This window comes from Cryptomeria japonica, chromosome 3 (genome assembly GCF_030272615.1).
Source record: "Cryptomeria japonica chromosome 3, Sugi_1.0, whole genome shotgun sequence".
Classification (NCBI taxonomy): domain Eukaryota; kingdom Viridiplantae; phylum Streptophyta; class Pinopsida; order Cupressales; family Cupressaceae; genus Cryptomeria; species Cryptomeria japonica.
Window position 1 is genome coordinate 508,258,645 of NC_081407.1, and position 288,358 is coordinate 508,547,002.

Here is a 288,358-nt window from a genome sequence, read left to right on the forward strand (position 1 = left end):
ACATTATAGTATAGTGTCAAAATAATATTTTAAAGTCATTGTGTATACTTGATACCTACCCATGTTTTGAGATAACAAGGTGAAGAAACCATTAGCTTTCTAGATTCCTTACTAACTATATATATACAAAAATATATCTCAAATAAGACTATCATGATTCTTTCCAACAAGACTAGATTTATTTTCAAGAGGATCTAAAGTATATACAATTTAATAATATGATATCTAACTATATCTCCATGATAAATTTTTTTAATAACCTTAGGAAAATCCATCCCACAACTTCTTCTCTTGCTAAAGATCTTCACTTGATTGATTTTTGAGATTAAATCAATTAAAAAATTCATAAATGAGTTACACCATCTCAAAACAAGTACATGAACACAACCATTTTAAATTCATCATATATCAAATAGTTTAATGTTTCAATCAATCTTATTGATTTTATATATTTTTTGAGAGGTATGTTCTCTTTAATAGATCAAAACCCTATACAAAATCTAAATCTAAATGATGTGCCTTTTGTGAAAAGGTAACTATCCTTTAATATTGATAGTGCATTGTTATGGGCCAACCACAATGATCAATTAATATTGAACTAGTTATCATAAAAAGCATTGATGCAGAGCATCTATCACAAAACATAAAACCTTCATTCAATATTTCAGACCATAATATTCACCATAACATGAGAGAACAAATTCTTTATTGCCATGGAATACCCTAGTTTAGGGTTTCATCCTTTAAAAACTATTTTCACCAAAATAACCATACAAAATTCAATTCTTAACCAAATTAAGTAAGACAAAAAGAAATGGAAAGAAGATTCAGATACCTTTCGAACACATATAGTCTTTCTTCATTACTATTCCTCATGTGACCACACCAAATACTGCAACCGGACTGTTGTTGCCTTCACCAGTCTGCCTTTCACCATGAACTGTAACAAACAGTCATCAATAACGTTTACAATATTGATCCTAAATACAATCCCTTCGGTCAAACTTTATATTACTGAGTTACACAATTCCTCTCAAAATTTGAGCCAGATCCAACGGTTAAATAAAACGTTATGATCATTTTACCAAAAATGGGTAACCCTTGGCAGGGTTTTGACAATTATTGTGAAGATAAACATATCTTGCCAAATACTCCACAAAAATGCATAAGAAATGATTAATCTGAAATATATTTCATTAATCTATCATTAAATAACTTCTACATATAAAAATTACAGCAAATGGGATCCTCCATGGATCTATGACAGCCACAGATTCCTTAAAACCTCATGACAGTTTGAGGGTTTGATGGATAATCTTTGTCAAATCCCCTCCAAACTGATCTACCCTCTTGATTTCGACCAAACATGGTTTTATTAACCATTTCCAACTCCTTTCTAACTACTCTAACCACCACATGACCAATGGATTTCATTTTTACACTTCTGTTGCACTTTTTGGCAATGTTGCAACTTTACAATTTTTACATTTTTTGTATTTTTGACATAAATGACTCTAACCCTTACATGGACACTTTTAACACTTCAAGATGGACCAATTATGATATCTTTGGACAAAATGGCTCACTTGGAAGCAAAGAGATGTAACTCTTAATGTGCCATGTGAAAGCACGAGCTTTTTATCTATAAGTTAGACACGTCATAGAGAGTCATATGTACTTTATGAATAAACATGTACAAGCTTTTTATGGAAATGCTTCATTAGTGCAAACGTTAAATCTAAATGTTATTTTATTTTTCAAAATGCACAAGGGAAGTGAACTGTTTGAAAGAATTCAAGTCAAATAGATTAAGACTGCAATGATAGCTGGATATGCACAGAATAAATAATTTGATTTCATGGAAGATTAGGTATATATATGAAGAATAGTCTTAATGGGGTTTCTTTCACAATGTTATAAGAGATGGTGTAGACTTGTCCTTTCCTAGATCATTCATTATAAGTGTTGATATTTCATAATTCCCTTATAACTGTTCTTTATAATATCCTTGATAGTCATTTAGTATGAGTGGATGTAGTAATGTCTCTTTTGTCATTTTATGCTATCTTTTATTAATAACTTGTTAGTGAGACATGAACAAATAAACAAGCACTTCATAACTAATGGTGTTGATCCTTCCATATGAATTTTTAATACAGTTGATTCATCTAGTCTTAGTTCATATTTTCATGTGACCCTCCCAAAGTACCTGTTATTATTTATATTAGTCCTTTAAGTGCATCACAAAAAGTCAAATGTGAACTAGTAGGGATAAAGGAAGGAACATCATGATTTTTCTCAAATTTAATTTTTATAGGTATTTGATGGAGGATATGCCTTATGTTAACATTAAGAATATTCTTGATTATAGTATGTTTGATAAGCAAATTCCTTGATATCAAACTATCACAATGATACACAGGAAATCATCTATTTATCTATAAATGTAGGGTAAAATATTTTTTAATGAAATGTACAAGCTAGTAAATACACATAAGTAAATTTAAAAATTTCTCATTAGCATCCTTTTTGGAGATCCAAGTGATTTGTTATTCTATTCTATATTTGATCCATTTTTTTTCAATCATACTATTTATAATGGGTGACTATCGCCCTTATAAATTGTCTGGGGAGCAAACCTAGAAAGGATAGCTCACCCGTTGCCTAGTTTTTTTATGGATCATTACTATATGTAGTAGCATTTAAACAAGACAACAAATTATTTCTCATGAAAATATATGTTGATCTCCTTTCTACCAATAATTGGACTATATTTTTATAAGGAATATTATATGATCTTTGGCAAATGACAAAAAAATAATAATATTATGTTCTTTCTTTACACCAAAAATGAAGTTGATTACTATGTTACTAACTAAATTGTTTCTTCTATGGCGCCTTCAAAACATATGGTGCAAGTGCTATTACATGGATGCTGCAATACTTTAATAAGAAGACTATCTTCTATGTGTCTTTGAATCAAATGGACAAAATATGAATGTAGCTCTTAAAGAATTTATATGGCCTTGAAGATTTATGGAAGAGTTTCATTTGGATACATATGAAAGTACTATATTACTTGAAGTTACTTTACTCTTTCTAGAGAATAACATTTCTAAAGATCAAAATAAACATTGAAGATCATGGGCACCTCACTCAAGTGAAAGCATTCTATAATAAAGGCACCTTGAAGATCATGGGCACCTCACTCAAGTGAAAGCATTATATAATAAAGGCACCTTGAAGATCATGGGCACCTCACTCAAGTGAAATCATTCTATAATAAAGACACTTTGAAGATCATGAGCACATACTATATATTATATTTTTAGCCATCACTTTGAAATCCTCTATACAGTGATTGTCTTTGAGGTGATGCCATTAAGGGGGAGTGTACATGACACCACCTAGTGGCTAAATCCTAGATTTAAGACCTAATAGGCATAAGACCTTTAGGCATTATATGCTCCAAATTCAAATAATGCTTGCCTTAGGTGATGCCATTGAGGGGGAGTGTGCATGTCAATGACACCACCTAGTGGCTAAATCCTTTATTTTTTAAGTCCTACGGGCACAGTATCGTAAGACCTATGGGTAGATTTTTTTTTTAAGTCCTACGGGCATAGTATCGTAAGACCTACGGGCAGATGTTTTTTAAGTCCTACAGGCATATTGTAAATTCTTCTCCTTGTAAAACTTCCACTTGTAAAAGCATTGTATTAAGACCTACGGGCACTATGTAATGAACCTAGGGAGAGGCTAATTTGAGGGGACCGCGGCTCCAATATAATTTTTTAAGACCTCACAGCATCATTTATAAAACACTGGGATTATAAATTATGACAAGATGATCTTCATGTTGGCATATATTTGTGTCCCTGTTTATCACTGTCAAAGAAGACCTGTGTTACTGGGGTGCTTCATTTTTTCTTCTATGGAAATTGACATGTTATTCCCCATTAACATTAAGGGGGAGTGTTAGAACATAATGTTATTAGGGATCACATCCTTATAACATTTATATATAATGTTCTAATATAAGGTTATAAAACCTTATATATTATATGCTTTATAAGCATATCCCATTTGAAATAATTATAATCTAATAACTATTAGATTATTGATTATTTATGAGTGGGGGTTATTGAAAAGGTGTGACTAGTGAAGTCACCCTTCCTCCTATAAGGAGGTTCTCTCTCATTTGAGAGGTGGGTGAATTTGGAGCTTTATGGTGATTTGTATCACTATGCATATGAGGTATTATTGGCCATGTGGAAGTATTGGAGGAGTGTCCCCAGGTTTATGTCTATTTTATGATAGACTATATTTGTAAGTGTTTTAATTAAATGATGCTTTATGGGGTTTTTTACCCGAAAGGGTTTTCCCCATGTATTTCTTGTGTAAGGTGTACATTTTGCATGTATGTTTCATATTTTATTTACTTTATAATCTTGTTTATAATGATTAATATCCTAAGATCCTAATTTCTAACAATTGCTCATTTTGTTCCTATTCGATCTTCTTATACAACAACAGTGGTGGCACGAGTTTTCATGGAAGATGTGGTGAGGCTTCATGGGATTCCTAGGCGGATCATTTCAGATAGAGATCTTGTCTTTACTTCATCGTTGTGGACCTCACTTCAGCATGCTTTAGGGACCCAGTTGAACTTTAGTTCAGCTTATTAGCCAGAGACCGATGGTCAGACTGAGCGTGTGAATCAAGTTTTGGAGGACATACTTTGCATGTATGTTATGGACCAACAGTCGCATTGGGAGGAATATCTTTATCTTGTGGGGTTTGCTTATAATAATGGATATCATAGCTCCATATGTATGACTCCCTTCCAGGCATTGTATGGTCCTCTTTGTCATACTCCTTTGAGTTGGGATCGGTTAGAGGACATGGTGCGTATAGGATCAGATATGCTTTGAGAGATGGAGCAGCAGGTTGAGCAGATTCGTGGGCATTTGGTAGCAACACAGGATAGACAGAAGAGGTATGTCGATGCTCACAGAGTGGATCGTTAGTTTTCTGTTGGCGACCGTGTATTCTTGAGAGTGTGTCCACGAAAGTCTGATATGTTATGGAAAGAGTTCTAAGTTGGTGCCTCATTTTGTTGGCCCTTTTGAGATCCTTGAGAGGATAGGACCTGTTGCCTACTGTCTTGCCTTGCCACTGAGCTTATCCTGCATCCACGATGTTTTTCATGTTTTTGTTCTTAGATCTTATCATCTTGATGTGACCCATGTTCTTGATTGGAACGCATTGTAGGTCGAGGACGAGCAACTTTCCATGGAGCCCGTGCGCATTAGACATTTTCATGTGGTCGTTTTCGTTGGCCGGTCATGTCACTTGACTGAGTTTTGTAAGTTGGTTTAACCTACGTGCAAGGGTTTGTACGACCAAGTGTTTTTTTATTGTCTTGAACTCCGTTGTGTGACATCGTTTTAGTACTTTGGTTTTGGAGTTCATTGGGACATTTTTGTTTAGTGTCATAAGGGAGAGTGGCTTTCGAGTGCGAGTCATGCCTAAAGAGGTTAGTAGGATAACCCCTCAAAAGTTGTATAAGTAAGTGATAACCTAATAATACATTAGGAGGTGATGAAACATTAAGTAAGGTAATTATATCTCGCTCATGGTTGAGTGCTAGTACAAACCCAAGATGCAGTGAGAAGGTCTGGAATGGCAAACAAACAACCTTGTGCTCACGAAAAGATTGTTTGAGTCTGCATGAGACTTGGATGGGGCCGGGGGTTCGAGAGAGGTTACCAGTATAAGCCAGGATGGGGGCTGAAACCTATGAAGGTCTATCAAGATAACCATACCAAGTTATGTGATGACACTCTTCCCTTATGGTCACTAGTGTGTAGTCTTGTTGGTATCACCTGAGTTTTGTTGTGGAGTCATGTTCTGCAAGTTTATACTTCATATGAGTTTTTCCGATGTTGTGTTTCGACCATGTGTGTGCAAACCTTATAGGTTGCTAGTAGGTCTTATTTCTATCTCCTAGCACAGTGGGGTGGTTCTTTTTGAGCCGCATGGCCGGGTGGTAGTGCCACTTTCCATCAGGTGTGTTTGTTCCTTCTTGCGGGAGTTGGCTTCACAGGTGTTCCAGTTGCGCTCGGATTCTAGCGTCTTGTTATTCAGTTGGATCCTATTTGTTACTTTGGATCATTCTTTGTATATCATGGATCTTATATGGTCAATTGTAATTATTGGATATGTATGCCTTCATGGCAAGATGTAAATTGTAACGTAAACATTATCTGATCTTTTGAGACTTAGTGATTTAGTGGAATGTAATGTATTTCTATCTTATGATGCAAAACAATGTATGAATGGAAATTAAATGTTAAATGCATATGTTTTATTTGACTGTTAGATGTAATGTAATGGATAGAATACTCTTGAATGAAACTCAAATGTTAGTAATATTTTATACTATTGGACAAATTAACCTTTGGTTAAATGTAATTATGTTTTTATGTTTAATCAACTTAATTGGATTAATTAATGCTAAGCAATGTTAGTTTAAACCATGTTAACCAAGTTGGGAAACTCTTTAGGTGTTAAGTTAAGTCTTTCGTTGTGTAATCTAAATGTAATGTGAACTCAATGTATCATTAAACTTATTAAAGTTAAAAAAATAAATTATTTTCACTCTTTTCTAATGTTTTAGTTTAATCCCTTCAAGATTTCCTGGCGGGGCGTTACAATTCTTGTCTATCATGTCTATCACTCATATTTTTCTTCTTCTTGTAATTCTAAAATAAAGATACCTCTTTCTCTTTTGCTCCTATATGGGACATATTCCTTACCTTAGATTCATTAACTAGTCTTAGACATACAATTTGTTCAAACCCAACAAGCAAGCTGGATCTAAACTTTGATACCACAAAGATCCATTATTAATTTTTACCAAAATTTTCACTAATTGCGATTTTCAATATGACCAATTTTGAAAATGATAAGTTTTTCTTGTTGTATGTTTGTATTACATATGGACATTTGCACATATGGAACTTATACCAACATATGCATAATATGAAACACAAAACATATTCATATTGTTGTTGTAGAGATATTTAACTATAGATGTATTGTAAACAAAAAAACAAAAAAAAACTATAAATGTGCTGCAGAATGTTATAGAAATAGACAAAATTTATGTTTTACATTTTTCTTGCTCATAAAGTTAAGTTTGGAGAGATTTAATTACAATATCATGCAGCTATTTTCTCTAAACGTTGCAACAAAAGTATCCACAATCTGTATTGGCTTTTGTTTCCATGCCAAGCATGACAAGTCACACTCACACGCCATAGACTCAAGTCTCAATGCTGCTACCAGTCCCACGTCCAAAGAATAAGGTCTATTCGATCCTTCAACCACTAAGAATACTTAGCATGGAGTGTTGGAAGCTGAAGACAGGGTCAAACATCTGAAAATTGCTTCCTTTAGTCGCCAAATATTGCAAAAGACTTACGCTAAAGCTAGAACCCTTTCAGTTACATGTGCCCACTCTTCCACACTTCCAACGTCAAACAAAGGTTTCGGATTTTTAAATAATAGTCAACAAAAACTTACATTATTTGTTCGCCCAATATCAAGAAGTCGATGGCCTTAGTACCAACAAATCAATCGCCTAACTTTGAGACGAAGTCACCCATATTCAGATGTTCAATCTATCAACACGTTCAAGATCCTGTCAAACTATAAACCTTCAAAATACTAAAATTTGGCTTTGCAGAAGACTTCACAAATTTTCATAAATCTCCAATACCAAATCTCAAGTGAGAAATCTGAGAAGTCTTGCACTACGGAAACCAATATCTTAGGGCTTCTGCTTCACAAGAAGCTCTCCAAAATACCAAAATAGAAGGAATAAATCAAGCATCAAGAAATGAACTCCAAAATCTCCTTTTATTAAAACCCAAAACCTACTTAAAATAATTCATCAAATCTAGATGATGAAGTGACTTCAATATTTCCCTTTAAATATTTCGTTTAAGTCACTTTATGTGGCTTTATTATATTAATTAAATAAGTTATCCTAAAAATATACTTTATTGAAGAACATTTAATAATTTATTTTATTTTATTTATTCTTTGACCACCAGACTATAGCTTACGAGAATAAAATAGGTTAAGTGGCCTCCCCGACTACCACTCAGAAAGGGACATTACCAGTTTCATTGTACAAAGTTTTTTATATGCATTAGAGATAGTACAACAAGCCCTTACGTGAGCCCAGAATGTATAGGAAAACAATGGATTAGTTCATGAAAAGAAACTATGACTACCCTTAAATCAGAAATATGGATCCACAATTCATGAATTGCAATTGAGGTGAGTTCATAGGCAACTACAATGCTATTTTTATTGATTTGTACATAAGCAAGAAAGATATTAACCTTACGGAACATCAAAAGGATATGTTTTATAGGGAATTTCTTTACAACAGTACACCAACCATTTTGACTGCCCATACTCCTCTCCACAGAATTTTAGGGAGAAAAAGATGAAATAAAATCTGTTAGATGGATACATTTTTTTTAGATTTGTAAAAACAGAAATACCGTAGCATAAGCATAAAAGTAGCCACAACATAAGCACGAGTCTCTGATGTAGGCTGACTCAGTGCTTAACACAAAACCATCCCAAACCAGTTTCTGCCTCTGCTTGCAACTCCCCCAAAAGTGCTGCAAGATTTGAACGTGGAATATTTGTTTCCATGTTTGTTCTAAGCATCTCACGCACCCTTTACACAAATCAGATAAATAAAGTGAAACAATACTCAGTAAAAGCAATATGCAATAAAATATAGATAACTACCTGGTCTAAAATGTTGCTTAAAAGGGTAGCACTCAATAATAAATATAAGTGTGCTATCCCAAAAGTGATCCCATATTTGAACATGTCATGTTGGTTTCCACATTTGTGCCAACTTCTAAGCAACTCATGCAAGCTTGATAAGTAATCGGACAAATAAAGTAAACAAATCTCAATAAAAAACAATATACAATATAATGAGATAATATTCTGCTCTAAATGTTTCCTAAAAGAAAAGAAAAGTTCTCAATAATAAATGCAAGACATTTAAAATGTGTGCCATCCAATTCTCTCAAGCTTTGCATATTCATTCTTCATATATTATAAGGTCTTAGACAGGTACATGGTTCTAAGGGGGTGTGAGACCCATGACCACTCACAGACCCTAGACTATTTTATTGAGTACATCTGATTATCACATTTTGATACTAGATTATGATTATGTTATGGATAGATGTTGCTTACTAGTTTAGTCACTCATGTAATGCTTTTATGATTGACAGACACGTTATTGAGACTTTATGATTGCTGTGTGGGTGTGTTTTTCCATTGTCGTAATTGATATATCTATGGACATTGGATACTTTAACTATTGCTAGTGATTATATATATATATTTTGCAACATGGTTATTAAGATGGTTATGGTTACTTTATGGATTATATTCTCGTCTCTTTTATAATTATTGTTAAAAGTAACTTAATTATGTATGGAGTGTATATTTTGAGGAATTATATTATATGATGCTAAGATGTATGTTTTATGTTATAGTTATATGTTATTGTTATTGGATATATTGACGGTGTGTGCAAGTGTGGAGGTATACATTTCCATGGGCCATGGAATTTGGAGGCTACCCAAGAACCCTACGTGAATTCATTAAAGCCAAGGTGTTGCTCATTTGGAGGGATAACGTCTTGTTCGTGATGTGAAATGTGTTTGTGATGTGATGCTTGCATGAGTGTTTGTTACGTGCCATGTGTAAAAAGTGTTGTGAACAAGTCCGTAATGTTCATTATAAAATTGTGAGATGCCTTTTAAGGTTGCCAAGGTGTCTATATGTATGTCCTTATGTGCCAAGGGTGTTATCAAGTGTGAGTCATGTGAATAACCATGATGTAAATAGTTGTATAAAAGTAGTGTCCAAAGAATTAAATGTACAATATAATCAACAAGCAAGGTATGCATCGGATAGAGAGAAGTTTATGCCATGTCTTTGTCATGTTGACCCATAGGTGAGTTTTGAGGAGACTTTTGAGAATTCAAAAGAACCTTGGTATGTGTAGTTTTGTTATTTTTAGGACCCCAAATTGTGTAGGTATGGGTTGGAGGCCTAACCAAGGCCAAAACCTTCCTTTTGGAAAAGATGTGACCAGTCAAAAACTGATCTTTTTGAAAGTGACAAAAATTAACAACTTGGAATGGGGGAATGTCACATTTATTGTTTGCAGCTTGTAGGGTAGAGTGTCCAACCAAGTCCCTTATTTTCCTTACAAAGGTAAATTCCAAAGTACAATCTTAATTGCCCCAAAAGATTGGGTTGGAAGAAATTGCAGTCCTTAGGAGGAGGAAGGTTTAAAAAAAAATAGAAATTAAAAGATGCCAAGTAAGGGAGCTTAGGGGTTGCTGATTTTTGCTAAGTCTGAAAGAAAAAGGAGGAAGAATAGTGCACTGATTCTCGGCTATTGGAAAGGCTTTGAAAAGGATAGAAGGTCTTGTTGCCATAAATTTTCTGCTCATAATTAGAGGTAGGTGGCCTTTACTCCTTGCTGATTTAATGGTTTTAAATGTGTAATTGTTGTATAAATGTTATGGTGTAGTAAGCATGTGTATGTCTCTTGTGTCTTCTTGTGTTGTGTAAGTAAGTGTTCATGCTTGTCTTGGGATGTGAAGGCCAAGCTCACCCTTGGGAGAGAAGAGTAGCCTTGAGAGTGAGAGATGAGTGACCCATATAGTTGGTTGAGAACTCCTCTCAAGGAGAAGGAAGAAATAAAATGGGTATGAGTACCCTAAGTGCTTATGGAATAAGTTCTGAAAGAAGCTTCAATGGGTAAGGGTACCCTTATTTCATTAATACATGGATGGGATTTGATGATATGTGTGGTGTTGTGGAGTAAGGAAGTGGTTATGAGTACCCTTGGGCTATATGGAGTTGGGATAAATTGTGTTGAAGTTAGTATTGCTGCACTTATCTCCCCTTATGCGTGTCCACCTCTCACCCCATTGAAGGGTTTCAGGAGAAACCCATAGTGTTTCAGCCTGGGGAAGGGATTTTCTTACTTGTTACATCTCTGTTTTGTGTTGTGAAAATGTGGTGTGTGTGTCGCCTGGTTCTTGGTTAGCCTCCTAGCTCGGGGGTGGCCTATTTTCAGGCCTAAGGATGGGAGGTGAGCTCCCATAACCTTGTGGAAAAAGATGTTGTGTTCTTGTGTAGGTAGAAGAACTTAAAAACTATAGGCTGGAAGGGAAATTGCAGAAAAAGACACACATCATTGTGATTTTGCAAGCTAGAAGGCAAGAGTTTCCTATCTGTGTTGTGTAAATGTGTCCTATTCTGCTGTTATGTTTATATGGAGAGATCTCCTTGTGGTTTAAGATAACTATAGTATTGTTGCAATCAACATTAAACATAGCATAAAGATTCCATCTGTATGAGAGCTACAAAAAAAAAACTAGTGCATAGTTCAATCATTCCCTTAATTGGTTACCTGATAGAAGGAATCAATGTAAAAGTTGTGTTAGTGATTGTTGCATCTGTGGTGTGGTATAGTTTCCTTTTATTATTATTATTATTTTAAAATGGTACTGCTCATACCTGTTACTCTGTGTTGTGTATATTTGAATAGAAGAATAGAATATGTGAGATGTAGGCTATTTGCCCACTGCTTAAAAAAGTAAATGCTCAATAGATTTCAATATGCTTTTCATTTATATTTCTGGACGGTAGTTTTGAATGAAATAGGAAGTATGATAATTTTCTTAATGTATCAAGGATGGTATGTATTCCATGACAATAAGAAAGTGTAATGTCCCCTACTAGGGTTTGGTCTATTTTAATCATAATTAATCTATTTCAAAGTACTTACGACTTAAACTAACTTGATTAAGAGTCAAGTCTATCTTAACATGAAACAAATCTGTGATATGCTGTCTTTCTTTAGTCTATCAAATACTTGCTAATTTACCATACTAGATAATTAATCTTATTCTGATTCATTTATAAGTCATTTACATATTTAATTATATGAATTATTATTTGTTACTGCAGAACAGTTTCTAAAAGATATTATATTAATTATAATCATTATAGTAATGTCATAACAATATCTATATTTATGCGAAGAAAATAAGTGAAACCTTTGATATGTGTGTTTTCACACGTGTACAGGGAAGCTAACTCGTGTGCTAACTGAGCAGCCAACCTAGCCTGCCGAACCGAAGAAATCATTACTATTAATGGGGAGAGTAAACTTGCGTGTGAAGCGAAATCCTTGTACGATCTAGACCGTATCCAAATGAGGCAACGTGGCATCATCAATCATAATTCCTAATGCTTTTCCCCCTTTTTTCGATGAAGGTTTACAGCGGCGGTGATGAGCATTTATTTAATAGTCTTATCATATTAACAGGGCATGGATTCTGGGTTGTTTTTCAAAGCAAGAATAGAAACCAGAGAAGAAAAATCAGAGTAGAGATTAGGAATTCCAGTGATTTTGAAGGAAAAATGGGAGGGAACAAAAAAAGGTTTGAACCAACCTCATGTTCGGATTGGAAGAAGAACAGAGAGGTTTGGGAGATTCTATAGCAAGGGGGCTTAAGTGTGTTCATGGAGAGGATCAGTGGTAAAGATCCAACAGTTACCAAGCACTTTATAAAGAATTGGAAGAATGGCAAAGTTTTGGTGGGCACCCAGATGATGACGGTGGATGAAGATATTATTGCAGAAGCTACGGGGATGGTGATTGATGGTATTAAGTTCTATAGAGATCGTAGCGTCTCTGATAAGGCAGCGGATAGATTTCCTATCACTGATGGCGAAAAGAAGAAAATGGTGAAGGTGGATAAGTCCTATCACTCCCCAAAACGCATTTCTAGGCCATGGAGGTTCATGTTGTTTGCTACCATAACCTACATTACGCTGGATGGAAGATTTACGAGAGTTTACGGGCACCATTTCGCGTTGCTCAACCACTTCCACCATGGTGGAAAGGTAAGCTTGCCCTATTATTTAGCTTGTTCCATGGATCACACCATTAAAGAAATGCAGAAAGACCCTCAGGGCGACCATGCTCTTCATCAAGGTCTTATGGTTTTAGTGTACAAATTGGTGAAAGGGAAATGCATAGAGAAACCAATTAGAGGTAAAAATACTAGGGATGATGACACAGAAAGTGAGTATAGTGGTTTCAACTTTGACTTGGAAACTGAAGGTTAGCCGGAGGAGCTTAGCAAAAAGGGGAGGAATAAGGGTAAAAGAAAGAGGATTGTGGTTGATTCTGATCTCTCGGACTCCGAGGATGAGTCCTTTGAGGAAAAATTCATCAAAAGCAAGAAAGGTAAGGGAATGGGAAATAAAACCTAGAGGAACAAGAATCCCCGCAGGAGAGTTAACAAAGATAAAAAACAGATTCTGATAGCTTCTGATGAGGATGCAGAGGAGGAAAAAAATGACAATGTGAAGGGTAAGGAGGGGGATGAGATTCCGGATGTGGGTCGTGGTGAGGATTTGAGAACTCAAGGATTGCAGAATGATGGCCAAGAGAATAAAAGGGGAAATCCTAGTGATTGTCATGGGGATAATGATAATATTAAAGGATTTTGTGATACTATCAGCAGAATTGTGAAAGATATCGGCAACCTGAAGAATGATATTAATGTTATAAAAAATGCTACGATAGGCAATAAGCCTCTTTCTGAAAATGTTAAAGAATTAGCGGTGGCAATCAACAATGCTGAAGCTATTGAAAACATGGTCGGTAAAATTCTTGAAACTGAAAAGAAGGTTAAGGAAATGGAAGGGAATAGAGAGGTGAACGGGCTGGAAACTACCATGAAAAATCTAGGCAATAGAGTCGACAAGATGGAATTAACCCTGAAGAGGATAGGTGAACAAAATTTCCAGCTTCATAAAACCTCTGTGGACAATATGAATATTCTGATTAACAGATTTGATAACATTAAAGACAAAGAGGGCGACAAAGACCAGATGGAGAAAAAAGGTCATGAGAAGAGAACTAGGGCCAACACCAGGAATCAGGGTGACATCAAGGGACGAGAGCTGGATGATTTGAAGACCTCTGCAGACAACATGAAGCAGATGGTGGTTCATGCAGAAGATATTATGAAAAATATTTAGTTGTTTCGGTCTCTGTCTTTGTCTTTGTGCTGTCCTTTTGCTATCCTTTTGCTGTCTTTGTGCGGCTCTATGTGTTTTGAGATCTCTTTTTGGTTTGGATGGGATCTGTTTTTTGTTGGGGTGATCAGGCACGGTTCTTTTCTGCTTTAATGCTTTATCTATTTCCTGATACGTAAAAGGTTCGAGTTCCTTTCAAAAACCTGTTTTTACTTAATCAAACAATATCTATATTTATTACCCTTATATTATTCTTTATTTTGATTGGAATATATATATACATAAATAAATAAATGAATTAAATAATATTACCAATAATTTATGTACTTGCTAATTACCTATTCTATAAATTATTGATACTATCACTGGTTAAAAATATTGGTTATTAATATATAGTGTGGCTGGAGAAAGGCAGTCAGATCTGACGCATAACAGATCTGGTCTGCCATTGTTATGAGTTTAAATATTAGTATTATACATATTGCAATCTATGTTAGTATTATTATTATATTCTGCATACAGACATTATCGGGCTGCATATATTAAGCCTACTTTAAAACTCATTCTCTATGCATACCACTCAGGACAAGTATGTTACTGCATGTAACTTAATAACAATTCTAGTCTGATCTAATTGATGGTGATCAACAGGAATGTAATCTGACCTCCTTTTATGAGCACATACTAGATATGATAATTCCCAATCTATTCCATCGTTGCCCATATTCCTTCCCCAATATCCTCTCCCTACGATCTTCAAATGTTATTTATATCTTGGTGTCTATGTAGAAAGACGCATCCTTTTATAAGAGACGCACCTTACCCAAGTGAATTGATTACTACTAAGGAATCGGCCTTGATTATATTGATTTGTTAATGCTAAACAAATTCGTGAATTCCCACCCTCTAGGGAATGACTTGGTCCTCTCCAAAATATCCGTTAACTGCTCTTTCCATATTATAAATACGATATTCATGAGCTGCTACTTATTTTCCCGTGTAGAGAAGAACCACTACTTTTGACATATCGCTTGTGTATTATGGTCATTTATTCATATAGTCGACTGTCATTTAATTTTACTGTTGTGAATAACTTTGTGAGCTACGTATTAATTATTTACTACGTAGCTGTCACACAGAACCATATATCTATGTCTGGGTTACCACATGCATCAGTGTATAATACTCGGACTGTATTTATTTATACATCGCAGATTATATTCAAAGACAGTGTGCTCAGAATATGTATCTGAGTCTTCAACAAAGTGTATGAGTATTCTGTACGCAGAATACAAAGTGTATATGTGCTGTAGAATATATCTTCATCAAGATGTGTATGTATTATATACTCAGAGATATATATATATATACTGTAGGTTGAGTCTTTTATATATTACAAGCAGATGTAGTAATTGATCATTAGTCTACTTCAAATTTGCTGCTATAAGTAGATGCCAATTCTTTGACATCAATGATAATATCTCTAGAGCTTTTGGTTATTATTAACTGGCAGCTTTAATTAATAGCTATGCCTGATTATTACTATCGAGTAATTTGAATGTGCAAAAGGCGGATTATTAATAAATAAATAATATTATCAATTTATAATAATAGTAAATTATGTTTCATGTAAGTAATAAATAATTTGCTGGTAATTATTATATTAATTAATTTTTATTATTTTATTAAGATATATATATATAAGGACCAAGGAGGGGACATGACAGAAAGGGAAGAAAATAAACCAAAATAAACAAGAATATGCCCTCTGTTTCGTAGAAAGTATAGACACAGTATGGAAAACTCTAGAGAATAAATATATTGCTGCATAATGATATAATACTATCTGGATCTTTGCTAATACAGAATAGAAACGTGTCCCTGTGTTGAAAACAAACGAGTAGAAACAAAAAAAAAACATGTATATGAACTTTTATTGAATCTGGGAACAAAATGTATATTCAAATCTATAATATAATATGTACATCCTATCAGAAGTCCTATCGAACAATCTAACCCTATATCGCATCTAGCATCTACAAGAGCCGGATGTTGAAAAATCAGAAAAGCCGAGGTGTTGTTGAATTTGTCGTTGATCTTGGGCTGTTCGTAGACTTGTCGAGGAGGTAAAACACGCTCCTAGTAAGCCTCTTGTTGAGCTAGCATTTTCTCTTTGTTCTCTGAACAAAACGAAAATAATAATAAATAAATTAAAGGCGTGGTTAATAAACATAGACAACATAGTGCAGATAATATTTATCTTCCTATACATCTAGCTGGAGTGAATAAACTATGGAATGGCGATAATTGAACCTGAACATCCCTTGTCCAAGATAAATGGGTTGGAGTCGACTTAGTGACCCCTGTTGGTGAGCACGACTACCTTGCACGACCCCTCCCTTGCCTCCATGGTTTACAAGAGTTGTGAAGGATTTCTTATCTCCTAGTTGTAACCTGAGCCAGTCGATGCTTGTGCATGCATCAGAAGCCAATCCTTTGTATCTGCGATGCCACACCCTTACTGCGAGCACCCTCCCTCAAAAAGGTATCACATCCCTACACCTAACATCACCCTCTCTCAGTACCACCTTTTTGTCCCTTCTCATCACTGGAAAGAGGTTAGGAAACAAAGAAATGAGTACGTATTGCTAGGATTAATTTGTTTTCCCCATCCCATAGTCGTTGATCTCAACTTTTCCCCATCTATGGGTTGTCCTAGATAAAACAATTTTGTTTTGTGTGGTCAACTGCCTTTGTTGTTTGTTTCTTATTTTCAGCCCTATGCCACATTCTAGTCCTCTAATTAACTGTTATTTGAGCTTTTCAATTAGCACAGTAAATAAATTGCATGGTATTTTTCCTATAAAATAGAGAAACTACAGGACATATTGATACCAATGCAGATTGCTATTCCTTGGGAATTGTGAAGTTGAATGCCAGTGATTACAATCTTTGAAGGATAAAGAATTGCTAGTTGCTACCATGCAATCCTAAGATTTCTACCAAGAAGTGGATTGAGGGAGAAAAAATAGAGAACGAAGATCATCTGAATGCATGTGTGGCCACCATGGAAAACATAAAAATAGTGAGCAAAAAGAAATTCGATGAGCCACCATTGTTAGAAAATAAGCCAACAAGAATATTAAATATGCAAACAAGAAACAGATGATCTGAGATCAGCCCTCTATAGCTTTCATAGTACATGGATCTAGCCAAAAAACTTGATATTGGAGACGTAAGGGAGGATAATGATGAAAAAGATACTGTTAGATAAGAAGCCATCAGAAAATGGCTCGGATAAAATCTGAACATACCTCATTCAAAATTGAAAAGGTGGAAATCAAATCTTTTGAAGGACAAATTCACGTTGAGTTTCTTGATACATAGATTAAGTAAATGGAGATATAATTTAGTGTGTATAATGCTAGTGAGGCACAAAAGGTTTCTTTTGCCAGTCTCAAAACGGAAGGATGTGCTGTTGTATGGTGGGTAAGCTATTTGGCTACTTCTAAAAAGAAGATGAGTTTTATTGTTGCTACTTGCTAGTAGGGATGATTTCAAAGAGTTGTGTAAAAAATTATATCTAATTGGGCATAAAACTGATCAGAGTATTAAATGGATGTATTTCAAGCAGGATACTCGACAAAATGTCAAAGACAACATTGCTGAGGATAAATTTTGTAAAGAAACTAGCAGACCTGGCCTTCTTATTTGTACTGAATCTGCAACTTTACATCATTTATGATTCCTTTGGCTCTATTTATCCTGATGATAGATCACAGAGTGTGATCCAAAATGTTGATGCAAAAATCTTGAACACAATTGAATCCATAAACAGCATTCTCTCTCTTAACATTGTTGTAACATTGTTGTAATTAAGAACAGATGTGGAAGATGAATACATTAACAAGATACTGTGTAAATCTCTAAATAGTTACTGGGTTTGTAAAAAAAATATTCATTTGGTTAAGAAAATTCAGAAATTTGAAATTTAAGAATGAAAAGATTCAGGATAATTTATGTAGGAATTGTTGAAAAGTTTAGAGCAATTGGACAAATTCAGGTAATCCAAAAAAATAGGGATCTAGTCAGATTTGGTAACTATTGACCTCTGCACTGTAATCACCACTAAGCCAAAAGCCCTAGGTGAGACATGTACCCAAGAAAAATATGTAAAGGAATAGAAGAAGAGAGAGGAAGAACAATCTTCAAAGCAAGGACAAAGCACCAACCAGCCCAAGATGGAAAAATACTTAAAGAACGGTAAATAAAATGTAAGAAGAGCATTTCTATTGTACATCAAACCAAGGACCTTAAGAATCATTGTAGACAATAGGAGGTTACACTCATATTCGATGGCCTCTGCTCCCACTCCATGACATGAGTGTGCCTTTTTCGGATCTCCTTAATACATCTCCTAGAACCTTTCCTTTCTAAACGCAAGATTTCAAAGGTTTTACCTCTCTTAACTAATCCTTCAATACAGCAACTGTGCTACACCCTTAATCCTATAGTAGTATAGGGTTATATGTAGTTAGCTTATGGCTGCCTTAACTTTTAACTAAGTTATATAATCATTAATATAGATATAGGTAGTTATGTCATCTTCGGCAGCATCCAAGATATAATAACTATGGTACATATATGAGGTAGAGGGAGGTTATTTATCATTGCTTTGTGTTCCTATTCAAGACCATTGAGGTATGCTTCTTGAAGTGGCATATTATTATTGAGTAATTGAAGCATATTTTCCATTACATTCTTCTATTGAGCAAGTTGTTTCATTACAAGTCATATCAGAGTATGATCTTGGCACCGTGAAAGCAAAAAACAAGGCAATTTGAAACAAAAATTTGGCGGTCATTTTGTGAAGTGCATCTCTCTAATTTTGGCATATTCTTTTCCTAAAATTTTGAAGGGGTTTTCAAGGCCATATTGAAGCTGCTATAATATAGATTTCAGGGAATTTGGAGCAGAATTGAAGAAGTTATTATAGAATTAGTGTTTATATGAAATTCACTGCTAGGGAAGAAAATTGGCAATTTTTTCCTAAGGGTTTAACAAGAGCACATTGATCCATTTATAATCATGATTTGAAGGAATTTGGAATTGTTTTAAGAAATTTATTACAAAATTAGGTTTCCACCAAATTTTCTCCCATGGCTACATACCAACAAAATTCTTGGAGATTTTTTCTGAGAGATGATATCTAGACCTTGGTAAGTTAGCATAAAATTTTAGATTGATTGCATTTGATTTGTGTGATTTATTGCAAAATTAGGTTTCTGCTGAATTCGCCCCCAATGTTATAAATTCCTTGGAGATTTTTCTAAAAGTGTGATATAGACCTATTAAAACATTAAAAAAAATAGGTTGACTGGATTTATTTTGTATAATTTATTACAAATTTATTTGGTCACACCATGGTGAGGGCTTTAACAAGAGGCAAGGGTGTTGGAAACCTATTATTAGTGCTCAGATTGTTATGTGTCTGTTGCAAGTTGTTTTAACAACTTACTTGCTAAGTCTAGATTTGGTTAAAACTGTACAAGGATTTGTTAGTCCTTTATATATGTACTATCCCGAATGGTTTAATTGAGAAATACAATATGATGTTTATTTGAAAAGCAAATATGGTATCAGGGCGGGATTGGGCTGAACTCTTCGCAGGAGAGCCCAAGAAAATGAAAGCCTGTGAGTTGCTGTGAGTTGTAGTTCTCAATAGGATAGTATGTTAAATTTAGCATTGGAGGAGTTTGGCGTCTTCAAGGACAATCTTTGAACGGCTTAGGAGCACCGAAAGCTGGATCGAAGCACTGTCCATGACATCATAAAGTTTTCAGATTTTGCAGACTCGAAGCCCAATGGTGACACAACTATTTGTAGTAGTTGTATCTTCTATTTGATTCTCCTACAAAAGTTACCAGGGCTTTTGTAGTTGATATACAGCCTTAGTTGCGTCCAAAGACTTTGAATAATTGGAGATAGATAATTCACTTGTAGAGGCAACCGTGGTATAATTAGTGTTGAAAAGAAACTATTGAGCTGTATAGAAAGCAAAGGTTTCGTATATTTTAGCTATACGATTGTATAGGAAATAAAAGGCAAGTGCGAGTTTAGCTCAATTGCCACTGATACATATAGTGAGTTCTTGATGCACTAATTCCATGAGTCCTGGATATTCATATGGTGCACATACTCCAATCGCTATTGCTGGAGGTGGATGGTGCTTGCAATCTAGCCATAGTTGGGCCTTCTAGAAGAACGTGAGTATAGTAATCTGCACATAGTTTGGATGCATGCCTCCATTGGTGATTTTGATGCTTCTTTGTTGAGCATATGATTTGGATAGGTCGAATGCCTCTGTATGACGGCTTCCCTTGATCATTCATGCATACTGAGGTGTTGAGCGATGAGTATCTAAGAGGACGTGAGCCTTGACACATTGCTGGAGCTAAATTGGATGGTATGCCAAGCCGTGAGTGTATTACCAAGCATTACAGTAAATCTGAAATAATCAAATCTGAATGCCTTTGTTGTTACTTGAAGTTTGGACAGTCCTTCGCTGTATGGATTAGACCAGTCCAAGTCCCAACAAGAAGATATTGCTGTCATAAGTTGATGTTTTGGTAATAAGCTAGAAAAATGGGATGTAGCTCTTCATTGATTTCGTAGGGATAGAGTGCACCAGTTTCACAGGTCAGAAATATAGTATATGTGCATTTTTGGACTGATCTTTGTACCAGAACTGTAGTATTCATTGTTATATTTCAGTCATTAATTATAGTGTCAAAAATAAAATAAATTTGTTTCAGTTGCAAATGGATGCATTATCGCTTGCATGTGACGTCCATCTTATGGGGGGAGAATATGTTCTTTCCTCACAACTGACAAAATGAGTCTCAAAAGTCAAATTTGCTAAGTAAGAAGCAAACGATTGGAGGCAAGAGGCAACGGAGGAAGGAGGACACACAGCGTCCTCTCGTCAATCACCAATGACGAGGCCGCTTATTAGCTCTAGTGGCATTTCATTTTCTATTGTAATGTGTGTTTCTATTTTCTATGTTTGTAATATCCCAGTAATTTTTTTTTTGATTTTTTAACAATAAGAAATACAAGCAATCACCACAACCCATTAAAGTTGAAGAAATAATCCAAACTGCTGAAAGGGAACCCTTCCACCTTTTGTTCACCGAGAGCCCAAGCTGGGAAGGTGAGAGCATACGGTGTTCCGGGGATCGTTAGCAACAACAATCAACTGAAATTACAATGCCTGGGTGGCAAGCCAGCCCCTTCTGCTTATCCAGCAGGATAGAAACCAAACTCTTGGCGGTAAACTGACCAAGGGAAAAATGACAAGAAACTGAGATTCAATCACTCTACCGCATATTTCAGCGGGAGGACATTACATCAAGACATCACTCAACCACATATTTCAGTGGGAGGACAATTGCATTAACTTATCACTTGACCACTTATTCAGTGGGAGGACTGAAAATTATAAATTTGCTGAATACCAGGCGGCAAGCTAGCCTCTTCCACTTATTCAGTGGGATGAGAGTTACAAAGATAGAACTAGTTAGTAGTACTACTACCTAACCTTACAATAATAGAGATGAAAGAAGGAGAGTAATGCAGATTTCTACAATAAGGATATAAATTTCTGTTACAACCAATCTGCAGGCTGAAAGTACAAACCAGCAGCCTATAGAAATACCAAAATACTCATAACTCCGTCATTTTACATCCAAATCAACTCAAACCAGTCCCAAACCCACCGTACATCATAAGCAATGACAACCAATCAAAACCACACCCCAAACAAACCCTTATTTACTTTGCACGCATCCCAATGCAACACAGAAAACCCACGCCTAGCCTAAGAATTTCGATTTGGCATAATAAATTCAAAACTCCAACAAATGTGCTATAAACTTACAAAGTTTATCGCCAGTGCTGGGAAGGAAGATAGAGCTGATACCCATAACCGTCAATCGCTTCAGCAGAGAGGTGTGACCGAAAATATGCTTCAGCCACAGGCAAAACCAGCGAGTCTCCAGAATCACTTCAACACCAAAAATGTCTATGGTAAACTTTGAGAATGTAGGAGAATACAATGCACAGCTAGGTACTGTATTTCAAGTACGAAACCGGGTAGCACTAGGGAGACGCACTCCGAAGCCTCAAGTTCTGTCGCCAAACCGACAACATAACATTACAAATTTTCAAGATACCAAAATGAGAGCCCAAGTCACTTATTTATAACTTTTTGCCAACCAAATTCAAATTCAAATGCACTCCAAATAGGCCCAAACCAAATGCCATTCCATTTCATCCACATTTAGCATTGCATTTCATTTCATTTCCTTGCACAAGTTCACCCTTTTTAATAAATATAAGTGTCATAAAATAAAGTGTAAAGTGGGCGCCCAACTATGACTTCCAAATAAAAAATATTACTAAGGCAATATACTTAGAAAATCGCCCATTTGCCTTGAGTTATAATTTACTTATTAACACCATGACGACCCCCTTGAAGTCATAAGCAATTTTCGCCCAAATAGACTTAGGATAAAATTAATATTTTCTCCCTTCCTAAGTCGTCCATCCATAAAATAATCAAATATTAATACCTCATGCCTAAGGTATAATATATATTAAAATGCCTTCTCCTCAAATATTGATTATTGCCAAATTGAGCCGGAGACTGAAGTGCTAGAAATCACCAAAATTGAACTGAGTTGGGGCTCTGAACTGAACTGCCAAAAATAGTCATCTGAGCTGAGCTGTAGAATCCTTGCCAAGAATAGCACCAAAAAATGTTGGAAGACCAACTGCTCAAACTGACCTGCCGGAAATAGCCATCTGAACAGGCCAGCTGACATCCTGCTAAAAATAGAACTGCTAAAAATAGTACTTACTAAAAATAGCATACTGCTAAAAATAGTAAGTGTTTCCAAAGTGATTTTAACCACATTCTGAGCAACCGTCGCACTTACTAAAAATAGTAAGTCAGGAAAAAGTCACTCGGTGCAGATGCATGTCGAACCATCTTGAAGCTCTCTAAAAACCCAGAAGGAATCCAGAATCCAAACTGTCAAACTCCCACATATACGCCCTGAAAGCACAAAAGAATCCTCCTAGAAAATAGGAAACCCTAATTCTCCTTTCCAAATAGCCTATGAGTCTCCGGAATAGGCCAATGGACCACTGAATGCACATCACTGAGAAGGGGACATTACAATGTTTCTAATAATTGGAAATTTCACATAATGGGTCGGGGGGGCGGAAATATTCGTCTCCAGTTGTAGTGAAAATTTCTTTTGTTGTTGGAGATCGAGTGGCATGATCATCAACAATTGCTATGTGTGGGTTATTTCCTTATGTAACCACCTAGTGTAAAATATTGTAATGAGCAAAAGCACTATTGTAATGCAGTTCATGGATCTTGAAAAGGTTAGTGGTAATCTAGAAAACCATATTAGGTGAACAGATGAGTGGGTTCCTGTTCATGTTTAGGTTTGTGGTAAGCCTATGTGAAAACCATGAAATGATGAAGGGAGGTGCCTTTCGTTTGAATCAAGATCATGAGCCTGAAGAGTTGGGCTTACTACAGGTGGAGAGAGTGAGTTTTTACCATGTTCGCACTAAAGGGGGGGAATGTTGGAAACCTATTATTAGTGTTCAGATTGTTATGTGTCTATTGCGAGTTGTTTCAACAACTTGCTAAGTCTAGATTTGGTTAAAACTGTACAAGGATTTGTTACTCCTTTATATATGTATTATCCCAAATGGTTTAATTGAGAAATACAATATGATAATTATTTGAAAAGCTAATAAAGGGAAGGAATTCCATCATCTGGACTCCTTATAAAGAGTATCCATTGGTGGAGGAGAGGGATACCATAATCATAGATGATGCAAGAGTAGAGATAAAAAATATTAAGGATGAAATTTTGACAAGGATGGATGTAAAGATACAAGATCTCAAAGTGATGATTGGACTAATAGTTTCTAGCCAATGTTGTAGAGATTCTTGACATGTGGATTCACAAAACTTGGGAAGAAGATGCAAAAGGAGAAGAACAAGAACAAGAAAAAGGAGGTGATGAAGTAGAAGAAGGAGATGAAAAACTAGAAGAACAAGAAGACAAACAAGAAGAAGATTTTGCGCAAAAGCATTCATAGTTAATCAACATTGAGGAGAATGCTTCTTTGAAGAGGGAGAAAAGTTGTTCTCTTAATCCTATAGGGGTATAGTGTTATGAGAAGTCAATTTGTGGCTACCTTAAATCTTAACTAAGTTATTTAATCATTAATATAGTCTTATATTGGTAGTTAATTTGGGTGGCATCCAAGGCATAAATATGGTATATATGTAGAGGTTAATTATTATCATCATATTGAGTATTGTGTTCTTATTGAGCACTATTGGAGGTAACCCCTTAAAGTGGATTAGGAGGTTACCCATTGGAAATGGCATATTATTATGAAGTATTTTAAGCATATTTCATATTTTATTCTTCTATTATTTAGCTTGTTTTATTACAAATTGCATCAAGGATTCCTCCCACTCTTTCTAATAATCTTTGTGGTTGTTTGAATAATCTAGAGTTTGGTCCACACCACAACAAAAATGGTAGGGGCAAGATTTCCAATGAATCCATGACCCCATGATTTCCCTGAGTTAGATTAACCTAGAGCTTCTAACAAAGGGTTGCGTTTTTGGCAGCACCTATATGGTTGAGGATTGGAATTTGCAAGTTTTTTGTTTAATGCATTGAATCAACAACCTCCAATGTCATTTGGGGCACAAAATTTACAACCTCTAGAGTCATTTAAAGGAGCAAATCATAGTTTTACGATGCTATATAAGGAGTTGGCTATCTTATTTGATGAGAAAGTAATGTTCAACTCTATGGTGACAAAATTATTACAATTTTTGGTGGGATCTCTACAAAAGAATCTTTGTGAGTCCCTTTTCTCAATCTATGATCTTTGAGGATCAATTAATTGGAATTTGGGATAGTAGGTGAGGTGAAAAGTTATATAGACCATGCTCTAATTTGCAGTTTCCATAATCTATGGCATAGCTTGCTAGACCTTCCGAGTAGATTTCCAGAACTAGAAACCCCTTCTTTCTAGAGAACTCTTCATTGGTTCTCGTGCTAATTATTTTTTCACAATCTACTAGTAATGACTTTAGAATTCACACCATACTCGGACTGGGAGTGTCAGCTAGCATAAGCCCTTTCTAATCACCTATGCATTGCTTAGACTAACATGTTAGTCAAGGTACCTTTGAGTGCCTGGCAAAGAAAATATTTTGTGTCTCAGTCTTGTGAAAAGACCCTCCACATCCCCCAATAGTCCACAAAAGACAAGCATTATCTGCGCTTTCTTTTTAATCAAGGTGCTCCCCCTTGTCTCATGTGTGGTGGCTAGAATGAAGATTCCCTCAAAACTTTTCCCACATACCATACAAAGCACACAAACTTTCTTTATAATATAAAGCACCTTCTTTGGAATTATTAATTGCATCCAAAACCCATGATTATTTATTTTTGCATCAACATTTTACACCTGCATCTTTTCCTAGCAAAACTTGAAACCTTGTCTCAATAAATCGATGTGTTCATATTCCATATCTTTCAGCAACATCTGTGATCCTAGATGAACAACGCCATTGAAGATGGAGGGGTTTAGTCATCAGCTGCAGCCTTTTGGGTCTTTGTTTGTCAAGCAACTGTTGGGGTTTCATCCTGCTGGTGGAAATTTGGCCATAGACACAAATCTCAAAAGAAAATTAACAATATGCAGAATGAATCCTTTTGTCTCCTCAACCTCCTTTTATAACTTTCCGTGGAACATTCTGAAATTATAAAATTACTTTTTTAAATAATAAATCTTTTTGCTTATGAAGTGACTTATAATATTTATTTTATTTTATTATAGCGCCAACTAACTTCATTAAAATAAGTATTAAACTCATAGGCATAATTAATTAAATACAAGTTGTTAGGACAACTTAATTTAATTAATTGATTTATTTCTTCTCTGCAAACTTGGCCTGAAAATGCGGACATTACAGCCTAACAATGTCAATGCTTAATATTCTAGGTAAAAAGTGAGGACAATATGTTTTCACAATCTAAAAGACAAATACATGAAGATGATGGTTTTGATATAAGTGCTAGTGAAATAAAAATAATACAAGCATTAAGTAGAGATATGCTTCAAATGATGTGGCACTTGAAGGTGAAAGAAACTAGCAAAGAGTTGAAAGAACTATGGTGTATCAAGTGCAATCATGAGGGTCACAGTGCCATAGTTGGAAAAATTGGACTCGCCATAGACTCAGCTGCCCAAAATTTGGACTCAGACTCGGACTTGCCACGGATTCATGAAAGGACTTGGCAAAAAAAAAACCGTAGTTTTACAAAAAAAACAAAAAGAAATTAATGCATTTAGAGAACATAAGAGCCATAATTGAAACATTACACATCATAACAATCATATGATCTCCAAACACTTAATATTTGAAATTTCATCATTAATACTCATAGTTTCAAACCTAAGTTACCGGTTCCGGTTCGGATTCGGGTTCGGATTCGGGTACGGGTTCGTGGATTCGGCAAAAAAAAAATTTGGGTACGGGTACGGGTTCGTCCGTACATATATATATATATTTTAATTTTTTTTAATATATATATATATATGTTCAAACTTCAAACATCAAAATTATATATGTTCACAGTTCAAACATACAAATATGAAACATCAAACATACAATGTAACTTTCCCATACAATGATACATAGATGATAACAGATAAATCATAAATCAATAAATCATAAATCCATAATTGCCAATGCCAATAAATATTCTGATATTGATATATCATAAATCATAAATGTAATATCATATTCATAATTTGCAAAAAAGATAATATTCAAGTTTCAAGTTTCAAAATGTGAAAATGTCATGACACAATAAAGTATAAAGTTAAACATTCAAATTACAAGCCATCTATGGGATTTAAATTCCATATTCATCTTCATCTGAAGCATCCAACCCAAGCTCACGGTCATCAAGTGGTTCAAATTCAGCATCAATTGAACCAATATCAAATGGAATGCCACTCCCACTAGCTATGTCTCTCTCAAATTCCATAACCGCCTCGTCTATAGAGACTTGGCAAAGTTGTGCAACTGTAGCATCTAAATCAGCACACTCAGGGGCTAGATCCCAATTCCTTGTTACACCCTCACTATATTCAGGGTCCTTATGTGACAACAAACGAAGGTTGGAGTGTACGTAGACCAAATCCTCAGCTTTCTTTGCACCCAAACGATTACGTTTGACTGAGTGGATGAAGGAGTATGTACTCCAATTCCGCTCAGCTGAAGAAGAACTTGCAACCTGTTAAAAGTTAAAACATAATTAGAAATTTACAAATTAAAATTATAAAATAAAAAAATGATAGCATCAAATGGAATTGGAAAACTATAAAAATAAAAAATAAAAAGATACATACTTGGGAGTTAAGTTTAATTGCAAGAGGTTGCAAGTAAATGGAGCCTTGACCATGTACATACCACCACTCATCAGCATCCATCCCATATCTAGCATTAAGAGCTACAACATCATTATTTTTTGCAGATACAAATTGGCCAAACTCCCTCATGACAATATTTCTTGTCTCCTCATCTTGATATATCTTTTTAAAGGCAGCCCTATAGCCAGAAGCAACCTCTGCATCTCTATATGGTGGCACCCTCCTTGGTGTTGCAAGCATCTCTGCACTATAAAATTTTGGCGTCAAAGCAAATGCTAAGAGATGTAAGGGGGTGGTCATCTTGTTCCAACGGTCAACAACAATTTTCTACACAACTTTGAAAAATGTTTCCGTTGGGTCATTTTCTTTTCTATTTATTACTTCTTTTATTTTTTCCACCATGCAATCCATGCCATCATAAATCTCGCCCAAACATGGGCGATCAGTATCAGCATACCTGATCATGCTCATGATGGGCTCAGTGAAATTCAAAACATATTCCACATCATCCCACCATTTCTCACTAAGGATCAATGCTCTTACTTTTAGAGCTCTTTCTGTGTGGGACTGCTTCCATACACTCCACAAGCTGTTGATGACCATAGAACTCAAGGCGTCTCGCACCTTCAGAAGTCGTCTTAAGACGAGCGTGTGAGATGCAAATCGTGTTTCAGCAACCTAACATGACATAACAAAATACACAACATATATCAAATGCAAGTCTATAAAAAATACAAATTTAAAACTAAAAAATTAAAAAATAAAATTTAAAATTAGTAATTATAAATTACCTTCAACAACTCCAACTTGGAGAAGGTCCTGAAAATGGCTTGTGACATATGATGATTAGTCACAAACATTTGAATCTCCTCGCCCTCCGCATATAGTTTTTTCACCCAATCAATTTGTGTGCCAAGCTTTTGCATGATTAAATTGAGTGAGTGTACTGCGCATGGTGTCCAAAAGATGTGACCATATGTAGCCTCCACTATAGTCCCTGCTGCCCTACAATTTTTAGCATTGTCAGTTACAACTTGGACAACATTTTGAGGCCCCACCATGTCAATGCATTCTATCAAGATATTGGCAATGAAACTTGCATCTTTCACTTGCCCCTCACAATCCACTGCTTTCAAAAACATTGCCCCTTTAGGACACACTGCTATAACATTGATCAATGGCCTATTTTTACAATCTTTCCATCCATCAGAAACAATGGTCACACCTGTTTCCTGCCATGTATCTTTGATGACCTTCAACTGTAACTCTATGGATGCTTTCTCCTTTGCCAATAAGGTGGTTCTCACCTTTTCATACCCTGGACAAACATAATCAGAAGGTGTATTGCAAAGAGTATGCACCATGTCCCGAAAGTAAGGTGATCTAACAAGGTTGAAAGGAAGCCCATTGCCATAAAGGCAACGTGCAATTTTGGAATCTGCAATCTCTCTCAGTTCATTTTTGAAGGCAAAATCCAATGGGCCTCTTTTCCGTGAAGCCACAACATTCTGATTCTCTACTGCATCAACTGGTGGGTTTTGCATGAAAGGATGTGAACCAGCTGGTCTTGTGGAGCCCATGCTACTAGAAGGCCTCTTAGACATTGAGCTTTGATGGACAAGAGGATGATCAGTCTTTGCTTTGCTACTTCTCCTATCAGCTTCCTCTTGTTCTCTAATATATCCCAAAACTAGAGCTTTTGGCAGCCCCTTGCCATCTGATCCCTTACAAAATTTTATTCCACGCCCAGGGATGAAACAAAGGTGGCCTTTCACTCGATAGTATGAGCTGGTATACTCAGTGCCACAATGGTTGCATTGCCAAACAAAACCCCCACCACCAGACACTGGCTTGATCATTGTTGCATAATGCCAAAGTGGTGAATCTTGATCAATTTTAAAGGGGGTATTTTCATTTCGGACATTTGCAACTGAACTAGAGCTTGCACTTGCACTTCCAGTTCCAGCCATTATGTATGATTATATGAATAGTGCACCTAAAATGAAAAGAGAATGCACAACATTATTGAAAAAAATTATTAAAATTTTGGTATTATAACCCCATACTATGCATACAAAGTGTAAAAAAATATACAAGACTTCTTTAAAAAAAATTAAAAAAACTTTAAAAAACTTTAAAAAAAAATTTAAAAATTTGAAAAAAACTTGGAAAAATTCTTGAAAACTTGAAAAAAATTCAGATTCACTTACCTTTAATGGCTAAATCTTTCTTCTCCAGTGATTCCTATGCCTTTGATGCGTGTCTCACACCTTCGTAGTCGTCACCTTCGAAGAAAAATACAAAAACTAAGAACCCTGATTGTAGAGAAAAAATCTTCAAAAATGCAAGTAGAATAGGTTGAATGCATGTTTTGATGCATGAAATGCATTATAGAGGGGCGGATTAGGGTTTAGATGTATTTAGAAGATTAAAAATATTGTTTTTTTATTGTTTTTAAATGCTTTCTAACCCGTGGGCCCCGTTTTTGGGAACCCATGGGCTTGGGTTCACCCGGGTCCTCCTGGGTTCGCCCTGGGTCCCCCCCGGGTCCTGCCCAGGCGGCTGGGTTCCCTATGGGTCCTGCATGGCAGGACCCACAGGGAACCCAGCCGCCTGGGCAGGACCCGGGGGGGACCCAGGGCGAACCGGACCAGGACCAGGACCGGGCACGGACCAGGACCAGGACCCAGGCAAAAAAGGGGAGAACCGGTATCATAGTTTCAAACTTTAAAATGTATCGTAGCAGCATAAGTTTATAAATGTTTACAAAATTACATATAATGATATGTCCAAATGTGAAAAACAACAATGAACAAACTAAAGAGAAGACTATATCTTCCTCTTCCCAGCTCTAGTGAAAACCAAGGGAGAGATAGAACTAGAGGGTCTAGTTCTAGGAGTCCGATGTGGCTTCTCCAGCTTGCCAAAATAAGGTTGAGGGTAGAACCACTTGCTAGGGTCTGAGGGTGAGAGAGAGAGGGATAGAGAGAGGGGATAGAGGAAGAGTAATAGGGAGATAGATAGGTCTAAAATTCAGGGCAGATAAAGTGAGTGAGATGGAGAGAGCAAGAGAATGCTAATAGGAGCCTATTGATTACTAAAATTTGATTAAGTCTGAAAAATTTAAAAGATCTTCTAAAACCTAGAATTTGCATTATAACTCTTAGAGATCTGAACCACTCTCAAACATCCTGCCAATATATACATGAAATATAAGTATAAGAAAGGAAAAATACATGTTGAAATGTGACTACTTAAATGTTATATTTCATGTATATTTTGATGAAGAGAATGAGACTGACTTGAAAAAAAAAAAATTTAGATAGTTTTTTGACGTGTTTCCTCTCCTCCTTCAAACCCTACAAACCTGTTTTCAGCAAGAATGCCAAATAAGTGAAAAATGAAAAAAAAAACACTTTAAATGTGGCTGGGCGAGCATGTTGGGCAACGAAAAATCTTTGTAAAAAACTCGCGTGTCCGCGTAAAAAACTCACGCGAGTCCATGTAAAAAACTCACGAGTCTTTTGTTAAGACTCGCCAGGACTCGGTTCGCGAGTTCTTGGCAAGTCGATTCGGCCCGCCAATGCACTCGCGAGTCCGTGGCAAGTCTGGCAAGTCTTAAAACCATGGGTCACACTAAAGATAATTGTCCCAAGAAGATTTTTTATTTATTTTTGTTTAGGTACAAGTCATTCAATAAAAGAGGGCCCATAGAACCTAAAGAGAAGCACACAAGTGCTTTTCACACAAGAAGAGCAGTCCACTCCACCAAGCACTCCATCGAATCCATGGAATAACATGAATGCATCTCTAGGTGACTTGTAATGTCCCCTTCTTGCACCTAGTTCAGTATGAGGTTTCCATTAGCCTATTCCTAGGTGTTAATTTTATCAGATTTGAGAATGCTAAGGGTAATTTTATTTATCAAAGTACTTCTTTTATCATATATTGATTTGATCTCTTTTGAATATAAGCAAGTAAGAAACAACAATCAGAATTTATGATTTGTATTTCAATGAATATGTAACAGCAACGTTCGTTTTTTGTGCAGGTCGGTTGGTTCAATATTTCCGATTTCTATATAGTCCCTTAACCGCAGCTATACACCATATATACAATGGTGTGGAGGCATGCCTACGTAGAGGCACGTGGAATAGCATCCACGATGTCTCTACGGAGACATGTCTCCACGAACCCGTGAGGGTTAGACTGATAAACATTAAAGACAATACGCTAAGATGCAAGATGGTATAATTAACCAATTCGACTTTAAGTCGACTAATGTTTGTCAAGCAATTAAATGTAACAAGTCGATTATATCGACTATTGGTTTTAATAAACATATTTAATAATCAGCTTTTTCTTTATTACAAAAATGTATGTATATATTATATATACATATATATCAATAATGTAAATCACAAACATTATTGTATATATAGATATATAGATACATATAACATTTGTAATATATATTAATATATGAGTATTAAATCCAATAATCAATTACAAATACTTCGGTGACAATACATATAAGCTAATTTAACATAACTTGCAAAGATAAAGCAACTATCAAATGCTTAAGGCCAATTGGCCACTTAAGCATTTGATTTCCACGATCAGAATTATCTGACCGAAGCTACACAACATTAACACTAGGTTCCTGTAGGCCAAGTGGATATTGTTAGAGGACTTAGTGTCTTGAGGAGAGCTCTAGCAGAGGTTTTCAAAGTATTTCAGCAGACTTTCTATTTTTAGCATATGGTTGTTTTTAGTAAGTGCTATTTTTACCACTTAGTCTTGGTTTCTATGTTCTCTCAATTTAGTGCAATGCTTTCTAGTTTAGTGCCTTGGTGAATTCTCAAGTTTTTAGGTTGATATTTGATTGTGTCACTCAGTTTCTTTTATAAAGTTACTTTATAACTTAAGCAAGGGAGATGGGGTCACAAAGTGTTCCCCTTGTTTAGTGCCTAGGAAAGTGGCAACTTTTAAGTTGTTTTTAAAAGACAAGTTGGGTTTCTACAATGACACCAAGGTGAAGAAGACTTAGCAAAATAAGTGATTAATATTATTTCCTCTTAAAGTGACGCCAAGACATAAGGTGAGATCCTTTCACTCTTTGCCCTCACCTTGGCCATCTCAAGAACTAGGTGATTCGAAAGTGGAACAGATATTGTATTCTAATCTCACTTTCAATTGATGTAATTTTCGAAAAAAGAAAATCTATGGTGGTTATTACACAGATATACAAATATATTGGCATTCCCAACATTTACGAAACTTTTTGCCAATCCAGAGTCCCTAAATCGCCCTATCCTAGAAACATGGAGAAACACTAGTTGAGGAAATATGCACAAGATTGAAGTGGCCTATTATATTATTTATCTAGTGTTGGTCCATCTCAAATGCGTATGTTTTTGTTAGCATACCACCATAGGAAATTTCAATATGCTCCTAGGCTTGGTTCACTCCCTCATAAATGTAGCCCATTGCTAGTTCTTCTCCATTTACCATATAAAAAACAAACCCAATGAATCTATTGAGCATGTTGTCATTTTATTCTAGGAACATAGTTTTGACCGAATGACAGCAAAATATATACAAGACCACAAGTTTTATTTAAGACTGAGTTTACTACAACAATATGCAAATCTAATCAATTGGAAATTTTGATAGAATGGAAGAAAATGAACAAGATTAACAGGATAGTTGATTCAATTTCAAACTTGAAGTTTGATTTTCAATTAATTCTCACACTTTGTCTCAATAGGCTGCTAATTCCCCTTCATCCAAGTAGAATTAGAGCACATACTCCATCCACTTGGTGAAAGTCAACTGATTGGCATCAAGTAAATGAAAAGAACTAGTTTCCGTGCATTCCAGCTTGTGCTGCCTTACTCACAAACAAAATGAAACAAGGAAGGGCAACAAAGTTGTGGGAAGTAGACCTAGGGCGAATTAACTTGGATGTTTCTATTACCACACAATCTTCACTCTATGAGTGGGTCTTGGGTTGCATGTGGTTCTTGTAAGCTACCTACATCACTAATGTCAATGATGGTGATGATGCTGATCTTGATAATGATCCATATGATGTTGATTTCTATTTGTATTGTTTTAATACTGAACATGAATGTCTATAAAGACATTTAACTTGACAAATTGATATCAAATAAGTATGGTAATTTGAAATCTATAATGACATTTCTTTTTTGCATTTCAATTTGTAATAAGTGTGGTAGTTTTGTTTACAATATGCATAATATAGCATATTCTGAACTTAATTCTTATTTTTTGGCTGCAAATATGTATATATTCGAAATTTTAAAGTTTTACCACGTTATTTGTACAGACATTCACAACCCCCAAGAAAATTCTGTACTGGCATACACATATCCAATTCAGTAAATTAGCATCATAACTAACACCCTACATAATGTTAGAGATTCTCATGTCCATATATGATTTTCAAATATGCCATTCAGGCACGCAACGCATCATACATCTCTCATTCATTGTAGACTAGTATTTTATAAATGAAATATAATGCAAAACAGAGAGATGACTACTGACCTTCTAACAGTATGAGTATCGCCATGGCCAGTTGAAATAATGAGCAACCCATTTGTTGGCAAGGCAGTAAAAAGTTTTTGGACCCTTCTGTCCATGTGCTCCAAGATTGCCTCCAATTCTATGGAAATAGTGCATCTGAATTTCTTTTTTCCTTTGACAAATTTCTCACTGCAGGTTGCTAAAGCAACCATCTCTGCAGCTTGGGCATTCACAGTTTCAGCATTTCTTGATTGCTTTTCATAATATGAATCAAGATCGGAAAATTGTGTCCAAACAAAGTTTACATTTTCATTTTTCACCTGAAAATGAAAAATTCAAACAATTAAAATCTAACTGAAAAATACATTTTCAATTGACTGGAAATGAATTGCCAGCCTAGAAACTTGTCACTTCTAATATAAACACTTTCTAAGTAACTCAGTTAGAGAAAACAGTCAGCCAGAAACCTCTTTTGCAGCCTTTAGAAGTGCATCATCATCTGAAAAAGATAAGATTGCATTGCATGATCGACAAGCATAGTGTTGTAACACATTCTTCTGATCAATAAGTGAGCATTTTTGTCCTTGATCACTCAAAAGTGAAACCAAATTTTGACATACAACAGAAGATGGCTTCCCAAATCCTGGCCCTGCAAGCATATAATCATTTGACACTAACTTTACATTGTGTGTACACATCCAAAAAATGTCTTACAGTAATGTAGCTTTAATAATCTATATGCATATTATCTTATAGTACTTCAAATTCATCCTATTTGGTCTCAAATATTAGCCTGAGCAAGCATGACTACCTCCGAAATTTAATGCAGTCCTTGAATATAAGTTACTATTATGAAAAAGTGCATTATAGAAACAAAATTTCAAAATTGAGATTAAAAACATACAAAAATTGTTAATGACAACCATACAACAATATTATTGATATAACTTTTATTTTTTCTGATCCAGAAAAAGAGAACTTTAATTGTTGAAAGAATTTGAAAAGCAAAAGGTATGTAAGATGATAGTATTAATTGTAGCCTACAAATGTGCAATGTGTAGTATATCTATTGCAGAAAGAAACAAATTATATTACTGTCCAGGAATAACCAAAAAAGATCAACGGGATATAAAATATGATCAGTTATATAAAAGAAAAGTACTGGAGCAGAAAAAGCCTTAATTTAAGAATAGCAATGAAAAGTACAAAGGAAATCTGAACAAAGCAAGCAAAGAGTAAACCTAAAGTTACATATCTTTAGTTCAACAAAGGAAACAAAAATAATGTAAAGTGAATATCTCTTTTATCTTTACAATATAACATCCAGAAATGCATATCTGCCTCTTGAATGGTTTATCTATATTGCTGTTATTTTGAAGATAACTGAAATTAATTTGAATAATGATTGAAATGTTTTGTACATTATAAGTCGACATTGATTATGTTATTTCAGTGTTTAATTTAAATCTTAACAGCTTTATGATTATTTGCATGTATCAGTTTTGATTTAGTACATGGTACTGATGAACCTTGTGATCATAGTACAGGGGCTGTTGAAGACTTGGGGGCAGGGATGAGCATGAAATAAGTTATTGGCTATATGATCAGATTGCACCAATCCAGTGTCAACTTTGTTGTAACTCTTTTCATACCATGTCAGTGTCATTTTCGTTATAGTGTTGTGTTATTATTTTTGCTAGTCTTTGTTGAGTATGATATGGTCATCATGGTGTTTGCTGGTTCTTGGGGATTTGAACACCTCACCATGTTGGGATTGATTAAAAGTTTATCAGGGTTTTCTATGCATGAACCTAAATGTTGTCTTGAGTCTTTCTTCACAGCAGGTCTTATGCATTATTTGCAAGGTTACATGCTATTACAACTACAGTCTCAGCTTACAAGGAGAGGTTCTTACTTTTCCTAGCCTATAAATGGTTTTCTGTAACTCATTATGTTTCCCACTCTCCACACTTATAAAAAGCATTTTTGTATAACACATTATGTTTCTTTTAAGTGATGTGTTGTCCTATTTGCCATTCAAAGTGATTTTCTATTAATTGTTTCAGAAATAGTTTGATTTTGTACCCAACTAATAAAGCACCAGTCTACAAGCTAAACCAAATAATTTGAATTTCTCTTATGCCCCAAGTATATGTTGTTGAAAAATTGATTGCTCAAAATAATCGGATTAATTATTCAACGATATACAACCATATATAAAGATTTTGCAAGACGGTGTTCTAAATTAAGAACTAATCGTTTAAATGAAAACTTAAAAGCTAAAAAGCTTAAATGACCATTAATAAATAACTATATAAAGCTAATTAAAATATAATTAAATATTCTACCCTCCCTTAATGATCATTGTATCAACCAACTACCCTACAGAAGACACTGAAGGTCTTTTGATTACAAACGCAAAGAACACTCTGCTGCTGCAGAGACCCTCCCTGGATCTGCAAAGTGGTAATGATCAAGAATAGCTGATTCCAGATGACTGATGGAACCCTCACATGCGAATTATAGAATTGGCACACGCGAATTATAGAAGCCTGAGACCATGATTTTGAGGAAAAATCGGCAAACCCTTTTGCAAAAGAGTATTGAGCACTGATTGCTCCAGCAACTCCAAAACAGATTGCAAGATACTACGGTTGTAGATGTTTGCCCTAGCAGCTCCTAGTGCAACCCAAACTTGACTCCAACAAAGCACGATTTTTGAGGAAAAATTGTCAAACCCTGAAAACAAGAACCCTCCAAAAGAGAATTCACGATTTTTCAGGAGAAAATCGAAAAATCAAGAAATCTGAGGTTACAAAGCACCGTTTTTGTGGAAAAAATGGTAAAACCCAGATAACCAAAATCCCACGCGAACATCGCAGATTACATATGATAATTTTTTTAAGGAAAAATTATAAACCCTATAAACAATTTTTTGAGGAAAAAATCGTGAAAACCCTACAAATAATTTTTGAGGAAAAAAATCGTGAAAACCCTAAAATGTTGTGCGGCAAAAGCTTGATTTTTGAGGAAAAAATAAAGCAAAACCCTCCCATGATTTTTTATGGAAAAAAATCAGAAAACTAACTTAAAATTTTTCAAGAAAAAATCGTGAAAACCTTGGGACTTGTAGGACGAGAGGCTTTGCCCAAAAAAAAATACAAAGGGGCAAAACTAATAAAACCCAAAATATTTTTTCAGGAAAAAAATATTAAAAAGCCATAAATAATTTTTTTGAGTTTTATCGGAAAAAAATATCAAAAACCCATAATATTTTTTTAAGGAATAAAATATTAAAAACCCATAAATAATTTTTTTAAAGGGCAAAATTAATAAAACCCAGAATATTTATTTTAGGAAAAAATATTAAAAACCCAGAATATCTTTGTAAGGAAAAAATGTTAAAATCCTAGAATATTTTTTTAAGGAAAAAAATATAAACCCGAAAATCTTTTTTTTTAGGAAAAAAAATATTTAAAAAACCGAAAATCCGAGCTGAAATCGTAGAGAAAATTCATGGAAGCAAAACTCACGAAATCCAAAAAAATTGTTCCCATGAAACAACAGTCGCGTGTAGGAAAACGACGTTCATAAAACCCAAAAATCACTGCCCTCCAAAAATCACGAAAATCCTGTTTTCCTAGTCCAAAGAAAATTTGCGCCAAACCCACGAAAAAAAAATAGACAAGTTGAAACGCGCCGTTGCAGAAGATCGCGCGAAGAATAATGCGTGGAAAACACAGAAAAGATGCCCACCTAGAACGCTAAAGACAAAAATCGGACACGATGTTGGAAAAAATTGCCAAAAAATACATCACGGCTTGCAGATTTGAGAAAATCGCGGCATTAGGAAACCCGAACATTGTACAAACGATGAAAATGTCATCGCACAGAAGGATCGCGAGCATGAACCAAGAGCCACGACTAAACAACGTCGCCGCCGAAAAACGAAAATAAGCCGCCAATAAAAAATCTTCAAAACCCACGAATTGCCTACAAAAAAAAAGACACAAGAATGCCCAAATTTTCCAGAAACCCTAGCTCACAAAAAACAAATCTCGAATACTTCTTAACAATTTTTTCATAAAAAAATTCACAAAAAAATTTCTGGAAATAAATTCCAAGTAGAGGCTACGATTTTTTATTAAAAAATTCTCCAAACTCTAAAGAATCCCATCGACCCGCTCTGATACCATGAAAAATTGATTGCTCAAAATAATCGGACTAATTATTCAATGATATACAACCCGTATATAAAGAGTTTACAAGACGACGTTCTAAATTAAGAACTAGTTGTTTAAGTGAAAACTAAAAAGCTAAAAAGCTTAAATGACCATTAATAAATAACTAAATAAAGCTAATTAAAATATAATTAAATATTCTAATAGTTGTGTCCTAAATGAACTAATTGTTATACCCATTTGACATTTTCATATTGTGTCAAGATTCAACTAAAGAAATCTGTGGTTTTCCCAAGTACAAATCAGGTTTCAAACATTGTTTGTATTTCCTTTTATCTTTTGTATCTTTACAAGGATCATGGAAGGAAGTTTTAGAAGTCATTCATCACAGCAAACAAAGATAGTATTCATCATAGTTTAAAAACTCGTGGACTCGTCACGGACTCGCGAGTCCGTGGGAGCCACGAGTCGACTCGCCAAGGACTCGCGAGGTGAGTCCTGGCGAGTCCATTTGAAAGACTCGCGAGTCTTTTGCAAGGACTCGCGCGAGTCTTTTGCACGGACTCGCAAGTCTTTCAGATGGACTCACGTGACCCAGAAAAACCATCAAGCAAGCTTTAAAAATGAGTTTTTTTTCGTTTTTTTTGCCTTCATTTGGCGTAACTCCCCCCTTTTTGACTTTTTTGGGGTTAAGAGGTAACCCTAATTGGACGTGGGCCAATAGAAAAATAACACCTGACGCCTTTATAAAATAATAAAAGTATTTTTAGCCTCGCGGGGCACTGCCCCTCGACCCCGCCCTGTATCGCGACAAAGAGTGCGCAAGGGGCAATGCCCCTTGACCCCAACTTGGGGGCGCTGCCCCCAAACCCCCGTCAAAAAATATAGGGGGAAACTGCGCTGATGGAAGTAGGGAAAATTTAACCTCCGAGTCTGATTAGGCTCCATACTGTTTGCCCTCTCGGGTAAATAACTTAAAACATAAAGCACGTAATGCAGAATAATAACGCCATAGATATCAGACAAGTATAAGAGATATTATTCCATTTATAATTGTTGTCCACAAGTTACATTCGGAAGTATATAAAGATGCCGAGGGGGTGCGAGCGCCAACCGTCGCATCGCAACTACCACCCCTTGGCTGCCAACTAACCAACACAATTACAACTTAATTAACTAGTTTTATTTCCGTGTACAATATTGCCGCCAACATCATCCCCCCCAAAAGAAAAGAAGTCATCTCCGGACGACTTAACACAAAATAGATTGGCCACCAACGAGTATAAATTGAAACCCTACCACGTGAAGCGCGCAGGGGACCCGAGAGGCCGGACGGACACCCGAGAGCCCGGAAGGGGACCCGAGAGGATGGAAGGGGACCCGAGAGGCCAGACGGACACCCGAGAGCCCGGAGGGGGACTCGAGAGGATGGAAAGGGACTCGAGAGGCCGGGCAGGTGACTCAAGAGGCACTTGAGCATCGGCTGGTAGTAGCCAAGGGTTTTCAGGCGAGGACATAGCAAGTGTGTGGGTTCCAGGCTCGACTAGCGTCCGCAGTTCTGTTTAATGTCGTCTCCATTTTGTATTAAGTCGTCCGAAGACGACTTCTTTTCTTTTCGGGGGGATGATGTTGGCGGCAATATTGTACACGGAAATAAAACTAGTTAATTAAGTTGTAATTGTGTTGGTTAGTTGGCAGTTGAGGGGTGGTAGTTGCGGTGCGGCGGTTGGTGCTTGCACCCCCTCGGCATCTTTATATACTTCCGAATGTAACTTGTGGACAACGACAACGACTTATAAATGGAATAATATCTCTTATACTTGTCTGATATCTATGGCATTATTATTCTGCATTACGTGCTTTATGTTTTAAGTTATTTACCCGAGAGGGCAAACATTTCTCAAATGATATTGTCTCCCTAGCCAATTTGTCCTCGATAGCCGCCGGCGTTGCCCTCTCGGCATCCAACTCCTGGGTATGCTAAGCTACGTCTCACGCTAGTACTGCCTCCAACCTGGTGGTCAGCTCCTCCCAAGCCCTCTTTGCATCCACCAAGGCAACCTCACGTCCAGCCGAGACCTACTCCAAGTTCCTCAAAGCATACCATTCCTGCCTGGAGGTGGCCACAACCCGCTGGCACAAAGGCTAGGAGACATCTCAAATCCTCCATCACACTCCCCAAAGGCTAATACCTGAACTGAATAACTCCCTGGTGTCATACAACTGCGCGGACCTGCAACGCCTTCCCTCAAACTCTGTTTGTTCCCAACCTCCAAATCCGTCTCCCTCTACGGCTTCCCCGCCAATGCTTAGCTGCAGGCTTCTTTCTCACAATACAGACAACCACAACACTTCCCGTGGTATTCTGTAGCTCAAAAATAAACTGGGGTTTGGGAGCAACGCCCCCAGCGGGGTCGAGGGGCAGCACCCCCGCGGGGTTTGGGGTAGCGCCCCAACGAGGTTGAGGGGCAGCGCCCCTCGGGGGGTCTGGGGCAGCGCCCCAGCAAGGTCGAGGGGTAGCGCCCCTCGCGGGGTCCGGGGGCAGCACCCCAGGTGCGTTGCAGTATAGGGCGGGATCGAGGGGCAGCACCCCCGCCGCCAACACCAATTTACAACCTTCAGAACCACACGAAAGTCCATGGCACACATCATTTCTGTGATGTTTTATGATGTCAAAACCCTTCTTCTACACTCCAATATTTTCAGTGTCCAAGCTCCAGATGTCATCGAATAATTTTTCAATTGTCGTCTTTTTTTTTTTTTTGTCCCGGCCATGCAACCTCCCCGTACGGTCAACAACAGCACTGACACCTCCATGGGGTTTCCTTCTTCTTCTTTTTCCTTGCATGGGCTGCGTGGTGCGGGTGTCCACCGCACGGTGCCATCCACCGCCGGTGGCCCCACCATCGGTGTGACCACTGCACGGTGGTTCCACCTTCGGTGTGGTCACCGTATGGTGGCCCCATGACTCTCTTTTTTTTTTTTTGCAGCCGTACGATGGTATTTTTTTTTTTTTTAATCTAATTGTCGAGAGTCTTCGGCTCGGGTCCCATGCCGCTCGGATCGCCCTTCATCCTTCTCGGTTTTCCTCGCCCAAGAGTCTCCCGCGTTGGTCTCGTGCCTCTCAAGTCGCCTACCTGGCGTCTCGAGTCCCCTTCAATCCTCTCGAGTCCCCCTCTGGGCTCTCGGGTGTCTGTCCGGCCTCTCGGGTCCCCTGTGCGCTTCGCGTGATAGGGTTTCAATTTATACCCATTGGTGGCCAATCTATTTTCAATGTCCATCCGAAGACCTGGAACCACAAATTCTACAGGGACCACGGTCTCCTTCCCGTACATAAGAAGAAGAAGAATAATAAAGATTTTGAAAGCTACGGCCTTCCACACAAGGTTCCAATCGTTGCCGACACAATTGATCTTCGGATTATCTACGCCACCGAGGTTTGGGGCGTCTCCCCTCCCATATTCTATGTATTCTGGTAGGTACACCCCCTCTGTTACTTGCTCTGGTTCCTCTACTTCGAGCCTGTAGCTCTGGAACATTTCATAATCCTCCATCTGCCAGTGGAAGAGCCCGTTCAATGACCCTATCTCATCCTCAAAGCATTCTCCTAGTTTCAGAATCCCTTCGTCGTTGGGCTCCCTGTAGCCCCGTCCTTTGTCCCTCGGGTAGCCTTTTCCTTCATCCTCCGATTTCGAAGATGATGTCAGTTCCTCGTCAACAACCTGGGTCCTCAGATCAATGGTGTACTTCCACCCCCCTTTCTCCATAGAAAGGGTGTTCTTTTTCCAGTCGTGGTTCACCTTTGCTGTAACCAGCCACCCTCTGCCTAAGATGGCGTCGTACTCCTTCTTGAGTGGGATTACCACAAAATCTAGTATGAAAGGTTGCGTGCCGATGGTGACTGGCTGGGCCATCAGGGTGCCGACTGGCTTGATGCCGTGTTGGTCTGCACCTACCAAGTTGAACGTGGGTGGCCATAGTTTTGGCTTCCCCAGCTTCTTCCACATATCCTCTGGCAGTACATTCACCCCCGAACCTCCGTCCACGATGGTGTCTTTGAGGATAGCCCTGAGAATTCCCATCTCTACTACAGCAGGATGCCGACCACTATTCAAGGCCAACAACATTGGGTCAGCCAAGGGGCTGACCGGAACTTCCGCTCGTGTGGCACGCAAAGGTGCCTGCGCAGTGGTTTGTATGGAATTAAAAATGGCGGTTCTTAACTGTGGCATTGTTTCTAGAAGGTCCTTTACCCTTATAGGTACTTCCATCTGCAGTACTTGCCCAATGATGTTATTTTCCGCTTCCGTACGGGATGATGTACTCGCCACCTCGTTGTCCCGTCGTTCGACCGTCATCTCACGTTCAATATTGGCCTTTGCCTCCCGTAATCTCTCCTTCTCCGTACGAGGGTCGAGATAAGTGGCCTTTTTCGTTTGGGCGTGGGTGATTGCCAGTACTTCTTTCTCACCAGTCTTCTCAATGTTGAGGAGATTAACCCTTGCCTGTGGGCAATTTGCGTCCTCATGGTCGCCTAGCCCACACCATCGGCAAAGGTGCTGAAGGGTGGCTTCCTTCATGCAATCACGGGCGAAGTGCCCCCACTGATTACAGGCCCTACATTGGATAATTGGCCAGCCCTTGGCATCATATTGGATACGGCTTCCGTTATTGTTATTGTTGCTATTCCTTCTGCCACCTCGTCTGTTGTCCCAGTAACCTCCAGATGATGCCGTTGTGTTGGTTTGTGAAGTTCCGACGGTCGGCTGCTCTTGCGTGAAGAGAACTTGTTGGCTCCTGGTTTTCATATTGTAGGGACATTCCTTTGTCAAATGTCCCGCAATCTGACAAATGTCGCAAAAAGCATTCTTGGGGCAAGACCCCTTGGTGTGTCCGTCACTCCTACAGTCAGTACACCACACGTCATTTTCTTCAGTCTTACTTGTACTCCCCTTCATGGCTTTGAATTCTTTCAGCATTCGTTCCATGTCCTTTTGGAGAGCGTGCACCTTTTTACTCGATTCGCCACTACTGCTGCTTTCCCCGTCAGAGTCTTCATCATCGTCAGATGAATATTTATTACTTTTCTTCTTCTTTGACGTTTTGTATTCGCTCTCTAGGTCCATCGCCCTATTATAGGCATCGTCATATGATGTCGGGGGTACAATTTTCATCTTTTTTCGTAGGGAGGATTTCAATCCTTCAACGAACCATCGTTTCTTCAATCCCTTTGTTGGTTGGCTTTCCATTTTACCCAGCAATTCCTTCAGCCTCCTGCTGTATGCCCGTACTGTCTCCTTGGTACCTTGTTTGGTACTGTATATCTCCGTTACAATTTCATTGTCATCACGGAGCAACCGAAACTCCTCCGTGAATTCCTTCTGTAGGTTGGCCCACGTGGCCACTTTTTGCTTGTCCACATCGGAGTACCAATCTATGGCAACTCCATGTAACGTGGCTGAGAATTGCGTTACCCATTCGTTTTGGTCAGTAACACCGTTCGTTGACCATATGGTTTCGCACGTTCGACAATGGCGGACGGGATCTTCCTTCCCCTCGCCGTTGAACTTCGGCAACTTCTGTTTAGTGGCCATCCCACCACTCAGTCTCGCTCCTCTAGTGCCTTGTGTGCTTGTACCTGGTCCACCTCCGCCTCCTGTACCTGACCCTCCACTCGTGGGTCCTTCGGAGAAGGTTGTTGACCCCGCAACGAACAAATTGCCTCTCGTACGGTACCCTCGGCATCGTCGGCCGTATCGTCACCTTCGGTCGTCTCCCTCCGGTTGTCCTTCGAAGTGGACAAATTCTTTATTAGGTCTCTGGTAGCGTCGAACAAGTTTAGATTTCGCCTTGTTTGTTCCACCAACTCTTTGCGACTTCTTACCCTACGGTGGTGGTATTCAGGCGAACTGTAGAGGTCGCCTTCGGCACCCTCCGTGACTCCTAGGTTCCCTTCGGGCAACCCTACGACAGTGTAGAGAGTGTACTTCTCTCCGTCTATCTCTGCCTCCGCAACCTCCATGACACCTCCTGGGTTCCCTTCGAGCAACGCCTCAGCCGGTCATCCCTCGGCAAGCTGCCTTAGCCTACGCCTTCGTTCTACTTGCTGCTCCAGAATCAAGGCCCTCTGCGCGACCTCCCACTCGTCCGTTTCTGTTTTTTTTTTTTTCTATCTTTATTCAATAGATTGGGCATTAATTGCCGTACATTTCCATAATTCGCAATACATTTCCTCAGATACAACTCGTCTCAATGACACTTTTATTTGAATATAGAAGATTCAAGGTTCAATTCCTTCTTGGTCTGGCACCATCCCACACCTCCAACGCTGTCCACACGGCACTTGGTGGGATTTCCGCCTCCGTCGCCTCTCGTCGGACGTAGGTCTGGATGGCTACCGGAGCAGAATTGAGAATTCTCTCGTTGTGATGTCTTCTCCTATGTAAAGTTCTGTTCAGGCGTCGTCGGCCTCTGGGTTTACCTCACCAACGGGTAGGCCCATCGTGTCCGTGCGCCATCCGCGTCTTCCGTTCCCGAGTACGTCTAGGCAGCGGCGCCAAATGTTTGCCCTCTCGGGTAAATAACTTAAAACATAAAGCACGTAATGCAGAATAATAACGAGATAGATATCAGACAAGTATAAGAGATATTATTCCATTTATAATTGTTGTCCACAAGTTACATTCGGAAGTATATAAAGATGTCGAGGGGGTGCGAGTGCCAACCGTCGCACCGCAACTACCACCCCTCGGCTGCCAACTAACCAACACAATTACAACTTAATTAACTAGTTTTATTTCCGTGTACAATATTGCCGCCAACACATACAACAACATAATTAGCATTGAAGAAATCTTGGTATTATACATTTTAGAGTTGAAAGTTTGAAACTATGAGTATGAATGATGAAATTTCAAATATTGCGCGTTTGTTGATCATATGACATGTGTAATGTTTCAATTATGGCTCTTATGTTCTCTAAATGCATTAATTTCTTTATGTTTTTTTGTAAAACTACGGTTTTTTTTTTTGCCGAGTCTTTCACGAGTCTTTCACAAGTCTGAGTCCGAGTCCAAATTTTGGTTTGCCGAGTCTGTGGCGAGTCCGAGTTTTTGAACTTTGGTATTTATTGAATAAATTTGCCAAGATAGCAGAAAAAGTATGCACATATAAGTGGAAAAGCAAAGTCAAAAAATTATAGTCAAATATCTCATTGTCAGCGATGTACCTAAGCGAAGGAAATGGAATTTGAATTACATCATCAAAATTGCATTGCAAGTTGTGCACCTAATATAAAGAAGAATGAGGCTCACTTCAAAAAATTCATGATTGTTAGGGATGCACCTATATGAAGCAAAAAGCACTTTTCAGAGGATAGACATGCATTATAAAGTGTGCATCTGATATCGGAATAGGTAAACTTGAAATAAAAAACCATGAAAGCTGATTTGGGTGTGTGCTATCAAAGGAAACCAGCAAGATATAAATAGAAAAAGGTAGAGGAAGTTTTTAGCTTCTAATCAGAAGATCATAATCAAACTTCATAAATAGAACAGCAATGGCTGTCATACACTGGTGCACAGTAAACAAAGATAACATAACTTCACTGAGTCAAAACGTACACTTATGAAGCTTTGGGGTGCACCCATGCAAGTAGAAGCACATTTGGGGGTCAAAGCAGCAAATGCCTTATCAGGTGTGTGCTTACATAAGGACCAAACAGGTTCACAAGTTGAAATCTATGTTTTCAATAAGAGGTGGGTACATAAGTTTAGAAATTCAGGTTTTCAATTTCAAGTTCAAAATTGCACTATCAAATGTGCACCTATATAAACAGGAAAGAGTTTATATTGTTGAAGGACAAATCTGCATTACCAAGCATGCGCCTAATATAGGTGGGCACTAATTAGAATGGCAAACCAAGATTTGTCAAAAATTTGCACTTTATATTATTTCAAGAGGATCATAACTTTTTAAGTATAGAAGAATTCTGCTCTTTATAGGTGCAGCAAACAATACATGGCAGCAAATCAGCAAGTATTTATTCCAGCAGCTCCATTCATCATTGAAGAATGCTTTAATATCATAAATCAGCAGTCTTTGAAAATTTTAATCACCTACAGCAGTATTTCTCATTAAAGCCAATTGTATTTTGAGGACTTTTCATCAATATTTCTGCCTAAGGTGGTTATTTTCACAGGGTTTCATCTTCAACAGGATGTTTTCACTAGAAACTCAGAAAATCAGATTTTAATATCTTAGGGGTGCTTCCGGTTTTAGGGGCTAATATTTAGTCCATCATCTTTAAATTCTTGGCTCATCCACCACATCAAATTGGCTGAATTTAGCCCTCTTATCAGTTGTGTTTAGAGCAAATATGCATCCTTGAATAGTGGACATACTGACTTGTCAGAAGGTATATGTCTATAGTTAAGTGGCTGATTTTCTTGGGTTTTGGAGGCAATCATCACCATATCCAAATTGCAACCACAAGATAAAGGTTTGTCCAATTATTTCACCAATTAAAACATATAAGACAAAACCTAGGTGGTTTTTTTGGCATTCAAAGAGGCATGGTTTCATGTGCACAAAGGTTTCTGTAATGTCCTCTATTATTGCAATGTCCCCTACTAGGAGGCTGCCTGTTTCCCAATGATTAACATACATCACTATACATTATCATGCCTTAAATCAGATTATTAAACTAATACAATTGATAGTTACTATACTTAGGCCCCAATCCTTCTTTCCTAATCATCAACCCTAGCGAAGGATGGGGAATCACTTGTCATATGGCGCTTGGAAACCAGTCTACAAGTAGGCTCCCTCAAGGTTTCAGGACTCCGTCCATACCCCATCTTGGGCTTACCTATCTTGTGAGGTATTACTCTGCCTCTCCCTAACAAAACCAACCTATCCTCATGAGGGGCAATAGAGAATGATTAAGGATTAGGCTATGAGTATACTAACTTCTCATGTATTATGAATATATAAGTAAACAATTGAAATTAAGCAAATTGTTATGTAAATCTAATCAACAAATACAGATCTTATTATTTCTGTTATATGTGTAAATAAGAATTAATGTAACAGCTATATTATAGGCCATATATCTGCCTTTACTCCTAATAGTATTCAGATATAATATGACTGTAAAAAAGTATTTGATTCATAAGTAAGACACAGCATACCAATCTGTTGCAATAGCAATGATTGCCAGTAATATTATATTATCTGCCTGTGAATTAATATGATCTTCCAATAATTAATAATGATCTTTTTGATGATAATTGAATTGGATTTCCTTCTCTTTTTTTTCCTTCCTTAAGTGACGATCTGCATTATATCTCTCCCCATTGGTATTGAAGAGTCATGCCTTTCCTATAGCCACTCTCCCTTCTAAAAGAGGTGTCTCTTGTATTGTGACCGTTGCCTCTTGCTGACTAAAGCTGTGTATTATCTTAAATTCTTAATAAAGTTATTCCCTTACACCCGTGCCTTTTTCTATTGACCTGTGGCTGGTTGACTAATGCAATTGATATCTTAATTATTGTAGAGGTTGTTTCTATGCAGCAATAATTAATAAAAAGATCGCCACCTCATTTGGTAATAAAATTGTTCGCTTAACGATAATTTTATCTGCTTTTGTAGAGTGACTGCTGTGTATATATCAGCCCATGGAAATTGCTTTGTTCGCTGATTTGTTAAGAAGGTTGTCGATCAATGGAAAGAATATTAAGAATATTTAAGTCCCTATCTGTCGACCCTCAGCCTTAAGAGAAAATCATGAAGTCTTATCATTAAGACGATTTTCTGAATATTTATATCTAAGCTCATCCTAAAGACGGTTTGGAAACTGTTATTAAGGTTGGGGCATACAGTTTCAAAACATTAAGGTTTCAGATTACAGCTAGGGTTCAACGTAAAATCAGCAGAATGAAAGATTTTCAGATTCAAAGCATCAAAAAGGAATAGTCGAAATGACAGAGTTTCAATATTTTCAAAGATTTGCCATGACCAGAACAAAAAGCTTCATAAAAATCATCATGCAGAGCCACATGTCAAGAATTGCTATTTTTAGACCAAGCTATTTATAGACACTGTTATTTGTAGCCATCACTACTTTCAAGGAGAAGAGTATATTTTTCAAGTCTCGTTTCAGCCGACGCTATTTATAGACCATGATATATTTAGCTCTCTCTAATTTTTTCCCAATGTGCTTTTTGAGGAGTCTTTATGTTTAGATATCTATTTTTCGGTCTCTTTTTGTGCAAGACATGTAAGTTCTAGTATTAGTTTGCAGTATTTTTTAGAGGGGGTCTTACAGAAGATTGCTTGAGTTTAGATTTAGAGTTAGTAGATTAAACATGTAATAAAGTTTGCATTCCATGAAGCAATTTGTTCTTAGGGTAGAAGTAGTAATTAGTTTTATTTTTTTTAATTTTCAAGCAATGTTTTGTTAAGTTACCTATTTGGGTTTGGGCATGGATACGAGAACCCAATTCGTGGGTATGGGTAAAAAATAAATTTGCCCTTGGGTATGTGGGTTCAGGTTCATCGGTACATGTGTGCGTGTGTGTGTGTATATATATAGGTATATACATATATGTGTGTATGTATGTGTGTATATATATATGTGTATATGTATATACATATATATGTGTATATGTATATGTATATACATATACATGTATATATATATATATATATATGTATATATATATATATATATATGTATATACATATATATATATATACACACACATACACATACACATATACATACATACATACATACATACATACATACATACATACACATATACATACATTATACAAACATACATAGTTATAATTATAAAACTAGATACATTCGATAGGATGATACTTCATCAATGATCAATGCCAAAAGCCAATTGATAGTTCAGAATTTCAACATTGTCATATTATGTTATATGCAATTTAATATATATCAATGTATCATATATGTCTAGGTTCACGATTGAAATGAAAATCATTACAATTGCAAAATTGACAATCAGAAATAATATTTGTCTCCTATCTTCATCAATCATCAAAAGGGTCTAGATCAAGATCATCATTGTTTGCTTCAAGTTCAAATTCAAAATCATTTGAACCCAAAGCAGTGCCACTCCCACTAGGTGCATCATGTGTAAGTATCTCATCATCATCACCCATAGTGACTCTAACAAGATCATCAATAGTTGCATCCAAGTTGGTACACTTAGGGGTTACATCCCAATGCTTCATTCACCCATCCTTGTAATGGTGTTCCTCATATGTTAGAAGATGCAAATTGGAATGAATATAAAGCAAGTCTTCTGCTCTTTTTGCAGTCAACTGGTTACGCTTCACTAAGAGCATGAAGGAGTCTGTAGTCCAATTCCGTTCAATAGAAGAACTTGCAACCTTTTGAAATTGGATAGAAAACCAACAAAACTTAAAAATAAAAAAATGCAAAATAAATTAAAGAAAGTTAAGTGCTTAAAGTCTACAATACAAATGTTAAAAATAAAATTTTTAAAAAAAGTTTACTTCTGATAGAATCTTGATTGCAAAAGGTTGGAGGAACATATAATCTTGACCATGGAGGTACCACCATGTAGTAGCATCCATTTTGGATTGGTCATTAATAGCACAAGGTCTATGATTTCTTCTTGAGATAAACAAGACAAACTCTCTCCTAACATTTTCCACCACTTCAGGATTTGTGAAGAGTCTAGCAAGAGCCTGCTTGTACCCACTACTAACTTCAAAATCTCTATATGGTGGAGTTCTCCCTGGCAACGAAAGTACATCAATGTTGTAGTATCTAGGAGATAATGCATATGCAAGGAGGTGTAATGGCATGGTCATCTTGTTCCAACGATGAAGAATGATTCTTTCCACTCTTTTGAAAAACACTTCTTCAGTGTCATTCTCTTTTTGTGCTATTATGACTTTTATTTTTTCTATCATGGTGTCCATACCAACATAGACTTTCCCCAAACATGTTCTATCCATATCAATAAACCTGATCATACTCATGATAGGTTCGGTGAAATTCAAGGCATATTCCACACGATCCCACCAATTGTTAGCTGGGATCAATGACTTAACCTTTGGGCCCCTTCTCGATTTGGGTGCTTCCAAACACCCCATTGGTTACTAATAACCATGGCATTCAATACCTCTTTCACCTTCAAAAGTCGTCTCATCACTATTGTATGTGATGCAAATTGGGTCTCGGCAACCTAGGATCATGTAAAAAATATTAAATATATCAATAAAACAATAAAAATTATTATATACATATTAAATATGGCATAAATAAAATTAAATTTACCTTCAACAATTACAACCTCGAGAAACTCCTAAAAATGGCTTGTGACATATGGTACAGCCTTGTGGCCAACACAGGGTACAATCCTTGCAAACAAAGACCGAGTATATTGATCAAAGACAAACCTTAGTATAGCTGGAACAAATTTTGGATAGCGACTGGACAGTGGTCAGATATGGATCAAATCGAACCATTCCTAAATACAGCAACTTTGTTTATACAAACCGCCTCTATTATACATCAAGTTGACTTTAATATTACTAGTGACTAATGACTAATGCACACATTTGTATCATCTATATGTATTACTAAGAGGTGCGACTTAATTTATAAATATAATGATAAAGTCATACTCTCAATACGCACAAAACATAGAAGCTAATGTTGATGAGGTGATAGCTGTCTGTCGTCTATCTCATCTTTCCTCACTAAGCTAAGTATTTCGGTTTAAACCATGCTTCAATGGAACTAGAAAAGAACAATTTCCAACTAAAATGAAATAAGGCCTTAAACCTCAGGATGAGGTAGAGTACCGGTTGATACAATCAAATGTGCCGGGCTAGGGAGAACTATTGACTATATGTTAATCATGTAATATTCTTGTGTAAAAAGGGCATCGTATGTTAATCATTCGTAACTTAATGGCAGATGCCAATTAATAAGGCCAGGTATGGGCTGCCTCTCTTGTGTAAACGGATTTAAGACTATGCAAAATACGAACTATTTAACTAATGTACTTAAGACTGGTAAATCTGTACAGAACAGTGATTCATCCAAAGGAAAAGGACGGTGAATTCTACGTATTCATTAAACTTGGATTCATCCTTGTACTCGTGAGAGAGCAGGTTGCTAGCTCAAGGGCATAAGAACTCAGTATTATATTAACCTAGGATTTGTCATAGAAAGGTTTCATTCCAAGAGTTAAGGTCATCTCGAGTCTATTAACCCGCATGGAAAACTTGAGTCCAAACACGTATGGTAGCCAATGAGCTTCATAGAGTCAGAATGCAGTAGCATAGAGACAGATTTGAGGACTTGGACACCTTCAAGAATTTTATCCAACCAAGTAGGACAACGAACAAATAACTTCATGATCTAGCGTGATTGCATTAACATAGAAACCCTCAGCCAGGGTGATGTACTTTCTGCTATAAGCGTCAACCAATATGTTAATCCAGATACACAATCCAGTCAAAGGTCATACTAGTTAGGGGTAGCCTATAGAGTATGACTGACTAGGGATCTATGTAGGATTACCCTCCGGTACAAATGGCATGAGTTCCACTTCCCCTTACCTTCTTGTGAAGGGTCGGGCCAATCCAATTGGATATGGCACGGGGGACTAGATAGTCCGTGGTTGGGCAGAAAAGCGCCCCAATGATACTTTCCCTCCTCACCGGTAACTTGATAAAGTTATGAAGTTCAGAATGTTAGCATCAGTTGAAATGTATTCTCTAAACCCTCTCTCTCTTTCATTTATTGCAATGTTGTTTATTTCCTTATTTTATGTTTATGTTTGATTTAGTTCAATGTAATTACTTCCAGTTATTGATATCTTAAAAAAAAAAAAATCTCTTCCTTTTATGTTAAGTTTGAAATTGATCATGCTAACGGTTATATTTGTAAGGGCTAGTATCGTTTCAGCAAGTAACTTTATGTTTAAATGCTTTATTTAATTTTAGCATGTTACAATAATGTCCAAGTCTTTTTCTTTGTTTTGAGTCTTTTGTTTTGTTTTTGGTTTTTGCTTTGATTGACTCTATGGCCCAATGGATAAGGAGGAAGGCACTTAGAGATCTGGTTTCTATTCTGTCACAATAAGTGAAATGAATTACCTAGTCAGAGACAGTTGTTGTCCGTATTTTTGTATTCACAAAAATGGACAACCCCTTTGAAAAAAAAAAAATTAAATGAAAATTTTACTCTCAGGCATGCTTCCTGAGGCAAAATTTTGCTTCGTCCTTAGATTGGTTTAATCCTCAATTCCATCTTCGATCCACGTTTCAAATTTCATCACATTCTGATTTCGTTTGCTATGGTTTTTCTTCAATTTCGGGTTTTTTCTTCCTGACTACAAGTGGAAAATTTTCCTTTAATTGCAAGTTTTATTTTTCTCTTGTTTTAGTGTTGTAGGGAAATTTTAAAACAATTACAAGTGCACTTTATTTAAAACTTGTCACTTGTAACTTACTTTTTATTTCCCCCTTGCTTTTTATGTCTTTTAAGTTGTTGTGGGAACTTTTTGGACAAATTACAAGTGAATTTAAAATTATAAGTTTAAAAAGAACTTGTAATTTCTTTCAAAAGTTCCTACTTAAGTGTTTTTGAGATGTAATAGGGATTTTATTTCCCTATTACATATTTTATCGTTTTTGGTCACTTGTAAAGGGGATTTTATTTCCCTATTACAAGTTATTTTGACATGTCTTCTTGTCTTTTGTTCTTGCAAGCCCAAATTTGCTTGGGAGATGAAAAAAGTGAGCAAATTAAAACATGTAAAGGGGTTTAAGAAACCCGATTACATGTCTATTACAAAGCATTTTAAACTTGTTTCTTTTCCTCAAGAACCTGACTTTCTCTTCTCTTTAGAGCTCGATTTTGCAACAGCTTCTAACCGATTTTGGTGGAGGAATCTATGGGATTAGAGGGCATTTTGAATTCAAGGCGGATTTCATGCTTTTAGAAACACGTTGCAGCTTGTATAGTTGCCATTGCGTTGTTCTTTGACTGCGTTTTATTCCTTCATTAGCCGTTTTTTGGAATGCCACATTATGGAGTTGGAATGCCACGATTTGGAGTTAGAATACCATGATTTGGAGTACGAACTTAGGCATTTTGGTTCCTATTCTTCCTACGTAGGTTTTCCATGAGGTTTTGACCTATTCTTCCTCCATATTGAAAGCCGTTTTTGCTGCAATTTTGTTTCTCTTTGGACGTGGCTAGGGTTTCAACGTTTTCGTTTTGCCTTCTATTTAAGGAGTTGATTGTTTCTTCCAAAGTTATTCCATCTCTTTGGAGGGCATCTTGATCAAGCAAGGTATGTTTTGTTTTCAGTTTTGTCTTTATTTTATTTTTGTTGTTTTGAAATTCCTTGACTGATCATGGTTGATGTTTGTGTTGTTCTTCATTTGGGTTTGAGACAGATCTTCACATTTCTATCCAAGTCTTGAACGTAATTTAAGGATTGTATTGTCTTTCTTCTTCCATTTTTCCCTCTTTCCTTGCATTCGGGTTTTTAAATTCGATTGCAAGTAAGATGAAAGAGTGAGTTTTTCCCATTTGGCTGAAAAGACTTCATCATCTTTAGCCAAAAGTTGCATTCGGGTTTTTAAAATTCGATTGCAAGTAAGATGAAAGAGTGAGTTTTTCCCCTTTGGCTGAAAAGACTTCATCATCTTTAGCCAAAAGTTCAAGTTTCAAAGTTGTAAAAGCTTGTCTTTCTAATTTCTAGTTTTAAAAACCTGATTACAAGTGAAGGTTTCTCCCATTCCCTTGAGGTTAAAATGAAGATGATCTTCCAAAATTCTTTCCTTATTCATCCACATTCATTACTTTTGTTCACACATTTCATTCCCACTATCTTTTCCATGTCAAAATTCCGTTTTTCACACATCCTTCCATTTTTCTTATTCCAAGTATACTTGCATTCGGGTTTTAAAAACCCGATTGCGAATATGTCCTACCCCACTTGGATACTTGTAACACATCTCCCAAGATCCGAAATTGACCAAAAGCCAAGTTTCAAGTGTTTCTATTTATTCACCATTTTCCTCTCAAGAGGGATAGAGTTTTTTCCCATTGAAAAGAAGAAATATGTTTCATTCGGCTGATCTTGATGTTGTTTTGACACTTCTAGATCTTCATCGCAGCATGCTAGGCTCTTGTTCAATGACTGATTTATCGTCATCTTCCTCTCAAAAGAAGATGAAGTATAAATATGATAAGTACCAAAATGATATCTCTCCATCCCAAGTTTCCACTCCCATGGAGCACATCAAAGATACGGAAATAGGGCATGTTGATATGTCAGAGTTCATTAAACAGGTGGAGGATCCCAAGGATAGCAATATGCAGCGCCTATTGGACAGCCACATTCACCATGCTTCTTCCGTTCCAATGGCTGCCCTAGAACCTCAGTTAGTTCTTGCTTGTGCCAATCATTTTGACAAAGAAACAAGAACTATCGGGAATGATGATGGGGAAGTGATAATCCGTCTTGATGCAAACACTATTGAGAAGGTTTTCAGAATACCACCAGCACCTATGTACATAGAGATCTCCAAAGATAGTGCAGTTGAGTACTATGCTTCAAGAGAAAAGGATTGCAAACGCCATATCAATAGATGGATCAATGAGCCACGAGCTGCTTTTACAAGGTGGGCAAAGTTGTACCGTAGTGATTTCAAGTGGGAAATCGGAGACACAATCACTCTTCTTAGCGGGATGATGGGTTTAGAACATTCTAATGCTTTTAAACCATGGATGTATAAGTTCATCATGCTTATAAGGCAGTCTCAACACATCTCTTGGGGCGAAATCATCAATGATACCCTTTGTGAACAACTTGCAGCAGTTCCTTCCACCATGACATTCTACATGAACTCATATTTGGTGTATATAGCAGCATCACTCAGACACTTCCCTAGTCTTTCTCCCAAGGGTAATCGCTCGCTTATACCAGTGTGGGATTACTATGACCAATTGCCTTTGAGACCCAACAGATTGCACTTCAGGAGGGTCTAGGATGGCTTCTTTGGTCATTATATGTGCCTGTTTGATAAGACATTGAAAAACAAAAGAGTGTCAGATGCCACTTAGGATAAGGTGAATGAACATGGCTGCTTATTCCTTCAATTCCCAACTTTCACTTACATGAGAGTTGGATGTTATAGCGGCCAGCCATATGTGCTTCCTAGATATCCAACTGATAAGATCATTCTTATGGAGTTGGGAAGACAAATCATGGCTATTAATGCACATCAATTTGTTAAGCATAAGGTTGGAATGGGAATTTCTACACATAACCCATTGAAAATTTGCCATTATTCCCTCATTACATCCACCAAGGCCAAGGCCATGGAGATTGAAAAGCAGGAAATAAAACTCAAAAGGTTCAAGCCAAGAGTAGATTTTGATTACCGAGGCATGAAGGAGAAGATCAAAAAGTCCTTCACGCATGTGCATCAAATAGAAGACATTTGGGTTGATCTCTGTACAGAAAAGGAGGTTCGTAAGATGGATTATTGCAGACTTACTTTTGAGTAGATTGTTGACCTGAATTTGGTAAACATTCCTGAAACAATGATTGATGATGGAGAGATACTTGATCCTGAATATGATGAAAAGAAAGTTGATGAAGCACCACTTCCATCAATTCAATGGTCGCATAAGGATTGCACTTCCATTCTTGATAGATTTCAGCCTATCTTAGCTAACACCAATACTTGGCTCAAGGGTAACGGTGTTAGACTCATCAAGATCAAGGTTGGAAAAGAAGATGATTCTACAGGACCTTTTGGACTCAAGTCTGAAATCAAAGTAGACAACAAGGAAGGTGCATCATCTTCAAGCACAAGAATCAAATTGAAGGTTAGCAGAGCAATGGTACTTCCTCCTAAAGAAGTGACAGTTGGAGGGAAAGAAAAGCCTCAGCTTCATATTCATGTAATTGATGTTGAATATCCAGAGGAGGAACTACAATCAGATAATGCTCCCGAGTCACCCATTTCGGAGTCACCTCATGAAGTTCCCCCTCAGATTCCTTTAGAATTACCTATGCCTTCACTTGACGTGAATGTGGATGCTTTTTCCACTGTTCATATTGTTCCTGTTTCAACAGGTGAATCTCCTCAGAGAGTCATTCCAATTTCAACAGCAGAGCCATCTCTTGATCATCCTCAAAGGAATTTGATGAATATCTTTGGGGATAATCCTGCATATGCCCCTTTGTCAGAGATTGATACTTTTGCTTCAAGTTTTGATGAGTTCATGATGCAGTCATCAGGACCTTTGGTTAATGAGCAGTCTATAGTTGTTGTTCAAACAGTAACTTCTCCCAGGATGATGATCATTGTTCAAACAAAAACTGCTTCTCCCTCACTTTCAACCATTGCTCAAGGAGAATTGATGGCTTTACCTCCACGGCTTAGTTCTTTTACACCTAAAAGAAAGAAGCAAGAAATCTCTCCTGACATCTTTGATTTCCAGCATCTCAAGCAATCAAAACCCAAGGTTGCCAAAAAGGACAAGACGATTTCCAGGGTAACAGTTGATAGTAACAAGATGAAGGTGGCTGAAATTGTTGAGCCAATTGTAGACAAGCCACAGGAAGAGATGCAAGTTGTTGATTACAGGATCACAAGGGTGGAGTTGGGCAAACAAACGCATGAAGTGGTCAAACATGATGCTCAACATTCTGTAGCCTCATTGGTGCAACGATATGATGAACTTCTAGCAAAGAAGGATAAGCTAGAAGAGAAAAATGTGCAACTTGTTGCTACAATTCAAAGGATCACAAAGTCTTCTAATGAAGGAGACAATCCTTCAACTTCGTCAAATGCAAAAGAATCAGTCCAAGGAGTTGTGAGAGCCGCTCAAAAGGTACAAGTGCTGGATTATTGGGTAAATCAGCTTTATGATTTAAGTACTAAAGTATTGAAAGATGTGTACCAAATGATGATCAAGTTGGAGACCATTGAAGAAAAATTGAACCAATCTTTTGATGTTTTCAAACATAACCTGGAAAAGGTTGAAGGCAATTTGACGGTTTGGCACAAGATGCCTCAAGGAAAGTTGAATGTTCTTCAAGAACATGACATTATTCCTTCCAAAGTCATATACCTAGAATTTGAAGAACTTTTGGAAAACAAAGTCCTTGTTCTCAAGTTACTCATTGAGGATATTGATGATGCCCTGAAATTACGCATTGAAGCGTTTCGAGATGTTGTTCCTTGTTGTGAGAAAGCCTCTTGTAATATTATGGATCAGAATGGGGAATTGTTGCCAGAAGAGGAAGTTCTCTCAGATCTACAGATGAAGATTCACCATGAATGGAGTAATGAACAATTTTCAGCTGTATCAATTCAAGCTTTGGTGAAATACCAAATCTTATTGCAGGAAATCCAGTCTACTCTTGAGAAGAACAACATCATAATCCTTCATTGCAGCGATGTTGTTGTGAAAACCATGATCATTGCAAAGAATACTCACGAACCGAATCTTGATAAACTGCAAATGATCATCCAGAAGTTTTAAGGGTTCCTGGGCAAACATGTTGCAACATAAGTGTTTTTCAACACGTAGTTGTAGTCTCAAAGTTGTAATTTCAGTATTGTAGTTTCCTTGTTGACAAGCTTACTTGTAAAATTAATTTTATAAATTGCAAGCTAAGTCATTACTTGCATTTTTGTAATTACAAGTTGGCTGATTACAAGTCAAATTAGAATAGGACTTGTAATTTTGAATAAGTCATGGTGGTTGAAAGAATTTCTCAAGCTAGTTGAAATCCTCCCACCTTTTTCTCAAGACTCCTCTGCTATAAATACTTGAGGGGGTCTATTGTAATCTTTGTCTTTTGAAAAGCAAGCAAGTAAACGCTGGTAAAATTTGCAGCAAGAAAGACTTTGTGCTTTTTATATGTAAATTGAAGTTGAAAGAAATAGAAGAAGATTGCTCAAGGATTGAGACTTTGTGCTAAATATCTTGAGCTTGTGTTCAATATTATCTTTCTTGCTAGTGTTTCTATAAGAGCTTAATCAAATTTGATTTGTAGACTTTGTGTTGCAAGTATTAGAGAATAATATCAGTTAGAGTAGATATTCTGTTGAGAGAAGCTGTAGGATTGTGTCTACACTAGTTCTTGAGAGAAAGTAGAAGTAGATTTTGTGATAAAAAATAGTTGGGCGACTTTGAGCTCACACTGGTTCTTGTTGTTTTATGTAAAGAAGAATAAGATATTTCAGACTTTTTGCTGCCATACGTTGTTCTTGTAATCATTAATTTAGAAAAGGCTAGATAGGACTTCACATATTCAAGACTTTGAGCTTGATATTGCTGTCCCGTCCCGAAGAAAGTGACGGAAGTCTTTGTGCTTTCAAGAAACTCCATTTCTTTTCTCTCACTTTGTTTTATAAGTTGTTAATGTTGTTATTTTCAATTGCTATCACTTTTATGTGAAGAGAAAAGGATATAGACTTTCTTGAAGGAAGAAGAAAAAATTGCTGTCTCATCCGTTTTTAGTTTAAGAATAGTTTATAGGTAGGGGGAGCCTTCCCTAAATTAGGAGAGTATCACACTCACACGCTATGGCTGAAACCACAATTTTGTACATTCCCCAGGTGTACAAAATTTTCAACCAACACTTATAGCAGATTTGAGAAAGAAATTGTGACAGATTTAGATGAAGATATATATGCAGATTTGAAGAGTTTTCTATTGTCCATCATCCGTTGTTATAGCAACATTGTCAAGATGGAAAATCAGATTTGTGTGAAGTGGGTTGGTGCTCACTATTAGAATAATACTTTATTATTTTATTATTAATGCTCAATATTGTAAACTTAGAGTAAATATCTTAATAAGATCTTGCTCGATCTTATTGGCAGTTTCCTTTTAGAAACTTGCCCTCTTGTAATTCTTTGTAATCGTATTTATTGAGCGTTTGCTCATTGTTAATATACATTCAATTTTTTACCAATTACTTGCGTAATATGGTATCAGGGCAAGATTTTTAAATTTTCTGGGGGATTTGTTTCCAATGAAGAATTTTGAAAGAATTTTTTTTAGATTTCTGGAAATCAGTTTTTATCTGTGTGGAATATTGAGGGTGTTTGAAAATTCGTGATATTCTTCTCTGTCTGCACGACCTGCTGTGTTGTGAAGAATTTCGTGTTCTTCTTTCCCTCCTCTCGCGGTCTTTATTCTTGTATTTCACGTCTTCAGACCTCTGCGAGACGACCTTTCCTTTGGTCGCCATCTTCAGCAACCCGCGTTTTTTTTCCTGCCTGCAAATTTTTTTCAGCCATTTTTTGGACGAAAATCTACATTTTCGACTAGGGTTTTTTTCCCTTCAGATCAAGTCAAATTTTTTTTTCCTATTGCATATTTCTTGGTGGGTTTTTCGAGATCTCAACTGGGTCGTTGTCATAATTTTTTGGGTGCCTCGATTTTTCGTGTCTCGATTTTCGAGCCCGCGGATCCAAACTCTAACAGCAAATTCTTTTTGGGTTTTTAGCAAGGATTTCTGGGTTGTCTTCAGATTTTTCTGGTCAGCCGAAATTTTTTTCTTGAAATTCGTGTCCGCTGTACTTCATTTTTTTTGAAAGTTTGTACCTGCATATGCCTCTGTTTCTGCATTGGGATTCAAATTTTTTGAATTTCGTGCCAGCGCCTCTCAGATTTTTCATTTTCCGTGCATTGGGAAACATGCAAGATGGCGTCATTGACCAACTTGATGTTGGAAGGCAGTCAGCGATTTAATGGGAAAAATTATAACACCTGGAAGTAGCGCATGCTGACTATTTTTTAATATCGCCACCTGGATAACCTTGTTTTGGGCACGAAGTCCCATCCTCAAACACCTGGAGTTGACCAAGACAAGTTTGATGACCGCAATCGAGAAGTTGTTATGCTTCTCAAGCTCTCTGTTACAGATGACCAGCAACCTCAGATTCCTTCTGGCAAGTCAACTGCAGAAATCTGGAAGCATCTGAAGGAGTTGCATGAGACATCCGACAAGAGTCGAGCCTTTTTTCTAAAGAATCAGTTGTTCTCCATTATGATGGATGAACGCATGTCCTTACAAGAGCATCTTACAAAGATTAAGGACATTCGAGATCAGCTCGAAGCTATTGGTCGGCACATGGAGGAAGAGGATATGGTAGTCATTACTCTAAAAAGTCTACCAAAACCGTATGAGCACTTTATCGAGACTCTCAACATTACTTCTACTAATGTTGATCTGAAATTTCCAGAGTTATGCACCAAACTTATGCAGCAAGATCGTTGGAAACAACAGTTTGGTAGCGGTGCTACTTCAGCCTCCTCAGAACATGCCTTTGCTGCCAAATCCTTTCACAAGGATAAAGGCGAATCCCAGTCATCCCAGTCCTTTCAGCAGAAGGGCTCTTCTCAGTCTCAGGATGGTTCCAAGAAAAAGAAGGTGCAATGCAATTACTGTCACAAATTTGGTCATATGATCAAAGATTGCCGTACCAGATTGGCTTCCGAGCAGCGGAAGCAAGGAGGGTCTCAGCCTAAAGCCAATGTTGCTGAGCACACAAAGCAGAAAGAGACTGCCTTTTATGCCTTCATGGCTAAAAGACTTGCAGATCATGTGAAGTCTTCTGCCCAGTACATTGATTCTGGTGCTTCTCGCCATTTCACTCACAGGCATGACTTGTTTGTTGAGTTCTCTCCCTACACTGATTCAGTTATTTTTGGAGGTGGTGACGAGTACAATGTTGTTGGCAAGGGTAGCGTTCAGATACAGTCTGGAGGGAGGAATCTCATATTCCTCAATGTGTGCTATGTTCCTGGTATGGAACTTAACCTCCTTTCCGTCAGTCAGATTATGTGGCATTCTCCTCAGCTGGATGTCATTTTCAGTACACATAAGTGCTCGATTGTTGATCGTGCTTCTAGCACTACTGTAGCTATGGGCATTGAGGATCATGGTCTATATAGACTTGTGGATACAGGCGATTCTCTTGAACATGCCTTCGCAGCTAAATCTTCATCTATCAGCAGTCTCTGGCATCAACGATATGGTCACCTAAACATTCGTTATCTTGCACAGCTTGTTCGGGAAGACTTAGTACTAGTCTACCTGATATTCAAACTCTGAATCATCGCGTTTGTGAAGCTTGCCAGGCTGGGAAGAAGCACCGGACACCGTTCAAGGATGGTGACTCATGGCGAGCCTCTAAGGTACTGCAACTGGTCCACACTGATGTATGTGGTCCTATGAATACTACTTTTGTTACTAGGTGCAAGTATTTCTTGCTTTTTGTTGATGATTTCAGTCGTAAAATGTGGGTGTATTTCCTTAAGAAAAAATCAGATGTGTTTACTTTATTTCAGAAATTTAAGGCCTTAGTAGAAAAAGAGTCTAGTTCTTCTATTATTACTCTTAGGTCTGATAATGGGGGGAAGTTTTGTTCTTCTGCTTTCTCTACTTTCTGTGATACACATGGCATAAAACATCAGTTAACCACACCATACACCCCTCAACAAAACGGCGTTGTAGAACGTTGTAACTGCACCATTACAGAAATGGCTAGGTCTATGATGGAACATAGAAACGTTCCTAAGAAATATTGGGCAGAAGCAGTGTTCACAGCAATCTATCTTCTTAATAGGTCACCCACTCATGCTGTTAAAAATAAGACTCCAGAGGAAGCATGGTCCAGTCGCAAACCTAGGATCAGCCATTTGAAAGTTTTTGGCTCTTTAGCTTATGTGTGGATTCCTGATGCCAAGCGCACTAAGTTGGATTCCAAGAGTCAAAAGCTCATGTTTACAGGGTACAATGACAACCATAAGGCTTACCGACTGATTGATGTAGACTATGATCGTCTTATCTTCAGTCGTGATGTTGTCTTTGATGAAGAACGAGGACCATTTCAGCTTTCCTCGTCTCAGCAGCATTCTGAGGATCAGCCTTTGAAGGCTTCTGACTTAGGTATCTGTCTTCCATTCAGTTCACCTGATGGGAGGGATGATGCAGATTTTGTATTTGATGATGCACTACCTGAGTTTCCTCTGGAAGACGCTCATCTTCCTCCTCCTCCTAATCCTGATCCACTTCCTCTTCCAGTTATTCCTCCTGCTCCTGATGTTGGCACATCTACTCTTCGGCCTAAATGGTGGGCTAAGACCATCAGTGATCTTTGTCCTGATGAGCTCATTGAGGGTAGAGCTTCCAAAAATAAGGGCAAACAGCAAAACACAGTTAATTTTTCTCTTATGGCTAACATCCACAGTATCAATGAGCCTCAAACATATGCAGAGGCCAAAGGGATTCCAGAGTGGGAATAGGCAATGGATGTTGAGTTCCAAAGTCTTCAGAAGAATCACACCTGAGTTCTTTCAGATCTTCCTCTAGGGAAGAAACCTATTAGCTGTAAATGGGTATATAAGGTTAAGTATCATGCAGATGGTACTTTAGATAAATATAAGGCCAGATTAGTTGCTCGAGGATTCACACAGCGACAAAGGCATTGACTATGAGGAGACTTTTGCTCCTACTGCCAAGATGAGTACTATTCGTCTTCTTCTCGCCATTGCAGCTCAGTATGGTTGGAAAGTCCATCAAATGGACGTGAAGAGTGCCTTCCTCAATGGTGAATTGTAGGAAGAAGTCTACATGACGTAGCCTCCTGGTTTCAAGGTTGCCGGTTCAGAACCGCAAGTGTGTAGACTCCGGAAAGCACTCTATGGACTTAAACAAGCTCCTCGAGCATGGTACATAAAAATTGATCAGTACTTGGTTGCTCATGGCTTTCAGCATAGTCCTTCAGACAGTAATCTGTATATCAAACACTCTGGTAATGATATTCTCTTTCTTGTTGTCTATGTGGATGACTTGATCATTCCTGGGAATTCAGCACATTTGATTTCAGAAATCAAACAGGATTTGTGCAGCACTTTTGATATGACAGATTTAGGACTTCTTCATTATTGTTTGGGTGTTGAGGTTTGGCAGATTGATAGCAGCATCTTCCTTTCTCAATCTAAGTATACCAGAAGCTTGCTTGACAAGTTTCGAATGCAGGATTGCAAACCTGCTTCTACACCTATGGAGACTGGTCTAAAATTGTCAACCAAGTCTGATTCTCCTCTTGTAGATGAAACACAATTCAGGCAACTAGTGGGCAGTCTCATCTATCTCACTGCCACTAGACCTGACCTCAGTTTTGTAGTGAGCTACATCTCACGCTTCATGACGACCCCCAGAGCTGATCATTGGGTAGCAGCGAAGCGTGTCCTGCGCTATGTGAAAGGCACCTCGGATTATGGACTTCTTCACACTAGGAGTGATGATCCTAGACTCAGTGGGTTCACAGATTCAGATTGGGCAGGTTCAGTTGATGACAGGAAATCAACCTCTGGATATGTGTTCAATTTGGGCTCTGGTGCAATCACCTGGACTAGTAAGAAGCAGCAGGTAGTGGCTCTCTCTTCGACAGAAACAGCGTATAGAGGAGTTGTTAAGGCAGCTTGTGAGGCAGTTTGGCTTCGCCGGATGCTTGGAGATATGCAAATATCTCAAACAGGTCTGACTCCCTTGTTTTCGGACAATCAGGGAGTTCTCAAACTTGCCAAGAATCCAGTCTTCCATGAAAGAACCAAACATATAGAACTTCATTGTCACTACATTCGGCAGGTGGTTGAAGACGGATCCATTCAGTTGTTGTATGTTCCTACCTCGGAGCAGTCAGCAGATATTTTCACCAAACCCCTCAGTCCAGATAAGTTTGTAAAATTCAGGGGGTCTATTGGTGTAGTTGATAGATTGAGCATTAAGGGAAGGTATAAGAATAATACTTTATTATTTCATTATTAATGCTCAATATTGTAAACTTAGTGTAAATATCTTAATAAGATCTTGCTCGATCTTATTGGCAGTTTCTTTTTAGAAACTTGCCCTGTTGTAATTCTTTGTAATCCTATTTATTGAGCGTTTGCTCATTGTTAATATACATTCAATTTTTTACCAATTACTTGCGTAATACTCACGAATTCTGAAGTGGGAGTTGGTGCTTCCAGTGGGTTGGTGCTCACAAATTCAAAAGTGGGAGTTGGTGCTCACAAAATCGGATTTTGGAGTTGGTGCTTCCAGTGTGTTGGTGCTCACAAACAGACATAGGGGTTGGTGCCTCTAGTAGGTTGGTGCCTACGAACATTGTAAAAGAAGATATTCATATAAAAGATTGATTTGTCGTGGTTTTCTCCCGTAAGGGCTTCCACATATATATCTTGTGTTCTTATTAGTTAGATCACATATGAATGTTGGTATGCAATGAATATGTTAATGAGATAAGTTATATACTTGTGATTAAAGTTGAAAAGGCTTAAATTGGTAAAAGATTGTTGTTATACTGATTCAGCCCCCTCCCCCCCCCTCTCAGTATAGCTGTGTTCTCTTCAAGGGGTAGCTAGGAGAAATAATAGAAAAATCCACTAAAGGTGGATCACCCACTGAAGGTGGAATGTGATAACAAGATAACACCACAAAAGGTGGAATTTCTCCTACAACCATCTTCCCTAGATGCACACCTCCCTAAGTGTCTCATATGCAAACTGCAATGAATGTATTATCCTAAGTCAACTTAAGTAAAGTGTAATTATGAGACATAATTTACACCAACACATCCTCTCCTTCATCAAAGTCGAGTTGCTTCTTCAAGGGTTGCTAGTGATTCTCTATGATAGGGTTCTTCATATCTATAGTATCCACTCCATTTAAAGGTCTACTTAACAAACATTTCAAATCTATTTAGCGACTCTCACCTTTCAAATCTTGATGAAACAAGTGACAAGAGTTGTCTTCTCTTTGATGACAACTCTCATGGAGTTGGAGTTGCATCTTCTTCTTTGGATGTAATGAGGGTACTTATAAACCTCTTTCTCTCCTCTCCTTTTCATGTTTCTTTGTCGTCATCTTCTATCGTAAGGCCTATGACTCTTGATCAAAATTTGACACATCTAAGCACTGACATGGGGACACTTGAGTAGATTCCAAAAACTTACATTGTGATCCTTCTTCACTCCTATTTTTTGTACGAATAGGAAGATATCCTGCTTACACGTTTATGTTCATTTCTTACAAAGAGGAGAAATGTTGTTCAACAATCTTCAACCATCCACAATATCTAATGTCAAGCATCCACAATTAGCATAGGAGACTACACATTCAGGAGGGGGGGCTAAATAGTCTCGCTTCTCTCCATTTTCGATATTAGTTTTTTCTCATGTGGGGTTTTATCCATCTCATTTCTTTTGATGGAGATGGCCTAGACCTTCTCTCTTTAGGGATTTGTTTTACTTCAGTTTTTCTTATTAAAATTTTGTAATGTTTCTTTAATGGTCATCTTAGTTAGTTTAGATTGTTTCTAAATTCGTCTTCAGTTAACAATTGTTTCATTAAGAAACATCGTCTTTGTAAATCTATTTAAGGAGCCTTCGTCTCCTTTGCTTAATACATCGATTTACCATAACATGGTATCAAAGCGGGTCAATGGAATTTCAAAAAATTTGGCAAATGTTTTAAGAAAAATTCGAGCCTCTTCTGATCCAGAATTTTTTTCCAGAATTTTGTTTTTTCGATTTTTTTATATATGAAAAAAATCGTTGGAGGTTTTGTTGAAATCATTTTTTACTTCTAAAAGTCAACCGTTTTGTGAGGGTTTTTTGTGCATTTATAGTGTTTTGTTTTTATAATTTTTTTCTTCTTAAAAAAAAAATGGGTTTTCTAATGTTTGTCCGTAAAAAATTAGTGTTGGTTTTTCTAAACTTTTTATCCATAAATAATTAGTGGTGTGTTTTTTTATAATTTTTTCTCCTTTTAAAAAAAAAATCTGGTTAGGTTTTATAAAAAAATTTCCTCAAAAAAAATTGTGGGTTTTGTACGATTTTTTCCACAAAAATCATTGTGTACAAGGGTTTTACCTTTTTCCTAAAAAACGAAGTTTTGTATGTTGATTTGTGTCTCGAATTTTGTGCCAGCTACTCTTTGATGTTTTAGTTTCTGGGTTTTGTGAGATTTTTCTCCTTAAAAATCATTTTTAGGTTTTGATCAATTTTTCTTCTCAAAAATTGGGTCTGGTTTTTTCGATTTTCTCCTCAAAAGTCGTGTCTAGGTTTGTGCAATTTTCTCCCAAAAATCGTAATTTTCTTGTAAAGAGGATTTTGCTCGATTTTTTCCACAAAAATCGTGGTTTCTTGTAGCTGTTTTGGATTGCACCTCGAGTTGCTAGGGCAACAGTCTGCACGAGGGTTTGTCGATTTCTCCTCAAAATCGTGGTTTCAGTTTGAGACCCTCATTCTCCAAGGTTCTTCTCTATCAAGTCTTGACATGTGGATAAGCTCATGGTTGTTGAGACATGCTGGTAGCAGAAAGGGACATACGTTTGAATCGTTATTCACTTCTTCTACAATGCTAGCTGAAACTTCTTCATCGGATATTGCAATCTCGTGATGCTTCTTCTTCAAACAAACACAAGTGAAATGAACTGAAATTAAAGGGGAAAGGGTTTAGAAGGATCAAAATCTATTCCTAAGGACAATGATATCAATGGATAGTGCTCTAATGGACGAATTCCAAATAAATAAGTCCTGCTTTGCCAAGATCAACAACTCCACAAGAATTGATACTATCTTCCAAGGGTTATGCAAATAATTTTCATATCATAATAAACACCCTCATAACGAACAATGCACATTCAATGATTGAAGTTAAGCATCCATATAAAAGGCTCAAGCTAACTTAACACTACAACTAGAAATCATCTAAGTGCAAAAAGTATGAACCAATGAAATTCATCAAACATTGTCACATTCTCCATTAACATCAATGCACTTTTAACAATTTGAGAAATCGAAGGAACACCATGCAACAAGTTGAAATAGACAAGAATCCACCATGACTTCAATGTAATCAGGTTTTATTTCTCTAAGTCATATGCAACAATGTCTTATCCTTCTCCTACTCTACTTCTACTCTAAGGAGCAAAAGCTCTCAGCTTCTAATGAGCTAACTATCTAATCCAATACAAATGAGAAGGCAGGGCCTTTTATAGAGATCCTCCCACAAATTAACAGCCAAGATTGATTTGAAATCAAGGGCCAAGATTACAACATGCAAACCCTAATTAGGGTTTTGACCAAAATGAACCCTTTGTGGCACCAAGTAGTGGGTCTTGGTCATTAATGAGACAACACGCACTAAGCATTTAGTAGCCCATCACTTAGAATAGCACAGCCACTAAGCATTTAATAACCCATCACTTAGAATAGCATGCCCAATATCCCTCTCTTTAGCGGCAAATGCAATAAATTGGGTCATGACAACTTGGAGACATTTGATTGGCTGGAGAAGGTGACAGGGTGCCACCTCAACATGCTAGGTGCCATGTGGACTCGATGACTCATCATGAGGAATATTCCATTTTGACTAATTGTGATGGAGTATATTCCCAAATTGCATCATCTGGACCAAGGTTCTAACTTTGATCAACTCTTCTGAAATTATCCTTGATCATTTTCATCTTTCCACGTACTTGCTTGGGAATTCACCTTCTTGGGATATCTTTCCTTGTCAACAACTGTAATTCCTTGAGTCTTTTCCTTCTGACTTTTGATTTTGGATTTCCGGAGGAAACTCTTCCTTCTACATTTGCACTTGAATTTTAATCTTTGAGGTCTTGAACCTTGAATACCTTGAACTAGATGTTTGGAGTTTGAATGTCCTCCTCGACGTTCGGAACTGGAATTCTTCCTCCTTCTTCTTTCCTAACCGGGATCTTGGATTTCTAGAGGAAATTCAAGATACTTGTAAATTCTCCTCATTTGTACTTGCTTGAATCTTGAGGTCTTTGAACTAGCATTCTCTGGAACTGGAATTCCCTTATGCTTTTTGAACTTCCTTGTAGTGATGCCCTTGAACTGGAGAGATGAATCTTTCATGCTCCCTTTTCATCCTTTGCCAAATGTCATATCAAAGACATTACCTTAAGCATTGAATTCCATGCCTCATGTCATTTCTCCACCTTGGGTGCATATGAGACAGGTGGAAGGAATTTTCAATGCCTTAGCCAAATTTCCATGTCTTGAGTACTTGAGCGATCCTAGAAGGATAAGAGGAATTTTTTTATACTTCGCCAAATTTCGTTTATTCCATGACTTCATGAAGTTGGGCGCACTTGAAGCTTGGAGAAGGAATTTTTCCAGACTTAGTCAAATTTCATCATTTCTTGCCATTCTGGAGATGGGTGCATTTTGGAGGGTGGAGAAAGAATTCTCCAATACTTAGCCAAATTTCTAAGTTTCCACGCATTGACAATACTTGGGCGCATATAGAAGGTGGAGGAATCTCCAACACTTGTCAAATTTCAGTTTCCATGCCTTCAAGAATGCTTGGGCGCACTTAGAGAAGGAAGGAGGATTTCTTTCATACTTTGCCATTTTTCACGATTTCCAAGACTCCTGGCATGCTTGGGCATATTCTGGAAGCAAAGAAGGATTTTTGAAATTTTGGAAAAATTCCTCCCTACCTAGGAATTTCCGCCTAAGGAAGTCTTCCTAGCACATTGGAGTGGTAGAGAAGGATTTTTGGAATTTTGGTAAATTCCTCAAAGAAGGAATTTATTTTGGAATACTCATAGAAGGATTTTAGATTTTTGGAAAACTCCTTAGAGAAGGATTTTGGATTTTTGGAAAATTCCTCAAAAAAGGGTTTTTGATTTTTGGAAAATTCCTGAAAGGAAATTTTGGATATTTGGAAAATTCCTCAAAGAAGGATTTTGGATTTTTGGAAAATTCCTCAAAGAAGGATTTTTGGATATTTAAAAAATTCCTCAGAGAAGGATTTTGGATTTTTGGATATTTAAAAAATTCCTCAGAGAAGGATTTTGGATTTTTAGAAAATTCCTCAAAGAAGGATTTTTGGATTTTTGGAAAATTCCTCCTCTCCTTGGAATTTGCACCCAAGAATAGATTTCTTGATGTTCAATGTTTCCGAGGAGGATTTCTAGACATACTCGGAATTTGATCACCTGCTTACTCATTTTCTTTTCTGGATTTAGAATTGGATGCTTCGGATCATTCTGCATTCAGTGCTTCACCTGTTGCCAAGGATAGACTTTCTAAAAATAGACTTACTAAAACTAGAAAGTTCTTCCAACCACAAAATTAGGGAAAACGGGGACAAAATGAAACTTAATAAAAATAGACACTTCTAAAAATAGTAAGTTTGTCCAAAGTCAAAAGTAGGCCAATCGAGGCCATAGTGAAACTTCTAAAAATAGCAAGTTCTCAGAAAACGCTCAAATTTCATTGCTAGCTTCCTTGAAGGATTCTCTTTTCAACACCTAGCCAAATTTCACTATGCACTTGATAATGGACTTCTTTTCCAAGTCTATAGGACAATGCTTGCTTCCAGACTTAGCGTAAATCATCTTCATTCATCCAAACATTGAATTCCTTGATCTGAAGTGCATTTTCACCCCTGGGGAAGAATTTTTTCATACTTAACCAAATTTTGCCTATTTCTCTTTCATTTCTTCAGATCAGTTCTCATGGTTATCTTGACACTTAGCCAAATATCCATCATCCCATTCCTATGCCTGTGCATTCTTTGTTCTATCATTGCAATCTCTTCCTTGGACAATGATATCATCAACTCAACGATGTCCTCTTCTCAGCATCGAAAGTCTTGCTCCCTGCAATTGTTAATGCATGGTAGCTACGGTAAGATAAATGATTGAATGAGAGATAAATGAAGTCTCTCATTCAATCATTTATCCTATCGATTAAACTATTAAGAAAACTTTAAGCTATTTTATTTGATAATCATTCCTCATTTATATCAATATTGATAATCATATTATATCACGGCACATTGGTGATCAAGGATAGTTATCAGGTTAACCATCTATCCCGATCTATATCGGATGTGTTCCCAACAAATGAAATAAGATTATCAAGTTGCTATCGGTTGGCATAGTATGCACCGTTTAATGCATACAACCTTTAGTTAGTGATCGGTGTCAGTTAACATAGACACCATTTACTATCGGTTAATATGCCACGCCAAACACCATCGTTAAATACCGATTGGCATATACATTATGTTACGTGAACCCCAATTAATATCGGACTGGTAAATAATTAAAACACTGGTTGATAACATATGCCAAGGGGTGCGATCGAGGAGTGTCTTGATCGGTCATGTCCATAAGACATGACCGGTCAAGGCACTGCTTGATCCTCCCCTCTCATATATATATATATATATATATATATATATATATATATATCATTTGGTATTTGTGAAGAGGATATTGAAATCGATAAATACTCCTCTTACCTACCAAACAAAGAAGATAGTCGGAATTATAATAGAGACAGATAATACATAGATAGAAAGAATAAAATTAGAATACATCTTGCATATTGAATTGTAAATTGAACAACATTTACATGGTATCAGAGCCAGGTTAAATCGAACCTGAGGCTGTTCAATTTTACGTAAAATTCAAATCAAGCATACATTCTGTTGAACACTATATTTGAAAATAAAAAATATATGAAAAAAATGTATATTCCCATAGGCGTGAAGACTAAAAGATGTTTCGGCCAGCAAATTGTATCGAGTACTGCAAAAGAAGTTTCATCGAAAGAGTATTTTCATCGAGACGAGGTATAGAAAGCACCAAGCAAAAGTATTTCGGCAAAAGTTACTTTCGATGAATGTAGAAAATCACTCATCGATACTCTAAGTTTCATCGAAAAGGTAAAAAACAAAAGGCAAAAAGTGATTTCGAAGGAATATCATTACCGAAGAGACTCATAAAGCATTCATCGAAATGCAAGTTTTCATCGATGACATAACGTCGAACAAAAGCAAAGATGTTTCATCGACAAAGGAGGCTGTCGATGAAAAAGGAATGTCGATGAACATACATGGGCCCTCACCGAAGAAAGAAACTCATCGAAAGAATGATTTCGATGAAACTTGCGAGTGACTTATCGAAAAGGAGGTCTATCGATGAAAAAATGGTTTCGATGAGTCTTGAAAGTGGCTTCTCGACATGGGCTATTCACCGAAACAATAGTATCGAAGAAAATGGGCTTTCGATGAAAGATTTAAACACTCGGCCGAAGACAAGGGTTTCATCGATAACTTGAAATATGATCACTTTGAGTGAACTGTACTTCCCGCAAAAGAGTTAAAGGCCCAATTGAAGAATGTCACATCTGCAATTAAGTTTAAACACTTGAGTAGCCGTTGTAGACGCAGAACATTAACTGTGCACAAGTTGCCCATACGATTACAGTTGAACTGATTGAATTTTCATAAGAACCAGATCGATGCTAAAAGACTGAAAATCGTGAAGAACCTGCGGAAACTTGCGAACGATAACCAGAAGAGCCGAGCATTCCTCCAAGTAAGTGTTGTCTCTCATATTTGCTTAAATCATGGAGCCTTCGTCTTCTTCTTCTAAAAAGAGTAGGAAAGGAAAAGCGCTGAACCCTGAAGAGAAACCCAAGAGACAAAAGAAAGAAGGGAGAGCTCTGACTCGGGATTTATTAGACCAATGTCCCTCATCTAGTGTAAGGTCCAAAAAGATCAAAAGTGAAGAAGAAGGATTGGAGGATAGATTTGAAAATCTAGGAGATATTTGGACTGAAATCAGAGGACATGAGTTATTCTTATTTAGTTACAAAAGAAGGGACGCTCCTGAACCCATAAGTAATCTATGGAAGAAGAACTTAGGCAAATTGGTAGTCCCAAATGTGTTTGTAGATGTAGAATTAATGAAAGCTCTGGTAGATTGTTACAATCCAAGAACCAAAACCATATGTGATTACAGAGGGAATACATTAGTAGTAATTAACAAACAGACTATTGATATGGTGTTTGATTTGGACTGGGAGGTGGAAGAGAGTATCGATATGAAGAAACTTTCACAAGAATTCTTTAGTTTGGAAAACATCTACAGGACTTGGAGGCTACCTATTCACAGGCCAAAAGTGGGTGGGTCATTTGTTCCATTTAGCAAAGATGATAAGGTGCCGTTTGATGTCAACCATTTCCATCCTTATTTTAAATATACCTACTATGCTGCAGCTCAAGTATTAGGCCTAGAGGCCCATCCACTCATGGATATTGGGGTTATGGTTCTGTGTGCTGATTTACAGTCAAAAGACCCTAGGTCATTTGATTTTGCCACTTATGTTGCAGATGCTTTAAATCATGGATTGGAAAAGTTGAAAGGGGACCTTGTGAATGTTCATTTTTCATTGTATTCCTTGTTAATGCATGTCATTCTTTATTGTGGACAAGAGATTAATTTCTGGTCAGATGATTTCTGCATTCGATCCTATGATAAAAATGGTTTGAAGAAGCCAGTTCAGTTATGGGTATCTGCATGGGACCAGAGGTTCATGAACAACCAGTACTGGCACTTTCAAGAATATTTTGTGAAACCTCTTAGTGCAGCTTTTGGGCAACACAGGGATTACACTTTGTCCCCTGAAATCAAGAGATTCCTCAGACCAAAGGACTTCTCTCCAGAGTCACAGATTGATCATAATTGGGGTGATTGGTATTGCCATAACAATCACACAGAAATCAGGGTATTTGGATATGAAGGAAAACCCCACATGCTCCCAATTACAGTGCCAAACAGGGTGGCTAGCCTGGAGATTATAAGACAATTGTCTATTGTCAGTGCTAAACACCTTACAGATTCCGGTAAACAATCCATTGTTCCAGGCTTATTGGTTTTTTCTGATTTCATTGTTAAAAGTTCAAAAAGTTATCATTTACTGCAGAACAAGTTAGACTACTATGGCATGACTCTGGGTGAACCTAGAGAGAACTTCGACCCTGAAGGATATATAAGAGCTGCCAGAGTATCACAAAAACTCAAAGCTGGAATACATGTGGCCAAAATGCCAGATGACCTGATTAAGAATCTTGAAAGAGAGGAGGCCAAAGCTTTGAGAGGAAAGAGTGAGTTAGTTTGGGAGGCTTACAAATGGAAAAGGGCAAGAGGAATGATAGATGGAGATCTAATTGGAAATCTCCAAGATCCTTTGGAAGTGGCTAAAAGGCTGCTTCAACATGAAGCAGAAATCATGCATAGAGTGCCTTCGCAATTCCTTCATTTCATTAATACTGAGAAGGATAGTCAGCCCCTAGCCCACATGTCACCAAAATCGACCGCCAGTAGTATCCCACCTGATTCTCCTAGAGAAGATTATCCTCCTGGTTTCGAAGCAGAGATGAATATGGACACTGGTGAAATTAACATCAAGGATGTTGTTGATATAAGAATGACTGAGCATGAAGATTTCGTTGCTGATGATGGATTAGCTTCTTCTAGGGAGTTCCTCTCATTTTTGTACCAATACAAAGGAGCTCATGTAAAACGAAGCATGGCTGGAAGACCAGAGGAGGAACAGATGAAGAGATTGCAAGATGAGATTAATGTCCTCATGAAAGATATGACTCCTGAGAAAGGGAGGAAACTACTAAAAGAGGCCGGTGTAATCATCTTCTCTGGTTGGGATATAAACTCAGCACTTTTATTTGATGGCTTCCTGAAGAAACAAGATTTGAATCAACAGGTGTTGCCTCAGGAGATAGACAAATTGTTCTTAGGCTCTGGATATGATCCAGACAAGAAAGCTCTCCTACAATGGGCATTATATCCAAAGGGGAAGAGGCCTATCATTGTGGACATTGAAGAAACCTTTGGGCACCTCATGGTTCATCAGGTTGGAAAAACTGACCCTAGGGTCACTGCAAAACTCAACTTGGATGTTGCCAGATTGAACCTGGACCAGACAGAGTTTTTGGTCAGAGAGAACGTCACATATAAGGGGTTATATGAAAAAACTAAAGAGGAGAATCAAAAGTTGCAGGCAAAAGTATTGCAACCAGAGACAGGGACTCCTATCAGCGAATACACCTCATACCCCGCGGGACGTAGCTTGGACGATGTCTCTGATGCTCTGTACTGGAAGTATCAAGCAGAGAAGGCCAATAAACGCGCAGAAGGTATCCAACAAAGGATGGACAAACTGGTCGACGATATCATAGGACATCGGTTTAACACCATGCTCTTGTAGGTTGAACCGTATTGGAAAGTATATAGTGGAACAATAAAGGCATTAACAGAGCACGAGAGACTAAAAGCACGACTGCATGAAGTACTGAATAATGTCGATGCCATGACACCAGAGGAAAAAGCTGAGGGGACTGCGTATATGGAGAATCATGTCAAACTTGAGGATACGCTGAGGAGAGACCTGAAGGAATTGGATGATGAGAAACCTGTTGGAATGCCCTCCGTTTACAAAGAAGGAGAAGTGATATCCCTGGAGGATTTGCGAAAAGAGCTCACCAGCGTCAAGGATTGGGCCTTGTCAGAGATAGATCGAAGTAAGGATATGGCCCCTACTGTCAACCAGATAATATTCAAGTATCTGTCGCTGGGAGATGAATTGAAGAAACAGACTCCTCGAATCAAAACCTTCAAAGACGATGATTACATTCATCATTTGGGACTCCTAAATCTCTTTTTGCTTAAGTTTAGAAATACTCAAATTAACGATTAATATTTTGAAAGGTCGTGTCTCTTCATGAAAGGCCTTCATCCTCATATATATATGAGAATGATTTTTTTAATGTAAGGGGATAGTATTTTTAGACAATAAGAAGATGGCGATGTATGACAGCCTGTAAGTTTTACAAATTTCGATGGAATACATGCTATGAACTGTTGTTTTTCTTTGCGTATGTGTTGTGGATTATTTCACTTTGTTTTGGCAATCGTCTGTGATATTATCTAAAGTGATAAGGTTATTCATATTCTTGAAATCAAATCTGTGCTTCATGTTATAACGTTGAAACAAAAGTTTTGCTTGCGAATTGTAATTGTTCCTTGCAGTACTTCATTGATTGGTCCCTTAAAGGTGGGGTTAAATTCATTCAATCAACATATGATATAAGCATTCAAATTAATCTCAAAAGAAATAATAACCGACAGGTCTACAAAAGGGTGGATTAAAAAACTGTCTCACAGGCTCGCATAATAAGTCCTGAAGAAAGTACAATGACTCTGTAGCCCAAACAGCAAAGAAGGCACTGGTCACAACAGATTACACTCATCATTATATTTCACCATTTGTTATTTTAAAAGCAAACAGAAGTAGTTAGGAAACATAGATCGAATAGCTTCTACAACAACAATCTTGAACTCGTCTGCTATATCTCCATTCTAGGAACTTGTGCCATTCTGAGACTAGGAAATATCAGATTGAGAAATTAGATCTGCTACAAAAAGCATTAGTTGGAGGAACAGCTAGTGAATAGGTATACCCGCCTAGGTCCTGCAGAGCCTAAAGTGAGAGAGTTAGCAACCAAACAGGTTCACTCTATATGTTGGCCAAGTCAACTGGAGGGTTTGATCATAGGAGTTGGCATTTCCTTAGAACCTATCCAATCTGTTGATTTGAGACCCAACACATTCAACATCACAATTCTCTCAATGGCCAGCGCTATCAGATATGAAGACAGACTCGGAGGAGGTGATGACTTCTCTGCATGAAAATTCAGAATTCAAATGATTCTAAAAGAAAATAAAGTCGAGTCACTGAAACTACAGAACCTGAGACTGAACCTGACAAAGCAATTTGGAGAGAAGGAAATGATAAGGCTATTAAAATCATAGTTGATGGGGTAAGAAACAATATCATGCCCATCATAAGGAAACATGAAACAACCTTCAACATGTTCAAAGCACTTGAAGACGCTTTTGAGATATCCAATGCCAGTAGAACCTTGTCTTTAAAAAGAGAAATAAATCATATAGCCATGATAAAAGGAGAATCAATCAATGCCTACTTCATGCGAATATCTACCCTAAGGGATGAACTGGCAACCCTTGGATATGAGATCCAAAGCAAAGAATTAACCCTCATTGCTCTAGATGGGTTGCCTAGCATATGGGAAACATTCATCCAAGGCATCAGGGCAAGGGATGAATTCCCAAAATTCGATAGGCTAAAGGCTGATTGTCTCCAAGAGGAATCAAGGCAAAATAAGAAAGGAATCAAATAGAAGAATATTGATGAAGATCTTCAAGTTCTAAATACGAACTCAAACAAGAAAAGAAAGCAAAAGCAATTCAGGAAGAGAAAAAGCCATCACGACAAGAACACCTTCAAGAAGGACCTTTCTCAGATTCAGTGTTACAGATTAGACAAGTTTGGGCACTATGTTGCCAAATGTCCAAAAAGGGCTAAGCAAGCCAGATTTGCCAAAACAGGAAAATCTAAAAAGGAAGAGGACTCTAAGAAGTATGTGCTCTATTCAGCACTCACAAACCAAGCATCAAACAAAGTGAACTCCTAGGTGATCGACAGTGGCTCATCCAAACACATTATAGGATTCAGAGAAGTACTGGACTCCATGAAAGAGGAGAATGATGAGGAAGTAACTATCGGAGATGACTCTACACATCCAGTCAAAGGAGTTGGAACCTGCACCATCAAACTAAAGTCGGGTGTATCATTGCAACTTAGAGGAGTACTATATGTTCCAGGCATCAAGAGAAATCTAGTCTCAATATCAACACTGGAGGACAACGGATACAGAGTAACCTTTATGGACAACAAAGTATTGGCTTGGCCAAAGAACACATCCATCAAGAAAGCTAAAACAATTGGTCAAAGACAAGGCTACTTATATGAGCTATGCACAAAGCCCAACTTAGCCCTAATTCATGAAACTACAAATGAATTTGAAATCTGGCATAGAAGACTAGGCCACCTAAATTTTAGAGCTTTATCATCAATGGGAGACCTTGGTCTCCCTAAGTTAAAGCAATATCATTCAGGGGCATGCACAGAATGTGCCCTAGGTAAAAATACTAAGGGTGCTTTTCAGAATAAAACTAGGAAAACAAGTAAAATTTTAGAGTTAGTACATTCTGATGTATGTGGACCTATGTTCGTACCTTCATTGGGGGGATTTTTGTATTATGTAATATTTGTTGATGACTACTCTAAGAAAACCTGGATCTACTTTCTGAAATGCAAAGAATCAGAAGAGATCCTTAATAGGTTTAAAGAATTCAAATCACTAATAGAAAACTACACAGGAAATAAAATTAAAACCCTAAGAAATGATAATGGGGGGAGTACACATCAGAATTATTTAAAGAGTTCTGTAAAAATTTAGGGATTAAGAGGGAGCTAACAATACCTTATAACCCTCAACAAAATGGGATAGCTGAAAGGAAAAATAGGACAATCGTTGAAGCTGCCAAAGTTATGATTCTTGATCAGAATCTAAATATCAATCTTTGGGCAAAAGCAACTAGCATTGCTGTATATATTCAAAACAAATGTCCTCACTTTCATCTTGAAGATAAGACCCCTGAGGAGGTCTTTACTAAATCAAAACTTGATATTAGCCACCTTAGGATATTTGGATGCCCTGTCTATATTCATGTACCTAAGGAGAAAAGATTAAAATTAGAGCCTTCTGGAAAAAGGGGAATCTTTGTAGGATATAGTGAAACCTCCAAAGCTTACAAGATCTATATACCTGGTCAAAAGAATATTGAACTAAGCAGGGATGTGATCTTTGAAGAAGACTTAGCATTCAAAAGAGCCTAAATCTCTCTAGACCCTGAAGTCTATATCCCCATCCCTAGCAGAGATAGAGATCCTATGCCTGAGCTTCAGAGGGAGAATCCTGAGGAAACTATAAGTGAAACTCAAAGTCCACCTAGAGAAAACCTCAAGAAAAGACCACTATGGGCCACCAAGACTGTAGCAGAAGCTCAGAAGTTTGTTGCTCCTTCAGGAACCTTCAGGAAAAGCAAAAGGCCTAATAAATTCACTAGCTATGTTGCCCTTATGAATGATCTCTCTAAAACCGAACCAAACAATGTATTAGATGCACTTGAATATCAAGTATGGAAAGATGCCATGTCTGAAGAGTATCAGTCCATTATGAAAAATGATGTTTGGGAGATTGTTCCTAGGCCAACTAAAAAATCAGTTGTTTCATCTAAATGGCTGTTCAAGATCAAACATGCTGCAGATGGTAGTATTGAAAAACACAAGGCCAGATGTGTAGTAGAGGGTTCTCACAAAGGGAAGGAATGGATTATGAAGAAACTTTTGCACCTATTGCCAGGTATACATCAGTAAGAGCTGTATTAGCCATTGCAACAACAAAGGGGTGGAAGGTACACCAGATGGATGTTAAGACAGCATTTCTAAATGGTGAGATCTCATAAGAAGTCTACCTAGAGCAACCTGAAGGGTTTGAAGTTTATAATGCAGAGTCTCATGTGTGTAGACTCAAGAAAGCTCTCTATGGGCTTAAACAAGCTCCTAGGGCCTGGTATGAAAGAATTGATACCTATCTCTCAGGACTAGGCTTCTCTAAAAATGATGCAGATCCTAATCTGTATTACAAAAGAAATAAAGGTGATATGCTAATGTTAATTTTATATGTTGATGACTTATTAATCACAGGAAATGGTCATCTTATAGATCAATGCAAGAAAGATCTATCCAAAGAATTTGATATGAAGGACTTAGGACTCCTTCATTACTTCCTAGGATTGGAAGTATGGCAGAATTCTGACAACATTATACTAAATCAAGGAAAGTATACCTTGGATATTTTGAAGAGATTCGGAATGCTGAACTGTAGGCCCATGACTTCTCCTATGGAAACCAATTTACATAAACTTAAGGAAGCAGCAGCAGAGTCACAACCCACTGACTCTACACAATACAGATAGATGATTGGGTCCCTGATGTACCTAGTGAATACAAGGCCAGATATCTGTTATGCAATTAATGCCTTAAGTCAGTTCATGTGTGAACCTAAGGAGATACACCTGGTTGCAGTAAAGCACATCATGAGATACCTACAAGGTACCCTAAACCTTGGTCTCAAATATGAGAAAGTTGATATAGACCTACATGGATTTACAGATTCAGATTGGACTGAAAGTGTAACTGACAGAAAAAACGCTTCAGGGTGTTGCTTCAGTCTAGGTTCAACAATGATATCTTGGATCAGCAGGAAGCAGTCCTCTATAGCTCAAAGCTCCACCGAGGCAGAATACATTGCAGCTTCTATGGCTGCTCGAGAGGCAGTATGGCTTAGGAAGTTGCTTGTGGGGCTGTTTGGAGAACCCATGAAACCCACTATTATACATTGTGACAATCAGAGCTGCATAAAACTTTCAAATAATCCAGAGTTCCATGACAGATCCAAGCATATTGAGATCCCATACCACTATGTACGAGATATGGTAGACAGAAATGTGATTCAATTAGAATATGTGTGTACAGGAGATCAAACAGTAGATATTCTGACCAAACCTCTTTCCAGAGTGAAGGTTGATCACTTCAGAAAAGGTCTAGGGATGATTGAAAGGTAATTTGCTTTGTAATATGTATTTACATATCAATAAGTTGTTTAATGTGTAAACTTCTTTGTCATGATAGGACATTGTTGGATCTTATCCCTTGGGTTCATATCTAAGAGGTGACGATCTCTCAAGATAATGAGCACTTGTATGGGGACATTGTAAGGTGACGATCTTATAATGTCCAAACCAGTTATCATGTTGGATCTCTGGTGTGTCATGGATAAGTCATGATTGTGTTGTGGTAACACATTTATATGAATGTTAGTGCACCTACCACAACTTGGATAAAGATGAGAATGGAATATTTTCTCATATGATTATCCTTAAGTATTGCGTGCTTATGCAATACTAATATCACGTGCTAAGGTGATATCCTGTCATCACAAGATTGATGTGATGGACTTTTGTATCACGTGTTTAGGGGATACTTCATATCATGTGATTAGGTGATATGATTTCCTAGAAAGTTAGATTGTGTAAAGAATGCTAACTATCATTTAAATTGTGATGCTTGATACACTACTCTCATTTATCTTACCTAGCTAAGAGGGAGTGTTAATGCATGGTAGCTACGGTAAGATAAATGATTGAATGAGAGATAAATGAAGTCTCTCATTCAATCATTTATCCTATCGATTAAACTATTAAGAAAACTTCAAGCTATTTTATTTGATAATCACTCCTCATTTATATCAATATCGATAATCATATTATATCACGGCACATTGGTGATCAACGATAGTTATCAGGTTAACCATCTATCCCGATCTATATCGGATGTGTTCCCAACAAATGAAATAAGATTATCGAGTTGCTATTGGGTGGCATAGTATGCACCGTTTAATGCATACAACCTTTAATTAGTGATCGGTGTCGGTTAACATAAACACCGATTACTATCGGTTAATATGCCACGCCAAACACCATCGTTAAATACCAATTGGCATATACATTATGTTACGTGAACCCCGATTAATATCAGGCTGGTAAATAATTAAAACACCGGTTGATAACATATGCCAAGGGGTGCAATCAAGGAGTGTCTTGATCGGTCATGTCCATAACACATGACCGGTCAAGGCACTGCTTGATCCTCCTCTCTCATGTATATATATATATCATTTGGTATTTGTGAAGAGGATATTGAAATCGATAAATACTCCTCTTACCTACCAAACAAAGAAGATAGTTAGAATTATAATAGAGACAGATAATACATAGATAGAAAGAATAAAATTAGAGTACATCTTGCATATTGAATTGTAAATTGAACAACATTTACAGCAATGACCTGAAAAAGACAAGGAAACGTTGTGAAGTACAAGTATCAATCAAGTTCATGGTTAGCAAAATGCAAAGTTCGAAGGATAAAGCAATAAGCACAATGCATTTCTCAATAAATCAAAACTCTAATTCTCGACTTGATGACAATATTAAGATTGTATCCTATCGAGGTTGTATATTCCTTAAGAATCCATTCCCTACTTAGTCATTTCATTACTTCCAAAGGCTCGAATCTAGACCATCAAGACCTTACAACTCATTCCTTAGGCTTGGGAGACGACACAGACCGCAGAAGACTTGGTTTATTCAACGAAAAGAGGGGGTTCCCATTTGCAATGAGGCGATTTGTGAAAATTTCACTACAAGTCTGCAGCAGCAATAACCAGCAAATACAATGTCTAGAAAACCCTAGGTGCTTTAGCACATGGCTCCACATTGGTACAACTAGGTGTTAAATAGATTATCAGCAACTAATAATCACCAAGAATGCAGATTTAAATCTTGAAATCCTAATCTCGTGCCTTAGAACCCTCACGTTTGAGCTCTAGTAATGGTATGACTGGCATAAGGTGGTACGACCAGCATTAAGGAGGAACAACCAGCAATAAAGAATGAAAAACCCCTTCAAATCACCTCCCAAATCGTCCTCTACAAATCAAATATTCAATAAACTCTACAAAACTGAAATGAAGATCTCCTCCAATGTGCATAGTTGTGAACTCTGAATAAAATTACCAAGCTATTCTCTCGATCAAGTCTCTCGATAACGTGGATAATGTTGCATGCAAAGGTTTCTGTCCTCGCAAACCAAAGAAAAGCAATCTCTCCCAGTAATAATATAAAATATCAAACTTAGAGTAAATGAAAATGAACTCCCGAAATGCTTTTTATAGACTCCCCAAGAGGTTCAAAATTTTCCTCTAGGCACACTTTATTTTATAAAATTCATCTCTTTTAAACCTCCAATGTCTCATTAAATATAAAGGGCCCATATACTTAAGATAAGTTACCTTTCACTTTATAAATGGCCCCCTTATAGTCCTTAATTAAATGAATTAAAATAATGATAAAGTTAAATTTTTAATTTAACTTCATTGATTAATAACTTATCGTTAATTTATTTAAAACCACCAAACTATAAAAAATGCTCAGATAGTCATCAAAACTAAACCCATCAACAATACTAAAAATAGTAACACTATTAGTTGGCCCAATCAGTGCTCGAAATTGAATTACTAAAAATAGCAAGTATTGGAAGACTAACCCAAAATCACTCCAAAAAAGGGTATTAAGCTCATAATAACAGTGAGAGCTCAACCAATCCATCAAATACTATCAAATCACTGGATAAACTGCCTCCAAGGTTCCCTAGCTGTAACTCATTAGACTACGGGAACCAACTGGATAGGCTAAAGGTCCACCAACTCAACAAATTAGGAAGGGGACATTACAATATGAAAAATAAAGGTCAATAAAACAATGGAAATGCTAATTGAACTATGATGATTTCTTTGAAATATATTTCATTGTACACTTCTATTGAATGGATATGGAAAAAATAGGTATCAATAAAAAATATTATATGAACAGGTGTGAGTCATTAATAGACTGTTAGATAAATTAAAAAAAACTATCATAATTACCATGACAAAAAAAAATGTGAAAAAGTCATCAATTTTAAATAAATTGTAATGAATTGCATATCCAATTACACTAACACAATGTATTATCATGTTTGCTCAGGTTTGAAAAAATTTAAAGCATTTACCTTTTTGAATCTTCATCAATGCTAGATCCATGGTAGCTCTGGCATCTTCAACACTATTATGACCGCTTTTTGACTGCTGAATATCTCTACTCAGAAACTTTTTTGTAATTATTCGTAAAGCAGGTTTAAAATGTGCACCTTGTGGATGTTGATATAAGATAGCCGTATCAATTACTAAGTTGTGCACAATCCTCAAAGCCAAAAGATCATTCTCTAATGAGTGACCAACAAGAATGGTTTCTCTAGAAACCAGGTTCAGGAATTCTTCCTAACAAATAAATCAAACAAAGAGTCATTATTAACACTTAATTGAAGATAAGATTCTTTGTCAAATAAAGAATACACAGAGTACAAGCTCTATCTTAAACTCTCGCAAATAAGACGGACCAATTTGTTTATAATTTATCAAAATCACAATAATAACAGCAACAAAAGTTAAAAGTCAAGAGACGCAACCTGAATATCCTTAAGTGTGGTTGTAATATTCGCCAACATTTCACTTGTAATTCCACTGTACCTGTTTCCGTTAATGAAAAAAATCACAGATAAGATATAGCTAATACCCTCATCCTTGTATGATCAAGATAATACACAAAAGGAAATTGCAGCATAACAGTGACTATATTAATTGTAATCCAATCCCATCTACCTTATTTTTACAGTGATGATTTCGCAAATAATAGTACAACTGCAAATGTCGTTGCATTATTGTAAAGAGACATGGAATACAACCACAAGTACAAGGAGGACTGATAAGACAAAGAACAAACTAACAGAGGGTGTTTGGCATGTGAACACCCAACAGTGTAGGATAGCACCTACTTATCCATGGAAGTGGAGGGAAAGCATATCCAACTATATTTGTATTGATGATAAATAAATGAAACCTTCATTTATAAAGAAATGAGTAGATTCTCATTCAAACTACCCACACAAACACATTGACTATATAAAATAGACCTGTTAAGAGGACATGTCCCCACATAACATATATTGGGCAGTATGGCAGTCTTGTTTTAACAACAATACAAATTACAAGCTTAAAAATAGAAAAATTCATTATGATATGATTTGTGTATCTACTTTCTACCATATCTTAAGTTGTTGCAAACTTGAAATTCAATTACATTTACATTTCCAATTTCTCATGTCAATGAAATTCAAATGCAATTATTATAAACAAACCCAACCCTAGATCCCTCAGAATTAAAGATTGAGTGTAATGTTTTTGCAGAACTGATTCTTGATCACAATGCCAGGTCAAAAAGACTTTGTGTGGACACAACAGTTCCAGGTAGCATCAAGGTCAAGTGCAATTGGTGTCTAGAAGATATCAATGGTGGAATTTATCGTTTCAAATGGTATTTGTCAAAAGAATGAGGAAATAACACCGAGATATGCAAAAGATGTCCTGCAAATGTCTCCTATCAGGCAAAGCAATCTCTTGAAGGGATTGTTGAGAGTAAGGCCAAAAAGGCAAGAATTGGGGTTGAACTAGGTTCTAGTTCTGCAAATGCCAGGAGGAACAATTTGGTTGAGGATGATGAAGATGGGGGTTTCAGGGAATCTGGGTCAACACCTAATTCTATAGCACGTGGACCAAACACAGGTGGAGGAAACATTAATACTTTCTTCCAACTTGTACATCAACAGGATCACAAATCACTTTGGAAAGTACAGGATGGAGGAAAACTGTCACTGAACAAGCAAAGAAGGCAATTGGTAATTTTTGGTACTCCTCTCACTTGGCATTCCATGCTTCAGAAATCCATATTGGCAACCTATGGTAGATGCTATTGCAGTTGTAGGTCCTAGGTTTCAAGCCCCATATTCTGAGTCATTGAGGGTAGGTACGCTCAACGATGCAATACGGGATGTTGAAGATGTTGTTAAAGAGCATCGGGTACAGTGGACTATTACTGGTTGTAGCATTATGTCAGATGATTGGACAGATAGAAGGAACTGAATTCTCATTAACTTCCTTGTCTCTTATGAGATTGGCACTGTTTTTTTTAAATCTGTGGATGCATCTAATATAACGAAATCAACAACTGCATTGTTTGAGATGTATGACATGGTAGTTACGAATGTGGGGCCACAAAATGTGGTTCAATTTATCACAGACAATGCTACTGCTTGTGTTATTGTTGGGAGACTTCCAACAGATAAATACCCTTCTATGTTTTTTACACCATGTGCAACACATTGCCTTGATCTAACCCTAGAGGACATTGGAAAAATTGAATGGGTTAAGGAGGCATTTCAAAAGGTTCACAAGGTTACCAAATTTATTTATGATCACACAAAGATTTTGGCTATAATGCGCTCTTTCATAAGAGGCAAGGAGCTAGTTCGACCAAGGGTGACAAGATTTGCAACACACTTCCTTTCATTGCAGAAACTATGTGAGCAAAAAGGTAATTTGAGGCGAATGTTTGTTTCAGCTGAGTGGATGGAGTCTGGCTTCAAAAATCAAGCAAATGACATAGCAATGGCAGAGTACATGTATTCTACCAGCTTTTGGGAATCGATTGAACAAATTGTAGAATTTTCAGAGCCTCTAGTAAAAGTCTTGAGACTAGTGGATGGGGGAAAACCCCCCATGGGATGTGTATGAGGCCATGGATAGGGCCAAGGAGGTGATAAGGAGTAAGCTGGGAAATAGCAGGGAGAGGTATATGCCGTTGTGGGACATAATTGATAGGAGGTGGGATGGACAAATGCACTCCTCTCCATGGTGCGGGATACTTGCTCAATCCTTTGTTATTCTACAAGGCTGCATACATGGATATTGATGGTGAGATCAAAGAAGGGTTCTACAAGTGCATGGACAAAATGTTTCCAAACTTGCATAAATTTAATGCAGCTACTGTAGAGTTGGAAGCGTACAAGCTGGCTAAGGGTTTTCTCTCTTGTAGGGTTGTTATATTGTTAGTGTCTATTTTATCATCTACCAAACATTAGAATAAGATACCCAAAGGTATTCTATCCTCTCTTGAAAAATAACTGCTGATTCCAAGGTCTATATGTGCGAACAAGCAACTTTAGTGGGATAGCTACTTGGGTAGTGTATGCTGAAAATCTCAATGGGGACTTACGTTTACGAATGTCTTTCAAGCTTCTAGACTTAGATAGATTTATCAATTTCAGGCTCTTCTTCTTAGTTTGGATTTTCTGGGATTTAGACTTTCAAAAAGGGAAAAAGGGATAGGGTTTAAGAAAGTCGATCTAAATCTACGAATTCTGGAGACGATATTAACTAGGTGTTCTCGGGAAACCGCACTTTGCTTCGCCACACTAAGGACAACTACACAAAGCGGCTGCAATCTTCAATGGGTTGTGCTTATGATCGAAGTTTTGACATACACAGGGGATAGGCTCAGACTAACTTTGCACAGTGAAATGGAAATCATCCATTCTCCAAAAGTATGAGCAGAGATACACCGTTAATTAATACTTATCAAATCCTTCATTCAATTCTAACAACTTTGAAAGCAAATCTAAATTAACTTCTAATTAATGTGTTGAGGAAATTGAAACCATGCCAATCACTCAAATAACAGAGATTACAAAGCCTTAAGAGAAAGCGCACATGCAATGTATTATTTGAAAAATGACCTTCACGCAACAATATATCAAAAACCTCCCACTCTCCAAATGAGAGGAGGTAGCCTTATATAGTTTTCAAAAAATTATGAACGGTCGAGATCAAACAGTGATCAAGGGCCCAAATTGAAAGTTACAAACCCTAATTAGGGTTTTTCAAAACTAACTACCCCTCAACCAATGAGAAAATTACATTTGGGGACACTTGTCCTTCTTGCTAAATATTAACCAACAATGAAAATAGAAGGTTGTTGCATTGTGAAGTGTGTCCTTCTAGAAGCTTCTGGATCACTCAGGTTCATTGAACCTAGACACGCTGACTTGGAACAATCTGATTGGTTGGAAGATGATGAGGCGCCACCTTAGCGTGTTGGATGTCTTCCTTGAATTCTCCAATTTGTGCGAAGAAATCATCTAAGTATGGAAATTTGTTTTTTCTTGTCACCATCTGATTTTGATTGGGAGCTTGTTTTTAATTTTTCAAAAGATGAAATCCTTCAAGAAGTTGGAAATTATTTTCACCAAATCTGAGAACTTTCCTTTCTTGGTGCCTTGAGATTCTTTCAAGTGCCTTGAATTTGGGGAAGAATCCCTTTACAAAGTATTATGCATACTCAGCCAAATTTTGGCCATCTTTATGCTCGGACGAACCTTGCTCGTGGTCCTATTTTCAACTCTAAATTTGGCCTGAAACTCCATTTGCATTTTTTGTAATGATCTCGCCTTCAGCTGCCAATTTATGTTGCGCAGGAGGAGGGTAAAAAGCTCTAGATAACTCCTCGCGATATAAATTGATATGATCTAAAGTTCAACTTTTCAGACATTCATCGCGTTCAACCATCATCCAAAACCTACAAAACCAAAAGAAATTAAATTAGAATCCTCATTTTGAGCATAAGCTTTGAAGGTTTGATGGCAAAGTGTGCTTTGATTCTCGACTTCCTCTTTCAACAAGCTACAAACACTTAGAAATTTTAGAAATCCTTGAAAACAAAATCCGATTTGAAGGTTTGGGAGTGAATTTTGTCTTTGATTGCTCTGAAATGAACAACTTAGTCCCAAAATCTATGAAATGAATGTTGAAATCAGATTCGAATCCTAGAAAATGTGTGAAAATCAAACTAAGTCCCTAAAAACTCCATCCAAAATTTGAAAACCAGGTTGAAAACTCAATAAATCTTCCTTGAATACCCCTGTCACCTTCAAAATCTCAAAAATATGTGAATTTTCTCTTCAAAACAGTCAAGAATCTCCTTCAATCTGCGTGTAAACTTGTGGTAAATGGTTGAGAATCTCAAACTTATACTTGGAATCACCCTTAAAATCTTCTTTCAACCTGCAAAACTCTTAGAACTTCTCTCAAAATGTTCTTTACCTGCAGAAAACATCTCTTAATTGCTCTCAACTTGCTCAAGAAATTCGAACCTCATGTATAAAAATGAGAGAGTGAATGAAATATTTGTATGAGGGTTCGATTTTATAATTAGAAACTCAGAAAATCTCTTCAAAACTTGTTTCTAATCCTTCCTTAGTCTTTTGAATCTACAGAGAATGTTTCTAATTTGGTCTTTAGTTTGCAGATCGAACTCAATCTTCTATATTCTTCTTTCAAACCTTTCCAAATCTGCACTCAGTTCAAACTTGGATGATAGATTCTGCTTACATCATCTTCTTGTCTTCCATTTTAGCAAGTATCTTACTTGGGCGGACTTATTTCAAGTTGGGGAACTAAACAAGGCACCACACTCCAGCATAGGGTGGACTTTGCAAGATAGGTGGAACAAGACAAGGTACCATACTTCATACTCATTCATACTTAACCAAAATCTGATCATTTCATCTTGAACTTCAACTCCTCTTCAGCTTAACACCTCATCTTCAAACCTGATCTTACCATGATCTGATCATTTTCAAGGCATACTTTGGAGTTTGTTTGATCTTTCAGCAGTGGGGCGGATTTCAACCAACTCATGACACCACACTTGTTCATCTTTTAGGGCGGAGTTTAGAGAGTTTGTGGCACCACACAATCATCTTCATTAATACTTCCAAGGGCGGACTTTATGAAGTTCATGGAACAACTCTTTCAAACATAGGGCAGAGTTTTTGAAACTCATGGAACAAGTCTTAGCACTTCATCAAGTAGGGCAGACTTCCATGAGTTTGTGTATCATCATGTTAACTTTGCAACCATCACTAGGGCGGACTTTGAGAAGGTCATGACCATGCTTCTTTCACCCTTAGGCGGACTTTACTTGTTCTCTTCCCAAGTAGGAAGGCGGACTTTACTTCCAATGCAAACCAGTCCTAAGCGGACTTTCCTTGCCTTATGCACTTAGTCTTTGTAGGAGGGCGGACTTTCTCAGGTTCACACACCACTTACCATCTCCTTGGGTGGACTTTCTTACCTCCTTGGACCTTCTTCATGGGCGGAGTTGCTTGGGCGAACTTTGAGAAGGTTTTGGAAACCTTGGAGGGTGGACTTCATCATCTTTGTGCCACATTGCTTGGGCGGACTTTGAGAAGGTTTTGGAAACCTTGGAGGGCAGACTTCATCAGCTTCATGCCACTTTGCTTGGGCAGACTTTCTTGGCTCATACTCCAATGCTATCAAGAGTAGGGCGGACTTTTGGAGTTGCACCTTGGGCAGACTTTTGGAGTTGCACCTTCACGGCGGACTTTTGGAGTTCACCTTCATGGGCGGACTTTTGGAGTTCACCTTCATGGCGGACTTTCCTATCTTTATGGCACCAATGAGGGCGGACTTTTAGAAGCTCCTATCACAACATTAAACACCATTAGCCAAACTTAGAAATATTTGGAAAACTTTAAAATTTAATAACTTCTTCAATTTTCGCCAGATTAATATCATATTTGAAATCCATACTCAGGTAACCCATCCGAGACGCCATGACCCCTAAAATATAGGAACTTAGCTTTTTGGGTCCAAACTTGAAAGTTTTCGATCATGATCGATGTAGGTTAGTGGTGCTGGTGTAAACCCTAGGTCCTGTTGTGACCATTTCACACATCGCCCCATTAAAATGGGGACCCCCTCTTTTTGCTCTTGTTTTGCCTGTTCTTCTCTCTGCTTTAGGGTTTTGGATTAAATGAGCGAGTCGTCTGGATTAGGGTTAAGCCTTAGGGTTTCCTTTGATATTTTCAAGCCAAAGTCCAGTCCAATTTTGAGAGATTATTATACATCCTCGCATTGATTGCAATTTTGAAATAGGATGAGCCTGTCAGGAAGTCAAGTATGTTTCAGGATAGGTCCAGTTAAGAATTTGAAGGCACATTCAAGTAAGATTTTGAAGGCACATTCAAGTTATGATTAAGTGTTAGCATTTCAATGATGGGATTGTGCAATTTTGTCTGGGTGAATTTTGACCAAATTTTTGAAGATTTACTAACTAGCCCCTGGCCTTGGAAATGACTTAATTATGCCTTGTCAAGTGATTTGAAGACTTAATTTTTGATATTTTGGCCTGTAGAGGTGAAATCGCTCCTATCCCTCACCCAGGGACCAGGGCGAAAATGATATTTAGTGCATATTGGTTATTGACTTGTTTAATTTGTTTTATGCATGGTCTCCGGGAGGACAAATTGGACGTAAGTTGAATATTTTGAAGATTTTGAAGACTCAAAAATGACAAGTTTTTAAAGTTTAAGGCCAAATCGCTCCTGTCCCTCACTGAAGGACCAGGGCGAAATGGCTCATTTAGATCATTTTTGGCCTTAGTTGATCAAACTGAAGCATCAAGGACGCAATGAAGGATGAAATGAGCATGAAGGAGTATCCAGACTTGGTCGTTGGCAATGAAGGGTTGAAATTTTGGCCTAGCAAGACAAGTTCGCTCCTGTCCCTCACTGAAGGACCGGAGCTTGAATGCCAAGTTTGCCTTATCCTTGCAAGATTTAAATGATTTCGCGATTTGAGAAGAACAAGGGAAGTACGTTTTGCTCATTGAATATAACTTGGATGGACCACGAAGGAGAAAATCGACCCAAGGTACAAATTCGCTCCTGTCCCTCTCCAAGGGACCAGGGCGATTTTCAAATGAAGCTCTTGTCCCTCTCCAAGGGACCAAAGCAATCCTCCTTCAAGGCAAATATCTGGCAAGGGATATGCAAGTTTCGTGCTTGAGATGAAGGAAGGGGGGCATAGTCACTCCATTGAAGATAATTTTGAAGGTTGGCGAAACACAAGTGAGCTTATAAATGCAAGATCGCTCCTGTCCCTCTCCAAGGGACCAGGGCGAAATATAGATTGTCCATCCTCCCTCTCTGAATTTGGACAAGTCCGAGCCTAGACACATGATGGCAATGATATTTGGAATGCCTCAAAGAAAAACGAAGTTGCAAAGACCACAAGCATTTGATGAAATTGGCTAAGGTGCTCCTATCCCTCTCCCAGGGACCAGAGCGAAATCTTCAAATTTGCCTGATTGCCTAACATTTTGAAGTGCTACTGTCGTTTACAAGACTCGAGATGGGATAAGGAACAATGTTTTACGCCTTGAAGAGAATTTGATGTTGATATGATTAAGGATTTGTGCCATGGACTAAAATTTGCTCCTGTCCTTCACTGGAGGACTAGGGCGATTTCTATAAAATCAAGCATCTCCCTCCAGAATCACACCAAGGCAAGGTTTTACGAAATGAGAAACGCCTTTTGGAAAACGATGGACAAGGAAACATCCACAAGAATTGACAATTTTTGGCTCAAGTATAAAATTCGCTCCTGTCCTTCACTGGAGGACCAGGGCGAAAATCCTTGGAAGGGCTCGTTTTGTCTTGAGAGGGCGAATTGAACATGCATTAAGCGAACAATAGAGATCATTGATTGCCTCACATCATAAATTGACAATTTGGAAAACGAGGATCAAGGACAAAAAGATGAAATCGCTCCTGTCCCTCACCAAGGGACCAGGGCGAAAATGGTTCTAAAGAGCATTCATTCAAAAATTGAATAGATCAAACTCAAAGTCACGAATGATAACCCCATTTTTGACGTAAAGGAAGAAATTTCGAACGTAAAAGGCAAGAAGTATGAGGTCTAGAATAAAATCGCTCCTGTCCTTCAGTCAAGGACCAGGGCGAAATTGCTTTAAAACAAGTTCCCTCCAAAGATGAAATAAATTAAAACCCAAATGCCAAGCAAGAATACTATTTTGGACATCCAAGATGAGACTTTGAACGTAAGAAGCGAGAGATACAAGGCCAAAATGAAGGGGCGCTCCTGTCCCTCTCCAAGGGACCAGAGCGATCTTGTTAATATCTATTGTTTTCCATGCTTGGGCGCCAATATCATTCAAATTGCATTAAATGCCAAGTTCGATAAAACCTTGAAACATTTTGAAATTAAATTGACATTTAATAAGTGCGCATGGTATTTGATAATTAATTTAAGCCTTTTAAAAAATCGAAATTTAATTGCAAAGGCATTTAATTAATTAATTATTAAATTAAATGAAGGGAGCGCTTGGGGGGTATTATTTTAATATTATTTATGAAGTCGGCCTCTTCTTTTATTTTATTTTGTTTTTTTTTTTGGCCTATTTTCCAAGTCGGCCTATTGGAAATTGCCAAGATGAGCGCCTATATAGTGGAGGTGTGTTGAGCGATTTTAATCCATCATTCATTCATTTGTTCAAATGCGATTTTTGAAGAAGTAATAAAGGAGCGAAATCTCATCCAAGGAGAAGTGCGAATTTTGATCCAAGAAGGAGTGCGAACTTTGTTGGAGGTTAGAGGAGGAGCGAATTTTCCTCAAAACGTTGAAGGCTAAGGGTGGTGAAATTGCTAGAGGAAGCTCACGTTGAAGACTTCGATCTTCATTTTGCCTAGCAAATCTCTTAATTTTTGCATCTTTTTTAGAGTTAGTTCTCAAGTGGAGGTAGGGTGAGATTGTCCTAGTCTCAATTTTGAATTTTGAATTTTGAATCTTGAATTCCAAATTGCGTCGTCATATTTAGGAAATGATAATTCAAGGATTTATCATGAAGTTTCCTAAATTTAAAACTTAATCTATATTTTTACGGTATATTGCTCATTATGAAATGTTATGTAGGTGTCAAGATAGCGACCTCAAAGCCAGGAGCATCCACCAGTCATCCAGCCCTCATGAAGGAAGATCAAAGGAATGAAGAAATGGAGACCAAGATCGTGTCAAAATGGAGCAACATTGGAGATACCAACTTGGGAAACTTCAGTGTGAAGAAGTTTCGAGAGGTCCCTTACATTGGAAAGCCATCACCTGTCGCAAGGAGAATAATTGAGAGTGGCATTATCAAGGCGGGCGGCTTCCCTCCAGCAGTCCAGTGCCATGAGCTGATGATCGAGTGTGCTCGCCATTATGACCCACAGTCAAGATCGATCGTGTCCAAGGAAGGAAACACTTTGGCTTATCTTTCAGATGAGGCTATCAATGAAGCTCTTCACCTACCAGAACATAAAGACATGATTTACAAAAGCTTGGAAGGAGCTAGATCCATGTACAAAGATGATCCAGATACTTGCTTGAGCATCATCAACAAGAATTGGTTACTCAAAAGTCGTCCTCGCCTGAGCAAGATTCCCAACACACCACATAGGATCGACTTTCAGGAGGAGTACAGAGATTTGATAACCTTACTCAATCGAGTTACAGGGGCTCCTCAAGCCTTCTATTTTGAGAAGTGGATGTTCTTCTTCATCCAAGTGATAGTTCAAGGAAAAGGAACAATTCATTGGGCTAGAATCATTAGCCATTGCTTGGACGTACAGTTGAGAAGACTGAAGGCTACTAAATCCTTCCATATGAGCTCATACATCATATATGCCTTGATCAGGAGTTTTGAATATGCAGGACTACCTCACAGAGGAGCGATTGGAAGAGGACCTGGAGAAGTCAGAGTTTGTGACTCTTATGTTCATTTGCATCATCCACCTGGGAATAATTACAAGTTAGTCAATGATACTTTCACAATGAATATCACCAGGACACTGCAAGGCGGGATTCATAATCGGTTGTCTCAGGAGGCACAAGAACTTGTAAAGAGGTATGGTGCTTGGTTTATCCAATTCCAGAAGTTTACATATATTAGAGTTCATGGGTGTCCTTCACCTCCATATATGTTGCCGAGATATCCGACAGACAGGATAGTGCTACTTGAGGTGACTAGGCAGTTGGCAGCTTATGCAAAGGCATTCAGACACAGGCATGGAAATGGGCTTCCTGTACCTATCATACTAGGGAATTCAATTGAGGTATGTCCTAATGCTCCAGCTTTAGATGATGCAGAAAGGGAGTTGGCCTTATATTCATTTTCATTCTTTTCATTGAGAGAGAATTTTGATCCTTATGGGCATATAGAAGAGACAGTTGGTAGAAAATACAAGCATGAATGTCAGGTAGAGGACTTTTGGATGAATCTCTCAAATGATTTGGAAGTTAAAAGAAAGATGCATTCCAGATTGCCTTTGGATTTCATCAGGAAATGCAAAGTTTACAGAGTGGCCGATCAAGCTCAAGACAGTGGCAGGCACCTCCAATCCTCTTATGATAGAGAGGACAAGGCAGTAAAGATAGATTGGAATGAACCTAAGGTTGTGGACTTGAAAACTTTGATGGCTCCAGTTTTGTCCTGTACTCGCAGATGGGTTGATGTGCAACATCAAAAGTTGAGAGAGCAAAATATATCAATGACTTTTAATTTGGAGGAAAAGTCGGCAGAAGGAACGAGCGTAAGTGAGGGCCATCCTCATCCTAGAAGCACAAGCGAAGGCAATCCTCACCCCAGAAGCGTAAGTGAAGGCAATCCCCATCATAGAGGTGCGAAGAGGAAGGAAAGACCTGAGAAAAGAGAATCTTCCAAGAAGAAGCAAGAGGCCAATCGAGATCGCCCATCCGGCACATCTTCTCGACAAGAGAAGAGGACACTTGAAGTTGAGGAATCTATGGAGTCAATGGTTCAGAATGATAAACATGAAGAAGGACAGGCATCTCAACGTTCATCAAGTCAATCTCCCCAGGTCAATGAGCTACATGAAGACCAGAATGACGATGAAGCGACGTCTCCTCTCAGGAAAGAAGAGTCACTACCTAAAGAAATACAAGTTAGAGAGACAAGGTCCGCCATTCCAGATTGGTTGAAGGAGAGATTAACAAGGGTAATTATGATCGAAGACGAAGATAATGTGATTGATTTAGATAGCCTTGTTGGAGATTCTCGGGGAGTAACAAAAAAGAAGAAGGCCACCAAAATGTCCAAGATGATCAGAGATGAGACAGGGTCCAGGAAGTTGCAGATAGCTACACCGGCAGTGGACAAGTACGAGGGTGAGATCCTTGCAGAAGAATATGATGTAGAAACCGTTGAGCTTGGTCCACTCACCACCGAGCAGGCATTGGATGAGGCAACTGATTCATTTGAGGCGCTTAAAGATAAACTTAAAGAAGAAATGGAAAAGAATAGAAAACTTGAGAGAGAGGTCGGTGCTTGGAGAGGCTACTTTAGTCACCTCAGTCAGCCTTTGGGACGTCAGGATCCAGCAGTATCTCCTGTGCAAGCACTTCCCCTTGAATCAGTTGGTGAAGCAGAGAAAGTTAAGAGCTTGGTCCAGCTTATGAGCTCTTGGATTGACAAATCCCATACAGTTGTCGTTGAGTTTGCAACAAGAATGATACAGACCATCCATCGAGCTATCCAGGTCCTTGAGATCATCCACAACCTAATGATAACAGTAGCCGCCTTTGCTCATACTAAAGATGTTATCATTCCTGTTCTTCAAGTTATCAAACAAACACCAAGAAAGATCTTAGCACAAGAAAAAATAATGGATGGAGGAGCTCATAATTTACTCCAGTGGTCTACTTTACTCCAGATGAAGGAAGTACTTTTCGAAGACACCAGCACCAAATGCAATCAAGTAGAGGAGGTCATCCATCCGATCCAGGACAAGGTGTTTGGGGTTTTATGTACTATTCTTGGCAGAAGGATCGAAGTTGAGACAGATGTGGATCTTCAAGGATTGGAAGAAAGGGTCAAAGTCATCTTTTGCAAAGATGAGAATGTTATTACAGATGAACAAAGAGATCAAATGTTTACTACTATGCTCCTGATTGAGAAAATTAAGGAACTCGAACCTGAATGGGACGCAGCTCTTCTCAAGGCCTTTGATCAGATTATTCACTTGGAGGAACGAATGAGGAATCTTCCTGAGATTCCTATTGCTGAGATTGAGGGAATCATGTCCAGATTCATTGCATATGCTAAAAAGGAGCATTGGAAAGGGAATAAGGTTCTAGAAGAGAGGTTGTTATAGATGACATGGCACCTTAATTGTCATTGGTCTATGTTTCCTAGATTTTTGTGCCAAATTAAATATTTTGGCTATGCATTTAATGTTGTGCAATAAAAAGGGAACTTTTGTAATAAAACCCTAATTAGGGTTTAGGTGTCAGAATCTCAGCCGTTGATCTTCTTTTGATCTGGGCCGTTCATTGTAATTGAGGATGCTATATATACCCTCACTCATTTTCATTTTGTCATAATGGATTAGATAGAAGAGAAAATAGGAAATAGTTAGAAGATTAGAGCTTTTGGAGAGAAGAAAGTTATTTTGTAGCAAGATTGAGTTTGAAGAAAGAATTCCAAACAATTGTTGTCTATTTTGGCTTTGAGATCAATAAAATATTGAAGTTATGGTGTTTTATTGCAATTCTTGTGGCTATCTTCATGGTTGTTTACTTTCTTGAATCATTCTCAGTCGAAGTAGTATTTAAGTTTGAAGGACTAAGTGTTAGGCTTGATTTTGGTGAGGTTCACGTTCCAAACCACTAGCTTCTTACTGATTGTCGGAACGCCTTGTGTGGTCAACTGGAGAGACTTGAATTACTTAAACCTTCAATCATCATTGAGCTTTGGATATGTGCCTTTGTGGTAGTGTCCATGATCCTTGATGAATTGAAAAATCATTTGTTACCTTAGAAGATCGCATCAATTTCAGTTGGGTTGTTATTTCATGGCAATATTGAAATTGGTAGAATCTTGCTAAGTCTAGCCTACATTGGGTCATTCTTAGGATTAGATTAGAATTTATCCCTTGCAAACCCTACCTTTTGATCTTTTGAGAACTTGTTAGTTTAGGAAATTTCTGTTCCTGCAAATCGGAGGACGTAAGGCCCCTTGATGAAACAGCATTCACAACGACCACTGGTGCTTATCCACACGTAGAGACCCGACATAAAAGAACATTGGAGTCACCCTGATTGATCCTTTTTTGCGACATCTTCAACAGTCAGAGACTTTATTCAAGAGAGGATAAGGTACCCTTGGGTATTTTATTCTGTGTATGATTGTGTACAAAATACACGTCAACAGAATTGGCGCTAGAAGGAGGGCTTCTCTTGGACCACAAATCTAAAGGAGCAGTGCTATCCAGAAAATTTACCAAAAAAAAAAAGGAATACATTTCAAGCATGATCATGAATCACGATGGTGTTGCCACATGAAGGGTTGAATCAAGTAGTGCAACCTAATTTGCAGATAGGCGACATTCAAGAAGATATTGTTTCAGGATTGAATCACCTAGCGTTGAACGTAAGGAGAAGTGAAGCTGAGTATAACAGAGTGAGAATCATCTTGGAACAAGAAGAAGATAGGGCTGAAGAACACCGAAGAATCGCAGCTAGAGAGCTTCGAAATCAAAGGAACTTATAGTAGTCTACGCAAGACCAAGACTTCACGCTGGATCGCATTGGTTCTTTCTCGCCCGAGAAACATCAAAGGATATTGAGATCGACACCAGGCGTCAAAAATCTGAGTGAGCTTCCGTTTACTTCAAGGTCGAAGCGAGTCAAGAGAGAAGATACTCCCAAAGAATTTGAACTAAGATTGGAGGAATCTCCTGAGTCATCACAGGCTCTGTCCCTTCAAGAACAAGTACAAGCGGCAATTCAAGCAAGTATCCAAGCAATTTCTCAACCGACAAGCCAAGCCAGTTCATCAAGTCCCTTCTCAAGATTTCAAACTCCGAGAAACACGATGGCACACCGTGCTCCTCCTCCTCCTCCTCCTCCTCATGCACTTAATGGCGCTACTTGGCTAATCAACAATCCATCACCATTGGAATTTGCAGTCTATCATGATATGCCAAAGAATCCAGAACATTTTTGTTCCAAATTCAATGTCAGCGATTTCAATCGTACAGCAGAGGATCATATCAAAATGTTCGAGGATCATCTTCGTAACAGACAAATCGAATACGGAGATGTAGCATGTAGGCTTTTTCCCTACTCATTGGGAGAAGAGGCGTACTTCTGGTTCATTCATTTGCCTATAGGGTCAATCAGGACTTGGGACGCAATGAAGGATGCATTTATTGCTAAGTTTGGTATACCAACCACGCCGGCCGAGTTGTATAGACAATTTGTTGAAATCCGAAGGAGAGAACATGAACCAATTACCTCTTTCAACAATAGGTTCCACTGCGCATACACGATGTTACGACATCCCTACCTCATTGCTGACCCAAGGGAGATCTATTATGGAGCCCTAGATCATCTTACCGCCATGTTCGTAAGGACACATCCTATACCAAATGACCTCAACGCAGCATATGCGAAAGCTATTGAAGTCAGTAAGCACATGGGACAAAATATCACTAGGCCACTATTACATATGGGACCTGTCGCAGCTCCAAATCAAATGCAAGCAGTTGGTATGGCATTGGCCAACCAAACTCCAGTTATGAATCCCATTCCACAGGCGACATATCCTAGCATGCAGCCGGCAAACCAGTTGGTGCCTCATCCCGGAGTTCCACTTGCACAAGCCCCACCAGCACAACCTGTGTACCTGCAAAATGCAACAAACTCATCAAGAACACAGGAAGAAAAGGATGAAATGAAAGAGTTGATTGAACAAGTCAAAAAGCTGTGAACCGAAGTAACTCATCTAAGGAATCAGAATAATCAACTCCAAAGCATGCAGAGGGTCAACCACGGCCAACATACAAACAATCAAAACTTTCAAGGAAATAATAATCCAGGTTTCAGGAACAATTATCAGGGAAATAACAACCAAGGCTTTCAGAAGAGACCATGGAATACCGCTCCTAATAATGGAAATGTGGTGACGCCACTAGATAACCCATCAAATTCCCAGAATCAAGAAAGTCATCCTACCAGTAAAGTCTTTTTGGCAGAAGTGGCCCTGTCCAGTTGGTGTAGGCTCCACAGTACAAACCAGCATTCTGAGTTGCAGTGTCCTGAGTTCAAAATCGCGGCCGACATATTCCAGCAAGAGATGCGTAGTAATGATCCACCTGAAAATCCACCCACGACTGGATTCGAAATGGTCCCAACTACACGGTATGATCAAGCCATGATTGTGGAAAGCTACAGATATTCACAAGAAGAAGATAGTCAGACTCAAAATGGGAGATTTCCACCAGAATCTGCTAATGGACCGATGGTACCTCCGGGTTCCCAGTTCCCTCCTGCATCCGCAAATGGACCCGTAGAGGACTCAGAGTATTATTTTCCACCTTTGAACAACAGTGTCCTAGTCGAGGGAATAAAGGAGGTATTCCACCAGTCCTCAGGATGTGTGAACCAAAGGGTTTATCATAGAAATCAGAGAAATCAAGAACCCCTAACTACATCGATTCCTCCGAACAATTTCTCTACTCCTCCGGATCCACAAGCTAGTAACAATCCAGAATATCCACACGTAGACACCCTACATAAAAGAACATTGGAGTCACCCTGATTGATCCTTTTTTGCGACATCTTCAGCAATCAGAGGCTTTATTCAAGAGAGGATAAGGTACCCTTGGGTATTTTATTCTGTGTATGATTGTGTACAAAATACACGTCAACAGGTCCCCACTCTGAAAAATCAAAAAGCAGACATCCCTAAAAAATAGGGAAAACTTTCTAAAAATAGCCATCCCGGGGATCGAGCTAAAAATGCCAAAAACAAAACTTCCTAAAAAATAGGAAAAAGCAAAAAAGCAAACTTTCCAAAAATAGAAAGTTGTCTGAATTCGCTCAAATCAATTGTGTTCTTCGTCCTTTGGCGTTTCTGGGCACTTTGACGGTGTCTAGACTTTGTTATCACTATGCCTTGCACAAACTGACCCATAATGTCCAAAACTCAAGCCATTCAAAACTAACAATCTTGGCAATACTGATGTCGGAAGGTCACAAGGCTCTAACAAAAACCCTAGAAAGCAGGAAAAAAGGAGGGTCCCCATTTGCAATGGGGCGATGTGTGAAAAAGGTCACAACACATACAAAGCAAAAAGACCATCCAACCAGGTAGACTCTAAAAACTTTTGACAATCTCTTTATTTTGCCAACAAACTCATTAAGTTTGTTAAGATTTTAAGATATTCTTAGTCTTACAATATCATCTCCATATAATGTGTTTTTCAGCTCAATGGTGGGCTTCTTTTGGAGACGAATTACCAAATTTAAGGTGGATGGCGGTGCAAATTTTAAGCCATCCATGCAGCTCATCAGTTTGTGAGCGTAATTGGAGTGTTTTTAAATACATATTCCAAGAAACGCAACGACCTATCACAACAACGGATGAATGACTTCGTATTTGTTCACCACAACCTCCACTTGAAGATAAAGAAAGCTCAAGGTGAGAATATTAATATATTGTTGCAGTAGTTGAAATTGTATTCACTATTCATTGTGTTTCACTTGTAAGGCAAAGACTAATTTCTACATGGGCAAAATCAGGAACTATTGAGGAAGACTCGCCAATTGACCTTGATGAAATAGATCCAAAGTCTGAGTTGATTGTTGTTGTTGTTGTTGTTGATGATGGTGATACTCTGCTTGAGCCTGAAGATTTTGATCTCATGAGGGAAGCCAGCTGGGATCGTGAATGGATTGAACGAGCTAAGAGAGGTTCTCACCCGGGAGCTTCATCATCAAAGCCTCCTGCCCTCTAGTATGTCATTGTCTATAATTGATTTTTTGGAATTTTGTACTTAGTTTACAAGTTGACTTTGTACAAAGTCACAAACTATATTGTAATCGACATTTTGACATCTATTACCATCTAGATATTATTTATGTTGTGGTATGTTTTTGTGCAATGTAATCAACGATATGAATATAAACAATGAAAATCTATTTTCTACAATTCATGTGAAGTGTCTATTTTATTTGCCTACAATATCTCTATGCCATGGAAATGCCCTTAAATATATAAAAAGGTAGTTTTTGATTGTTTTTTTGCAATTTTTTATGTTTTTTTATAAATTTGATTTTTTCCCGATTTTTTCAAAAAATCATATACTTTTGTTTTGCCAATTAATTCCCCAAGCGATTAATGCTTCTTTGGTTCAAACCATATGACGGGTGACAGAAACAAGTTTTCTACATTTAGAGAATGGAATGGTGGTGCAGCGAAATTTGGAGACAAATCTTTAGTACAATTTCGTGGTAAAGGTTCCTTGAGTATTAATGGTGTTTTAGAGGCAAATAATGTTTGGTATGTTGATGGCCTAAAATACAATTTACTTAACGTAAGTCAAATGTGTGACAATGGTTATTTTGTAAATTTTAATGCTCAAGGTTGTGAAATAAAAGATTCTAAATCTGGAAAACTAATAGCTGAAGGTAAGTGAAATAAAAGATTCTAAATCTGGAAAACTAATAGCTGAAGGTAAAAGAACTGAAAGTAATGTTTATGACTTAAGGGAAGTAAATAGTAGAAGTTGTTTGATAAGTCAAGTTGATGAAAGTTGGCTTTGGCATAGGAAACTTTTTCATGTTAATTTTAATAATCTTGTAAAAATCAGTTCTTTGAATTCAGTGAGACATATGCCCAAGATTGTGAAACCTAAGAATATCATTTGAAAAGAATGTCAACAGGGTAAGCAAACTAGAATCAGTTTTAAGCCTAAAGAATATTCAAGTTTGCAACCTTTTGAATTAATTCATACTGATCTTTGTGGTCCAGCAAGAACAAAAGGTTTGAAAAATGAAAGGTTCTTTATGTTGTTTGTAGATGATTTTTCTCGCATGACATGGGTAACATTCTTAAAGGAAAAGTCAGAAACATTTGATAGGTTTAAGATCTTTAGGGCAATGGTAGAAAAAGAAAGTGATTTTCAAATTAAATGTCTCAAATTTGACAAGGGTGGAGAATTCCTTTCTAACAAATTTGTGGCTTATTGTGAAGAGCGTGGCATAAAGAGGCAATATTTTGCAGCCAGAACACCACAACAGAATGGTGTGGTGGAAAGACAAAATAGAACAATCAAGGAAATGGCACGAACTTTGCTTAATGAAGCAAAAATTTCTGACAAGTTTTGGGTGGAAGTAGTTCATACAGTGATCTACAATCTCAACAAAGTTCAGTTGAGACCAAATAGCAAGAGAACTCCATATGAGTTGTGGTATGGTAAGTCTGCTTTGTTAAAGTATTTTAAAGTCTTTGGCAGTAAATGCTTTACTAAAAGAGAAGATGATGGATTGGGTAGCTTTGATTCTCGATGTGATGAAGGTTTGTTTTGGGGTTATTCTACTCACAGTAAAGCCTATAAATGCTATAACAATAGATTGAAAAGAGTAATTGAAAGTGTTAATGTAAAAATTAATAAAGACATTTGAAATGATAATTGTGAAGAATCTATTGCTGAATTTGACAATGTTGTAGAAGTCAATCCTAATACTTCATATAATTCTGGTGCAAGTTGCAACTAATCCTGCAACAAATACTTCTAATAATGATGATGAATCCAATTCAGAGATTGTCAGTGATATTACTTTTGAAATTATTGGTGAAAAGAAACCTTCTATGTTTGTTAGAAGAAATCATCCCTCACAACAGATAATTGGGCATTAAGATGATGGAATACAAACAAGGAAAAAGGTTGTTAAAAATTATAATGAAAAAGCATATCTTTCTTTATTGTCTGAAATGGAACCTAAATCTTACAAAGAAGCTAGTTCAGATATTAGTTGGATTAATGCAATGAAAGAGGAATTACCTCAAATTGAGATAAATGACACCTAGGAATTGGTTCCTCGACCTTCTACCAAAAATGTCATTGGTGCAAAATGGGTGTTTAGAAATAAATTGAATGAAAATGGAAAAATTGTTAAAAATAAAGTTAGATTGGTTTGTAAGGGTTATACAAATAGAAGGGGTTGATTTTGATGAGACATTTGCACCTGTAGCCAAATTAGAGACAATTCGTATGTCTTTGGCATTCTCAGTTTATAAGGACTTTAAAGTCTAGAAGATGGATGTTAAATCAGCTTTTCTTGGAAGAGGTTTATATGGAACAACCAGAAGGATTTGTGTGTGCGGGTAAGGACTATGTTTGCAGGCTCAAAAAGGCCTTATATAGTCTTAAACAGGCCCCAAGGGCATGGTATTCCAGGCTTGATTAGCATCTTCTACAATAGGGTTTTCACAGAGGTAATGTTGGAAGTAATTTGTATTTCAAATCCATTGAAGATCAGGTGTTTGTTGTGGTAGTATATGTTGATAATATTATTTTTGGTGGGAATGATGAAGTTTGTAAGGATTTTGCTAATCAAATGCAAACAGCATTTGAAATGTCTATGATAGGAGAATTATCATATTTTCTTGGTTTGCAAGTATCAAAGTTGGATGCAAGCATATTTTTGTCACATACTAAATATACCAAGGAGATGCTTAAAAAGTTTCAAATGGAGGACTGTAAGTCGGTCAGTACACTAATGATTATGGATTGCAAACTAAGTAAGAATGATGATTCACCGGCTACAGATCAAAATGAATAGAGGTCAATGATAGGCAGTTTGTTGTATTTCACAGCATCAAGACCTAATATTATGCAATTTGTTTGTATGGTTCAGGCTGCTCCTAAGGTTTCACATCTTAATGCAGTTAAAGGATTTTTAGTTATCTCAAAGGTACTATAGATTATGGTTTATGGTATCCTAGGACTAATGATTTTACCTGGACAGCATATATAGATGCCGATTGGGCAGGTTGTGTTGATGATAGACGAAGCACCAGTGGTGGTGTATTCATTTTGGGGGACAAGCTGGTTGTTGAGCAAAAAACAAGATTTTGTCACTTTATCTATAGCAGAGGCTGAATATGTTGCTGCTGTCTCTTGTTGCACATAGGTTTTGTGGATGAAGCAAACCCTCACACATTTGAAGGTGGTATTTGATAGTCCAGTTTCCATATTTTGTGATAATTCTAGTGCTATCGACATTTCCAGAAATCCATTTCTTCATTCACGCACTAAGCATATCTCTATCAAATATCATTTTTTGAAAGAATGGGTTGCTTGGGGTTGTGCCTTTGCCATCCTAACTTTGGCTTCACACTTGCATCTGCTTAGGGGGAGTATATTTTGTATCTTTCATTCCCCATCCCTTTGTCATTGATGTCAAAGGTAGATAAAATTGTGGTAATTCAGTTTGTTGTGGATTTTCAGATTCACATGGTTGTGCAGGATTCCGATTTTCAGATTCAGATGATTGTGATGTTGTTGATTCCAATTTGGTAATTGACAGTGTTTTGATGCTTTGACAGTGTTTTGATATTTTGATCTTTCACTGTATTCAGTTTCGCAGACTTCAGTGTTTTGAGTTTTGTCAGTTGTGTTGCAGATGCTTTATGACAACAGTGTTTCATAATTTCATTTTCAGATTCTGGTTTCATTTTGGTCAGACTTGGTGTGTTTCAGATTCTGGTTGTGGAATTGTTTTGTGATTTGACATCAATGCCAAAGGGGGAGATTGTTGGCATGAGTATTGTCATCGATATCCATTGTTTCTGCCCTGTTACAGAATGTTCATGCATCAATAAAGGAATGTTCATGAGTTCAAGATTTGGAGCGAACTTCATGAACTGGGAACTTGGAGCGAACTTCATCAACTAAACATTTGGAGCAAACTTCATGAACTAGGAATTTGGAGTGAACTTCATGAACTCAAGATTTGGAACAAACTTCATGAAATGGGATTTGGAGCGAACTTCATGAACTGAACATTTGGAGCGAACTTCATGAACTGAACATTTGTAGCAAACTTCATGAATGAACACACATGAGCGAACCTCACCTTCAAGTCTTCATGAACAAATTCGAAAGAGGAGCAAAAAATGCTTGATAGCATTTAACCTTGAATGGATTCAATTTGAAATGAACTTCATGAACTCAACAACACAAGCGAAGTTCATGAGTTCAAGATTTGGAGCGAAGTTCATGAGTTCAAGATTTGGAGCGAACTTCATGAGTTGAGAGAGACCAGCGACCTTCAACTTCAAACATACATGAGCGAATTTCAAATTCATGTTTGGAGGCACATGAGCAAACTTCATGAACTCAATGAAATGAGCGAACTTCATGTAGAGAGCTTCAAGAGCGAATTTCAACTTCACAGCTCAAGGTATATGAGCTAGTTTTACATTTTGAAGACGAATGAACTACACAAAATGGTGTCTAAAAGCGAACTTCATGAACTCACCCACATGAGCGAATATCCTGATTTGATCTACATTAGCAACTTCATAATCTCAACAAGGTGTGCCAACTTACAAAATCAATGCACCTAGGCGACTTCAGGAAATGAGATACATCAACGAAGTTCAAGAATCCAAGGGTATAAGCGAAGTTCAAGAAAATGGAGGAGAGCAAGTTCAAAAGACAAGGGCAACTTAATGAACATCAAGGGTGGAGTAAACTTCAAGAGCTCCTCTCCAAGAGCAAAAAAAAAACAAAAAACTTCAAGTGTCCCTTCATGAGGGTGAATTCCCTTTATATGCTCTTATTAAACCTATATATTGTTGGTGTTGGAAATAAGCCATACCCGGACCGACGATGGACTGGTCCAAGAGGGGCCAGTAGCTCAGTGGTAGAGCACTCCAGCAGCGTATGGAAGGTCCTAGGTTCGATTCCTAGCTGGTCCATGTCTCAACATGGTATCAGAGCCAGGTCCAGGCTAGGAGCCCCAAGCACAAGAGAGGTGTGGCTTAAGGGGGGGTGTTGGTGTTGGAAATAAGCCACACCCGGAACGACGATGGACTGGTCCAAGAGGGGCTTGTAGCTCAGTGGTAGAGCACTCCGCAGCGTATGGAAGGTCCTAGGTTCGAGTTGTAGCTGGTCCATGGCTCAACATATATCAAGTGTATTTAATTCTTGCTTGTTTGTCTTGCAGGAGGTGAAGAAATAAATAAGGAGATCACACAAGAAGCATCCGCTTACACAAAGACATGTTCTACATCATCAATAACATGAAAGGAGTCACAAGAGAAGGAATTCCGAAGGAGAGAGACAATGGTGACATCAAAAGTTCATCAATACATCAAAACTAAGATTTATACCTTGCACTTCCATGATCAAGGCATTCAAGAAGACAATCTCAGAAGAGTTAATCAAAGTTAGAAGGTCATCGTCATCATCGCTGAAGCTGGATAATGTTGAGTATCAAGAAATATTCCTTCATAATGATCTATCAAACCTGCAAAGTGCAAGGTAAAGGTGGCATCCTAGTCATCATCCCACCAATCAGAGGAATTCCACCTCAACATGTCCAGATTCAATGCACCAAGCTCATCCATGAGGGAACAAACTCCGAGGCACCTACCCTTGTTATCTATTGGTCATACCAATGTGTTGTAATTGTTTTATTGGTCAAATGGAGTTTGTTGTAACAAACCCTAATTAGGGTTTTCATTGTAATATCTCGGCCATTGATTTCAAATTGATCCAAGCCATTAAATTGTATTGAGAGCACTATAAAAGGCTCAAGTCTCTCATTTGTAAAGGTTAATAATGAATAATTAGCAAATAGATAGTTTTAGAAGAATAGATAGATTAGAATAGAAGTTAGATTAGGAGAAGGCAAAGATTGTTGCCAAAACCTTGTTGTAAAGAACAATTGATTTCATGTAAGTTATGGTTAATTTGATTTGTTACTTCAACAACTCGCATGATTTTTACTTCTCAATTTATTTTCATGTTGATTAGATTGAATGGAAGAAATTGTTGAATACATTTGTGTGGAATCTGTTTTGTCCATACCACTAGCCTCTTGATGTTTGTTAGTGTGCCTTGTGTGGTCAACTGGAATACTATGCGCTTAACTTCAGATCACTATACATCCATTGTTTATGCATTAACTTGAATGGTGAGCAGTGTTTGATGGTAATGATTTGGACATCTTTGAAATGTCCTTAGAAGATTGCACTGAGTTTGCATCAAATTGTTCAAGTTGATGGTGAGACCTCGCCCAATAGGATTCCATCTAATCTTTCACCCATATTCTTACATTCTAGGCCTTAGAATAAACTCTCTCAACACTTCATATTTTGTCATTTTTTCAAACTCAAGCTAGTTTAGGATAAAACAAAGCATCACAAGATCACAACATCAGATGATCTAAGTTCCAGCAATTCAAGCATTCGAAAATTCAACGTAAGTTCCCTTGTGATTCTAGCATAATCACATCAACCAACAGAGCTTATCCACACGTAGTGACCCTACATTCATGAACCTTGGAGTCTTCTCAAGTGATCCTTAAGCCAATCTTCAGCATTTGTGAGATTTTGTTCAAGAGAGGATAAGATACTTTTGGGTATTTTATTCTGAATTCGCATGTGCATGAAAACACATCAACAGAATTGGCGCTAGGAGGGCATGATCGCGATGGATGCCTGAACAACTGATATCCAGATTCTATCAATTTATGTTTGAGGGATTAATTTTAAGGACTTTTCACCCTCCTCCTGCGCTCAACAGAATTAGGAGGGCATAACAGCGAATGCAAACTCTTGAATAGGTGAATCCAACAAATATTAGTGGAGAATTATCTTCAACGCTCAACAGAATTTGCATAAGTTTGAACAACTGAACTTCAATTCATATTTGCAAGGATTAATCTTAAGGACATTTTTCACCCTCCTCCCACGCTCAACAGAATTGGCGCTAGAAGGAGGGCTTTACAGCGAATGTGAACTCTTGAATAGGTGAATCCAAGGAAGACCAGTGGAGAGTCATCTTCAATGCTCAACAAAATTGAAGCACAAGGAAGGCATGATTGTGGATACATGAATGAAGTAGTTGATGTTGGAAGTCACCCTTTAAGGCAGTCGCCAACAAAACTTGTATAAGAAAAGAACGTTGGACTTACAAAGGAAAGAAGCACATCACGCAGCCGGAACCAGTTGAGCTTTCAAGTTGAATCTGAGATATTCAAGATCTCTTTTATTCCAAAAAATCGAAAAAAAAAGGTGAAAAACTAGAAAATCCAAAAATAAATCAAAAAGTCCAAAAAAATCAAAAACGAAAGATTTCTCGATGGAACAACAACAGTTTCACGATGAGAAACAAGTTGATATTCCTCCATATGGTGGAGACTACATACACAGCTTTACCCACGCCGTTTGTCCGAGTTTGCAAGGTCAAGGCAGTGTAGAATCCATGAGATGAATAAGCATGATGAGATGCATTGCTTGACATACCTATCAAGAATGGAATCAGCAATACAAGGAAAGATTTTCTTTTGGGATGTTCCTAAGCCAAAAGCAGAAGAAAGCAATTTCAGTGTCCCATAGAGAAAGGATCCTCTTTCGAGCTCTTTATGGATGATCAAAAGTCATCTTGCCTTGAATGGTGAAATGCGTTTAGAGAACATATTGCTACCATTGTGGTGTAGGATTCATAATGCACCCCACTCCGAATTTACTTGCTTATTGTGCGAAATGGCTATCAACCAAGTCAAATATCAATTTGGAATGCCAACCTTATCCGAAGAAGAGTGTATTGCGAATAGATCTCAGAGTGCACACCTTGCATCTGAATTTAGAAGAACATATGAACAAGACATTGCTACCTCACCAGACAATAAAGGGAGCCGATTGTACGTTGATGCCACAAGTTCACCTGATGATCAATGTATTGCAGTGAGTAGCTCACCATGCCTTGCACCTAAAGAAGAATATCATGAAATGAAAGTTGAAGAAACAAATGAGAATGCTCAAGTGGTGGCAAGCGATGATCAAAGTGTTGAGAAAGCAATCAAACAAGAAAAAGAGGAATTCCTTGAAGAATTTTCGTTCATGCTACAAAAGGAGATTATTGAGAATGAATTGCAGGAAGTTTCAAGTAGCACCCTTGAAGGAGACAATCATATAGAGATATTGAATGAAGAGCTACAAATCATCATAAGTGAGCCTAAACATGAAAAACAATTCAAGGGGGCGCTCAAAGACATCCTCATTATCATATTATTTGAGGGGGCGCTGAAAGATCTCATGGAGGAAGCACAAATGGAATCACTTGCCAAACAAATTTCAAGACAAAAAAGGTATGGTGAGTGATGTGATTCATCATCAACTCCGGCCTCCCAAGACAACGTTTGAGGATGAAATACCACCAGATATTGTATTTGATCAACTAGAGATGTTTGAAGCTCAATCTATCAAGGAATACGTAATTTTTGAAGATATGCTCATGGAATTTCATGAAGCGTGGTTTATGCATAGAGATGAACGAGATGTAATTGTGAAAACAAAGAAAGTTGAGTTGTTCGAAGGGGCGCTAAGATTGCTTCAAGAGGAGCTTCCAAGTAAAGATCAACATGTTGTGAATCCCCATGGAATGGTACATCACCAATGGTGACCTCCTGAAGCAGTCGATGATCTCTTTTAAGATGTGAAGGTAGAGAGCACGCAAGAGTTTCCATCCGAGCCCGAAGCATGCCAGGTTGTCTCTTTCCCTCATCCCAGCTTTGAAAGTTATTATGAATTTGATTATGAGGGGTTAGGAAAAACAACTTGCATTTGGATAGATCACGGTCCTAATGAGTTGCCTCAATTGATTATCTTGTGTGATAAATCACCTGAATATGAGAGATGCATGGTGAGAGCTTGCTTTTCCGTATTTAAAGATGAATTTGCTCGATTGTGAACTATCACTTTTGCTATGCTCCTATTGCACAACCTGAGAAATCATGTAAAGTCATGTACATATATTACTTATTCGGGTCGCGTTAAGTCTAGGAGTCTTGTATATAGCTTTAGAGTAGGTTTTCCTTTCGAGTGTTTTAGTTTAGAGGTCTTATTGAGCCAGATTCTTAATTTGCCTTGAGTCATTTGACTCATGATTCTTAAGTGGCTCGGGTAGTTTAGTTGTTTGCTTTCTCTAGTTCGTTTGCTTTTGGTTTGCCTAGTGTGGTTTGTTTGTGTGCTTTAGCTTACTTTGCATTGGGTTTAGTGTGTTTTCAAGTTGGTCGGTTTGCTTAGTTTAAGTGTCTTAGGTGGGACCTTCATTTGTGAGAAAGGCATTTGTGTTGTTTTCTCACACATCGGCACATTTTGGATCCTATGCTTGGTCCATTTCTTAGATATATATTCGTGCAGTGCTTTGAATCCGAGGTTATTCCTCTCTGACTTTATCATTTGGTTAGGACTTGTACTTGACTTGGATGAGAATCACCTTCTATGTCTTGATACCGACATCTTTTGAATCCAAAGTCTAGCTTCAGCGCCACTGTAATCGTCGAACCCAAGTGAGCTTCATTGCTTACAAGCCAAAGGAATCGACGAAATAAAAGAAAAGAAAGCAATATCAAAAAAGAGAAAAGATGAGAAAAAGAAAAGAAAAAAATCAAAAGGAAAAGAAAAATGAATGAAAATGCAATATCAAAATTGGCTATGGGAACATGCGAATAACTCCATCGGGGCTATGGACACCTAGCTGGCAATGGAGCAATATTCGTGAGATTACAGCAATAACACCGTCGAGGCTATAGTCGTCTGACTGGCAACAAGGCTCCATCCAGGATGCTTATGAAGTTTAGACAAACTATGTATCTAATCACGATGGAACCTGGAAGTCATAATGTTCCTGTTGAGGGGAATGAATACACTTGCACACACATGGGTAATCAAAGACGAGGTGCCTTGATCCAGTTCAGGATTCTTCTTCCACTTTTGAGTAGACTTTCTAGTCTCTTGATAGGTTGGGTTGAATTTTCCGGAGGTTCTAAGCATGAATTGAGTCTTTATCTTTGAAATGTTCGGAGGTTCTAAGCATGAATTGAGTCTTTATCTTTGAAATGTTCAAGAACATTTATTCGAGGTGGCGCTAAATGTTGTGAGGTATTCAAACATTGCCCCATTGCAAATGGGGACCCCCACGTTTTCTTGCTTTCTAGGTAGTGTTTGATGTCCTTATCTATTAGCCTTTGCATTAAGGAGGTATAGGTGCTCAAATGGCTAGGAGTCAAGTGGATAGTCTTGTATGAGTGTGATGTAAGTTTGCAAAGTCTAAATATCAAGAGTTCAATCATGAGTAAAGAAGGATTGATAATTATAGGGTTGCTTCGAATGCTTCTCTTGAGGAGCGAACTTCACTTCATGTACACTCCTTATGTAGTGAACTTCTTGCACTTCCCCCACAGAGCAAAAATTCACTCTAAAGACCTCATGTTGCTCATGTTATCATGTATTGAAGTTGAGTAAGTGAAAGTAAGCAAAGGAGAATTTAATATTGATTTGAAATCCACCTCATAAGCTCAACCTCAAGTGAGACTTCATCTTCAAGGTCAAGAGAATGAACTTCGAACTTCATGAACTGGGAATTTGGAGCGAACTTCATAAACTCAAGATTTGGAGAGAATTTCATGAGTTCAAGATTTGGAGCAAACTTCATCAACTGAACATTTGGAGCGAACTTCATCAACTGAACATTTGGAGCGAACTTCATGAACTAGGAATTTGGAGTGAACTTCATGAACTCAAAATTTGGAGCAAACTTCATGAACTCAAGATTTAGAGCAAACTTCATGAATTGGGAATTTGGAGCGAACTTCATGAATTGAACATTTGGAGTGAACTTCATGAACTGGACATTTGGAGCGAACTTCATGAATGAACACACATGAGCGAACCTCACCTTCAAGTCTTCATGAACAAAATTGAAAGAGGAGCGAAAGATGCTTGATAGCATTTAACCTTGAAAGGTTTCAATTTGAAATGAACTTCACGAACTCAACAACACAAGCGAAGATCATGAGTTCAAAATTTCGATCGAAGTTCATGAGTTCAAGATTTCGAGCGAACTTCATGAGTTCAAGATTTGGAGCGAACTTCATGAGTTAAGAGAGACCAGCGATCTTCAACTTCAAACATACATGAGCGAATTTCAACTTCATGTTTGGAGGCACATGAGCAAACTTCATGAACTCAATGAAATGAGCGAACTTCATGTAGAGAGCTTCAAGAGCGAATTTCAACTTCATAGCTCAACGTATATGAGCGAGTTTTACATTTTGAAGACGAAAGAACTTCACAAATGGTGTATAAAAGCGAACTTCATGAACTCACCCACATGAGCGAAAATCATGATTTGATCTACATTAGCAACTTCATAATCTCAGCAAGGTGAACCAACTTCAAAAATCAATTCACATAGGCGACTTCAGGAAATGAGATACATCAACGAAGTTCAAGAATCCAAGGGTATGAGCGAAGTTCAAGAAAATGGAGGAGAGCAAGTTCAAAAGACAAGGGCAACTTAATGAACATCAAGGGTGGAGTAAACTTCAAGTGTCCCTTCATGAGTGCGAATTCCCTTTATATGCTCTTATTAAACCTATATATCAAGTGTATTTAATACTTGCTTATTTGTCTTGCAAGAGATGAAGAAATAAATAAGGAGATCACACAAGAAGCATTCGCATACACAAAGACATGTTCTACAACATCAATGACATGAAAGGAGTCACAAGAGACAATGGTGACATCAAAAGTTCATCAATACTTCAAAACTAAGATTTATACCTTGCACTTCCATGATCAAGGCATTCGAGAAGACAATCTCAGAAGAGTTAATCAAAGTTAGAAGATCATCGATATCATCGCTAAAGCTGGATAATGTTGAGTATCAAGAAATATTCCTTCATAATGATCTATCAAACCTACAAAGTGCAAGTTAAAGGTGGCGTCCTAGTCATCATCCCACCAATAAAAGGAATTCCACCTCAGCATGTCCAGATTCAATGCACCAAGCTCATCCATGAGGGCACAAACTCGAAGGCACCTACCCCTGTTATCTATTGGTCATACCAATGTGTTGTAATTGTTTTATTGGTCAAATTGAGTTTGTTGTAACAAACCCTAATTAGGGTTTTCATTGTAAAATCTCGGCCATTGATTTCAAATTGATCCAAGCGATCGAATTGTATTCAGAGCACTATAAAAGGCTCAAGTCTCTCATTTGTAAAGGTTAGTAGTGTATAATTAGCAAATAGATAGTTTTAGAAGAATAGATAGATTAGAATAGAAGTTAGATTAGGAGAAGGCAAAGATTGTTGCCAAACCTTGTTGTAAAGAACAATTGATTTCATTGAAGTTATGGTGAATTTGATTTGTTACTTCAACAACTTGCATGATCTTTACTTCTCAATTTATTTTCATGTCGATTAGATTAAATGGAAGAAATTGTTGAATGCATTTGTGTGGAATCTTTTTGTCCATACCACTAGCCTCTTGATGTTTGTTAGTGTGCCTTGTGTGGTCAACTGGAATACTATGTGCTTAACTTCAGATCGCTATACATCCATTGTTTATGCATTAACTTGAATGGTGAGCAGTGTTTGATGGTAATGATTTGGACATCTTTGAAATGTCCTTAGAAGATTGCACTGAGTTTGCGTCAAATTGTTCAAGTTGATGGTGAGACCTTGCCCAATAGGATTCCATCTAATCTTTCACCCATATTCTTACATTCTAGGCCTTAGAATAGACTCTCTCAACACTTCATCTTTTGTCATTTTTTCAAACTCAAGCTAGTTTAGGATAAAACAAAGCATCACAAGATCGCAACATCAGATGATCTAAGTTCCAGCAATTCAAGCATTCGACAATTCAACATAATTCCCCTTTTGATTCCAGCATAATCAGATCAACCAACAAAGCTTATCCACACGTAGTGACCCTACATTCATGAACCTTGGAGTCTTCTCAAGTGATCCTTAAGCCAATCTTCAGCATTTGAGAGATTTTGTTCAAGAGAGGATAAGATACTTTTGGGTATTTTATTTTGTGTTCGCATGTGCATGAAAACACATCAACAGTGCCCTTAAATATTGTAATTGATTTTAACTGTGAGGCTGGATTAGGACAGTAGATCCTAGCAGCATTCTCACCGTGGTTTGCCCACATAGGGTTTCCACGTAAAACCTTGTGCCTTGTGTTCCCACTGTTGCATTTTTCTTAGATTCAGTTGTTGCATCTTTTATGTCTTTCAGATTTCAGATTAAAGCTTGGTAAAAGTTTAAAGTTAGGAAGAAAGATTGAAGTTTTGTGTACTACTGATTCACCCCCCGGCCGCCGCCACCGCTCTCCCCTCCCCCCCCCCCACCCTCTCCACTTCTCAGTAGTACTTCAGTGTTCTACACACCCATCATTCTTTGTTTCACTTCAACTTTCCTTGATTTTCCAAGAATGATGTCAAAATTCCTACAAGTTTTATGCATCACAAGTTTAGTTAGTAAATCAGGCCTTAATCTGCATTTATCATTTACATTTTTGCAAATTTGTTTTTAAATTCCCAAAAAGCCAGCATTATGAACTTAATTTTGCTCAATCCAAAATCAAAGCAAGTGAGCAGGTTTTATCTCATAAATTAGAAAATACAAGAGCATTGATTTATGTCCAAGGACCCATCAACACTAAATTGGGATATGTCAACAACTAGTAGGAGAGGTGGACTCTATATCAAACATTCACAAAAGCAATTTTACAAGCCGACCAATAAAAGCCCAAAAGCAAGAGAATGATTTTGCCAAATATGGAGAAGAGTTGTACTTATGGAACTTACCATGATTCTTCGCAATACGAAATTATTACTCATGCACTACCTTCCCAACAAATTAATCTCCAATCAGCTAACTCATAAAGGAAGATGGGTGAGCTAGAGTATTATAGAACTTCTGCACATTAAATATTGTGAAATTCGGTGAGAAGGTTTGATCAAGAGGCAAGGAATCAATTAGGTTTGAGTTAGACAAACAAAAATTGTTTTTCATTTTTCTGAATAATGTGCATGCCATGACCCAAAAATCTGGCAAAGAGGTGGAAAAGCAAAAATAGTAAGGAGTCAATTAAATGGGTTTCAACTTATGCTTTGCATAGGCAAAGTTATTAAGCTTCAATCACGTTTTCAGCCTAAAGACATCTCAAAGTAGAATGGCCAAATTGGTTGCCCATCACACTTTTGCAACTGCAAATTTGAGCTTGTGGTCAAAAATCTCACCCCCTTTCCAGCCATGATGGAATTAAAGCGTATTTGATAACCTCACCTACAACACTAGATAATAAATTTGTAAATCTCTTAATGGATTATGTTACATCCCTTTTTCTTGGTTTTCGAAAATGCTCATTATGCTATCTTATCAAATAAAAAATGATTGAAGTTGTTTTGTATCTGAATTTTATGAAATTTGATAGTACGGTTAAGATGTGGCTAACTGAATCTTCTTGTGATCAAGTGTTTGCAGGAATCGCAACACCCTCAGGAGGGAGGGAGATTATCATCAAGGAGAGGGTTGTAGATTTTGGATAAGAACATTGCCATTGAGTTCCGAGTCCAGGAATTCAGACATCTACCTTGAGTGTTGCGGCCTTGGTGATTTAAGTTTGTTCCACCTTGTTCGTATTAACCCCAAGTCACTATGTCACCCTAGCGCCATTTTAAGTGGTTGGTATCTTGGGTTAGAACCTATTTCTTGATGATAATCTTTGTGGCATAAGTCTTTTGTTGTAATGCCAAGGAACGTTACTTCCCTGGCCTATACGCTGTCAGTGTTTCTTGGCTTGTGCCTCATAGACATTAGCCACCCTGTGGTGGTACTTAGTAGTCTTCAACCAAACTCGAGGGTTGTTGATTCTTTTTGGGGGAAAATTATCTTGTGTTTTGAGAGTGCTCTATAATCATTTTATTTTTGCCAACCAATCTTTGTTTTATGAAAGATGACTATTCCATGTCGCTTCTTTGAATGTCATTGTCATGTTTGGAGCATTGTTGATTCCCTGTCCAGTCTCTGGCCGATTTTTGTTGAGTACGGTTCGCACCATCGATTTGCTCAGCCAATTCTCAGGCATGTGCTTCCTTTTATTTTCATCTCTGTTGAGATTGTAGATCTAAACAGTATTCATTCGAGGCTATTAAGAATCAAAGATCGAATACTTAGCATGTTGAAGTTAGAATGATCTGTTAATTAAGCGATTAGAAATGAAAGAATAGATGAGCATTTTGTTCTACTTCTTCGTTGCATGGTATTTTGGTTAAGCTATGAATAGGATTGTGTGGTTACATTTTCTGAAAATTTCACGCAGCATTCCCACCTCATGGTATAGCTGAGCGATGATCCAAATGATTCAATTTCTATGTACTACGAAGTATGTGAAACACTGATTTATGCTGAGATTGCAAATAATTTTGTTTTCGTATGTCTGGTCTTTTCTTCCAGAAGTTATTAACTTGGAAATATGGGAATCTTGAGCAACCCTAACCCTTGCCTATTACTTTTAGTCAATGAAGAAAAGACAGTCTGATTTATATTATTGAATAGCTATGTTCTGCATTTTTGTAGTTCCGTTGTGAATGTGAAGCTCATATGTGAACCCGTATGAACTGGGACTTATAGCATGGTAAAACCAGCACCTTGTGCTAAGTTAAAGACTTAATTTCAGATCCCTAAAGTAGGATTATACTGTTGTCTTCCCTAAAGTTTTTCTATGAGTTACCATCGGTCAGTTAGACACATAAGGATGTTGCAAGCACGCAACTCTTGCTTTCAATATGCCGAGTAAGGGTAGTGGACAATGACTGCACACAATAGTGCTTATTTTGAAATCTTGGCCAAGGTGGCGCTACAATCAACATGCGACCATTAGTTCACAAGAGTCAGATACACCACTAGCCAGAGTGTCATGCAAGTTAGGGGGTACCTATAGTGTACGACTGGTTAGTCAGTGTAGATTCTAAACACCAGGCTCAGAGGTTTAATGGCATTTGTTCCATCTTTCATCTGCTATCCTCATGAAGGGTTGAGCTGCTCCAGTAGGAAGAGGCATGGGGAACTTATGTCCATGGTTGGGCGGAAAAGCCCTTGATGATGCTCTCTCTCTTCCATGTTGTCTTGAGCTATGCAACTATTCAACAGGAAGTTCGTTAACCTATAATCTCTTAACCCTTCTTTTTGTTTTCAATAGAAATAAAATATTATTTATTTGACAATTAATAATATTTAATTGTTAGTTATTTTCCTTTCTGCCGAAATAGTTGGTTGGTAGTTCGGTTAGTAACTGTTTCAATTTCAGCTAAACATGATTGTTAGTTTTAAATCTTTTAGTAGAATTATATAGAGTTGTAATATTCTGTTAAAGTGTTCTGGTTGTTGCATATGGTATCAGAGCTACCAGGTTTGACACTGAACCTCGGGCTCGCCACCTAAAAACTAGATAGAAAACTGAACCTAGCCTGTCGTGTTTCGCAGGATGTGGATCCGACCAACACCCCAGAAGAAAGCCTGACACCCTGTGTGTGCTCACCTCTAAAAAATTTGGTTAAAGCATGACTATACCATTTGTTCATTTCCCTCTGACATAGAGACCATAGCCGAGGCTCTTGAGCAGCTTCGGAGATAAAGACGTAAATGGACGGCCACTAGCAAGGCAGCAGCCAAGGCATCCATTTTGAAGGAATTTGGAATTGAAACTAAACCCGTACTTGAGAAACCACCTACTAAGAAAAATGTAACCATTGTGGAACTTGTGATGAAACATCATGTGCCTACCCCCGGTTATAGACTTGTTCCTTTCTCAGAGTTTAGTGATCAAGAAGAACCTATCAGAGAGCGACTCCTAAATGACAATCAAGGAAATTTTGTAACTATTATGAATGTAAACAATTTTGGATTGAGTAATAAAGTTAAAATTTTGGATTGTGTATTCTATTATCAAATTTTACTCGTGTAACAAAAAAGTAAAATCTGAAATGAATTTGATAAGCAAAATTAATTCTTTAAAATCAGCAAAACATTTAGAGCATGGACAATTCCACGAATAACATAGGAGGTTCCGAGGATACTAATGAACCAAATCGCCATGATGAGGCAACTTTTGGAGGCCATGAATAAACCCAGTCAAGGTTAGATAACCTTGAGAGGAAGTTCCCGAGTCAATGGGAATCCAAGGATGATGAATCCGAAACTCAATCAAGGGTTAATTTTAATAGGCAAGAGCAATCTAGGTCAACCCAACAGCATGAGGAAGGACAGTCAAAGTCGTTAGATTTCAACATTAAGAAAAACGATTGCAGACTCGTCAAACTTGCCACAGACTCACCTAGACTCGCGAGTCTATTGGCAGGCCGAGTCGACTCGCCAAGGACTCGTGAAATGAGTCCTGACAAGACTCGTGACTCTGTGCCAAGGACTCGCTCAAGTCTACAGTCGAGACTCGCGAGTCCGAAGAGAAGACTCGCGTTGCAGTGAAACACGCCTAGCCAAGGTTTAAAAGTGTTTTTTTTTTAATCTTTCACTCATTTGGCATTTGTATTTGCTCAAAACAGGTTTGTAGGGTTTGAAGGAGAGGAAACAAGATCAAAACAACAAAAGAGATCTATGTAAGGATTTTTCTTCTCTTTTTTTTTCATTTCCATGTTTTGAAAATCAAAAAAATCTTGAAAAACAAGGTGATATGCTACCAAAAAAAAAATTATTTCCCTTCCTAACTTATTTCCTTATATTGTTTTCTTGTTTTCGAATACTATTTTTTTCAAATGATTCATTATCCATTTTTTTGTTGATTTTCCACAAAATCCTACAGATTTTTTTATTTTTTCATGTTAAAACAGCAATGCCAAGATCAACTCTAAGAGCAACCCCAAAGCCAAGAAGACAAAAAGACAAAGCATGGAAGTATGGGATACCAGGAAACAAAAAGCGGGAGCTCACTTGCACTGAATGTGGCAAATGGATGACTTGTGGAATCAATAGATTAAAATACCACCTTGCACAAATACCTAGACAAGGTGTGGAGATATGTGGCAAAACAACTCCGGTGTGATGTCCCCAAACTGAACCTTATCAAATATTGTTGATATTGAGAAAGCTCCTTGTAATATCTTTATAATAACTTGATGCAATTGAAACCAAATAGTTTGATGACGATGTATTAAGAATAATCAAGATTATTAAATGATGAATGTGAAGCAGTTTGATAGAAGAAGAAAGAGATCTTTACTCTTTGGCCAATCATAAAACATATATGCTGCACTCTAAAACAAGTGACATTTTGTATGCAGCGACGTGTACTCCATAATGCAAAGAAATAAGAAGACATAAAAATCCATGACAAGCTTCATCATGGGCCATTGATCAAATATTATACTTTGTATATCTTTATATTATCGACTTCATTATGACAGAAACTTTATAAGCATCAAGGAAAGAAATGATTTTGTATCCGGTGATAATAGACAGAACTCAATAAGAAACAAGTAATATAATCAGAGATTCACATACAACAATGTTTGTATTTCATAGAGAAGGCAATGATCAACTAATGTTTATATTAATAAACATTAATGGTAGCTGACTATAAACAAGCTTTCAAATCAGCGATTTGAATGTGTTACGGAAGCAATGATAAAAGAGGAGTAATTACATTAGAACAGCGATCATTATTAGTGTATAACATAGCGACTTAATAACATGAGGCCGACTCCCATTAGGTTTACAGCAACTAAAGATTAATCACAGGTAGCACTTATCGAGGAAGGCTTACAGATCAGTAATCATCGTTAAGACAAGCATTAACTAAATATCAAACATCAATTAACAGCATTGGGTAGTTAGCCATCATTGCAAGCCATTGGGAAAATTCGAAATTATTATTAAGGAAGCCCGATGAAGAATAGTGAATGGAATGGTGCAATTTGAATATAGCTTATTATGATTTAAGTCTCATCCTGATATAAAGCACGATAGTTTGAGAGACTATCTTTCTAAAAATAATGATCTACGTGGCAAGGTTAATGGTCGGGGACACTATGAATGAGATGACAATAATTGATCACTTCTCAGGTCGCCAATATGAAAGGTGATTATCGATACTACCAGTGTTATCAACTACCAACACATAGTAGCGATGGGGTTCAGGATAGCAGATCCGGTAACAAGCATCAATCATTTAAAGGCGCAATTTGTGGATGAAATTAATATTACCTTTACTGCTAGCATGAGAGTTAGTAAGTGCGGTCAAGGAATATTGACCAAGGCAGAGTCGACATTATGCAATAATCAAATACAGCGATTATAATAAATTTCCATTATGCCCAAAACCAATCTAACTAAAGGTGGCAACGATTGCTTAACATACAATTACGCAGCAATCATAATATTAAGTATAATTGGTATGCTTTAGTTATGAAGAAGTCTAATTATGAAGAGAGATGTTTCATCGACTTAAAAGGATGTCATCTATTGGTTTGAGCCGGATAAGAGCAAGTTCAAACACACCCAATAGGGGATGATTATAGGGAATAGAAAGGATTACACTATATTGAGGATTAAGTCCCAAGAAGTATGACGGAGTACGCATTAATAATTACCAAGCCAGCAATAGTAGGAGAGATAATATGAAAGTGATTTAGAACAGAGAATGATCAGGAGATAATAAATGACTATCAATTAAGAAAAGGAATGATTGATTGTGAAGGAACGGGAGCCCAAGAAATGTCGCCCTTCAAATATAGTGAATAACACATCCATTCGTGGAATTATGAACTGAAAACTAATCTCTTCTTTTTACCCATATTTTATTTAAAGTCAGATCTAGCAATCAGATCAATGCCCCTAGTGAGCAATGTCATTAGCACAACATCGTGTGCACAATCTTATCAATTTCCAATTTGGAGGCAGCCCTCTAAGTTATGAATATATCAGTTGTAATTAGAGGAAGCTATCAAGATAAGTCCTATCCTCTGAATTGTTCTTAGAATTCTGAATTAGATATTATAATAAAATATCTTCAAGATTGTTAAAATCATATTTACAAATGTATTACAATTCTCACTTAAGTTGGAATTGTTGTCTCAGGGCCAAATTAAAGTAAATCCCATTAGGGGACATTACATCCGGAGATTATTAGAGAGATGAAGGCCCTTCTTGCTGTGTATGATATGCAAAAGGAAGAAAGGTAAAAAAACGAAAGAAGCCATAGCAGCTGCAATGAATCCCACATTGTCCACTTCGGGTCCCCTTGGTCGCACTGGCGAAAGCCCAAATTTATGTCAACCACTTTCATCTTTTGGTGACAATGAGGCTGAGGCTAGTGAGACTCCTCTTAGATCAGACCCTAATCACTTCGTTCCACGCAATGTTCCAGGAGCACAACCTTCACTTGAAGGTACAGGATGGAATAGAGAGAAGCATGAGCAAGCAAGGATAGCAGCACCAAACTTTTGGTATTACAATAATTTACCTTTCAATGCGGTGAACAATGCGTATTGGGAAGGTTTGGTTAATGCATTTACAGTTGCAAGTAAGGGATTTAAGGCCCCAACAAGTAGAGACTTCAGTGGGCCATTCCTAGAGCAAACTGTCAAAAATACACAAGTTGTGGTTGATGATCAAAAAGGATTTTGGAGGAGAAAAGGATGCAGCATATCAGATGGATGGACAGATGGATGGAATAGGACTATCCTCAACATCTTGGTGGCTTAAAATGGTGCAATCGTATTCCTAAAGTCTATTGATGCCTCAAATGAAATAAAAATGCAAAAATTTTGTGTAATCTATTGGATGGGGTGATCCAAGAAGTTGGAGTTGAGAATGTTGTCCAAATTATCACAGACAACGCAGATGCATATGTAGTTGCAGGTAGAATGCTTATGGAGAGGCATCCTTCAATTACATGGAATCCTTCTGCTGCACATTGCTTGGACTTGTTATTAGAGGACATTGGGAAGATTGGATGGGTGAAAAGGGTGGTTGAAGATGCAAAAAAAGTTCCAATTATGGCTCTTATGTTCTCTAAATGCATTAATTTCTTTTTGTTTTTTTTGTAAAACTATGTTTCTTTTTTTTTGCCGAGTCCTTTCCCAAGTTTTTGCCGAGTCCGAGTGTCGAGTCCAATTTTTTGGGATGCTGAGTTCGTGGCGAGTGTGAGTCTTCAAACTTTGGAAAAACCAATTGCCAGCTGACCTTCCCAATGGCATGAAGAAGATCAAACCACTAAAATTTGAAGGGACTGATTAGGGGACGTTGCTAAGCTCACTAAGAAGGAAAAGTATTTTGAAATTCGGAATTACTCAAACAATTCCAAGGCGGCTTGGGGGACTTACTAACTGTCAGAGGAGGCCGCCACATGGTGGGAAAGCAAGATGGCGGAGATGGGACTGAAAATAACGGAGATTTCATGGGAGCAATTTGCGGGAGTCTTCAATCAAAGATGGCTTCCACAACTGTTTTACAACCAAAAACTACAAGATTTTCAAGACCTCAAGCAAGGAGAGATGTCAGTTAATGAATATTGGGAAAAGTTTACCAAGTTAATCAAGTATGTGCCTCTTGTGCATCAAGAAGAAAACTCCCGCGTTAGGAAGTTGTTATGGGGCTCAACCATGGGATAGGAGGAGGAATAAATGTGCTCGCACCTCGAACCATGGATGAAGCTTATGAGAAGGCGGTCAGACAGGAGAAAAAGGTAAAAAAACATGACTCCTATCGAGATAAGAACTGTAAGTAGTTCAGTTGGAAACAGTCCTTCCCGAATTTTAAGAGTTTTAAAGGAAACAAACTTGACCACAAGAGAGACGAGAAAGGGTTCAATAATAACTAAAAGGAGGGAGAAAATGTTAACAAAGGGTCTAGCAAACGAGGTCCACTTGGTGGATGTTTCACCTGTGGAGGAGACCACTATACAAACCAGTGTCCCACAAAAAGTCGAGGTGGCCAACGGCAACGAAACCTATTACGGCCCTAGAATACAACATTTCGACAAAGGATCCACACAGTGTAGATAACAAACAAGCTAAGTATCAAGTGACGCCAATAGAAGTAACATGTATGGTTTAGAGTAACTCCACAATAGTGTTGATAGACACTGGTGCCACTGGTGCCACCAAATGATATCAATCCATGAGCGTCAATCTAGAGCTCATAAGATAGGTCTTAAGTTCTCCATTTCCATTGGAAGATACTCCATCAACTCTATCTACAAGGCCCGTGCTATGGAGGAGAAGATGAGAAGAGTGACTATGAGATTTTTTAAGGCCAGAAAGTTTTTCGATCACAGGGGTATGAAGAATAAGATCAAGAAAAATTACACCCATGTTCACCGGATTCAAGATGTATGGATTGATTGCAGAACAGAAGAGGACAACTGGAGACTTGACTACTATCGCCTGACAATAGAGGAAATTGAGAATCTTGATCTTGCTAAGGTTCCTAAGGATCTTGAGGAGGATGGAGACATTCTAGATCCTATGTATGAGAAAAACAAAGTTGTTGGATCACCTTTGCCTCTTGTCCAATGGTCGCAAAAGGAGAATACTTCAATAAGGGCCAGGTTCCAGAATATCCTTGCTAATACCAATGTTTGGTTAAATCTAGATGTTGTTCAGATGAAGCCTTTCCAGACCGAATCATTTGAAGATGATACTGTAGGGTTTAAGGGAAAGACTTCTAAATTGAGGACCAAAAATAGACAGGATCCTATGGCTCCTAAAGGTCCAAAGTTCAAGTTCATAGTTGGAAAGAGCAAGAGTCAAGGTGAGTCTTCAATTCAAGAGACTCAAGCTGATGAAGAGGTTGACGAAGGAGAAGAAGAAGATAATGAAGGTGAACAAGAAGAAGAAGAACCTAAAAATGAGCAGGAACAATAGGAAGGAGGATTTAATGAGGGATTACCTGAAATCCCAAGTACATGCCAATCTCAAGAAACACAAGAAGGTATTCCTCCTACATCATGTGACATTACAGGTATCACCTCAGTCTCAGTTTCTGATACGATTCCGTTAGATTCCACTATTTCATTTTCCTTACAAGCTCCTGAAATTCATGCCATTCCTTCCACTTCCACAAGTGAATCTGCCCTTGATACACCTCATAACAATCTTGATAGTGTGTTCCTTCCCAATTTGTCTGAGATTACTTCTTCCATGTTGGAAGATTTTGATAAAGTCATGTCAGTAAACCCAAGTTACTCCTAAACTTTCTATTGCTCTAAATCCACCCGCCATTGTTACCTCAACTCCACCCATTGTTACTACATATGTTCAATCTTAGGAGTTGGCAACACAAGTGTTGACTACTAGAGTGGATGATGACACACCTTTGCCACCTTGGCTAGTGTCCAACACTCCCGAGAGAAAAAAGCAAGCCATCTCTCCAAATGACTTTGATTTTAGTCAGTTTGTGCCTGTAAAGCCCAATGGTACAAAGAAGGCCAAAACTTTGTCTAGGTTGAGAGTAGATAAATCAAAGAATAAGTATGTGGAAATGGCAATTCCTCCTCCGGACACATATCTTGGTAAAGTGCAACCTATTGACTACATCATTAAAAAAAAAATGGGAAAACAAACACATGAAGGTACAATGGAAGATGCTCAAACTTCTTTCTGGCATCTTGTCGCAATGTTTAACGAAGAAAAGGTCAAGAAAGACAAGCTAAAGAAACAAGTAGATCAACTCACAAAAGTCTTGATCAAGATTACCAAATCATCAGAGGTACTTGAGCCTGTCACTTCTTCAATTGATGAATAGATCATTAAACAAGCTAAACAGGTCAATTCTGGTGGAAGGATAGTTGGCGAATGGATGTATAGATTGTTGAGCCAAGGAACTCATCTCCTATGTTCAGCAGTTACCCTAATGAATAACTTGGAGGAGGTAAAGATTGAAATTGATAAAACTTTGAATATGTTTTCAAATGAATTGGAAGCACATGAGAAGGACTTCGACTTTTGGTTGAAGTTGGAGGATTTCCAATTGGATGTTCTAGTTGATAATGGAGTGCTCCCTTCAAGGGATATGTACATTGAGCGAAGGAAAATAATGGAACATCAAATGAACACAATAGAGGTACTTATCAAAGATTTGAGGAAAGCACAGAAGGAATGTAATGATAAAGGGAAAGACATCATCGAGAAGATATCAGTCCTTCCTTGCACTTTCCTCAATGAGAACTAGAAGCCCCTTCCTAAGGATGCCATTGTCGAAGAATTCAGTGTGCTAATTGGTGAAGAGGTCGACAAACAAACTTTCTAATTATCCTCAATTGATAAGTTCATAGATATCCAAGTAAATCTGGATGTTCTAGCCTCTCTTCTTTAAATGCACAAGAAATGCTACATGAGCCTCGAAGATTCCATCACCCGAGTCAAGGTCATCACGAGTCATACCAAGGGACCTGATCAAGAACAGATGAAAGCAACTCTACAAAAGTTAGAGGAGTTCATGAAGCAAGATCAAAATGGAGTGTCTGGTGACACTTAGAATTTTTTATAGTAGATACATTTTTGAATAAGACTTTGACACCTCAAGTGTCATTTTGTATTTAGTTTTTGCACTTAGGCAATGCACGAGTCCAAAGTCAAATAGGACTCTTCTTTAAATTAGTCATAGTTTTTCCTAGATTTTCTCAACGCACCTCTCCTATATATGAGGTTGCTAATTGTAATTTCTATCTAGAATTTTTAATCTATTGCCAAAACTCTGCCCAAGTGAAGAGAAAAAGTGAAACTTTGTGTTCCTATTGTGATTTTACAAATTTGATCAAATACGAAGAAAGCTTTGGCATCCAGACTTTGTGTTGGATTCATTTGTGGTTTATGGTGAGAGTGTTCTTATGTCATTCTTGTTATGAATTCTTATTTTGCTCAAATAAAGGTGTTGCTGTGGAAATATTGTTAAAGAGGAGAGGCAATTGTTGGTCTGTGGACTTTGTGCCATATTTCAGCTCTTGTTAATAGAATTAGGAATTGGTGAATGTGATATCATTTTAAGACTTTGTGCTTCATATTGGTATTTTCAAGATAAAGCTAAAAGTTATTTGAAATATAGTAAGATAGTACCTCGAAGACTTTGTCCTTTATTGTGCCATCTTGAAAAAGAAATCTTAATTTGAAGAGTTTGAGCTTCATTTTACTGTTTCAAAAAAGTATTATTGAAAGTTGTGACAATGAATCAAATTAAAGACTTTGCGCTTTACTTTGGTTTCCTAGTTAACACATTGAGTTACAGAAGTATATTTGTAAAAAGGTTGATAGGACAGTAGTGAGTTTTAAGACTTTGAGCTTAAGCACTCTTTCCCGTCCCGAAGAAGCAACAGAGGACTTTGGGCCTTTCTTGAAACTTTGATTCTTTACTTATCCATATTTTAATCATTCTTGCATTCGAAGTTAATTAGTAACATTGAAATTATAAGAATTATTGCTGCTCTATATTGTAAATTCTTTGCTTAAAAAGAGGAAAAAAATAACGTCTATTTCGAAAAAGAGGATAGGATGATGTAGCACCCAAGTTTAGTTTAGAAGTTGAAACTTGTATCTGATTTTAGAAAGGTAGAGTAGTGAATTGAAGGGGGAGCCTTCCCTTAGAAATTAGGAGAGATTTGATCTCATTCGCTTTGGTTGAAAACACAATTTTGTAAACTCTCCTAGTTTGCAAAAATTTCAACCAACAAGCTGGAAGCTAAGAAACTGTCGGATTCTTTCTGAAAGAAGCATCGCCCAATTGTAAATCTTTCCATTACTCGGGCCAATCATCAAGTAAATCATCCACACAGCAATGTGGGAGGCCAGAGTTGCTCTCTTGAGGCGACTCTTTATTAGGTCCAAAATACATTTCCATTCCGTCGTCACCAAAAATGTATACTTGACCCCTCTGCTACTACTATTGTTCCACACGCTATCCCACTCTTTGATGTCAAATCACTGTGGCAAACTCATTTGAGTAGCTTATCCTTCTGCTCAGTTGTCATCTTGCCTAGTGGCTTGGCAACTTTGGCCTCTGGAGATGGTATTCCGAATACCCTTGTAAATTCTTTCGGCCAAAAGGACACAAATACATCATGTCCATTGTAGGGTACTATGAACTTATGTGTGTGCCCATCATAGCATAGTAATAGTGCCTTCAGAATAGGTTCAAACTCACGCATAGTGCAGAAAGGTATTTGTATTGCGGACTAGCTTGTCCACCTCAGCATGCCTGGGAACCATCTTGAGCTCATGGTTCTCCTCCATCTCTTGCCACCAACAGCAGCAGTCAATGCCGCTCAAAATCTCTTAAGTGAGCGTATCAACTATAATCCTATCATCGCCAACTTGGACGCAAGGTCAAACCTCCTTTCTTTTACTGCAACTACTAGTCGCCATTGTTGAAATTGATGCTGAGTGAGAAGTCTGGCCTTTATAAACTTGTTGGTAATTATTGTAACTGCCTCGACTTCCCAATTGGATGGGGTTTCCAAAAGTGATTTTCGCCATTCATACCAATAAAATTCTACCCCCAAGTTGTACCAAACACTTCAGCTAGTGTACCAACACCAAATGTTGTCGTACAATAAAAACACGTACGACTGGAGGGATGTGAGTCTATACGGATGGACAGATGTTCTGCAAAACTCATATGGATGGGAGAATGTTATGTAGCTGTACAAAATTGTCGATTCGCAAAATAAGGGATGCACGTCGTACCAATTGAAATTGTGATTGTCGTACGAAAGGGATGCCTTGTCTTTGCCATACAGTGGTATGTAATATATGTTGCCATACGAGACCGGGTCAGATGCCAATGACCCGTATGCCCCTGTTGACTCATCGTGAATTGTCAAACTATACAAATACCAACTATACCAAGAATTGCTTTGTCAAGTGAAGTTCTACAGAACAAGGGCTAATGCGAAGAAAAGATCATACATGTGTGCCGCCAAATAGTATGAACATGATGAGAGAGGATTTTGTTGGTGAGAGTCATACAGCAATAGTAAGTTTTTGCCGTATGGTAATAGAAACCAGCAAACACCATATGGTACGAGGAGACCTTGGTCATACAAGATGACCCTTCTAGTTTTTGCCGTATGGTAATAGAAGCCAGCAAACATCATATGGTACGAGGAGACCTTGGTCATGCGGGATGACCCTTCTGCCAAGCCCGTACCAATAATGTTCGTACGGTGTATGATTTTCGTACGCGTGTTCTCCCTAGGATGTTTGATCTAGTAATATTGTTCGCTTGAATTGAATAATACCTCTATTGGCAAAATGAACTTTATACAGCCAATGGAAGAAACTTGGCCAATGCTTTTTTGTTTTTAATTTTTCATTCCTAACTTTATTCCATCAATCCCTTTATAATATATTTTTATTTTTTCACTTTAGTACTATTTTTCCACCTTTTTATATTTTTTGGCACTTTACTAACATTGGCTAATTTCAATATTTTATAAAAGTACCTTTTTCTCCCTATTTTTTCCTTCATTGCCTTTTTAAATTTCATTTTTTTCATTATTTGAGCTCTAACATAAATTTTCGCCTTCAATCTTTTAATTTTTAATTTTTCTTCCACACTTCTCTTTATTGTTGCCCTCGCCACCATATTTTCCAACTTTATTTTTTTTACCAAGGCTTTCTTTCTCCGTATTTTACTCATCTTTTTCCCCTCAATTTTTCCAATTTCTGATTTTCCCAAAAATTCCCCCTTCATTCCTTGTTTGCTTTTTAGTTAGTTTTCCATCTTCCTCATCAATTTTCCTCTTCATCCCTCTCAGTTTGTCACGAGGTCTGACTTTGACTTCAAAGGCATACCGCCACCAACATGTACCTCATAGTCTATTGTAACACTCTTGTTCATAGTAAGTACCAATATATTTAAATTGAAATTTTTTTCAAGTAGGGGTGTTGGCCCGATACCTTTACAACTTACACAATGTACTAACCTTCGTACTACTGGTACCAGGCTACATCCTCCCCATCGATCTCTGGTTGTCCCACTGGGTTGGGGATGACTCGCCGTGATGAGTTCGAGGTCTACCTTCCTCAATGCAGCACTTGATGATATGCTCATTATATCTGTCCCGCTTAACGATAAACATGTCATCTGCTTTCACAATCATCTTGAGGTATGGGCCCAACATTACGTTGTATACTTCCAAGTCAATTTTCTCTCCCATTCTTCCTCTGGTTCCACCCTCTTGACAGCTTGTTAATGCTTTCGTTTCTTCTCTACTTCTTCATCAATATCATCGGCCAAGTACCCTTAGCGCATTCCTTCGCATGGTTCTTTCTATTGCCAATATCCAACCATTTGTACCCAAAGTGCAAGTGTGCCAAAATATGCATTGAAGTGCTTGTGGATGTGCAATACCGCGATGCCTTCAACATGTTTCCTTGCAAACCTTTCCTCCATCAACGTTACAAGTGCAGCCCAATCTTGATCTAGTGCATACGGTTGGTCCCTGATCAACGGATCTTCTTCCAGTACTTCTTCTCTCCCAATTATCCAATCTCTGTGCGTGGTGTATCCTAATATTTTTACTGCCACAGTGAGTCCTTTCCTCTCCTAGTAGACCTTGAGTTTAGAGTCGTTCACCCGGTCTCAAATGGGATTGTCATCAAGCGTTGCAAGTTTCATGGCTCCATTCTAACCAACCTCCCTTACTTTATTGGGTCCAAGCCAACAAACCTTAAACTTCCCCGGTTTAATTTCGTTGTTGCCATTATACTTTAAAACCAATTGCCTCGACCGAAAGTTCATCCGTTGGAGATTTTGGTCATACCATAACTTTACCCAACATTGTACCACCTTTGTCACCCACTATGCCATCACTCTACGCTCATCTAGCTTATTCAGATTAAGCAAAAATTCCTTCAAGCTCTCTACGTCTCCGAGGTAGTTCTCCACGGTGATGCACAAACTCGGCACCATGTACTCCACAGGAACCATTGCCTCTTGCCAATACATTAGTTGAAATGGGATGTGCCCCCTTGTCACCCTGTACGTCATGTAGTATGCCCATTGTGCTTCTAGCAATCTCTTCCCCCAATCTTCCTCCACACCACATGACATATATTATGGAGACTAGGACTTTGTTTGTTGATTCAACCTACCCATTTGCTCGAGGATAGTATTGTGTTGCACACAAACGCCCCATCTCCAATAGGGACCCCCCTTTTTTGTTTTGTCTACTTCATTGTTTATTGTAGCAATCCTTTCTTGATGAAGGTTGTTATAGTGAGAGAAAGAGAGAGATCTTAGAAGTGTATAAATGTATCAAGGATTCAAGTCCAAAGCTAAGTCAGAACCCAACCTATTGTGCAACGGACAAAGGGCCAATGCCATGAGCTATCAAATCCAAAGATCTCTTTGCATCGTTAAGGAGAGTAAGGTGAATGAAGAATAAGGAGGGAGAAGAGCCTTCAATGGCCAAACTTGATCCAAAGATGGACAAGGGACAAAGTTAAGATAGCCCAAAGTGTTGGCCAGCTCATAGGTTTTGGGAGTTATCCTCCAAACTCAGTCGTTGCACTCAGAATGGGAATAAGTTCCTAATCCCAAGGACCTTCCTAACACTAGATTTAGCCCCATGACCTCCCCAAATTCAATAGTAAGAGGACTTTATGAATTCCAAATTTCTGCTACGACAATGTTTTCCTCCAAACTCGGTGATAGCACACAAGTTGGGATTAAGTTTTCATCCCAAAACCCTTTCATGTACCGAGTTTCAGCCTAAAATCAGATTTTTTCTCCTAAAATTCAGCAATTGTAATCCAAATGGGAATAGGTGAAATTCCTAAAAGTGTTCCTAGTACCGAATTTATAACACTTCATATATAGGCCCAACCATTCGCCCCGAAGCTAGGTCCCAAAATTCCCAAACAATATAAACGTGTAGGTTTGATGATTGTATCGAAAAGGCATAACTGGGAAGGGATGTCTTGGAAGTCCATCTATAAATATTAACATCCCTAGACAAATAGTGAGGCAAACCCCTTGCAAGGGCACAAAGGAGATCTTGTCTTCATGCTAAAGGATGGACCAAAAAATTGGACCCCCACGTGTATATAGGCTAAAGTGATTGCTAGACATTCCCCTTGTAGGAAAACTACAATTTGGAGAGACAACACTTAGAGATATTGAAAATCATAACCTAAGTTTTACTAAGGTTGACCACAAGCTATCAAAGTTCATAGAAACAGGAAAGGGCATTGAGTTGTTGTAAACCCACACTGAAGTGTGTGAGGAGGACAACATTATTGACAAAAAGGAGGCTAGCTATAACCACCTCATGTTAAATACAATCATCATCTAAATGGCTATGTCATTGAAGAAACTCCTCTAGCTTATCAATGTAAATGCTAAGTACAATAAGTGTGAGAGGACATCCTTGCCTAACCCCAATGGTACTGTTATCACAAAATCTTGCACCCTTGCTGAGTTATCAACTCAGCGACCTTGTGAAACATGGAAAGAACCCCGAAGTGTGGGACCTTGCACAAGGGGGTTGAATCTCCGAAGAAGGCCGGCTTCCTACTCGATCCAGGTGCAGGTGTTGAACCAACTCAACACTTCAAAACTAACTCCTAGACTTATCCTAACAATTTGCAGAGGTAAAGGGAAGAGAAAATGCCCGAAATAAAAGAAGGTGATGCACCAAGATAAGAGATTGTTCCTCTCCCCACCCGAAATGGCACAAGGAATCAACTGAAATACCCAAGAGATGCACAAACTTCAGTTGCATAAGTGACTCAGACGCATGTATGGAGGTTGGAATTTTTCTAAGTGTCAAGAGGGGAGAAAGATTCCCACAAGTCGCACTCAAAAAACCAGTCAACACAGCATATATAGAGAGAAGAGCCACAACATACACCTATGATGAAGATAAGAAAGCATACACAACATACATAAGTTGAAAGAAGGCAAGAATGGTGATCTTCAAGTAATCATAAGGCCAAAAGCCAATCTTACAGTTGCAGAAATGCAAAAAGATTACAAGTCTTCAAGAGAAGAGAAAAGCATACGAAAACTCAAGGCAGCAGGGAGAGAACCCTTTACAATGAGGCTTAACAGCCTTATATAAAAAAATGGGTTACAATGGTGATCATGACCCCTGCATGTCAGTCTGGAAGTGGAGGGAAGTGCATGCACTTGACTTGTACATGCAAGCAACCTAGCCATAACTCCAAAGGCAATTCTGAGGAAGATAGATTGACTGACCTTCCAAAGTCAGACATGACATAAGTCACCCAGCATGGCCCCGTACCTCCCTTGATGGAAATCCTGCAAAAAATTTAAATGCACCCCTGTGGCTCCACAAAAAAAGTGCATAAGTCACCAAAACTGTCGGAGCATTTAAAGCCTTGAGTGTCGATCACGCCATCTGGAAGTGTTGCAAGCCAAAAGCAAGTTTAGAAGACTTCGGAGACCGGGGTCACCGTAGTTGGGGAACTTCAGGGACTGGGGTCACCGTAGTTGGGGAACTTCGGAGACCGGAGTCACCGTAGTTGGGGAACTTCAGGGACCGGGGTCACCGTAGTTGGGGAACTTCGGGGACCGGAGTCACTGTAGTTGGACAAGGAACTTGGGAACCTAGGGGTTCCAGAGTTCCGGGGTTGAAGAACAAGGAAATTGGGAACCTGGGGACTTGGGGGTTCCGGAGTTCCGGGGTTGAAGAACAAGGATCTTGGGAACCTGGGGGTTCTGGGGTTTCGAGGTTGAAGAACAAGGAACTTCGGAACCTGGGGGTTCCAGAGTTCCGGGGTAGAAGGACAAGGAACTTGGGAACCTGGGGGTTCTGGAGTTCCGGGGTTGAAGAACAAGGAACTTGGGAACCTGGGGGTTCCGGAGTTCCGAGGGTGAGGAACTAGGAACTTGGGAACCTGGGGGTTCTGGGGTTCCGGGGTTGAAGAACAAGGAACTTCGGAACCTGGGGGTTCCGAAGTTCCGGGGTAGAAGGACAAGGAACTTGGGAACCTGGGGGTTCCAGAGTTCCGAGGTTGAAGAACAAGGAACTTGGGAACCTAGGGGTTCCGGAGTTCCGGGGTTGAGGAACTAGGAACTTCGGAACCTGGTGGTTTCGGAGTTCCGGGGTTGAAGAACAAGGAACTTGGGAACCTGGGGGTTCCGAAGTTCCGGGGTTGAGGAACTAGGAACTTCGGAACCTGGGGGTTCCGGAGTTCTGGGGGGGTTGAAGAACAAGGAACTTGCTTCTGACAAGACAACACTTCACACTTCATAATTCCATTGCTTTTCTCCTTGATCAACTGGGCAGCGCTGGTCCATGGAACATATCTTTGATCGGTTGTCACTGATGAACCAAGGGTGTCATAAAATGACAACAAGTACTCTTCACAAAGTTAGAGAAACTTTGATAAGTATAAAGCACTCAATAATTATCTCATAAAGCCTCCAAGAAGCAGAAATCAATGAATATTGGATGTTGATATATCTCAACTTCTAGAAAAGCGAGTGTCTTGAAACCAAAATAAAGGCCTTTCTAAAATCGACAAAACAACAAAAGACTTTAGAAGGCTATGACAAGCCTTCTCAATAATAGCTTAGAGTGTACAGATGCAATAAATGGTCTAGTAGTCCCTCTTAAAGCTAGGTTGTCCCCTAGTTCTAATATTATTCCATTCTAAGTCCCCTAACAACATGTCCAATACCATGAAATAAAATTTGGCAAATGTATGCCCTATCATAATGGTCTTGTAGTTGCAAGGGATAGAGAAATCCTTCAAAATATGAATAGGATGAATGGTGTCTTGAGACCATCACTATGGAAAACTTAACACGCCACCTCATTAAAGAGTGTGGAGACAACAAAATCAACACCATATTTTCTAAATTCAGCTTAAAGACCTTTGCAACCAACTGCTTTGCTAGTGAACAGCTTCAAAATAGCTTTCTTGATAGAAAAAGTAGAAAAGACAAAGGAGGATAGTGGGGGAGTGGACTGTAACGTCCCCTTATGTTATTCTTTATAAATTAGGGAACAATTAACTTTAGCAATCAATTGCAAGAGAATTCTTTCCTCAATTAACTAATAATACTTATAAATGATGATGAACAAGGCAAGAATACAATGATCTCCACTTGTAATATGATAATATAATGCTATATCTGAATTGACAATTAAGTGTATGCAAATGATCTTGATAAATATATGTGCACCAATGCAATCAATGTTAAGTAGAGATGGATTATCTTTGCTCCTTAATATGTTTGATGATGCTGGTGGAAGGATGATCTCGGGTCTCCAACTCTCATGTTTCTGATAAAAGTCTGTAGAATATGCTGTGAATGAGATTCTCAATCTACAGACTAAGATAATAGCAATAATGCTAATGCCAGCTATATCTGATTTGACAATGGATTTATGCTGATGATCTTCGATAATCCTTTAATGAATAAGGTTGATTGCTGTTTCAAATTTAACTGTAGAATTCGACAACAATGGTGGTGCTATTCCTGATGTAGATCCTGAATTGTATGAAACTTCTTTGACACTTAGGCCAAAATGCTCAATCGAGCAGATGCACATAGGGATACAAGAGTAAACAAAAACCAATTTCGATGCCTCTGAATGAGTACGGGTTCCTTATTAAATATTTCATAATTCTGATTGGTTGCATCTCTTCCTTTGGAGCAAATATACCCTTTCTTTAATTGTGATTCTTCACTTACACTAATCGCATCTTTTGGTGTACATTCAAGTTATTAATTGGAAATTATCAGTTAAGGTCTTAACCGACATGCATTATGGATTCTTTACTGCTTAATTGACTACTCCTTAACCACCGATGAGAAGACTAAGTAAATCAATTTTTATGATGAACTATCATTTGGATAACTAACCATTGGAATGGTTAGTTATCTTAATCGTACCGCTGGTCATATACTTCGAATTCCTTCAGTGATTGATATCATTTTATGGTTGTATTCATCACAATCAGATTTAAGGGAATCGATATTCTTTCTATTAACATCTCTATTTTGCCTCACCGATTACAGCTTTGATTTATTGCTTATTGTGATCTGTAATGTCCCCATTTGGGATTTGCTGAATTTGGTCCTGCGAAAAATCATTCCAACTTAATAATACATTAATAAATATAATTTTATCAAACTGAATACATTTCATTGTAATATTTAACTGAAAAGAAGTCTAGGAATAGCTCGGGATATAGAACTTATCTTGAATTAGACAATGGGGAATATGCCACGCACTTATTTAGGGATCGCTATGACTGAGTTGCTATTTCTGATTCAATCCCTTAATATATTCAAATGTAAGGTAAGACACTATCATCAATAACTATAGGATTGCTGTTTCAGATATTATACTTTAGTTCATGCAATGTCTAATATGGAAATATCGCTTAGAGGGATATGGTTGCTATTTCATATGAGGAATTATAATCTTGCAGCAATCTGATGTTACACTGATAAGGCTATTGTGCAAAGAACGATCTAATAATCCCTGTTTTGGAACTTGTTCCTTATGCAACAGCTTTGTGTGCCAAAGGCAATGCTCTATCTGAGCATTCAAAACTGGATATGAAATAAAGGGATAAATTTATGCGATGATTCCTGAAGTGACGTTGAATGCCTCCTTATATCTTGTAGGTCAGATTGATTGGTTGCATTCCTAAGACATGTCTAATGTCTACTCATCATCACCAACTTTCCTTTCTATTAATTGCACCATTTCACATACAATCGGTTAGTTATCTCATGACTACCGATTACTCTTCTTACTAATCGTTGTCTTCAAGATAATAGATTGCTGTCTTAACTCGATACGAGTAGACATCTCCAATTTATTGATGGTTAAGGGATATCATTTCCTTCCACGGTGCCAAAGTATGGAGATGTCGGAAAATATAAACATCGTTGACTTGTCACAAGGTAATCTACGTCTTCCTTCATCGCTGTCATATAATTTCGATCGCCATCTGTTTCCTTTTTAATTGTCTCACTGATTCTTCTTAATCATTATTTTTGAGCACTAATCGATCTTCATAATGATATCGATTGGGTGTCAGTTTGCCTCCTTGCTTGAGTCGACGTTATTAATTATTATCGAAAATAATAATGTTGCCAACTGTAGCTTGTATATGTTATAGCATGCTTAAATACGATAGCCTCCGCAACGCTTAAGTTCCACTATTCCTTATCGACTCTAATGTAGCTGAGCATACTTGTATGTAATCGCTGAATTACCATCCGGAGCATACTTGTATGTAATCGCTTAATTACCATCCAATATAGAATCGTTGTTAATCTACTCATCACTTGGTAGACTCTTTCTTTATATATATGATTTTTACATAGCTGGTAATATTGCAAAGTATGAAGATTATGGGTCCATATGATCAATGGTATTAACACCGTATTTGCCGGTCCTATACTTTGTCTTTAGAATATTAAGGATGACTGGCAATTGTGTTGTTATGTATTATTGATATTTATGATCATTGATGTCTATTGACTAGTAGTAGTGTTGCTTGTTTCTTCTAATGATAAGTTTAAATCTTTATTTTAAACTTATCTAATCGTTTATTCATTTAGGTATCTTTAGACTAATCGTTATTGATTAGCCTTTATATTCTAATCATTTGATATTCTTTAATCACAGCTTTCTCACTTTAACAGTTATTTGTTATTGTTGTTCATTGTCTATGTCTAGTTCATGGGTTTAGATGGGGACATCACAGTCTCCCCCTCTTGAATTTGCTTGTCCTCAAGCAATCTTACAATCTTGTGATGCAGATCATAACCTTGTACTTAGATGAGTGAAGATTTGTAAAGATAACCTAAAATTACATTATGAACCACATATGCAAATATACATATGTACATGTCCCTATAGGGATTAAGCAACTACATCACACATATTACAATCATGTTAGAGTTTGGGAAGAAGAGATGGGATGGGTTTGTTGAGAGCCATTTTCCCATCAAGGCCTCATTTCTCTAAGCACTTGCCATCTTGTGAAGTTGGGGGGGAGAATGTCAAAATTCTATTGCATCTCAAGCCCACAACACAAGACTTGTGAAGTTGGGGGGAAAATGTCAATACTTTGTTTCAACTCAAGCCCACAACACAAGATGGGTTTCATACGATTAGTTTTTATGCATTCCCTCTTGTAGGATTGGGGAGAAGACGTAAGGGGGTGACTTGACTCTTCAATTGTAAGTACCTTCTTTTAGGTTACTTACGAACCCCTCGTGACCCATCTCTTACTCTTCAGGCCCTTTCCCATAAGAAGATTACAGAAAATATTTAGCATGCATGTGAAAACACGAAGTATACATATGAATGCATAAGCATACACAAACTATACACTTGTACAAACATGGAGCATACACTTGGAAACACGAAGCATACACATAGATATCTAGAAACACGGAGCATACATGTGAATACACATATTGTTAGATTCTTTTTCCTTGTCTAGAATAATTCATTGATTCATCTTTAGATTCTTTACCCTGCAGGATGGCAGGATCATTGCTCTGATACCACTATAATGTCCCCATTTGGGATCTGCTGAATTTAGTCCTGAGAAAAATCATTCCAACTTAATAATATATTAATAAATATAATTTTATCAAACTGAATACATTTTGTTGTAATATTTAACTGAAAAGAAGTCTAGGAATAGCTTGAGATATAGAACTTATCTTGAATTAGACAATGGGGAATATGCCATGCACTTATTTAGGGATCGCTATGACTGAGTTGCTATTTCGGATTCAATCCCTTAATATATTCAAATGTAAGGTAAGACGCTATCATCAATAACTATAGGATTGCTGTTTCAGATATTATACTTTAGTTCATGCAATGTCTAATATGGTAATATCGCTTAGAGGGATATGGTTGCTATTTTATATGAGGAATTATAATCTTGCAGAAATCTGATGTTACACCGATAAGGCTATTGTGCAAAGAACGATCTAATAATCCCTGTTTTGGAACTTGTTCCTTATGCAACCGCTTTGTGTGCCAAAGGCAATGCTCAATCTGAGCGTTCAAAACTGGATATGAAATAAAGGGATAAATTTATGCGATGATTGCTGAACTGAGGTCGAATGCCTCATTATATCTTGTAGGTCAGATTGATTGGTTGCGTTCCTAAGACATGTCGAATGTCTATTCATCATCGCCAACTTTCCTTTCTATTAATTGCACCAATTCACATACAATCGGTTAGTTATTTCATGACTACCGATTAGTCTTCTTACTAATCGTTGTCTTCAAGATAATAGCTCGCTGTCGTAACTCAATACGAGTAGACATCTCCAATTAATTGATGCTTAAGGGATATCATTTCCTTCCACAATGGAAAAGTACGGAGATGTCGGCAAATATAAACATCATCGACTTGTCACAAGGTAATCTACGTCTTCCTTCATCACTGTCATATAATTTTGATCGCCATCTGCTTCCTTTTTAATTGTCTCACCGATTCTTCTTAATCATTAATTTTGAGCCCTAATCGATCTTCATAATGATATCGATTGGTTGTCAGATTGCCTCCTTGCCTAAGTTGACATTATTAATCATTATCGACAATAATATTGTTGCCAACTGTAGCTTGTATATGTTATAGCATGCTTAAACATGATAGCCTCCACAACGCTTGCGTTCCACGTTTCCTTATTGACTTTAATGTAGCTGAGCATACTTGTATGCAATCGCTGAATTACCATCCGGAGCATACTTGTATGCAATCGCTTAATTACCATCCAATATAGAATCGCTGTTAATCTACTGATCACTTGGTAGACTCTTTCTTTATATATATAATTTCTACGTAGCCGGCTATATTGCCAAGTATGAAGATTATGGTTCCATATGATCAATGGTATTAACAAGGTATTTGCCGGTCCTATTCTTTGTCTTTAGAATATTGAGGATTACTGACAATGGCGTTGTTGCGTATTATTGATATTTATGATCATTGATGTGTACTGACTAGTACTAGCATTGCTTGTTTCTTTTAATGATAAGTTTAAATCTTTATTTTAAACTTATCTAATCATTTATTCATTTAGCTATGTTTAGACTAATCGTTATTGATTAGCCTTTATATTCTAATCATTTTATATTCTTTAATCACAGCTTTCTCACTTTAACAGTTATTTGTTGTTGTTGTTCATTGTCTATGTCTGGTTCATGGGTTTAGATGGGGACATCACATGATCGCAGGCTGTGTGGAGTTGATCATTATCATCAATGTTCCTTATGAATCTCTATCACTGACTTTAAACTATTGTTGATATCTCTCGGTACGGCGATGACATCGATATATTGCCGATCGCTACTTCATGTTCTACATATTGCCAAGTGATTTGCTGATCAAGCTAATTAATTAATCTTTCTCCCAATAGCAGTAATAATAGATGGATGCTATGTTGACTGTAGTGATCGCTCTTAGTAAATTGTTGTCCAATAAACTCTTTAATTACCTCCAAGGACTGCCACAAAGATAATCATTGTTTTTGGATTCTTTTAGATAGAGCCTGCGCTTCTAATATTCAGATATGATATTTCTTATCGATCACTGGGTCTAGTTTGGTTGCTTTTCTTTTATTATCATAGACGTTCGCTAGGTTAGATGGGGACATCACATGGGCATAGCAATAGCAAGATGGCCTAGAACATTGTAGAGGGAACTAGCATACAGGACCAATGTGTAGGGGAAAGATTGTTGGTGAGTGGGGATCAAAAAGGAATGCAAATCATGTAAATGCAAGAGACTCCCATTTCTTACATTAGAGAATATTATTGTACTCCCCTACAAAGGATGAGTTTGGAGGGAGGGCCATGGGCTAGGGAAAACCAAACTCTCTTATTTCCACTCATCATCATACTATCAATTCATGGGGAAAGACCTATGGTGGGAAGGGAATCTGGAGTAATGTGTAATGCAAGGACAAGATTCAAGGGCAAAATCTCAAAGGATCTAACATAGAACTAATACATGGATTTGGTGGTGGGAAGAGGGATGGAGTAGAACCCGAACATGAGAAAGGAGAGATGAGTAATAGTCAATTTAGTCATCATCAAGGTAGATTATGTTATGTCTAATGCTGGAGAGTCGGGTGGAAAGGGAGAGGAGAGTGGCGATAACCAATATGGAGGGTGAATGTCAAGATGGTGTGGTCGACAAGGAGCTGAGGAGAAACAAAGAAGCCACGAATGTAAGGGATGAGGGAATATCAAGATGGCATGGTCAACAAGGAGCTGAGGAGAAACAAAAAAGCCATGAATGTAAGGGATGAGGAACCTGCTGATGAGAACATAAATACAAGATGCTCAAACCATCACCATGGGGAAAAAAGTGAATCTACTAGAGTTAGAGAAGTGAGGAAGCCCATTGAGAATACAGACACTTTGAGACTAACCAGATCGAAAAAGGTGTCTTCTACATGCTATAACTATAGAATTATTGTCTCCAACAGTATTCTATAAAACAAATTCCTCAAGGCTCGACTCATGAACACATAACTCATCCTATGCAAGGTCAACATATGATGTCCCCCAGTAAGACTCCGTCCAGTATTGGTATTATTAAGAAAGCTCCTTGTATTATCTTTATAAATGATACACTCATGGATAAGCTATTACAAAGACCAATAGATGCCAGTCAAGAACATGGGAGATATCTAATATATGCCAGCTATGGCATAGGAGATAATGTTGGGATTGATAGCTAAATAGCACTATTCCTTTTCTGTCACTATCAAAGTGGAATGAACTGTGATTCTCTTGATGTACAATACATCCCAAAAAGAGGTTAAAAAGATTATTAAATGCCTTTTCCTTGTGGGACGACGTTCCCTCAGTAGCGGTAACCTATGAAAAGCATTGTACTCGAGAATATTGGTTAGATAAAAAATATCGAGCTACGTAGCAAAGAGGGAAGATGGTGTGCAATGCCTAAGGCTCACGTACTATTTAGTATCAATATCGATTATACTTAATAACAAAGAGCGACGCTCTATATACAACAAGTGAGATTTACAACATGATAACAATGAGATATCAAAGATCTTATGATAGCAATTGACCAAATCAGACTTAAGGAATAATCCGATATGAGGAGATATCACTAACATCTACATAAATTGATCAAGGGAAGACATATTACCCATGTCATAATCAATAATGCTAAGTATGATGCAATCGATAACATTAAAGAAATGTCCATCAAAGGATATTGGCTAAGGCGGAGAATTATTGCGATATAGCTTATTTACCACGATTTGTTACGACTAATGATTACTCTCCAACGGGATGTGATTAAGGAAAGAAGCATCTCTTATGAAGGGGTGTGTCTATTTGAATAGAGGTATCTCTAAGAAGGATGAAACAGCAACATATCGCTACAGGTGATATTATCATTATACATATTACATAAATGTAGAGTTTGTATCAGAAATAGCAATTAAAACACTATAAGCGATTAGAAGACATTATAGCATATCCTCCATCACCAAATTAGAAGGTTACATCATATTGTATAACAAGATCATCTTGCTTAATTGTTTCAGTCATATCAGACATAGTAGAGATAATCTATCGTGATGAATTGCAGATATATAAGATCAGTTCATATAGCGTATATGTTCTCGCCCTATCAGAGATAGCAATGATATTAATATTAGTCATATAATAAGAACAACTATCCTACAAAGATATATCATTGTTCTTGAAATAACATTATTATTATCTACATCTTATCAATTACATAAGTTTATATGTAGTAACATATATTGTAATTCATCGTGATATTTGAGATTTGAAGGAAAGAAGTTTCTTGCAATTAATCTTTGCAAGTCAAATGTCCCAATTTCATAAGCTATAAAATAAGGGGACATTACACAACAATATGCATCTAAACATTCCCCATATGGACATTAAAAAAAGCTTAAAAGAAAGATATTACCAATAGTGAAGAACTAAGAGATCTTTGGATAGAGGTTAAGGTATGAGTCCCCATCAATGTGAATGACGAATCGACAAGTACTGGGGAGAAAGCAGCCAACAACTATGAAAACATCCTAAAAAGAAGGTAGACCTCTTTGAACCTATAGTCACATGCATCTTGAGTGGACTTGACAAGCCATAAGTGAAACTCTAGACCTAAGGCATACCACCTAACCATGGACACCACCAGATATGTGGCTCACAATGAGAAGCCAAAACCCACAAGTACTCCATGACTAGAGAGAAAGCCTATTTGAGGTTCTCATGTGTTCTTAGTGAGGAAGATGAGATCTCAAGAAGCAATAACATCCTCGAAGGTACTTGGAAAAGAGCATACAATGTCATTGCAGTTCTAACAAGCAATGTAGATGTTGCTACCACCCACAAAGACCAAAGCTCAATCTCATATTGACAATCTAGGGCGTGACAACCGCACAATTGTACAAGCCTTCTAAAGCTCCTCCACTAACAATCATGTGAGATTTGCATCTACATAGATTTCCTATCTAAGGGAAAGGAGTTTCTTTTTTGCTTTAAGAGCTTGCAAACACTCTTTTGTAATTTGGAATTGGATAACAAGGGTGATGTCAAACTATGTCCACGCTTTGTTTAGGGAGATATCTTTCAATTCCAAAGATTCATGCAAGAACTTGTAACCTGCCTATAAGCAATTGGATGGTTTAGGGAGGCCATGAACTTGAAGGTTGAGTGTCTTGGTTTGAAATGCCTTTTCTTTTTCAAAATTAGCTTGGACAGCCATTTCCACTATAGGAGGTGCTTTGTTCCTTTTAATCACTTGTACCCATGAATTTCGTTCAACATGTTTCTGGATAGATTGTTGTTGGGTTGTGGTTTCTTGTTTAATGAGCTCAGCTCAAATTCTTATCTCTAATAGCTTGTTCTGGACTCTTGAAACCACTTCATTAAGCTACTAAATGCATGGAAAACCAGCAAGGATTGCTTGGGTCTATTTGAGCTTTGTTATTCTTGCTAGCAAATAAGCAGTAATATTATCTTTCTCCTGCAACTATGTCTGGAAAATCGACAAGAGATCTCAAAGTTCAGAGCCTAAAGACTCGAGTCTAGATATCTGGCTGCAAATGCCAGCATATTTAAAATTTGAGGGTAAACACCCTATGATGGTGAGGAGTTATAAACTCCCACATTAGAGGGAGCTCCATATGTTAATTGTATAAGCTTGCAGATCTGAAATACAAATATCTGTGTTTGCCTGTGGTCTGCTTTTCTTCTTTGTGCATTGTGTGATAAAATCACAACTACCCATGGTATGATAAAATACAACTATCATGATTTCTACTTGATGTTCCCCTTCAAGGGAGGCATGCCCTAAAATTCACAAAAATAGACCTCATCTTTCAAGAAGCCTAGAAGCATGAATAGCAGAAGTCACCAACCCACCAAATGAGACAGGAAGAAGAGCAGAGATATGGAAGTGGCATCAAACACAAACACAAACCAGGAATGATGAAATATAGCAATGAAAACAATGCTGATTAATCTCATAAACACAAGTGGCAGGAGCCCTGACAGGGGAAAAAAATGAGTATAGGTTGTCCCCAATTTCCCAGCAAAAAAGAGCAAAGATGTGGAAGGAGCAACACACAGACGTGAACCAAGAACAACAAACTACATAGATGCAAACAACACTAACCAACCTCACAAACAAGCAACAAGAACCCTGTCAGAAAGGAAAAAAAATGAGCATTGGCTGTCCCAAATATTGCAATAAGGTTAACAGTGTGATGGAATTTTTGGTATAACATAAATCAGAAGAATATTTATAGTTGAGGAAATTAAAACAAGGTTAAACATTCATCAGTTGTTAAACCATTATAGGCATTATATTCAAAAAAAAAATCTGAGTTTAGTCAATTTTTCAGTAATTTCTGAGAAGGATGTTACAGGAACCTTTTATTTTATCCAAACAATGCAACTTAGATTAAACTAAATTAAAAATAGGAATTCTTAAGTAAAACAATCTGATTCAGGAGCCGTCCAAACAATCTTTATGAGATCTAGCATTTCTTCCTTTGCTCCTGCTTGTGACAAATTAACTTCTTTCCAAAGACATTTGCTCCAGACATAATATGGACCACTATCTCTGATATATAATTCCCCAAGATGGAAAAGTCAGCTGGGACTCGCAAGTCTGAATGCGCGCCGAGTCGACTCGCCACAAACCCACAAGCCGCGTCCCGGAAGTCTCCTCCCAAGACTCCCGAGTTTTAGCATGTAATTCGCACGAGTCCTAGGTCGGGAATTGCAAGTCCCAAGCTAAGACTCTCACAGCAAAGTAAAAACACCCAGCAAGATTAAAAAACATAAAGTTAATTATTTTTTTCGTTTCTTTCTGCTCCTTGGTGTGCAAAACAAGTCTGAATTGTGAACTTATATTAGGAGAGGAAAGAGGAGGATGTAAACATTTATTTTGACGTTGATTTATATGTAAACATTTATAAACTTATAGTTATTATGCTGTTATTATGTTATATATTTGAAAGTTTGAAATTTGAAACTTGAAACTATGAGTATGATCATTGACCATGATTCATGAATGATGAAATTTCAAATTCTGCGTGTTTGTAGATCATATGACATGTGTAATGTTTGAATTATGGCTCTTTTGTTCTCTAAATGCCTTAATTTCTTTTTTTTTTTTTGTAAGACTACGGTTTTCTTTTTTGCCAGGTCCTAGCCGAACTTTTTGCCAAGTCCCAAGTCCAAGGCCTATTTTGGGCTGCCAAGTCCGCAGTGAGTCCGAGTTTTCAAACTTTAATAATTCCCTATGTTGCATACATAATACAAACATAAGGCTTCATTAAGAAGAGATCCTTATTGCCAGGAAATGGAAATGAGTAAGGTACAAATGCAGAAAACATTTAGTTTTGGGGGACCCTGGATGCAGTACAGAATAGAAACAGCAATATATTGAACATTAAAAATTTTAAAAATAAATAAAGAGAAATAAATTAAATATAAATGTATTGTGCCGATAAACAAAGCATAACCAAGGAACAAACAAAAGTTTTACCTTGAGAAATGGTCGACTAAAGACGCAACTTCTCACATTGAAGAAGACAAACTCTATCATAAAATGGCTTTATGAATGAAAATTTAAAATTTTATGTTGTTGGGATTAAAGCTTTATTTTAGGAAGTCAAATCACTGCAGCTGTGCAATTAGTAAATTGTTTACTTCCTAAAAAATTGAGAATTAATTTGGGGCTGCCTAACAATCCCTTGACTACTCTATGGATTCAAGTTTAGAAACAAAGAAATCACTATTCCACATGCATAGTTCTGAATAGAGTTTGATAATCTAATCGGCAATCTGATAAATTTTTACTAATAAACTCCACATTAGTTAAATATAGAAATATATGAAATTGAAATAGAACTCAAAGGGAAGCATATTCAATATGTAAACAATACACACCTCAACATATACAACATACCTGGTATTGTAGTTAACAATTGCTTTTGAAGGCTTGACCAATTTGTCAAGGATAACCTTAAGCAAGGCGAAATTGAACAATTACTACCATTTTAAAACTTGGAAACATTAAGGAATTATGATAAAAGCAACAGAAGCATGACAGAAACAAAGTAGTGATGTAATTTACTCAAGCATGTCAAAGCTTTATGTTAGTAAAGATATCAAATAGAAAATATCCAAATGATTGTGACTTAAAACAAAAAAAATATTTAAAGGGACCTATAACACTGATATTACTGAGGTTACATAATATTGTTAAGCTCTCCCTTGCTTCAAAATAAGGCAGCCATAGATGACGAGACATGCTCTGCAAATGTTGCTGATAATGTTGCAATAATAAGCACAACCAGGCCCTCTATCCCAAATTCAATTGATATAAGCATCTAAGTATTAAATAAATTTTCTATTTATAGTATACTTGATTTCCAACTAAGTATATTGCATTTTTCAACCCTGCATACATTAGTTAGTTTTCTTATGCAAAAATTCAAAAACGTATGGTTTTAAAGTTCTAGACCCTCACCAAATTCATTCTTATTAAGCTTCAAAAGGACTACCAGAAACAAGCTACCCTAGTACTATGTAAATATTGATATAGAAATGTAAAATGAGAAGTGACCCACGTGGCTTCAGGCCCATCTTTATTAATATAATTTTCTAGCTCCAATAAACAATATCTTTCTTATACTTGTCGCATCAAATTTTATATCTAGATGCAAAGAATAATGCCCATGCTATAGTTCATGGATCAAGCTTAGCAAACTCCAAAGCATCTAATGCTTGAAAAATTTCTGAAGTCTCAGGGAAAAGCTGAAATAAAAATAAAAATTGTCTTAAGGAACTGTAGTGTCCCCATTTTCAGGTGAAAATAATTAATTAATTAAATCATTGATTTTAAGTTGTCAGACAAAAGTATATTAAATGACAACTTTAATTAATTATTCATAAAGTGAGAAAGCGCTAAATTATTTAATATTTTAAATAGAAATCACTTTGGGAGACGTAAGGTAAAATATTTTAGAAAGTAACTTAATATTGGTGCCTAGCGAGACAAAGTTTATTTAAAATTAAATTAGTTGCTCAACCCTAATTAGGGCGATGAGCTTGATGTTATAGAAAGGTGTTATGAAGCTCATTTGAGCCATGTTGAAGATTATCATATTTTCTCTCTAGAACCCTTGGGGTTTGAAGTTTGTTGTTTCATCCTTCTGGAGGACAGAAACCCTTTTGAAGAGGATTGGCTCCGGTGGTGAAAGATCCACCCAGGTCAATGCAATAGACTTTAATCATAATCTCAACTTGTGTGTTGAAAGAGATACTGTAGGTACAGTTTGATACAGATTAACAGACCAATGAAAATTTATATGGACTATGTGCAAATGCGAAAAATGATCAAATTTGATTTGTGCAATGTGTGCTGTGATAAAATGATTTAAATATCGTATATAGCCCCATTAGATTTTTTCCGTTTTTGAACACAACACTAGCACCCATTAGCATTAGCAATAAGCAAAGTAAACCATCTCGACCACTGGTGCAGTGGGAGGATAAGATATAACATGGAAAGAGCACTACATTTGGCGATATGACCAGCCACTTCCACTTATCCAGTGGGGATTACAAAGATTAACTGAAAGCTTATTAAAAGCAAAACTTGGCGGTGTAACCAGCCACTTCCACTTTTCCAATGGGGGATGCAAAAAGAAATACCTAGAAACTTATTGTAGCAAAAACTTGGCAATATGACCAGCCACTTCCACTTATTTAGTGGGAAAGAGTTAGCTTTCAAAACTCAAATAAGCAAGTTGTTTAGTACTACTAAATCAGCTGATACAATAAGCTAACTATGAAAAACTCAGAGATATTATTACAATATCATTGTTAATCCAAAGAATGTCTACTCCAAACTCAATGCCAAATGAAATATAGTGAAAACAGAGAATTTGGACAGCGTTCAACTCTGATTTGTGAGAGCAATATTCTGATTTTTCTAAACAGCTACCCAGGAAATCACTGTTATGTTCGTATCTCTCTCGAATCACCTCCGAATGAGCCCAAACTAGAAGCAAATGAAGCACAGAGGCTGGACAACCAGGTAAGGATAGCAAGCCACCTCAAAGAACTCAAATAGATTGCACACACTCCAATGCAGCCCCAAAAACGTGGTATGAACAGCAAGCTGGTCTGATCAGCTTTAAAAATCACACACTCCTTAAATCACACAAACTGGAGCAAATGTACACCTAGGGCATAGGAGAAGAATGAATCCTTACCCGCAAAAATCAGTTCAATCCTCCAACTAGGGTGAGTAAAAACGTCAAATCAGCAAGAGGGTTTCCACAACCAAAAAACCAAGAACTTCTATGTTGAATCCAATGGCAACCTCTGAATGAAGCTTCTCCAATCAACTGGGAGTTGTCTTTCAAACTCGAAACTGCAACAAGCTAGGAAGGCACGCAACCCTGAAGCTAAAACTCTGAAAACATTTCAGCAGCACTTTGTTATCTCAATATTCAGCGTCCCCAAATGAGCCTCTCAAACTTGCTTTTATAGCTTTTTCTCAAGAATCAACCCTCTTCCCCAAGTCACGTGGGATTAAAAGTTTTACTTTATTTTATTTCCCTTTTCATGTGCACCAATAACTTAATAAATATTATTAATTTTTCCCAACTTGGGCACCCACATGAGAACATCTTTTAAAAACAACTTAAAAGTCATTGTGCCTAGGCGTGGGGGTCAAAAAGCAACTTGAAATTATAAAATCACTTTTGTTATTACCTTCCAAAAACAAACTCCAAGAAACCTGAATAAATCACCCCTCAAACTGGATTGCTAGAAATAAAAACCGAGTGTTGTATTGTACTGCTAAAAATAGAACTTACTAAAAATAGCATATTGCAAAAAATAGTAAGTGACTCCGAACACCTTTTAAGCACAATCCGGGTAGCCGTCAAAATTTACTCAAAATAGTAAGTTCAGAAATCTTCTCTGATGGAAATGCATGTAATAAGACTCTGAAGCTCTCGAGAAACCCAGAAAAACCCAGGAGGCAAACTTTCGAACTCTTGCAAACACCCTTCTGAAATCCACCCGGAAGATGGAAACCCTAATTTAGTCTTTGATTAGCCTACAGGTTTCCAAAATAGGCTAAAGATCCATCTAACAGTCTAGAGCTGTGAAGGGGACATTACACAGTCATACCCTATTTTATTAAGCCCTGTCATACACTAGAAACCTTCACCAAGGGCCGATTGCTTTTGTTAGAGGCCTAAATAGTCTTTTACATGATCGACATAGCTTCCTACTAGCTGCAACCCATAATGGTGATATGGTGTATATGATTCAATCTCAACCTTAAACACCTTTGAGACAACTCTACCATTATAAGCAGCTTAAAGGAAGGAATTGAAACTCCAAAGAAGAATTTTTAGAACTTTTGGTGGGGCCGTGTTTTCTGCCATGTTGTCCTCATTTTTGTATTTCAAAAATGAAGGCAACTCTTGTGAATTTTTCTTCAAAATTCAAGTAATTTGTTTCGAATGCCCGCTTTTCGAGGGCGAAATTCATCTTGATTAAACTCAAAATTATTCATGACCCTTCTTTTTTGGTTTTCTTATTTATTTTCCTTTGTTTTGAGTCTTGTTTTTATTCCTCTTTATTCAAAATCGGGTTTTAGGGGTCTTAGTGCAAGTTGGGGGTCTTTTTAGATGCATTACAAATGAAATTTTTCACTTGTAGTCGGGTCTTTAAGACCCGATTACAAGTGCATAGGGTCATATTTAAAGCATGAAGTATTTTAGTTATGTGTAATCGGATCCTTAGGACCCGAATGAACATAAGACTTCTTTTAAAAGTTATTAATACTTGTAGTCGGGGGAAAATAACCCGATTGCAAGTGTTCACTTTGCTCAAATAAATTTCAAACGCCTTTTGCATTTGTATTGAGCCTCTTGAAGCCCGATTTCTTTGTTCTTTGCCTATAAGTGTGAGGTTCATCCTTGCAAAGCTCATCACAAATTTCATTGTTCTTTCTAGTTGTGCTATTCTTGGTTGAGCGGCTTCCTCTTTCCAAGTATGGTTTTGTTTTTTTCTTGCTATTTCTTTGTTGTTTAATGGTAGGATTTTTGTATTTTTGTTTTCAAGTCTAGAATGCTAGCCGCATCCTTTGCTTCTTTTTCGTCCTTCGTTAAGCAACTACAAGTAAGAGGTTCATCCTTGCGTCTTTCCCATGGCTTATATTTGCATTCATCTTTGTGAGCAATCGGGCCTATAAAATCCGATAGCAAGTTTATTTCCTTTTGTGCTGATGGAAATCTATTTCGGTGTCACCAAAGTTGCGGTTGCAATCATGCCATTTTCAAATGCAAGACGTAGCTCACTTGCAATCGGATTTTATAGACCCGATTGCAAGTTCGCTCTAAGCAAGCTCTTCCCCCCACAACGCGTAAATGCAATCGGGTCTCCCTTCCATACGCGCAAGTTTATATATTCACTATGCAAACCAAGAATACTTGCAATCGGGTTTCCTTTCCATGAGTGCATTATTTCAAACGAAAATATCTTTTCACTTGTAGTCAAGTCTCTAAGACTTGATTACAAGTGGATCATTTGCATGTTAAAGCGAGTTATTGAATCTCATGTGTCTTGCAAATGCTTTGCATACTTGCAAACGAGTCTTGGAGACCCGACTACAAGTTTAGTATGTATTATTTTGCCCACCAATTGCAACTAAGAGGTTCATCCTTGCATCTTGACTTAGTTAGCTCATTCCATTTGTAGCCATCTTGCTTCATGTTCAAAGTGCTTTACAAGAGATCATATCGCATATCAAGCCACTTGTAAGCGGGCCTTAAAGACCCGATTACAAGTACTTTGAACTTTTAAAAGAAAATGAACTTACTTGTAATCGGGCCTCTAAGACCCGATTACAAGTTTGTTTGTTTTTTTTTTTACTTTTAAAACAATGAACTAACCTGTAATTGGGCCCTAGAGATGTGATAACAAGTGCATTTACTTGTAATGTCATTCAAAAGTTCCTACTACTTGTGAAGACCAACTCAAAATCCGAAATTGCACAAAAAGGAGGAAGAAAGAAAACCAAAATCGACCAAAACTTGGACAAAGGTGACAAACACACTCATGCACGACTAGACACAAACTGATACGAGTTTTTGCCTTGTAAAATGTGCCTTAGAGAAATGAAACTATGAATTTTAATTAAAAATTCATAGGGGTTGTCAATTTTTAAAATTTCAAAAATTAAGACAACAGGTTGGAGAGATAATAGAGTTGTAATTATTAGAGCAGGAATTACAAAAGAAAGAGTCAGGACAGTGATTATCATCAATCATTGATTGCCAGATGTCGAATCCAAGTGCACTTAAATACGTCTCCATCCTTAGGCTCCAAAAACCATAATTTGTTCCATCAAATAAAGGAGCCTCATTAGTGGAAAAACCATGTCCATCATCACCAGCCATCATGTGCTTCTCAAGATCTACCTTCAAGCTTGTAAGGCTCTTTTCAAAAGGAACTGTGCTCTGATACCAATTGAAGAGAACACACCAATACTGAGAGGGGAATGAATCAGTATTAAGACGAATTCTAACACATTTCAAATCTGAAAATATAACTTCAAAACCATCAAGCAAACAACACATGCAAGAACACAAAAATTACCCGATTGCATTTATTAACTTCTTACAAAATGTAGGCAACAAGTTCAAATTCCACAAGGGGGTAGGGTTTGTACACCTTATCGGCTTCAGCCCATTATCTATCAAAAAAAAAAAAAATCAACTTCTACATACAGCTGTGCATTCTCTTTTTTTGTTTTTAGAAAACACTTCTCTCAACAACCAAAAAAGACTCACTTCTTAAGGTGCCAATACTTCATGATATTTTCTTTTTACTTTTTTTTGTTTCATTAATATCCATAAAACTCTTCAAGAATAGAACCTACTAAAAAAAGCGTTGTTGTTTGGATTCTTAAAATGGAAGATTTCTAATCTTGGGTGCCCAAATCTGATCATGAAACCTTATCAAAAAATTTCTTCTTGTGTCACATTAAATCTTTCTTTTTAATTTACAACATAAATCAGATTTGGTTTATCCTAGCATATCCTCAAACATTCTTTTCTTGTTTCCTTCTAAAAGTGGTGGCCAGCTTTATGTGATTTGCTTTCCTTTCTTGGCAACTGTAAAAACTGACTTTTTTTAATCTAAATCTTCTCCACCTTGGCGCCTAACATGAAACTTATCTGATTTGATTTTTATAAATATCTTTCCATTCTAGGCAGGTAACTCTGATTTTTTATCTTAACTTTGCTTTAAACCTTATCTGCTTTTCTTCTTTTCTTTACAATGCTTATCTTCATTAAGTCACATATATTAATCTCTTTATAAAGGCACCCATATTTTCTTTAAAGGTGGCGCTCTGCTTTCTTTAACTGCTTTAACCATGCTGATGTCTTCTTTTACATTCTAACTTTCCTTTTTATCTAACACAGGCAGGTTTTCTTCTGTATCTAGCTGTGTATAATGCAGCAGCATCAAACACTAGGCGAATTCTTTCTAACACAGCAGCATATTCTTTCTAACAGCAGGTTCTTATATCTTTTTGCATGCATCAAGATTTGACATCAATGACAATTATCTAACACAATCAACTTCCTAGAGAAGACTATTCTAACCAGATTTGAATGCTCCATGAGCACAGTCAGAGACCAAGATACAGATGCTATACATGTGGTGATAAAAGAAATGATGGAAATACTAAACAGTGAATATTAAACATAACAAATCCACTGTATTATCTTAGAGCTAATGGGCAAGATGAAGCATCAAATAAGTCCATAATAGACCATTTGATGCTTATTTGATTCTGCTTCTTTGAAATATTTTTATCGGTTAAAGATTAAACCATCTAAAGGCTCACATTGTCATAAACTGTTTTTGAATGATATTACTGTTCTATTTATTTTATGCTTAGATATATACATTGCAACTACTGTGTTATGGTATTTTCAATATGATATGGTAATCCTATGGAGCAGACATCACATGCAGTCTGATTTGTAATGTACCTTTTAATTTCAGAGCTATAGTTTATATCTGGAAATTAATTGATAGTATAGTCGATTGTTGATTGCATCATATTTTTATGAGTCCAAATGCTGCTGATGTTTAAATCTTGTTGATTGTGCAATTCCGCATTCTTAACACCTCTTAAGCATGTAGGGGTGTATTTTGAGTGATTTTGGCACAGCAATTTCATTTGAATGGTATAAAAACCGGTTACATGATAGAGAAAATAGCCACATACGTGTGTTATGTGAATGCTATTGTTTTGTGTTTTACTTGTGCTTTCATTTTTGTTGTTTGCATAGGGATTACCTCTGTCAGATTCTAGGAGAGTGGTGATTTTCTTTAATGATGTCTTAGAGATTTATGAGAGTTGGTATCCTTGTGAAATTTAATGGTTATTGGAAGAGTTCTTTGATTTATTGATTTCCTATTTAATCCTAAGTCCTAAGGTTATATTATCAATTTCAAAACCTAGGCACATGAGCAGTCATTCTCTATGTTTTGAACTTGATTTCTTTGTGAATGCAACGTGGGGAAGTGGCTCCCACACCTGCAAACATTGAATGTAAGACTTTTTGTTAATAGTCTCAAGCTGGGAAAAGATCTTCGGAAACATGGAAAATCTCTTCATTATGAAATTTTGGTCTTGAGGGGTATACAAAGAGGGTTTCATTTTGTTAGCTCTGGTTGTAAAGGAGCTATTAGAGGCCATTGTTGAAGGCATAGATTCCTACAACATGTGCTCCTTACTGCAGGAAAATAGGACCTAATATGTGGAAGAGGCTGGGGGAGTTCTGTAAGAGGAAAAGGAAAGGGAAACAACTAAAGAAAGAATGAGAACAGACTGTGGATTGTCGAAGAAGCAATGAGTTTAAGTGTTTACTTCTATCTTGTATTTTGGTTTTCCTTCTGATTTGTGAAGAAATGATGTTGATGGCTGTTATATTGTTTATGGGAATGTATTATTTGTGTCTTTGCTTGACTTTTGTGTAAGTGATAAGATTTATCTTCACAATTTATGCAGCATGTGAAGTGACTAACAATATATTTGATTATTTTGTCACAACAGTTTAAGTCTTTTGGCTATTAATGGCCTTTCCATGCAAGCTAGGTGAAAGGTATCATGTTTGTTAAACACGTTTAAATTTTTCTTATGGTAAAGGCTTGGAACATAATTGTCTTCGTGCTTGAATTTGGGTGTGGTTTATTTGGTTGGGATTTTGTGAGCCATGTGGTTCTTATAGTGATCCTGCATCCAACATCTTGTGGTCACCATGTCTCATATGGTTTTTGGATGTATACCTATGTTACCCGGAAACGCATTTCCGGGTTCAAGGCACCTGTTTCGGAAACCGTCCTGGTATCGGGGACTTGTGGACGGCCGGAAACGTTTCCCAGCCGTCCCCAATCCCCGAATATTTCTGGAAACCGTCCCGGAAACTCGGGGATGGTCAACATTTTCCCCGGGGACCGTTGACTGTCCCCAGGACGGCAGGGGACGCCCAAGCTGTCCCCTAGCCGTCCCAGGAACGGCTAGCCGTTTCCGGCTCATACAGCAATATAAAAAATCAAAAAATTATTATTATTTTAAGAGCAATTAATTTATTTTTTTTAATTTGGATCTCTGATTGTTAAAGTATTTTTATTTTTTATTTTTTAAATCGCTAATATAATATAATAATATTTATTATTTATTAATATTATTAATACATAATAAATATTATAATAATTTTGTAATTTAAAAATTACAAATTAATAAATTATAATTTATAATCTATAGTGTGCAGAAAAGTTAATAAGTTTATTAACTTTATTATTATCACCGGCAATATCATATGGGACAGTCACACATAAGTGAAAAGAAAAACAAACCACCAATGGCACAATTAGCTGAGGCTTCACCATTTGGCATATGACGAACAGGTGAAAATAGGCTCTCGACCACAGATGGATGTGTTAAGTTCACCAGTATTCACATGTTTTTACTGAGAAGTAAAGTTCCATTTTGAATACAGATACATTTGGAAAGACAATCCTAACCTAAGGTAATATTTAATGATTTATCTTCTCAATGTTATTATGTTGCTACTTGCTATTATTAAATTTCATTTTATATATATATATATATAGCTAGCCGTCCCCTGCCGTCCCCTGTTCCAGGCAAAACAAAAAAATGTCCCGAAAACCCATTTCCCCGTCCCCCTGTCCCGGAAACTTGGGGTAACATAGATGTATACACTATACAGCAGTAGCATAAAAGCTATATAGCTTCAAGCCCTATTGGGTGCAGTTCTTCATGCACATATATTGTGATTTTCTCTCTCAAAATGGTGTTATGCTATTGAGCTTAAGTTTAAACTGTCACTCTTGTGAGGGGTTTCATGGGTGGAAAGGGATTCTTGGTCGGTGTCATCTTGCACCTCTACATTTTAAACAAGTAATGAATGCATACTTGGAAGAATATAGATGTGGAAATATATGTTCTAGAAGGTTTCTTTTATGAACTGTAGTTATGAAGAATAAGGTAGTATAAACAGGATTCATTGTTGTTGTCATGATCCGTCTTAAAACCCAGGTCACAACATTCATAAACCCTAGTTGCAGCATTCAAAAAGCTTAGTTGCTACTTTATATAATCAAGTATAGGTGAATAAATGAATGCATGGGGCTGACCCTGAGCAGGAAAAGACAATATAAAATAAGACAAAATATAAATAAAATATATTTCTCTTGGCTGACCCCTCCTTGGCTTGACCGCCCACCTTGGGCAAGTCACAAAAATAATAAACTAAAATATGTATGTTTTTCCCCTAGCTGACCTCATGTAATTTTGGCACTACCTTTGGAAATTAAAATAAAAATAATACAAACTGCTTTGGCCAACTTGGTTGAGGGGATGCAACCTTTGATTGAAGAGTTGCTTGGTTGGGTATAAATAAAAGATCCTTTTAGTTTTATTAGGAAGTATCTGATGGAATATCAATCCTATTAAAGGAGTTATAAGCAGAACTCGGAAGCAGACTTCGGGAGCCTTTGTGAGCAAGTCTCATTTCATATACAATGAGCAGACCCATTTAAGTATAAGGAGCAGTCTTAAGGGCAGACTTCATTCAGTTCATAAGAAGAATCAAGCAGACTTCTTCAGTTCATAACCAATACCGATTTCAAGCATCTTCAGCGATCAATAAAAGGGAACATCAATCCAGATTGGGAAAAGACCATTGTGAGCAGCAAGTACGAACTAAGATCGGGCCCATAACAGATCAGACCCAAACTTATTATACCAAACAGATAAAGGTATTGTTAATTATTTCTGTGGTATGCCTAAGTTGTATGTTTAACCTATGAACTATAAGATAGCATTTATCATATGATCTCTCATATATATTAGATGTGAAATACATATACAAGAACATAAATCTGTTTGTAACCCCACAAGCAATCATGTAGAAAAGGGAAAGAGATGTAAGGAAGGGGAGCAGATAGAAGATTGCCATCTAAGTAGGCCACCCCATAATGGATGTCCATGTGCACCTGCCACTTGCGGCCAAGAGGGTGAGTGTCCGCTCTTGGGCTTAGATAGGTGGATTTCTAGGCCCCCTATTGCGCTCTTCTCTCCCATCTCTACAATGATTGACTATTGCCTCAAAGGGATAAGACATGAATGGGGAAGGCAGATACAAGCACCCCACTAGGTAGACCACCCCATGCTGGATGTCCAATGTGCCTGCCACTTGAGACCAAGAGGGTGAGTGTCCGCTCTTGGGCTTAGTGTGGGGATGGCTTTGGGCTGACCTATCATGCTTCCTCATCCGAACCCTATTGAGATTGAATACTAGGTAGCTAGTAAATATAGATATGATCTATCTTATCGAATTGAGATAATTATATGTACTCATATGTGTGATCACTAACCTTAATAATTGAAAATTGTGTGTGTGTGTGTGTGTGTATTATTTGCTGTGGTTGCAGAACTTAAATCAGGGTTTATCGGCATTTTACTTGGTAAACATAAATCTCTAACCATATTACATCTATTGCTGTTATTAGAATTGTGATTCTAGGGTAATCCCAAAAGGGGACATTACAGTTGTTCTAAGTTTCTTTGAGTTTGGGTATATTGATATCATATTAGCACACAATCAGTTGTACTGTCATTTTCTTTCTTCTTTTTTCACTTTTCTTAACCATTTTTTAGTTTTATTTTCATTTTTTAGTTTTTTAACTTATTTTTTTGCTTTCCTATTTTATCTTTTAGTTCTTTTTTATTATTCCACTTTGATTCCTTTTGCTTTCTTCATCCATTGACCTTGTTTCTTCTCACCTCCTTGAACCTTGTGCTATCCTCTCCCCTTCCACCCCCTCTCTAGCCCTATTTAACCTTTTTTGGTCTGCAATTTCACTCATTTACATCCTACAGCTCTCTCATCCTGCTGATGGATCATTGAGTATGATCTGAAACATTGATGCAAATAAAGCTTACACAGTGAAATCCAGAAACTAAGTAGTAATCTAATGGACTGTGGAAATCTAATCTCTCTTATAGGATAACAGAATTTTTACACTGTCTAGAATATCAATGAACTTGCAACCTACTAGTTTGACACCTCAAATAGGAGACTGTGTAATCAAAGGTTTTAAGGAATGCTTCTTGAATAGCTACTTTGCATTATTCATTATTCTTTAATTGTGTAGACTTAGTGCAATATGTCCTTTTGTTTGGTTTCAAACAAATGATTACCAAAAATTGTGTTCTCTACAAATTCAATGTTTATCAGTGTAACCGAAATAGCACCTATACACTAGAATGAAAGAGCCTCGTTGCTATGATTTTGATAGTTCTATTTCACTATAGTGATGAGATGATATATGGACTTAAGAATTAGAGGTAGTACTATCTGTTATATACTCTTGTTAGGCATTGTACATGATTCATTATGCAAACTGACAGTGATATGGTGATTCAATCTATTTTAGTTATTGTTTGCTTTGAGATATTTGTATTGATAGTGTATGCTACTGTAATAAGACAAAAGTTACATGGAAAAAATTAAGTTGTTGTTTCATACTCCTGTATGGTGAGTTGCAAGTATGAATTTGAAATAGGAATATGGTGACATGAATACTTGGATGTGGAATCCTAGAATAAATGGTATTGCTCATTGTTTTGACTTCAGGTTTAGACCTAATAAAATTAAGGTTAACAATAAAATACCCTAAATTGTAGAGACTAGTTATACTTTACCTAAGATGCTAAGGGTAATTCAATGTTCTGAATTGAATGAACACGGTTCAATTTAGAGGCATGGCATATTGCTAGTTCATTGCAATTATTTCTTGATGATTGACGCAATCATTCGATATTAATTCTAACTGAGTGCCAAGTATATTTGAATATGTATTAATCACAAAGAAACGTAGTATCCAAGAACGTACACTAGTGCATTCTAGTATTTTTAATCAAACTAGGGTAACAGTTGTGTTAACGTGTTTTTTATGACAGCGCCTAACACAGAATAAAGTTTTCCGACGGTCACTTTACTCTCTCTTGATCAAAGTACGATCGTATGCTAAGATTGCAGTAAGTTCAAACAGTCGACTCCAAGGTTTCGGTTATGCAATGGATGTGACTCAGTTGGCTTGATGTGAAATGTTGGTAATCCAAGGGGACTTACGTTTAGATCATTCTTTCACTTCTTTGTTGTGGCTGGAACTTTATCATCAAATATAGCAATTCTGCGATGCTTCTATTTCGAACGAACTGAATTGGAATGAGCCGAAATTAAAGGGAAAAAGGGGGTAGAAAGATCTAAATCTACTCCAAAGGGCAGTGATATCAATGGATAGTGCTCTAGTGGACAAATTCCAAATAAACCAAGCTTTGCTTCGCCAAGTTTAACTACAACTCCGCAAGAACCGGTGCAATCTTCTAAGGATGTTAAAGGATTTTCACATTGAGAAAGTGCATTTGAATACCCAACACGGCGCAATCCAAACGACTATTCACAATCGAACTTAGCATGAATTTGGTGGTTCAAACTAACTTTACACTACAACTTATAACCAACAAGATGCAAAAAGTATAAACCATGGAAATTCATCAAACACCATCACATTCTCCATTGAAACCAAAGCACTATTCTACTTCTACTCTAAGTGAGGAAGGTGAAACCATGCAAGTTTTGAAAAAATAACTTAAGTGGACACCATCAAAGAACAATATTTCACTGTTATTATTTCAAAAACATATCGCAGCAATTTCATACAAATCTCCCTTGCTTACAAATGAGGGGGGTCACCCCTTTATATAGTCTTCATGCCTTGGCTACATGCAAAACTCTAATTAGGGTTTTCCCCAAAAGATTCTCCACTCATGATGCAACAAGGTGGGCATCAACAATTAATGGCCCATCATGCCCATATACAATTAATTTCACATGCCCAAAATAGCATCCATTTGTGTGTTAAATGCACCATTTCCTTTCAAATTCGCCCATGTAATAAATGCTCCATCATCTCCGAAGTACGGTAGTTACATGCAAAAGATGCTCCACCACTGCATTAAGTACGATGGCAGACATGCAATGAATTAACCACCACCATGGTCAAATATTCCAGCAATGAATGTGCCATTATGCCCTCATGCGACGGCTGCATGCAAAAAGATGGTCCATTGACTCAACATGCGTAGACTCAACTGCCACTTGGCGAGACACCCCTGTAGAGAGAAAACTTCAAGAGAGAAAATTTAATTTGGGAAGAATTTTCTTGAAGTTTTGAATTTTCCCTATTCTAGAGAAGATTTTTCATCAATTTTCAACATCTCCTATTTTTTAGGGATTTTACCAATTTTGAGTTTCGGGGTCCAGGAGAGAGAAAATCATCTCACGGATTCAAATCTATCATCATTTTCAAATTCGGATGATTTTTTATGCCCGAAAATGGATTTTTCAAAAAATTTCCCGAGGGGGAATTTCATGTTTATCATCCTTGATTCCTTCCTTGCCTTAATAATTTTATCTTCAATTCATCCTTGGGTGTGATTTCTTCCTTGCTTGAAATTTCATCCTGAAGGAAGGAATTTCCAACACTTAGCCAATCTTTTCACCTTCCCTGGAATTATGTCCTAAAGGAAGGAATTTCCAACACTTAGTCAATTTTTTCACCTTTCCTGGAATTTTGTCCTAAAAGAAGGAATTTCCAACACTTAGTCAATTTTTTCACCTTTCCTGGAATTCTGTCCTAAAGGAAGGAATTTCCAACACTTAAGTCAATTTTTCACACTTTCCTGGAATTTTGTCCTAAAGGAAGGAATTTCCAACATGTTGTGCGTTGCACACGCTCCCTGTCGCCGACAGGGTCCCCCTTTTTGTTTTGAGCTTTTCGTCTTTGCCCTGCTGAGTTTCGCGCAGAGTTTCTCGCGTCTTTTCGAGCGAGTCCGCGACTGGTCCGTAAAGTGATGATGTCAGAGAAATGAGCCGATGAATCTTCCCGGCTAGTCTAGCCCTCATGCATGAGTGCCGAGAGTTTGTTCAAAGTTTTGAAAAATTGCCTTGGGTAGGCATAAGGTAGTAGGAATTGGCGAAGCCCGCCAAGCAAGAGCAGTGCGCCTAAAGGTCGCACGAAGACCAAAGTCGCCGTTTTTCGCACAAGAGCTACGAAGTGGATTGCATAAGGTTTATTCCTGCGAATGTTTGTAAGGGTTCGAATGAGAGATGATTTTCGCCTGCTGATGAACGATCGAATTGCCTGGCCAAAATGCCTTAGGGTTCCGAAGCCTCCAAAATCCAAATTTGTGGAGTCTGGCAAAAAACTAGTCTGAGGTCCGACGTTTCACGCAAGTTTTCAAAATTGCCTTAGGGGCAAATTTCTGACCCAGAGGCCCAAAGGGGTTAAAATTTCACTAAGTTAAACTTGCCAAAATCGCCCAGGGGGCCGAATTTCGGACCCTGGGGCGAAAATTTCAAAATTTGATGTTTCCCATTTGGTCCAAAAATAATGTGAAATGCCTTTAAGTGTTGCAAAACATAGTTCCAGGTCCGAAAATCGCTAAAGAATGTCCAAATTCGGACCCTCGGGCGAAGGCTGGAGGGTGTAAAATGCAAAGTATTCCCAAGCGGCCTCCAAGCCCCGAAAACGCCTTAAAACCCCTATTTTCAGACCCTAGCTCTGAAATTTGAAAAAAGGCAAATGTAAAAGGTTGCACGAGGATGGCTAAGGTCCGAAATTCACCAAAAGTGGGTCAAGCCTCCGAAATTCGCCTTTAGCTTTCATTTTTGAACCTTGGGGGGGGGTAAGAGAAAAAGCGTCGAAAGTTGCGAAATGACGTTTAGGTCCGAAGAATGTAAAAAAATTCGCAAAATGTGTTTCAAACTTCGAAAAGCACTTGGGCATCCATTTTCGGACCCCAGGGCGAAAAGTGTAGGTGCAAGATGTCGCAAGAGGTAGCTCAAGGTCCGAAAACACTTGAAATCCCCCATTTTCGAACCTTGGAGCGAATATTAAAAATAGAGATAAAGTGTGAAGTATTCCAAAAGCGCTAAAAGCCCCGAAAAACCACTTAAGTTCTTATTTTCGGACCCTAATGCAAAAAGTAAAGGTGCAAAATCATGCAAAAGTGGGCCATGGTCCAAAAATCACTTAATACGCCCATTTTCGGACCATGAAGCGAAATTTAAAGTTTTAAAAGCGTCAAAAGTTGTAAAAGCCTCCTCCAGGTCCGAAGTTCGCTTTATAACCCCATTTTCGGACCCTTGCTCCCAAAATTTAAAAGTGCATCGATTTTACATAAGGCGTCTTTTGGTCCGAAATCGTTTTAGATGCCCATTTTCAGACCCTAACCCCGAAATTGTAAAATGCGAAAACTGCGAAAATTGCGTTTAGGTCTGAAGTTGGTGCGGACTGCGAATATCACGTTTGAGGTCCGAAAGTTGCGAAGGGCGCATCATGGTCCGAAGTTTTTTCCAAATCGCCGAAAACCCTTCCTTTGGATAGCGAAAACATCTAACGTAAAAGCTGCATATAGCGTTGAGGTCCGAAGATGGTGCGGATGGCAACATAGCGCTTGGGATCCGAAGTTTTCCATAGGCGGTGACCTCCAAAACGCCCGAAGCTGCAAAAGGTTAAAGTTGCAAAGTGTACCTCAGGCTCCAAGCTCCGAAATGTTAGAAGCATGTTGAACTCCAAAGTTTATCTGCAAATCGCGAAAGGGAGTTTAAAGGCATTCAAAGCTCCGAAATTTGCAGGATCATCTTTGAAGTCCGAAAGTTTTACTTGCAAACAGCGCCCCAGCTCCGAAAACCTTCAAACGCCCAAAGTTTCAGCAGGTGAAAATCATAAACTTCCCAAATTGCAAAAGAGGAAGTGTTAGGTCCGAAGTTTTTTGCCAAGACAGTGACCTCCAAAATTCGCCGGAAGCTTGCAAATCGCGAAATGTGAAACACAAAATTTGCGAAACTTGCAAAGAAGAAAACGTAGCTTAAAATTTGCAAACTCTCCGAGGTCCGAAAATAAGAAGGTAAAACGCTGCATTAACTCCTCCCGATCATTTAAATTCAGATTGCCAATTACCCAGGGTAAAACCATTTAAAAATGATAAATTCTCTTTTGTCCAACAACCGCGAAAATTTAAATCAAAGAGATAACTGTTGAAATTCAAAAACGTTGCAGAATCATCCATTCATTTCACGTGACAAAGTCGGGCAATCTCTCGCCATCCGCTCTCATCAGGTAAGTACGCTTTGTCTCGTATGATTATCTGAAAATGCTTAAATCGAATAGGCAAATGCGTGAAATTTGATCAAAATGCTTGAATTCTTGAAATCTGCATCTCTTTTGCTCATAAAACGTTGTTCAAAGCACTCGAAATTTAGAATTCACTCCTAAGGTTTAGCCAGAAATTGCATTTTCAAACTTGGGAAAATTTTCATGCTTTGTCTCTGTTTAAAATTGGTCTAGAATCCAGAAAATGTTAAGTATAAATGCGCAATCAAAAATCTTCATGAATGCTGTGGTTAAAATTGATCAAGCCCTTTTTAGCTAGAAACGTCGCCCCATGTCCAATCTAAATTTTGAATTAATCCCGGCATGCTAGAGCATTTTGCTATCTAACCCGCATTACTTTTCTTATATCACCTCGTAATCCGCGTCCGGCTGTGCAGGATAAATGCCTAAATCGGCGGTGGAATCATCAAAAACGCCCGATGCAACCAAGACCTCACGAGCATCCAAATCAGATATCCCGCGTAAGGTTGAAAGGATGAAGTATCAATATCAGAGGGGAGGATTGAGGGATTCGAAGGTTCAGAGCGTCTGGGATATTGGGCCCGTGCTGAGCAAGCCGAAGGATACATCGATCAACTCCTAAGGCCATTGCACAATCCCTCCGAATCCCATATTCCCCCGACAGCGTTGGCGCAAAGGACCACAACTGCATTTGAAGGAGTACGGGACACCGCAAAAGCCGTCAGGGAATGCATGCAAGACATCAAGAAAAAGGGAGAGTAGATCCTTAAGGAAGTAAAAGAAATGGCCCTCCATCGAGAGCTCACTCTAGTCAAGTTATTGGAGGTAAAGAAGGAATCCCTTCACATGCACGAAGTGGCAGCCACTACCCTTCCCCTCACGAGAGCTCTTTTCTGGACACGCGCAAATTCCCACATTGTCCGCCATCCTAGACCCTCATAGTGTCAGTGTTCTTAAGGAGTGGTACTAGACCATCACCATGAAGAACGACACCAAAGAAATTATTGATAAAGAAAGTGACGCATGTGAAGTAATTCTGGGAAACATGCAAGAACTAGGTAAGACCATCCTCCGATCAATGGTTTCAGGATGGATAAAGGACTTGTCCGATAATGCAATCCAGCCGGACTGGGAAGAAAGATTGGGGACGGATAAGATTTCCTATTCCACTAAGGACTTGAGTTTTGCTGGTCAGTTCCATTCAGACATATTATGCTTTGAGCGTAATCGCTCCAGCTAGAAGGACGATTTAAAGCACGTGGACCAGTATCTCGAGGGCATGTAATACAAAATTCGCCATCCTCCCATGCCTCCATTCAGTCTGCTCTTCCAGTTGTGTATCAAGTTCCAGGAGTACGTTCGCGAGGAACGGGCAGCAGGTCATGATTTATGGCGGGAATACCTGCATGGCGAGGATTAATTTCTAGAAAAGGAGTGTGAGACCGAAATAGAGAAAGTAATTTCTCAAAAGTGTTTTTTTCCCTCCAAATCTTAAAAGTGCACTTTTGCACAAAAAGGTGACAGTTGACTTTTGGTCAACAAATGTAAAGCTTTATTTGATGCACCTTTTTGGATTATTTCAAATTGTTGTAATTATCCCTTTTTGGGTAGTTATTGCCCATTTTGGGGTGGTTGTTGATATTTGCCTCCCATTTATGGGTATGGGCAGCCATGCTTTATGGATGAATCTGGGCCACTTGTTTAGATTAAATCTAAGCCATTCATCCTTTTTTAAGCCTATTTAAGGGATTAGTTTTCCCTCTTTTTGTAAGAAGTTCTTTGATTGTTGCGAAAGCTCTAGAGAAATTTACAGGAATTAATGCAAAAAATTAAGACTGTTTTCAAGTTTCCTTGTGAGTGCATGATCTCCTTCTTCACTTAATTTAGAAATCTTTCAGTTATGTCTATTTATTTTACATAACATTTTTCAATCAAGCATCTGATAGAATCCTTGCAGTCCACACCATTAGGGAACGGCTGATTGCCTTTCTCTCCGCATGATTAATCTGGACCTTTTCATGCTTAGTTCAGTTATCAAATACATGCTATGAATGTAGAAGTTCTAATATCGTACTTGATAATATGAAAATCTAGTTTCTCCTTTGAAGATTGCACTGGATTTATGCAAACATTGTGTTTAAGTAGCTAGTGATGTTTAATCTAGTTTCCTAGAGGTGTTTGTCTGCTTGACTGAATTTGCTATCTTAGTTAGAATTTACAGTTCATGTCTCTCTCTCCCTCTCTATCCTTCCCTCCTTTTTCCCCTTTTTATTCAGAAAATCTATAGTCCTATCAAAACAGTATCAAATTAACCGAAATCATCCGATAGAAAGATCGTAAAAGTTCCAGGGAACTTATCTATAAATTGCCAGTTCAACGTAAGTCCCCCTTGTGTTTCCAGCATAAACACATCAAGCCACTGAGAGATCCCGCAGTCAAGACCTGACAAAAGAAACCTTGAGGTAGTCTCCTTTGATCAAACTTAGAAAACAGCATTAGAGACTTCCTTATCTCAAGAGAGAGTAGGATAATCAGTTGGCTATTCTATTCTGTGTTGGCCGTATGGAGTTTGCAGCAATGCGATTTCAGACACGTCAACACAACACTTAGTCAATTTTTTCAGCTTTCCTGGAATTTTGTCCTAAAGGAAGGAATTTCCAACACTTAGTCAATTTTTCACACTTTCCTAGAATTTTGTCCTTAGTCAATTTTTTCACGTTTCCTATTTTTTAGGAATTTTCCAAAATTAGAATTTCGGGTTTTGGAAGAGAGAGAATTCTCTTACGAATCCAGATCTGCAAAAATTTTGGAATTTTGATGGATTTTGATGCCTAGAAATAGAATTTTTTTCTTTTTCAATCCATTCCTGACCTTCACATTCCCCTTTGCCTTGGAAAATTTCCAACCTTGGGCATGGATTTCACTGGATGGTGGAATTTCTTCATTTCCATGCCTTTGTCATTTTGGAGCCAAATTTCTTCCTCGGGCGCTAAATTCACTCTGTCGTGGAAATTTCATATTTTCCACTTTTCCAAGACATCTCCATTTTGGTGCCTACCTCCAGTCTTGGGTGCCAAAATCACCCTGAGGCGGATTTTCACACTTTTTCAATTTTCGATGACTTATTGATTTTAGTGCCCAACTATCTGACTAGGGTGATGATTTCACCTGGTAGGGGAATTTCAATAGTTTTGGCACCCACCTAACTGACTCGGGCGCTAAATTCACTGAGTGATGGATTTTCACAGTTTCTACTCTGACGAAGGAATTTCCAGACTTAGTCAATTTGAATGTTTCCAAATTTAGGATGCCACTTTTAGGAATGGAGGTGAATTTTCTAGACTTAGATGATTTTCAATCTTTCCATTCCTGGACTAATTCCCACACTTAGCCACATTTTGATCTGCTCTTTGACTTTTCTGGTCGTGCATATCTAGTCTTCAGTGTCTGCCTGCAAACACCTGTCACAAATAGACTTTCCAAAAATAGAAACTTTTTTCAAAATGTTAATGTTAGAGCAAAACGGGACGCAGGGACACTTTCTAAAAATAGAAACTTACTAAACATAGTAAGTTTGATTTTCGGTGAAATGAAGACATTCCGAGAGGCAATGAAATCCCTAAAAAATAGGAACTTTCTAAAAATAGAAAGTTGCTCAGAATTCACTCAAATTTCACTAGGAGGTTCCTTAGAGGGTCTTGATTCCAGTGCAATGTTCAGTTTTCTCAAAGTCCTAAAAGAAACCCCTAAAATCTAAGGCGGAAAGATAAAACCCTAAAATAGTCAAAACAAGACCTAGACTTGGCCAGAATTGCTCAAACGAAAAGCAAACGATCAAACTGGACCCACTCATTTGCAAACTTGGAGCATTGACGAGATTGTCGCGAAAAGACCCAACAAACAAAAGCCAAAAAAGACTACGAGGGCCTAAAAAGTAGGGGTCCCCATTTGCAATGGGGGTCACAAGTTGATTTGTATTGTCAACTAAAATGCTCTAGGTATTGATATTTTACACTGCGACAGTGGTGAAAATCCTTGAAGAAGTGTACCTAAGTTAGGTTGAGCTGATGATTGTTTCATTTCTGTGAATGGTGAAAGTGATTGTAGTGAGGCATAACTATATGACAAAACCCTAGTGATAACTAGACCTATAACTGTATATAGTGTTTTGATCATTATTTATATGGGCTAGGATTTGCAAGCAAACTAAATCTGTGGGTCATGGTTGTGAAATGATGTTAGATATTTTCAAGTAATTGTTTACAGTGTTGTGAACTCTTAAGTTTTAACTCTTAACAAGGATATGTAGTAGTTCTAAAAATGTGGTCCATGACTCTGTTGATTAAGAAGGAATGTTGCATGAGGAGAAATTACTTATGTCTATATTATAATGGATAAGGCTCTTTGAATTGTCATTTCTATCATCCTAATTTTAAACATCATCTACAATGAGTCAAAAGTGAATTATATCAATTGAATTAGGTGTATATTAGGCAATAAGTTCTAGCTTGTAAACTTGATTACTTATACTGTAATGTGAATTTTAATGGGAATACAAAACTATAAGTTAAGTAAATACTAAGTGTGAATGTCGTATTGTGAATGGTGAACAACAAATGTTATTGTTTGAATGATCTTTGGAATGATTAACAAGCACATTCTAGTAAAGGCTTAATATGACTATTATTTGTACAATATGCATTATGAATGTTTAATAATTCTATTTCAATTAGTATAACCTTTTAGGAAGTAAATATTTCTAGTGATAAGATCACTGAAACTTGATCATGTGCAATTTAAAAGTTGTATTTATAGCCAAAGTAGTTCAACAGAATTGAGATATATTGGGTCAAAAACTTATCCTTGTACACAATAATTTACAGGTGTTTAGTTCAAGGTGAATATTATCTTAATATAAAAGAAAGGCTCTTAAACCCTACAAGAGCAAGAGCCAAATCAATGCACAATGAGGGTAGATTATCAATCCCTAATTGGTTGGAAAATGTCATCAAAAGGGCAGTCTTGAATCAAAGCAGTTTGAATCTTATCTATTAACACTTGAAAAGAAAAGAAATTAGTCCCAAGCTATAGGGAGAACTGGATAGACATGTAGCAGCAATAATTCTAAATTATTCATGTAATATCTGATGTAATTTGAGAGAGCAAAAATTGTGGAAGGCATGGCATGCCTTCATCCAAAAAGATGTTCAAAACTGATCAAGTAACGCATGATGCAAAGAAATAAACGGGGGGATTGGAAAGGTATAACATATCTTGCTGCAACTCAAGCTTCATGCTTATCAACCGACACTTAATATGACGAGGAACTCATGATGATATCAGAATTCACTTGATTCATGCATGATTGATTTATCCAGTCAAACGATACTTGACCGACGCAAAGATCTGTGATTGGCCAATTAAGACTTGGCTATGCATTGTTAAAGAAGATTAGTCAAGTGACACTTGATGCTTGCATGAGTTTCATTAGTTCATGTGACACTTGATAAACATGTAACTTATAATACATTAAGTTAGTTAACTAGACTTGAGGCTGAAAAATGTACTGAGTTTCACAAACCAAAGTCAGTTCTAACATTCGAAGAAGATGAGTACAGCACATCTAAGGAAGTAGGATCTTATTAGGTATGCTTTCTGTAGACATGGGTGTTAATATTCTCAAGTTCATAGAGGTGAAATTGATTTGTAAGAAATAGTGCTTTCACCACAAATCTCACCATTTAAAAAAAAAAAATTGAAGGTCTCAAATTTGGCATTATTGCACACATGTCCAAACAAGAATCGGATGCATAAATGAGAGGATATGTTGTGAATAACTAAAGAATGTAGAATGACATGGATATTGAAGATACAATTGAAAGGGAGGATTTTGAGCTGAGTATTATATAGTAATATACAATAACAACCAAATATATGAGTAAGCAGGTTATGATGTATTAAATAAGGATTGCAACCTATATCACATGTCCATAGTTCACATGTCCATAGTAATAGTGTTGGTTCCCAAATCAACAGATCCTAAACCCTAAAGGATTAGCCACTTACTTATCTACAGGTTTAAAATAGGATTTGGCCAACGAACAAGATTTAGATTCAGGACTGAAATCTTCTACACTTTTGGCTCTGCAAAACCAAGGTGGGTCTCCCTTAACAATGTCCTAATGACCTACTGCACTTTATGCTCAAACATTGTACATTTTAACAGATTTCCCAATGAGAATATACCAAGGAAAATGAATATACTCCTGGTTTTGGATACAACCTTAGTTTATAAACATTTATGCAACCATTGGGACTGGTTTTTCTATACTAAACCTACTCCTAGAACAGAAATGAAAGGATATTTGAAAATATTTTTGATCTTGAAAACTGGGTGCAAGCCCCATGACCAATGCCTTTCTTAGGGCAGCAGAGTCAACCTACAGCATGTAAACATGATACCCAAAATAGATCAAGATATAACCAATGAGTTCTTAGCATTAATGCATTACATTAATCCTACATGTACATAACACCATTTTTTATCCGACCGAAAGTAGTTTAATCTCTTCCTTGAAGAGAAGCTGAAAATAAGATAGATGCCAGAACTTGCTGGGACAAAATAGATGATCCTTGATCATTCATTTCATAAACAATGCTCTTATATGGTGGAGACAACTACAAGAAAACACTAAAACATTGCTTGCATTCTAGTTATAAACTATTCAAAGCAACATAACAATTACAAGCTGAAAATATAACTCTAACTTACTCTAATTTATGGACTGTACATGGAAGCCTAGCTTCCAGAAAAATTTCAAAATTACATCAAAAACCCCTATAATGAGGAGAGGAGAAAGCTAAATAGACAAAGAGGAAAACCCTAAAGAAACCCTAAAGGGAACCAAAATTTGACACTTGGCTTCCTTTTTGTTGAATTTTTTCAATTTGAAATCTGCACTTTTCTTCTCTCCAAATTTGTCTTTAACTGCAACCTTGAATCTGTGTTGAAGACAAATAGAAAATCTGGAAAATATCCCTGCAGTCAAACGCTTTTGCCTTCCCATGTTGGCATACAAAAACTGACATATTTCAGCTCACACCTTCTTTGTGACAAATAAATTTGCCATTTTCTGCTTCATAAAATTTGCCTTTCTCTGCAATTTCCCCTTTTGTTACACTCTTTCTCTACATCTGTGGCCCAAAAAAAGAAATCCCCTTTCGTAATATCTGCCTTGTCATTTTGTAGTTGAAATTGCCCTGCAGTTACATTTTCACAACTTGGAGTGAATGAGACGACCTCATTCGGTGCATATGTGGAAATGATTTGTCCTATAACCTGCACAGTACATTGTTAGCAAAGAATATTTTTCATTTACTTACCACAAAATTCACTCTGCTTTTCCATTTGTACAATCTCTTCCTTCATCTTCAACAAATAACTATTTGTCTTCTCCCCATTTACACTTGGCAGCCTGAAAAATGTTTGGGTTTTACCCATTCTCTCCCCTTTGTCAACAAAATAATTATTCACTTGGTAGATATTTGCTCCTTTTGTCCATATTCCTGAGAATAATTAATTTTCTAGATATTTCCAGGGATCTATCATTTATCATCTCTGATCCAATTTAATAATTTGTACTGCACTATGTTTTTCTATTCTCATATATGTTCATTTCCCTTAATGAAACCAAAACATACTGGAACCCGTATTTTGTAATAGGGTATAATTTACATTGTCCTGGAAGTGCTTCACCCATGCATATTATGCCATAAAATATTTGAGCCCTCTTCCTTTATATATCTCCTTTTGTAAAAGTATCTCATCCCTCTGGTAAAGTATTTACTTAGCAAACATATCAATCCTTGTACCAGAAACAACTGGCCCTCTTAGTGAACGATTACATTTACTCCTTGCTTGATTTGGCTTATTACATCCCTTGCAAATTTGACATAGTTCTGATGAAGTCCAATGAAATAGAGCCTTTCCAGAAAAGCAATTTGACCCTTAGTGTGAAATAGAGCCTTTTCAATAAACACATTCTATGCATACCTTATATTTTTCGTATTTCACTTGATGTGTTGTCATTTGCTAACACAACCAGAAAGGGGAAAATGATGGCAAAGGGAGTAGAGCCTGATTTTAAATCTGCCACCTGCATCTATTTGGAAAATTTCAATAATTATTTTCATTAGGTCCATTTTGTGCATATATCTATTAATTTGCAGACTTGCTTTCAATTTCCTGTGTAGACCTTTATTTTTATCGTGAGTGCTTCACTAAAATGAATCTCTCGGCTGAACATTCTGAAGTCGCCAATGTGCAACGATGAAACCAAGCAAAGGAAAGAAAATGTGTCAACAATCATTTATGCCGAGCCATGGAAGCGAATGCCTTACTCCATGCTTCGGTTAATTTACCCTAACATTACTCTTTATGATTATGCTCTCAACCTGTATAATCATTCTTTTCTATATCGTGCATGGACTAGATATGGCATCCTTATATTGCCCGTGAATCATTTGCCTCAATATCACGTCCTTGTTTTGGGACAATATGCAACTCGGATCAAGAAGACACAGACAAAATTGCAAAACTTGACCATGCGTGACTGCAAAACATGGTGCTATCCTATCGTGGAAACATACTCTATTGCTGTCCAGACACCCACAAATCACCTTTGGATAGCAAGCACAACATAATATCTAAGGTTCCATTCCTCAGCGTAGATGAAGAAATTACAGTTGGGATACAATTAGTATCGCACGGGACTTTATTATTTCTTTATTTCAATGGTGTCCAAAACAGCGCTAAAGGCAAATTAGAACACATCCGTTCCTTACTAGAATCTGCGCATTGCTAAATATATCACTTCTTCTTAATGGGTTTTGAACGACTCCTACTTCCGCCATTATTCAAACGGCGAGAATAGCTTGATTAGATCACACTTCGCCCCCTCCTTCAACACTTCCAAACAGCACCATCGATGCTCTATATCCCCTTTAGCATTACAAAGCTCTTAAGTTTATCCTAGCGCTTGTTGAGCCTAAGGACAACTGTCATCAAGCCCATGTGAACCACTTATGGCACCTTCCAGGTAGTAGAATTTCATTTTAATGCAAATCAATTATTTCCAAATTGTGAGACTTTATCATTGAGAGCATCCTTCTTGAATTAAATTTACAACTTGACAACAGACAAGGCTCAACTAAGAACCTTTAGAGCTCATTGATATTTGCAATTTTTGTTCCTTTGTCATATGAACTCAGACGCTTTCCATGGCGCCACTTTGAGATCATCATATGCATCACATAGTGCATTTCAAAGAATCACCAATAATCACTAATTTTGATCTCCACAAGTTACCAGGTGAAGTTATGAAATGTGAAACCCTAAATTTTTGTCTCTCGGCATCTATTCTTTGCTTTGTTTATTCAACCCGCTGCCTTCGCGCTGCCCCGCGGGCTTTTTGACGTGCTAGAACTTTATCTACGAGATGGCGGGGTATTCTTTCTCGAGCTCACTCTTGCTATGCATTGTGCCTGTCCTGCTAGCCCGCATCCAATTTGGGAGGCCCTTCACTATCTTGTGGGGTGGAGAAATGTACAAGGCCCCTCAAAGTCTTTTAAAATTTTACTCTTCATTGAACTTTCATGGGCCCTTTTTAAAATTATTTCTTATTTTTACAGGCCCACCAATTTCTTTCCCACTTGCCTTGCCAAGTGAATAAATAGGAATATCTTTACTGATTTTATTCACCTTTTATTATGCACTTCTTGGGGGGTCCACCACCATTCCTGTGAACTCTGAATACATAGACATCAACATTATCATTAAATCATCGCTGAAATAATTTGTGTCATACTTCATTATACCCTTATCTAAATCATTATTAAATGATTTGAATAATTCCCTCCTTTCCACATTCATTAAATACTTGCACAGCCTCCATAATTACATTCGAAAAATGTAATTATTTACTAAGTGTTAAATGACTTAATGAACTTTGATTGCCCTTGTTCAATCATTCTAATAAATAGACCCCTTTGTTCAAAACTGGATACTCAGACCAATCAACTAGCTTTAAATAATTGCATTTGCTTCATCTCAATTGATTTAAATATGATATTATTTAAATCATATTGATTCAAATAATATAAATTTCCTTTGGAAGCTTCAACTGGTCTCACGGGCCATAACTTTAGTCGGATCTATAGTGGGCCCGACTAAAAAAAAAATTCGTTTCTGGACAACTGACCTGTGAAGATGCTCTAGAATACCAATTGGACAAACTTTGGATTTGGAAATTTTGAACAAATCATCATTTAAAATTTGATGTTTATCACTTCTCAGTTTTGGTCGAAACAACCTAAGTAGCCTCTGGAACTGTCCTTAAAAACTGCTCAAATGACCTCCTCAAGCCCTGGAAGCGGGTACGCTTGCAAAATGTTATATGAGGAATCCAGAATGCCAAGCCATAGCTCATGATGATACCCGAGGTGAAAGATTTTAATGTTTGAAGTTGCCTACTCAGACTTTTCTGAGAATGCACCCTTTCAACCATTCTGAAACCCACTCAAACATTGAATTGGAAAAATATCAAACCTCAGCTCCAGGGGCCGCCACTCGGCAAACCAACACACCTAGACACCATAAGCATCTGCACAAGAGGGTTTAGCTTGATTCGGTAATGTGCAAAATATTGACCTCCCAACTTGCCTTCTTTGAAAGATCTGGAAATGCAGACTTTAAAACCCTGAAAAAGTTCGTTTGGAATTGGCCTTGAAAAAATATCAGATAAGGTGTTGGTGGGCTACAAATTGGCAAAATGGTAGATAAACATGTAGGGAATCACTAGGAACTTTCACCCTTGCATGCAGATCAATGGGTGATGAAATAAAAATTCAAATGCGGGGTCACTTTTGCAGATTTTACACAGTTCAATTTGCAAATCTGAACAATTTGCAAATGGATTCAAGCTAGGAAACTTGTTAAACGGATTCATGGGGCTACGCCAACTAACACGGTGCTTTATCTAGATGCATACAATCATAGAAAAATATTGGTTGGGCTTGATATTCAACTGGCATAAAAATGCAACATCTCAAAGATGGCCTACTCAAAAAGGTGTAACATCTGCAAACAGCAAACCTACCTCAGGGCCTCCAAACAAAAACTAATCATGGGAGGTTGCAAATGGTCATACACCAACTCTAATAAGAGGTCGACACTACCCCAAAGTGATTTTACATGAAAATCAAAGGATGCAAAAATACTGACCCTCAAAGTGGGCTACTTGGAATGATTTTGCATAGGTACTTCCTGAGTGTTTTAAGCAAAATTTTACATGGACCCTCAAAATTTAGCCAAATTTTGGAGGTCCCAACAAATAGTACACATGAAAATGAGCCATTGTGGAAATTGGTGGATGATTTGTGAATTCTGCTATTAGATTAAGAAAAGTAGGGGAGTCTAAGAAGCATGGAGATTATTGCATTTGTGGACTTGATGACAGGCGTGAAAAAATGATAGTGATTAATCATAGAAAACATCTATGCTAGAAGTGGACATTTTGAGGAAATTCCAATACTTTCAGTTCATCGCTCATCACATTCATAATGAAGATATAACCTTATCACATTCATTATGAAGATATAACCTTATGACATTCATTATGAAGATATAACTGAAACATATCATTAAATGCATACCTTGTACATTAAGGTGTGATAATACCATATATTTATACTGTGTACAAGAAATTAGCCAATAAGAAAAAGAGAAGAGAAAAAAAATTGAAAGAAACAACAATATGGATTGAATTGGACTTAGAAAATAAAAAACAAATTGCATAGTTTGAAGCTGACTTTGAACAAGCTAAATTATAAGCTCAAAATACCATTGCTTCAAAAAATGGGTTGCTGCAAATGTGGCAGAATTGCATAAGGCTTGTGTGAAATACAAATGAATTCCAAATTGGAGTAGGGAATTCGAAGATGTCACTACTTCTATCACAAATGAAAGAAAGCTGGAAATGGAATAAGAAAAGCTAAAGAATACAGTCACAAGCCATTAATATCATGCAAATGCTGCACTTACAAGAAATTTAATAAAATTTGAATCTAATTAATTGTATGTCAATGGAATCCTAAGGATCACAAACCAAACAAGGTTCTCTAAAAAAACAAGAGGAAATAGCTGAATACTCAATGTATGGAGAGGATTTTCCTAACATTGACTGTCAAATGCATCAAATTAGGGAAGTAAAATGGAAGATCCAATACCCTACAAGAAGAACATCAACAAGCAAGATGCTGCCAAATTTTACTTTAAGCATATATGTGTAAAATTGACATGCCTAGCTGAAATGGTCAAATTCACCTATAAATTAATGGAGAAAAAATGTGGTAAATAGGGATAGATAAAGTTGCATCCAAGTTTAGGAGAAATGTAATGTCCCCTTTTGGGAATTTCCTTAATTAATCCTGAAACAACAATTCCATCTTATGGTGAGAACTATAATACAAAATATACCCAAACTGAGACATTTTGTTATGATATTTAACTTAAAGTTTTAAGAATAGTTCAAGGATAGGGCTTATCTTGATAACTTTCTCTGATCTGTATACTTGAGATGAATATATATATCTCAATGTTATACATTGCTGCTGCTCAACTGAGCCTTCAGATTAGAGTCATAATAAAATATATTCTTCACAACTGACGCTAGAGTTCTTCCTTTCAAATTGATCTTCAAATGCTATGTGACAACTATAAGTCTGCCACACCATTCTCTTCATAATAAATTTCTTTATATTACTTCTGAAACTGCTATAAATTTTATCACAGTTCTACTACAATATGATCACACCTTCTCTCTCAATAGTCTACGATAAACTCTTAGTAAGTCCTCCTTTCTAGATCTATTATAATCTTTCTATATATATCTGTCTTGATGAAAGATCCCTGATGGATCTCTTTTACCAATCTGCTGTAATTTTTATTTATTTAAATTGATTTTTCCTGCTTATTAATATTTTCTTTCAGAAATAGATAGAAGTTGCAGAAGGGTTGAATTCTTTTTGTATTTTGATGATTTTTCAACAAGTAAATAATGAAGTACAAGTACATGAACAAAGTACTGAAAATGAAGTTCATATACAGCCAAAACAAATTCGATTCAAGGCAGATTTCTGAATATAAAATCAAATATTTGACCAGGTGAAGATTTCCCATAATTTCAGGAAGATTACAATCAGGAATAATTCCAACCTGGATGCTGAAAGAGTAACATAACTAGGAATGAAGTTGTGGCAAGATTCCAGCCCTCCAAGTGCTGCACGTGGAAAGGAAAGTGGCTGCCAGGTACAGCCGTACGGCTGCCAAGTACACCCAACTGATTAGAAACCCCAAACCCCACGCTGAACTCTGTCAGAATTGCTGAACCTCCAGAAAGAATGCCGTACAATCTCCAAGATGCTAATAGTTGCAAACAAATCCAAACCACTGTATTGGGGGCTACGTCCCAAACAGGCAAGGCATTGGGGTTGGCGTCCCAGATGCTGAAAAGCTCTTCCAGAGCCAAATCTCAAATCCAAGATGTAAAATGTGTAAAAGATGATCATAGAATGAAGCTCCTATCCCCTTATAACCCCTCTCAATTGCAAATCGAACCCTAATTGTCTCCAAGTGGCGTGGTCTAGTGGAAATGTTATAATTTCTTATTTTAAAGTGGTCATGTTACTAGAAAATGACCTTTTTTCTCATAGACAGAAATCCGCTCACTGAATTGCCCTGAGACCAAAGAGAAAGATTTAAAGAATTTCAAGATCTTTCCAACGAGCTATCACACAATAGGATGCGCATCCAGATGAGGCCAAAATCCCCTTATTACTCCAAAATGGCTAACAACTTAGCCTTATTTAATTATTAAACGCTAACTTAGGAAATATTAAAAATATAACCCAAATAGCCACAAAATGCCCAACTGACATTACAAACCCTAAAATCATCCTGTCACCTGTCTGTGACTGAAGTCGGAAATCAAGGATTCACTGGTAGTCTCATCCCTAAAATCTAGGGATGCTCCTAAAATTTAGGAAACAAGCCCGATCTCTCTGAAACTGAACCCAAAGAGGCATCTCATGGAGACCCAACCTTGGGCATGATCAAACCTCCTAAAAAGTAGGAACTGCCTCCTAAAAACAAGGAATGTCTCCCAATTGATCAATAACTGCTAGAACACCAAGTCTCCAACACTGAATAACCATACCGGGTCTCTGTCCAACCCTGTCAGCCTACACGACCCCATAATAAGCTGACTCACATGTCTCTGCTAGACAGAGCTAAATAGGGGACATGACAGTCCTCCCCTCTTGGAGATGCTTGCCCACAAGCAACTGAAACACCAATCCTCCACCATCCCAAATAAGACGTAAACAAATCATTGCATGCAACTGTTGCTCATCTCTGATATAAACAACATGCAATACCTCGGTCTGGAATGGCTCCTCAAAATGCTGAAGCACCTGTGTTGTCAAATCAACACTGCTTGGGTCCCAGAGCGAAGCATAGCTCCCGCTGAATACCTCAAGTGAGCAATGGAAAACTATATCATCTCCATAGATCAAATATCCATAAATTCCAAGATCACTAGTGTGTCGGTGATCACCAGCATGCATAACATCTGTCATAATATCTAATGAATGCCAATCCATGGAAGACCCTCTATGATCTGACCCCATTTGACACAAGTGACACACAACTGCCACACACTGCTGCTGATGTGCTGGAAGATCTAATGCCAACTCACTAAACAATATATAATACTGACTAAAATCATCACTGTCCAGACTGGCATCTAAAAATATGTAATCACCAACCAGCAATGAAACAATCACCCTGTCTAGAGAATCAGGTGAAACTGCCAAATCAACTGGCTTAAAGTACTCACTAGGAGTAACATCACATAACTCATCCACGTTAGCTATCTGATGACAATCAACCTGTGGATCAATTGTTGTCCCACTCTGCTCGATAAACTGAGATGGATAGTGGGTAAACTCCAGCTCCATCCTCATGAAATTCTGAACATACCGTCCAAGTGTCAACAACCACTGTACACCCATGACTACATCTATACATCTGAAGTGAAGCAACCCATGTAGGATCCACGAAAGAAAGGTATTACACATGTCTATACCATGATCCCACACAAACCACCTGTAGGACATAAACTGCTCCTGCTGCTCTCCTCTGATATAAGTGCCATATAATCTTAATATTTGGAGCAACATACTATAATCCCTATAAGATGTTTTATCAAATGAATCAACACCTGGATCCCAAATAAAACTAAATCCACATCCATCTGTCATGAAGAGACAATGATAGTAAGAGGCATCCTCGATACCGTGTCTCTCTACAGCCACTGTGAAACTCTCACACCTGTGATAACCATCCACAACAACACACCTGCTAATCCATGCATCATCCTTCCCCCATGATCCTGGATGAAGTCTCTGTGTCAAGGAGATGAAAAACTCTGACGGTCGCTGCTCATCATAACGGTTGATTGTTTGCTGATCCTGCAAACAATCCATCCCAAACTGCTGGATCAGGTGCCTGCAATCAATAACTCTATCCTCTGAAGATGGGAGAGCACTATCGCAACACGGATAGTATAAGTCCCGAACCAACTCACATCTGCGAGCCATCCAATCATCTACAATCGGACTAAAAGAGAAATGAAGTGCACTCCTCACGAGGTAATCTAAATGGACTCTCGTAGGCTCACTCAATGGCTCTGTGTCATAATCTTGTCCATCAAACTCATCATCACTCCCACTGCTCTCAAACCATGAATCCGAAGACAACTCATATGTCTGAGATCCAAAATCGATAATACACCTCAACTGAGCACTGTGGCTCTGCGGTGTAACATACTGGTTTCCCTCGTCAGCTGTAAGAGGTGTAAAAGAAGATTTGCTTTCCAGAGAAGGAAACAAGTCAACAGGAGTATCATACTCCCAACCAGCTGACAAACTGCTAGTCGCCTGTGAAAACAATGATGGAGTAATATCGTGAGTCAAATCACAACTCTTTGGTGAATCTCGTAGTGTCACAATAGAACACTGTACTGTATCTATCGCTGATGATGTCTGTGCCACTCTCAATCTATCAGAAAGCTCCTCCAATCTGGAGTTCGCTTCTTGAAGGGACAACTGGGTATCCTCCCATGCAACAACAGTCGCCTCAAGCTCCTGAGAGAGGATATCAACTTCCTCCTCTTCCCTCAACAAAGCACCATAACTAATAAAATCCCTCTGAAGGAGATAATCTCGGTCAGCCACTAACTGTAAATACTCATGCTTCAATATCCCAATGGCTCCATAAAGAGCATGAAACTCTGGTAAGGAAAAATCACTGCTGCCCTGCTCATCAATCATGAGGGTGCTCCAACTATGTGTAGCCAACAACTGGCGAGTGACATCGAAATGCTCAATAACTGTGTCTATATGCCTGTCATCAACCTTGAGTTGTCCAATCAGGTGATGAGGAGTCCGAAAATGTTGGCTCTCCTGTAACTGTACAAACTCAAAATCTACATTGTGGAAAGAATTTGTATCTGTATCCTGTACCTCTCTGTAGTCAACATCATGTATGCACTCGGCCATGGATACAACCTCATCCAAAGTACTGCTGCTCTGTGCCTCTGAGAACACCACATCTATCAATGATGATACTGCTGAAAATGCACTGTCATCACTCTCTTCTGCATCCCATGTGTCCGCACAACCCACTGGCTCACGATCCTGGGGTCCAGTGCTACTAAGAGAACATACTGGGCTGGATTCTAAGGTCTGATCTATAAAATCAGAATCATGATGATATGAGTTCTCAACATTCCAAGCATCATTGGTACCCGAATTTTGAATACCTTCATGTGACAGCCCATTGGCACCATCTTGCACAAGTGTAGACATTGATACCTCAAGCTGATGCAAAGGTACCTCACTGCTGTCATAAAAATCAGAATTGCTAACCTCTAAATCAGTTGCCTCTTGGGAAATCCCCTGCATGGAAGGTGAGGACAATTCATTATCCAAAGCTGTCCTAATGTCTCCTTGAGTTGAATCCACATGTCTAACAAAATCATCACATAAATTCTTGTCCCACTCATCGGAACTTGAGGGCACCAAAACATTCTTATGTAGAGGTATATTACCCCTAAATGAAAGTTCTCTGTCCATTCCTAATTCCTGCACCCTTGATTCTTCTTTCCTTCTTTGCCACTGATCTGAACTTGTAGCTACCAAGTTATTTTCGTGTGCTCCGGGTACACCCATAAATTGTGTGAAGGAAAGGAGCTCACGTATCATCTTAGGAAGAGAACAATACTGATGATAGCTGCTCATAACTGTATCATTAAATATCTTGGCAAGAGGCATCCTACTTTTACGTGCTGGAGAAGATGAAACTTTTGAGTGCCCAATTTTAGTTCTAGCCATGGTATTTACCTGTAACTAAACTAATATCCCAACGAATCTTGAAGGTCGAAATAAAAGTTTGTTCTCAACAATTTTGGGACTTTGGCCAACATATTGTCTTACTAGCTGTCGACTGTAAGCATAAATGTGTAGGCTGACAACTACCCGGTTGCTGATATGAATTATCAAAACCTTTTATCCAGTATCCAGATGCTGAAATGAATTATCAAAACTTTTTATCCAGTACCCAAATGTGATAATTTCTCATAAACCCTACAGGCTGGCAGGATGCAGGCTCTGATACCACTGAAAGATCCCTGATGGATCTCTTTTACCAATCTGCTGTAATTTTTATTTATTTAAATTGATTTTTCCTGCTTATTAATATTTTCTTTCAGAAATAGATAGAAGTTGCAGAAGGGTTGAATTCTTTTTGTATTTTGATGATTTTTCAACAAGTAAATAATGAAGTACAAGTACATGAACAAAGTACTGAAAATGAAGTTCATATACAGCCAAAACAAATTCGATTCAAGGCAGATTTCTGAATATAAAATCAAATATTTGACCAGGTGAAGATTTCCCATAATTTCAGGAAGATTACAATCAGGAATAATTCCAACCTGGATGCTGAAAGAGTAACATAACTAGGAATGAAGTTGTGGCAAGATTCCAGCCCTCCAAGTGCTGCACGTGGAAAGGAAAGTGGCTGCCAGGTACAGCCGTACGGCTGCCAAGTACACCCAACTGATTAGAAACCCCAAACCCCACGCTGAACTCTGTCAGAATTGCTGAACCTCCAGAAAGAATGCCGTACAATCTCCAAGATGCTAATAGTTGCAAACAAATCCAAACCACTGTATTGGGGGCTACGTCCCAAACAGGCAAGGCATTGGGGTTGGCGTCCCAGATGCTGAAAAGCTCTTCCAGAGCCAAATCTCAAATCCAAGATGTAAAATGTGTAAAAGATGATCATAGAATGAAGCTCCTATCCCCTTCTAACCCCTCTCAATTGCAAATCGAACCCTAATTGTCTCCAAGTGGCGTGGTCTAGTGGAAATGTTATAATTTCTTATTTTAAAGTGGTCATGTTACTAGAAAATGACCTTTTTTCTCATAGACAGAAATCCGCTCACTGAATTGCCCTGAGACCAAAGAGAAAGATTTAAAGAATTTCAAGATCTTTCCAACGAGCTATCACACAATAGGATGCGCATCCAGATGAGGCCAAAATCCCCTTATTACTCCAAAATGGCTAACAACTTAGCCTTATTTAATTATTAAACGCTAACTTCGGAAATATTAAAAATATAACCCAAATAGCCACAAAATGCCCAACTGACATTACAAACCCTAAAATCATCCTGTCACCTGTCTGTGACTGAAGTCGGAAATCAAGGATTCACTGGTAGTCTCATCCCTAAAATCTAGGGATGCTCCTAAAATTTAGGAAACAAGCCCGATCTCTCTGAAACTGAACCCAAAGAGGCATCTCATGGAGACCCAACCTTGGGCATGATCAAACCTCCTAAAAAGTAGGAACTGCCTCCTAAAAACAAGGAATGTCTCCCAATTGATCAATAACTGCTAGAACACCAAGTCTCCAACACTGAATAACCATACCGGGTCTCTGTCCAACCCTGTCAGCCTACACGACCCCATAATAAGCTGACTCACATGTCTCTGCTAGACAGAGCTAAATAGGGGACATGACACTTGATATATTTCTGATATATATCTCATACTCTTCTCATCAAATCTGCAATCCACCTTCTCATACTCTTCTTATCCAACCAGCAATCTACTTATTGATGACCCTTGGTGTATATATTTGTTTTTCTTCGTAATACACAACACTTTCACGTTAACATTCAAATTTGTATATACCCTCCTCAAATCTAATCACAAATCTAACTTGGATCATGTAAATCTTTCCTACACAATGTCTGATCACAAATCCAATAAATGGTGTATATCCTTTCTTACAAATATGGTCACAATCTCGTAATGCCTTCACATATATTTCTGCTTTAGGATCTCATTAAACCTGCATATATCTCTCACCAGGAACTCTTTGTAAAAGGCATTCCCTTACATATCTTACAAAGTTGAATAGTCAAATCTTCTGTATGTTAGAAGACATGTCTCTTCATACTTGAATGGATTACTTAATTTATTCAAATCGCACTTGCTCTAATTAAGCAACCACGTAATCTCCTTAGCATCGATTCCAATATTTGTTTGACTTCTTTTAATAACTCTTAATCACAGAGTTAGGGGATCGTGTATTTTCCATTTGTAATGTATGTTAATTTCTTTTAAATCGTTGTAGTTTATATTTAAAGTCTACTTATTACTAAGAACGCTACCACTCGTAATTCCTTATGATGTTTCTTCTTTAATTATACAGACCGCTGCATTATCATGTTATAATCGTTGTTTACAGTATGTCAATGTATGCCTATGGTTTGTGTAATTAACCCTCCTTTAGTCAACTGATATATTTGTTTAATGAATGGTAGGTCGATTCATGAAATCTCCTTCTTAGTCGGCTATCTCAGGCTCCTTGAGCACTGCCAAATCTGGATGTGCTTTCTCTGGTCTAAGTCATGTTAATATACAACCAGTATCTACCCAGTGCCGTGATCTTTTTTCTGCCACTTCCACCATGTCTCTTGGGATGATTATGATGCTCTCTTATATCTACATGGGACTGATAAATTATGCTGCCAAGAGACAGGTCTTATGTTAACACACCACTCCATTACTAATTTAGTTATCGATTACCCTTAACCAATCTTCATCTTATGATAAGCGCATATGTTATCTTATTCAATCTGCCTTAGTAGTGGTTGCTTGTGATTATAATCGTTGCCTTTAGTATCTTATTTGTGTCTTCTGTATACCAGCGATAATAATTATTATAATTATTGCATTAATTCATTCTATTCGTTGCCTTGCTTAATACGTCCCTTCATTCAGTATGATTTGCTGTCTTAATATACTTACGTCCTTATTTTCCATTAATCTCTGTTACATAAGGCGTTACTTCCAATTGTGATCACTACCAATGATCACCATCACCATAATTGTTTCCTTTAAGCAATATCTCAGACTGTAACTACTGTCTTTAATCTTAGTTAGTTGTTGCAAATGCAGACAAATCTGACATGCATCAGACTTGGTCTGCCACTATGTGTTTGCCCCATTGCTTAGCAAATGTAGTTGGGGACCTTCCTCCTAAATAATTACTGAGTTTGCCTTTTTCTTCTGTGTTTCACTTAGAGGCTTGTCTCTATGCTATGATATTTATAAATATACAGTTAGCTATTAGTATTATGTATAATTGTTAATCTGATTATTGGGTTAAGGATGGGGACATGACAAGAAAGGGAAAATCCAAATGATGTATGGCAGTATTGGGCACAAGTCATCCAATATGTGAGTCGAGCAAAGATTTTCTCATCTAGGCAAGTTATTTAAATTTCAATCAAGTACGCTAGTTAGGGAGCAATATTACCTAACTGCACAAGCAGATTGGAGACCATTAGCTGCTAAAAGCAAGAAGTCTAACTCTTGTAGATTAGATTTTGGAAACATCGTAGGTATATTCAAAGCTTAAGACAATTACATCGCCATAAAGAAAGTTGGTGTGAACAGATGATCAGTGCCAAATATCAAGAAGTGAGTGATATATTTCAATTGAGTACACTAGTCAGTATCTAACTGCTCAAAAAGATTGGAAACCATCAGCTACTCAAAGTGGGAAGTCTGATGCATTAGTAGTGCATAAACTCTACTCACCTACCAAGTCCGTTCACTAGCCGTAGTCTGACAAACTATCATACATATATGACCCCTCTCTAGAGAATTGATCTTTGAAAAATCAAAGGTATTCAAGGCTCAATACAATTTCATCACCAGAAGGGATGTTGGTGTGGAGAAATGATCAGTGCAAAATATCAAATCAAATTTGCCAAAAAATCCAGTGCCGAAACAGGACATACAATAGAAGACACTGACATCAAGTAATCATTAATTTTACATCTGAAGGAATCTGATTTAGCAGTCAATCATAATCTCTATAAGATTAGACTCATCTCACAGAAACATTCATTGTATATAATATATGTTTCGTGAAACTATTCAAAGCATTTTGATCTCACGTCAAAATGTATTGTGTAAAACTAAAGATACAAAATTAATACAGCTATGTGGAAAATAAAGCAGTTGGATAAAAGTAGAATAGTTAGGAATAGAATTACAAAATTCATTTTTCAATTAAAAGGCCAGTGTCAGCTTCCTCTTTTTATTAACAGTCAAATTATAATATAGTAAAATACAGAATTCAAACCTCACCAATGCAACACAAGAATAGAAATAATGTAAGTTATTACCTTATTCAAAGTAAAGATATAACCATTCTCTGTAAGATACTGTTGATTTTTACTCCTGTGATAATGTCTTATTGGTCTGCAGGTTTAGTGTTGTTGTCGCAGTCGCAGTACTTTGTACCCTGCACTGTCCTGCGCTGTCCTCACTGTCCTCCGCTTTTGTTCCCTTTCTGCTTGTTCTCATCCATGTGGATACCCACAGGTATTTGAATGACTTTGTGGGACCACATAGGGTCACGACCCTATGTGGGACCACGGGGCCATTCGTGCCCCTCCACATTACCTTTAATAACACGGATTTAATAAGACTTGCTTCATGAATTTACTTAATAAATTTATATTAATATTAATGTTATTTATGTTATATTTACTTAGTTACATAATAATGTTATTAATTAAATATAGTAATAATTATTATTATCTAATCAATTTAACAATAATAATAATAAATAACATAATGATATATATTATTAAATGTTGAAGGCCTTAAGGCCAATTTAACATTTAATTTTATTCGACTGAAGCTATAAATCATCAACACTCCCTCTTAGCTAGGGAGGATAAAAGATATTGGGAGCAATATTCATAAATCGTATGATGATTATCTTGGGACCATAGTTTCAAGATGTGAATTGCCTCTGTCGGCGATTCTATCCACAAGCTCTTGTGTGGATTGCCTCAATCGGCGATTCTATCCACAAGCTCTTGTGTGGATTGCCTCAGTCGGCGATTCTATCCATGAGCTCTCACGTGGATTGCCTCAGTCGACGATTCTATCCACAAGCTCTTACGTGGATTGCCTCAGTCAGCGATTCTATCCATGAGCTCGTGTGGATTGCCTCTGCCGGCGATTCTATCCACAAGCTCTTGTGTGGATTGCCTCAGTCGGCGATTCTATCCACAATCTTGAGTTATTGTAAGATTGTCACCTTCCAATAACCTCAAAAAATACAAGTGGAAATCATTTGGAAGTCGTCACTTCCTTATGATTTACACAAGGCCCATAAAATAATTATTAGTATTAATAATAATAATCAATATTTACAATTTTACCTCAGAAGTGCTCAATCTTTATTAGTAAGCTCCCTCTCAAGCACAAGGTATCTTGAGTTTCTTCTAGAGAACATATTTTTCTGAACATACGTCTAAATTTCTGACTTCAACAAGGGAAGCTTGTACTCTAAGTTTGAGAGGACAAGTTCTTGCAATGTGGCCATATTCGTCACATATGAAACATTGTACTTTAGGGAAGTCTCTAGGCTTCTTGAATGATCGATTACCATATGTCTTTTTGTCCTTTTTCCTTTTCAAACTAGAGACTAGAACTTGAACATCTTCATCAACGGGTTTCATGATTCCTCTTGATATTAGGTTACACTCTTCTTGAATGCAGTCAGCTTTTAGTCTATCAAATTTGGGAACTTTGGAGCGAGCACTAACTCCTTGTCTAAAGTTTTCCCATGAGATAGGGAGCCCATTTAGAGTTATCATAGTTAGCTCCTTATTATCATAAATGTGACCAATTGATGAGAGATGGTTCCTTAACTCTGTTATCCTCATAAAATATGAAGTGATAGTCTCTTCTTTACTCATTTTAATATTAGAAAGTTGATTTTTAAGTGTGAGGATTCTGCTCGTGTTGTTAATCTCAAACATGTCTTTCAAGGCTTTGAACATGTCATATGCAGAATCTAACCTTGTAATGATAGGTAGTAGATGACTCCTTACTCCATCTACTAATAACTCCATTGCTTTAATATTGTTCTTTTCCCACTGACTCTGTTCGTCTTTTCCATCAGGTTTAGAAGGATTCTCTATTATTGTTTTTAACTCATTCTTCCTTAGTACCAACATCATTCGTAGTTTCTATGAATCATACTTTGAGGCACCTTCAAGTCTGTCTTCGAATTTGATTCCATTCGTCATTTTAAAATACAAACTTTCAAGGAGATATCAATCGGATCTTAATCGGATCTTCCTTCAAGCGGTTAGGCTTTATAGAAGGAGACTTGGCTCTGATACCATGTTGATTTTTACTCCTGTGATAATGTCTTATTGGTCTGCAGGTTCAGTGTTGTTGTCGCAGTCGCAGTACTTTGTGCTCTGCACTATCATGCGCTGTCCTACTGTCCTCCGCTTTTGTTCCCTTTCTATTTGTTCTCATTCATGTGGATACCCATGGGTATTTGAATGGCGTGACCCTATGTGGGACCACGGGGCCATTCGTGCCCCTCCACATTACCTTTAATAACACGGATTTAATAAGACTTGTTTCATGAATTTACTTAATAAATTTATATTAATATTAATGTTATTTATGTTATATTTACTTAGTTACATAATAATGTTATTAATTAAATATAATAATAATTATTCTTATCTAATCAATTTAACAATAGTAATAATAAATAACATAATGATATATACTATTAAATGTTGAAGGCCTTAAGGCCAATTTAACATTTAATTTTATCTGACTGAAGCTATAAATCATCAACAGATACACATTTTTTATAGCATTCCATCTCTAATACTAGCAGGCGAAAGAGCCATCAGGTGACAGAGATTGATGGCAGACAAAGAACTCACAATATGATAAAAATCCAAATCATATTTAATTTCATTACACTACAAAGTACATACTATTAATCTGAAAGTATCAGAGAGCTCCACTGCATGAAGAATCATTTATAAACATAGTTTTCATCCATAGAATAACAGGGAAACCCCTCATTACAATATTTTGAATGGTCTCATTTAAGTTTCTTAACTCAGCCTTGGGTATTTTATCAAAGCATGTGTATGACAAGACAGCAGATACATAGTATAGATGCCAGGGTTTGGTATCTTTACACAAATGAGACAGCATACCTTCCCTTCAATATTCACCAATGTCACCCTTGTCAGCTCCAGGCCTTCTGATGTATAACACTATCAATGACATAGATATTATCAAGAATGTATCAACAGAGAAATATAACAATTAACTGAAAATGAAGAACTCAAAGGATGTGAAGAGATAAATTAGCAAACAACAGCCAAAAGTTCCATAGAACATCTTTTCTAATATGGAAACAATTTCAAAATATGATAATCAACATTGGTAAAATAGATAAAGTAAGTTGACATGCTTGATCACTATAAAGGCAGCCTTTCTACATATATTACTATTTCACATATAACAAAGCACTGCAACAGTGATATACAAAATACATAAAGCATTGTGACAACAGTATACAAAATGCATAATTCCAGATTCATAAATTATCAATTATTATTCAATATGATCAAGTGAAAATATTCAAATGTGTAGGTTATGTTACATGCAAGCAGAATAAAAAGAAATAAAATAAATTCTAAAGGTGGCATACATCCACAAGGTTCTGAACTTAAATGGCCCTTCCAAGAAAGGATACAATATGTGCCAAATGAAATGATATAGTGATATATATTATGTCTTGTGATGAGCAATTAATATTTATTTATAGCTAGAACTAAATTTAACGATTAACATTTATTTAAAGATAAAGAAAATTTAATGATTAACATTTATTCAAAGCTAAAGGTCACAACACCACAGTGCTTTAACTACTAAATCAGTCAAATTCCTTCAATAAACCTTCTTGGTTGCAGCTCATCAAAATGCACTCTCATATTTCCTCATTAAAGACAATTGACATACCATCTCACAATCAAGTGCCAGCATCTTGTGAGTAGATCCTGTAGGAGCTTGACGTGTTGAAACAAATCCTGCATGTTATATGCCAGGTTAATAAATCAATAAGAAAAACAAATTGAGGCTCAAAAAGCTACAACTACAATAATGTGTGACAAGAAACACCAGACATACCCGGCATGCTTTTATGCCCACCAGCAACATCAGTAGGATATCCATTTTCTTCCAGCTGTCTCTCAGTAAGAGTGTAATATATTGCAGGAATGGGCAACTCCATATAACCTGCAGCAATGATTCATTTGAGCCTTAAATTCTAGTGCAGGACTCTAAATAATATTTCAAAGGAATTGTTTTTCTATGATCACAGAAAATAGAAACTTTTTAAATAAAGACAGAAAATTCTACAGGGCCAATGAAATCCCAAAATACATGCAGTACTCCGAAAATAGAAAATGCAGTCCTGTTGTGACCTAATCACACATCACCCCATCCCATATGGGGACCCCCTACTTTTTAGGCCCTCTCGGTCTTTTGTTTTGGTTTTTGGGGTCTTTTGGTGGCAATCTCGTAAGTCTCTCTGCTTTGCAAGTGTTTGGGGGTCAAATTGATTAAGTCTGCTTTTCTGTTAGAGTTTTGAAAAAACTGAATGTAGAACTGGAATCGGGACCCTTCGAGGAACCTCCCAGTAAAATTTTAGAAAGTTCCTATATTTTAGGGATTTTACTACGTCCCAGAATGTCTTCATTTTGCTGAAAATCAAACTTACTATTTTTAGTAATTTCTATTTTTAGTAAGTTTCTATTTATAGTAAGTCATCCTCCATCTTGTTTTGGGCTCTAACTCTGACATTTTGAAAAGTTTCTATTTTTGGAAAGTTCATCTGTGACAGGTTCTCGCAAAACAGACGATGAAGACCGAGAATTCCTGAAGAATCTGTCTAAATCCGGAAGGTCAGAAAATAGACAAGATCGATCAAAAGTGGCTAAGTGTTGGCATCCATTCCTAGAGTGGAAAGTGATCCAAAATGTTCTAAGTCTGGAGAAATCTACTTCAAAACCCCCAAAATGGCATTTTAATTTGAGAAGATCAAAGTTGGCTAAGTCAAGAAGGTTGAAAAGTGAATTTCCATGCCAAGGTGGAAAGGTGCCAAAGTCAAGAGGTCATGGAAGAATGCAAAATCACTGATTCCTTGGCACATGCAAAAATGTGCCCTAGCAGGAGGTCTGGCGCCAAAGCAAGGGGAGCATGGAAAGACTTTGGAATGATGAATTTCTTCACCAACATGAAATAGCGCCCTAGATGAAGGTTGGGCACAAAACCAAAGGGAGCAAGGAAAATCCAAAATGGGTGAAGTTCCTCGGCCAAGTCAAAAATCCGCCCTAAGGCAAGGAAGGGCGCCAAAGTGGAGGTGGCGTGGAAAATCTCAAGATGCATGAATTCCTTCACTAAGGCAATTTGGCGCCCAAAGGATTGATAGGGCGCTAAAGTGAGGTGCCCATGGAAGCCAAGTGAAATGCAAAGAATTCCTTGGACAATGCAAAATGGCGCCCATGGGGAGACTTAGGCGCCAAAACCACAATCCCATGGAGAATGCCGAAAACCTCAAATTCCATGCTTAGCGTAAAAGTCCGCCCAAGAAAGTCATAGGGCGCTAAAGGAGGGTAGGCTTGGAGAAGATGGAGAATTCTAATTTCCTTCACACATTGAAAAAAGCACTTAAGGCATGGAGTGGGGCATTGAACTAAGGGGACCAAGGAAAATGCTTGAGGTGGAAAATTCCTTGATGGAGTTGAAACAGCGCCTAGGGAAGTGTAGGGGCGCTAAAGATAGCATGCCATGGAGAATTTGGAAAATGTTAAGTTCCTTGACATGAAGGAACCAACGCCTTGGCTAAGGAAAAGAAGTTGAAATGACTAAGGCATGGAAGAACTGAAAAATTGAATAAATTCCTCCACAAAGTGAATTCTGCACCCAAGTCCAGAATGGAAATTTCCAAGGCCTGAATTTGGAGGTCACAATAGGAAAGGAAAAGCAGAAATCCCCTCGGGGAAAATTTTAAAATTTCCATTTTTAGGCACCAAATCTCATCAAAATTTGAAATTTTTCGCAGATTTGGACTTGTGAAAGATTTCTCTCTCTTGGACCCGGGTCCTAAATTTTAGGAAAATCCCTTAAAAAAAGGAGATAGTTGAAAAGCATGAAAAATTCCCTCCGAAACAAGAAAAGTCTAGCCAAGTGGACAGATGAGAAGAATCTTGAAAGAATCTTCCAATTTCCCTCTGAAATTTGGAAAATGGAAATTAATGAGTTGGCGAGGGCATATTCTAATTATGACACACAACTCAAACGCAATAAGAGAAATTTCCAAATTTGAACTCAACTACAAGGAAAATTCCATTTGCATGGTGTGGTGAATGGGAAAGTATGACACATAATAAATGCAATTGCCAAATTTAATTCTTCCTAACTTAGCAGCAGGTAAGAGAAATTCTATATAAGCATGAAGATACATTTCATTTCTTACGTGCGAGTTTCAAGGAAGAAGAGTTGGCGAAGAGGTGAAGAAAGTCATACTTAAAGAATTTTTCATCATTTTCAAGGAGCTTTTCTAGGATGGCGGAATCAAACAAGGCGGCTACCATCACCAGGCAGGCACAGATAAAAGTAGAGTTGAAGGGATTCCTTCTGAAATCCAAGATGGTGTCCAGATGGAAAGAGATTGATGATGCGATTTTAGGAACATTTAACTTGGTGGCTTTCAAGATCAAGATGTTCGGAACAGGAGGGCACAATCCATCTCCTACAGCTGCCAAGATAGTCAAGAGTTGAATTGTTGCGACAGCAGGATTTCCCCCTTCTATTCAATGTCCAGACTTGATTTTGGAGTGTGCAAAACATTACAATCTGGAGAGGAAGACAATTTCCACATCAAATGGCAAGCTGTTAGCCACCTTAACTCCAGAATCAATTGGTGAAGCCTTCGGAATTCCTTCACATCACTCAATGACTTATCGGACCATGAGTGGAGCTAAGGCAATATATGATGCAGTTCCTGACAGATATGCGGAAACTATCAACAAGCATTGGTTTTTGAAGCCTAGACCGCATATCTCCAAAATGCCAAAGACACTCACCATCTTCAAATTCAAATAGGAATACGTGGACCTGATAATGACGTTGAGCAAGATAATGGGGTGTCCGCATACCATTAATTTTGAGCCATGGATGTTTTTCTACATCGGCGAAGTTATGAATTCCAATGGGTTAGTGGATTGGGCCATGTTAATCAGCCACTATGTCCATGAACAGCTGAAAGATTTGAAAGAAAAGAAGTCCCCGTCCTTCTACATGAGCTCCTATGTAATTTACATGCTTGCAAGGATGGGAGGCTTTGATGGTCTTCCCAAAAAGGGAGTTATGGGCTGCGGACCGGCACAGCTGAAAGTTCATGAGAATTATCCTTAGTTGCACCTCTACAATACTAATTCTTTCAAGCTAGCGAACGACACTTTTGCCATGTACCTGACTAGACTTATGCAAAATGAACTTCATACAAGAGTGTCACCACAAGCCAGGGCTCTAGTGCAGCAATTTGGGGTAACGTTCCTACAATTTCCAAAATTCACATATACCAGGACACAAGGTTTCGCTTTCCAGCCATATAAACTGCCACAGTATCCATCCAACAAACTAATAATGTTAGAGCTTATGAGCCAGTTGACAACTTATGATCAAATTGAGAAGAAGAAAAAGTTGTCTCTTGAATTCCCAATTGTCCTTGGGGATTACGTGGAAGTGTGCCTGAACTTGGCGGCAGTTGAGAAGGCAACTAAAGAATTGGCATTTTACTGCTTGGGATATTACACCACCAGGTCTCACTACGATCCATATCGTAAGATCAGAAAGGTTGTTGGAGTAAAAATTTTATGTAAGTTTCACCTAGAAGATTATTGGGAAGATGCAAGGGACAATTTTAACATCAGAAGGAAGATGTTATCCAGGCTGCCCTTGCAAACAATCAGAATAGGTGAAGTAATGCAGGTGTCGAATCAAGTGAAGGAAGATTTGGACTTAGTGAAACTTGAATTCGAAAAGGTGAAGGATCAACCCATTCAGCTCTCAGATTGGTCAGAGTCCGAAATTGAAGATCTGGATATTTTGGCCAAACCGGTTCTGAAATTTACTAAACATTGGGTTGATCGGCATATAAGAAGGCTAAAATAAGGAAATGTCTGCCTAACTTTCCAATTGATGGGAAATCTTGATTCCTACAGCGAGGCTACAGGAGGATCTTCACAGGCCCTAGGGGAAGAAGGAGAAGTTCAACAAAAGGAGGTTGATCCTGGAAAAGGAAGTAATGTTCCGAAAAGGCCACGAACAATGAAAAGGAAGAGTGTTCAACAAGAAACCCAACAAGAGGTCCATCAAGAAATTCAGCAGGAGAAGCCACTGCAAAAAAAAGAAAGGGTAGAAAGGATGTAGTTGCCAGCTAGTTCTTCCAATGTGCGGGAGGCAGAAATGTTTTCACAGAAAAATTCAGCAGATCCACCTCCAGGCAACATCCTCGACAGTGCTCCAGCACAAGATATCCTCAGCGTCTATGCTTCACATAAACCCAATCAGCCAAGAGGTCAGAGACAGGAAATTCCTCCTCATCAGGAAGAAACTGTTAGAATTCGTGAAATGCAGATCCCACAAGCCCAGTTATCTTCTGCAAGAATTCCTGTCACACATAAAGTGAAAATTGAACAGCATAGAGAATTGAAGACAATTAACAATAATTGAATGTATTGCTTTGAAATTGCTTAATTACAATGAAGGATATGACATCCTTGTAAAGAAATCTAACTCTAAAGATAGAAATCCTAAATGGTGGGGTCTACAAGATAGACTAAGAGTTAAAATAGAATGCATGAATCAGTCATGTATGCACAAAAAGCATAATAGACTAATTAATGCATGAAACTCTCGAAATTCTAAACATAGCTTGCTTTTCCTAGTTTGCATTATGCATGGAGATAAATATTAATTAATTATTCATAATTAATTAATTAACTAACTAATAAATGCCAAGAATTTGTAATGTCCCCACTTTAGCAGTTGACCAAGTGTGTGTGCGTTAGCCTTGTTCTACATGGTCCCGAGGGCTAACGAAGGGTTTAAGGGGATCCTGGAGTGTTTTGGCCTAGTCATTTCCAGTTTGGGCCAAAACGAAGTTGATTTACTCAGTTTCAGGCATACTTACTATTTTTAGTAAGTCAACAGGACATAGTGGAGGCCAGTTTTGGTGTTTGGATTTGATACTCCTCGGTGAGAGCTTTCCAACAAGCTATCACTCGCATTATTCGGAGTCCGATTGCTAATACATTTTAATGCCTGAAGTTTTATTAAAGTAACATTTAATTTAATTGTAAAATATTAAAGTGTTACTCTAATATTTATTTTATGGGGATCTATACCCAAGGGAGACATAAGTGAATATTTTAATATATGTTTTATATTGCTCATCTTTTATCCCACATTGCCGATGAGAGTTGAGTCGACCCTTGGAAAAAGAATAAAAGAAAGCGTTTGTGGCTTCATTAGATAGGTTGAATATGAGAAGAAATTGATGCATGAGTTGCAGATCCGTTCTTGGCATCAGAGGACGTCTATCCTCTCTTGTGACATTCTAGACGTCATTCCCCTGGGGTTTGGCCTTTGGAATCCATTGCTACCAGCTTCATTATCAGGCAGTTTGGGCGCGTTTCTAGCTACAGGCAGATTGGATGTCTTGCTCATAACTTCTTCTCCATTTGTCCGATGCTTATGCCACTTTGAGGGGATGATATGTGAAGACATTGGACTGACTGAAGATAAAATATTACTGTAGCAGCCGCGTACTGTAGCAGCCACGTCACTGTAGCAGCCGCGTACTGTAGCAGCCGCATCACTGTAGCAACTGCGTACTGTAGCAGCATCACTGTAGCAACAGCGTCACTATAGCAGCTGTGTACTGTAGCATCTTGTTAGCAGCAGCCTAATGCTATGGCCCAGGCCATCACTCTTTGAAGTAAACAATATTCATGCCATTCTATTGCTGGAGTATTTAGTGAGTTGTTTCATTGCCAATATTGCACTTAATCTGAAAATCATTATAAATACAGAGTGCTGGTTATTTCAGTTGTGTGTTTATGCTTTCATTTTCATATTCATGTTACATGCATAGATCCTTGGTAAAAGAGCACAAAACAAAAAACAATACAACAAACCATTCCGGAGTCATAAGGGTTGTAACACAAAAACAGAGAAATTAGGGACTGCAAGCAAAGTGTTTGACGAAATTACTTTATAGCTGTGATTTCATTTAGAAGTGAATTTTGGGGTAACCATTACAGAATTAATTACTAAGGCATCGATTATTTAGTGAATTAATGCAATTAAGTGAATAATTAATATATGAATTATTTATTCCAACAGAAACCCACTAGGATAGTTTCGTGGAAGCCATCCTTGGGGAGATGGATGAAATATCACAAGAGCATGAGCAGATGGCATAGTCACTCCATTCCCGCTCCTGATTGGCGGATGGATAGATTAAGAAGAGAGGCAGAAAAATAAATTGATCCAGCACAGGAGTTAGAAGAGTTGCTAAAAGGAATGGATCAACCGGCAGAGAAAAAGGCTCCTCGGAAACTATCCAAGGTCGTAAGGGATGAATTTGGATCCCGAACCTTGCATATAGCTAAGCCTGCAGTAGATAAAGACAGGAATAAGATTATGCCAGAAGATTATGTGATTAGACAGATTGATCTAGGGCATGCTTCTACTAGGCAGGTAATTGAAGACTTCAAAGGATCTTCCTTAGCCATGAGAGAAAAGATGCAGAAAACAAAGGCAAAATGTAAAAGGCTAAAGGAAGAAAATAGGGCATTATGTGAATACATTAGAAGTCTCAAGCGGTCGCTCAGAGAAGCAGATCCCTCATTCATTCCTCCTTCCTCTCTCCCTAAGGAAATCGTTGATGACACAGAAGTAATCAGAGAAATGGCCCAAAGTTTCAAGGAATAGGTGGAAGACGTCTTTATTGCAACTGGAAAGTTCATTGAAGACTTAGCTCGTCTTCATTCCAGTTTGGTTGCCCTTCTAAACAGGTTGGAGGTATGTTCACATCTATCAAGACTTAACCATTCCGTGACTCAGGGCTCTAATAAAGATTCTGAAGCAAACACTGATTGATGGGAAAGTAATTCAAAAAAAACGAGATTTATGACTTTTCCCGATGGTTTTGCACCGTTTGCTCCGGAAGGAATACCTTTGAAAAATTTAGCATGGAGTCTTCAACTTTAAAGGACTCGATTAGAAGGGTGCAAGAAGAAATTATCGGCAAGATTGAAGCACTATTCGCAAAGAAGCTAAGTGAAGATTGAGTGACTATGAACTCCCTGAAATCCCAACAGCATGAATTCTTCTTCGTGGGTTCATTTTCCAAAGAACATTTTTCAAATGTTTCTTTATTCTCTAGCATGATGAAGAAAACGCAGGAAATGATGGTGGAGTGGGAGAACATCTTTTCCAAGAGCGAGGAAGAAATCACCTTGATGGATTTCGACATTGAAAGCGTGCCAAGTGTCTCCATAGGAGAGTTGGAAGCCGTCATCACTAAGTTTATCACGTATGCAATTAATGAGCGAGATAATGGTCGTCCATTCTAGGACGAGAATCTTTTGACTGAGTAGTGGTGACGCATTTACTGCTGGAATATTTTGACTTAGTGGCGGCCTAGTCAATGCATGTTGAATGCATGAAGAATCTTTTTGCATGTAGCCGCCGTATTAATGATTGTATGACAGATTCCTTTTGCATGCAGCCATCGCATGGAGAATGATGGACATTTATTTCTGCATGAGGAATATTTATGATATTTTGGGCAAATTTTTATGTAATGGGGTGCATTTAATGCACGAATGGATGCCATTTTTGGGCTTATTTGGATTGATTGTATATGGTCTTTGTGGGTATTAATTGTTGATTCCCACCTTGTTGCATCTTGAGTGGGGAATCTTCTAGGGTGAAACCCTAATTAGGGTTTGCATGTTCTCATGGCTCAAGACCTATATAAAGGGGTGAACCCCCTCATTTGTAAAGGGAGGAGAGATTGTTTCAGAGATTGTTGCTTAGAGTTTTTGAAGAAAACACTTAATACATTGTTCGATTGTTGGTGTGTTCTTGTGTTGTTTCAAAGCTTGCATGTTCTCGCTCTCTTCATTTAAAGTAGATTTTCTTTATGTTGTTAGAAGAACTGGATTTGATGGGATTGCTTATTGCAGAGTCCGAGCTCATACTTTTTGTGTGCAGCTAATTGTTGCATACTTTGCAAAGTTAGCCTGAGCCTACTATATGTGTATGCTTAACTTCGATTATCAATGAAGATTGTTCGACTTGATGGTCTCCATTGATGATTCAAAAAACCTCTACACCCTCTGAAGATTGCACCACCTTTGCGTAGTTGTGCTTTGCTGGCGAACTAAAGCGTGGTTTGATTCTGCTTAAGTGACCCCGTCTACTTGTTATTTGGACTAGATTAGTTCAGCATAGCTCTCTAGACCCTTACCTCATTTTACTTTCAGTATATTTCCAAAATCAAAAAGTCGCACAAAAACATTGTTTTCAAAGCTAAATTATTCATATCAAATCCTCAAACTTGCACAAAATTGCTTATCTTCTTCAAGTGAATGCGTAAGGCCCCTTGGGTTAACAGAAAACTCATCAACTAATTGAGTCACGTCCAGGCTTAAAGGAACCTTGGAGTTAGCCATTTGAACTTTTTTGCAATCTCAACACACAGTATAACTTTGACCAAGAGAGAATAGAGTGACCGTTGGTAAACTTTATTCTATGTTAGACGTAGTCCTAAAAAACACGTCAACATGTCCCACCTCTTGTAATAAAAGATTGATATAGATAGATGGATGCAATGAGAAAGTTCACATATTCTAGCTTAGACAACTAAATAAAATCCAAAAAAAATACTAAGGCATGAAATCACCATATGATGGGTGCATCACACAATTCTTAAACAAAAACAAGATGAATGCTATGGGAATTTTAACTTAAAGCTGCCACTGACTACTATGACATTTTTAGTTTCAGCCTACTATACAGCATTGAAGAATGTATCAATCATGAACACCAGTAGATTGAGACACTTCATGATAACTTCCCAATTATAGTTCTCAGCCTACAAAAACGTATTACCACATCCATTTATTTCCAACTTAATTTCCAGATTTCTAGCCACTATGATACAGATAAAATATATCAAAGGAAACTTTCTCTGTAAAAATCAAGCAAGCACAATCATCCCTAGATACATTTTGTTGCCCCAATTTTCAAATGCTCAAAATTTGAACTTTTACATTGAATCCAATATCTGGCTTACCTAAAGTGTGTACTTGTCAAAAGTTTACAAGATATGTAATTATGTGGTTTCAGCTCAGAGTCATCATTTCCAAGCCCTGCCAGGTACAAACTTGTCATGCAATGGTCAAAACCCAAAAAACATTAAAATTTTAAAAATTATGAGGCGACAAGGAAAACTATCCTCTGAACATGTTTCTGGTACCATTTTGAGTCATGGGGCCAATTTTCACAAAGACCCACTTCACCATTTATGAGATTTTAATACTTACATTTTTATGAGCCTATTTTTGAAAAATACTAAAATCTCATTATCGATACTTTGTCATGAATAAATCCCTATGGGTTATGGTCTCTTCATGCCTCTTAGTATCTGGTCAAAATTTTAATCCCAAACTCCTCTCCAGACAAAAGTTATGACAAGTTTCAAAAAGAGGGCAAAAGGAGTTAATAAAATAAAAATTAAAATCAATAAATTTGCTTCCTTAAAATTTTAAAAATTAAAAACGCTGTGCAATCCAAAATCACAACTCACAACCAGTTGTGATTTTGAAAAGTCAAACATTAAGTGGTTATGAATTGCAAATTTTGAATGCAAGAGGTTGTGAATTGCAAATTATGAATGCAAAAGTGGTTATGCATTGTGAAATCAAAATCCACAACTCATAATTAGTTGTGAGTTTTGAAAAGTGAATGCGAGAGGTTGTGGATGGTAAATATTGGATGCAACTAAGTTGTGAATGGTGAAATTGAATGCGGGGTAAGTTGTGAATTGAAAAATTTGAACATAAATGAGTTGTGAAATGCATTTTCATAACTCACAACTGTGAGTTGTGAATTTTGAAAACACAACTAAAAGTAGTTATATTAACTACTTCAAACCAAGAATTCTTGGAAAAGTATTGGTTATTGCAAAGTTCAATTTCTCCAACCTCTAATTGCATACTCTCTGCTCCTGCACCAAGACAGATTGCTCTAAAGAGATCTTGAGGAATGAAATGAAATGATTGCAGAATGTGCACAAAATTGATTGCGCAAGGAAGCTCAAAAAATCTTCCATTTAATGAAGCACTCTGAAACACATTCTAACATGCTAAGCTTTGCTTGCACGTGTTGCACACAGGCATGCAGGTTTAACGAGTGAGAGCACACCTGAACCTTTTTATTAAAATGCTATTTAGACCGGCGGTGGTTGTGAGAACGTGCTTTCTTAGCACCTGTAGATCATATATGAATATAAACTAAATTGTGCCATAGACAAGATATCTACACAAGTTGGAGATTTCAGTTTGGCAAATGAAGGCAGCAGGAAGTTCCCAGATTCATGACATCTATTTAATGTTGTTGAAGAAAGGGAATGGATCATATATCTGCTACCATAGAAGAAAAATTAGCAATTGTGATTGGCACTGAATTGTTTGGTTGGATGTTGTAGTAGACATACTCACAAAATGTGGAAACGGTGACAAAGGCATGTAATTTGTTTGACAAAATGCCCCAATGAAATGTGCTTGTAGTAATACAAAACATGGAAGCATCGACAAGCACCCAGTTTGGTAAAATGGCTCAAAGCTACACCCTTTCACGGAGTGAAATAAAATAATTGCTGAAGGTATATCCCCAATAGAATGTGATCAATGTACAAAGCTGTGAATTGTTTGGTCTAATGTGTTCAAAGATATCATCAGGCGCATGCCAAATATTGCGGTGAAATGAAAATATTGCACAATAAAATTTGACCAAATCCCTCAATGAGAAATCATCTCAAGGTATGCAATGATTGCCAGGTTTGTAGAAAATAAATTTATTGAAACATCTCTGAAAACTGTCCAAAGAACTCAAGATGTGATAGCATATGTAAATACATACAAAATTTGGAAGCATAGGCATCTCATGTCGTGCAATGAATAAAGAGCAAAAACAAGGCACAAGCGAACTGTTTGATAGTATGCTCATGCACAGCCATCAAAGCCCTTCTCATATGCAGCGATTGCAGGATATGTTCGATATGGATTTGTTGAAAATGTTCTAAAATCTTTAACAGAAATGTTGATATTATAGTTGGAAATGCTCTGCTAGAAATGCATGCAAAACCTGGGATCACTGACAATGCACCTAAATTGTTTAACAGAATGTCTCAAAGAGATGTATGCACTACATCGATTTGTCAAAAGGTTTTAGAAACTATCAAGCAAGTGTAATTGGCAGGTGTACAGTCCATTCCACAATTCTTGCCACCCTCCTTCCCTGCATGCACCAAGGAGACATTTCGCATCCACGGGGCAGAGGAGATAGCTCTTGATTATAATGGTGAGCTATGGAATTCCATGGTCATCAAAGGATATGAACACCAAGGTAAAGGCTCGGTTTAGGACCTTTAACTACAAATTGGCATTCCATCATTTAAGTTTTGAGAGGTCATGACCTCTTCGCAAATGGAGAGTCAAAATTCCACAACCTTTTACAATCTATCATTGATGAGAGATATTCCATTAAAGGCCACTCAAAGTAAAATGGATGTGTTATTAATTTGAGAAAGTCAAGATGTGGGTTTTACTTATACACAAGCAACATTTGAGAGGATTTATATGAGCACGTTAGAAGGTGATGTTTTGGTGTATTTGAAAAGCTAAATTCTGACACCAAGAGTGGTGTACCGCACAATACACAATTTCAAATGGCAGTGAATGAGCCAGATCAGCCAAAATGCTCTATTTAACATGGGCTAGTTCCCTTTAATATTGTGTAAGTAAGACTTTCATGGGATATTGGTGGTTCAACAATCCGTCAAATCTCCTACGCATGATATGTGAGATTTGTTTTGTCCCTTGGCATGTTTCTAAAACTTTTGGTCCAAAGAGAAGATGTTTTGAAAAATTAGGTGTTATGTCTTATCGGAAAAAATATTGATCATATGAAAACATTCAAGCCTCCTACAAACTCAAAATGTGGCAAGAAACATTCAAAGAAGAATAAATTCTCAACAAGTATGATTGGAATCCTTTGATACACACATGTGGAGTGATTCATTTAAATATTCCAAAGTGAGTGTATAAAGAGGAGATTATTGGCAAAATGGGTGGCTTCTCAGAGAAACAATTTGTACTAAATGTTTTTATCGCATATGATCTTTCATATCAGATGATCGATAAAGATGGTGGAGTCGATGTTCATAATTTGTGCATTGGAAGAAAACATGATGCTCACATCAACACAACTAACTTCTTTCTCTTTTCTTCCAAAGTTATAAAGCTTCAAGTTGTTCTTTTGTAAAAGTGACTATGTCATTCATGTAACCAAAAGTTAGAATTTGGACTTCGTTTCTATAAAAGCTAGGTAAATCATAACTCATTTTGAAAAAGTAGTTATTAGAAGTAGTCACTTAAGTAGTATCCTAAGTTGGTTATCCTAACTTGGTATCTAAGTTGGTTATCCTAAGTGCTGACCTAAAGTAGTTATTCTAAGTGGTTACTGTTAAATTTGAACCAGAATATATAAAAGAAATCACAAAATTTAAGAATAACAAGGACACAAAAGACTTATCCTACGAAAACCCTCCACCTGAGGGTGAAAAACCCACCCCACCCAAATATGATCTTTATTATATCTCTGAAAATGAATACAACTGATGATAGTTTCAGATTAATATCAATCACAATAAGATAAGTTTGATTCTCTACAAATCAACCATGACAATGAAGTCAAATGATACATCTCATAAGACTGAAAACTCTGAACACAGAAAACATATAATATAACTGATCTGTCAGACCACACATGCACAATATTCTCAACTTGCTCTCAAAATGAGAAGCCACCAATATATCTAACAATCTGCTGAAGAGGAAGAAGACCATGAATTACAAAATGAATAGACTCCACGATAAAGGGGAAGAGTCACTGACAAAGGAATGAAAAGACTCCACGATAAAGGGGAAGAGTCACTGACAAAGTAATGAAAAGACTCCACGGTGGAGAGGAAGAGTCACCGACAGATACAAAGATAATTCACCGAAATCCTCATAACCATCTCACCGACAGCAAACAATAACTGAAGTCACAAATTAAATAAAGGATGATGAAGATCTTCTATCGCAGCTATAAATTCAACAGTTACAAATTAGTTGTTATGTGGAGCCTATAAATACAAGGTCACTTGTAATTTAAAAGGTAGACTCTTACAAAGGGGAAACTTTGGAGAACTTTTGGTTTTCACATTTTGTACTCAAAGCTTTTGGACTTGTATGTTTTCAAAAGAATAACAAGAATGCATTTGATCCGTACGTCTTGAATGTGTTTATGAGTTATTATTATCAATTTCTCATATGTTAGATTGATAATCCTTTTGTGTATTGATGGAATCCATTGATTTTCAATTCCAAAATATATGGAATAGATGAAACACATCATTTCCTGGTATCTTGAATTGTATGTGTTAGTATAGCTTATTTCTTCAAGTGTTGAGATTTGTTGTCCTTTCATCATCATTGCATATGTACAACATGTTTTTATGTTAAATTCCCCTTTGTAATCTATTATCAGTTGTGGAATCTTAGTGTGTATTCGCATGTCTACCATTGGGGTTTCTATTATTCACCTTTCTTTAGTTTAGTTTTCTCTCCTTGTTGTACTTTCAGGTTCAAAGTACACAAAAATCCTAAAAACTCCCATTATACAAGGGAGCTGCCCCTCTCAAACGCAGAGGAAGATTGTGGCTTTACCACAATCTCTCCAACTGTTGGCGCGGTTGTCACTGCTCTTTGGGCAAACAGGGTCAGTTTCATAGAAACAATTGCAGTGACAAATCTGTTTACCAACACATTTGAGGACCAGCATTCGGTGTCCATGTTTCTTAGGGATCCCTTCTCAAAAGAATGAGGTTAGACTCAGAAAAGAGAAAGGTCTTAACTAATAGAATCGTAAGATGCAAGATGCAACCCAGACCCAAGGATATTTAAAGCTAGAATTTTCAGGTTACATTGTTCACTGCATAACATTGTAACTCTAATTAGATAACATGCAGTAGATAACAATGTAATTTTTAAAATTGTTTGCTAGAACCTAAAAAATTTATAGTTCTAGATGGAAAGCAAAATCGAAGAACACGTATGGAAAAAGTTTGCACCTTGCAACTGCATAAATATTTGTTACTTCCCACAGCAAAAGAATTATAGGTAAAATATTTTCAATCTTCCTACAGAGTGGTTCCTTGGGTTTAAACCAAAACAAACTGCCTTTGTTGTGTATAATATAAGTGTTCATGATCCAAAACTGTTGTACAAAATGTCAAACGTATTTGGACACATTACCTCAATATTAATTTTGTATACCATCTAAAATTATTTTATATTCATAACAATCATCTTACATCAGAATTAGCCTATCAAATACATCAAACAGAGAAAATTTTGCAACAAACCAATCGTGTTTTTGCTTCCAGTTGTTTCCTTCAGAAACTTGCAGCTCCTTGTTGTTTCATTTGCATTCTACACACATTTGTTTTAAATATGTAAGTTCCAGAAGCTTCATATCAGTAAATACTAAAATCATGGAAGAATTCCTCCACTCTAAACTACTAATGAATATCTGTCATAAATAGTTTAAGACATGAAACTCTAGCTAAAACCTGTTACAAATCTTCTAAAATGTAAAATTAAAGGCATCCGATTCCAAAGAAAATGTGTCTTACCTCTTGATGTTTCCTTTTCTGCTTGCAAGTTAATAGAGTTTCTATTGTTTGAGATGAACTCGCTAGTGAACTGCATAAGAAATTTACAGAATAAGTCAATCAAATCACATATGTCACATCAGATTATCGAAAGCCAATGTAAAAAAATACCAGATGCTAGGATTTCAACTAAGTTGTAATTTCTCATGAATAACTAACCTGATAGCCATAACAGCCCGTGGATTACCACAGCAGTCCCTCATACTACTTAGCAAATGAGATCGAGACATATACAATGATGCATCAAGACCTGGCATATAAAGCAGTACTACCTTTGATATCAACGGCTTATTCTGCAGATCAGCAACTATCAAGTTTAAGACATTACACTTTAGAAGTAGCAAGCCACAAGAATACTGGGCCCTAGAGAGTCCGAGAAATCCATTCCTAGTATCATTGTAGCATCCAACTAAATGAAACACAAAAGGTGAAGCAAACAGAAATAGGAAGAGAGTGAATTACTTTGATAAATATCCATGATGGCATAACTCCATCTCCAAGAACCCAAGTAATTAGTCTTTGAATATCCTTTTAGACAATCAAGTTCTTCACTACTTTAGGATATGTTTCTTTACATGTAAGGATTCAAAATAAATAACCAATCCTTCAACATATTATCTAACAAAATTTTGTTTTATTTTCATACCTACCTGTATACATAATGCACTGTGAGCTTCAGGTGCTTTCAAAATAGCTTCTACCCTTGCCTGAAATAAGTAAATATGATACATCACTATATTTTTAAGAAAGACAAATTACACCAAAAGTTCAAAAAAGTATACGAGGCATTGAACCTGCTGGCAACAATATCCTTACCAAAGCCAATCTATTAAGTTACATCAAGCTGCCTTATAAGAGACTAAATATGCATGCCAATTTTCAGAAAATGTCAAATTAAGAATAGAAATCATTTACTTTAGATAAATCAAGCATTAGTGTTGAGTCACAAGTCAAATGACTAAACTCAAGAGCAATGACAAGTCATTTCTCAGTAAACAGAGAAAACATGATTTACACGTGCAATCCACTTTAAATCATCACAATATTATCATGATCCTTCATGCAGTTTTCACTGCATGCTAGTAATGTAAAACATTAGTTCATGACACCACCATGCAACAATAGAAAATTTCCAAACTGTCGAGAAGGAACCAGCTTAAACCTTAGTAATAAGTTATAACCACCAGCAAATAGATTTTATGCATATAAGTTCGATATGACACCAATGCAAATATAATTCTAATTGACTAACAACTATGGAAATGAAATTCTAAGATCACTATCGGTTCTATACAGTGGAAAGTGGAAACATATATTCAGATATTTCTCTACTCAGTCAATCATTACTCTATCATTGTTGATAAATGAATCCCAGAATGGAAAGACAACACCATTATTTTTGTACATAGAAATTTGAAAAAACAAAATGGAGGACAAAAGATATTTCAAATACTTATTCTTAATCTCTTTGTTGATCTCTCCAAAACAACAATGGAATTGTAACATAAAATGTCACAAAGGGAATGGACATTAGTTTCCCAACTTAGCAAATTGCTCACAAATTAAATAATATTTACAGTAACTAATCAAACTATATCTCATTAAGATGATTATTTATTGTTTTAGAAATGAAATCAGAGTTCCATCAATATAAATACAATATAATGTAGGAGCATCCAGGTCCACAAGCAATTCTACGTCACACAAAAAATGTGGCCATTCTTTCGGTTTCACTTTAATTTTTGGTTTTTTTGGGTTATTCCTTGTCAGGTGTCTTTCACGTTGTTACTTCAAGTCATTTCTCAGTCTCATGATGTCAAACAAATAGTGCAATATTATTATTTACGCAATTTAATTGGTTATTCCAATCCTTTGGCATTTAGTCATTTTGATTATCATCATGCATGGCACCTGGTTGTTCATCTCAGGTCTCAAGCTTCTTTGGTTTCAATAATTCACTGGTGGTGCATGTGTGCTTAGTTGGTGTAGATTGAGATTGGGACACGTGTATCCATGTGGCAAACTATTTTGGCAGTTTCTTCTTATAATGGCTTATTTGTTGGGACCCACATGCATATCAAATTCGCATCCTTGTGAAGCAGGTTGCCTTTGGGCATCACTGACTTGTGTGGGGCCTGCTGCCAAAGACTACCTTTCACTTTCTGGGAGTACACTGCAGACTTTTTTCCTTGCTAGGTTTTTCATTTTGACTTCATACTTGACCCAGGCATTTCCTCCTTTGCTGGACAGCTTTATTGAAGTCATGAAATTTATTACCTGTAATTCTGACAGCCTCTTTTATGAGTTCAAGAAAATTTATTTGCCTGCAGTGCCAGTTACACTTGTTGGGCAGCTGTTATCTTATTCTCTGACAGGCAGATACTATAGTGGCAGTTACTATGGCAACAGTCTTCTGCTGTGTTTTCATTACACCCCTACTCCTGGTCTGTACATCTTTGACTAGCAGCAGTTCCTTTTTTTGCAGCTGTTTTTGGGATAGCCTTTATCAGAATAATGTGTGTGTTAATGGAGAGGTATATGAAAAGAAAACGTATATGACAGCAAGGGGTTATGCAAGGAAGGAGTCAAATCATCCCTTTGCTGGTCCATGGGACTGGAGATTCATTTTTCCTGCTGGTGTACGAATGCAGAGAAGTCGAGGAATTTCTAAATTATGCCAGTCCGGGTGATCTTGGAGAAGATGAAAATCAGCCATCTATTGCAGCTACATCCGAGGGGAAATCTTCATTGGAAGGTGCAGTTTTCAGTCATGGGGAAGACGTTGCAGCAGGTAATGAAGACAAATCTCAGTATGAGACTCCTCATGGTTCAACACCTAATGATATATGGGATGGATTTACTTTTGACCAAAGTACTGTCTATACAATTGGGCATGGAGGATGGCATTAATAGCATTGATGGTGTTGATACTAACCTCCGAAATAAATATGATTTAGTGTTGCACGATGCTGATTATAAATCAAAAAATTTAGATGGCATTGATAGGTCTCACGAGTCCTATCATTTGACAGTTGAAGGTAAATGAAGACCAGATTATTGCAGCCATTAAAAATTTTGATGACACCCATAAGTTGATGGCAAAATGTTGTTGGAAATCTTCAAGAAAACATATGGACCTGTTGATGTGTGTTTTATGCACATACGAACACACAATAAAATACCAAGGTATCTTATCCTCTCTTTAACAAAGTCTCTCAAATGATGCTTTGCGATCAAATGAGACAGCTTCAAGGTTATGAAATCTCAGGTCTTGACATGTGGATAAGCTCAATGGTTGACATGAATTGCTGGAATCACAAGGGGACTTACGTTGTACATGAATGCTTGAATACTTGGACGTTGCTGGAACTCAGGACTAACTCATCTAGCAAAGAAAGATCAAAAGGAAAGGGTTTAGAGAATCTAATCTAATCCTAAGGACAATGAAGATAATAAATGGTGCTTTGATAGACAAATTCCCCCCAAACGTAACTTGGCTTCGCCAACACAAGCAACAACTACACCAAGTTAGTGCGGTCTTCTAAAGAGTCGAAGGATTTTCATATTGAGGATCATTCATTCAAATATTCAATACTGGAGCAACTTGAGCAAACATCCACAATTGAACTTAGCAACCATAATCATAAGGTTCAGGCAAACTTTGCATAGTAGCTTACAATCAACAAACTACCAAAAGTATGAACACTTAAGGAATTCATCAAATATCATTGCACTTCTCAATAATGATCAATGAACTTCATCTAAACTATGAGGTTAAAGAACAAGAAACCATGCAACATGTAAAAAGAATGCCACAATTCACCATAACTTCAATGAAAGTAATGTATCCATTTACAAGCCTTGGCAACAATTTCCGCCTTTTCTCCTTCTACTCTACTCCTAATGATCTAATTGCTATCTATCTTCTACTCTTCTACTACTAACTATTCTTCTATTAACCTTTACAAATGAGAGCACTAAGCCTTATATAGAGGTCTCATTACAATGAATGCCTTAGATTGATTCAAGATCAATGGCCAAGATCGAAAGATAAAAACCCTAATTAGGGTTTGTTATTGTTGTCACAAAAGTTGGCACCCTTGCTGAGCTATCAACTCAGCAACCTCATGAAACATAGAAACAACCTCGAAGTGTGGGACCTTGTGCACTGGGGGTTGAATCTCCGGAAAAGGCCGGCTTCCTTCTCAATCCAAGTGCAGGTGTTGAACCAACTCAACACTCCAAATTCTACTTCTAAACCTATCCTAACAGCTTGCAGAGGAAAAGGGAAGAAAGAATACTAAAATGAAAGAAGGTGATGCACCAAGATAAGAGATGTTTCTCTCCTCACCAATAAAATGACACAAAAAATCAATCGAAATACCCAGGAGATGCACAAACTTTAGTTGCATGAATGACCCCAAACGCATGTATGAAGGTTAGAATTTGCTGAATGTTAAAGGGGAGAAGGTTTCCCACAAGTCACACTCAGAAACGAGTTAACACGGCATATACATAAGAGAAAGCCACAAAACATGCACTTACAATGAAGGTAAGAAAACATGCACAACATGTATAAGTTGAAGGAAGGCAAGAATGATAATTTCAATTCATTATAAGGCCAGTGGCCAAACTTACAGTTGCAGAAATGCAAGAAATATACAAGTCTTCAAGAGAAGTGAAAGAGCATAAGAATAGCTCAAGCCAGCAAGGAGAGAACCCTTTACGATGAGGCTTAACAGCCTTTATATAGAAAACTAGTTATAGAGGAGAGACCATTGATCAAGGAAGAGACGCCTTGACCCTTGTGTGTGTAGAGGAATGTCAGTCAGAGAATGCAGGGAAGTGCATGGACCTGACATGGTGTACATGCAAGCAACTCGGCCATACCTTGACAAGGCAATCCCAAGAAGAAAAGTACTTCTAGAAGGTGGATTGCCTGACATTCCAAAGTCTGAGCATGCAAGCCTGATATGAAGGCCATCAAGTAAGCATAAAGAAGCATGGCCCTGAACTCCACTTGATGGCAATCCTGCAAAACTATTAAATGCGCCCCTGTAGCTCCTTGAATGAAAGTGTACAAGTCACAAGACTTGGTGGAGCATTAAGAGCTTTGAGTGTTGATCACGCCATCTGGGAGTGTCACAAGTCGGAAACCTGGGATTCCGGGATTCCAGGATTCTGGGGTCAAGGAAGGAAAAGGCATGGAACTTGGAAATTTCAAGATTCTAAGATTTGGAAGACTTGTGAAACTTGAGTTTTCGGGGTTTGGAAGACTTGGGAAATTTGGGTTTCGAAGTTGGAAGACTTGGGAACTTGGGTCTCTGAGGTTTGGAACAAAGAAACAGGACTCGGACTCGGCTCAAACTCGGCAAGGCCGACTCGGACTCGGACTTGGGACTCGGCGTCAGACTCGGCTCCAGACTCGGGAAAGTGAAAAACTCAAGAAATTTAGAGATTTTTAAAGATTTAAAACTTGTTTCAGACACCCTTTATTGAATACACCTTAAAGACACAATAACATCATCAAACTCGGCTCATTTGATTACATACACAAGTATACATCAATCACATAAGCATAAACACAAATTGTAGCTGAAGAAAATAACAAACATAGATATATAAATATTGTCAAATGTATACAATATTACAAAACTCATGGAATAAAAAATACATGTCATCATATGATCATCATCAAATGTTTCATACAAATACCAAAGGTAAATACAACTACAAGCCTATGGCTCAGAGAAGCCTGCACGGCAGCACCCTCCGGCCCCGGCCCCCTGCGAAGCGTCTAAGGTAGGTCCTGGATGATTGGACAGCCATGGCCGCTCCCCGTGACACCATGCCATGCTCACCAACATCAGGAACATCCGTGTCACTATCTACCTCTGAATCTCCTGTTCGTGCTTGTGCTCTCCGCTCCTCCTCTGCCATGGCTACAGTCTCAGCCTCTATATCTACCGGGTCGATCCAATCAATGTCAAACTCGGAGGTTAAATTTTCCCTACTTCTATCGACGCAGTTTCCCCCCATATTTTTTGACAGGGGCATCGCCCCTTGCGGGGTCAAGGGGCAGCGCCCCTTGCACGCTCCTTGTCGCGATACAGGGTGGGGTCGAGGGGCAGCGCCCCGCGAGGCCAAAAAAACTTATTATTTAATAAAGGCGTCAGGTGTTATTTTTCTATTGGCTGACATGTTGTAACCCTAATTTTTTTCATTCTCAGGTGGAGGTTGTAGTGAACAAAGACGAGACCATTCATTTCAAAAAAACTTTTTAAAATGTTTTTTTTTTGTCATTTTACTTAAGCTAGGCACTAGCCGAGTTTGGGGCTCAGGACTCGCTGAATTTGGCGAGTTTGAGCCAAACTCGCCAACTCGGCGAGTCTGGCGATTTTACTCGCCAGACTCGGACGAGTCCGAGTCCGAGTCCGAGCCCCTAGGACTCACCGAGCATGACTCGTACTTGGACTCGCCGAGTCTGGGCGAGTCCCGTTTCTCTGGTTTGGAAGACTTGGGAAACTTGCATTTCCGAAGTTGGAAGACTTGGGAAACTTGGGAAACTTGGGTTTTTGGGGTTTGGAAGACTTGGGAATCTTGGGTTTCCGGAGTTGGAAGACTTGGGAAACTTGGGTTTTCGGGGTTTGGAAGACTTGGGAAACTTGGGTTTCCGGAGTTGGAAGACTTGGGAAACTTGGGTTTCCGAAGTTCTGGGTTTGCCTCCCGACAAGACAACACCTCATATTCCATGATTCCATTGTTTATTTTCTTGATCAACTGGGGTAGCGCTGGTCCATGGAACATATCTTTGATCGGTTCTCACTGATGGACCAAGGATTTCATAAAAATGACAACACTTACAACCACCATTACATTGGTCAATGACAGATGAGGGTAAGTAAGATAAATAATGTTTGATGTAGCGCCATGTGTCACCTACTCCCTCCTTGAATGAATATTGACTAGGTAACCTTTGATTGGACGAATGATGACTGGGAAGCCACCTCAGCTTGCCTTGTAGATTTGATTAACTTGTCCTTTTACCTCGAACAATTTCATCCTCGTGTTTGGAAATTTTTCCCAATCTTGGAATCTTGAAATATTTCCTTCCTTGGCGCTTTTCGATATTGAAGTTACTTGATTCAGTTCTTGATTTCTTGAAGTGAAATCCTTTGTGCATATGTCTTGAACTTGCTTTCCTTCATTTGTTCATCATCATGGTGAATCTTTCTTCGTGTTTGATCTAGTTCGCATCTTTGCCTTTGGAAATCCTTGTCCCGAAATCCTCTTTCAATCTTTGAAGTGTTGATCTTCCTCATCCGCATTTGTTAGCGGACCTGCAAAACAAACAAAAATTGAATCAAACACCTATGGGATAAACTTTGTTTCAACCTTGGTGGGAAATCCATCCTCATACGAACAAATCAGTTCTCAAAACATCCGCATTATCTTTGTCCATTTCTTCACTCAGTGGAAATTTGATGCCAATCTGGACAACTTTGTTATTGATCTTCATTTGAATTGATTTGTCCCTTCTTTTGTAATTTTGTCCTCAAGTGGAAATCCAACCCTCATCGGGACTCATTGTCCTTGAAATTTTGTTTGATTTGATCACCATTTGATGGAGTGGAAATTCAAACCCCATTAGGACACTTCAATGTTCCTCACTTTGTCTTCAAGTTGGTGCCAGCATGGTTGGAAGGATATTCTAATGCAATAGGTGTGTTCAGACAAGTTAATGGAGAAGAATGCAACTTTCCGGGTTGATTTCAGACAACTTTGTTTTTTTGCTTTTTCTATTTTTAGAAAGCGTCAATCAAAGAAGTTTCTATTTTTAGAAAATGCCAGTATCAAAGATTATTACTGTGGAAAGGTACCATGCAGAGAAATTCCTCAAGGAAGTGTAGAAATTCCTATTTCAAGCATGAACCCTACTTAAGAAAAAGAGAAAAATCCACTTGAAGTCGAATTTCCCAAGTTAGAGGAAAAGTGGACAAATCCACTTGGAGGTCGACTTTCCAAAGAGAAAAATCCACTTGGACGTCGACTTTCCAAAGAGAAAAATCCACTTAGAGGTTCATTGAATCAAATTTTTAAAACTCGGACTTGCCACGGACTCGACAAACCAAAAATTTGGATTCGGACTTGAACTCGTGAAAGACTCACGAAAGACTCGGCAAAAAAAAAAACGTAGTTTTACAAAAAAAACATAAAGAAATTATTGCATTTAGAGAACATAAGAGCCATAATTGAAACATTACACATGTCATATGATTTACAAACACGCAATATTTGAAATTTCATCATTCATACTCATAGTTTCAACTCTAAAATATATAATAGCAGCATAAGTTTATAAATGTTTACAAAATTACATATAATGATATGTCCAACTCCAAATGTGAAAAACAACAATGAACAAACTAAAGAGAAGACTACATCTTCCTCTTTGTATTTCTCCTAATATATCTCAATTTTTCAGGCCTTGAGCTGTAAGTAGTAGCTAGAACAAACCTGTCATAACCAAGCAAGAATGCCAAATAAGGGCAAAAAAATAAAATAAACTCTTTTAAAGCTTGCATGACATTTTTTTCTGGGTCGTGCGAGTCCATCTGAAAGACTCGCGAGTCCTTGCAAGAGACTTGCGAGTCTTTCAGATGGACTCACCAAGACTCGACTCGTGGCTCCCATGGACTCGCGAGTCCATGGCGAGTCCATGAGTCTTAAAACACTGCATTGAATGGAAGACATAAATAATGAAGAAGGGAAACACTTCATCACAAATCAGATTCAAATCTGCTTAAAACAAATTTGCATCCAAGAGAAATATAAACAAGTTCGCACAAAAAAAGAAAGAAGATATTCACTACAGCCAGCATAAGGAATTCAAACCCTGACAATCAGACCCAAGGATAGAAGAAATAGCATTTTTTGCTAAAATCAGATCTGGAGCAAAGTAGGTCATAATTGGAAAGAATAAATTAGAGTTTTACAAGCAGACCAGAGTGTGTCTCTTCACCTTTTCGAGTGTTTTCAGATCTAGAACATCATTTCCAAAAAGTTTTGAGAGGACAATTTCCAGATTTTTGAAGGGTTTTAAGAAGTGAGTTTTGTGAATTATCTTGCATTTTGCTTACATAAGGTTTCATTCATAATCAAGGTTTAAATATTCTCTTTGTCTTTTTCAGGTTGGATGCAAGCAATGTGATGTATGGAGCATGCAAGATCATACAAGGAAATGGATGAAGATGAAAGCCCTACAAGGACGTAAGATGCACAAGATCAAAGTGAAAAGCTCAAGACATGAAGAGAACTTCACCAAGGCAAACAGTTTTCAACTCAAGGATCAGTTCAAGGGACAAGTTAAATAAGACAACATCACAAATGCGAAGAGGAGGATCAACATGTCAAGTCTTGGAGGAAGATAGTAACAAAGACAAAATGATGTTTTACAATCTTGAATTTCCTCTGAAAATCCAAAAATTATTGCTAGTACTCCAAGGTGAAGGACTTCAAGGTGAAAGATTCAGTGGAGCAAGACAAGTTAATCAAGTTTACAAGGCGAGCTGAGGTGGCATCCCAATCGTCATTCAACCAATCAAAGGGCCCCAAGTTAAAATGTCCAAATACATTGTACTTGACTCTTTCAAAGAAGGGTCAAGTGACACATGGCAATTTATCAAATATCGTTTTATGTACCTAACCTCAACTCTCATTGGTTAGAATTCAAAAAAGGACATGTGTCCACATCATTGCCTTTCATTGGCCAGAGGGAGTTTGTTGCAGCAAATCCTAATTAAGGTTTCATTGTATAATCTCGGCCATTGATTGGAGAATCAATCGGAACCATTGAAATGTAAAGAGAGCTCTATATAAGGCTTAGACCTCTCATTTGTAAAGGTTAATGGTGGCTAGACAATAGCTAGTAATTAGATAGCATAAGCAATTAGGAATCAGAAGTAGAAGAGGAGGAAACAAAAATTGTTGCCAAGGCTTGTGGAAATAAATACTTGATTTCATTGAAGTTATAGAGAATATTTGTGTTGTTTCTTCATGTTGCATGGTTTCTTACTACTTCTCAAAGTTAGATAGAGTTCATTGATTATGGTGGATGCTTATGAAGATATTATGATGAATTCTTTGGTTCATACTTTTTGTGGTTTGCCAATTGTAAGTCACAGTGTAAAGTTAGCCTTAACCTCATTATTATGATAAGTTTGATTGTTGATACTTGTTCAAGTTGCCCCAGGATTGGGTATTTGAGTGATGTATTTGCAATGTGAAAATCTTACATTTCCTTAGAAGATTGCATCAATCTTGTGTAGTTGTAGTCATCTTGGGGAAGCAAGACTCGATTCAAGGGAATTTGTCTATCCAAGTAACATTCATCATCATCATCATTGACCTTAGAGTAGCATAATCTTTCTCAACCCTTTATCCTTTTGCCCTATTTTCAAGTCAATTAGAGTCCATGTTCCAGCAGAGTTCAAGCAAAACATAAGTCCCTTTGTGTACCCAGCAATATCACATCAAACCATTGAGCTTATCCACACGTCAAGACTTGACAGTAGAAACGTTGGAGTCATCTAGTTTGATCACATAGTTCAGCATCTAAGAGGTCTTAGTTCAAGAGAGGATAAGATACATTGGTAGTTTATTATGTATTTGAGGTGCATAAAAACACAACAACAGAATACATAGTTCTTATCACATTTTCTTAATTGATTTGTAGCAACTTGATTCAGATCTGCAGAACTGAAGCAACTTGAAGATACCCTGTACCACAGCTATAGATGGTCTATAAAATATAAGAATCCTATACCCTTCCTAAAGCATTTGTTGAGAAAGCAACCTGACAAGAAACACCTGGCAACAAACACACAAAACTAGAGCAGAAAACTGAAAAACATTAATTACTACTGTTTTTGGTGGCATAGGATTGTCCATGGACCTGGAAGCTTCTGCACTAAATATTGTCCCACCCAGAATCAAATTATTAAAAAAGACTATATTAGTGTCCACAGATGATCAAAAGTAGGTCAATGACTCGAGAATACACCACTGTACAAAGAAAATTCTAAGAGGAGAATCCTTGAGAGGCCCCACAAAGGGGAAGAACCAAAAACAAAATACAAAGCGGCAGGGAGCAACCAACATAGGCGGTCAAAAAAACAGAAATTGCCATGGAGGGGGAACAAGGACCAGAAAAGGCATAAGCTGAGAAGGATTAGAGAGAAAAGGTCTCATCCAATATCATCGTTCAGGCCCAAATAAGTCTCTAAAATTTAGAGATAAATATGGTGTATTTTCTAGAATAACCATTAAGAGAGGATATTAATGTTTGTCATATACAGCCATATGGTCATACTAGTCTTAGAAATAGGCTTGATAGTAAAGTAATTTTTTTTTTACTTTATCAAATAATGTAAGAATGATTCAATGTTCACTTAAATCATTGGGATTTATGGTGTTGCTTTCCTAAAAAGTGATCATCGCTCTTTCATTTACTTGTACATTTTAAGTATTTTCTATCCTTCAATTTCTCTTTTGTTCTTGCTTGGTTTCTATGTATTTCCCAGTTTTTGTAATAATTATGGTATATATTGGTGATCATTGAGAGAGAGCGCCCAGGTTGCATTACATCCGGTTATGCAACCTGGAAGATTATAAATATGATAAGCACTCGTTGTTTGTGCTATATTATCAAGGAATATTCTGTATTGTCAGTGAATATTCTGCATTCAAATTGAGACGCTTAAATGATGAGATAGAGAGAGCCATTTATGAGATCTGGAAGATAATAAGCAACCACTATTTGTACCATATTATCAAGGAATTTTCTGCATTTAAATTGAGATACTTAAATGGAGAGAGAGATCTGGTCATGCAACCTGGAAGATAATAAGCAATCGCTGTTTGTGCTATATTTTCATATTGTCAAGGAATGTTCTCCACTAAATGACAATATACTTGATTAAAGAAAACTAGCACAGTATCTTTCAAAGAAATAAAAGTTCGATAAAGAAGAGAAAGATCTGGTTATGCAACCTGGAAGATAATAAGCAATGACTGTTTGTGCTATTTTGTCAAGGAATGTTCTGCATATAAGTTGAGATACCTAAATGATTATATAATTTGTGATGTCCCCTTCTAGTTGACATCTGTCAGCTGAGTAGATTAGCCTATCACTGACCCTCGTAGGCTGATGAGGTTGGGTAGAGGGTCCTCCAGAGTTTGATTCACCACCTTCAAAGCAAGCACTCCAGGTCTGGTCTTCGTTTGAAGTCTCGAGGACTCCGTTTGAGATACTTTCTATTTTTAGCAGTCCTGCTATTTATAGCCAGTAGGTTGGGCAAGGACAGATTATGGTTTGGCAGTCTCCAGTTCAGACGGCAGGCATTTCTGATGAATACTTAGAGAGATATTAATATTTAATTATTTTTAATTAAATATTAAATGGCGAACTTTAATGTTTTAATGTTTTAAAAAAGTCACTTTAAGTTATAACTTAAGTCGGGGTCTATTTCTCATCAGATGGGGCCAGTTTTTATATTAAATGGAAGATGATTTATTTTTGACACTTCAATAGTCAAAAATAAATAATAAAAGTTAAAACATCATTAAAGGCCAAGTCACACCTTTCTTGGGAATCGCGCCAACCCTAAATGGAGAAGATTAAAGAAGATTTTAGGTCTTCTTTTTCATTATGCTAAGTTTTGATATTTTTGTTTGGAGCTCTAAGAGGAGTTTTGGCCTAGGGTTTCAACAGAAGATTCTTCTGCAGTGATCAGAGGTATTGGTATAGGAAAACGTGGGATTCTTGTGCAACAGCATCAGAGGTTGTGAAATATCAGCTGATCTTGCTCTTTTAGTTGGTTTTATCCAGAAACCAAGATTGGACAGATTGGAAAGGGGTTTATTAATTTTTATGCAAAAGATTGATTGCAGCCGCAGAGTCAGAATAGAGGCAGGAATAAGTGTGTGACAGATGGGGGTTTTGTGCATGTACAGCTTGCTAATCTGCCGTACCTTTCTTCCTTGAAAGGGTACGATTTTTGCTGAGGAGTCGTCCAAAAATTCCGAAACAAATGCCAGAAGGGACGCCTTGCCAATGTCTTTCCATCGGGCTAACATGCGAGTATTTCGGGTCAGTTTAAAATAAATTGCAGCTTGTTGTCATAAAATCTGTGCATGACCAGCAATAGGAAAATAAGGGTTTTAACAGAATATACTGGTATTTATCAGTTCTTCTCTAGCTTCTTGTTATTTTTTATTTGAGTATTAAATAAATGATAAACGGATGTAATGAGGGTTTGATCAGTGTTGTTGAATATAAATTGATTTCCAGCAAATATCATTAGTTGCTTTTTGTGCTTAAGATTGTCAAAATTCTATTTGCTATCATTATTTGCAAAGAACACACTTGAAACGCAACAGGTTCAGCAAAATGTTAGTTGTCTCAGTTGAGGGCCTTTTTGAGGTTCTTACAGTGGTATCAGAGCTAAATCCTGCCATCCTAAGGGTTTAGCAATTACATGCAGTCGCAGGAAACGGGTTCACACAGGTATTACACACGCAGCAGAGCCTTTCGTGAAGGAGAACAGAGTTTTAACAGGCAGTCAGATACCATGGGTGAAAGGCATACAGGCAGTCCAACCAGAGGTCACAAAGCTAAGGATGAGGAGACAAGAGAATTCTTTAGGACTATGGCCACTGGGCAGCAGCAGGTTGCTCAGGCTTTACAAGCACTCACCACCATGATGGAGCGTATGAATCCTCTAAACCGAAACAATCAAGAACCAGAGGACAATAGGAGTGTAGCCACTATTCCTAGACCTCACAAGGTAGCTACATGCACAGTTGACGGGCCTTCAAGGCCTAATTTTTTGGCAGAAGAACCTGAGGATGTTGCCAGAGCTGAGGTAGAACCTGTCTTTGTTGATAATGTTATGACGGTACATGATGAGTGGAGTCTTCTTCCACCTGATGTGAGGCAGAATCTGAATTTTGATCAGTTCATGAGGCAAAAACGGGAGGTAGAGAGAAACAGGCAAGAGAGGAGGCCTCGTTCCCAACATAGAGATCTTGAGTTTGCCACAAGCAAGCTCACCCTACCTTATTATGATGGTAGCGGTGCAGTTACAGCTAGATCTTGGATCCATAAACTGGATACATACTTCACACTGAGACCCATGATTGAAAGGGATGCAATTAAGTTTGCAACCTTACACTTGGACGGTACTGCACATGAGTGGTGGGATAATGGACTCATCACTCTCCAACATGATGAGATTACCACCTACCAGGAGTTTGCTGATTTGTTAGTTGAGAGGTTTGATAAGAAAGACCCTGAGTCATACTTCCGAGAGTTAGCACAGCTGAAACAAACAGGGAACTTGGAGGTGTATGTTTCAGAGTTTTTGAAGTTGTCATGCATGGTAAATAACATGTCAAATCAGCGATTAGTAGTGTTGTTTATAGAGGGACTCATGGAGCCTTTGAGAGGCTGGGTAAACGCATTTGATCCCCCAACACTTCTACTCGCCATTAAAAAGGCACAGAGTATGGATGTGACAGCCACTCAAAATAAATTTGGGACAAAAGGATCAACATCTTTCAAAGATAATAGGAATTTCAGCAAAGGGAAAGAAAAATCAGACTTTAGAAATGATTACAAGCCAAAGCCAGCAGCCCCTCCCTTAGATCGGGAGACACTTAACAATTTAAGGCAAAAGAAACTCTGTTTTTATTGCAAAGGTCCATATGATGCCAACCATGACTGTCCTTTGAGGCCTAAGGGCAGGGCAAACAGAGTAATGTGGGCATATTATGAAGATTCTGAATCTAATCATGAAGGTCAGCCTGCTGGTTATGAGAATTTAGAGGCTGAAGATGACACACAGGGTCCTCCGAGACTCGACAAAATGGATGCAGAAGGTGATGAGCACCTTAAGGAGGCACTTCTCACGAGTATTCAGCAGGAAGGGTCATTTAGAATGAGAGGAGTACTTGCTGGTCAGAAAGTTATTACACTGCTAGATACCGGAGCCACACATAACTTTATTGATGCCAGGTTGGTGGAGAAGAGAGGAATCCAAACAGAGGAGTTTGAGGGCATTCGTGTGAGGTGGCAGATGGTTACAGTTTAAAGTGTAATAGGATGATCACAGAACTCCCATTACGTGTAAACAATTATGAATTCAAGACTGATTTCTATGTGGTTCAGATGGGAGACACAGATTTGGTCCTTGGTATGAAGTGGTTGCATGAACTAGGCAAGTTTACACTTGACTTGCAGGAGATGGAGATGTCTTTCACCATTGCTGAGAAAACACATGTGCTGAAAGCGATTAAGGACAGCAATTTCAGAATGATTACACTCAAGCGGATGGAGAGGCTTGTACGCCATGATCAGACTGAGTGGGCAGCAGAGTGTATGATCATGCCCATACAGCAGGATGCTCAAAAAGTTGAATATCATCCGAACATTCAGATACTGAGAACCAAACATAGCAAGGTTTTCAGTGACATACCATCAGGGAGGCCACCAGATAGGGGTTTTGAGCACATCATTGAGCTGGAGGAGGGAGCGAAGCCAGTAATGATTACTCCATATAGACATCCGAATCGCCTGAAAGATGAAATAGAGAAAACCATACAGGAGCTTCTGGCCATGGGACATATTCGGCCTAGTAAGTCCCCCTTTGCTTCTTCAGTTGTTTTGGTGAAGAAGAAGGATGGCACATTGCGGATGTGTATTGATTACAGGGTCCTTAATAAGCGGACGATCAAAAACAAATATCCCATCCCGCATATTGATGAGCTCATAGATGAATTACATGGGGCCTGTTATTTTTCAAAGATTGATTTGAGATCAGGCTATCACCAGATCAGTGTTCGTGAGCAGGATATTGAGAAGAATGCTTTTCGTTGTCATTATGGACATTTTGAGTTTGTGGTTCTGCCATTTGGGCTAACCAATGCTCCTGCTACTTTCCAGTCCACAATGAACAAAGTCTTCAGACATCAGTTGAGGAAATCAGTATTGGTGTTCTTTGATGATATACTGGTTTACAGTCGTACTTGGGAGGAGCACCTCAGTCACCTAGATACAGTTTTGAGCATTCTGAGCAGGGAGTCCTTGTATGCCAAGGAATCCAAATGTGACCTTGGAATGACTGAGTTATTGTACTTGGGCCATATTATCAGTGCAGAGGGAGTGCGGATGGATCCCGAGAAGATCTGTGCTATTGTAGATTGGCCTACTCCAGTGAACCTCACTCAGTTGCGTGGGTTCTTGGGCCCATGTGGTTTCTACAGCCGTTTTGTTAACGGTTTTTCGCGCCATGCGGCACCTTTGACAGACTTGATGAAAAAGGGTGCCTTCTTATGGACTCCTAAGACCCAAGAGTGTTTTGAGAGGTTCAAGGAGCTCATGACTTCATGTCCAGTACTTGCTACACCTGACTTCTCGAAGTCATTTGAGTTACAATGTGATGCCTCTGGTGAGGGCATTGGGGCGGTGCTTATGCAGGACAAGCACCCTATTGCTTATGAGAGTAGGAAACTCTGTGGACCTGAGAGAATTTACAACATTTATGATAAGGAAATGTTGGCCATAATGCATGCACTGGCCAAGTTTAGACAGTACTTAGTGGGCAGCAAGTTCTGCATTAAGACTGACCACAATAGTTTGAGACATTTCCTTGGGCAGCGTGACTTAAATGACAGGCAACAAAAGTGGGTCAGCAAACTTCAAGCTTACAACTTTGATATTTCCTATATCAAAGGCACACAGAATGTAGTTGCAGATGCCTTGTCACGTCGTCCCCACCTGAATTCCATGGTCCAGATAGCAGAGGATTGGTGGCATATTATAGTGGCAGAGTACGCCAAAGATAGCTGGGCTGCAGGTGTGATAGAGGGGTCAGTAGTGGACAGCAGGTATACAGTTGTAAATGAATTGATCATTTACAAGAGGAGAGTGTACTTGATCCCAGGATCGGAGTTGAGGAGTAGGGTACTGCGGTTCTGTCATGATGAACCGATAGCAGGACATCTCGGGTTTTTCAAAACCTACAGACAGGTGCGTGAGCGCTTCACGTGGAAAGGGCTCAAGGCGGATGTTCTACAGTATGTTAGAGAGTGCCCTGTTTGTCAGCAAAATAAACAGGAGCATACATACCCTGCTGGTTTACTTCAGCCACTTCCAATTCCTGACAGGAAGTGGGAATGTTTGTCTATGGATTTCATCACAGGGTTACCAAGAGCGCAGGGACATGATTGCATATTTGTGGTTGTGGATCGTTTGACGAAGTATGCTCACTTCTATCCGATCACCACCACTTATTCAGCTATTTAGGTAGCAGAGTTATTCTTCAGGGAGGTATTCAGATTACATGGGTTGCCTCGGACTATTGTCAGTGATAGGGACACGCAGTTTTTGAGCCACTTTTGGCAGGAGCTTTTCAGACTCTATGGGACCGATCTTACACCGAGCACCAGTTACCACCCTCAGACTGATGGCCAGACTGAGATAGTTAACAAATGGGTGGAGGGATACCTCAGGAACTATATTTCAGGGCAGCAAAAGGCGTGGGTGAAGTGGATTTACCTCTATGAGTACTGTTACAATACCACTCACCACATGTCCATTCAGATGACTCCATTTACAGCACTGTACGGGTATGAACCTCCCAGTTTCATTGACTTATTGTTGAGTGACAGTAGGGTGCCTAGTGCGGGAGACATGATACAGGAGAGTCAGGACATTGTGAAGACTCTTAAGGAAAATATAGCCAAGGCACAAAACCAGCAAAAACAATATGCTGATCAGAAGAGGACAGAGAGGTCATTTGAGGTAGGAGACATGGTGTATTTGATGTTGCAGCCTTATCGACAGTCTACTCTCAGGAGGAGTGGAGCAGAGAAGCTCAAGCCTCGATATTATGGCCCTTTCAGAGTAACCAGGAGTATAGGTGAGGTGGCTTATGAGTTGGATTTACCGGCAGATAGCAGAGTACACAATGTGTTTCATGTGTCACGTCTCAAAAAGGCGTTGGGACACCGTATTGTTCCTTCCACAGTCTTACCACCCCTGGATGATGAGGGAAAGTTGATACTCGTACCTGAGGCTATCATTGAGTTCAGGGAGAGGAATTTCAGGAGACAAACTATCACAAAATACCTGGTGAAATGGAAGGATTTGCCGGTAGAGGATGCTACTTGGGAGAGCGAGGAGATTTTACAGCATTCGGAGTTGAGATTACTTGAGGACAAGCAATTTCGGTAGGGGCGGACTGTGATGTCCCCTTCTAGTTGACATCTGTCAGCTGAGTAGATTAGCCTATCACTGACCCTTGTAGGCTGATGAGGTTGGGTAGAGGATCCTCTAGAGTTTGATTCACCACCTTCAAAGCAAGCACTCCAGGTCTGGTCTTCGTTTGAGGTCTCCAAGATTCCGTTTGAGATACTTTCTATTTTTAGCAGTCCTGCTATTTATAGCCAATAGGTTGGGCAAGGACAGATTATGGTTTGGCAGTCTCCAGTTCAAACGGCAGGCATTTCTGATGAATACTTAGAGAGATATTAATATTTAATTATTTTTAATTAAATATTAAATGGCGAACTTTAATGTTTTAATGTTTTAAAAAAGTCACTTTAAGTTATAACTTAAGTGAGGGTCTATTTCTCATCAGATGGGGCCAGTTTTTATATTAAATGGAAGATGATTTATTTTTGACACTTCAATAGTCAAAAATAAATAATAAAAGTTAAAACATCATTAGAGGCCAAGTCGCACCTTTCTTGGGAATCGCGCCAACCCTAAATGGAGAAGATTAAAGAAGATTTTAGGTCTTCTTTTTCATTATGCTAAGTTTTGATATTTTTGTTTGGAGCTCTGAGAGAAGTTTTGGCCTAGGGTTTCAGCAGAAGATTCTTCTGCAGTGATCAGAGGTATCGGTACAGGAAAACGTGGGATTCTTGTGCAACAGCATCAGAGGTTGTGAAATATCAGCTGATCTTGCTCTTTCAGTTGGTTTTATCCAAAAACCAAGATTGGACAGATTGGAAAGGGGTTTATTAATTTTTATGCATAAGATTGATTGCAGCCGCATAGTCAGAACAGAGGCAAGAATAAGTGTGAGACAGATGGGGGTTTTGTGCATGTACAGCTTGCTGATCTGCCATACCTTTCTTCCTTGAAAGGGTACAATTTTTGCTGAGGAGGAGTCCAAAAATTTCGAAACAAATGCCAGAAGGGACGCCTTGCCAATGTCTTTCCATCGGGCTAACATGCGAGTATTTCGGGTCAATTTAAAATAAATTGCAGCTTGCTGTCATAAAATCTGTGCATGACCAGCAATAGGAAAATAAGGGTTTTAACAGAATATACTGGTATTTATCAGTTCTTCTCTAGCTTCTTGTTATTTTTTATTTGAGTATTAAATAAATGATAAACGGATGTAATGAGGGTTTGATCAATGTTGTTGAATATAAATTGATTTCCAGCAAATACCATTAGTTGCTTTTTGTGCTTAAGATTGTCAAAATTCTATTTGTTGTCATTAATTGCAAAGAACACACTTGAAACGCAACAGGTTCAGCAAAACGTTAGTTGTCTCAATTGAGGGCCTTTTTGAGGTTCTTACATAATTGATTAAAGAATAAGAGCACAGTCTCTTTCAGAGAAATAAAAGTTCAAGAAAATAAAATGCCTTTCCATCTCGTTGGCCAATTTTTGTTCACCATGGAATTATACTTTCATCTTGTTGGCCAATTTTTGTTCATCATGGAATAATTACCTTTTCATCTCGTTGGCTAATTTTTGTTTATCATGGAAATGATCATAGTTTCATCTTGTTGGTCACTTTTGTTTATCATGGAATGATTACTTTTTCATCTTGTTGGCCAATATTTGTTTAACATGAAGCGAATGCCATTTTAGGCATTCCCCAACATAAAATGAGCACAATCTGATGAAGATTGAAGGAAATTCTTTTCGACTTGACATCCAAGCCAGAAACAATTATAAGATAGATTTTTGCATTCTTCCATGTCAATCAACAGTGGGATGAGTGTAAGTTGTCACGAGTTTCATCTTGTTGGCCAATTTTTGCTTTTTATAGAGTGAATGCCATGTTAGGCATTCCCAGCTTTAAAATGACCACAATCTGATACAGCTGGGTACAAATCCCCATAAAAATTTTGGTGGAATGAAAATCCCTTCGACATGGCTTGTAAGCCAAAAAGAATTCTAAGATAGATTCTGCATTCCTCCATGTCAAAACGACAATAAGATGAGCGTAAATCGTAACAAGTTACCGATCAAAAATAAACATATTCTCTTCGTCTTGATATATGCTCGTGGGAATACAGAGATTAGTTAATACTACGGAGGTCGCCTGTCCACCAGCTGGCAGTTTTGTAGCTGGAATTAAATAGAAACGTTTGTGTCTGATACTGAAATGTAAAAATGACGTTTTAAATGTCATTAACTTCCATATGGATGTATATGTGTCAGTTTTTTCTTTCGTCAGATTTATGGCTATCTCTGCAACCCATTACATTTAACCTAAACCAAGGAAGATGCTTAAATTTCAACCAACATTTTCAATTAAAACTGAAAGCTAAAAGAAGTTAGCGAATATTGAAATGGACAAAGGTAGAGTTCATCTATAATCTTGTAAGCTGCGGCCCATGAAAATTGGAATGCAACGAAAGAGTACGCACCTGCCGGGGGTCATTGGCATCTTGATCTTCGGGTGGAGACAATCCCATTGTGAATTCTAGAAAACCGCCGTACCTTCAATCTTTCTACTCGATTGCTATTACTTGAAGGTTAGCTTGGTTAATAAAACTAGCAATTGCACCTTAGTGTGCAATGGGTACGTCGAAAAGGTGTGGAAGGTCAATTAGGAAAAGTATTGTTCTGTGTATTGTATACATTTGGGGAATACATGAGGTCGATTTATAGGTCATTTATAAAATGATGTTGTTTTTGTAATAAATGTCTTGAGGGGATATAGATATAGAGATGGAGATTTAGAGATGTTATGATGGTAATGAGGGTTTTCAAAGTGGTTGTGAAGAGTTGTGAAAAGTCAATTTGAATTTTTTGTGGTCTATTTTTTGCATAAAATTGTGTAGGGCATGATGTCAATTGGTAGGCTATTTAGGAAATGATGTTTTTTACAATAGGGAAGAGAGAGAGAGAGAGGGGGGGGGGGGAGGAAGAGTGAGAGAGAGTGTTACTAAGGAGATAGAGAGGAAGATGGAATGGAGATGGATAGGATTATGGAGAGCAATAGGGAGAGATAAAGACAAAGGAGAGAGGGATAGATATAGATGAAATAGTTAAATATATAGAGAGAGGGGGAGAGAGGAAGATAATGAGAAAGGGAGAGATAGAAAGATAAAGATAGAGATAAGTAGTGATATAGATAGAGATAGGAAGGTAGGGGAATAGATATAGGGGTGGAGAGAGATGAAAAGATAACCAAATAGAGATAAAGAGAGAGAAAGATGGAAGAAGAAATATGGAGAGATAGAGAAGAAGAGAAAAAGAGTGATAGATAGATGTATGGGAAGATAAAGAGAGATGGAGATATAGATATATGGGAAGAGAGGTAGAGATAGATGGATAGGGAGCGAGCAAGAGTGGGTGACATGGGGAGAGATGGCATGAGATGGCATGAGAGAGAGAGAGAGAGAGAGTGGGTGGTAAAGAGACATAAATATGGATATTGATAATAAGAAAAATGATTATAAATTAAATTATTTTCATAAATTTTAATTATTATTTTTTATAAATAATTAAATAATTAAAATTAATTCAACTTTAATGTAAATAAAAATAAAAATAAAAAACTAAATGTAAAGTTTAAATATATCAAATCTAAATCTAAATATAAATAACAAATTAAAAAGTTAATAATAATTAATAATAAATTTATTAAATTGATAAATAACTAAAAAGTATATATTAAAACCTTATTATTTATATATTTATTAAAAATAAATTATAATACTATTTATATCTCCAATTTGATTAATATGCATATTTTAATATAATAATTATTAAAAAAAATTAAATGAAAATAATATTTGTAAAAGTTTTGCCTAGTAAGGTTAGGGCCTAGGCAAGTATTCGTTGACAGTATTGATAAATATATAGTAAAGAAGATCTTTTTTGTTTAGCGCTAAACAAATCTAATTAAGATGACATTACCCATATTAGTTTAGCGTTAAACAAATCTAATCAAGATAACATTACCTGTAACGTTAAATAAATAAATTAAATTAAATTTTAAAAGTTACGTTTATTTTTGTTGTACGTAATATCTTTAATGGGATTCTCCTCTTGCCAATGTATACATCGGTGTAATTTTGCTGGTGGGAATGTCATTTGAGAAAACCAAAAAACAGGTGAGAAGATAGAAAATCAGCGGGAAAAGATCCAACGGCAATCAATGTTCCAATCGTCTTGCATCCTTTTTTCAGTATTGTTGACCGATGGATGCATAACTCAAGCTTGATTCACTTCATAGTAGAGAACGCTTTCAGCGTAAAAATACTTAAAATATTTGGGTAGTATATGAGATTAGTTGGTTGGAAATTTAGAAAATGATGTTTTTTGTGCAACAAAAGTTTAAATGGAGAAGCGATGGTTTCAAATAAACTATGTACGTTGATTGGAACGTTGATTGCCGTTGGATATTTTCCCGTCGATTTTCTATATTCTCGCCTGTTTTTTGGTTTTCCCGAATGACATTCCCACTAGCAAAATTACATCGATGTATACATTGGCAAGAGGAGAATCCCATTAAAGATATTACTTACAAAGATCCAAACATAATGAAATAAAACCACTCAATAAGGAAAAAAATCAGCTCCATTACCAATAGGTTCACGTTATGTTTGGAATAGGATGAAATGGAGAGAGAGAGAGAGAGAGAGAGAGAGAGAGAGAGAGAGAGAGAGAGAGAGAGAGAGAGAGAGAGAGAGAGAGAGCTCGATATATAGAGAGGGAGAGGGAGAGTTATAAATATAGGGTGATATAAAGAGATAGAGATATTGCAAATGGAGATAGAGGTAAACTAATACATGAGGAGAGAGAGAGGGGGGAGAAGAGTGAGAGAGAGGAGGTGATAGAGGCAAGTAATAGAAATATGGGGAGAGATGGAGATGGGGGAAATATAGAGAGATAAAGATGGACAGGGAGAATAGTTTATCTAAGCTTATTTAAGAATCTTAAAATAGTTTTTAATTTATTTATTTTATTCGTAAAGCCTTTTGACATTTACATACACAATAATTATCAAATATTTTAGGATTAATGTTTCAAGATTTAAATTATTGTTTTGTCATAATCATAATTTCTTTGTGAACAATTTCATAGTTTTTTTAATTTTTTTATTCAATATTAACTCATTATGAATTATATTTGAAAAGTAGTTCAATATTCATTGATATTCTATAAGATCTAATTACTTTTTCTTGTACTAAGATCCTTAATATATTTTCAACCCATTTTGGGATATCAAAATAACGGCTTCGTAATAGTATATTTAGGTTTTGTATTAATAAATTTTAGAATAGCTTCCTAAAAATGCAATATGACAATGAAGCAAGTAAATAGTCTTAGCTGCAACAATAGTTGCTTATAAATGTATATTAAAGTTAGTATTTCTAGATTGTTGGGTTTGCAAGAACCATGCAATGTTGCAATCATGTGTTATTGTTTCTACATTTTGCATGCACCTATACTGTAGTATTTGAAATGACACCATTTTTCGCTTTAATCACCACTTTTTAGATGCTCTATTTTCAATTTCAAACCCTAGTTGTATTGAGATATTGGACAACAATTAGGTTTTTCAACTATGATTGTTTTCCTATAATAAGAGGCTGCCATACTTAGAGAATTGAGTTGAAGGTCAACCGTGAGAGATTTAGGTGAAATAGATTTTCTAAGAGCCAATGACACACTTAATGACTTGAAATTTTCAACTATAGTTGTGGGGTATTAAGAAAAATCACATTTTTCAAGAAAACTAAAATAAGATATCTTGAATACCTTTTTTAAAATCTCCCCATTATCTATTATTGCATCTAATTTTGGAAGTTTATTGTTGATTAGTTTGGTTTGATTGTGTTATTATGCTTTTTTTTCTCTCATAATATAACCAAAGACTTTTTGTAATAGATTCCAAGAATTTCATTTTAATTTAAAACTTTATAATTTTAAAAAATTAAATTAACTATCAATTTATCCCAAATTTGTAAAAGTTAGAAGATGAAAAAAATCAATATAAAAAATAACTTTTTACACCTAAAAATTTGCCATTAAATGTAAAAAGAAAGCAAAATAACTAAAAGCCTTTACAAAGGCAAAAATGTCGAAGCCATTATATAGACTTTACGAGAAATGTGAACTTCTTAAATCTGTGTCCTCCATTCTTTAGTGTATGCTATCCTATTTGCAACTGCTATTGTAAATAGAGTTGTATTTTGCACATCGACAATCAGAAATGTAAATGTCAAATTTCAGTAACGTTGGCCGATCTCATTATTTAAAATATATTTTTCTCATTGATTCCAATATCTATTGGCTCACAACAGGTGGCCAATCAATAGGTGGTGGTATGGTGAACAACGTGTGTTTGCAGAAAATTCAACTGGAAACAGCCGCAGAAAACTTACCAGCGTGAGCATGAGATACTCTTTATGGTCTATCGACTAACAAGACCATAAAGCGCTGCCATAGAAGTACGACACTGATGGGAAATATTTTTTTATAAGAGCTTGTCAGAGCAGAGGATGTGGCGAGGAAGAAAATAATGTTGATGCACGAGAAAGCATATTAGCCCGTACAGTCAGCGAAAAAATCTAACGAATGAAATCGTCTCAATCGTCTTGCATTCTATTCAGAGTAAGTTCCACCGTTGGATGCAATAAATTAGCTTGTCCATTCTCAGATAGGAGACGCCTTCAGCATAAAAATATATTACAATAAATATTAAATATATTATTATATGTTTTTATTTAAAAATAAATATTATATTAAACATATAATAATAATAAATATATTATATATTAAAAATATAATGAAATTATAAACATATAATAAATCTCACATTTAAAAAAAAAAAATTCAATAAAAAAGCAAATGTAATAATTATATTATACAAAAACATGAATTATAGTTTTAAAAATTCAATAAAATAAATTAAAATATCAAAAAGTTGTTCTTACATGAGAAAAGCCAAGTTCGTTCAATCTAGAATCTTTCATAAATTTACTTTCCAGCATCTCTGTATAGACTACTAAATATTAGTTGCAAAAAGTTTCTAGGAATTCGCTAGAACGATAGAGTTAACTAGGAGGACAATCAGATTGGAAAAGGGAAAGACCAATTCACTTTCCACCTAGTGTTAAATAGCTAATGACAAGACACAGCCTGTGTCGTAGTTTAAGGCGACGGTAGGGGCAAATTGCAAAGCAAGTTGTACGTCTATCGTACAAATTCCATAAACGCTCACATACGGTAAAACAGTCCACTATCGTCCTTTTACATCAAAATATTTTGTGAAAGGACAAATGCTTAGTTTCCTTTGTGAATGTGTCACTGCGGATAAAGAAGGTAAAAATATCACGAAAAAAGGTACGAAAATCGATCAACGGCTCCAGGCGTCCCAATTGTCTTGCACGCCTTTAGATAAATGCACACCATTGATTTTATATATCAGGTCGTCCATTCTCAAATAGGAGACGCCTTCGGCGTAATAAATATAATAATTAATAATTATAGGGGGAGTTATAATTAATAAATTTAGTAACATTTATTTGAGGAAGGTAAATGTAAAGAAGAATAGTGACATTTAATTTTAGAATTGATGGTGAATAAATTCTGATTTAATTTTGGAATCTAGATAATTGATAGACTTGATGTAACTTGCACTAGATTTGTATTCTATTGGAGATGAAGTTTGTAATATGGATTAGTTTTTTTAATTCAAATTCAATCTTGTGTGATGTAGAATTATGTTCATCTAGTTGAATTTTGTTTACTTTACTTCTCTTATGTTTGATCATTGGTAATATTTAGAAATATCTTAAGAGGCTTATCATTGTATCACAAGGAGATGTGTTCTCTTAGTTTAACTCTCATAAATGTGTAATAGAATTAAGCTAATAGTAAAGTACCCTAAGATGATGTATGCAAATATGTTGCTCCTTTTAAGGCGTCAGATTGAAATATAGTATTAATGATTGCTCCTTTAATGCTCTAAAATGAAAAAATAAATTTTATATGTGTACAATGAATGTATTGAATATCTTTAAATACAACGACATAGTAATAAATCATGTATAAATTCATATTCAGTCTACCCTTGGAGGGAAAAGAATTAGTAAGAGCAAGCCCAAGTTTAAACTCAGAACTTCAAAATTGACCATAGGGTTGACCACATTACTGTGAAAATGACCCTTGATATAATTTAAGGTGTTGAAACATGATGCATAGCAGGTATATATGAATATGTGCATGTATAAGTGTAATAAATTTATGAATAGGATAAATGTATCAGAATGTTTGAACATAAGGATGGGGTATGGTATATGTAAGTAAGGATGTGTACAATGGATGGGTAGGTGGCATAGGACAAGAGATCTAACTTTGCACAAAAATACAAAATTTATCAATATGTTGATTTTTTAAGGCACTCTCCTCAAAATGGTCACAAAACTAAATGAGAAATGACATTGATAGGCAAATTTCAAAATTAAGTTTGTCCCAATTTCGAGGTACATGTGAACCCAAAGATAATCACACATCTCAAAGTATGTAGTACACTCAAACATGCATTTAAAATAATTTCTCAAACTTGACAGGATATGAATATTGGAGTCTACAAAAATTATGGACCTTATAGGATGTGATTGTGGAGGTTTGTCCTTCATTGTGTGCTCTACTTAGAAACCTTCAAAAAAAAAAGTGTACAATGAGTAGCTTTCTTCTCACAAGTGAAAACTAGGTACAAAATAAGAGCTTGTTAGTTGTATAGGAAATAGGAAAAATAGGAAATTGGTAAAAAGAGAAAAATCGTCCTATTTAGAAAATGGCAATGATGTGTTTGGCATTGTTGACAAAATAAATCACTAGCCTTGGTTTTGAGCCAATTCTCTTTAATGTTGTATCTATACCCCAATGTGATGGACAAGGAAAATGATCAAAATATGTGTGGCAAATTATAGCTTATGTAGTGGATTACAACATGAATTAAATAAAAAAAAATGCATATATCATTTGTATATATTATGTACAATATCCTTCTTATATTCATTATAATATCATGCTCTCTCTCTCTCTCTCTCTCTCTCTCTCTCTCTCTCTCTCTCTCTCTCTCTCTCTCTCTCTCTCTCTCTCTCTCTCTCTCTCTCTCTCTCTCTCTCTCTCTCTCTCTCTCTCTCTCTCTCTCTCTCTCTCTCTCTCTCTCTCACACACACACACACACACACACACACATATTACATTGCATTGTATATTCATGCATTCTTCTTCTTTTATATCATACATATGTATTTATGAATATATATAGGGCATGCCCCTCTTCATGTTCCCTTATCCATATCCCTCTTTGTATTTTTCAATTAGTTGTAGGTGCTACATTATAATCAGTTTATGTTGCAGTGACTTTTATTTTCTCTATCCCCTTAGAGATGTGTTCTTATGCTACTATCCTTGGTGCCCTTGTGGGTTTTCACCATTGTTCTTCATTAGGCTACCCTTTCAATTTTTCAACCTAATGGGAGTGTGGAAATTCTACCCTAGCAATGCCATCCCTTCACTAAACCCATGTCTTGTCATCAAAACCTAGTGGTTATGTTTGATGGTCCTCAAAATAAATTTTGATGCAATCAAAATGTACCAAAATCATCAAAATTTAAATTAGTAATTATGTTTATCATGATATATTATTAAAAATACCTTACAAGTAATTCTATGACTTTCACCATTATAAGGTTTCTTGTTGCAACAAGTGAATATGTCCATTTATTTTGGTCAAAACTACTTTGCTTTTGGTGATAAAGTCTAGAATCTTGATAGGAATTGTAATCTATTATGCATCCACTAAAAAGCGTGTTAACTAGGTTGATTGCAAGTTGATTACCTTCCTCAATTATTTCATTTATGTATCAAACTTGCTCTTTGTTCTTCTAAATAGCGACATTGAGTATGCCAAAATTTAATTGCACCCTAATACTCCATCTAAATCTTGTATCAAATAATTGTAAGCCTATTTCTAGCCTAGTTTAAATAGTCACACAAGGTTGCTAATGTTTTTTGGTATTATTCTAAGACCTTTAAACAATGGTTGAAAGTGCGACAAAAAAGCAAAAATGGGTTAACAATGTGTCTTATTCATATTCAATCTTCATGTTATTTCTTTTTCTTAAAAATAGTCTTAGCTTGTTACCTCTTGACTTTGTCAAGACCCATGTGTATGGTTTAAGGAATTAGTTTTGCATGAAAAAGAGTTTGAAAGAGAATGGAATAGGTCAAGCATGTTAGGTTTTTATGTTTCTTTTGGACTTCTTCACGAGTATGCAAATCATCCATGATGGCCAGAGTTATTATCAAGCTTTCATTAAAGAGAATAGAGGAGGCTTATGTTTCTTAGAAGCCTTCTAGTATCTGTTAGCACATATTTTTGTAAAATATTTTGTGTTGTTTATTGATGTTTTATGTGTATATTTTTATCATAAGAGCATTTACTATAGGATTGAATGTGCAGGAGATATGTTGTTGTGTCAGAGAAATCCAATTGTAGCCTGAATCTATATGAAAAAAGTATCACCTGGGCATATTAAGGGATGGCATTAAGTATGGTGACATTTTGATAACCTTCATCATGACAGTCTTTGCATTGCAAGAGCACATTTTAGGGTTCATCACAGAAGAAGGGTCATGAGTGCATTCAGAGATGTTTTCAGTGCCTTAGAAGTCCATTAGCATGGTTGTGGAAAGTTACATTTGTGAGAGAAAGCCTTCTCTTCATAAAATATAAAATCATGTTTATTGGCGTAAGTCACCCTGATAAGATTGCCTAAGGAGAAAAGGGTGTGTGTCAATCGGCAAAACTCACACCAATGAGTCCGATGGTGTTTTCTCAGGGTGCAATCGGCAGGAAGAAGTTTGGCGAGTTAGTGATCCATCGGGAAAAGCTACATTGATAGCATAAAAAGAAGGTGGATTCATTGGCATAGCGTTCACTATTGGAAGCACAAGAAAAAGTTACCCCGATACCTGATGAGGTTATCGGAAGGAACTTATGCCGATGTTGGATGGAGCGGACACTTGTTGGCGACGTCATCAAGTCATCAAAAAGTGTCATCTTATGCTACCCCCGATACCCGATGAACTAGGTGGCAAAGGCAGTATTATTGGCCGGACCTACTCCAATGAGGCGATGCCTAAAGTAGCAGAATACTGAGTCGTGGAGGTAACTTAAGCCATCGGGGAGAGGTGTTTCGGGTTATGTTGATACTCGATGAAGAAGACAAGTTGAGCATAGAGAAGGAGACTTGATTGGGATAAGTTACACCGATCGAAGTCAAAGTCATCAGGATATCATCGACTCATTGGGAGGAGACATTTTTCGTTACACCGATACCCGATGAGAAAGCATGAGAAGTTTTATGCAGACTTAAAGGTTGAATATAATGATTGTCAGGGAATTGTGCTGCGTGGTATTCTAGAAGTGATAGATGAAATAGGGCAAATTAAGGACAGGAATGCGTGGATTACAAAATGTCAATCATTACTTAATGCTTCCCTAGATATTGCATTGGCTGACACCTTGGACATGGTAGAGACAGTGCACCAGTTGGAAAACTTTGTAACCATAGAGATTGCAGTGTGGGATATCATCTTTAATTTCAGCACTTTCAAAGATGAGGCCTACCTACGACATGTTCAGATTTGTGGCTTGGTCCTGGATGGCCAGAGTTAATTTGTATCAATTATAATATGTTTTGTAATATTGTTAGTTGTTATAGCAGTTAGGGAGTTATTAGTTAGGTTTTTGTCAGTTTTTAGTTTGTACTAATGAAAGGGTGTGTCCTTTCATTTGTGTCTTTTGAGTCGCATATGTATAGGGAGTCATTTTTGTATACAAGTGGGGAGTTCACAATTTACAAAACTCCTATCTTTCAGATTGTTTGTTGGGACTAGTAATGTTATGTTAAATCAAGTTTATAGAAATGAAAAGTCATTTTTGTGCAAGCAACGATATCATGAAGTACTTGTGAGTCTATAGCTTTTGTATATCTTTTTATTCCAAAATTAATATATAAGATTCGTTGTCTTTATCTTCAGATCATTTTATGTTACATGGTGTTGATGAATCAAGTTCTTTGGATAAATCTAATTAAGATTTGTTGCAGTGTGCTATCACATGATGTTGTGTAGGAAACAGAATTATTTTTCTTATTCTTGCAACACATAAGGAAACCATATTTGTGAGTTTTTCAAACTGTCTCCAAAGTTGATTACAAATATTCATCCACTAAGTAACATATAAATTGTCAGATAAGGCACTGCTCTATTGTTAGTTTTTTTGTGAGTAAATTTGGTGTGCATAAGGTCCTCATCAAGGAAACATACTTCTTATTCCTATAAGTATTGTTCTTTCATAATTACTTAAGGTTCCAACAACATTCTTTTATAAGCATTCATTCACTATTAATCACATTCAAGTTTTCATATTAGAGCAAGTTAAAATCACATAATAAAGCACAATTGCAGGAAACATTTTGCAATTCTTGCAAACAACTAATTTGACAAGTTTAAATTCACTATAAAGAAGTCTCTTTGTGCTTTGGAGATTAAGGTATACCCGCCTAGGTTTAGTGGAGCCTAAAGTGCAGAGGAATTTGGTCTTTGACCATTCATGTTCGTTGGCTAAGGCTGATTGAGGAATCAGTAGGAGATTTGGCAAAGCTCTAGGATTTCCAATCTGTGGTTTTGGGAACCAACAGATTGGTGACTCTGTTGGGGAGTTGTCATAGGAAGTGTTTAGAATCTTTGGTGGTTTGTTTCAGACTCTACTGGAGGAAGGAGCCTAGAGGATTAATAAAAATTATTGTTCTTCTTAGGAGGTGGTGACTCTACATCTATTAGAGAGGATGGCTCTTCATCTGGTGATAAATTTGAAAATACGGAGGCAAATCCTTTGTATACCTTAAATGCAAAAGATAATAATGGTGGTCATGATGAAACCTTGACTGCTGAGGAACAAGAGGAGAGGCAGTGGGATGCAATCATACTTAAAATGGCTGACTTAAATGGAGATGAATCCAAAATGGCAAATGCTCTTAAGAGACAACCAGATTGGATATTGCAGAAGCTCCAATTAGAAAGAGATATCATTCAAAGCCCTAAGTCAAACAGGGTTGAAGAAGAAAGAGGAAGAGGTGAGGGAAGTAGACTAACAACCCCTAGGTATAGTCCCCCTCACATGAGAAACATGGAGCAACCATTTAGGATCTTTAATAATCCATTGTCTGATGTTTTGGATAATAATTATGAAAAAAGGGATAAATGAAAAAATATACCCTACAATGAGAATTAAAGCCAGTATAATAATGGACAATGCAATAATCATAATGATGAAAGAAGAACTAGCAGTGGGGGAATTACTGGTAACTGGAATAATGGAGATAGGACCAACAATGTAAGTAATAATAGAGGTAACAATGGTAATAATGGAAATTATGGCAACATTGGTAATGGAAACAATGGAAATGGAAATAATAATAATCAAAATGGTGGTGGAGACAACAATGGAAATAACGGTAATAATGGAGGAAATGGAAACTATCAAAACAACAACTATGGTTGCACACCAACTATGACCATTAAAAGGTATAAACAGTTGGATTTCAGCGGTATAGTTGGATATCCGAATTAGATTTCAAATGATTTAAAGTCAACCATCCCTAAGTTCACAAGAAATGGAATTGATTCTGCAGAACAACATGTAATAAATGTAAAAAATACCATTGAAGAATTTGAAGTCCCTTATGAAGATGTTTTTATGAAACTGTTTGTTAAGTCTCTAATAGGAGAATGGTACAAAAATCTTTCCGGCAGGTGCATTGGTAGCTGGCAATACTTTGTGACACAATTCTTGGAAGAGTTTGGAGACCATAATGATACTTCATTTGCATCTCATGAGTTGACAAGCATAAAGAAGAATCAAAATGAATCAGTCTCTGAATTTAATAAGAGGTTTAATTAAGTGCTTAATAGAATACCAAGGGATATTGGACTTGTTGATTCATTTTTGATTGAATTTTATTTGAGTGCTTTTGACAACAAGACTCACTATGAGATTCTATCTCATAACCCTGCCACCTTGCAACAAGCATTTAAGACATCCACTACCATTGAAAATAACAGAAAAGTTGTTGGGAGAATTGGCAAGAGAGATGATCCAAAATTATATAATCCCAGAGCAACAAAAAAGGATGATTTTAGCCAAATAATGGACATGCTGAAAGATATGAAGGGTAAGCAAAATCACAATGAGAAGCTACCCCCATATAGAAGCAACAAGCCAATGAATAACAATAGGCCAAGATTGCATGACATGCTATATAACACAAACTCGAAAGATGGCAAGCCAGTGAATGCCAATCTAAACAAAGAAACTCCTGATCCATTGAAGAAAGTAAACAATTTTGTGGAGGAATATCCATGGTGTGAAGTTTGCAATTTACCCCATGTTGCAGAACAATGTATGATTGCTCAAGGTTTTGTAGAAGAAAAGGACCATGAGGATGAGTATGAGCCCACAGTGAATGTACTTTCATCATATCCATTTTGGGGTAGGGATGAGGATTCATCCGAGGATGAGCAGTCATCAGATGTACAATGGAGGAGAGAGAGCCAGCAGTACATCGTACAACAAGTTTTCACTGATGATGATGTGGACACCCCAACCTTGAGGAGATTGTTCCATGATGAAGAGACAGTGCATTCCTTGAGAAACTTAATAGATGAAGAAAAGAAAGCTTATACTGTGGCAGCAGTAGCACAGGCAAAAAACAATTATCAACTAAGGAACAAAATAGTGAACCCAGAGCAAGGTAAGCCATTTGGGATATTTGCAAATTTTCCTAAAGCTAGTGGAAACAAAGACACCATCGCCAATGAAGAAAAGGAAGGTGCGGCAGAAAATGTCAAGAAAATAGAACCTCCTAAATTGACAAAGCCAATTGAAAGGAAACAAATTAGTAAGCCACTTTCGAATTGTGGATCATTTATGTCTCAGGCTTTATCGCAGGTGAAAGTATCTTTGCCCTTGCTTGAAGTAATGAAATTTCTTGATTACAAAAATGAAATAATCAAGATTTTGTCTAACGTTGGTGAAGTTATTTAAGAGGATCATAGGCCAAGAGCTGAAGATCCACCTGTTGTCTATTTGGGAACTTCTATCACTAAGAATCTTACCCAGGTTGATCCTTTTTATCTGACCTTGTTGATTAACAATAAAATGGTTAAGAATTGTATGATAGATTCAGGTGCAGCCGTGAACATAATGCCAGAAGATATCATGAAGGAACTTGGGATGCATGTATTCACTCCCTATGGGAAATGTTATGCTATGGATAATAGATCAGTCCCCATTGTTGGAATTATGAAGGATGTGGCGTTTCGATTTCCAGCATGCCCAGATGTGTCATATAAAACAGACATCACAGTTGTTCAAGTGCCTCCAAATTATGGGATGTTACTATCAAGGCAATGGTCAAATTTGGTAGGGGGATACGTTTAGTTAGATCTGTCATATGCAGCCATCCTGGTAAAAGGAACAGATGTAAGGATTGATAGAGAGTCGAGATCATCCTACCTGATAGAAGAAGTTGATCCAAATGAAACAACACGTTATCTCCAAACAGATATGGATAACTTTTAGGTAAGTATTTCTAAACCCATTCGATGCAAAACTAATAAGCTTGAAGATACTATTGAAGCACGTGAGGATAAAATTTGGAAAATGTACTTTGATGGTGCTTGCAGTAAAGAAGGAAATGGAGTTGGTGTGGTTTTTATTTCTCCTAATGGGAAATCATTCAAATATTCTTTCTTGTTAGCCTTTGAATGCACAAACAATGTTGTTGAGTATGAAGCACTCTTGTTAGGTCTTAGAATAGAAAATAAACATGGTATCAAACTACTAACAGTTTATGGTGATTTAGAGTTAGTTGTATCTGAAGTAAGGGAAAAGTTTGCTACTAAAAATGTAAGGCTTTGAAATTACAGAAATGAGGTGTGGGACTCTATTGAATTTTTTGATGCATTTTCTATAACATGGATTGAAAGATCTAACAATATTTTAGCTGATTTTATGGCTAACCTAGTAGTTAAACATAATGATATTCCTTTTGATGACATTACCCAAGTTGAAATAAAAACTAGACCTACACTACCAGATAACATAAAGAACTACAGATATTTGATGATGACAGGGATCTTTTGAAGTTCTTATTTTGTGAAGATCAATATGAGGGCCAACACATGGATTGGAATGCATATGTGGAAGAGGAGAATGGTAAGGGATCTCTATTCGGAAAAGACATTTTGCAACTTAAAACCAACAAGATTCCAAAAGGGTTGGTGGAACTAGAGAGGTTGTTTGACAATAAGGACATGGCAAATTTCAAGCCCAACACTAGAAGTTGTGAAGAAGTGGAGAAAATAAACTTGGGAAGTGAAAAAAATCCTAGAGAAGTTTACATTGGGAAGAAGCTTACACCAAAAATTAGAACTGCATTGGTCAATTTGTTAAGAAAATACAAACATGTTTTTGCTTGGTCATATGATGACCTTAAGGCATACAAAGAGGATTTGTTCCAGCATGAAATCCCACTGAAGCTAGATGCAAAACCATTTGGGCAAAAGTAAAGGCCTATAAATCCCACATTGGCTCCCAAAATGAAGGAAGAGTTGATGAAGATTAGGAATGCAGGGATTATAGGGCCTATAAGGCATTCCACATGGGTGTCAAACTTGGTGGCTATTAGAAAGAAGAACGGTGATATCAGATTATGTGTAGACTTTAGAAACTTAAATATATCATCTTTAAAAGATAATTATGCTCTGCCTAACATGGAAGCTTTGTTGCAAAAAGTAACAGGGAATGAGCTACTTTCTATGATGGATGGGTTCTCTGGTTACAACCAAGTGAAGGTCAAGGAATCAGAAAAATACAAAACAACTTTCACTACACCATGGGGCACATATGTGTATGTCAGGATGTCGTTTGGACTTACCAATGTTGGAGCTACTTTTCAAAGGGCCATGGATGTAGCCTTTGAAGGCCTCATTGATTACATTCTAGTTATATTCCCGGATGATTTGACAACATACTCCAAGAAAGCAGAGAACCACTGCAATGATCTAGAAAAGATTTTCATCAGAGCACTAGAATATGGTATTTCTCTAAATCCAAAAAAGTGTCACTTTGGAGTCACTGAAGGTAAATTGCTGGGTCATATTGTATCTAAAGATGGAGTAAGGATTGACCATGAGAGAATTGCAGCCATTGATAAAATTTAGATTCCTAAAACAGTCAAAGTCATTCAATCATTCTTTGGACAAATTAATTTTGTGAGAAGATTTGTGTCAAATTTTTCTGAGATTGTAAAACCTATTGCAAAGATGTTGAAAAAGGGTGTAGAGATAAAATGGCCTAATGAAGCAATTGAGTCTTTTGTGAACATTAAAAAGGCCATCAAGGAAGCACCTGTACTTAAATCTCCTGATTTCTCTAAACCTTTTCAATTATTTTCGTTTCCTTCATTTCATACTATTGTTGTGGTTATGTTACAAAAGAATGATGAACGTCATGAACAACCAGTGGCATTCTTTAGCAAAACACTACAAGCTTCTGAGTTAAATTATGATATAAATGAGAGACAAGCATATGCCCTAGTAAAAGTTGTAAAAACTTTTAGACCATATTTAGTGGGAGCTAATGTCATTGCCTATGTTCCTAATGCATCAGTCAAGGATAGTTTCAGGCAGACTGAAACTACTAGGAGAAGATGCAGATGGATCAATCAAATCCAAGAGTTCAACATTGACATCCAGATTACTAAATTGGTAAGAGGTCAAGGTTTGGCTAAACTGATGACATAATCAAATTTGGAAGCAACACAGATGAATCAAGTAGAATTAGAGGAGGCTCAAATAAGCATTGAAATGTGTCCTTGGTACAAGAATATTGTCTATTATTTAAAACACATGAAGTGTCCATAGGATTTAAATGATAGTCAGAAAAGAACACTTAAGCTTCAAGCATCTAGGTATGTATTGCTTAAAGGTGATTTATATTGGAAAAATAGGGATGGTATCCTTTTATTTTGTTTGGATGTTTATCAAGCACAATCTATTTTAAAGGAATTGCATGAAGGTGTATGTGGGGGACATTTTTCAGTGAAAACCACTGCCCATAAAATACTTAATGTCGGTTGCTATTAGCCACAAGTCTTTAAGGATTGTCATACTTATATTAGAAAATGTGAGGCTTGCCAAAAAATTTCAGGAAAGCTTAAATATGATGGAGCTCTTCCACTTAGACTTGTGCAGACTGAAGAACCTTTTCAGATGTGGGGTATTGATTTCATAGGAGAAATTGCAAATAAATCTAGTGGAGGACACAAATGGATTTTGGTAGCCACTGATTACTTTACCAAATGGGTAGAGGCAATTCCTACAAGGCATGCTACAAGTAAGGCAGTAACAAAGTTTCTTTTGGAGAATATTTTGACAAGATTTGGGGTACCCCACAAGATTGTTGTAGATAATGGGATGTGTTTTAGATCCAAAGAATTTGCTGACTTTTGTGAAAGTTATGGAATGACCTTATCATATTCATCACCTTATCATCCCCAAGGGAATGGACAAGAAAAATCTAGTAACAAAAACTTGTTAAAGATCATTAAAAGGATGTTAGGTGACAACAAAAGGGCATGGGACTCAAAGTTAAATTTGGTAGTACGGGCAGATAGGGTAACAATCAAGAAGTCTACAGGGTTTGCTCCTTATCAACTTGTTTATGGTAAAGAAGAAAGGTTGCCTCTAAACAACCTACTCCCAGTGTATAAATTTGTTTCAGATGAATATTTAGAAGAAGTTGATTTCATGGAAGACAGGCTAGTCCGGTTGGCTGAATTTGATGAATACATAAGAGAGGCTCAGGAACAAAATATACAGAGGTGGAAAATGGTAAAGGTATTGCATGACAAGAAAGCTTGAGACAAAACTTTTAAAAGAGGAGAGTGGGTGCTCAAGTGGAATGCAATAGACTAGGACAAGGGCAAGCATGGAAAGTTTGAAGCACTTTGGCTAGGACCATACATCATCATGGATAAAGGTGGAGAAAATTCATACTTTTTGCAAAACACTGATGGTGAAATTCAGGAGTTTCCAATCCATGCACAATATTTGAAGCATTTCTTCTCTTAAGGAACATGGAGTATCTTTGTACTTCAGTAGTGTAGCCTTTACTTTCTGCTTTTGTTTATTTGTGTTTATTGGTCTGCTTTCCAGAGATAGCCGAGATCTTGCTATGTCCCTAAAAAGGACATACATCCCCAGAAAGAGCTACTATTAGCACATATTTTTGCAAAATATTTTGTGCTATTTATTGATGTTTTATATGTATATTTTCATCATAGGAGCATTTACTGTTGGATTGCATGTGCAGGAGATATGTTGTTGTGTCAGAGAAATCCAATTGTAGCCCGAATCTATATGAACAAGTATCACCTGGGCATATTAAGGGATGGCATTAAGTATGGTGACATTTTGATAACCTTCATCATGATAGTCTTTGCATTGCAAGAGCACATTTTAGGGTTAATCACAAAAGCAGGGTCATGAGTGCATTCAGAGATGTTTTCAGTTCCTTAGAAGTCCATTAGCATGGTTGTGGAAAGTTACATTTGTGAAAGAAAGCCTTCTCTTCATAAAATATAAAATCATGTTTATTGACTTAAGTCACCTCGATAAGATTGCCTAAGGAGAAAAGGGTGCGTGTCGATCGGAAAAACTCATGCCGATGAGTCCGACGACGTTTTCTTAGGGTGCAATCAACAGGAAGAAGTTTGGCGAGTTAGTGATCCATCAAGATGAGCTACACCGATAGCATAACAAGAAGGTGGAGTCATCGACATAGCATTCACTATCAGAAGCATGGAGAAAAAGTTACCCTGATACTCGATGAGGTTATCCACAGAACTTATGTTGATGTCAGATGGAGTAGACACTTGTTGGCGATGTCATCGGGTCATCGGAAATCTTCATCTTACACTACCCCGATACTCGATGGACTAGGTAGCGAAGGTAGTGTTATCGGTCGGACCTACTCCGATGAGACGATACCAAAAGGAGGAGAATATTGAGTCATCAGGGTAACTTAAGGCATCAGGGAGAGGTGTTTCAGGTTATGTTGATACCCAATGAGGAAGAAAAGTTGGGCACAAAGAAGGAGACTTGATCGGGATAAGTTACACCGATCAAAGTCGAAGTCATCAGGATATCATCGGCTCATCGGGAGGAGACATTTTTCGTTACATTGATACCCAATGAGAAAGCATGAGAAGTTTGATGCAGACTTAAAGGTTCAATATGATGATTGTCAGGGAATTGTGCAGCATGGTATTCCATAAGTGATAGATGAAACATGGCAAATTAAGGACAGGAATGTGTGGATTACAGAATGTCAGTCATTACTTAATGCTTCCCTAGATATTGCACGGGCTGACACCTTGGACATGGTAGAGACAGTGAACCAGTTGGAAAACTTTGTAACTATAGAGATTGCAGTGCGGGATATCATCTTCAACGCCAGCACTTACAAGGATAAGGCCTACCTGCGACATGTTCAGAAATGTGGCTTGGTCCTGGATGGCCAGAGTTAATTTGTGTCAATTGTAATATGTTTTGTAATATTGTTAGTTGTTATAACAGTTAGGGAGTTATTAGTTAGGTTTTTGTCAGTTTTTAGTTTGTACTAATGAAAGGGTGTGTCCTTTCATTTGTGTCTTTTGAGTCGCATATGTATAGGGAATCATTTTTGTATACAAGTGGGGAGTTCACAATTTACAAAACTCCTATCTTTCAGATTGTTTGTTGAGACTAGTAGTGTTATGTTAAAGCAAGTCTATAGAAATGAAAAGTCATTTTTGTGCAAGCAAGAATATCATGAAGTACTTGTGAGTCTGTAGCTTTTGTATATCTTTTTATTCCAAAATTAATATATAAGATTCGTTGTCTTTATCTTCAGATCATTTTATGTTACATGGTGTTGATGAATCAAGTTCTTTGGATAAATCTAACTGAGATTTGCTGTAGTGTGCCATCAGATGATGTTGTGTAGGAAACATAATTGTTTTTGTTATTCTTGCAACACATAAGGAAACCATTGCAATGATAGTCTTGCATATTTGTGAGTTTTTCAAATTGTCTCCAAAGTTGATTACAAATATTCGTCCACTAAGTAACATATAAATTGTCAGATAAGGCACTGGTCTATTGTTAGTTTTTTGTGAGTAAATTTGGTGTGCATAAGGTCCTCATCAGGGAAACATACTTCTTATTCCTATTGGTATTGTTCTTTCATAATTACTTAAGGTTCCAACAACATTCTTTTATAAGCATTCATTCACTATTAATCACATTCAAGTTTTCAGATTAAAGCAAGTTAAAAACACATAATAAAGCATAGTTGCAGGAAACATTTTGCCATTCTTGCAAACAACTAATTTGACAAGTTTAAATTCACTATAAAAAAGTCTCTTTGTGCTTTGGAGATTAAGGTATACCTGCCTAGGTTTAGTGGAGCCTAAAGTGCAGAGGAATTTGGTCTTTGACAATTCATGTTCATTGGCCAAGGCTGTGTTGAGCATCAGATTTAAAAAATGTAAAAAATCCATGGTTTTATTAGGAGTTGAGATGATTTTGAAAAGAGTAATAAAAGGCTAAATATAACCTTGATAATTTCTATAGAAACCCTAGAAATTCCACCGATACTAAAAAACCCCTAAGACATAGCCTAAACTAAAGCTGTCGGTAATAGGTGTCCATCCTTCACCAAAAAGCCCAGTCTGACCGAAATGACTCTATCAAAGAAGCTTACCATTATCCTATCGATAAAGCGACTTATCGAACAAACCTTGGCCGCGATGGACCTCCAAAAGGATTCATCAAAAATATTAGTTCCATCGACATAAAGTACATCAAGGAAATCAAAAGTGGTCCCATCGATAAAATAAAGAAGTTTCTATGAAACTACAGTATCGATGAGACATGTGAACAGCTCGCTAAGGGAAGAAGTTTGGCCGAAAGAGTAATATCGAAGGAACCAACAGATATGTTATCGATGAAGCTATTTTGAGGAAAGGAGCGTATCGAAGAGGCACAAAAGATGTTGACCGAAGATAGCTTTCTCATTGAAGATTAAAGGATAGATGAAATACGAGAGATTTCCATCAATGACTTGTTATCGACCGAACATAAAGAGTTGAAGGAGAATATTTTTCTTTTACCGAAAGGGGAAAATTCATCAACGCTAGTACGAAGGCTAGATAATGAAGAACTGTTTCGATGGAATTCTAACATCGATAAAACGACGGAGGGACGTAGCGATAGAAGCATTTTCATTGAAAAGGAATATTTCGATGAAATGATAAAACATTATACTGACATAAACACTTATAGCGAAGCTTGGATGAAATAAATATATCGATGAGACCAAGAGAAGTGCCGGTGATAGTGTCAATTTCACCGAAATAAGAATGATGTCGATAGAATATGGTGTTTCGGGGAGACATAAGATAAAGCCATCGAGACATATGATTTCATCAAAGTACAACACAGGTGTAAGGTTGGATGCACGTCGGTAAAAAATTCAAAGCATTGCTAGACAAGTGATTACCCGTTGCTGCGAAGATCAATAATCATCTTGGCATGCTTAATCTCTTTATCTTTCACTTTGTTAAGAAATTGTAATCAGGTTATTAATTATGAAGGGACATGACTTCTCATAGAATAGGTGTTGCTCATTTATTTATATGAGCATATTTTGTAAAATGACATTATTAGAATATTAGAGATGGGACAGATACTATAGTCTTGGGGCATCCTATTGTACCATTTTGAAGCTTTAACAGAATCAGTCGTTTTCTTCTGCATATGTGTTGTGGATTATCTCATTTTCTGTAGGCAGTTGTTTGTGATATTATCTAAGGGAGATAAGGTTATTTGTATTCTTACAATGAAGTTTATGTTTCTATGTTATAAATTTGGATTAAAAAGATATACTTGTGGATTGTAATTGTTCCTTGTAGTTCTTCCTTGAATGGTCCCTTAAGGTTAGGGTTAAATTCATTCAGGTGGTTTATAATATAAACATGTAGCAGATCTCATAATAAACAATAATTGATAGATTTACCAAAGGGGGTAGGTTTTAAAACTGTCTCACAAATCATACATTAAGTCCTAGAGAAATATAAGATTTTGTAGCCCAAACAACAAAGAAGGCATTAGTCATCCATAAACCATAATTATAATTATATGAACACACCTTTACATTAAAGCAATAGGGATTAGTTGAGTAAGAAGTATAGAGTTAGTTAGTAATAGTGTACATATATAGGAATTTCAAGCACAAAGATCGAATAGCTTCCATAAAAACAATCTTAAACTCATCTAAAAGACATCTATTCCAAGAACCTTTGCCATTCTGAGATAGGGGTCAGTTAGATCAAAACAATCAATCTGCTATAAAAAAGCATTAGTTATCAAATGCCATTAGTGAATAGTTATACCTGCCTAGGTCTTGCAGAGCCTAAAGTGAGAGAGTTAGTAACCAAATAGGTTCACTCTATAAGTTGGCCAAGTCAAATTGGAGGGTTTGATCATAGGAGTTGACATTTCCTTAGAACCTATCCAATCTGTTGATTTGAGATCCAATAGGCTGATTGAGGAATCAGTAGGAGATTTGACAAAGCTCTAGGATTTCCAATCTGTGGTTTTGGGAACCAACAATATCAATTTCCATCATGAAAGATACTGTAGACACTGAAAATTGTTATAAGTCTTTGACGACACTTTTCACTAACCTTTTTCGTCTAAACTGATTAAATAATTTTAATTATTTAATTAGTGCTAATATTCTTCTTCTAATTTCCACTAATAAAATAATTCTTAATTATTTAATTATTGTTCTTCTAAACCATTAATTAAATAATTTTTATTATTTAATTGGTGCTCATCATTGTCTTTTTCTAATCAATTAATCCCGTTCTTAATCAATTAATCGTAACTATTCCTCTTTGATTAAACAATTCATTTAATTATTTAATCCCTTTCTCTAAATTATTCTAATTAAATAAATTTTTAATTTATTTAATTACCATGTGTGGATGAAATCAATAAATTTTATTTATTTATTTATGACCCCACTTATCTCTTCCACTTTCTAATTATTTTCTCCATATTTATCTTTTCAGCCTATCAATTTGGGAAAATACGAGGATAATTAATTTATTCATTTATTAAATCCCCATATTATCTTTCTCGATTTGATTTTGGATTTATTTCCATATTTCTTCCACTTTTTCTCTGTCTCCTAATGGAAACTCTATTATGTGTTTGATCCTAGCCGTTGATTCTTTCTGTCTCCATATTAATCTCGTCCATTGATTCAATCTCAATTTTTCTATAAATTGAGCTCTCATTACTCATTTTCAACAACCATGCTTTGAGGATCCTTATGCTGAAATTTTCATCTTGTCATCTTGCTTGCATTTTCTTTGTAGGCGAGATCCACAAAAATCCCATTTGAAGGAGAAAGAAGAACAATGGAGGTCAATGAAGGCAACACATTGCAATGGTTTGCGTTTTTGTTTTAGTGTTTTGCTTTCATTCTTTTATGGAATGTATTAGGATTCAATTTCATAAGCTTATTAGGTTTTGTGGTTGCCTAATATTTGTGCTTTGATGTTTTATTCCAATTTCCTAGTTACGTTTTTTGGTGAACCCAATGTGAACAACAACCTAATGATTTTTTTGATTTGTGTGTGATGTGTAGCTACATGTATCAAATTTCACAATCACCAAGGGAGAATTTTTCATGGATCTCAAATCTAGCCTAATTAAAGAAATAATTGATATTAAAATCTAGCTTTAATTAGGAAGGAAAATGAACAACGATCTTCATCTAGATTTAATTAGGATGGTTAATTGATTCAATTTTTTTTTCTTAATCTAGCTTTAATTAGGATGGTTAACTGATCTATTTTCTCAATTTAGCTTTAATTGGGATAGGCAATTGATCTTCATCTAGATTATTCTAGGAGGTGAATGAACAACAATCTAATCCAATCATACAATCAATTTGTTCAATTTCACACAAATCACTTAGTTCCCAATTGCATTTATATTTTTCTAATTGCATGTAGTGTTTTTTCAAATTATATATAGATTTTTATTTTTATTTTTTTTTAATTTATTTCATGTCGCTTTTTTTTTATTGCATATATATTTTTATTTTTTTTGCTTGCATGTTTCTTTTTGCATGTCACTTTTTTTATTGCATATTGATTTTTTGATTGCATATTGTTTTTTGTGCTTGCATGTTGGGTTTTTTTTTTGCATATTGCTTTTTTATTGCATATTATTTTTTTAGTTGCATGTTGCTTTTATTGTATGTTTTTTTTAATTGCATGTTGCTTGTTTGAATATTGCTTTTTCTACTTAAGCTTAAAGGTTTTATGTGTTACTAATTATTTTGTGTAGAACCTTGGCATTCATTGGGAGAAGACATATTTTGAATTTACTGACTCATTTGATGCAGGACGCATGTCAAAGACTTGAAATTTGAAACATGAGTGTCTTCTTTTTCATAGTTAGCAAACATTTGGATTTGGGCATTAAAAATATATATTTTATTTCATTGTGTTTGTTTTGCTTGGGCACACTTGTGCATTTGAGTGGTCCCACGGTTTTGACTCACACTATTCTCTCCCCTTTTTTTGGGTGCACGAGAAAAGTGTCAAAATGACGCTCAATTTTTCATTTCTACAGGGAGGAGGCCTCCCAAGGGAGAGAGCGTACATGGACGCTTGAAAGAGAGTCCCGAACTAAAAATCCATTGTTGTAGTTTGCCAAAAACATTCTATTTCTTGACTCAGGCGTTGTGATACGCGCATGCCGAAGATACCCCTCATGTACCCTTCAATTAGAGATAGTAAATTTATTGGGAAGTGATGACCCAAGGAATTTGAAGCTTGGTATGCTTGAAGAAGTGAGTATCATGGAGGGGAGCCAGTGCTACCAAGCTTCTAACTACCCGGTTGAATGTGGTATTCTGGGCTAGGGGATTCAACAAATATTGTCCTTTCAGCCTTAGGATTGTGATTGAATTTTTTTATTTCATGCAAAAGTCAAACAAACATTTTGTCTTGTGTGCTTGTTAAATGTGAATCACAAACAAAGGATATAATCAGTGTCATAAAAATTGGTAAAAACAACTTCCTAAAAGCAGTCATAATCAACCTTGGTTATCAAAAGCAAACAAGTGTCCAAACAAAGTTCAAACAAAGTCAAACTTGGTCCAAAACATTTCAAAGTATCCATCCAACATTTGAAAAAGATTATATCAACATGACTTTTCAAAATATTGGAAATATTTGTTTCAAAATTCATGTGACTTAGGGTTATCTCTTGCATAGTTCAAACTTAGGTCTTAAGGCATACATTCATCTCCTTTCATATTAGGTTCATCGCTTCATCATTTATCCCCTCTTGCACTTAGGGCTAGAATCATTTCCCTAAGTCTTCATTACATTATCATCATCCTAAACTAGGTTTTGGCTTAGCCTATACCCTAGGTTATATCATTGCATAGTCCAAACCCTAGGTCTTTTCTTAGGTTGACATTTTCATACATTTGCATTTACATCTGTAAGCCTACATCATTAGGTCATATCATATCATTGCTCCAAATCATATCATATTATAACATTGGGTCATATCATAACCACAGGTCATATCTTTGCATCATAATAATAACTTTGGTCCATATCATAACATAAGGTTGCATTTAGAGCCTTAGGTCATGTGACATTTTTGAGTCACATCTTTGGTCCATTTCATATCTTTAGGTCATTTAATATCTATAGGTCATAGCACATCTTGAGCTCATTTTAACATCATATCTTGGGTTCATACCCTAGGTCATTGTCATTATCATTACCCTCTTGCATTTAGTCTCAAAATTAGGTCCGCCAAACTTGAAAAATCAAAACTTTAGATTAAACCCTAAGTTTTTGTTAGGGAGTCTTGACCTTGTCCAACATTTGTCCTTTTGTCATTATCATTTTGTCAAACCTAGCTTAGTATCCAATCATATAGGTGAGACATTGTAAATTTGTCCTATTGTCATTTTGTCTTTTGTCCTCTTAAGGTCTTGACTTAATTTCAATTTCCTAAGGGTTACATCTTTAGGTTTACATTCCAAGAGTTTGTCCAAACCTCAAAAACAACAAAAAACATAAATTGCATTCTTGTCCTAGATTGCATGATCATTCCATAAGACTACATTTAGTTGCATACCATCATCACTCCAAAAATTCAAAAGGTCCAAAAACATTTAGTTGCATTGTCAATAACCTAGGTTGAATTAGTTGCATACATCATTCCTAAATTCAAAAATCCCAAAAACATTGCATAGTGACATGTCTATTGAAACAAGGTTCCAAGCTCCTATGATGCAACAAAGTTTGACATATCAACTGATGATTGGACCAATGAATAACACAATGCTATCAAGTTTTAATCCAAGGAAATTAAAATTCTATCCAACCCAACAAAAAGGCAATATCGGTCAAACATTTTATGATGAAACGAGTATCCAAATACAAAAACTAGAGGATAAACTAGCTCGAGAAACAAGGATTTTAGAATAAAAAGTGAAAAACATTGAGAAGAATAGATCACAAATGTCTAAAATGTTTTGAAAATTTCTAGGCCCAAAGCCAAATATTGAGCTAGTTGATGTAAAATATCTCATCAAACGATCAGACATACCAGCTCTCCTCGCACAAATAGAGATGATAAAACAATTTCAAGCAATGAACACAAACTTCAACCAAGTCTCAAATCAAACCTCGTTCAATCAAATTTTGCATAAAAAACTAATGATACAACAAAAACCAATAATGCAACAACAACCAATGATCCAAGAACAACCAATTATCCAACAACAACCAATTATCCAACTACAAAGTCAGCCAACAAATCAATATCAACAACTACAACCAAACATTCAAAAACCAAAGTTGCAACTCACATCAAACCAAGTTTCAAAAAACAAGTCCAAAATAAAAATCCAACCATGTTAAAACCTTTCAAGGATTCAAATGTGTCTCCAAATAAAGGTAGCTCTATTATAAAGCTCTTAAAAAGAGCCCTAAGTGATTCTTCTGAGAATGATCAAAATCATGCACCTATGTCTAGAAATGGCTCACTCCCGCATAAATAAATTGACTTTCTAGTGGCCTCTATTCCTACACCTTTTGAAGGTTTTCAAGAATCTCCCATATCATCTCCTAAAGCTTCACAAGAGCAATTTCCACCATCGCCTCCAAATGATACATCAAATAATGCATCCTCCCAAGGGTTGTCTGCAACAAAAATACATGATAATCTATGTCTTTATATGAATCCCTTGTACTATTCAGAAATGTCAGATCCAACACCACTGTGCGCTTCATTTTCCCTCAAATCTATGGCAGAGAATCCCATACAAAGTCCATATCTCTCATGTCAAAGCATTGATTCCTTGCCAGGATCCCTCATGTATATCCAAAGTCCAACCCCATGTCAAGAGGATGATTCAAACAACAAAGAAATAATTCTTGAAATAGAACATGATCAAGACCCTAAAACTTTTCCATTACATACTAAATTTGACCAAGATCCCATCTTCCTAGACACTCATGATGATCCCCCTATTCCTATCCAAGAACACAACACCTTTTCAAGTCTCATTGACATTTCACTCCCCGAGCGAGGTCAAGATATCCCTTCCATCCTTTCTAATGATCCCATTGAAATCCAAGAGCAAAGAACCTTTAAAGAGGAATTCAATGATCTTCCTCCTTATCAAGATCAAGGTATCCTTTCAACTTCATGTCCGCCACAAGATGTTATCATTCCTCGATCTCAATCTCTTAATCCTCCATATACACTCCAAGATCTTATTTCTTTTGATGGTCTCATTATTCCTCCCATTCCATCTCATGAAGAGCATGTCATTGATCCTAGTCCCCCTCATGATCCTAATCCCCCTCATGATTTTAATATGTTGGTGCAAGATGTTCATGAACCCCCTACATGCACAATGGATTCCTCCACTTTGGTCCAGTCTGATCTGCTTCATGGTCCCATCATTCATATCATATCATATCCACCTCATAATGGACTCGCATATTCTTCCCAAAGAAAAGAGTATCCTATGGGTTAAAATATTCAAAAAGGCAAAGGGTTGGACCTTCATAAGCAGGAACCCCTCTATATTAAAGAAAATCATAATGGTCATGGCCTCAGTGACATTCCTCAAGATGTTGGTATCCCTACCAAACCTGAATCCAAACATATGCCTTCCCCTTCATCCCCTCTATCCATTTTAGGTCCTTATATCCCTCCATCCCCTATTCAAGGTTAGCAAAGGCACACATCTTCGAGCACCTTACATTCATCCAAAAGAATTCTATTTCATTCCTATCCATCCATATATTCCTTTCCTCCTCCAAACAATTTGGATGCCAAGCATAAAAGTCGTAAGTCCAAAAATCTACATGTATTCAAGGATCAACATGTCCCATCTAATCGACATGTCAAAACAAAGCAAAATATGATCCAAATAGAAAAAAAGTATCCAAAGGGCCACAAAGGTCCATTGCTCAAAAATAAAAGTCAAAGGCTATATAGGTTCCTAAATCCCTTGTGTGAGCAATAGAAACCAAGGATCCACACAAAAATGAAAAATCAAAAACCATGTTGATCCCTAAGCAGCTCCTTGAATCATAACGATCTAAAGAAATATCCAACTTGGCATCCAAAATTACTACTCCTCCATCCAAATCTTTCAAATCTATTCTTCCATCACCTCCTTCATCCATTTTGGGTCCTTATGTCCCAAAATCCACGGGCTTTCCTCCATCAAAATCTCAAAATCCAAAATCCACTTTTCCTCCATCAGTCCACCAACCCTCAAGATGTGTGCCAATGCTGATCTTGCCAACATTTCCATCTGCTCAAGCCCAATTCTTCCAATATCCTATCCATTATCCAATCCATATTTTTCATCCTCCGTCCCTCTAATCCAATCCTTTGCATATCCATGTCACTATCCTACCAATGTCTTTGAGCATACTTTTAATAGTCATGGTCTATTTTAAAGGCTACAATCCAAAAAACAAGATGCTTGAGTCCTTCTTCCAGCCCCTATTATGTGTCCATTTTCTACTAAAAGTAAAAAATACAAAATAATTGAATTTTTGTAAAAAAATACAAAAAAAGAAAAAATAAAGCAAAAACAAAAAATAAAAATAAAAAGAAGAAAAGAAGAAAAAAGGAAAAAGAGAAGAAAAATAATTTGTCCACTGGTGAAAACCTAGCAAACAGGCGCCTTGGGCAAGTACCATGATGAAAACCTGGAAAATAGGTGTCATGTGTAATTCTTCATCTTCTTGCATGCCATACTTGGGGGCATGTTTCATTTATGCTATCATATCATATCATATCATCCTACATTATGCTATCATATCCTATCCTATCATATCCTATTACCCTACATTATCTTATCATCCCTCATGTCCATATCCCCTTTTCCACCTTTGATCTTGACAAGGCTGAGGATCTTCATGAATGTCATGCATCCTATGCGCAAATTTCAGTATATCATAGTTTGTGGTATTTATCCATTGGCTTATTACATCCTTTCATCCACATTCCTTGACTTATTGCAATCTTTTATCACTATCCCTTAGCCTATCACAACCTTCAGTCCATATCCCTTATCCATTTTTGATCGTGCTTATCCTATCCATATCCTATCATTGTCCATACACACTTTTTCATCCCTTGATCTTGATCTGATATAAGGACGTAAAATGAAAAACATGGTTTCAAAAACCTCATGACATGTCCCTCATGCCATTTCATTGCTTTACATTATCATGTCTAGTCCCTTATTGCATCGCGCAATAGCCCTTGGAAATTGAATCCACTTTGTCTCCATAATAAATGGCCTTTGTTTTCCCTCTATCCACAATCATTTTAGCAAGCTCATTTATCCATTTGGCATACTCTTTGCCTTGCTAGACACTGGGGCAAAAATCAATAAAAAGAAAATAAAGTCTTGAAAAAAACATCTAAAAATGAAATAAGATCCTGAAAAAATAATTTAAAAAATGGTAAAAATGTCCTTAAAAAATCCAAAAAAACATTCAAAAAATGTCCTGAAATAATCTAAAAACATCATAAATGTCCTAAAAAAACAAAAAAATTAAAAATTTCAAAACCCTAGAAATAAAAAAAAATAAAAAATCCAAAAAACAATCGCTTTTGTTTCATTATGTCAATAAACTATTCCTTTTGTACATAGATAAACATCTACGTAGACATTAAACAGATGATGCATTAAACATTGCACTTAACAAATCACGCATTAACAGATGAACTTTTCAATCAACCAAGCATTCATAGTGGTCAACTTGTCTTATCAATCAAACAACATCAACATTATTATTTGTCCTTATCAACATTATCATGGGTCTTATATAGGGTGTGGTATACTTGAAACCGGACTGTGTCCTGTCTTAGACGAGGTACTGCATTCCCTAAAACTAGGCAGCATGATCGTTCTACTATCCAACAAACATTATCACTTTTGAAAACAAGATTAGAATGTCTGTTTGACTTGTTTGAATTTGTGAATCTTATTTTTCACTAATTTATCTTTGATCATGTTCCTATGCTACTCGATGATGTCACTGAGTAATTTAGAGTGGTCAAGATTGCTCATGGTCTTTCTTATTTTTTTGTTTTCTATTTGCAAAGTGTTTCATAACATTCTAGGGCAAGTATATCTTAGGATGGTTGAACCATTCGTTACCTGTAACATGTCTATTTTATGCAAAAGGGACTACATTATCGCCCTGGCTTTCAGTGCCATGGTGTGCCACATTCATTTTGCCATAACAAATAAAGGTTCTCACCTACTATTTGCATTTGTTAAAGCAAGATTTCATCACATTAATCATTCTTCACTTCTCACTTGCATTTCTTCTATCCCATGAATCCTTCTATCTATTCATCAGATCAATTATTATCATGCTATCTATTCTCTTTGATCAATTGATAATTTCTTCATTTGATATCAATCAACCCTTTTTATACAATCCATTAACGTACTTCTCTTCTTACTAACATTTTTCTCCTTCATTTACCAATCTTCTCTTCTTTCGAGAGATTATTCATTACTTTCATACATAAACAATCTCTTGAGGGGGCATCCTACCTTCATCCTGTGGTCTACTGGGGCATGATTTCTCAATTTTTTATTTGAAACAATGCTCAAACTTACATTGTCTCAAAGAGGGGCAAAATGTAGACACTGGAAAAATTGTCATAAGTCTTCGATGACACTTTTCACTAACCTTTTTCGTCTAAAGTGATTAAATAATTTTAATTATTTAATTAGTGCTAATATTCTTCTTCTAATTTCTAATAATTAAATAATTCTTAATAATTTAATTATTGTTATTTTAAACCATTAATTAAATAATTTTTATTATTTAATTAATTTTCATCATTGTCTCTTTCTAATCAATTAATCCTAACTATTCCTCTTTGATTAAATAATTCATTTAATTATTTAATCCCTATCTCTAAATTATTCTAATTAAATAAATTTTTAATTTATTTAATTACCATGTGTGGATGAAACCAATAAATTTTATTTATTTATTTATGACCCCACTTATCTCTTCCACTTTCTAATTATTTTCTCCATATTTATCTTTTTAACCTGCCATTTTGGAAAAATTTGAGGATAATCAATTTATTTATTTATTAAATCCCCATATTATCTTCCTTGATTTGATTATGGATTTCTTTCCAGATTTCTTCCACTTTTTCTCTATCTCCTAATGGAAACTCTGTTATGCGTTTGATCCTAGCCACTGAATCTTTTTGTCTCCAGATTAATCTCGTCCATTGATTCAATCTCAATTTTTCTATAAATTGAGCTCTCATTGCTCATTTTCAACAACCACGCTTCGAGTATCTGATAACTCAATGATGAACGAATAGTACCAAACTAGTAGTGAGAGGGGGGGGGGTGAATCAGTATAGACAAAATACAGTTCTTAAATTGGTTCAACAACAATTACTCCAAATGACTAGCAAACAAAGACACCGGTTTGAAACAAAGTGGAACCAGTAAAACCCAGAATAACTAAAACAATCATAAACTGGTTACTCACTTAGATTTCCACTCAACTCAAGACTACACTACCATTTCACCCTTATGCATGAATGGGTAATCTATCATCATATCTTCACTACAACTAGTTCAACATGTTTTATTGACAGGCATAAAACACAGAACCATCATATGCTTAACAGGCAGTAACATAGTATCACAAAATAAAAGCATCACACATGACACACATATTTTTCACGTAGAAACCCAACTGGGAAAAACCACGGTGGGGATGAATACCCACAAGTTGTTTTGAACTCTTTGGAAGTTCGCTCTGTTAGGAGCCTTGTCCAGTTAAAGACATTACAAAAGGTTCTGCTAGGAACCGATCCTGTTAGAGATCACCCGGTTAAGGGATGGCTACAATACTCGGTTAAGGGTTAAAGCCTGTTAAGGGTACCTTGTTTAGAGGATTTCAAGAACTCAATAGCCAAAGGATTTCCAGAGCTCTCTAGCTTTCCAAATCTCAATAACTTCGAGTTACCCTGTTAAGGGATTTACAACAAGCCGGTTAAGGCTACCTTGTTAGGGGATTTCACAACTGTTGAAGTGGTTAAAGATCAATAGGTATATCAATGACTTGATAATAGCACTCAATGCCAATGCAGATCCGCTTAAGCTCCTCTTTACCTTCTGCACTTACTCTCTGCAGATATAACTTCTCTCTTCTGGTCTGGCAAGAATCACGTATCTCTTTCTCTTAGATACACACACACAACTTTTGCCAACTACCCTAGAAAGAGTCACAATGTTGACCTTATAGAAAACAGTTAGGTCGGAAGCATAAACCCTAAACCCTAAACCTAATGGGATAAGGAATTCAAATGGTTCAATCCTGACCATTGAGCATACTGCATTAATCTCCATCGTTCATTTTCCGCCATTTTACAGTCTTCTCATATTCCCGAGGTAGATAGGCAAGATCTTCTTTCCACTATTTCCATGGCGGCTGATAACCCATCACACGTTATCACCGTTTTATAGTCTTCTCATATTCCCGAGGTAGATAGGCAAGATCTTCTTTCTTGTTGTCATGCTCACTCATCGCACAAAGTCGCCAATTGAGCCACATAGGCTTGAAGCACTTCAACCGGAAACCCTAAGTTTGAGACTACGAACCGGTAGTCATTCAACACTTCCATGTGTCGGTTCCATAACCATATGCCGGTTCACCTTTAAACAAGCACACCACTTCACTTTGACACAAATGCCGGTTTACAGTGTTATACCGGTTCTCTCATATGCCAGTTCATACCTTTGCAACATATTGACATCAATGACAACATACAATGTCATTATGTCCACATACCGGTTCTCATAATGCCAACAATCTCCCCCTTTGACATTGATGGCAATCTACAAAGATATCTCTCCGCTTCACATCTTCTCCCCCAATTTTTGCAGATATCTTCTCCGCTTTACATCTTCTCCCCCTTTGACAACAATGCCAAAGTGGAGGCACAAACTTCCTTGTTCCATTATGCTGCTCCCCCTGAGGAGTAGCATCCTTCAACACATCAATCCTGAAGAAAGATTTGACTATGCAATACATGACTGATGTGGATCATATACCTTTAGTTCACCTCCTGAAGGGGCAGTACCCCTAATTCACCTCTTAAGTGTGTAAATGTAGTCTTTGGGAGAGGCTTGGTGAATATGTCTGCTAACTACTCCTTACTGGACACATGCTCCAGTGCAATCTCTTTGTTCTAAACCTTTTCCCTCAAGAAATGATACTTAAGCTCAAAGTGCTTGGTTCTAGAATGTAAAACCAGATTCTTTGAAATATTGATAGCACTTGTGTTATCACAGAATATACTTACCAGTTTAGATATAGGGATTTTGAAGCCATCTAATACATGTTTCATCCAAATTGTCTGAGTGTAGTTCATGAAAGCTGCAACATACTCCGCTTCCACTGTAGACTGAGAGATATAGCTCTGCTTCTTACTCATCCATGAGACTAGTCTACCACCGAGAAAGAATGCACCACCAGTTGTTCTTTTCCGATCATCCACATTACCTGCCCAATCAGCATCTGTGAATACTTTCAGGTTGAAATCATCACTGTATGGGTACCACAATCCATAGTCAATTGTTCCCTTCAGATACCTAAGAATCTGCTTGACTGCAACCAAGTGGGATTCTCTTTCTTTTTTGGAACCTTGCAGTAATGCCAACTGCATGTGCAATATCCAGTCTACTATGCACTACATAATGCAATTTACCAATCATTGATCGGTATTCCTTCTCATCAACCAATGCTGAGTCATCCTTTTTTGATAATTTGCAACCGGTCACCATCGGTGTACCAACCGGTTTTCTATCTTCCATGCCAAAGATCTTCAACACCTCTTTGACATATTTGGACTGAGTGATAAAGATTCCATCTTTCATCTGCTAGATCTGCAGTCCAATGAAGAATTTAATCTCCCCTATAAGTGACATCTCAAACTCTTCCTTCATCTCATCAGCAAACTCATGACTCATCTTGTCATCTCCACCAAAGATAATGTCATCAAAAAAAACTTCACAGATCAGGATATGATCTCCTTCAGATTTCAAGTAGATATTGCTATCTTCACTTGTTCTCTCAAATCCAATCTTCACAAGATGGGAATGTAGATGCTCATACCATGCCCTAGGTGCTTGCTTTAAACCATATAAGGCTTTATGTAGCCTACATACCATGTCACTATCTTCAGATAGGGCAAACCCATCTGGTTGCTCAATATATATCTCCTCTTCAAGTACACCATTTAGGAATGAAGATTTTACATCCATTTGATATACTTTGAAGCCTTTAAAAGCTGCATATGCAAGAAGCATATGAATCCCTTCCAATCTGGATACAGGAGCAAAGGTTTCTCCATAGTCTTCTCCTTCTTCTTGAGCATATCCTTTGCACACCAATCTGGCTTTGTTCCTAATCACTATGCTATCCTCATTCAACTTGTTTCTGAACACCCATTTGGTGCCAATGACATTTTTATGCTCTGGTCTGGGTACCAAGGACCATGTACCATTTTTCTCTATCTGGTCAAGTTCCTCTTCCATTGCCTTGATCCAGTCTTCATCTTTATGAGCCTCTTTGAATGATTTAGGCTCAAATTCAGAGATCATACATGAGTTTTCTCTGATCTTTCTTCTTGTAAGGATTCTTGCATCCTTATCTCCTATGATCTGCTTAGGATCATGATTCAACTTGACATACCGAGGAATAGTCTTGACTGGTTCTTCTTGCTTTTCCTCTTCATCGTCGTCTTCATCAGTATCAGCATTCACTGGTTTAGGAACACTATTACTAGTACTTGGTTGACTGACAACTGGTTCCCAGAAGGTTGCAACCGGCTCATTTACAGCTTACTCACTGCCAGTTTCTCAGAGGTTTCATCAACTCTCACATTGATACTTTCCATAATTCTCTGAGTCCTATTGTTGAAACACTTGAGAGCTTTACTCTGGGTGGAATATCCTAGGAATATTCCCTCATCACATTTTGCATCAAATTTTCTTTGGTGTTCACTCTTCTTGATGTAACATTTTCTACCAAACACTCTAAAGTAGCTAACCACAGGTGTCTTACTAGTCCAGTACTCATAAGGAGTTTTATCCTTACCCTTCTTGATGAGTACCTGGTTCATTGTGTAGACTGTAGTGCTCATCGCTTCTCTCCAAAAGGTGTGAGCTACCTTTCCTTGAATCAACATGGTTCTAGTTGCTTCAACCATAGTCCGATTATTCCTCTCTGCTAGGCCATTCTGTTGTGGAGTTCGGGGGGCAGACAGTTGCCTCTTGATTCCAAATTCTTCACAATACTTGTTGAATTCACCGGAGGTGAATTCCCCTCCTTGATCAGTTCTGAGACACTTGATCCTTTTACCGCTTTCCTTCTCCACTAATGCTTTGAAAGCTTTGAACTTCACAAAGGCTTCAGACTTGTCTTTCAAGAATGTGACCCACATCATTCTTGAGCAGTCATCAGTGAGAATCATGAAGTACCTATCACCCTACACACTTCTAGTTTTCATAGGACCACACAAATCAGTATGCACAAGATCAAGCAAGTTGTCAGCAGTGAAAGATTTACCTTTTAAAGGTTGAGGAAGACATTTTCCCCAATTGACACTCTCTGCAAAAGGTATTATCCGGTTCGCTTAGCACCAACAACCCTCTAACTGCCTTGATCTTACTAGCCTTCACAATGTTATCAAAGTTTATATGGCAGAGTCTCCTATGCCATATCCAGCTATCATCAAACTTAGCCATAAGACATGTACTTATATTTGCATTCAGATGAAATAGGTTACCTTTGGTCTGCATGCAGGTGGCCACCAATTCACCATCTTTTCCTTTGATTCTGCAAACTCCATTCTTGAATTCCAGAGTGAGGCCACTGTCATTCAGCTGGGCAACACTCAGAAGGTTGTGTCTGAGACCATCAACCCAGTACACATTGTCAGCACTGCTCTTTCCATTCAGAGAGATGGACCCTTTGCCTTTGACCATGCATGCTGCATCATTTCCAAAGCGAACCACACCACCATCATACTCCTCCAAGGATAGAAACTTGCTCCGGTCACCAGTCATATGGTGAGAACAACCACTGTCAATGATCCACTCATTGGAATTATCAAACCAGGAGATAAGAGCCTTCTTGTATGACACATCCTCTTTGACAGCAACAAACACGATATCTTCATTTTCTTCATCCCTTGATTCTTCATCTGTGACACCTTCATCAACTGCCACAAAATAGTTTCTCTGATTTCCTCCTTTGTATTTCCTGAACCTTTCAAGTTTGTCCTTGTTATCGCCATTAGGACAGTTTATAGCAATATGTCCTATCTGGTTACAAGAAAAGCACTTCAGAGGTAGCTTACCTTTGTATTTACCGATTCCTTTAGGAAGCTTCCTGGCAAGGAGAGCTTCAAATGCCATCAGAATCTCCTCATCATCCATTTCTCTACTCTGTCTAGGTTCACCACTAGTGCTAACTTCTTTTCCTTTCTTGGATTGTATAGCAAAGGCTTTAAAAGCCGATTCAGTCTTTTGAACACTGCCATCAAAACTGTTTAGCTCATAGGCTGTCAACTTGGCTATGATGGAGTCTAAGGATACCTTAGTCTTATCTATTGATCTCAGCTCCTGAATAGCAGCAACCCTTATTGCATAGACCGGCAATAGGGATCTCAGGACTTTGCTTACCACAGTGGAATCTTCTATTTTATCACCTGTACTCTTGATTTCTCCCACAACTGTTTTGATTCTTATTCCATACTGCTGAATGGTCTCACCTTCAACCATCCGCATATCTTCAAACTTCCCTCTCAGGCTTTCTTCCTTAGCCTGTTTTACATGTTCATCACCACCATAGATATTTTCAAGAGCATCCCATAACCCTTTGGGATTTTCCTTGTCCTGAACATCAATAAACTCAATGTCAGATAGACTACTAATAAGGGCTTCCATGACTTGCCCATTTTCTTGTATCTCTTTCTTTTCGTCATCGGTGAGAGTACTGGTAGGGACAACATAGACATTCTCAACATAACTCCAATGTTGAGCACCCATGCTTCTGATGAATATCTTCATCCTATCTTTCCATATACCAAAATTTTCCCTGTTAAACTTTGGACCTTCCCTCTTCATCATTTGACTAGGATCTTTACCTCAAGTGGTTAAGCTTAGAACACAGAGGACCTGGAGGACGCTTTGATACCAATTGATAACTCAATGATGAATGAATAGTACCAAACTAGTACTGAGAGGGGGGGGGGTGAATCAGTACAGACAAAATATAGTTCTTAAACTGGTTCAACAACAATTACTCCAAATGACTGGCAAATAGAGACACCGGTTTGAAACAAAGTGGAACCGGTAAAACCCAGAACAACTAAAACAATCATAAACTGTCTACTCACTTAGCTTTCCTCTCAACTCAAGACTACACTACCATTTCACCCTTATGCATGAACAGGTAATCTATCATCATATCTTCACTACAACTAGTTCAACATGTTTTATTGACAGGCATAAAACACAAAACCATCATATGCTTAACATGCAATAATAGAGTATCACAAAATAAAAGCATCACACATGACACACATATTTTTCATGTGGAAACCCAACTAGAAAAAACCACGGTGGGGATGAATACCCACAAGCTGTTTTGAACTCTTTGGAAGTTTGCTCTGTTAGGAGCCTTGTCCGGTTAAAGACATTACAAAAGGTTCTGCTAGGAACTGATCCTATTAGAGATCACCCAGTTAAGGGATGGCTACAATACCCGGTTAAGGGTTAAACCCTGTTAAGGGTACCTTGTTTAGAGGATTTCAAGAACTCAATAGCTAAAGGATTTCTAGAGCTCTCTAGCTTTCCAAATCTCAATAACTTCAGGTTACCCTGTTAAGGGATTTAAAGCAAGCCGGTTAAGGCTACCCTGTTAGGGGATTTCACAACTGTTGAAGTGGTTAAAGATCAACAGGTATATCAATGACTTGATAATAGCACTCAATGCCAATGCAGATCCGCTTAAGCTCCTCTTTACCTTATGCACTTACTCTCTGCAAATATAACTTCTCTCTTTTGGTCTGGCAAGAATCACATATCTCTTTCTCTTAGATACACACACACAACTTTTTCCAACCACCCTAGAAAGAGTCACAATGTCGACCTTATAGAAAATAGTTAGGTCATAAGCATAAACCCTAAACCCTAAACCTAATGGGCTAAGGAATTCAAACGGTTCAATCCTGACCGTTGAGCATACTGCATTAATCTCCATCGTTTGTTTTCCGCCATTTTACAGTCTTCTCATATTCCCGAGGTAGATAGGCAAGATCTTCTTTCCACTGTTTCCATGGCGGCTGATAACCCATCACACATTATCACCATTTTATAGTCTTCTCATATTGCCAAGGTAGATAGGGAAGATCTTCTTTCTTGTTTTCATGCTCACTCATCGCACAAAGTCGGCGGTTGAGCCACATAGGCTTGAAGCACTTCAACCAGAAACCCTAAGGTTGAGACTACGAACCAGTAGTCATTCAACACTTCCATGTGCCAGTTCCATAACCATATGTCGGTTCACCTTTAAACAAGCACACCACTTCACTTTGACACAAATGTCGGTTCACAGTGTTATACCGGTTCTCTCATATGCCAGTTCACACCTTTGCAACATATTGGCATCAATGACAACATACAATGTCATTATGTCCACATACCGATTCTCATAATGCCAACAATATCCTTATGCTGAAATTTTTATGTTGTCATCGTGCTTGCTTTCACTTGCATTTGCTTTGTAGGTGAGATCCACAAAAATCCCATTTGAAGGAGAAAGGAGAACAATGGAGGTCAATGAAGGCAACACACTGCAATGGTTTGCATTTTTGTTTTAGTGTTTTGCTTTCATTCTTTTATTGAATGTATTAGGATTAAATTTCATAAGCTTATTAGGTTTTGTGGTTGCTTAATATTTGTGCTTTGATTATTTATTCCAATTTCCTAGTTACAGATACATGCCAATAAATATCCATTGTTGTCTTCATGTTTAAATGCTATTAGAGTTGTTGTAATGGTGTTGTACATGATAATTACACTCAAAGTAAGGGAGACATTTTGAATGGGCTCATGTAACCTTGGAGACAACCATTATCAATCCATGAATACCCATGTATATGGAGATATAAGTTTCCAACCTTTGGTATGTTTGTTTCTTTGTGTGAAATCCTCTAAAACCCTTATTAGCATGCTGCTACTACCAAGTTTGAGGAAGGATCTCTATGAGTTTGTGTTATGAATATCATGCAATGTGTAATGATCAATGAATCTCATGTATCTCTTCTTGAAGAGTTCTCATCATTATCAAAACCATATAAGTCAATGAAGGACAGTTTCAAATCTTCATTAAACCCTTGATTTTGTCAAAATTGTTGATCTTGCTCATAAGGAGAGGTTAACGTGTGAAGTATCATGGCTTTTACTATTGTAAAATGGTTGGATATGTCAAGTATATGGCAAGATAGAAGAGGAGTTATATTTCTATCATGTCTAGAGTATCAAAGACTTGTTTATGGATAGTCATAAGAGGTATGATAGAGATGTTGTCAAGCGAAAATAAATAAAGTGTTGATAGTCCATAAAGATATGTTGAATATCTCAACACCTACAAGGAAATTGAAGATGGAATACATAATTAAAAGGAGTTAACTTCAATTACTAAAGCAATAACAAGAAAAATGGTATATTAGTGATGCGTGACAAGGTTTTGAAGGTAAAACACTAAACTACAAGGCAAGGTATAAGGTCTTTCTATATTGACAATAACTTTAAAATATTTTTAGGTTTTTGTGATAATTATGTGGATCATAGCATATTAGATAGGGTAAAGTAAACAAGGACTATTGAAGATGGCACATAGTGGTATTTTTGAGAAAGCAATATCAGTGAGTCAAGATGTTAATGGACAACCATGAGTAATAAAAAGGATAACCGAAAAAAGGATCTTCATTTGAAGACAAGGATTCTAAGAGAAGGAAGAGTGTCACAAGTTAAACAAAAGGTAAAGAAGAGCTCCTTCAGTAAGCATAGCCATGTTGGATCCTTTACTAGGGATAGTTAACCAATTAGACAAAAGAGTGCAGTCTAATAAAAAAAATAAAGTGATTGGTGGACTTGTGTATGAGAGTGATAGGGTCAAAATCTTGCCAAAACCCTTTGTTTTGATTAAGTAAAAATAGGTTTTTGAAAGGAACCCAAACCTTTTACATAACAGGAGAAAGAAGAAGCATTAAAGCAGAAAAGATCCATGCCTGATCACCCCAACAAAAAATTAGATCCCATCCAAACCAAAAAGGGATCTCAAAACACATAGGGCCGCACTAAGACAACAAAACAACAAAAGACAACAAAAAGATAGCAAACAGACAACACAAAGACAAAGACAGAGACCAAGACAGCTAGATATTTTTCATAATATCTTCTGCATGAACCACCATCTGCTTCATGTTGTCCGTAGAGGTCTTTAAATCATCCAGCTCACGTCCCTTGATGTCACCCTAATTCTTGGTGTTGGCTCTAGTTCTCTTCTCATGACCTCTTTTCTTCGTCTGGTCCTTGTCACCCTCTTTGTCTTTAAAGTTATCAAATTTGTTAATCAAAATGTTCATAATGTCCATAGAGGCTTTAAGAATCTAGAAATTCTATTCAGCTATCCTCTTCACGGTTTGTTCCATCTTGTCGACTCTATTGCCCAGATTTCTCATGGTAATTTCTAGCCCATTCACCTCTCTATTCTCTTTCATTTCCTTAACCTTCTTCTCAGTTTCAAGAATTTTACCAACCATGTTTTCAATAGCTTCAGCATTGTTGATAGCCACCTCCAGTTCCTTAACATTTTCAGAAAGAGGTTTGTCACCTATCGTGGCCTCTTTGGTAGCATTCATATCATTCTTCAGGTTACCAATATCTTTCACAATTTTGTTGATAGTATCACAAAATTCCTTAATACTATCATTATCCCCATGATAGTCACTAGGATTTCCCCTTTTATCCTCTTGGCTATCATTTTGCAATCCTTGAGAATTTCAATCCTTATCACAACCCACATCCAGAATCTCATCCCCCTCCTTACCCTTCACATTGTCATTTTTTTCCTCCTCTACATCCTCATCAGAAGCTATCAAAATCTGTTTTTTGTCTTTGTTAACTCCCCTACTGATATTCTTATTCCTCTGGGTTTGTTTCTGCATTCCTTTTACCTTTCTTGCTTTTGATGAATTTTTCCTCAAAGGACTCATCCTCGGAGTCCAAGATATCAGAATCAACCACAATCCTCTTTCTCTTCCCCTTATTCCTCCCCTTTTTGCTAAGCTCCTCCGACTCACCTTCAATTTTCAAGTCATAGTTAAAACCACTATACTCACTTTTTGTTTCTTCAGCCCTGGTATTTTTACCTCTAATTGGTTTCTCTATACATTTCCCTTTCAACAGTTTATACACTAAAACCATAAGTCCTTGATGAAGAGCATGGTCATCCTGAGGGTCTTTCTACATTTCTTTAATAGTGTGATCCATGGAACAGGCAAGATAATAGGGCAAGCTTACCTTTTCACCATGGCAGAAGTGGTTGAGCAACACAAAATGGTGCCCGTAAGCTCTCGTAAATCTCCCATCCAACATAATGTAGGTTATGGTAGCAAACAACACGAATCTCCATGGCCTGTAGATGCATTTTGGGGAGTGATAGGAGTTATCCACCTTCACCATCTTCTTCTTTTTGCCATCCGTGATGGGAAATCTGTCCGCTGCCTTATCAGAGACGCTATGATCTCTATAGAACTTAATGCCCTCTGTCACCATCCCTGTGGCTTCTGCTATAATATCTTCATCCACATTCATCATCTGAGTTCCCACCAAAACTTTACCACTCTTCCAATTCTTTATAAAGTGCTTGGTGATTGTTGGGTCTTTACCACAGAGGCTCTCCATGAACACACTTAATCCCCCCTCCTGAAGAATCTCCCAAACCTCTTTGTTCTTCTTCCAATCTGAACATAAGGTTGGTTCAAACCATTTTTTGTTCCCTCCCATTTTTCCTTCACAATCGCTGGAATTCCTAATATCTGCTCTAATTTTTCTTCTCTAGTTTCTATTATTACTCTAAAAAACAACCCAGAATCCGCGCCCTGTTAATATGATAAGACAATTACATAAATGCTCATCATCGCCATTGTAATCCTTCATCAAAAATAGTGGGAAAAGCATTAGGAATTATGATTGATGATGTCATATTGGCTCATCTAGATACGGTCCAGCTCGAACAAGGATTTCGCCTCACATGCAAGTTTACTCTCCCCATTAATAGTAATGATTTCCTTAGTTCGGCAGACCAGGTTGGCTGCCTAATCAGCACATGAGTTAGCTTCCCTATACACATGTGTGAAGACACACATATCAAAGGTTTCACTTATTTTCTTCACTACTTTAATAGCATTGTTTATTGACCAAGAAGACGGGAACAACTTATTCAAACAATTTATGATATTCAAAGAGTCACCTTCACACCATACTCTGGTACAATTGGCTTCCTTGTCTGGCACCATCCCATGATAAGCCACCATGGCCTCTGCAACATGATTTGTTTCGCTTCCAATAGGGATACATTTAATGATTTTGCATTTTTTCCCATTCATCCCTTAAAACCACTCTACACCCCGCATTGCCAGGGTTACCCTTTGAAGCGCCATCAAAGTTGATTTTCATCCAGCCATGGGGAGGGCTTTCCCATTTCACACCTTCCCTAGGATTAGCCTGCAAGATATGTCTTCCCTTTAATCTCCAGTTCTTGAAGATCAAATGATCATTCTGATCTTGGGGATTGGCTATTCCACCTATGATGTTAATATTCTCCACTATATGACGTTTAATTTTCTCAAAAATTATTTGAGCCTTAGATGCCTTCTCTCTAAACACTCTTTCATTTCTCTCTTTCCATATTCCCCAACAAATATGGGGTAAAACCAGTCTCCATAACAAAATTATAGATTTATTCCTTGAAGGATGATGCCAAGAATTAAAAACCTCTCGGATTGATTCCGGAAATACCCAACTGATATTGAAATAATCCAGACATCTGGCCCAGATATTAGCAGAAAAGGGGCAATGGAAGAACAAGTGGTTAATGGTTTCCTCATTCTGCATACAAAGAAAACAAACACTAGGCATACATATACCTCTTTTTCTATGGTTATCAATAGTCAAAATTTTATCTTGAAGGACAGTCCAGAAAAAAATATTAATTTTAGGAATTAGGCCTTTCACCCAAGCCTTAGCCCAGCAAGGACTCTCCAACTTAGAAAACTGCTGATTATAGAGAGAGGCAACATAAAATTTACCATTTGCTTTAAATTTCCAGATTAGTTGATCCTCATCATCCACCACCACCATGGAGTTCATAATTTTGTTCAAATTACCAAGGGAGGGATCAACATGGGATAATTCCTTCCATTGTCCTTCATTCCAGTAGTCACCCACCATAGTGCCATATTTCTCCTTACACTGATTCTAAAATTTACCCCAATCAGGATTTTCACTCAATGGGGTATCAAGCAACCAAGAATCTTCCCAGAATTTAATGAGGTTTCCTTTCCCCACCTTCCATTTCACACCTTTGGCAATTAGATCTCTTGTTCTTGAAATATTTTTCTAAATATTGGAACCAATAGGGATATCTTCGACATTGAGAAAGCTTAGAAGGGTAGGATATTGTCTTTTATACTTGTTGTCCCATATCATTTTCCATTCTCCTTGGGTATTATAACCTCTCCATATCTGCTTATCCATAAGAAACTCATTCATGTCTCTTATTCTCCCGAGGCCAAGACCCCCCTTTCTTATAGGTTTACAAACCTTATCCCACACAATTAGATTCATTCTCTTCTTCTCCTCGACCCATGTCCATAGAAAAGATCTTTGAATTTTTTCAATAGCGTCTGCAAACTTGGCAGGAATTCTGAATAGGCTGATGGCATAAAGAGGAATACTCTGAAGAGTAGATTTCACAAGTTGAACCTTACCAGCTTGGCTGAGAAGAGAACCTTTCCAACCAGCTAGCCTCCTATGAAATTTATCCATAAGAGCACCCTAGAAAGTATCAAGAGGGACTTGACATAAAGGGAGCCTAGGATAGGAAGCAGGAAGATTCCCTAATTGACACCCCAAAATGTTACTTATTTTTATCTATCTTCTTTCCAGAGTGTTGATGAAATAAAGAAAGCTTTTAGACGAATTTATCAATTGATCGGTGGCTGACCCATAACTGTCCAATGCTTTCTTTAAACTCCTAGAAATTTTCACTGTACATTCCCCATAATAATAGAGTCATCCATAAATTGCTGATGGGAGCAAACTTGATTTGCAGAAGAAGGTTTCAATCCACAAAACTCTCCCTTCTCAACAAGATTTCCAATGAATCTTCCCAGACATTCTGCCATGATAATAAAAAGAACCGGGGATAGAGGATCCCCCTGTTTGAGACCTCTTGATGATTTGAAGAAGGGGGAAGGAGACCCACTGATTAAGACAGAAAAAGAAGTAGGAGAAACCAATTGAAGAATAAGACAAATACTTCTAGAGATAACACCAAAAGCAGAGAGAACATCCATCATAAATCCCCAGTCCACTCTATCATAGGTTTTGGATAAGTCAAGCTTCAAAAGAAAACCTTCTTTTTTAGCATTAGAGAGTGAGTGAATATTTTCATGGACCGATATTATCGAATCCAAGATTTGTCTCCCAGGGACAAAGACACTTTGTTGGGGAGAAATGATAGAAGGGAGAAAACTCAAGTTTCTAGAAGTCAAAACCTTAGAGATGATTTTATACAAAGAATTGCAAAGGTTGATAGGTCTAAAGAGATCCATGGAATCAACTCCCATCTTTTTGGGAATAAGGGCAATGAAAGTGCCATTCAATTCTTTCAAAATTATTCTTGCACCAAAAATTTCTCTCATAGCATTGGAAGCATCACCCCCAACAATATGCCAATACATTTGAAAAAAGAACATGGGAAAACCATCTGGGCCTAGGGCCTTGTTACCTTCAAAGTAATTGACAGCTTTCAGAATCTCATCGCTGGATGGGATAGCAGTGAGATATGAATTCTGATCCGTGCCCAAGATAGAGGGAATACAATCCATAAGGTCCTTTTGAGCTTGCAGGTCTAAATTTTGTTCCTTAGTCAAGAGATTGGAGAAAAACTCCAGGGCTGCCTTCCTCATAGACTCTTCATCTTGAACAGTTCTGTCGTTAAATTTAAGCTGGGGTATCCTATTGATGGCCTTATGCTTCAAAGTTGACATATGGAAGTATTTGGTATTTCTATCCCCTTCCTTCAACCAAATATTTCTTGACCTCTGTTTCCAAAAAATTTCTTCTTTTGCTATTATGTCATGGTATTTCATAAGAATCTCATCTTCAACATCTCTTGAAACCTTTGTATAGCCATTATTCTGAATTTTATCCTGGATATCTTTAAGATCTAAGAGGATAGAGGCTTTAGAATCAAAGATGTTCCCAAAGGACTCCTTGTTCCATATTTTAACATTATCTTTCACAAATTTCAACTTTTTGACCACCTTATACATAGCATTTCCTTCAATTCTAACCTGGCACCATTCCTTGATTTTGCTTTCCATATCTGGGTGTTTAGTCCACATTCTCTCAAATCTATAAGGGAAGTGTCTTCTTCCCTTCTTGGCATCAGCTGTAAAGGATATAGGATAATGATCCGATCCTGCCCTTATATGAGGAGATAAATAGCAGAAGTGAGAATTAAACCAATCCAGAGAAATTAAAGCTCTATCAAGCCTAACCTTAATTAAATCTTCCCCACTCCTTCTATTGGTCCAGGTATATTTAACTCCTTGCAAATCCAGGTCATGGAGAGTATTATTATTGATGAAATCCATCAAATCCAATCTGCTGTCTAGATTGGTTTGGCTCCCTCCCTTTTTCTCATTTTCCTTGAAAGGGGTATTGAAATCCCCCATAATAATCCAACTATCTTCAGCAAACTTACTCCTGAACAAGGATAAGATTTTCCAGAAATCACTTCTACCAGTCTTGGTGTTTGGGGCATACACATTAGTTAAGACCCATGAAGTACCCTCTTTCAAATGCTTAAATCTAATACAAGCCAGATTGTTGTCTTGAATCAACACTTCGCCTTTAACATTATTTTTGTTCCAGAAAGTAGCAATACCCCCCGATGCTCCTTTTGAATTGCCACCACTAACTCCTCCATTACTAAACATTTTCAAACATTCAACCTTATCATTAGGCATTTTGATTTCCTGAATCAAAAAAATATCCGGGTTTTTATCTCTAATCATACTTTTAATTAAATCATGTTTGTGAGGATTGTTCAATCCTCGAATGTTCTAGGAGATAATCTTCATGACTTTTTAGAAATACCTGCCTCGAAGATGGTTCTTTGAGTCCAGTCCACTATATTCTTGCTTGTTTCCATAGTCCTCTTCTTAGCATTTGAATGTCTTCCCGGTGAAGTATGCTGAGCTCCCACATCCCCTAGTCCGCTTCTGGTATTTTTGGTGGATGTGTTATTGTTGTTGTTGTTATTATTCTTTTTTTAATTCTTGTTCTTTCTCTTATCCTCCATTACTTCTTCTTCCTATTGCTTTGACCCACTCTTTCCCAAAGCCTTTTTTATATCTTCCTCATCTCCCCATCTTGGTTCATTTTCCTCCAAGAAAGTCGATTTGACTTGAATCGGGGAGGATAATGATATCTCTGATAGCCATTGCTGATAGATATTGTCAGGTTGTGCATCTTGGATCCAGCTTGCTCCATTTTCTAACTCAAATAATTTTGTTTTTGAATTAAAATTGTCTCCCTCGTCCTTATTATCTTTGGATTGACTAACTCCCTTATCCATCTGACAACTATTCCTTTTCTCATTCTGATCTAAACTTTGTTCTATCTTATCGTTTTGCTTGTTTTGATTTCTGACTTGTGAGTTTCTTTCTCCATCATTTGAATCCTTTCCACTATTCTCCTTCTCCTTTTCCTAAATGGGAATCTTCTCTTCATTTCATTTCCCAATTCTTTGGCTAACACCTCTTCTATCCTTCCTACTTGGGATTGTTTCTCCTGATCCAAACATTCAGAAGGAGAAAATTTCAAAGAGCTGTCCACCTTTTTCCAAACTTTAGTTTGGGATTGAGATTTGACCACATTGCTTGGGCAATTTTTAGCCCAGTGCCCAACTTTCTTACAATGAAAGAAAGCAAAAGGGATTGATTCATAGATAATCTTCTGCATCCATTCGCCTAGTTTTGATTCTATCTCTATTTCCTCTTGCATATCCGTTTCAGGTCCAACCCCTACACAGATTCTAGCATAAATAAGTCTTCTTCTGGATGCCATAACCAGATCGATGGCAATAAGCTCCCCAAAGGCATTGGCTATCCTAGCAAACACATCTTCCTCCCAATATTCCATAGGAAGCCCAGGTAACTTTATCCAGACTGGAACTTGGACCACAAACTTATCCTCTCTTCCCGCATTAGGATACCATTTCTGGATATACATTAAATATTTGCCTATCACCTAGGTACCGTTACAAAGGATATTTTTGCGATCCTCCTCATAGGAGAAAGAAAAGGAAACACATCCTTTGTTCATAGCAACCACATCAACCCGCCCTTTCAAATTCCATTAACTCTTTACAAATCCATGAACCACCTCAATGTTCAGTCTAGTCCCAAAGAATTTGCCTATCAGAGTAGTTTCCATTCGAGCAATGTTTTGATCTATTATTTGATCTGGAATGGAAATGGCAGACTTTCCCTGAGAAGCATTTGAAGTATTTTTAACCGAGGGAAAAGATGACTTACCTTTGGGTTTGATACCAAACAGAGAGGACCATTTACCAATTTGTCCAATCGATCTGGGACCCCCCTCTAGGTCCCCCGATTTCGAAGGGGTCTCTAGATCCTTCCCATTAGATTCTTTTCCTTTCACTTGATCCCTTGAACCACTTGCCGCTTGCTGTCCTGCAACTTCTTCAGGTTTGCTGCCTCCCAAATTTGAAATTTGAACCTGACCGTTCACCTTTTCTGCTACTATCTGCTCCTCTCATGATCTGGGACCCCCACCTGGGTCCCCCAAATCCAAATGAGCCTCGGGTTCCTTACCATCTGAACTCTCCCCTTCCAAAGGAATCCCTGAATCTCCTGCTACATGTTGTCTTGCTGCTGAACCAGTTCTCCTGCCCAAAAAAAATTTTTTTGGGCCCGACCATTCCCCTTCTCCTCTCCGCTCCTCTCCATGGTGGATTTCTATTGATGTTATGTTGATGTTATGTTATTGCCAAAACCTTTTGTTGATAGCACCATAAGTCAAACAATTGATTAAAGGTTGTGAATATTCAAGGTTTTGAGAGTGTTACTTGGTGTTTTTATATGTGGAAGCCTTCTGGGCTTTTATTCACTTGTCATCAAAAAATATTTTTACTATGATCACATTAATAAGATGGTATTGGAAACATGGTGACAACAAGGCTATTATAGGATTGTATGCTAGAGATATTAAACCAATAAAGTGAGCAGAAGTGTAATGTCATAAATTACATACCCTACGATTTCACATCACATACAACTCCCCTTTAGATTAATAAAAGACTATTACACAATATGACCCTTTATTAGATTAAAATATTCTTATTTGATAAGCACATCTCATTTCCCAAAAATTAAGTACAATTCTGCTTAGATGAATATGCCACACACAAACATCTACCTTATGCACTAGAGTCTTGTAAAACTTTGTTACTATATTGAACGATGAGATGTTACACTCCCCATGTTTTGGTAGTGTAATGCCTCTATCAGCCTGCATAGACATTGGGAATTCATCTAGACTTTCTATTTTGGCTTCAAACTTCTATTTTGCCTCCAATTTCATTCTTTTAAGCTCTCTCTCATATTTTCACATGATTTTTCATTCTCACACCATTTTCTATGCAACATTCTCATTTTTCTCTCACACAACAATATATTGGAGTTGCACTCTATCACAGTAAGCTTATTAAATGAATCTCTAAATATTGTTGGTTCTTCTTTGTGTCATTGTCATGAAGGTTACTCTGTCCCTATTAACAACTTGTCTTTCTTTGTTAAAGCAGTTGTAACATGTGCCTTTGAATCTCTCTCAACATATGGTATTATATTTATTCGATACATATTATTCTTGCATTCCCATTTATGTATGTCTTTTCTATATCCATTTTCCTTGCTATCTGTGAAGGTGAAAACACCAAAGGAGGGGCTTGACTATGGCAAGCCCCTATACATTTTCTTGTTGGCATTATTTGTGCAAGTTCTAGAGGGAGTAGCTTCATGGAAATCCTTGAAACTGTTTAGATTTCTCTGGTGAATCTCTACCTTTTCCCTCTTCATTTTTTCATTTAATTTAATTTAATACAACACAATCATTTCATGTTTTTTATTACATTTTGGCATTTTGAACCTCAAAATTTGTGTAGGTTGTATTGTTGCCTTCTTGTAGATAGTTCTATTTTATGTCCATACGAGGTAATAACATGTCGCACAAATGCCCATGTGTTGCATTAATATCTTGGATAGAGAGCTAGTTAAAATATTTGGAAGAGATTTGTGGCCTAAACTTGATGTTTCTAAGCTCCTCAAAATTTAATTATGTTCCATATTCATGATATAAACAAGAACGCATAGCACTTCCTGAATTCCATAATTATTAGGATAAACTTGATCATTGTGATTGTATTCAAATTTATCTATGTGTATTGTAGTAAGTGGTTCCTAATTTCACCCCTAGGATTCAATAGTAATTGAAAAAGACATATCACAAGTATTAGGTTGGAGAAGTGATGAAAAGTAAAAGGTTCTAAAAAGGAAAACTTTGATGAAGGGGTGTTTGTTACATCTTGGACTCATGGGCTATATATATTGTTCCTTCTTATGATAGTTTAAACATCCAATATTAAATTTGATTTTCATGATCTTGTCAAAGGTTTTTGCTTAGACACATTACGCGACAAGTGTGAGAGGAGCAAGCTTTATATAGTTAATTTTTAAAGATACTTTGTTTTGGTCTTTTCTACATTGCTTATATGGTGGGATTTTACTATGGCAAGTGTTGGAATTTAATTTTCAAGAGGATTAGGTCAAGATATTTGATTTTCCATGCTTTGAGATTCTTCACATAACAACTTTTAGGCTTTCAATGATGGTCAACATGGTATGAAGAGGCGATTGGGTAGTTTGAGCATGTGTAGAAGAAGCTGGAAGAAGTCTCTTGATGTATTGCCACATTCCTTACATGCTAGGTAGGGTTTTACATTAAAACCCATCTTATTGTGTAAAATATGCCCTGTTGTATGTGATGAATGGTATTTTGTTTGGGTATTTATTAGTTTATGACAAGCAAATGTGTAGAACTCGAAGAGATATGCAAGAAACAATGTTTGGACTATTTTGATGAGGACATGGTGATAATAGCATGATGAAAACCCCATGAAAATGCCATCAAATGATAGTAGATTCCATAATGATATTTCAAGAGTGTCACAATGGCAACAAAATAATGATAAAACCTAAGGGACAACGGTTGAGAAGTCACAATGAGTCATATGGTGTATGTTACCTCAATTTTTAAAATTTTCATAATGCCACCTTAAGTCTAAAACCTCAATTTATGTTTCTCTCTTTATCTCGACTTGTCCACTTAAAGCTACCAAGTGTTGTGTGTAGTCGAGTATCTATGGAGTCTTTGTACCTAGTCAGCGAGTTAGTAAGTTTTCAAAACCTTTTTCTTTTGGTTCAAGAGTTTAATAAATTCCCAACTGCCTAACTATCCTTAAAATATATGCCTTTGTTATTGGTCATTTTGACTTTGTAGTCAATCAGACATGAGATATAGGAACCCGTGTACTCTCTATTAGCTTGGTTCAAGAATTCAACATTTTATCAACCTCTCGACTCAAAGCATTACCAAATCTTGAGGCATTTTCTTTTCATGACATCGGTCACTTTAGTTCATTAATAGCTATTAGGTGGTGGAAGACATGTGGAGTGTATTAACTCAATTTTAAAGAAAGAATGCAATACTCAAGTTGTTAGAAATAAATGCAATTAATACCTTGACTCATAAAATGACTTCCATCTTTCTAATTTCATTTTCATCCCAAGCATGCAACAATAAGAACTTTGAGTTCTCTACATCGCAAAGGAAGTTGGAAAGAAGCAGAGAGCCAAGTTAGTGTTGGTTGAAAATTTTGTACACCTGGGAAGACGGGCAAAATTATGGTTTTAGCCACAATGTGTGAGTTAAAAACTCTCCTAATTCTAAGGGAAGGCTCCCCCTTTCCTACTTTTACTAACTATTACAAATTAATTATAACTTATAATATTGTAGATGTCTAAAATTAATAAAATTAAACATTTAATTAATTTCAGCCTTTCTACACAATTAATTTATTTAATTATGTTTATCCTTATTCTTCCTAAAATTAATTATATCAAATTTGATTAATTTTATCACTATAGTCCAATAGTTAATTTGTCAATAAATTAATTATTTCCCTATTCTTCTAAAGTCACCTAAATCATTATTTCTTCTAATTTCCACTTAATTAATTTTAATTAATTAACCTAACTAATGTGATTCCTACAAATCACTTTCTCTAATTCTCATCTAGCCTAATCAATTCTTCTATAATCGTGCTTATCATTATCCCTCAATTTTATATTCCTCCACTCATTCTCTCTCCTCATGTCACATCCTCCTAACTTTCCCACTTGCACTCTTATTCCACCTAATCACTCCTCCTAATCATTTGCACATACTTAATCCCCAAGTTTAGGAACAAGTCAACCATTTGCCATAAATGGTTTGTCCCCCTCCACCTTCCAAACCTTAAATGCACCAACTTTGGTCATGTCAAAGGATTTCAAATCCTTTGCACATCCCCATGCCCTCTCTTCCCAAGAAATTTTTAATTCCTTTTTTCTTTATTGTTTCCACACATCCCTTATTCTTGGAATTTTTAATTCCTCTCATTCTCCAAGGAATTTTATATTCCTTTTCCCTTCCCAAAGTACTGGGGGATCTCTTCCCCATGTACCTTGCAGGATGTGGAGACAAGAAATGCCTTTATGACAAATACCTTGAACCCTACACCTTGTCCTCTCAATCCTCTCCCACCTTCTTTCAATCTCCACCCTCCATTTCAAATCAATCTTGACCCTTTATTTGGACTTCCTCCAATCTATTAATTGGAGTCTCCTCCCCTCATTTCCATATTCATCAATCAAGTAATCCTATGTTGTCCAAGTAATCTTTAGAATCTCCTCATAACACCTTTATTATGCTAATTTCATCCCACACTTAGCCAAATCCAAATCATCTCATCAATCCATCCATCTCATACCTTTGTTGTTGTGTAGTGGAGAGCAATCCACATCCATTCAAGGAGCCAATCCAATCAAGTGGAGCAAGGGCATTTCCACTTCACCATCGAAGGAGAAGAGAAGGTATAAAGGTATTATTTGCATATTTGATATTTGCCTTGTGTTTTATGTTTATTATATGCATTTGAACACCCTAACCATTTTCTTGTCTCTATTTTGGCACATCTGGTGGGACCCACGTCCCTAGAATTTAACATCTTTTTGCTTGTTTTAGATTTTTTCTTCGTAGGTCCTCGCTTTGGCATCTCTAACTGCACTTCAACATCTCCACCACAGTTTTGGTATCTCCACAAGACTTGTTTGGCATTTGCGTTTAAATTTAAATTTTTCCCGCTCACTCTATTTTGCAAGTTTCTAGATTAGCGTCTCTGTAGCACAAATCAGCATCTCCGCCTTCTTCTATTTTATGCTTATTTTCTATATATTTTTTTTCCTTTTATTAATATAAAAATACAAAAAAAATCAAAATATAACTTTAAAAATCATAAAATAAATAGTTAGCTGTTTTATTTCTTTCATTACATTCGGGTTTATAGCTGAAATTCAAATTTTAGCCTAATTAGTAAAAAAAATTGGGAAATTCGCTTCGACGTTAGTGCAGACGTCAATGTCTACACTTCAGAACGACATCTCTGCTTATTTGATTTTTCTCTCTCTACTTAAAAATTTTAAATTTTAATTTTTTTGGCTAACAATTTCTGCAGAACCCCCTACTTCGGCATCTATGTAAATGTTATCGTTTGCATTCAGCCTTTTGGCATCTCCGTAGGTATAACATTCTCGCCCGTTTTCAAATTTGAATTTTGAATTTTGTTTCCTACATTTCTTTCTAGTTTATGCATCCAAGCCTTAAATTGACGTTTGTGCCTGTACTTCAGCATCTGCACTGGGGTAGCAGATGTTGTTGGTGCTACTAATCGGATTTTGGTTTTGCAACCTCTTTCTTTGCTTGTCCCAAAGACTTATCAGTCTACTAACACTCTTTTGCAGGATGTTTTGTTGAAGACCATAGTTTTTTTTCAGTAGATTGGTTTCTTTTCTTGCATTTTAGATGAGAAAACCTTTCATTTGGGCTTAGAAAAAACCTTTGTATTTTGTGATTGGTGCACTTGCACATTCGTAGGATGGACCCACCGTTGCACCAAGTATCCTCTCCCCTCACCTTCATGGACCTTGGGTGAAGAGAAAGGTGATCAACAACACATGATTTTTCTTTTTTAGTAGAGAATTTCCTCTTGGGTGCCTCATCACCCCAAGGGAGTAATTCAAAATTGGGACACATTGGGGATATTGTCTCTCTCGGTGCAATTTTGAGTGGTGTCTTTCGAGTTGCTATATAAAAAACCTGGTTAAATAGTCGGAGTGTTGAGTGAATTCGATGCATGTGGAGGCCTTCTCTACACTAATAAGCTTAGTTAGAGCCTTGAGTGGCTTTCTTTATGGATTCGTTGTTGGACTCGACCCGTAAAAAAATTACTTGACACCTTGTTTTAGTTGCCCAAATCCCTATATTTGATGGCTCAGGGTGTGCAGATCATGCCCCGTAGATACCCCTCATGTACCCATTCAAGATGAGATAGGAATCCCTTTGTTAAAAGGTCTTCATTTCTTTAGGCTAAGAGAATCTGGTATTCCTAAGAAGTGACTGTCATGGCGGTGGGGGAGCCAATGCTACCAGAATCTCTATATGTCTACTTTTCTAAGGTATTTCTATATCGTGGGGGCCCTATTGAATGGTTTTCACTTTCCAGCCTAGGTTGTATGTTTTTCACGTGTCTTCATTGTGCAAACTAATGTATTTTGTTATATTGGGCTAACTTAGGCCCACCTCACTTGCACACTTGTTACCAAGCATTACCTTGGCCAATATATTTTTCATTGTTTGATTTCTCTTGCCAAGAGTAGACAAATTCCACACTTATCCAACATTTGACCAAATTCACTCAAGCACCATAAAACAAAGTCCCTCAAGAATCCTCAAAAGTTCACTTACCGCTAAGTCAAGAAGAAGAAGCCTAGCTATAAACAAATACTCAAGTGTCACAAATTTTTGTATATCAACCGCAAGCTCTTGTTGAAACATTTCACCTTCTTACATCATTTCAACAAATATCTTCATGGTTTCAACAATGAGTTTGATGGGGAACCTTTGAGAACCCGTTCTTTCCATCAAAGATCAGGATTGTCCCAAAGCATCAATAGGAGTGTTCACATCCCCTTGTCCAACTTGCCCATGCTTGAAATCACTTATTGAGACCCCCCATCTAGGGTAACCTTCATTTCATTTGTTTTCTTCATTCTATCTATTCTTCCTCAATCCTTATCATTTTTTGTCTCTAAGGACTTAGCACAATCAAACATCAAACTTAATACAATCAATCAATCAATCAAATCAACCTCCAAATCCAAGTTCGAGACTTTACAAAAGTCTGACTTAGACCTTTTATCATTAATCAAATCCATAATTAACCTTGTTCTTGAGGAAGAATATACCTCAAGTATATTGTTTAATTGATCGAGATCATTTGGGTTGATCAAAACCCTAATCCTTTGCCCTATTTTGCTTAGGAACAAATTCTATCCTAAGTAGAAGAAGGTTTGATCTAATCTTAATTCAAGGTCTGAGTTTGGCCTAGCCTTGTTGTTACCTCTCTTTGTGGCCCACCCCATCTATGTCCTAATACAAGGATTAGGATATCATCTAATCCATCTTGTCCTACTCCAAGGACCATCGAATCATTTTCAGTCCAACCCGAATCAAATCAGATCCTTGATAAGTCCTTTTCATCACTTTTCTCACCATGTCCAATCTAATCTAAAATTTCTTCTTATCATTTTCATCTTTGAGGTTACTCATGTATGGTCTTGAGACTCTCTCAAAAAGAAAAGATGGTCGTCGAAGGCAATAAGATGCTTGAAACTAGTCACCTTTTTTAATCAAGAACCCCAACAAGAGGAATGTCTCGTTTATCAACCTAATCTTTCCCCATGTTTACAATCATTCATAGAGGATCCTTACAATCAAGAGATGATGATTTTTTTTTAAATCCAATCCTAATGGGCTTGTAGCTTATATCATCACTCAAGGGACGTGTTTGCCCCTTGATTTTGACCGATCTATTCTTGACAAACCACCAAAATGTGACCTCATGAACTGCTCCATTCTTGATGCTCTTCTTTATCCACCACCTGTAACTTCTATCAACAAATTCCATACCTTCGAATTCTATGGCCCTGAGCACTTTTAATTCACCTATCTCTCAACCTCCTAGGTCATCTGTACCTCTTCACAACTCCCTCAATTACATCAACACTACCCTACCTCCTATCATATCATGACCCCAAAACACTTCTCAACCTCCCACTTCCTCTTATCAATATATTTGTTGTGGTAACCCATCCATATCCAACCAAATCCAAGGGTCTAACATAGGTCACTACATCGCCCATGTCCAAAATCAACAACCTGACCTCATGCAATAGATTCAGGACATGAAGGACCTTATAAAAAAGTTCAATGATGGGAATAATAAGAGACCTTATACTTTTGAAGAAATATGTCCTGGTCCATATGATCCTTCCATTTCATTTGCCCCATATCCCCTAGGTTTTGAAGTGCCCAAGTTTGAAAAAATACAAAGGCAAGGGTGACTCAAGAGACCACGTTCATGAATTTTATATCCTTTGTCAGGAGATCTCCTATAGCGATGTCTACTTTAGAATACTTTTACCTAAAAGTCTTAGTGGAGATGCCCTCGCTTGGTTTTCCTCCTTACCCTACGACTCCATCAAATCATTTTTGGACCTTATTGAGAAATTTGTGTCCCATTATGCATATAACATTGAGAATAATTCTTCTATGATGGACCTATGCAACATAAAGTACAGGCCTGAAGAAACCTTTGCAAATTTGCTTCAAAGGTGGTAGCATCTCATCAAAAAATTTCCTTGGGACATACCAAAGTCATACCAAATTGAATTATTCCACCGTAATCTGGTACGAAAAAATGTCCCGTTACTTGATTTGTCAATGCTTGGACACATTTGAGAAAATCACTAAGAAAGGCTTAGCCTCAGAGAGTTCCCTCATAGAAAAAGGAGCATTAAAACCTTATAAAAATATAACCAAGGTCCTTCCTCATATAATGACAAGCCTAAGTATTGGTCCAAAAATAAAAATATCGTCAATGATAGAGTCACCGATGCCAAACGTGTTTAGACTGTGACTCTCCCCACAAAACCACCATTGCCAATAATCAATTCAACACTCAACCCAACCCCCATAAACAATCCAAACCTTGCAATAATCTCTCCATCCAAGGTCGATCTCCCCATTCCAACAATCAATCCTAGTGCAATTACACTCCACTTGCCGAGCCCATTGAGGTCATTTTCCAAAAGCTTGTCAAGGATGGCATTGTTGTCTTTCCAATGACTCACCCTTTTGATGCAAATCAATCAAGACCTCGTTGGTATAATGAGAATGAATATTGGGACTACCATCATGTCAACAGTCATGATACACGCAAGTGTATGAAACTCAAGAATTACATTCAAGACTTGATCAATAAGGGTGATGTTGAGGTTGCAACTGCTAAGCCTTGAAATTCAAATGACAAACTTAAGATGTACTACTTGATCCCTTCCCCAAGCATGGTAAGGACAAAACTTCATCATATCATGAAGTCTACTATGACTACACCAACTACCTTTCTGACTTTGATTCCTTGGTAGAACCTGTTGACACCCATGTCAATACTATTAAAATCCAAGGAGTAGACCCCCCTTCCACTCCTCACAGACCTAGGGTAACCATTCAAGGTGTCCCTTCCTTGCAATCATCAAGCCGACCCTCCCAAGCTAATATAGTCATTCAAGGTGCCTCATCTTCCACTTCATATCCCCATAATGAATGCAAGCACACCACTTGTAGAGGGAGAGTAACCATTCATAGAGATCCTCCTCCCCCTCCTCCACAATCCCCCATGTCATCTACCAGTGTTATGATTTCCTTGATCACCTTAGTAAGATGCCTACGCAGATCTCCATCTTAAAACTCCTCAAGACTTCACCTGTTCATAAGTAGATATTTGAACAAGCCCTTCTGGAATCCCGCGTCCCAGATAACATTAGAGAAGCCCAATTTCAATCCCTCATTGGCAACCTCACTGCACAACACCACCTCATTTTCACATCCAAGGATGCCCCATTTGCAAACCCATCCAACAACAAACCCTTTCACGTTGATGCTATTATTCAAAAGCACAAAATCAAGAGGGACCTAATAGACAGTTGATCTGGCTTAAATCTCTGTACATACAAATTGATTAAACAATGGGTATCTTTGAAGGTTTGGTTGATACATCTGGTAAGATCATAATAAAAGCCTATGATGATGCAGAAAGGGTCTCTAAAGGTACCATAGAACTACCTCTTCAAGTGGGCCTTTCAACAGTGGAAACTACATGTTAAGTCTTGGACCTTGATCTCCCCTACAACATTCTCCTCGGTCATCCATGGATTCACTCCATTCAATTCATTCCCTCCACTTACCATAAATGCCTTAAATTCCCTTACAATGGCAGATAAATTACTATCCCAGCTAATCCCTAGCCATTTCAATACTCCAAACTCCTTGAAGGGAAACACCCTTATCATTGCCCGCTCAATACACTTGTTTTGCCACCCCCATCTGATCCATCAATTCTCTCATCCACCTCCTCCCAATATAAGATCAAGGTTAAGATAATTGACAATGGTTGTGGAGAATACACACTTCAAAATGCACTCTATGTGGGTCAACTCCAACCCTCTCCTAAGTCATATCGAAAACCTAAGGAAATTAAGATCCAAAACAAACCCACCATGAAATACAAAAAGACCAACTTTTAGCAATTGGGCCAACTTGATGAAGAGATCTTGGAAACCAATGTCGAATTTTTGGCTATACTGAGAAGAAGATGAAGCACCAACATATATTCCCAAATAGATGTGTCCTAAAGCATCTCTTATTGTAGATAAGATGGGATATATAGGACATGGTGTTGAACCTCAAGAACAAGGAACAAAAGCTCCCATCTCTCCAATTTCCTACAAGAATAATAGGGGCTTGGGTTACTCACCAATGCCTTAGGTCACTATCACTAGTACTTTGACAGACCCTCCTTCTGAAATCGAAGACTCTGATGAAGAGGAATTTCATGAAGTGCCTTTTGAGTACCTCGACGACCTATGTGAGGATGCCTACATTAACACCATCACCCCCATCACCCCTTCCACCCCATCAAAACTTCAACTCGTCTACCTTGAACTTATTGCTTGGGACTAACGAGGACCACCCATTCTTAGTATTTTGTTGATGATAATGCCCTCTTGGGATTAATTAATATGTGAGACCTCGAAGGTCACACATTCGTGAATGGAATCGAACTCATTTGGGAGGAATACTTTGGTAGTCAAGTCAACTCCCTTAGTCACAAAAGTGAAAACAAAAAGAAAAATCATAAGTCCATTGGTGAAAACCTCTTTGAGACACTTTAGGACTTGGAAAAACTAAAAATAAAGGATGTATCTTCTAGTGAAAACCTGAATCAGGCACTAGAAGATGAGGGATTTGACTTTCCTACCATAGTTCCCTCGTATTAGGAGAAATCACCTTTGCTAATTGAAGAAACAGGCACTATCAACATGGGAATAAATGATAGTCCAAAGAATATGCTCATTGAAAAGGCTCTTACAGATCATGAGAAACATAATTTCATGGGCTTCCGCAAAGAGACACAAGTAAACTTCACCTGGTCTTATGTTGATATACTAGGCCTTGACCCAAAATTGGTAGTGCATTATCTTGGTGTTAGATTTGATGCTAAGCAAATCAAACAAAAGCAACACAAGATGCATCCACAAGTTTCCCTCCTAGTTAATGTAGAACTACATAAAATTTTGGATGTCGGATTCATCAAACCCATTGATTATCCTGAGTGGGTTTCAAACATTATACATGTTGGCAAGCCTAATGGGGGCATCAAGATTTGCACAGACTTCAAGGACCTCAACAAAGCATGTTTGAAGGATTGTTTTTCCTTGCCTAACATAGACATGATTTTAGGTCTGACCACTAGATAAGAGATGCTTTCCTTAATGGATGGATTCTCAGGATACAATCAGATCAAGATCGCTGAAAAAGACCAACACAAGATAGCATTAACTACTCCTTGGGGAACATTTTGCTATCAAGTCATGCCCTTTGGATTAAAGAATGTAGGAGCAAATTATGCACGAGCAATGATAACCATCTTCCATGACCTCTTGCACAACATTATGGAAGATTATGTGGATGATCTTCTTGAAAATTCTAAGACACGAGAAGAACACATTCCTATCAAGCATAAAATCTTTGAAAGATTGGAGAAATACAAGTTACGCCTGAACCCTAAGAAATGTGCCTTCAGGTTCACATCAGAAAATTTGTTAGGATTCATAGTCTCTCGTAGAGGAATTGAAGTAGACTCAGTGAAAGTCAAAGAAATCATGGAAATGCGTCTTCCTAGGACACTCAGACAACTTCGCAGTCTCCAAGGCAAAATTCAGTCCATTCATCGGTTCATCGCATGACTTACAGACAAGTGTCATACCTTTACACATCTTCTACGCAAAGACACAGAGTTTAAGTGGGATTGCTTATGTCAATAAGCCTTTGACAAATTGAAAGAATTTTTGGCAAGAGACACTATATTGGTAGAGATTTGTTCATGAGGATTGTTCTAGGGTTGTCATTGATGGCAACTCAGATTTGAGATCTCATCCGATATATGTTGAAGTGTTATATCAAAAGTTTGAGAAGTTCAATATTCATTAATGCTTAAGTCTGGAAGGTGGAATAAAGAATATGGATACATTGTGCAGAACTCCATTTTGATTGCATAGCTTTGATCGCGATGAAAGAGTTAGATGGTTATATGTTCGAGTTTGCTTGATTCACAATCCTAGAATCCGGTATTGACTCTCATACAAGTTAGAAGATCCGGTAACCTGTAATTCAAGAAGAACATAGCTATTTTGGTGTAACATGTTATGTAGAATCTTTGGGATGATTTTGGTGATTGATTTCGAGTTTGAGGTGATTGAGTTGACATGTGTGAAGCTTGTTATCAATATTTTTGGGTCCGAATATTGATTGGCAATTGGATTGAGCCGACTTATGGTTACACGTTTCATGTTGCATGTTATGCGGGTTTTGGAAGACGACATGGGAATTAATTTATTTTATTGGTGCAGATATATAAGACCAATTCATTTGAGCATTTTGGTGTGTGTTGCAATGAGATCTGAGTGGATGAAGATTATATGAGTGATTGTGTGAAGTTATGTGTATATGATTGAAGTTTTTGTGCTCTAGTATATGACATAGCAACAAAGCAGAGTAGAGAGATAGAACATAGGAAGAAGATTAATTGAGCTTAACTGGAACTGCTTTTTGGCATATGTAGATGCTACTAATTGAGCAGTGAGCTCTAGGAAATTTGTCTAAATGCATGTGCATTCCCCTCTTGTGATATTATTATACTCTTGATCATAGTATTATAATATTGTGGGTTCCAATCCCGCCGTGGTTTTTGTTGGTAATTTTTGTGCCAACCTTAGTAGAGCTCAGATCTAGGATTTCAATGTGGCTAATGCTTCATGTTAGTCAATACTGATAACATGTCATGTTATCGGTCTTAGTAGAGTTAGCTACTTCTTCATAGTTTTGTAGTTATATAACACGAGTGTTATTGACCCCGTGCCTAATATGCTATATCAACAACTCATATCAGTAACATGTCGTGTTATTGACCGGTTCGTGTTATTGACCACCTCAATTGGCAGTGTGTTATTTGGCACCTCGGCAGGCCCCGATCGACATCAAAGAAAAACATGGAGACAAAGGTGGGGTCACGTGGGATAAGAGTTTATCAAAGAGACAATGTGTTTTATCTTATCCCATGGGGTGGAGGGGGACACAATGTCATGTCTTGGGATAAGAAAAAAAGCTAGGCTCTTGCTTATCCCGCAGAGTTACAAAGACAAATGCTTATCCTACAGGGTAAAGAAAAGACTCAAAGAGGGTCGTGGGATAAGGAAAGTCAAAGGTGAATGGGGCTTTCTCCTTATCCCGCGTGGTTGGAATAATAGATAGATGAGGTCGCAGGATAAGAGAACAAATGATACAAGGGAACATATGACTTCCTTATCCCGCGAGAACATCCTGCACATTCTCACGGGATAAGGAAATAAGGCAAACTCGAGGGACTCTTATCCCGCAATGTGGAGGAGAGGCTCAATGAGGCTCGCGGGATAAGAAAGTGAGACATAAATAAAGGAAAGGATTATCCCGTGTGGTATACAGGGTCATTTAATAGTAAAAAAAAAGCCAGAAAGGCGTGGACTCAGGGTGCCACATGAAACATTTGCAGCCGTCGGATCTTCATAAAGGCCCGATTTGATGGCCATGTTTTAATCACCAATTGGGCCTGTTTCTCTCTTCATGGAGAGATCTTGTGCGTCCATCTACACATGAGATCTCTTGATCGACGACTGAATTTCAATTTTCTCAATGGTCGTTGGAGTTTGAATGCTCTTTGTTAGGGGTGGTTGTCGACCTGATGGTCGAGGTCTTCATTTTGCTTAGTTGGTGTCCAATTTTGGACTCGATTTCAGTGCAACCACCTGATTTGCTTGCCTTTACACTAGAGGTGACTCTGCAAGTAGTTTTCAGATGCCACCCATGCCTCTTCAATGCAGATTAAAGACTTTTTGTGCCTGCAGACGCTATCTGGTACCCCAAACGCATTATGATGCAGCGTTTTCACTTATTTGCGGGGATTTTGTTTCTCCAGAGTCAAAGGACGCCTTCAGAGGCTGGATTCAACATGCCATTAGATCTGTCAATCTGATCTCCCTCTCCTCAGATATTTTGTAACCTAACCCTGGTTAGGGTTAGGGTTTCCATCATTTGTAACCATATGAGTTATGCTTGAACTATAAAGGCAATTTTGTAACATTTTGATAACATCTTCTCCTCTTTTCTTCTGCAGAAAACTTATGTTTCTCTACACTTGTAAAAAATTGCCTTGCCTTCCACTAATAAAATTAGTTATTTTGCCTACTTTCAGTTTTGATAACTTTTGTAATGTATTTTGCCTTTTTATCTGAATGCGTTCTCATTTGTTTTCCTAAGTTGTAGGTGTTGTGTTGATTCCAACTCTCGCTCACATTTAGGTGACAAATTAGGATAGAAATTAGTGCATGTCTAGGTTAGTTTTATTAATGTTTTGTGTAGTCATAGGCAAGGGAGGTCATCCTTTTAGTTTGGGTGCAAACCCTTTTCACTTCTTTCATGCAACCCTTCTCTCTCTCCCTTTTCCCTGTCAATTTATAAATTAGTTTTACCAAGTGTTGGGTTGGTCCAACACTTTGCATTCGGATTGAAGAGGAATCCATCCTTCTCTGGAGACTCAACCTCACTTCTGCAAGTCCCACACTTGGGAGGTTGTTTCCAAATTTTCGCAAGGTTGGTGGTCAAGCCTTATCACCAAGGGTGAAAATTTTTGTGACAACAATTTTTCCCTTTCTTGGTTCCCACGTAAAAATTCTAGTGTTATGGTTTTGTGCTTGTTTGCAATTTTTTTCTACACTTTACTTTTATTCATTTGTATCCAGTGGTTAAAGAATCAGTTTAAGGAAGTTGTTAATTACAGAACATTGATTCAACCCCCCCTCTTAGTGTTCATTGATTCCAACAAGAATATTTAGCCTCCCCTCCAATTCTGATGCCACCTATACGAGGACAACCCCTCTTATACATATCAACAACCATAGTGGCTTTGGGGTCATTACTTGCACTAACAGATGGCAAAGATAAAGAGCATGCAATATATTGCATCAATTGCACTCTTGTGGGGTACGAAGTCAACTATACTCCCATAGAAAGAGCTTGCCTTGTAGTGGTCTTCAATACTCAAATTTTTTTTCATTACATGCTTAACAATAAGATCAAACTGATAGAAAATATTGATCCTCTCAAATACTTGTTGTCTAAGGTCGCTCTTTAGTGCAGTCACCGGTTAGGAGGGACCTCAAAGAGATCAATCTGGACCGGTCAGCAAGAGTAAACACAACAAAAACACAAGGATATGGAGGCAATGCAAAATTGAATGAATTATATCATAAAAACTAATTACATTCAACTGGTAACAACCGGGTTATAAAAACTGGCTCACTGGCCTGCTAAAACATGCTTAATTACAGAACAAGTCACAACCGAGACCTCAAATATTAGGATCTATCTTCTATGTTCTATCTCTTAACTGATCACTATTCTAATGCTCGATTAAAATTATTTCTATGATCTAAGGGGATCTGGTAGGCCCAAAAGGGATCAAATGCCAAAGAACAAGACCTAACGTGTAAAAACAACAAGGTCAACCTCCACCAAAGAAATTCCTCCAGAAAATCCAAAGGATGAAGTACGGATCAAGGGGAAGGTTGGTCACACATGAAGGAACTTCGGAATCAAAGCTTAGGGCTTCGAAAGTTACATAAGGGATCCGGTAGATTCCGGTAGATTATAAATGCAAATAGGTTAAGGCAACCTATACCAGAAAATTGTCTCGAAAACCGATAGCGATAACTTGCTAGAAAATGATCCAAATGCTCCACGGTTTGGGAATATGGTAGATGATCAAGTCCTCTAGCAAAAATATGACTCCTAAAGTTCTGGTGAGCTAATGCCAGAAAATGCAGAATGAAATGCTGAAACTGCAAAATAGAAAGCAAAACATAAGGGAAATATTTTTGGTTGATGCAAGATTGCCATGAACCGGGGATGCTCCTACATCACTCTTACATGGTGCATAGCAAAATGGTTCATGCTACTAAGTGTGTTTGATATTGAGTATGTGGAAAAAAAAGCAATAAAAGGACAAATTATAGCTAGCAAACTATCCGATGCTCCACTTCAAGGTGATCACCCCCTCATAACAAAATTTCCTAATGATTGCATCATGACTTTTGCACAATCAACCCAAAGGTAGTTATACTTTGATGTATCCTGCACACAACACAGATCGGGGGTAGGTATATTTTTGATTACACCTCAGGGAGATTGCATCCCCAAGTCCTACAAAATAGCCTTTGTATGCACAAACAACATCGCATAGTATGACACTCTAATCGTTGAAATCCATTTAGCTATTTAATGAAAGATCACAAAACTGCAAGTTTATAAAGATTCCAAACTTGTCATAAAGCAAGTTAATGATATAAGGATGACAAGTTGCTTCCTTAGCACCACATGGTTGAGGACTTCAAGAATTTTTTTCACCTTCATTCAGTTTTAGCAAGTTCCTAGGACAAACAACAAAGCTGTCTATACAATGACTACAATTGGTTCCCTCCATCAAATATCAACAAACAATCAGAAATATGAGTTTTTGGTTGACAATATTTTAGTACCAGCATATAATCTCCTTGAATCAGAAATGGTATGTATCCTTGTTGGTCTTGATTCCCCATGGTACCAAGACACCTTCACGTACCTTCAAAACAACATAATCCCCCTTCACCTTACTAAAACCCAACAACAAACATTTATCTGTCGATTTGCTCACTACACTATCCTTGGTGATACCCTATTTTGAAGGCACTTTGATGGAACCCTTCTAAGGTGTTTAAATAAAGAGGAGGTTGAATGAGCATTACATGAAGTGCACGAAGGTATCTATGGAGCACACTCAAGCAACCTCACTTTGGCTAAGCAGCTCTTGCGCACCAGATACTATTGGCCCACAATGGAAGAAGATGCTTATCATTATGTGAAGAAATGTATCCCTTTATCAGAAACATGGTGACAAGATTCATGCACCCTATCAAGATTTGTAGTTGTTTATCACACCTTGG

At 37.3% G+C, this 288,358-nt stretch overlaps 2 protein-coding genes across 7 annotated transcripts; both read right to left on the bottom strand.

Annotated features, from left to right (window-relative positions):
* Positions 1 to 7,126: 7,126 nt before the first annotated feature.
* On the bottom strand, positions 7,127 to 223,684 carry LOC131044842 (small RNA degrading nuclease 5). 6 transcript variants are annotated; one of them, XR_009372049.1, is made up of 16 exons: positions 223,480 to 223,684; positions 203,394 to 203,450; positions 203,206 to 203,271; positions 202,903 to 203,036; positions 202,705 to 202,774; positions 202,435 to 202,501; positions 187,791 to 187,898; positions 187,623 to 187,690; positions 186,812 to 186,871; positions 145,186 to 145,241; positions 83,524 to 83,584; positions 83,068 to 83,335; positions 34,764 to 34,945; positions 34,318 to 34,616; positions 7,591 to 7,708; positions 7,127 to 7,444 (listed from the first exon to the last, which is right to left on the bottom strand). XR_009372049.1 is itself a non-coding variant. In XM_057978313.2 (15 exons), the coding sequence occupies exons 1-15, from the start codon at positions 223,525 to 223,527 to the stop codon at positions 7,684 to 7,686; spliced, it is 1,569 nt and encodes a 522-aa protein (XP_057834296.2). In that variant the 5' UTR covers positions 223,528 to 223,684; the 3' UTR covers positions 7,127 to 7,683. The 6 variants fall into 6 exon arrangements, 4 of the variants coding, with proteins under 4 accessions (XP_057834296.2, XP_057834287.2, XP_057834278.2 ...); XR_009372050.1 differs by lacking the exons at positions 7,127 to 7,444; positions 7,591 to 7,708 and adding exons at positions 29,641 to 29,740; positions 29,955 to 30,029 and having other exon boundaries at positions 223,480 to 223,683; XM_057978313.2 differs by having other exon boundaries at positions 7,127 to 7,708.
* On the bottom strand, positions 27,161 to 28,044 carry LOC131874649 (uncharacterized). Its single transcript, XM_059218428.1, has 2 exons — positions 27,724 to 28,044; positions 27,161 to 27,608 (listed from the first exon to the last, which is right to left on the bottom strand). The coding sequence occupies exons 1-2, from the start codon at positions 28,042 to 28,044 to the stop codon at positions 27,225 to 27,227; spliced, it is 705 nt and encodes a 234-aa protein (XP_059074411.1). The 3' UTR covers positions 27,161 to 27,224.
* Positions 223,685 to 288,358: the final 64,674 nt, after the last annotated feature.

Bases quoted from the DNA above. Each gene is read 5' to 3' on its own strand.
- LOC131044842 (XM_057978295.2), bottom strand. From the start codon at position 223,527: ATGGGATTGTCTCCACCCGAAGATCAAGATGCCAATGACCCCCGGCAG. The intron at 202,502-202,704 runs GTAAGACACATT...AAATGTGTGTAG, and splicing joins AGAAAAGGAAACATCAAGAG to AATGCAAATGAAACAACAAG. The intron at 8,765-34,317 runs GTCAGTAGTCAT...ATTTGTGTAAAG, and splicing joins GATACTCATACTGTTAGAAG to GGTGCGTGAGATGCTTAGAA.
- LOC131874649 (XM_059218428.1), bottom strand. From the start codon at position 28,044: ATGACCACCCCCTTACATCTCTTAGCATTTGCTTTGACGCCAAAATTT. The intron at 27,609-27,723 runs GTATGTATCTTT...AACTTTTAACAG, and splicing joins CAATTAAACTTAACTCCCAA to GTTGCAAGTTCTTCTTCAGC.